Source organism: Muscardinus avellanarius (genome assembly GCF_963383645.1).
Source record: "Muscardinus avellanarius genome assembly, chromosome: 11".
Classification (NCBI taxonomy): domain Eukaryota; kingdom Metazoa; phylum Chordata; class Mammalia; order Rodentia; family Gliridae; genus Muscardinus; species Muscardinus avellanarius.
This window is the reverse complement of record NC_137797.1, coordinates 65,331,658-65,592,847: the sequence shown is the minus strand read 5'-3', so window position 1 is coordinate 65,592,847 and position 261,190 is coordinate 65,331,658. Positions and strand designations below refer to the sequence as shown.

At 39.7% G+C, this 261,190-nt stretch overlaps 10 protein-coding genes and 1 pseudogene across 11 annotated transcripts; 10 read left to right on the top strand and 1 right to left on the bottom strand.

The window, feature by feature from the left end:
• Positions 1 to 2,580: 2,580 nt before the first annotated feature.
• On the top strand, positions 2,581 to 3,522 carry LOC308270231 (olfactory receptor 6C76; the record flags this gene model as incomplete). Its single annotated transcript, XM_080706027.1, has 1 exon — positions 2,581 to 3,522. The coding sequence occupies one exon, from the start codon at positions 2,581 to 2,583 to the stop codon at positions 3,520 to 3,522; it is 942 nt and encodes a 313-aa protein (XP_080562153.1).
• A 40,447-nt stretch (positions 3,523 to 43,969) lies between these two features.
• On the top strand, positions 43,970 to 105,034 carry LOC308269497 (uncharacterized protein; the record flags this gene model as incomplete). The annotated part of the gene is made up of 5 exons (XM_080704862.1): positions 43,970 to 44,905; positions 63,763 to 64,062; positions 64,141 to 64,239; positions 73,180 to 73,360; positions 104,241 to 105,034. 5 exons carry the CDS (start codon positions 43,970 to 43,972, stop codon positions 105,032 to 105,034), a joined length of 2,310 nt encoding a protein of 769 aa, XP_080560988.1.
• LOC308270297 (olfactory receptor 6C70-like) lies at positions 89,400 to 90,344 on the bottom strand (the record flags this gene model as incomplete). Its single annotated transcript, XM_080706109.1, has 1 exon — positions 89,400 to 90,344. One exon carries the CDS (start codon positions 90,342 to 90,344, stop codon positions 89,400 to 89,402), a length of 945 nt encoding a protein of 314 aa, XP_080562235.1.
• A 7,516-nt stretch (positions 105,035 to 112,550) lies between the features above and the next one.
• Positions 112,551 to 160,980, top strand: LOC308269496 (uncharacterized protein; the record flags this gene model as incomplete). Its single annotated transcript, XM_080704861.1, has 2 exons — positions 112,551 to 113,475; positions 160,010 to 160,980. 2 exons carry the CDS (start codon positions 112,551 to 112,553, stop codon positions 160,978 to 160,980), a joined length of 1,896 nt encoding a protein of 631 aa, XP_080560987.1.
• LOC308270229 (olfactory receptor 6C2-like) lies at positions 136,110 to 137,063 on the top strand (the record flags this gene model as incomplete). Its single annotated transcript, XM_080706025.1, has 1 exon — positions 136,110 to 137,063. One exon carries the CDS (start codon positions 136,110 to 136,112, stop codon positions 137,061 to 137,063), a length of 954 nt encoding a protein of 317 aa, XP_080562151.1.
• Positions 160,981 to 185,053: 24,073 nt separating the features above from the next.
• LOC308269495 (olfactory receptor 6C4) lies at positions 185,054 to 186,004 on the top strand (the record flags this gene model as incomplete). The annotated part of the gene is made up of 1 exon (XM_080704860.1): positions 185,054 to 186,004. One exon carries the CDS (start codon positions 185,054 to 185,056, stop codon positions 186,002 to 186,004), a length of 951 nt encoding a protein of 316 aa, XP_080560986.1.
• A 7,602-nt stretch (positions 186,005 to 193,606) lies between these two features.
• Positions 193,607 to 194,427, top strand: LOC308270243 (nucleophosmin-like; annotated as a pseudogene). Its single transcript has one exon. The product of its transcript is annotated as a nucleophosmin-like (transcript).
• Positions 194,428 to 201,766: 7,339 nt separating this feature from the next.
• Positions 201,767 to 202,696, top strand: LOC308270240 (olfactory receptor 2AP1; the record flags this gene model as incomplete). Its single annotated transcript, XM_080706036.1, has 1 exon — positions 201,767 to 202,696. One exon carries the CDS (start codon positions 201,767 to 201,769, stop codon positions 202,694 to 202,696), a length of 930 nt encoding a protein of 309 aa, XP_080562162.1.
• A 20,783-nt stretch (positions 202,697 to 223,479) lies between these two features.
• On the top strand, positions 223,480 to 224,554 carry LOC308270241 (olfactory receptor 6C4-like; the record flags this gene model as incomplete). The annotated part of the gene is made up of 1 exon (XM_080706037.1): positions 223,480 to 224,554. Exon 1 carries the CDS (start codon positions 223,628 to 223,630, stop codon positions 224,552 to 224,554), a length of 927 nt encoding a protein of 308 aa, XP_080562163.1. The 5' UTR covers positions 223,480 to 223,627.
• A 13,470-nt stretch (positions 224,555 to 238,024) lies between these two features.
• LOC308270242 (olfactory receptor 6C4-like) lies at positions 238,025 to 239,099 on the top strand (the record flags this gene model as incomplete). Its single annotated transcript, XM_080706038.1, has 1 exon — positions 238,025 to 239,099. Exon 1 carries the CDS (start codon positions 238,173 to 238,175, stop codon positions 239,097 to 239,099), a length of 927 nt encoding a protein of 308 aa, XP_080562164.1. The 5' UTR covers positions 238,025 to 238,172.
• A 13,903-nt stretch (positions 239,100 to 253,002) lies between these two features.
• On the top strand, positions 253,003 to 253,938 carry LOC308270061 (olfactory receptor 6C4-like; the record flags this gene model as incomplete). The annotated part of the gene is made up of 1 exon (XM_080705754.1): positions 253,003 to 253,938. One exon carries the CDS (start codon positions 253,003 to 253,005, stop codon positions 253,936 to 253,938), a length of 936 nt encoding a protein of 311 aa, XP_080561880.1.
• Between the last annotated feature and the right edge of the window lie 7,252 nt (positions 253,939 to 261,190).

The following is a 261,190-nucleotide window of genomic DNA, read 5'->3' as shown; positions in this document are numbered from 1 at the left end:
GAGAAAAGGAAACCTGCTGCCTCCAGGATTTCTAATAAAAAATTAGGTGATAGACTTTTCTTTTTGTGGTACTGAGTATGGAATCCAAAGGTATTCTACCTCTGAGCTACACCCCCCAACCCTATTTTTTATTATTTATTTTGAAACAGGGTCTCACTAAGTTGCAGAGGGCCTCACTAAGTAGCTGAGGCTGTCCGTGAACCGCGATCCTCCCATCTCAGCTTCCCAAATGCTTGGATTACAAGCGTGCGCCACCATGCCGGGCTTTGGTGATAGACTTATTAAAGATTCCTCTCACATCATAAGTCACTTCTTCCTGCTGCTCTGAAGGTTTTCTCTTTGCTATTGTCTTCCAATAGTTTAATTATAATGTGTCTTGATGTAGTTCGTTTTGAGCTTTTCCTACCTGAAATTTGTTTAGCTTCTTTGCTTTGTAGATTCATGTCTCACATCATTGGAAAGTTTTTAGCCACTATTTCTTCCAGTATCATTTCCATCCAATTATTTTTTGTTTTTGGATATGAGGTTCACACAATGCTTATGTTGGTCTCTTAAAAATAATAAAAAATGGAAAGGTGAAATTTGAGTCACTTCCAGTTTTAGATGAGTACTCGTTACTTAGTTCAGCTGATGAAAGGAGCAATACTTTTGCAAATTTTAGCTGTAATAATATTTGTAAATTGTGATTCCACAGTGATTTTAGCAGTGTTTTTGTAGATGATTTTATCAGTTACTGTTTCCTTACTAAGAACTATAGCTTATTTTTGCATTTCATATTTTAGACTAATTTTCCCCTAATCTTAAGGATAACATATGGAACATAAAACATCAGAGGATATTGGTTTATTTTTACTAAACCTCACACCTCACCCCTTCCCAAATACCTGGCTAACATCTTGCTGGATAATTGCCTCAGTCTTCTCCTGGGACACATGTCCTATAATCAGCCAATTAAAACATGATTGCCAAAATTGATCTAAACACAGATTCATTCGTTCCCTATTATTAATCCCAAAAGTCCTTAAGAATTTATTTGCCTCAAAAATATTTCTGAAATTATGTGTAGCAAAACATATTAAAGATGCAATGTGTTTTCTTCCTAGGGAAAAATAATGGAAACTGTCTTCTGAGAATTATCTTAATAGTTTCTAAAAATAATTTCATAACTTTTTCTCTTGTAACAGTAAAAGAAACCTCAATCTAAAGGTAGGGTTTTAAGATGGTGCATCGAATTTATTGGGATTCCAGATGTTAGCTGACATTGGAGACAAAATATGGAGAAAATACTTAAGTGATATTTTGGAAATGACACATCAAAGTCTTTGTGAGGGAAGTTAAAGCTTTGTGGGAGAAAAGCACAAAACATTTATTTCTCCATGTAGCATTGACTTACTGAATGACTTTTTATTTAAGTGAATTGAGCATATTACTTGGGGTTCAACATTTAACTTTCACCATCTATATTTTATTAATAGGTAAGTATTTTCAAATGACATTTCAGCTTTTATTAATTCTATTCTATTCATTATACAGCACTGTTTACTCTCTTCTGAATTTCGTTTTATTTGTGTGAGTGTGTATGTGTGTGTGTGTGTGTGTGTGTGTGTATTTAGTGGTTAATTTGATAGATAAAAATGTAAAAATACATTAAATGGTTATTTCTAGCAATTAATTGAAATATGTGAGACACGTCATGCTTCTCTTGATAATTTTACACTTATATTTTAGAAGACCTAGTGCATATTACTGATGTGGAGGTTCGATGTAATTCTAAATAATATAAATAATATATTTGCAAATTTTAAGTATAATTGCTTTTTATGAAGTATTTATATATAATTTGTGTGCATGCTCTTTGATAGCTAACTATATGTTTTAAAATTGTTTTAGTAATGTTAAAACAGTCAACTAAAACACTACATTAATTAAGTTTTAGTGGAAAGACCATATTTGTTTATTAAATCAAGAATGAAGGTAGGGACTTCAAATTTTCTAGTATGCTAGTTATTTATACCATTTCTGAACGTTCAAAATACAAATCAGAATTTGTTATCTAGTGGCCTTATTTTTGTCAAAAAAAAGGGATAAGAAAAAAGCTAATGAAGGTTATAGCAGACATTTAGAACTTTTCCTAAAAAATTAAGTTGATCACTATTTTCCATGATCAGTAAAAGTTTTTATTCCTGGAAAAAAATGACACGGGTCTCAGCCTCCCAAATGCTGGGATTACAAGCATGCGCCACCACACCCAGCTGTTCCCTATATTTTAACCAAATAATGAAGCATTAGAAAAATTTATAGTCAATTCATACACTTTCCAAAAAATTGTAATAGAGAGAAAGTAAAAATATTGCACAGACTACTTAAACATAGAAAATATGTCTTTAAAACTATGATAGATTGTAGACAATGGGAAAGGCACTTATATGCATACATATAACAAAAAGTACTTATACAAAAATACAATAGTATTTGAAGAAATATATGTATATATTTATGCTTCTTTTCTGACTCATGTTCCATTGTTATTTTCCATGTTGGTTTTACCAGTAAGATCTTGCCTTAAACCAAACATCAAAAATGAGAAATAGAACCTCAGTGACCAGCTTTATCCTCTTGGGTCTGACAGATAATCCAGAACTCCAGGCTGTGATTTTCTTCTTTTTATTTCTCATGTATGTATTGAGTGTTGCTGGAAATCTAACTATTATCACCCTTACTCTGCTGGATTCACACCTGAAGACTCCCATGTATTTCTTCCTCCGGAATTTCTCCTTCTTAGAAATTTCATTTACCTCTGTTTGTAACCCTAGGTTTTTGATCAGCATCATAACTGGGGACAAATCTATTTCCTATAATGCTTGCGCAGCTCAGCTATTTTTCTTTATTTTCCTTGGCGCAACAGAGTTTTTTCTGTTGGCCTCTATGTCCTATGATCGTTATGTTGCTATCTGCCAGCCTCTGCATTATACAATCATCATGAATAACAAGATCTGTCACCAGCTCATCATCACCTCTTGGCTGGCTGGTTTCTTGGTAATTTTTCCACCTCTAGCCATGGGCTTACAGCTAGATTTCTGTAACTCCAACGTCATCGATCACTTCACCTGTGACTCTGCTCCTTTGCTACAAATCTCTTGCACAGACACAAGTACTCTAGAGCTCATAAGCTTTGTTTTAGCTTTGTTCACTCTTATGACCACATTGACACTAATAATTCTCTCCTACACGTACATCCTAAGAACAATTCTAAGAATTCCCTCAGCTCAACAAAGAAAAAAGGCCTTCTCCACCTGTTCCTCACATATGATTGTTGTTTCCATCTCATATGGAAGCTGCATCTTCATGTATGTGAAAACATCAGCAAAGGAAGGGGTCGCTTTGACAAAAGGGGTGGCAATGCTCAATACCTCTGTTGCTCCTGTGCTGAATCCATTTATTTACACCCTAAGGAACCAACAAGTGAAACAAGCAATTAAGGATGTTGCAAGAAAGATATTTGCCTCAAAAATACTGATCTGAATGCAATGTATAACCAAAACGTGTAAAGAATTTTAACCAAAAACTAATAAACAGTGCCCAGCCTTATTATCTCTTCTTAGAAAAAAGAGCTGTCTGTGCTGTTTTGTATTTATTTACTGTCCTTATATATTAAGGTCTCTTATACATAGTGATTTTGTGCATTTTCAACTCAAAAATAGTACTAAAATAATTGCACATATTAATTTATGTCCTTCAGGTAATATACAAGAAACTGCATATATTTAAAATGTACAAGTAGATAAGTTTTGACAAAGGTATACATCCATAAAGCTACCAGCACAGATAATATAATAAACATACCCATCATCTCCAAAGTTTCCTCCCATCACCCCTTTGTTTTTTTTTAATTTAGTAAGAACGATTCACCTCTACCCTCTTCACAAAATTTCAATCACACAATAGTTTTGTTAACTATAAGCACAATTATAAATAGCTCTCTAGAACTTATTTATCTAACTAACTGAGACTTCATACTTACTGGGTGGCTACTCCCCACTTCTCAAACCCCCCAGACCTGGGAACCATCATTCCGCTCTCTGCTTCTGAGTTTGATTATTTTCAGTATCGCATGTATGTGGAGCCATGAGTCATCTGTCATTGTATGACTGGCTTATATTTTTAGTACAATGTTTTATAGATTCATTTATGAAATAGCATATGACAAGATTTCCTTCTATTTAAAGCTGAATCATTTCCCACTCTATGTTATAACAATTTTCTTTGTCCAGTAATTTGTAGATGGACACTTAGATCGCTTCCATATCCTGACTATTGTGAGTAGTGATGCAGTGTATGTGAATATACAGATATCCCATGAAGACCCTGGCTTCAATTTGGGGACTATATATCCAAAAGTGGGATTTCTGGATCATGTGGTAGTTCTATTTGTAATTTGTTGAAAAACATATGTACTGTTCTCTGCAATGGTTGTTCTCTGTAATAGTTCTCTGTAATGGTTGCAGAGAGTGTACAGGAGTCTCAATTTTTCCTCCTCTAGCCAACTGTTACTTTTAATTGGGGGGAATTGCTTGTATTTGTTTAGTTTTAAAATAGCCATCATAAAGCCGGGCGTGGTGGCGCACGCTTGTAATCCCAGCATTCGGGAGGCTGAGACCGGAGGATAGCGGTTCACGGACAGCCTCAGCTACTTAGTGAGGCCCTCTGCAACTCAGTGAGACCCGGTTTCAAAATAAAGAATAAAAAATAGGGCAGGGGGTGTAGCTCGGAGGTCGAATGCCCCTGGGTTCCATCTCCAGACCCGCAAAAAATAAAATAAAATAAAATAAAAATAGCCATCATAATAGTTGTGACATCCCACTGTGGTTTTGATTTACATCTCCCTGATCATTAGTGATGTTTAGAACCTTTGTCTATGCCTGTTGTCCATTTGTATGTCTTCTTTGAAATCATGTGTATTTGGGTCAGTTTGCCTTTTTTAAAAAATTGGGTTAGGTTTCTGTTCTTTGTCTTTCAAATGAGTTGATAGAGTTCCTTATATATGTTGGATCTTAACCCCACACCTGTTAAATAGTTTATAAACATTTTATTTCATTCCACAGGTTGCCTTTTTATTCTGCTGTTTCCTTTGTTGTGCAGAATCTTTGCAGTGTGATGTGTTCCACTTGTTTATTTTTGCTTTTGACATCTGAGCTTTTGGTGTTATAACCAAGAATCTTGAAGAAAGCATCAACAAGTCTAATGTCATAAATAGTTTCCAGTATATTTTCTTCTCAAAGTTATACTGTTTGAGGGGGTTTTTTTGAGAATTTTTTTTATTTTTATGTGGAACATATTAAAAATGGCATACATTCCTGTTTGAAGTTTTATGCTTAGTCTTTAAACCATTCAGTATATTTTTGTATATAATGTAAAACCTAGTTTTCCCAATTCTTTTTTATAGCAGTTATTCTTTTCCATTGTGAATTCTTTACACCTTGTCAAAGATCAATTTTTTGTATACACATGAAGGTATTCTTGAACTATTTTGTTAAATTAGTTTACATGTATATCACTAATACATGTATCACTAATTCTAATATCATACGGTTTTAACTACTATAGTTTTAAAATGTATTTAGAGGGGGCCCAGGTCGCAGGACTCTGGGCCTCAGGCTGGACCGCGCTTAGCATGCCAGACCCCTGGAGAAACCAGGCCCAGTAACACTCTGGGTCCTGGGCAGGGGTTGGGCGGGTCATGCCGGGCCTAGAACAGTTGGGGCCCCGGTTGCGGGACCCTGGGCCCCAGCCGGACCGCATGTAGCATGCCAGACCCCTGAAGAAACCGGGCCCAGTAAGACCCTGGGTCCCAGGCAGGGGTCGCGCGGGACATGCCGGAATGCGGAACAGCCGGGGCCCGGGTGGCAGGACTCTGGGCCCCAGGTGGAGTAGTGCGGAGCACCCTGGACCCATGGGGAAACCGGGCTGGGTCACAGTGCTACTGAGTGCCTGATCCCACAACCTCCTCAAACCACACATACTGTCTTCTCTTATTAAAAAAAAAAAAAAAGGAACAATATCGGAGAGGGGTTAAGAAGGCCATGGCAGATGCCAGGATACTGGAGATGCAGACAAAACTTATCCAAATGCACTGGAACTTATGGAAAAATTCCCCGTGAAGGAGGACTGCTGTTTCTCTATATTGTTAAGAATCTTGGACATCACCTGTAAGGAGAGAGTTTAGCAGAGACCAAGGAGAAAGGCAGTGTTGAAAACTGTCTCCGCGATGGCAGTGGAGACTTGTATTCAGGAGAAGCAGAAATCGGATCCTACCAACATTATTTTTTTGGAGAAATTACACCAAATGTCGAATGCTACCGTCATGCATGCTTAGGAACACTGGACAACATTCAGAGTGGAAAAAGAGCTTGGGAAGGATTTGAAATGGTGGAAGCAGTGGCAATGGCAGTGGCCAGTACTCAGGGGAGGCAGAGATCTGATGCATTACACCTGGAACTTTTGAAATAATAACCCCAGAGGCAGAATGCTACCACCACGCACTCTCGAGAACATGGGACAATTGGTTGGGCGAAGAGGGTGCTCGGAGTGGAGCCTGCCGAGGGGTGAGGCCGGCAATGGACACAGCAAAGCTGGGATAGGAGCCTACCGTGAGGCAAGGCCGGTGCTGGAGCCTCCGAGGCCGGGATCGGAGCCTGACAGGAGGCAAAGCCGCTACCCGGGCCTCCGAGGCCGGGATTGGAGCCTGCTGTGAGGCAAGGCCAGTGCTGGGGCCTCCGAGGCCAGGATCAGATCCTGCTGAGGGGTTAGGCCGGTGCCGGGGCCAGTGGCCGGCATCGGGGCCTTCCGTGAGGCAAGGCCACTACTGAGGCCTCCGAGGCTGGGATCGGAGCCTGCCACGGGGTTAGACCGGTGCCGGGGCCAGCGAGTCTGGCATAAAAGCCTGCCATGAGGCAAGGCTGGTACTGGGGCCTCTGAGGCCAGGATAAGAGCCTGCCGAGGGGTTAGGCAAGTGCTGGGGCCACAGGCTGGCATCGGAGCCTGCCGTGAGGCAAGGCCGCTACTGGGGCCTCTGAGGCCGGGATCGGAGCCTGCTGAAGGGTTAGACTGGTGCTGGGGCCAGCGAGGCCGGCATCAGAGCCTGCCATGAGGCAAGGTCGGTGCTGGGGCCTCCAAGGCCAGGATCAGATCCTGCTGAATGGTTAGGCCGATGCTGGGGCCCACGGCCAGCATTGGAGCCTGACAGGAGGCAAGGCCACTACTGGGGCCTCCAAGGCCAGGATCAGAGTCTGCTGAGGGGTTAGACTGGTGCAGGGTCCAGCGTGGCCAGGATTGGAGGCTGCCATGAGGCAAGGTCGGTGCTGGGGCCTCCGAGGCTGGGATCGGATCCTGCCGAGGGGTTAGGTCGATGCTGGGGCCAATGGCCAGCATCAGAGCCTGCCAGGAGGCAAGGCCGCTACTAGGGCCTCAGAGGTCAGGATTGGAGCCTGCCGAGGGGTTTGACCGATGCTGGGGCCAGCAGCCAGTAGTGGAACCTGCCGCAAGGTAAGGCCAGTGCTGGGGCCTCCAAGGATGGGATCGGAGCCTGCCGAGGGGTTAGGCCGATGCCTGGGCCAACAGCCGGTATCGGAGCCTGCCATGAGGCAAGGCCATTACTAGGACCTCTGAGGCTGGGATTGGAGCCAGCTAAGGGGTTAGGCCGATGCCGGGGCCAGCGACCAGCATCGGAGCCTGCCATGAGGCAAGGCCGGTGCTGGGGCCTCTGAGGCCAGGATCGGAGCCTGCCAAGGGCTTAGGCCGGTGCTGGGGCCAGCGAGGCCAGCATCGGAGCCTGCTGTGAGGCAAGGCCGATGCTGAGGCTTCCGAGGCCGGGATAAGAGCCTGCCGAGGGTTTAGGATGATGCCAGGGCCAGCAGCCAGCATCGGAGCCTACCGTGAAGCACGGCCGGTGCTGGGGCCTCCAAGGCCGGGATTGGAGCCTGCTGAGGGTTTAGGCCGATGCCAGGGCCAGTGAGGCAGGGATCGGAGCCTGCTGTGAGGCAAGGCCGGATCTGGGGCCTCCGAGGCCGGGATCAGAGCCTGCTGAGAGGTTAGGCCGGTGCCAGGGCCAACGGCCAACATTGGAGCCTTCCGTGAGTCAAGGCTGCTACTGAGGCCTCCAAGGCCGGTATAGGAGCCTGCCTTGAGGCTAGGCCTGTGCTGGGGCCAGCGAGGCCAGGATTGGAGCCAGCTGAGGGGTTAGGCCTGTGTTTTGGGGCCAGCGAGACCAGAATCGGGGCCTCCCATGAGGCAAGGCTGCTGCTTGAGCCAGCGAGGTCTGGATCAGTCAACCCGGTAGCCAGGCCACTACTGGGGCCGTCAAGAGTGGGATCGGTACTTGCAATGCGGCATGCACAGAGAAATATCGCAGAAAATAAAAATCAGATGCTTCCCCTAAGCAGCAAAAACTAGGAGGAAAGGGGCAACAGGAAGAGGTCGAGCTATAGAAAGGCCCCTATAGTGAAGCAACTAAGGTGACCAATCAGAGGGTATGGAATAGGGGAGGATGGAGCCTCTTTAAAATGCAGAAGATACATAAACAAATATATCAACGTTAATCACCAAACAAGCATGTGATCAAGGGAGGGAGAGGGAATGGGATGGGGGCTTCATGAGGGCTAATTGGATGATTTGTGCTTGTATATTCTCTCAAGTCTTGTATTCCAATGTGATATATGATTACAATGCACCAATAAAAAATAAAATAAAATAAATAATAAATATATATATACACATTTATATATATATTTAGAAATAAGAATGTATTACACCTCCAATTTAATTTTTCCTTCTCAAGATAGATTTGGCTATTCAGTCTTTTGTCATTGCATGCTCATTTTTGGTTTTTTTTCTGCATTTCTGTGAAAAATGTTGTTGATATATATGGATTGCATTGAACTTTAGATCATTTTGTGTAAATAAGCAATTTAACAATTTTAACTCTTCTAATTTATTATAAGATTTTTTCATTTTTATAGGCCTTTTATTTCACTCATTGCATTTTTTAGTTATCAGTTTCAGTGGAAAATATCTCTGCTGCTGCCTATTTTAGATGATTTACCAAAGCTACACAAAAGATTCAGTATAATATTTAAATCTGATCACTGAGGACACTTTGCTCCATTGGTTTGGGTAATCACTGTGTGCGTCCGAGATAAAGCAGAAAATGTAAATACTACCAATTTTGGAATAGAAATATTAACTCTCTTCTCAGAAAAATCAAAGCATACACTCTTCAAATCAAAGAAAGAGTTATTTTAGTCTCCTCCTTTACATTATATTTTTCTACCATTATGATGGAGAACAAAGAAAATGTTTTTAATGTTCAAAGAAAGAAAGAGTCTTTAAAGATATAAATATATGATGTCAAAAAACGAAAAAACTAGATCAACAGATGAATGGATTACAAAACTGTGGGATATGTACACAATGGAATTTTACTCAGCCATAAAGATAAACACAATTACTTTATTTATAGGGAAATGGATAGAACTGGAGGACATTATGCTGAGATTAGTCAGTCACAAAAAAATAAGAAATCAAATATTCTCTCTAATATACAGAAGCTAGAGAAAAAAATGTGTCATAGGAGGAACTCTAGATGAAGAAGGAAATACTATAGATGAACAAATAAGGCGACCTGAGGAGATGTGTTTTTCTTTACGGCTGAGTAAAATTCCATTGTGTACATATCCCACAGTTTTGTAATCCATTCGAAAGTTGATGGACATCTTGGCTGGTTCTATAGTTTGACAATGGTGAATTCCGCAGCTATGAACATATATACACATGCATTAGTTTGGTAGTTTAGTTTCCATTCTTCTAAGTAGATACCCAGAAGTGGTAGTGCTGGATCATATGGTAAGTTTGTTCCCATTCTTCTGAGGATCCTCCATAGGGCTTTCCAAAGTGGTTGCACTAATTTGCAATCCCACCAACAATGTTTTAGAATCCCACTTCCCCACATCCTCGCCAGCATCTGTTGTTGTTTGTGTTTTGAATGATGGCCATTCTAGTTGGAGTTAGGTGAAATCTCATGGTTGTTTTGATTTGCATCTCTCTGATTGCCAGTGATGTTGAGCATTTTTTTCTGCATTTATTGATCATTTGAATTTCTTCCTTCATGAAGTGTCTATTTAGTTCACTTGCCCATTTTTATTGGGTTGTTGTTTTCTTAGTGCTGAGTTTCTTGAGTTCTCTGTATATTCTAGATATTAGTCCTCTATCAGAGGAGTAGTTGGCAAAAATCTTCTCCCATTCTGTTGGTTGTTGGTTGAAGTTCTTGACAGTTTCCTTTGCTGAACAGAAGCTCTTCAGTTCCATGCAATCCCATGTATTGATTCGCCTTTTAGTTTGTTGTGCCTTTGGGGTCTTGTTGAGAAAGTGTTTATTTGTGCCTGTATGTCTCAGTGTTGGACCTATGCCCTTTTCAAGGAGCCTCAAAGTCTCTGGTCTAATTTCCAAGTCTTTGATCCATCTTGAATTTACTCTTGTGCAGAGTGAGAAAGTGGAATTTATTTCCATTTTTCTGCATATGTTTAACCAGTTTTGCCAACACCATTTGTTGAACAGGCAGTTTTTTTTCAGTGTATGTTTTTGGCCCCTTTGTCAAAAATCAATTGGCTGAAAATGTGTGAATTTGTTTCTGAGCCTTCTATTCTACTCCATTGATCTATGTATCTGTTTTTGTGCCAGTACTATGCTGTTTTTTATTACTATGGCTTTGTAGTATAGTTTAAAGTCGGGTATTGTGATTCCTCCTTCACAGTTTTTGTTGCTGAGAACTACTTTGTATATTCTGGGTTTTTTGTTTTGTTTTGTTTTGTTGTGGTTCCAAATTAATTTACAGACTGACTTTTTTCTATGTCTGTGAGGAATGACCTTGATAATTTAATTGAATCTGTAGATCACTTTTGGAAGTATGACCATTTTGATGATATTTATTCTTCCTCTTTATGAACATGAAAGATCTTTCCATCTTCTAAAGTTTTCTTTGATTTTTTCTTTCAATGTTTTATAATTTTCTTTGTAGAGGTCTTTTACCTCCTTGGTTAAGTTTATCCCTAAATATTTTTTTTGTGGGATATCCTGAGTGGAAGTGTTTTCTAAATTTCTTTCTCAGTGGATTTATGGTTGGTACACAGAATAGTTTCTGATTTTTCAAGATTGATTTTGTATCCAGACACTTTGCTGAATTTGTTGATCAGTTGTATAAGCCTTTTGGTTGAGTTTGTTCGGTCTTGTAAGTATAATATCATATCATCTGCAAATAGTGAAAGTTTGAATTCTTCTTTTCCTATTTGTCCTCCTTTGATTTCCTTTCCTTGCCTTATTTCTCTGGCTAGAGTCTCAATTACTATATTGAAAAGAAGTAGTGATAATGGACATCCTTGTTTTGTTCCTGTTTTTAGGGGAAATTCTCAAAGTTTTTTCTCATTTAATATGATGTTGGCTGTGGGTCTACTGTAGATTGCCTTTATGATGTTGAAGTATGGTCCTACTATTCTGATTCTCTGCAAAGCTCTTAGCATAAATGGATGTTGGATTTTGTCAAATGCTTTTTCAGTATCTATTGAAATGATCATGTGATTTTTGTCTTTGGTTCTGTTTATATGATGAATTGCATGAAATGATTTTTGTATGTTGAACCAGCCTTGCATCCCTGGGATGAACCCTTCTTGGTCATGATGTTTAATTTTCTTGATGTGGTTTTGAATGTGTGTTGCTAGTATTTTGTTTAGCAGTTTTGCACCCAAGTTCATCATTGTTATAGACCTGTAGTTTTCCTTCCTTTGTCTTTATTTGGTTTGGGTATTAATGTGATGTTGGCTTCATAGAACATATTTGGCGGGGTTCCATTTCTTCCTATTTCACAAAATAGATTGAGGAGTATCAGTTTTAGCTCTTCTCTAAAGGTTTTATAAAGTTCACTTGGGAAACAATCTGATCCTGGGCTATCCCTTTTCTTTCTTTTTCTTCTCTACTTTTTTCTCTTCTTGTCTTATATTAAATACACTTCATATCACTATACCAGAAACTCTACCTTGGTTACTAGAATAATACTACATATTTACTATCTCTAATCTCTACTGTATACTACCTTATCAAACTCATTCTCTCATTCCATTCGATGCTATCTGAGGCTTTACCCTATTCTTGCATTTATGACTTCACTTCTTTCCTCACACATTAGGATATTTTACAGAAATTTATGTTTAAACAAGTTATATACCTGTAAACAACATAAATCTCAAAATAAAATAAAATTATTAAATAAACAAAGCTGCATCTGTAGTTAGAAAATGATGAAGTTACATAAATTAGTCTGTTTTTATTACATTGTCCCAGAAGCACACCTATGTTATCCAACAGTGGATAATTTTATTTTTATAAAGTACAGTTATAAAAAATAGAGATATAACATATGTGTACATATATTTGTATAATATTTTTTAAAAAAACAGAAAAATTTGAAAGCAGAAATACTATACTGTTAACACTGCTTACTACACCTCAGATTGAGTGGTATGATAGGTGGAGATATAGTCAGACTATTGGAGCTTGAGTTATAAATGTCTATATTCTTTTAGTTTTTACAAATATGTATCTATTTTTAATTTAAAAATAGCAATAAAGAAAAAGAAAAGGAACACACAATAAAGCAAAATAAATTGCTACTGAATAAACTATATTCAGTCAGACACAAATCATTATTTTCTTTTTTTTTTTTCTTTTTCTTTTTCTTTTTTTTTCAGTACTGGGGATGAAACCCAGGGGCATTCTACCTCTAAACTATACCCCCAGCCTTTTTTTTTCAGTACTGGGGATGATGGAACCCAGGGACATTCTACCTCCATGCTACACCCCCAGTCCTAATTTATTCTTTATTTGAAACAGGGTCTCACTGAGTTGCAACGGGCTTCACTAAGTAGCTGAAGCTCTCTGTAAACTGGAATCCTTTTCTCTCAGCCTCCTAAATGCTAGGATTACAAACATGTGCTACCATGCTCAGCTACAACTCATTATTTTCTAATGTGTAAAAGTTTGACTGCAGAGAGATTACAAATACAAAGGATTTATGAATCTTTTCATGTAAAATTAATGATATAGTATGATGTGTGGTATTTTTATTTAATTTTTAATTTTTTCATTGGTGCATTGTAGTTATACAACTTAATGAGGTACAAGATGGTAAAGGCATGCATACATACATCACTTATTTAGCCCTTCCCTTATTCCCACTCCATTCCTTCTCCCCTCCCTCCTACAATTGATTGGCTTACTGATTGACATTTATAGGTTTATGAATGTGTTAGGGAATTTCCTTCTCTCCCCTCCAATCTCCTTCAGTTAGGTCGCCTTATTTGCTCATTTATATTTTCTCCTTCCTTGTCTAGAGATCCTCCTGTGACCCTCTTCCTCCCTAGCTTCCACATATTAGGGAGAGCATCCAATTTTTTACTTTTTGTGACTAACTGATCTCATTTATCATAATGTTCTCCAGTTACATCTATTTCCCTATAAATGATATAATTTTGTTCTTCCTTATGGCTCAGTGAAATTCCATTGTGTACATATTCTATAGTTATGTAATCCATTCATCTGTTTATGGACATCTCAGCTGGTTCCATAATTTGGCAATTTGAATTGTGCAGCTATGACCATAGATAAGCATGCACTAGTTTAATAGCTTGGTTTTGGTTGTTTTGGGTAGATACCCAAAAGTAGTATTGCTGAATCATATGGTAGGCTCATTCTCATTCTTCTGAGGATTCTTCATACTGTTTTTCAAAGTGGTTACAGTAATTTGCAATTTCACCAACAGTGTATTAAGAGTTCCCACTTATCCACACTCTTGCCAGCATTTATTATCATTTCTGTTTTGAATGATTGCCATTTTTATTGGAGTTAGGTGAAATCTTGGGGTAGTTTTGATTTACATCTCTCTGATTGCTAATGATGTTGGACATTTTTTCATACATTTATTGGCCATTTGAATTTCATCTTTCATGAAGTATCTATTTAGTTCACTTGCCCATTTTTTGACTGGGTTGTGTTCTTAGTGCTGAATATCTGTATATTCTAGATATTAGTCCTCTATTGGAGGAATCACTGGCAAAAATCTTCTCCCATTCTGTTGGCTTTCTATTGAGATTCTTGATAGTTTCCTTTGCTCTACAGAAACTCTTCAGTTTCATGTAATCCACTTATTTATCCTCCTTTTAATGTCTTGTACTTTGGGGACTTTTTTGAAAGTTTTTACCTGTGCTTATGTGTTACAGTGTTGGACCTATGCCCTCTCCAAGGAGCTTCAAGGTCTCTGGTCTAATTTCCAAGTCTCTGATCCATCTTGAATTGACTCTTGTGCAGGGTGAGAAAGTGAGATTTATTTCCTTTTTCTGCATATAGTTAAACCAGTTTCGCCAACACTATTTGTTGAAGAGGTTATCTTTTTCCAGTGTATGTTTTTTTTTAATTTTTTATTGGTGCACTGTATTCATACATCATAGTGGGATACAAACTTTTGTAGACATACATGCACACATCGCCCAGTCAGCCCCCACCCGATCCCCACCCCATTCTCTCCCCATCCCTCTCTCCCATGCTTGGCTTAGTGGTTGACATCCAGTATTATAGCAATTTATCCAAACTTAAAAATGATAATCTCACATAAAAGTTTCATTTTCTGATACCAAGCTTTTGATGACTTAAAGATAACATTTCAATATTTCTTTTTACTTTCTTTCTTACCAGAGAATTTTTTTTCTATTTTTTTAGGTGAAACTATCATATATTTATATATTTATTTTTCAGAAAAAAACTCTATCCTAATATGGAATATGGACTCTAGATACCCACAACAATCTTGAAAAAGAACAAAGCTAGAAGATATATATTTTCTGATTTCAAACCATATAAAGCTACAATAATTAAAACAGTGTAGTACTGTGCTAAAGGCAGATATATAAACCATTGGAGTTAAATACAAGCCTAAAGCTAAACTCTTCCCTATATTGTCAAGTTATTTTTGACAAGGTTTCCACGAACATTTGGTGGTGGAAATAATAATCTTTTAAATATTGTTGAAAAATAATAATTACATGGAAAAGAATAAAATTGGACCCTTACCTAATCCCATATACAAATATTAACTCAAAATAGATAAAAGACCTAAATATAAATCTTAAGACTATAAACTTTTAGGAGAAAATCTGGGTCATAAAACCTCACAACATTGAAATTGGCAGTGATTTCTTGGTTATGATTTCAATGGCACAGGCAACAGAAGAGTATACAAACTCCCTAAAAAATAAAAAAATATATTGTATATCCAAAGACAATGTAAACAGAGTTAAAAGTTACTAATAGAATGGGATAAAATATTTCCAAATGCTATATCTGAAGGTATATTAATATTCCAACTAGAAATCCTAAAAATTAACAATAAAGGCAAACAATACAATTTAGAGATAGGTAAAAGACTAACATAAATAATGAATCTCCACAGATAACCAATCTTAGTTGTCTGTTGGATGAAAACTCTTATTTCTCTGGTTCTGGTGTGTGTTACCTATTTCTTCTTTATAGTTAATCTCTTTGAGTATTTTCTCTAGTGCTGGTTTTGAAGACATGAATTCCTTCAGTTTCTGTTTGTCATGGAAGCTTCTTATTTCTCCATCTAATTTGATAGAAAGTTTTGCTGGGTAGGAAATTTTTGGCTGAAAGTTGTTTTCTTTCAGAGTTTGGAATATGTTACTCCAGGGCCTTCTGGCTTTCATGACTTGGTTTGGGAAGTCTGGAGTGATTCTAATCGGTTTGCCTCTGAATGTCACTTGGCCCTTTGTTTTTGTTGCCTTTAAGATTCTCTGCTTGGCTTCCACATTGCTCATTTTGACAATTATGTGGCGTGGGGATCCTCTTCTCCGATCCTGTCTAAAGGGAGTTCTATAAGTTTCCTGGACCTGTGTATCAACCTCTTGCTCTATGTTTGGAAAATTTTCTGCTATTACTTCCTTGAAGAGATTGTTGATCCCTTTGGTTTCACCTTCTTTTCCCTCCTCTATTCCAATGATTCTTAGGTTAGCTCACTTAAAATGGGCCCATATTTCTTCAATATCAGATTCCTGCTGTCGGATATTTTTTTCTAGATTAGAAACTATGCGTTCATCTTTGGAATGATCATCTTCTAAGAGCGAGATTCTGTTCTCCATGTGGTCTAATCGGTTGTTTGTGCTTTGAATTGAGGCCTTTACTTCATTAATTGCATCCTTTATCTCTTTTTGGCTCTCTCTGAGTTCTTTTCGAAGCACCTCTATTATTTCTACAGTTATTTTCCTGATTTGATCTTCTAGAAATCTCTGATTTTCTGTTTTATCGGGTTCTGATGTTGTGGGGTTGTGGGCATTCATTGCTTTAGTATTATTCCTCTTTCCCATGATTTCAGAAGTTTGGGCCGTCTCTGGGTTCTTCCCTTGGGTCACTATGACTTCATTTAAGGTGTTCTGGATCTCGAATCTGTAGTATCTCAGACCCCACTACTCCTTTACTGGGTTGTATCACAGAGTCTCCGACCCAGAGAGTCGATAGAGGCTGCTTTAGACTGTGGGGGGTGCCAGGTTGCGTGTTCTCCTATGGTGTGATATCTCTGCCACCGCCCCTCCCCCACTGGGTCAAGTCCCAGGGAGTACAGTACTGGGATTTCTCCTCTGTGGCCCGCAATTTGACTCACTGTTCTTGAGTACGCAGATGTAGCCGTACTGGACTTGGTGAATTCGCTGCTGCTGCCGCCGGTGGCAATATGGCGCCGCTGTCACGCCCTCGGCCGTGAGGCTGGCTTATTTCTTCTTGGTTTTGATCCCTGCAGCGTGTGCTGAGCTTAGCCACTGGGAGCTTTAGATTTTACCTGCGGCGAGAAATCCCGCCTGGCTGTTCCGTAGCGGCTCACCTTGGCTTGCTATAGCCGTCCGGTGAATTTGCCGCTGCTGCCAGCAGTATGGCACTGCTGCCGCGTCCTCAGGCGTGAAGCCGGTTATCTCCTCTGTGGCTCTGAGCTCTGTTCTCAGTCCGCTTTCTCTCTGGAGCCTGGTGATTTTTTTGTTTCTCTGGTGATGGTGTTTTCTGGCTATGAAAGGCACTGATTTTGTGGTAATGGAGATTCGTTGTTAGCAGGGCTCTTAAGCCCCGCTTTTCTCGGTCGCCATCTTCCCGGAAGTATAAAGAAGAATCCCAGTGTATGTTTTTTGTCTCCTCAAAAATCAATTGACTGTGAGTGTGCAGATTTGTTTCTGAGTCTTTTATTCTACTCCATTAATCTATGTATCTGTTTTTGTGCCCGTACTATACTGTTTTATGACTTTGTAGAATAGTTTGAAGTCAGATATTGTGATGCTTCCTACATGGTTTTTGTTGCTAAGAACTACTTTGGCTATTCTGGATTTTTGTTGTTCCAAATGAATTTAAGGGCTGATTTTTCTATGTCTTTGAGAAATGACCTTAGTAATTTAATGGGTATAGCATAGCATTTGTAGGTCACTTTTGGAAGAATGGCCATTTTGATGATACTTATTCTGCCGATCCAAGAACATGGAAGATATTTTGCCACGGCCCTTCCCCCTCGGCATATACGAGCGTGAAAACGCCGTATTAATCAGCACAGTCCAAGGAGGCCAGGCCCCGAGGAAGGAGGCGTCATCTCTGGCAGAAATACTCCCTGCTCTTAGATTTCTACACTAAAAAGCTCTGATGATGTAAAACAGGATTCCAAGAATCAGAACTGTGAAAGAAACTGAGTCCGTGGAAAATAAACTTTCTGGTAATTTGTCTAAGTATCTAAATGTCCTCGACTTCGTTCAAATGGCAATAAAATCTAATTAGAATTTAGATGCAGTGGCAGCATTCCAGTCAATAATTACAAACGCAGATTTCCCCTCTATCTCTGACCTTCATCCTAATCACTAACTTACAACAAAAGCCCTAGAAGGGAGGCAACCCGGTGCCTCTATTTACCCCTCTCTTTGTGATCCTGCCTAGATACAGGAAGACAAACGTTGGATGTGACATCAAAGCAACCTAGTTTATGAGCAGCTAACACTGCCCAATACAATGGAGCTGAAGGCTAGGAAGATTCTTGACCTTTACACCCAGTAAGAGCCCTGCCCAAGACAGGGGAGGCGCCACGTGGCTAAGAAAAAGATATTACAAAGGGTCTGGGACAGGAATATGGATTATGTATAAGGTGAATAGGTTTCTAATAGGCCTATCGTTTGAGGAAAAGTGTTCAGCAACTAAGGAAGCACATCTGACAACTAAATCTAAAAACTTCATGGTATTTTTTGGTGTTTATCTGCCAAACTGTGTTGTGAGTTTGCTTAAGCTTTCAGATTTTTAGAAGGCAAGGTGGGCGACACCTGGGAGAACTCCACCACATCCACCTGGATCGCCACATCTCCCCATGCCTGCCATATGGACTAAGCCCTAAAGATGGAAAGTTCCAAAAAAGTTAAAGAAGATTCCATGAGAGGCCTCCAAGTCCTGGGCGTGCCCGTTTCTCTTGGAAGTTGCCCTTTAGAACTGCCTGTCTGCAAGATCCGGAAAAGATCCGAGCTAATCTCTTGAATGCTGGACTAGTTTTTTTTACCTTTGTTTACATGTTATTCACTATTGTTTTATAGTGATTGCACTCCCCTCTTTTCTTTTATTATTAACCTCACTGGTGAAGGGTATAAATTTTTCTGGGTTCCTGTAATAAAGTGTCAATAGCTCAAGAAGCTTTTGTCCATGTCAGATTCTTTCCAGAAGCGCCATAAATAGGAACTTAAAGAAATTTATTTCCTAGAGGGGAAAGAATCGCTGCAGATAAGTGGCTGCAGAACAGCACCCTAATCCTCGCCCATCGTTTCTGAGATTATTCGATCGTGAGTGGAATCATGGCAATTTTGATTGAGCCAGTCTGTGGCAATATTTTATCTCCTAAGGCCTTCTTCAGTTTCTTTTTCCAATGTTTTATCATTTTCTTTATAGAGGTCATTCACCTCCTTGGTTAGGTTTATTTCTAAGTATGTTATTTTTTATTGGGATATCCTGAATGAAATGGTGTTCTGTATTTCATTTTCAGTGGATTTATGGTTGGCATACAGGAAAGCTTCGGAATTTTTAAGATTTATTTTGTACTCAGACAATTTGCTGAATTTGTTGATCAGTTCTATAAGTTTTTTGGTTGCATTTATTTGGTCTTCTAAGTACAGTATCATGTATCTGCAAATATAGATAAGTTTAGTTTTTCTTTTCCTACTTGTAATCCTTTGATTTCCATTCCTTACCTTATTCCTATGGCTAGAGTCTCAAGTACTATATTGAAAAGAAGTGATGATAATGAACATTCTTGTCTCGATCCTGTTTTTAGAGAGAATTCTTGCAGTTTTTTCCTGTTTAATATGATGTTGGCTGTGGGCCTATTGTATATTGCCTTTATGATGTTGAGGAATGATCTTTCTATTCTGATGCTCTGCAGTGCTTTTAGCATAAATGGGTGTCGGATTTTGTTGAGGGATTTTTTAGCATCTATTAAAATGATCATGTGATTTTTGTCTTTAGCTCTGTTTATGTCACGAGTTACATAGATTATTTTTCATGTGTTGAACCAGCCTCACATTTTTTAGATGAACCCTACTTAGTCATGGTGTATAATTTTCTTGATGTTGCTTTGGATGCATGTTGCTAGTGTTTTATTTAGCAGTGTTGCATCTTAGTTTCTCAATGATATAGTCCTATAATTTTCTTGAGCTATCTTTATTTGATTTTAGTATGTGATGTTGGCTTTGTAGAATGTGTTTGGGAGAGTTCTCTTTCTTTCTATTTCATGGAATAGATTGAGGAGCATTGGGATTAGCTCTTCTATGAAGGTTTTATAAAATTTACTTGGGAAACAATCTGGTCCTGGGCTTTTGTTTAATGGTAGGCTCTTTATTTCTGCTTCAATCTCTTTTATTTTTATTGATTGGTTTAAGTTTTCTATACAGTCTCGCTTCAATTTAGGAAGGTTGTATGTGTCTAGAAAATTGTTAATTTCTTCTACATTTTTCCATTTTGTTGGAGTTTAATTTTTCAAAGTAGTTTCTGATAATCCTCTGGGTTTTCACACTATCAGTGGTAATATCTCCTTTTTCACCTTGTATTTTGGTAATTTAGGCTGATTCTCTTTTTTCTGGTTAGATTGGCTAGTGGTTTATCATCTTAGTGTTTTTTTGTGGGATTTGGGGTTTTTGTTGTTGTTGTTTTTAAGAAACCACCTTAAGTTTTGTTATTTTCTGTATTTTTTTATTCTCTACTTCATTGATTTCTGCTCTTATTTTAATAATCTTCTGTCTTCTATTGGCTTTGGGGCTAGACTATTCCTGTTTTTCAAGGGCTTTGAGGTGTGTCATGTTATTTATTTGGTGATGTTTTGTTATTTTTATGTGGGCACTCAGTGCTATGAATTTTCCTTTTAATACTGCCTTCAAGGTGTCCCGGAGGTTTTGTTAGTTGTGTCTCTATTTTCATTTGTTCTAAGAATTTCTTCCTTTTGATCAGACACCAACTTCTTGACAAGAAAAACATTACTGCGGAGACATTTATGCTTTTTTATGTAGTCACCCACACCATAATTTGTAGTTACCTATATCATGTAATTTGAAAGACACACAGAGATATATCTTCCAAATTCATGTAATATACTAAAAAATGTTACATTACTTAAAATTTCAACATTTTCTAAATTGTAAAATTTTTTTGGTGGTACTAGGGGTGGAACCCAAAGGCTTTCTACCTCTGGGCTCTACTCCCAGACCTATTTTATACTTTATTTGGAAACAGGGTCTCACTAAGTAGCTGAGGCTGGCTTTGGGTTTTTTTTTAACAATTTTTTTATTGAACATAAATAGTATACATTTACACTATATTTGGTGCCCTCTCCCCCCCGCCCCCATTTTCTCTTCCCCCCTCCCACCAATGGTTGTCCAGGTTAACCATGTCTTGTTCATAATTTTACACATGTTCAGGTGTAGACCCTCATTAATCAAGATCGGCCTTTCTCCTCTCCTATCTTTCCATTAAAACTTAGCTAGTATTTCCCCTCTAATATCTGGATTCCCACTGGTATCCTTTGTGTTTTCTAGTTTGGGCATATTAGAGGAAACATGTGTATCTTCTCCTTCTGTGCTTGGCTGATCTCACTTAACATGATGTTCTCCAGGGCTTTCCATCTTCTTGCAAATGATATAATTTTGTTCTTCTTTATGGCTGAATAGAATTCCATTGTGTGTATTTCCCACAGTTTTGCTATCCATTCATCTGTTGATGGTGATCTGGGTTGGTTCCATATTTTGGCTATTACAAATTGTGCTGCTATGAACATAAGTATGCATATGTTGCTGTATTTCTCTGAATTCAACCCCTTTGGAAAGATACCCAGGAGTGGTATAGCTGGATCATATGGTGGATCTATTCCCACCTTTCTTAGGAATCTCCACAAAGATCTCCATAGTGGCTGAACTAGTTTGCACTCCCAACAACAGTGTAAAAGAGTTCCTCTTTCCCCACATCCTCGCCAGCATTTGTTGTTGTTTGATTTCTTTATGCTTGCTACTCTGACTGGGGTTAGATGGAATCTCAGTGTAGTTTTGATTTGCATCTCCCTGATGGCCAGTGATGAAGAACATCTTTTCATGTATCTATTAGCCCTTTGTATCTCTTCTTTTGTGAAGTGTCTATTTAGTTCATTTGCCCATTTCTTGATTGGGTTGTTTGTTTTGCTAGTGTAGAGTTTTTTGAGCTCTTTGTATACTCTGGATATTAGCCCCCTATCAGAATGGTGGCTGGTAAAGATCCTTTCCCATTCTGTAGGCTTCCTCTTTAGGTTATTGGTAGTTTCCTTTGATGAGAAGAAACTTTTTAGTTTGATGTTGTCCCACTTGTTTATTCTTGCTTTAATTTCCTGAGCTTTGGAGGTTTTGTTGAGAAAGTTACTGCCTGTGCCAATATGTTGTAGTGTTGAACCTATGTTCTCCTCTACTAACTTCACCGTCTCAGGTCTAATTTCTAAGTCTTTGATCCATCTTGAGTTGATTCCTGTGTTTGGTGAGATATAGGGGTTTAGATTCATCTTTTTACAAATGGTTAGCCAGTTCTCCCAGCACCACTTGTTGAAAAGGCTGTCTTTTCTCCAGCGTATGTGTTTGGCCCCTTTGTCAAAGATTAATTGACTAAAGATGTGTGGGTTTGTTTCTGTATCTTCTATTCTAATCCACTGGTCAGTATACCTGTTTTTGTGCCAGTACCATGCTGTTTTTACTACTATTGCTCTATAGTATAGTTTGAAGTCTGGGATTGTAATGCCTCCTGCGTGTTTCTTGTTATTGAGAATTGCTTTGGCTATTCTAGGTCTTTTCTTTCTCCATATGAAGTTCATGATTGATTTTTCTAGGTCTCTGAAGAATGTTACTGGTATTTTAATGGGAATTGCATTGAACCTATAGATCAGTTTTGGCAGAATGGCCATTTTGATAATATTTATTCTGCCTATCCATGAGCACGGGAGATCTTTCCATCTTCCAAGGTCTTCTTCTATTTCTTTCTTTAATGTTTTATAGTTTTTGTTGTAGAGGTCTTTTACATCTTGGGTTAGGTTTATTCCTAGGCATTTTATTGGTTTTGAGGTTATAGTGAATGGAATTATTGTTTTTGTTTCTTTCATTGTGGATTCGTTGTTGGCATAAAGAAAGGCCACTGATTTCTTTAGGTTGATTTTGTAACCTGCGACTTTGCTGAATTTGTCAATCAGCTCCAGAAGTCTTTTGGTTGAGTTCTTTGGGTCTTCCAGATAAAGGATCATGTCATCTGCAAATAAGGATAATTTTACTTCCTCTCTTCCTATGTGGATTCCTTTGATTTCCTTCTCTTGTCTGATTGCTGCAGCAAGAGTCTCAAGGACTATATTGAAAAGGAGTGGTGATAGTGGGCATCCTTGTCTTGTTCCTGACTGTAGCAGAAATTCTTGCAGTTTTTCCCCATTCAATATAATGTTGGCTTTGGGTTTGCAGTATATTGCCTTGATGATGTTGAAGTTCTTTCCTTCTATCCCAATTTTTTGCAGTGTTTTTAACATAAATGGGTGTTGGATTTTGTCGAATGCTTTTTCAGCATCTATTGCTATGATGATGTGGTTTTTGTTCTTGGTTCTATTTATGTGGTGAATAACATGTATTGATTTGCATATGTTGAACCAGCCTTGTTTTTCTGGGATGAAACCGACTTGGTCATGATGTATTATTCTCTTGATATAGTTTTGAATGCATATAGCTAGTATTTTGTTTAGAATTTTTGCATCTATGTTCATTAAGGATATTGGTCTGTAGTTTTCCTTTCTTGAGGTATCTTTATTTGGTTTGGGGATTAATGTGATACTGGCCTCATAGAAGGAATTTGGAAGAGTTCCTTCTCTTTCAATTTCCCGGAACATGTTATGAAGTATTGGTATTAGTTGTTCACTGAAGGTTTTGTAGAATTCAGCTGGGAACCCATCTGGGCCTGGGCTTTTCTTTGGTGGAAGAATTTTTATTGCCATTTCTATTTCTTTGGTTGTTATTGGTTGGTTTAGGCTTGCTATGTCCTCTTGGTTGAGTGTAGGAAGGTTAACTGTGCTTAGAAATCTATGAATTTCATCCAGGTTTTCAAGTCTATTGGATTATAAATTTTTAAAGTAGTTTCTGATAATATTTTGAATTTCTTCACTATCTGTGGTGATATCTCCTTTTTCATTTCTAATTTTGATAATTTGAGTTGATTCTCTTTTTCTTTTGGTTAGGTTGGCCAGGGGTTTATCAATTCTATTAATCTTTTCAAAGAAACAACTTTTTGTTTTATTGATTCTTTGAATTGTTTTTTTGTTCTCTATTTCATTTATTTCTGCTCTGATTTTGATGATTTCTTGTCTTCTGCTGGCTTTGGGAATAGACTGTTGCAGAATTTCTAGATCCTTGAGTTGTGTCATTAGGTTCTTTACTTGGTGGTTCTCCGTCCTTTTTATGTGGGCACTCAATGCAATAAACTTTCCTCTTAGTACTGCCTTCATGGTGTCCCATAGGTTTTGGTATGTTGTGTCTCTGTTTTCATTTGTTTCCATAAATTTCTTTATTTCTTCCCTAATTTCTGCTCTTACCCATTCGTCATTGAATAGTGTATCATTCATTCTCCATGAATTTGAATACTTTCTTTCGAGTTTGCTGTTGTTGATTTCTACTTTTATTCCGTTGTGGTCTGAAAAGATGCATTGAATTACATTACATTTTTTGAATTTGCTGGTATTTTCTTTGTGTCCCAGGATGTGATCTATTTTGGAGAAGGTTCCATGGGCTGCTGAGAAAAAAGTGTATTCTGTAGTTCCTGGTTGAAATACTCTGAAAACGTCTATTAGGTCCATTTGGTTTATGGTTTCCTTTAGTTCTAAAGCGTCTTTACTCATCTTTTGCCTTGAAGATCGATCCAGTGGTGTGAGAGGCGTATTAAAGTCTCCCAGAATTATTGTATTTTGGTCTACTTGGGATCTTATGTCCAGAAGGGTTTGTTTTACAAATGTGTTTGCACCCATATTTGGGGCATAAATATTTACTATCATTATATCTTCTTGGTGTATTGTTCTTTTAATAAAAGGAAGTGCTCTGATTTGTCTCTTTTGATGTGTTTTAGTTTAAAGTCTGTTTGGTTGGATATCAGGGTTGCTACCCCTGCTCTTTTTTGGTCACTGGTGGCATGGTATATCTTTTTCCATCCTTTCACGTTCAGCCTGTGAATGTCTTTGGCTGTGAGGTGAGTTTCTTGCAGACAACATATATTTGGATTATGTTTCCTAATCCACATTGCCAGTCTATGTTTGATTGGTGAGTTAAGTCCTTTGACATTAAGAGATATTATTGAAATATGATTTTTGTTTTCTGCCATTTTGTGTTCTGTCTACTCTTGGGTGGTGTGATATTTCTTCTTTACTTAAATGGCCCACTTATTAACTTCCTCTCTTCTCTGATTCTGAAGTCTGCTTCTTTTTTCTTCCTTATGGTTTATTTCTTTAAGAATTTTCTCTAGTGTTGGCTTTGAATTCATGAATTTTTTGAGATTCTGTTTATCCTGAAAGACTTTGGTTTCCCCATTGATCTTGAATAGTAGTTTTGCTGGATAGATGAACCTTGGTTGGAAGTTATTTTCTTCCAGGGTCTGAATCACGTCGTACCAGTCTCTCCTAGCATTCCTGACCTGGGTTGTATAGTCTGGGGTGATTCTTATTGTTTTGCCTCTATATGTCACCCGTCCTTTTGTTCTCACTGCTTTTAAGATTCCTTCCTTGGCCTCTATGTTGGTCAATTTGGTTATTATGTGGTGTGGAGTGGTTTTTCTTTGGTCCTGTCTCAGTGGAGTTCTGTATGCCTCCTGGACTTGAAGATTCAAGTCTCTTTCCATATTTGGAAAATTCTCTGAGATTATTTCCTTGAAGATATTACAGATGCCCTTGGTCTGTACCTCTATCCCTTCCTCAATGCCTATTATCCGTAAATTAGGGTGCTTCATATTATCCCATAATTGCTGGATGTTTAGGTTTTGTTGCTGTAAAGATTTCTGTATATCGCTGACTGTGTTTTCGGTTTGGGATGTACTGTCTTCTAATATTGATATTCTGTTTTCCATTTCATCTAATCTTCCAGAATTTCTTTCTATTGCTGTCTTCATTTCACTTATTGCCTCTTTCATTTCATTCCAGACCTCTTTCTGATTCTTTTTTAGTGTTTCTAATTCACCTTTAACCTCATCTATACTTGTTTTAAATCCTTTCATCATATTGAACATCAAGATTCTGAACTCCCCTTCTAGCATTTCTAGTAGGTCAGTATTCGTGATTTCTGCTGTCTCTTCATAATTCCTGGTTCTCATATTTATAGCGTTCTCTGTCCTGTTTTTCTGATTTCTACCCATCGTTCGTGAGTAATGTGCTTAGTCAAATCTTAATATTAGGAGTTTAGGGGTATCGGCTAGTCAGCAGAGCCTTTCCAGTGTTGAGGACGGGTGATGTGTGAGGAGCTGGGGTGATTGGTAAAGGAGTCAGATTAGGTAGAGGATATGTTAGGTTGAGAAAGACTTTAAGTATGATAAGGTAATAACTTGCTAGGAATGAGAGAGAGTTAACTACTAGGACTCTTGTTGTTAGTAGAGTAATTATGGATATAAGAAATATTTTGAGTATTAAACCAGGAGGTATATTATGGGGAAAAGTTTTGGGGGAGAAAAGTATGTAGGTTAGTGTGGGAAGGTTTGTAAATAGGGGTGATGGAAGGAGCAGACAGACATAAAAAAAAAATAATCCACACAAGATACCAAGACTATTATGTAATCCAAGAAAAAGGAAGGAAAACTAATCAAAGGAGGAGAATGAAAAAAAGGAAGGAAAGAGGAAGAAAGAGGAAAAAAGAACAAGAATAAAATAAAAGGAACTAGCAGCTGTGTGAAATAAAAAATAAGGCAAACTATCCAATGTGTGTGTGTGTGTGTGTGTGTGTGTGTGTGTGTGTGTGTGTATATATATATATATATATATATATATATATATATATATCAACAAGTTAAAGTAAAAGAAGTGTGGGTTAAAAGAAAAAAAAACAGCAATAACCATACCAAAACAAAAGCACTGTAAAAGCAAAATAAAACAAAACATCCACATTAAAAGTAAAACAAACAGTCCTCCTTATTTACGCATATAGGGTCAGGTCCATATAATATGTGAGTATCTGATTTCTTTGGTAGCTTTCAGAATACCATCCAATGTCTCTTAGTTTTCTTTGTACTCTATTTTTATCTTCTTACGTCACTCTGGGTGTTTGGACACCTTTCTCTCCTTTAGCTGCTTTATGTGTCCAGATGTCTGGTTTCACTGTTATTTGATTCTGTACAATTCTCAGGTTCTGCGAGATTCTAACCTGTGGTCAGCACCTCTGCACTCACCATCCTAGACTCCAGTCTGTGCTTCCCTACAGCAGGGGTGGAGAATGACCAAAGTATAATTGGAACCTCCCCCTGAGGGCCTGTGCAGATATTGTGGCCCGATGGATTTTCCTGTGTCTCTGGAAATTTTAGCTGGGCTAGCCGGTGTGGACCCAAGATGTACCCTGGGCAAATGGATGCTGGTTCCTGGATGCCCACACTTACTGCCAGAGCTCTGCCTATTCCGAGAGTGCAGGCTGGGTGCGCTGCTAATACTGGACCCAAGTGTGAGTGGATGCAGCTGTCCATTGCTGCTGGTATGCTCTTCCAAGGTGTATTGAGCTGTGTTCTCGCTTAGAACTAAGCATCTGGCTACCAGGAGGGTGGGAACACCCAGCGGTGGGCCAGGGGTGCAGGGTAGGTGCTCAAGGGTCCAGTGCACGGTGTCCAGCAATGGTCTCTGCCTCCCGCGGGACGTAGAAGCTGGGGGTGCCCCAAGGAGATTTCCGGGTCACACAGGGCTTTCGCAGCCTGGAAGGCAGGCTCTGGCAAGGTGGCAGGGGCTAGACACACAAGCAGGCTCCAATTTAGGGGTGGCAGTGGCACAGGCACTGACTACTAGCAGGGGACCGTGGCGCAGACAAGGTGCGCGGGGAGAGTGCTCAGTTCTGAGGCTTGGGCCCGTGCTGGGGGGTTGGGGCTGCGCACACGCTAGGACCCCAACTTACCAGGGCGCCCTCAGGTACCTGGCTTGGTGCAGGATTCCATGGGAGTCTCTATGCAGTTGTGATCCGGTCACTGGTGACCACACAGAATTCTGGCGTGGGTGCTGCTCGCTGCTTAAGATGTGGTCCTAAGTCCGTTTATAGTCCCGGATTATCTTGCCGCGGTAATATTGGCAGGCAGCTCCTCGGGCAGCTGCAAAAACAGCCCACCGATCGGCTTTCCGATCAGCGTTCCGATTGTATCTGCAGCAGGTTCCGTGTCCGATCTTTGTTCTTCTTCTTCAAGTTCATGGTTCAGCCGAGGTACCTGGATGTGTTTTGGTTCCTGGTATGTATTTATTTTGTTGATTAAGACACTGCTTTCTATTAATGAAGTAAAGGCCTCAATTCAAAGCACAAACAACCGATTAGACCACATGGAGAACAGAATCTCGCTCTTAGAAGATGAGCAATCCAAAAATGAATGCATAGTTTCTAATCTAGAAAAAAATATCCAACAGCAGGAATCTGACATTGAAGAAATATGGGCCCATCTTAAGAGAGCTAACCTAAGAATAATTGGAATAGAGGAGGGAAAAGAAAGTGATACCAAAGGGATCAACAATCTCTTCAAGGAAGTAATAGCAGAAAATTTTCCAAATATAGAGCAAGAGGTTGATACACAGATCCAGGAAACCTATAGAACTCCCTTTAGACAGGATCGGAGAAGAGGATCCCCACGCCATATAATTGTCAAAATGACCAATGTGGAAGCCAAGCAGAGAATCTTAAAGGCAACAAAAGCAAAGGGCCAACTGACATTCAGAGGCAAACCAATTAGAATCACTCCAGACTTCCCAAACCAAGTCATGAGAGCCAGAAGGGCTTGGAGTAACATATTCCAAACTCTGAAAGAAAACAACTTCCAACCAAAAATTTCCTACCCAGCAAAACTTTCTATCAAATTAGATGGAGAAATAAGAAGCTTCCATGACAAACAGAAACTGAAGGAATTCATGTCTTCAAAACCAGCACTAGAGAAAATACTCAAAGAGATTAACTACAAAGAAGAAATAGGTAACACTCACCAGAACCAGAGAAACAAGAGTTTCCATCCAACAGACAACTAAGATTGGTTATCTGTGGAGATTCATTATTTATGTTAGTCTTTTACCTATCTCTAAGTTGTATTGTTTGCCTTTATTGTTGTTAATTTTTAGGATTTCTAGTTGGAATATTAATATACCTTCAGATATAGCATTTGGAAATATTTTATCCAATTCTATTAGTAACTTTTAACTCTGTTTACATTGTCTTTGGATATACAATATTTTCTTTAATTTTTTAGGGAGTTTGTATATTCTTCTGTTGCCTGTGCCATTGAAATCATATCCAAGAAATCACTGCCAATTTCAATGTTGTGAGGTTTTATGACCCAAATTTTCTCCTAAAAGTTTATAGTCTTAAGATTTATATTTAGGTCTTTTATCTATTTTGAGTTAATACTTGTATATGGGATTAGGTAAAGGTCCAATTTTATTCTTTTCCATGTAATTATTATTTTTCAACAATATTTAGTTAAAAGATTATTATTTCCACCACCAAATGTTCGTGGAAACCTTGTCAAAAATAACTTGACAATATAGGGAAGAATTTAGCTCTAGGCTTGTATTTAACTCCAATGGTCTATATATCTGCCTTTAGAACAGTACTACACTGTTTCAATTATTGTAGCTTTATATGGTTTGAAATCAGAAAATATATATCTGCTAGCTTTGTTCTTTTTCAAGATCGTTTTGGGTATCTAGAATTCATATTCCATATTAGGATAGATTTTTTTCTGAAAAATAAATATATAAATATATGATAGTTTCACCTAAAAAAACAGAAAAAAATATGCTCTAGTAAGAAAGAAAGCAAAAAGAAATATTGAAATGCTATCTTTAAATCATCAAACACTTGGTATCAGACAAATGAAACTGTTATGTGAGATTATCATTTTTAATTTTGGATAAATTGCTATAATACTAGATGTCAACCACTAAGCCAAGCATGGGAAGGAGGGATGGGGAGAGAATGGGGTGGGGATCGGGTGGGGGCTTGTGAAGAGCCCCACCCATTGCCTGCTAGCTCGAAGACCTAAAAATAGCGCCGAGCGGAAGCTCTGTGAGGCCCATTAAGCAGTAAACAACTTTCAGGAAGTCCGGTAACCGGAGCATGGGGCGCACGGGAACACAACATACCACTGTTTGTAACAAATAAGCTAATTTTGCATGGAGCGAGTGATCTGAGTGCTGATTGGCTGCTTGGGATATATAAGCGGGGAGCGGGGAGCGGAGAAGAGAAGAGTATGTAAGAGCCTGGGATAATAAAGAGTCCGAAGAAGATCGTCTCCGGTGTCGTGCTTGAAAGCGGCAAGTGGTGGCCCGTACGGGGAATCTCTCTCAACGAGACGGTCAGAACTTTGGACTTTCCAGGGCAGCCGGCTGGTAAGTTCTCCTGTGAAGAGGGAGGCTCTACAAAGTAGAGGATCATAAGATTGTTCTTTCCCAACTCCGTTTGAGGACGAAGGGGAGCTCCTTTGAGGGGAGGATTTATAGGGTAGTATACTCTCAGGCTGGACCTGAGGCTGAATAGGTATGGGAAATAATCCATCTCATCCAATACAAAAGGCTTTAAAAGCCTTATTAAACGGAAAGGGGTTAAAACTTAGGGATAAGACTATTCAGGGTTTTTTGAGCCAAGTGGATGAGGTGGCCCCTTGGTTTGCAGTATCAGGAAACTTGACCCTGGCAAGTTGGGATAAGTTAGGGAAGGATATTAAAAGGGCAGAGAAAAACAATCAAGTCACGGGAGGAACTTATCCTTTGTGGCGCCTCGTCAGGGCATGTTTGGAGCAGAAATACTACAAACCGCTAGTGCGAGAGGGACAAGTGGCACTTGATCTGTTAAAAGAGGAACGGTCCACTTCCTCTCACCCAGCTAGTGAACTAGGCTCTGAAGGGGAGGGGGACTCGGACGAGGAACTTGCGGCAATAGAGGAGGAAGTCAGCAGATTAACCCTAGCTACGGGCCCCTCGCAGGGCTCTGTTCCTCCGCCCTATAATCCCTCAGCTCCAGGACAAAGCGGAGGCCGCTCCTTTAATGAAAAGGTATGGCGTGAGCCGGAAATGTTACTATCCAGACAGGCTTTCCCCGTGTTTCAACCACAAGGAGGAGGACCTCGGTATCATGAGCCTTTAGATTATAAGCTTGTAAAACATATTGCTGAGTCCGTGCGGACTTATGGTACCAATGCTGCATACACCGTAGCCACCTTAGAAAGCATTTACAGGTATGCCATGACCCCTGGAGATTGGCAGAACTTGGCCCGAGCGGCTTTGACCCCAGGACAGTATTTAGATTGGAAGGCTTTCCTTATTGAGTTCGCAGCAGAGCAAGCAGCGGTGAATCAGGCCGCAGGACAACCTGCCTGGAATTTGGATATGCTTTTGGGACAGGGACAATTTGCTAACAATCAGACCTGTTACCCTCAACAAGTGTATGATCAGATAAACAATTTGGCCACCAGGGCATGGAAAAGTTTGCCTAATAAAGGGGAGGTGTCAGGCAATCTTACTAAGATAATTCAAGGTCCCACTGAGCCTTTTTCTGATTTTGTGGCTAGGATGGTAGAAGCTGCTGGACGAATATTCGGGGATGTCGATGCAGCCATGCCACTTGTTAAACAGCTTATTTTCGAACAATGTAATACTGAATGCAAACAAGCTATAAATCCATATAAAAGTAAAGGTTTAGAAGTATGGATGAAGTTATGTAGAGAACTCGGCGGACCTTTAACCAACTCGGGGCTCGCTGCGGCTATCATGCAAGCATCTGGCAGGCAAAAGGGCAATAACAACACCCGACTAGGAAATTGCTTTTCATGTGGGGCGGCAGGGCATTTAAAAAGAGACTGCCCAAAACGAGGCTCTCTCTCTCAAAAGAGCCCACCAGACCTATGTAAGAGATGTAGAAAACCTCTCCTAGAATGCTGACTGCTGAAGCCCGGGAAGCCTTAAGTTTGGTAGAACAAGCTTTAACTAAGGCTTCCCTTAAGCGCATTTCACCGAGGGATTCTATTTGGGCATGCATACTGGCTACTGAGCTCCAACCCACTGGGGTCTTATGGCAACAAGGACCTCTATTATGGATTCATCCTAAACTATCTCCTCAAAAGGTTATTGAGTATTATCCCTCTATGGTGGCAAAGGTTGCTGTTCTTGCCATACAGCAATGTATTCAACATTTTGGCCAAACCCCTAATAAGCTTATTGTTCCCTATAGTAAACACCAAATATTAATTTTACAAACCTCCCTGGATGATTGGGCTATATTACGATGTGTGTTTAATGGAGAGATAGATAATCACTTACCTAAAGATCCTATATTACATTTTGCAACTCAACATCCTATTATCTTTCCAACCATAACCAGAAGAACACCTATACCCTTCGCTATCAATATTTTTACTGATGGATCAAAATCTGGCCTTGGAGCTTTTATGATAGAAGGACAAAAACCCATAGTTGTTCAATATCAGCATATATCACCTCAGCTAGTTGAACTAAATATTATATTAGAAGTGTTTAAGAGATATGATTCTTCCTTTAATTTGTTATCGGACTCCTCCTATGCTGTAGAGATGATAAAGTCCCTTGAATGTGCGGGGCAAATATCAACACATACGCCCATCCACTACTTGGCATCTAAAATTCAACATTTAATTTTGATGAGGAAAAATCCCTTTTATGTACAACATATTAGGGCACATACAGGCTTACCAGGGCCTGTTGCCCAAGGTAATGATTATGTAGATAAGCTTACGAAGATGCCCATGATTTTCTCTCTCACCCCACTTCAACGGGCACAAGATTTTCATCGCCAGTTTCATGTAAATGCTAAAACTTTACAGATTAAATTTAAAATTCCTCGTTGTCAAGCCCGTGACATCATCAAGGCCTGTGGTACTTGTGCACCCTTTATCCCCTCTTCTAATGTTGGTGTTTGCCCACGTGGGTTGCTCCCCTTACATTTATGGCAAATGGATGTGACCCATATACCTGAATTTGGCTCTGTTAAGTATGTACATGTTTCTGTTGATACTGTTTCTGGAATTATATATGCTTCTACTCACACAGGGGAAAAAGCTCGTGACGTTATCGCTCATTGTCTTGAAGCTTGGGCAGCATGGAATGTGCCAAAAGAAATAAAAACTGATAATGGTCCGGCTTATACCTCACAAAAATTTCAGTCTTTCTGTAAACAGATGGGCGTAACATTAAAACATGGCCTTCCATATAATCCTCAAGGACAGGGCATTGTTGAACGCGCCCATCGCACAATAAAAGAATGTCTAATAAAACAAAAAGGGGGAATAGGTGAGAATCTGAAACCAAGGCAGCGATTATCTTTGGCACTTTTTACTTTAAATTTTTTAAATTTAGATATTAATGGCAAATCGGCCGCAGATCGCCATTTTTGTCCTTCTAGTATTCCCCATGATATGGTAAAATGGAAAGATGTCCTCACCGGAAAATGGAAGGGACCTGATCCGGTACTCACATGGGCCAGAGGCTCTGTTTGTGTTTTCCCACAGGACGGAACCGATCCGATTTGGATCCCAGAGAGACTGACTCGTCAAATAATATCGCAAGATGGCGCCTCAGGGATGGATACACCTGATCACCATGCTGATCTGGACAAAACCAGTATGGAGTGAGCAACAATGGGGTATTTTTACAGCTTTTCCATTTCCATTACCATTGAGTTGCTCCTCCCAGACCTTCCCTAGAAATTTTACTACAAATGCATCTCTAGAACTTCTCGGGAGCTTTCCCAACATCTTACAGGCAACTGGAGCTGGGAGTTTGATAAACTCACCGAACAATTACGTGCTGAAATCATCAAGGTCAACACCACCCGAATCGACCCCAAAGTGGCCCAAACGCTGGCGTCCCGGATCCAGAAGGCAGCATTCCATCTAAAAGAATGGGCCGGGTTGGGAGCATTGGGATTTTGTTTTGTTTTCCTGTGCATTCTATGTCTCTGTTGCCTGAGACGTTTATTTCTGCAGAGGGCCAAGGATCAGATGCTCCTAGCTCAGGCTTTCATGGCGGTTGAAGCAGGACAATTGCCTACTGTTTGGCTAGCCGCAATGGAAAAATCATAAAGCAGAATGTCAGCAAGGACTGCACTTGGGACCCCGGGAGGGTGCATCCCAAGGAGGATATGCTCAGCTGCATACGGGTTACCACTGTATTGCTCGCCCGTCCCTGCAAAAAAGGTGGTGGCAAATAATTGCATAAACTATAGCAGGGGTTGAGTCCTCTATCCTCTTCTGCTTAAAAACAAAAAGGGGGAACTGTGAAGAGCCCCACCCATTGCCTGCTAGCTCGAAGACCTAAAAATAGCGCCGAGCGGAAGCTCTGTGAGGCCCATTAAGCAGTAAACAACTTTCAGGAAGTCCGGTAACCGGAGCATGGGGCGCACGGGAACACAACATACCACTGTTTGTAACAAATAAGCTAATTTTGCATGGAGCGAGTGATCTGAGTGCTGATTGGCTGCTTGGGATATATAAGCGGGGAGCGGGGAGCGGAGAAGAGAAGAGTATGTAAGAGCCTGGGATAATAAAGAGTCCGAAGAAGATCGTCTCCGGTGTCGTGCTTGAAAGCGGCAGGGGCTGACTGGGCGATGTGTGCATGTATGTCTACAAAAGTTTGTATCCCACTATGATGTATGAATACAGTGCACCAATAAAATAAAATTAAAAATAAAAAAATAAAAAAAGACACTGCTTTCTAAGTATTTAAACTTTATTTGCTTCAGCTACTGAGAAGTGCTGTGTCCCTCAGTCGCCATTTTGGGGAAAAAAAAAAACTGAGGCTGGCTTTGAACCTGTACGATCCTCCTGTCTCAGCCTCTCAAGCGCAGAGATTACAAGCCTGCGCCACCACGCCCGGCTAAATTGTAAATGTTTTACAAAGAAGTAATTTAATATCTCCTATCTATTAGTTCAATGAAATTATTTCCTTGATATCTAAGTGAAACAGTTACTGCCTATTGAGAGAACTTTGTGTTGGTCATGATGAGCTGCACAAGATCATCAGGGCAGAGAGGCATTCTCCAAAACAGCTTTTGCCTGGTGTGTGTTCAGAAGGGAACCTATGAGAAATAAGATGACAGAAAGGATGCCAATTCTTAGTTTCTTTGTGGCTTGTTTTATTCATTGTACTTTTTGTGGTCCTAAAGTAGTTGGGAGAAAACTAGCTCTTAGATAAACTAAAATCAAAGAATAGGATATAATAAATTATTAGCACACTATTTTGTTTGTGCAAGTGTAAAACCATTAATACATTGATTTTGTCTAACAAAGCCAAAATAGGCTTTACATAACAGAAAGAGGATTGAGGAGCTATGGAAAATCCCAAATAATTTGAAAACAAATAACTGTTTTTCTTTCCTAGAATAAACTGTTGACTCGTGTTAGAGGCTTGCTGGCTTTGCAAAGTGACCCCCACCAGGAAGTGGTGTCATCAAAGATACAGTTTTAGTCTTGTGGGTTTCTTGAAAAATCTTGCAAGTCTCACTAGTAAGTGAATGTGTGTGACAGTCGGGCACTGTATGATTCTTCCCACTATGCTTTGCTGTATCTTCATCTTTTATGCCAGACCTACGCCATGTCTCTTAATTTTCTGCGTGTCTATTTTTCCACAATGGTCCCTAGAAAGCAAGCTAATCCTTGCAAGAAGTACCTCATGGGATTTTATAAGGTAAGTAACCATGGGAAGGAAGAATTCATTTTTCAAGACCCAGAGGACTTATGTTATTTGTAGAAAGTTTTAAAAAGCAAACAATAAAAATCACTCCTATAACAAACTGTTACCTTCTGGGGAAATATTATTTCATCCAAGAATAGAAAAATTGCAAGAACCCTAGAGACTATGTTTTCAGATAGTGTGTATGTTTATTGCTGACTGAGGAATAGAAGTGGTTATTTGCTCTGTGAAATGAAGTCGTCTTTTCTTCTTGATGAAGAATGTGCATAATGGTCAAAAATGGCATCAACAAAATAAAGCCTGTAGCTCAGGTAAAGAAGTCAATTGACTTGGTCATCTTTCATTTGTGTCTAAACTGTAATTCAAATTTATAAATTGTGTGATTTTTATATCATAATGAATAGCATTGGTGGGTATATAGAATCTATTGAAGTTGAACAAAAAACTTTAATTGCTTAGGTGATTCTCAATCATAAATATCCATAGAAAACTCTTAATCATCATACTACAATTGTTTTAGTTTCTAATTTCTCCACTAGCATCTGACTTCACTCCTCTACTTTCAGGTGAAATTTTAGTAGCTCTGTCTGGTTCCCAGGAATGTATATTTGTGACAAATATATTTGATAATTCTAATTCAGAGAATTACATGCATTATTAGGTAGCCTAGTGAAATGCAAAGTTACATTGAGAGTTTTAATGTAAATTAAATAAATTTTATGGTATGAAACCTAGCCTGGTGCCTGGCAAATAATAAACTCTAGATAAAATAAATCCATTTAAAACAGTTTGCTTTATATTTTTCAATAGCCGAGTCAAAACAAGTGCTCACATAGAATTAAGTGGATATCCTCTAATAATAGGGCAGGGAGACAGAAGCATCCAGAGTGTTTCACTCCATGGGAAGACTAGAGGCAAGTGGAACACTGTGTGCAATAAATGCACACCATTAGGATATCTAATAGAGTCAGGCAAAGGGAGTTGGGAACTTAGGAAGGTAAGCACGGTGAAAGAATGTTCTAAAGCAACCATTATCTTTGTACAGCTTTGCCTAGCCTGCATTTGTGGAAATGTTCATGAGAAGATAAGGCTCAGGTAAATTAGGAGGTTGAGGAGATTCTTGTCCCCTGAAAAGGGAGAAGACATACTCATCCCGACTCAATAAAATATAAAGACTTAAAAGAGGAATAAAAGTTATGTTGTGTTCCTGCAGAGAAAAATGGACAGAAACCTGATGGCATGTAAAGTTTGAGTAAAAGAGCACTGTGAGAAACTATAAAAGCACAAAAGGAAAAACTAAAGATCAGATAATTAAAGAGGTAATTTCTGCCTTTAAGACCCTCCGAATAAACATTCTCAGTCTTTTCCAAATGACATTGCTGAACTAATAACTACAGATGCAATTCACCAATCACCTGTTCAGAAGAAACTGAGATCAATGAATGTGGAGCAGATACCATTTTGCAGAATGCATGAAAGCCTGCTAATAATTTTGGAAGTTATTATTCATTTATAAAGTATTATGGCCTTTGATATGTTTGTTTTAGCAGCTTTATTGGGGTGTAATTTGTAACAGAGGCTGCACGTACTAAGTGTACTCATTTTGATGAGCTTAGACATATGCATATACCCATGACACTACCACAACAACGATAAGGATACATCAGATCCATCATCTCCCAAAATTTCTTCAAACCTTTTCTTAGCCTCTGTTTTTCTTTAAAAACACTTAATGTGATATCTACCTCTTAAATATTTTCAGTGCACAAAACAGTGTTTGTTAACTATAGGCTCCATGTTCTAAATTTACTTATCAACTATACTGAAATTTACAACCATTTGATAACTCTCCATATTCCCATCCCCCAGTTATAAGTATCCACCCCCTAACTCTATTTTAGAGTTTGGCAACTTTATATATGTCACATAAGTTGAATCATGTGGTGTCTTTCTACAGCCAAATTTTTCACTTTGTATAAAGTCTTCCAGACCCATACATATTGTAAGACTTTTATCTTTCTAAAGCTGAATCATATTCTGCTAAATTTCCATGTCATATTTTCTTTTCTTCTTCTTCTTCTTCTTCTTCTTCTTCTTCTTCTTCTTCTTCTTCTTCTTCTTCTTCTTCTTCTTCTTCTTCTTCTTTTTCTTCTTCTTCTTCTTCTTCTCATTCTTATTCTTCCCCTTCCCCTTCCCCTCTCTCGCTCTCGCTCTCACTCTTTTGTACAGGGCATTGAACCCAGAAGCATTATACCTCTGAGCTACACCCCAGCCCTTTTTTTATTTTTTTTATTTTAAAAAAGGGACTTGCTAAGTTGCTGAAGATCTTGCTAAGTTAATGAGGTTGACCTCAAACCTGTAATTCTCCTGCCTCCGCTTCCCAAGTACTGGGATTATAAACATATGCCTCCATGCATGAGCCACATTTTCTTTTGATCCACTTATCTTTTGATGGACATTTGAGTTTTTCCATAATTTAGCTATTAAGAATTTGTAACAGTGAACATGTGAATGCAATAGCAGCACAATTCACAATAGCCAAAATATAAAAACAAACCAAGTGCCTATCAAAAGATAAATGGGTGAAGAAAATGTAGTATATACACACAATGAAATTTTACTCAGCCATAAAAAATAAAATCATGTCATCTGCAGAAAATGGATGGAACTAGAAAATAGTATGGTAAGTGATAATCAGTAATTCTTAGAAAGACAAAGGTTATATGTTTTCTCTCATTTGAAGAAGCAAGAAAGAAAATAGGAAACATAAGAGACTTTAAATAAAGCAGTGAAAGATCTGTAGACTCCTTGAAGGTGGTTAGGAGAGAGTGAGAGAGGAAAAAGGAGGACCTAAGAAAAACATAGTTCAAATAATACTATAAAAGTATGTTAATATATTTCTACCAACCTCACTAACTCATGGGAGAGGGATGAGGAGGAAGTGGGTGGTATATGGAGAACACTACACAAAGCTCTGAGTGCTTGTATATGTTGAACACATCAAACCGCACTATGATGTGTCATTGCAATGCACCAAAACATAATTTTTTTAAAAAAATTTTAAATGGTCAGGCATGGTGGTGCACACTTATAATCCTAGTAGTTGAGAGGCTGAGATAGCAGGATCATAGATTTGAAGCCAACCTCAGCAACTTAGTGAGACCCTCTTTCAAACTAAAAAATAAATAGGACTGAGAATGTAGCTCAGAAGTAGAATGTTCAGTCCCCAGTTAAAAATGGGCTGGTGGTGGAGCTTGAGTAGAACGCCAGGCAGCAACATGGTGAGCTTCTCTTCAAGCCCCATCCCATACGTGTCACTGAGATTGGTATTGGTAACTTCACATATGTGCATAGCATTGTTTAAAGTGTTTCCTTCATTGAGTCTCCTCCCTCATCTACCTCCCTCCCCTAGACCCCCTTTATTGCTCCCCTGAGGTTTCCTCCTTCTCAACCTGAATTCCCCTTTGTTTCCCAAGCTCTTCCTAGCTATGAGAGAAACATATAACCTTTTTCTTTCTGGAACTAGCTAATTTTACTTAGCAAAATATTTCCTAGTTCCATTTTCCGCAAATGACATAATTTAGTTCTTCTTTATAGCTGAGTAAAATTCTGGTGTGTGTACATACCACCTGGTTGATTTCTTCTCTTTAGATTATATATCAGCAGGTTTGAAGCCAGCCGTGCTGGCTTCAGAGACCCTGTTTCCAAATAAAAAAATATAAAATAGGTCTGGGAGTGTAGCCTGGAGGTAGAAGGGCTTCCAGGAACCCAGTACCACCAATAAATAAATAAATAAATAAATAAATAAATAAATAAATAAATAAACTATTAGAATCATAATTCTTATATTAGTTTTTAGAAAGCCAAGTAGTCAGAAGCGCTTTTTGACTATGTGATTCTCAAAACCTAAGACTTCCACTAACAAAAAATTTTTCAGCATGATCATATCCTCTAGGGGGTGAACTCACCAGAAAAAGTATAGTTTAAAAATACTGAACTTTCCATACCCACTTATCCTTTACCTTACCTATAGTTGGTTCCCACTCACTGAATAAGAGATTAAACTCACTCCTATTGGAGAATTGTGTTCTTTACTTCAAAAGTGTTGGATCATAAGAAATTATAATGCAATATAATATTTTATATAATTTCATATATTATATATTTATATAATTATATATAATTATAAGATATAATTTTAGTATATTAGAGGGGTGGTAGAAGGAGACAACCTGACCACATTTTTTTTTTTTTGCGGGTCTGGGGGTGGAACCCAGGGGCATTTGACCTCCAAGCTACACTCCCTGCCCTAATTTTTATTCTTTAATTTGAAATAGGATCTTACTAAGTTGCAGAAGGCCTCACTTAGTAGCTGAGGCTGTCCTTGAACTGCGATCCTCCAGTCTCAGCCTCCTGAATGGTGGGATTACAAGCATGTGCCACCACGCCCAGGTTCTTATTCTTTATTTTGAAAAAGTGTCTCACTAAGTTGTGGAGGGCCTCACTAAGTATCTGAGGCTGTCTGCATACCACGATCCTCCTGTCTCAGCCCCCCGAATGCTGGGATTACAAGTATGTGCCACCACGCCCAGCTGACCACATTTTTAAAAATTTGAAAAGCACAATTTTTCATACTCTGTGACTGTTTCAGGCTATAGAAACATGATGATATATTATTTTACCTTGCATAGAATAGGTTTATTGATTTATGTCTATGGTAAGCATTTTTGTTTCTCCAGAAGCACAACTCACTAAGGTTGATTCTGGATAGTGCAGACAACTAGACAGCTGCATGAAAGCTCTAACATGGGTATAAAGAAATGAGTAGAGTTAATGCTATGAATATGAAAAGGCTATTTTACTAATTACATTCAGATTATATTAGCAACTGTCTTTGGAGTGCCATTATGAAAGAAATGAATTTTAGGTTATAAATAGGAAAGCAAATTATTCAGAGTAGAAAAAGTCTATCTTGGTTATAACCACAGGACTTAGCAGCAATTCCAATCTTGCTGAAATAGCAGTGTGAGCCTTTTACTTGTAGGTATTGTCTGAAATGCTACCTTTTTTGTTTATTGGTTTTTGCGGATGTGAGGATGGAACCCAGGGGCACTCGACCTCCAAACTACACCCTCAGCCCTCTTTCTTATTCTTTATTTTGAAACAGGGTCTCACTAAGTTGCAGAGGGCCTCACTAAGTAGCTGAGGCTGTACGTGAACCGGGATCCTTCGGTCTCAGCCTCCCAAATGCTGGGATTGCAAACTTGCACCCCCATGCCTGACTCTGCCTATTTTTTAAAAAGTGAACTATAATTAAGTTTAAATTATATAAATGCTACATTAAATCATTTAAAAATTACTGAACATGTGCAATGTGCCAGGCAGTTTCTGCAGCAGCAAAAAAAAAAAAAAAATGTATCAGAGAAACAACAAATCCCCTATTCTTGGAGTTTGTTTTCTAGAACCCCTAATGATCTTGAGAACATTAGGATATTCTTGAATTCCTTGAGTGTATCACTTTTATTATCTATGTAAATCAATTACAGTTTTAAGAAAATAAGAGAATATTAAGTATCTTAGAAAGAGAATAAGCCTTAAGACATATGATAGATGGTTTTAGCCTTTAAGACTAAAGGAAATCAGAGAGTAAAAAAACCTGCAGTCTCAGAAAACAGTATAAGGGGAGCAAATTCTGGAAAAATGGGGAAATACTAAATACCTAACAAGGAAGAGGTCAGGAAAGAGGTTATTGGGAACAAGAAAACAAAGAGCAGCAGCAGATTAGGAATTTAAATGTTACAGGTAAGGTAAAGCATAGGTCATAGAAAATAACTGGAAATGGAGTATCTGTAAAGTTTAGAGTTGGGAATACTCAGGCATTTTGTTTAAGAAAACATTTGAAATGACAAAGAAGTTTAAAGCATATATGAAAATAAGAAATTTGAGCCAAATCTGGTAGTACTTGCCTGTAATCTGAGTACTTGGGAGGCTGAAACAAGAAGATCACAACTTTGAGACTAGACCTGGCAACTTAGTGAGACCCTCAGCAACCTAGTGAGACCCTGTTTCAAAATTTAAAACAGAAAAAAGGGTTGTGATGTAGCTCAGATGTAGAATGTCCCTGGGTTCAATCTCCAGTACCAAAAACCAAAAAAAAAGGAGGAGGAGGATGAAGAGGAGGAGATGGAGGAGGAGGAAGAGAAGGAGGAGATGGAGGAGGAAGAGGAAGAGGAAGAGGAAGAAGAGGAGGAGGAGGAGGAGGAGGAGGAAGAGGAGGAGGAGGAGGAGGAGGAGGAGGAGGAGAAGAAGAAGGAAGGACGGATGGACATCAGGAAGGAAGTCAGACAGGCAATCAAATCAACAGGCCAGAAAAGGTTAATATAACTTACTTTTAGTATACAGACAACTCTGTTTTGTATTGTCTCTAATTTTATTAGCTTAAAACATCCAGATACAAGTGAATTTAAGAGTATATGAAATATTGTCTCCACATTAGAAAGGCCTATAGAAATATACAAGAGAAATGTAATTACAGTGTCCAACAAAATTCAATGTGATAGATTACAAGACAGGACAAGCAACAGGTACTGGAAAGAATACTGGAGCATAATTTTACATTCTCTGAGTGGATAAATAAAGATATCCTTGGAGAAAAGATACCTAAGATAAATCCTGAAGGACTAAGGGGCATTAGTCAGAAAACTAGTCTGTGCAGAGAAGCAGCGTGTAGGAAACATGAAGAGTCATGAGTAGTCAGTGCTCATGGTGCCTGATCCAGAAGGAAGAAGGGAAGAAACTGGCAACTGAAGAACTGGGATACATGGAAGAAGGTACTTTCCATAACGAGTCTTCAGGATAAACAAGAGATTATTCTTCTTATATCTAGAAATAGTTAACAAGAAGATAGGGATGGGGAGGGGGATTCTTCACTCAGAGAATGCAATAATCGAGGTGTCCATGGGCCATCCTACTTGCAATGTGTAGAGCATCCTCAGGTTTTGACAAATGCAGACAGGGGTCCTGGAAATGATCCTCTGCAGATACCTAGGGATGCCCTATATGCTTTGCATGCTTTTTATGAGGAATTGGTCTGGTATTTGGAATGCATCATATAAATGATTAATCAGTAGAACTAAGTAAAATCACCATGGGCAGTGCTCAATAAAAAAAAACAGAATAAAAGAAGTGAGAAGTGTGAAGACAGAATATCAGAGAACCCCAATATTTCATATATGAGTAGAGAAGAGAGAAAACTAAAAAGATAGACACTTAAAATAGGGATATAAAGCCAGGAGGAAAATCAGAATGATGGCATGGAAGCCGTTTAAAGAATGGATAAACTTCTCTTTTAATGCTCTAGCACAATGCCAGGCAAGAAAAAAACTAAAACACAGCATTGGCTTCAAAAGAAATGAAATGCTAGCTGTTAGGAAAACTACAGGAAGTTGAAAGTAGAAATGGCAACATAGATAGTAATATTTTCAGTGGAGTGGGATCAACAAAGAGACACTGATGTCTTTTCACTGAGTGTGTGTGTGTTTCTGGAGATTGAACCCAGGGCATTCTATATCCAACCCCAAGCCCTCTTTATTTTTTGTTTGAAAGAGGGTCTCCCTAGGTTGCTGAGGGTCTCACTGCATTGCTGAGGCTGTCTTCAAACCTGTGATCCTCCTGTCTCAGCCTCTGAAATACGGAATTACAGGCATGCACCACCATGCATGTATTTTCAAGTAGACTTAAAACATCATAGAAAAGACATGGGCTAGAAGCTAATCTACCTTAGTTTCTGGGGCTTTTAGAGAAAGGGGACCATTGTTAAATAACGATATTAAGAGGAAGCATATAAGAATAATCCTTTTGTAAATATCTTAGATGTAACATCTTCTCATACGCTAGCTAAAATAGTTATACATCAAGCTGTCCATAAGTATACAGTTTCCAGTATAAGGAATCCTATTTTTGTTAAGAGAAATATATCTTATCTTTAAAACAATCTCTGGATAAGAATAATTGAAGAGAGTTTACCTTGGACAAAGAACTTTTAACTACCCATGTAATGACATTATTTATCTCTAATCTATTTGTAAACCCAATTCATGTAATGATTCATATGAAGCAAAATAACTATATTTGTAAATTCTGAGCAGCAACAAATGATTAGCAAAAAAAAATTGGATTGTTTTACAATAATATGAATCCTTAAGAAAATCTCCAGTGTTCATACAGGTAAAATTCAGGAAGGTTATTGGAATGATGGCTGTATTTATTATGATAAAATGGGAGAAGATAAACATAGAATGTTTGCTTGGCTTCTGTATGCACAGGCTTTTACTATAGGATTCAAATATCTGCCTCTTCATAAATATCTTTATTTTTACTTGAGTACCAGGTAAATATCAAAGGTCAGTGATGAGAAACCACACAGCAATCACAACTTTCATCCTCCTGGGCCTGACGGATGACCCACAACTGCAAGTTCTGCTCTTTATCTTTCTATTACTCACCTACCTGTTGAGCATAACAGGGAACCTGACCATTATCACCCTCACGTTGGTGGATCCCCGCCTTAAAAAACCTATGTACTTTTTCCTCAGAAATTTTTCCTTCCTAGAGGTTTCATTTACTACGGTCTGCATCCCTCGATTCCTGTACAGTATATCCACTGGGGACAATACTGTTACCTACAATGCTTGTGCAAGTCAAATATTCTTTGTTTTTCTCTTTGGAGCAACAGAGTTTTTCCTCTTGGCAGCCATGTCCTATGATCGCTATGTGGCCATCTGTAAGCCCCTTCATTATATGACCATCATGAGCAACAGAACGTGTACCTTATTAGTCCTCTCCTGTTGGGTAGCTGGATTGATGATAATTGTCCCGCCCCTTAGCTTAGGCCTCCAGCTTGAATTCTGTGACTCCAATGCCATTGATCATTTTAGCTGCGATGCGAGTCCCCTCCTAAAGATCTCGTGCTCAGATACATGGGTCATAGAACAGATGGTTATAATCGTGGCTGTATTCGCACTCATCATTACCTTAGTCTGCGTGTTTCTGTCCTACACGTACATCATAAGGACAATTCTGAGATTCCCCTCTATCCAGCAAAGAAAAAAGGCCTTTTCCACCTGCTCATCCCACATGATCGTGGTCTCCATCACCTACGGAAGCTGCATCTTCATCTATATCAAGCCATCAGCAAAGGAAGAGGTGGCCATAAACAAGGGAGTGTCTGTTCTCACTACTTCCGTAGCACCCTTGTTGAACCCCTTCATCTACACCCTGAGGAACAAGCAAGTAAAATATGCTTTCAGTGACTCTATAAAGAAGTTCATATTTCTCTCAAAGAAACAAAAATCTTGATGAGTCAAAGCAAAATGAAAGAAAACTTTCTGCAACCATTTTGCTACTGCTTCTAAAACTTATTTCACTGTCTCCTTTCTATATTATCAGAGTAACCTCAGTGACATTAAATATTTCATTCCAATCTCACCTTTACACAGCTCTTTATTCCCTTCAAACCAAAATCATACATTTTGCCCTCCTTGGGAAATGAAATACACACACACACACACACACACACACACACACATAATATAATATAATATTAAGGTTTTTCTCCACTTCTGGACTAGACTTTTCTTCATTGTTCTAGGGGAATAAGGAAAGTAATAATATATTTATTTATTTATTTATTTATTTATTTATTTATTGGTGGTACTGGGGTTCCTGGAAGCCCTTCTATCTCTGGGCTACACTCCCAGACCTATTTTTATACTTTTTTATTTGGACACAGGGTCTCTTAAAGCCAGAGCACGCGGCTGGCTTCGAACCTGCGTGATCCTCCTGTCTCCGCCTCCCAAGCGCGGGGATTACAAACATGTGCCACCACGCCCGGCAGTATTAATATTTTAAAAGTGCAAAAACTATTAGTTGGCTTTAAGAGACACTGTTTCCAAATAAAAAAGTATAAAAATAGGTCTGGGAGTTTAGTCCGGAGGTAGAAGGGTTTCCAGGAACCCCAGTACCACCAAAACAAACAAACAAAAAACAACAAAAAAAACTATTAGTTAAATTATGTGTTATAGTGCTAGTTTCTTCCTCTAGTACAAAGTTGTCAAAATGAATAGTGTAAATCCAAAAATCAAAATAACAAAAATAGAGGACATATATTAAAAATATATTAAACCAAACAGGAATTCCAGGTCAATTAAAATAACTAAAAGAGGAGAAATCCACAGGACTTAGGACAAATCAGTACTGAAAAAGTGGAGACAGTTTTACAATCACTGATAAGATGTATTAGCTATTTCCTTATGAGGAGAGCATCACTTAAAGATTAATATTTGATTTAAAGCAAATGTAAACATAATTACTTATGTACTACAAAAATTCGAATCAATTCATAAAGTCAAATTGAAACATCAAATTTTTGTCATTCCTTTTCTTTTTCCTACTGACACCCTATCATCACACATCATAATGAATGAAGTTCATGCATGCACAAAGCACTCAGTAAGCTTTCCCCGGCTCCCACCCTGCTCCCTCACTCTGTTCCAGCTATTACTCAGAGAACTAATAACCAGAATACACAAAGAACTTAAAAGACTCAACACTAATAAACCAACCCAATCAAGAAATGGACAACTGAACTAAATATACACTGCACAAAAGAAGAAACACAAATGGACAGTGAATATATGAAAAGACGGAACATCAGATTTTAAGTGGCAATAAAATAAGAAAACTAGCTAACACAAAGATTTTAAAATTTTTAATCAAGAATATCCAATTAGCAGAAATAGGAAAAACAAGTCACTACAAATGGCAATATATGCTAAAATTATGATTAAAGGAATAATGAAGAAAAGATTCAGTTCACACTTTGTCCCTGAGTAGTTCTTACGTATCCCATAATGCCCGTATGAGCTGAAATAAAGGCCACCTCGCCCTCCTGGAGGTCCGAGATGGCAATAGGAGATGATGAGCAAGTTCTGACGTCTGCGTTCCTCCCAACATCCTGAGCAAATTGTTTCATTCTCTGCAGCTCCTCGTAGGCTCTAGCTAATGCAGCTTCAGCAGACAATGCCCTGGCTTCTGTATGTTCCAGCTTTTCAACAACATATATGTACTGCCACTGAGTCCAGTGGGGTATGAGAATGGGACAAAACCGGCTCATAAAGATCTTCTACATCAAACTGAAGTAAAAGGTCATCTTCTATACTGGCTTCAAATAGTCTTCTTTCTCCCAAGGCACCGGTTTGTATATGGAATTCATATACACAGCTGTAGGATTCTTAAGACTAATAAAATTTATTAGTTTAATGTATCCATAAAATTCAAGTCCATGTTTATGGACCATGCTATCAATATTAAATTGATGCTCTGACTTACAGTATGAAAATGTCTCCTCAGCAAAGGTCAATACCCTGTTACAGAACAGGGAGAGGGTCCGCTGCTTGTCTTGGGGGAGCTCTGCCTCGCTCTCATCCTCCCAGGAGGCCTCGTCACTGCTATCCTGACTGTCCAACAGTTCCAGCAGGTCCTCCTCATCCTCCATAAAGCCTTGGGAGTGCGCGGGCCTGGGGGCTGGCAACACAAGCACAGCTGCTGCCCAGCAACGAGCCGTCCCAGCTGAGGTAGTTCAGCTGAGGGCAGGGAATGGGTGACCCCTGTGGGCCATAGTAATCATACACTAAGACATCTGCTCAGCAGATTTAACCATGTGTAACCCCCACCACCGAGTTAGCTTTACTGAAAATCACTCAAGTTGGTTTATCTCTGGAACAGTGATAGTCTTTTGTTGTTTTTCATAGGTCTCTTTCTATTAATTTTAAACAGTAATAATTGATTCCTTTTTGGATAATGTCTTATTAAACCAGTTATACAAGGAAGCACAATTTATTACAGATTTCCTTTGAGGAAGAATAGTTTTTAGTTGTATTATTTGCTAGAATGTCAGGATATAATACAGAACAAATGAAAGGAACCGAAAGCACGCTTCAGCCTTCTATAAACCCTGTCTGAAGCCAGCTTAGTCAGCCGTCCTGTCTAGCATATCTGTAGTCTCATTTTGTAGTTCTTCTCTCTTTGTGAATATTCTTTAATGAGAGACTTCTAGTATTACCCGGTAAATCTAATTTTGATTTATGTATCCTAAGTTTCATAAAAGTTTTTAAAGAATAGGAAAAATGTTTGCTTATTTACTAGTATTACTTTTTCCAAACTAGATTTATGTGCAAAGGTTAAATATGTAACCATTAATATACTTATGTCTATAAAAAAAATTCAAAAGTTAAAGAGCTTAGAGTTCAAGTCATTAATAGTATGCTTGTCAATGAAGGAAAAGAAGAAAATAAGCCTTCACTGAGGGTACTCTAGATGATTCTCTCCTCATTCTAATTATTATGTCTGAAGCAAATAATTATGTCTACAAGTTAGCAGACAAAAAGGAAAATGGAAAAAACGGTTAGATAAAATGAAAAAAATTCGTTACAGCTCAGAGATTATTATTTTAAATATTAAAAATGGGCCTTGAAGTAACAGTAAAAAATATTTTCAACTATTATATAATTTAACAATTATATTGAAATATATAATTGAACAATTATATTGCCACATTGGAACTACCAACAGTATATCCACCTCTGAAAATATCTGAATTAAATTGCTTATCCATCCTGTAAATATGACTGAGTCATGTCAAAAATGTAGACACAAGAAGTTGAGTAAATTGGCCAATATATCAAAGATAGGAAATAATGAACTTTGATTTTTGGTTTCAAGTCATATTCCATCCACTATTAGTTTTCTTCCTTTTTTTGTTTTTGGTGGTACTGGGGTTCCTGGAAGCCCTTCTACCTCTGGGCTATACTCCCAGACCTATTTTTAAATTTTTATTTGGAAACAGGGTCTCCTAAGCCAGCACACGTGGCTGGCTTCGAACCTGCACGATCCACCTGTCTCTGCCTCCCAAGGGCGGGGATTACATGCGTGCGCCACCACGCCCGGCTTGGTTTTCTTCCTTTTAAGCTGTAGTGTAATACTGAAAGCAGGATAAAGACACTCAAGATAACTCTGATCTAGGTGTCTGTCTCTCCCCCAAAAATAAAAACCTAAGTTTATCAATGTGCCTACTTATCTTTGTTTTTAATTGTATTTAGCCTAAAGAAAAATTACGCTGTCTAAACATTTCAGAATTATAGCCAAAGTAGTTCTCAGCAACAAAAAAACATGCAGGATGAATCACAATACCTGACCTTAAACTATACTACAAAGCCATTATAATAAGAACAGCATGGTACTGGCACAAAAACAGATACATAGACCAATGGAGTATAATAGAAGACTCAGAAACAAATCCACACACTTTCAGCCAATTGATTTTTGACAAAGGGGCCAAAAACATACACTTGAAAAAAGATAGCCTGTTCAACAATAGTGTTGGCAAAACTGGTTAACAATATGCCCAAAAATGGAAACAAATCCCACTTTCTCAACCCTCACTAATCAATTCTAGATCAATCAAAGACCTGGAAATTAGACCAGAGACCTTGAGGCTCCTTGAAAAGGGCATAGGTCCAACACTGCAACACATAGGCATGGATAAACACTTTCTCAACAAGACCCCAAAGGCACAAGAAATTAAAAGACAAATCAATACATGGGATTGCATGAAACTGAAGAGCTTCTGTACAGCAAAGAAAACTATCAAGAAACTCAATCAAGAGCCAAAAGAATGAGAGAATACTGTTAGCAACTATTCCTCCAATAGAGGTATTATCTAGAATATACAGAGAACTCAAGAAACTCAGCACTAAGAAAACAATAACCCAACTAAAAAATGGGCAAGTGAATTAAATAGACACTTCACGAAGGAAGAAATTCAAATGGCCAATAAATGCATGAAAAACTGCTCTACATCATTAGAAATCAGAAGAATGCAAATCAAAACTACCCTGATATTTCACCTAACTCCAACTAGAATGGCAATCATTCAAAACACAAATAACAAATGCTGGCAAGGATGTGGAGAAGTAGGAACTCTAAGACATTGTTGGTGGGATTGCAAATTAGTGCAACCACTTTGGAAAACAATATGGAGAATCCTCAGAAGAATGGGAATGAACTTACCATATGATCCAGCAATACCACTTCTGGGTATCTACCAAAAGAAAGAAAATCAAACTACCAAACTAATGCATTCGTATCTATGTTCATAGCTGCACAATTCACCATAGCCCAACTACGGAACCAGCCCAGTTGCCCAAGAACAGATGAATAGACTACAAAACTGTGGGATATGTACACTATGGAATTTTACTCAGCCATAAAGAAAAACACAATTGCATCACTTACAGGGAAATAGATGGAACTGGAGGACATTATGCTAAGTGAGATTAGTCAGTCACAAAATAAGAAATCAGATGCTTTCCCTAATATGCAAAAGCTAGGGAGAAATGGTTAACAGGAGAAACTTTAGATGAAGAAGGAGATTCTATAGATGAGTAAATAAGGTGACCTAACTGAGGGTAAGGGAAGAGGGAGAAGGAATCTCTCTAAAGCATATGATGTACTTTAACGAATATATCAAAGTCAATCACTAAGCCAAGCATGAGAAAGAAGCAGGTGGGGAGGGAATGGAGCAGGAATTGGGTAAGGCATAATTGGGTGATGTGTGCATGTATGTCTCCACCATTTTTTATCTTATTAAGATGTATGACTACAATGCACCAATAAAAAATATTTTAAATAAAATAAAATAAAAACATTTCAGAATTTATGTAATAGGATTCACAATCTATCCTGTTCCAGTTTCTGTAAGACTTTCGATTTTGATAAAAATGAGATAAAAGTACAGTTTCATCTCCTTATCAAATTTGGACCATATTTATTATCAACATAACTTTGTGGCTCATTCTGATATATGAAGATCAAAACCATCATTAACTTAGTGTTCACTTTTATTGTATCCTTTTGCATTTACTTTTACCATGGTCATAAAAGTCAGTGGCAAATATTTTAAAGGATCTTTACTAGGTATAAGCATACACAAGGAAAAATATAACAAGCATATGTGAAAGTAATCTTATGCTAATAGTTTAATCACTGCTGTGGTACAAACCAGTTGGTATAATGGCATAACCACATATTCATCTGCGCCATGGATACTGCTGCGATTAGAAGTCTCTGTGTATGAATGACTTGGAGTCAAAATTATCAGAGGGCAGCTGAGGAGAAGACAGAAAATCTTCTGCCTCACCTTCAACCAGTGTCCTTTTTCCCCCGAGATTTTAAACAAAGAATTTCTAAAAATGATCAAACAGCAAGGAGGTAACGGGTTAAGCTTAGAGAAAGTCAGTCATGGGATAGTCCCAAGGAAGGGAAAGGTAAACACTTCTGCCACAACTGGTTTATGGTGCCATCCAGTCCTTGGAAGCTTGTCTGTGTGCACACAATTTCCACTTAGTTAGGAACCATGTACCTAGCTAAGCCAGTCTGAGATGGATACCTCAGCATGTGATCTAAGAAGGCTCTCAACATTGTAGACAATTATAGAGTCTGGCATCTCTGGGTCCTAGGAGCTGACATTTTAGAGTAATGAAAGGATAATTTCATAACTCTACTCTAAAGGAAATAAAACGACTTTTTTTTTTTGCAGTACTAGGGATGGAACCCCCAGCCCCACTTTTTGTTCTTTATTTTTGAAACTGGGTTTCACTAAGTTGTGGAGGGCCTCACTAAGTGACTGAGGCTGATTCTTCTCTCAGCCTCCAAGTACTGGGATTATAAGCATATGCCCCCACGCCTGGCCTAACAAATTTATTTTTAAAGCCACTTAAGTGTTAAGACATTGATATTCAATATCATTTATTTTGTGAAACTGGCAAAGAATTAAAAACTCAAAATTATGTTACCAGCAATAAACTCATCATCTCTCTCCATTTACTCAATACATTCATTGACATGTTCAAGAGGTATTGCTTATATGTTCTAGAAAAAAAGTACCTGTGAAACAACTCTCTGCATACTAAATCATGTTTTATTCTCAACTGTGATCTCCAAAATCTGTCCAATATAAATACATAATGATATCATACAAATGAAATGTGCGATTCATTTCAAAAGAAATTATACTTTTTATGTTGACAAATGTCATTTCAAAGATCCTTTTTACCTTATTTTTTAAAGAGTAAGCTTTCTTGGAACAGTTTAAGCATATTTAATAATAATGAAAATACTTGAACTATCTAAGATTTTAAAGAGCATGGCTTTTCTATAAAACAAAGTACATTTCTTTAAATTATCTAACATCTATCTCTTTAATAATTTATATTGCAAAAAATAAAAAAGTTTGTATTGTCTAATACAACCAAAATTACTCCTTAGTTTTATTCTAACATGCTTTTTTTTTCTTTTAAATTTTTTTATTGGTGCATTATATTCAAACATCATATTGGGGTAAAAAACTTGTGTGTACAAACGTGTACTCATCGCTTATTTAACCCCTACCCAATTCCCACCCCATTCCCTCCCCGTCCCTCCTTCCCTTGCTTGGCTTAGTGGTTGACTTCGATATGTTTAAGTACATTGTGTGTTTTAGAGATTTTCCTCTTCCCCCCTCCTTTCTCCTCCTTTCTCCTCCTTTAGGTTGTCTTGTTTGCTCCTCTATAGGATTTCCTCTTTCAAGAGTTCCTCCTATGACCCATTTCTCCCTAACTCTCACATATTAGTGAAAGCATCTGATTTCTTATTTTTTGTGACTGACTAATCTCACTTAGCATAATGTCCTCCAGTTCCATCCATTTCCATGAAAATGATGTAATTGAGTTTTTTTGATGGCTGAGTAAATTTCCATTGTGTACATATCCCACAGTTTTGTAATCCATACATCTGTTGATGGACATCTTGGCTGGTTCCAGAGTTTGGCTATGGTGAATTGTGCAGCTATGAACATAGATACACATGTATTAGTTTGGTAGTTTGGTTTCTTTTCTTTTGGGTAGATACCCAATAGTGGTATTGCTGGATCAAATGGTAGATTTGTTCCCATTCTTCTGAGGATTCTCCATACTGTTTTCCAAAGTGGTTGCACTAATTTGCAATCCCACCAACAATGTCTTAGAGTTCCCACTTCTCCACATCCTCGCCAGCATCTGTTGTTGTTTGTGTTTTGAATGATTGCCATTCTAGTTGGAGTTCTAACATGCTTTTAGAGAAAATAAATTTCAAACTTCATATTTTTATATTTTTATTAGTGCACTGTAATTATACATTCTAATGAGGTTTAGAATAATACCAACAAATGTGTACAGAGATCCGTACACAAGATCTGCTACCCAACCCTCCTGGTACATTATAGTGTCGTGGTAGTAACACTTCATACATGGGCATGATTTGAATTGTTTCTTTTATCGATTCTTCTCTTTCCCCTCCCCACCACTCTCCCTCTTACCTTTCTACTCTCCTACTGGTTTCTCTAAAATGTTCATATCAAAGAACAGAAAGGTAAATTCAGAATAGGCAGAATGAAATAGTTCCTAATCCCAAGCAAGTTAAAGTACACAAATATTAGATGTCAAGCCGGGCATGGTGGCGCACTCTTGTAATCCCCGCGCTTGGGAGGCAGAGACAGGAGGATCGTGCAGGTTCGAAGCCAGCTGCGAGCGCTGGCTTAGGAGACCCTGTTTCCAAATAAAAATGTAAAAATAGGTCTGGGAGTGTAGCCCGGAGATAGAAGGGCTTCCAGGAACCCCAGTACCACCAAATATATATATTAGATGTCAACACACAAACTAGAACAATCTAATTTATTTTTTATCAAAGTTTATTTTATGTCTTCATGTTAACTGTTTCAATACTACTGTTCTGAAGCAGAAAATATGCTTTTTTTATTTATTTTTATTGGTGTACTGTATTCATACATCATAGTATGTAGACATACATGCACACTTTTCCCAGTCAGCCCCTACCCAATCCCCACCCCATTCTCTCCCTATCCCTCCCTCCCATGCTTGGCTTAGTAGTTGACATCTAGTATTATGGCAATTTATCTAAAATTAAAAATGATAATCTCACATAACAGTTTCATTTGTCTGATACCAAGCTTTTGATGACTTAAAGATAACATTTCAATATTTCTTTTTGCTTTCTTTCTTACCAGAGAATTTTTTTTCTATTTTATTAGGTGAAACTATCATATATTTATATATTTATTTTTCAGAAAAAAACTCTATCCTAATATGGAATATGGACTCTAGGTACCCAAAACAATCTTGAAAAAGAACAAAGCTAGAAGATATATATTTTCTGATTTCAAACCATATAAAGCTACAATAATTGAAACAGTGTAGTACTATTCTAAAGGCAGATATATAAACCATTGGAGTTAAATAAAAGCCTAGAGCTAAATTCTTCCCTACATTGTCAAGTTATTTTTGACAAGGTTTCCATGAACATTTGGTGGTGGAAATATTAATCTTTTAACTAAATATTGTTAAAAAATAATAATTACATGGAAAAGAATAAAATTGGACCCTTACCTAATCCCATATACAAATATTAACTCAAAATAGATAATAGACCTAAATATAAATCTTTTTTTAATTTATTTTTTATTGGTGCAATGTATTCATACATCATAGTGGTATAAAGAAAATACTTTTGTAGACATACATGCACATCTCGCCCAGTTAGCCCCTACCACGATCCCCACCCCATTCCCTCCCCATCCCTCCTTCCACGCTTGGCTTACTGGTTGACATCTAGTATTATAGCAATTTATACAATATTAACATTGATAATCTCACATAACAGTTTCATTTGTCTGGTACCAAACTTTTGATGACTTAAAGATAACATTTCAATATTTCTTTTTGCTTTCTTTCTTACCAGAGAATATTTTCTTTTTTTTTTTTTAGGTGAAACTATCATACATTTATTTATTTATTTTTCAGAAAAAAATCTATCCTGATATGGAATATGGACTCTAGATACCCAAAACAGTCTCAAAGAAGAACAAAGCTAGAAGATGTATATTTTCTGATTTCAAACCATATAAAGCTACAATAATTGAAATAGTGTAGTACTGTTCTAAAGGCAGATATATAAACCATTGGGGCTAAATAAAAGCCTAGAGATAAATTCTTCCATACATTGTCAAGTTATTTTTGACAAGGTTTCCATGAACTTTTGGTGGAGGAAATACTAGTCTTTTAACTAAATATTGTTGAAAAATAATAATAAATGAAAAAGAATAAAATTGGACCCTTACCTAACACATATACAAATATTAACTCAAAATAGATAAAAGACCTAAATATAAATCTTAATACTATAAGCTTTTAGAAGAAAATCTGGGTCATAAAACCTCACAACATTGAAATTGGAAGTGATTTCTTGGATATGATTTCAATGGCACAGGCAACAAAAGAGTAAATAAACTCCCTAAAAAATAAAAAATATTGTATATCCAAAGACAATGTAAACAGAGTTAAAAGTTACTGATCCTCTTCCAAGAGTCCCTCCTATGACCCATTTCTCCCTAACTCTCACATATTAGGGAAAGCATCTGATTTCTTATTTTTTGTGCCTGACTAATCTCACTTAGCATAATGTCCTCCAGTTCCATCCATTTCCCTGACAATGATGTAATTGAGTTTTTTTTGATGGCTGAGTAAATTTCCATTGTGTACATATCCCACAGTTTTGTAATCCATTCATCTGTTGATGGACATCTTGGCTGGTTCCATAGTTTGGCTATGGTGAATTGTGCAGCTATGAACATAGATACACATGCATTAGTTTGGTAGTTTGGTTTCTTTTCTTTTGGGTAGATACCCAACAGTGGTATTGCTGGATCAAATGGAAGATTTGTTCCCATTCTTCTGAGGATTCTCCATACTGTTTTCCAAAGTGGTTGCACTAATTTGCAATCCCACCAACAATGTCTTAGAGTTCCCACTTCTCCACATCCTCGCCAGCATCTGTTGTTGTTTGTGTTTTGAATGATTGCCATTCTAGTTGGAGTTAGGTGAAATCTCAGGGTAGTTTTGATTTGCATCTCTCTGATTGCCAGTGATGTTGAGCATTTTTTCATGCATTTATTGGCCATTTGAATTTCTTCTTTTGTGAAGTGTCTATTTAGTTCATTTGCCCATTTTGTTATTGGATGCTTTGTTTTCTTAGTGTTGAGTTTCTTGAGTTCTCTGTATATTCTAGATATTAGTCCTCTATCAGTGGTGTAGGTGGCAAAAATCTTCTCCCATTCTGTTGGCTCTCGATTGAGGTTCTTGATAGTTTCCTTTGCTGAACAGAAGCTCTTCAGTTTCATGCAATCCCATGTATTGATTTTCCTTTTAATTTGTTGTGCCTTTGGGGTCTTGTTGAGGAAATGTTTGTCTGTGCCTATGTGTTGTAGTGTTGGACCTATGCCCTCTTCAAGGAGCTTCAAGGTCTCTGGTTTAATTTCCAAGTCTTTGATCCATCGTGAGTTGACTTTTGTACAGGGTGAAACAGTGGGATTAACATCCAATTTTCTGCATATGGTTAACCAGTTTTGCCAACACCATTTGATGAAGAGGCTATCTTTTTTCCAGTGTATGTTTTTGGCCCCTTTGTCAAAAATCAATTGGCTGAAAGTGTGTGGACTTGTTTCTGGGTCTTCTATTCTGCTCCATTGGTCTATATATCTGTTCTTTTGCCAGTACCATGCTGTTTTTATTACAATGGCTTTGTAGTATAGTTTAAAGTCAGGTATTGTGATTCCTCCTGCATGGTTTTTGTTGCTGAGAACTACCTTGGCTATTCTGGGCTTTTTGTTATTCCAGATAAATTTAAGGACTGATTTTTCTATGTCTGTGAGGAATGATCTTGGTAGTTTAATCGGCATTGCATTAAATCTGTAGATCACTTTTGGGAGGATGGCCACTTTAATGATATTAATTCTGCCAATCCATGAACATGGAAGGTCTTTCCATCTTCTAAGATCTTCTTCGATTTCTTTTTTCAGTGTTTTATAATTTTCTTTGTAGAGATCTTTTACTTCCTTGGTCAAGTTTACTCCTAGGTATTTTATTTTTTTGTGGGAGATCCTGAGTGGAAGTGTTTTCTGAATTTCTTTTTCAGTGGATTTATGGTTGGTGTACAGGAAAGCTTCTGTTTTTTAAGATTGATTTTGTATCCAGATACCTTGCTGAATTTGTTGATCAGTTCTATAAGCCTTTTGGTTGAGTTTGTTGGGTTTTCTAAATATAGTATCATGTCATCTGCAAATAGTGAAAGCTTAAGTTCTTCTTTTCCTATTTGTACTCCTTTGATTTCCTTTTCTTGCCTTATTGCTCTGGCTAGAGTCTCTAGTACTATATTGAAGAGAAGTGGTGATAGTGGACATCCTTGTCTCGTTCCAGTTTTTAGGGGAAATTCTTGAAGTTTTTCCCCATTTAATATGATGTTGGCAGTGGGCTTATTGTAGATTGCCTTAATAATGTTGAGATATGTTCCTTCTATTCCAATTCTCTGCAGTGTTTTTATCATAAATGGATGTTGAATTTTATCAAATGCTTTTTCAGCATCTATTGAGATGATCATGTGGTTTTTGTCTTTGATTCTGTTTATATGATGAATTACATGGATTGTTTTTCATATATTGAACCAGCCTTGCATCCCTGGGATGAACCCTACCTGGTCATGGTGAATTATTTTCTTGATGTGGTTTTGAATGCGTGTTGCTAGTATTTTGTTTAATAGTTTTGCATCCAAGTTCATCAGAGATATAGGCCTGTAGTTTTCCTTCCTTGAACTGTCTTTATTCGATTTGGGTATTAGTGTGATGTTGGCTTCATAGAATGTATTTGGGAGAGTCCCGGTTTTTTCTATTTCCCGAAATAGTTTGAGTAGTATTGGGATTAGTTCTCCTATAAAGGTTTTATAGAATTCACTTGGGAAACCATCTGGTCCTGGGCTTTTCTTTGATGGTAAGCTCTTTATTGCTATTTCAATCTCTTTGATTGTTATTGGTTGGTTTAAGTGTTCTATATCTTCTTGACTCAGTTTAGGAAGGTTGTATTTATCTAGGAAGTTGTCGATTTCCTCCAGATTTTCCATTTTGTTGGAGTATAGTTTTTCAAAGTAGTTTCTGATAATCCTCTGGATTTCTACGCTGTCAGTAGTAATGTCTCCTTTTTCATCCCTTATCTTCATAATTTGGGTTGATTCTCTCTTTTTTTTAGTTAGGTTGGCTAGTGGTTTATCAATCTTGTTAATTTTTTCAAGAAACCAGCTTTTGGTTTTGTTGATTTTCTGTATTGTTTTTTTATTCTCTATTTCGTTAATTTCTGCTCTAATTTTAATAATTTCCCGTCTTCTGCTGGCTTTGGGGTTCAATTGTTCCTGCTTTTCAAGGGCTTTGAGGTGTGTCATAAGGCTACTTATTTGAAGATTTTCTGTTTTTCTTATGTGAGCACTCAGTGCTATAAATTTTCCTCTTAATACTGCCTTCAAAGTGTCCCAGAGGTTTTGATATGTTGTTTCTTTATTTTCATTTGTTTCTAGAAATTTCTTGATTTCACCTCTTACATCTTCTATGACCCATTCTTCATTCAGAAGTGTGGTGTTCAGTCTCCACATGTTTATGTTGTTTCTCTGGGTCTTCTTATAGTTGATTTCTAGTTTCATTCCATTATGGTCTGAAATGACACAGGGAAGTATGTAACTTTTTTTAAATTTGCTAGTGCTCATTTTGTGTCCCAGGATGTGATCTATTTTGGAGAAGGTTCCATGAGCAGCTGAGAAAAATGTAAACTCTGCTGTAGTTGGGTGAAATATTCTATATGTGTCCAAAAGGTCCATTTGGTTAATGGTGTTCTTTAGTTCTGAGACATCTTTACTGACCCTTTGTCTGGAAGATCGGTCTAGTATTGTGAGAGGTGTGTTGAAGTCTCCCAGTATTATTGTGTTGGGATTTATGTGTGGCTTCATGTCACAAAGAGTTTGATTTATGAAAGTAGCTGCCCCTATGTTTGGGGCATAGATGTTGATTATTGTTATTTCCTCTTGCTGGACTATTCCTTTTACCAGTAAAATGTGACCTTCTTTGTCTCTTCTAATAAGTTTGGGTTTGAAGTCTAACTTGTCTGATATCATAGTTGCTACTCCTGCTTGTCTTCGAGTACCATTAGCATGGATTACCTTCCTCCAGCCCTTTACCTTGAGTTTGTTCCTATCTTTACTTGTGAGGTGTGTTTCTTGTAAGCAGCAGATGGATGGATTCTGGCTTTTAATCCATTTTGCCACTTTATGTCTTTTTATTGGGGAGTTGAGACCGTTTACATTCAGTGTGATTATAGAGAGATAATTTTTAATTCCCAACATGTTAAGATCTTATTTCTGTTTGAGATACTGTTTATTCTTCTTTGCTTAGTTGTCTGCTGGATGGGAATTCTTGTTTCTTTGTTTCTGGCATGAATTACCCATTTCCTCTTTGCAGTTAATCTCCTTGAGTATTTCCTCTAGCGCTGGTTTTGAAGACATAAATTCCTTCAGTTGCTGTTTGTCATGGAAGCTTCTTATTTCCCCATCTAATTTGATGGATAGTTTTGCTGGGTAGGAAATTTTTGGCTGGAAGTTGTTTTCTTTCAGTGTTTGGAATATGTTACTCCAAGCCCTTCTGGCTTTCATAACTTGGTTTGGGAAGTCTGGAGTGATTCTAATTGGTTTGCCTCTGTATGTCACATGGCCTTTTGTTTTTGTTGCCTTTAAGATTCTCTCCTTGGCTTCCACATTAGTCATTTTGACAATTATGTGGCGTGGGGATCCTCTTCTCCGATCCTGTCTAAAGGGAGTTCTATAAGTTTCCTGGACCTGTGTATCGACCTCTTGCTCTATGTTTGGGAAATTTTCTGCTATTACTTCCTTGAAGAGATTGTTGATCCCTTTGGTTTCACCTTCTTTTCCCTCCTCTATTCCAATTATTCTTAGGTTAGCTCTCTTGAAATGGGCCCATATTTCTTCAATGTCAGATTCCTGCTGTCGGGTTTTTTTTTCTAAATTAGAAACTATGCGTTCATTTTTAGAATGATCATCTTCAAGAAGCGAGATTCTATTCTCCATGTGGTCTAATCTGTTGTTTATACTTTGAATTGAGGCCTTTACTTCATTAATTGCATCCTTTATCTCTTTTTGACTCTCTCTAAATTCTCTTCGAAAGTCCTCTATTATTTCTAAAGTTATTTTCCTAATTTGATCTTCTAGAGATCTTTGGGTTTCTGTGTTATCAGATTCTGATGTTGTGGTGTTGTTGGCATTCACTGCTCCATTGTTATTTCTCTTTCCCATGATTTTGGAAGTTTGTGCCTTCTCTGGGTTCTTCCCTGAGTCACTACGAGTTCACTTAAGATGCTCTGGATCTCTAGTCTATGGTATCTCAGTCACCACTACTCCTTTACTGTGTTGTATCACAAAGTCTCAGACCCAGGGAGTCAATCAAGGCTGCTTAGACCGTGGGGGGTGCCAAGTTGGGCGTTCTCCAGTGGGGAGTTGTGACTATGGTATGATATATCTGCCACTGCCACTCCCCCACTGGGCTGCACTGCTAAAATCTCCGACCCAGGGAGACTATCTGCGCAAGTCCCTGGGAGTGCAGTACTGGGATTTCTCCCCTAGGGGCCGCAATTTGACTCACGGTTGTTGAGTGCGCTGATGGAGCTGTAGTGAACTCGGTGGATTCACTGCTGCCGCCACTGGCAATATGGCACCACTGCCACGCCCTCGGCCGTGATGCGGCGTATTTCTTCTCTGGTTTTGAACTCTGCTCTGAGTCCTTGCCAGTTGTGCTGCGCCCAGCCCTTGGGAGCTTTAGATGTTCCCTGCACCAACAAAACTGCTGACTGCCGCCCAGCTGTTCAGCACCTGCTCACCTCGGCTCGCTGTCCACCCCTCCTCTCAGGCGCCTGGTGGCTGGTTGAGTGGGTTGGTCTAGGGCCGTCCGGTGAACTCGCCGCTGCCGCCAGCAGTAAGACGCTGCTTCTGCATCCTAGGCCGAGAGGCCAGAGTACCTCCTCTCTGGATTTGAGCTCTGTTTTGAGTCTCCCTCCTCTCTGGAGCCTGGTGTTGCTAGGGGAGATGTAGGCCGCGCCGCTCCGGCCGCTCTGCGCCGCGGCTCTGGCTGCTCCGCACCACGGTTCTGGCCGCTCCGGCTGCTCCGGCCGCTCTGCACCGCGGCTCTGGCTGCTCTGCACCGTGGGTCTGGTCACTCCGGCCGCTCCGGCCGTTCCGCGACGCGGCTCTGGCTGCTCTGGCTGTTCTGGCCGCTCCGCTCCGGCTGCTCTGGCCGCTCCGCTCAGCTGTTCTGGCCACTCTGCTCCGGCTGCTCCGGCCGCTCCACTCCGCGGCTCCGGCCACTCCGCGCCGCCGCTCCAGCCAATCCGCACTGCAGCTCTGACTGCTCCGGCTGTTCTGGCCGCTCCGCTTGGCTGCTCTGGCCGCTCTGCTCAGCTGCTCGGAACCGCGACTCCAGCTGCTCTGTACCGCGGGTCTGGCCACTCTGGCCGCTCCGGCCGTTCCATGCCGCGGCTCTGGCTGCTCCGGCTGCTCAGGCCGCTCCGCTCCGCGGCTCCCCCCAATCCGCGCTGCGGCTCTGGCCGCTCCGGCTGCTCCGGCCTCTCCGGGCCGCGCAGGCGCGTCACTTCGGGTTGGTTTTTTTCCAGTGTCTTGTTTTTCCAGCCCTTTTTTCTGTCCCTTGTATTTACCGTTTTTATTTCTTTGCTGTGGTGTTTTCTGGCTCTGAAAGGCGTTGGTTTTGAGGTAGTAGAGTTGGTTTGGTAGCGGGACTTGTAAGTGCCGCTTTCCTCCGTCGCCATCTTCCCGGAGTCTTCCTAAATATAAATCTTAAGACTATAAACTTTTAGGAGAAAATCTGGGTCATTAAACCTCACAACATTGAAATTGGCAGTGATTTCTTGGTTATGATTTCAATGGCACAGGCAACAGAGGAGTATACAAAGTCCCTAAAAAATAAAAAAAATTGTATATCCAAAGACAATGTAAACAGAGTTAACAGTTACTAATAGAATGGGATAAAATATTTCCAAATGCTATATCTGAAGGTATATTAATATTCCAACTAGAAATCCTAGAAATTAACAACAATAAAGGCAAACAATACCCTTTAGAGATAGGTAAAAGACTAACATAAATAATGAATCTCCACAGATAACCAATCTTAGTTGTCTGTTGGATGGAAAATCTTGTTTCTCTAGTTCTGGAGTGTGTTACCTATTTCTTCTTTGTAGTTAATCTCTTTGAGTATTTTCTCTAGTGCTGGTTTTGAAGACATAAATTCCTCCAGTTTCTGTTTGTCATGGAAGCTTCTTATTTCTCCATCTAATTTGATAGAAAGTTTTGCTGAGTAGAAAATTTTTGGCTGGAAGTTGTTTTCTTTCAGAGTTTGGAATATGTTACTCCAAGCCCTTCTGGCTCTCATGACTTGGTTTGGGAAGTCTGGAGTGATTCTAATCGGTTTGCCTCTGAATGTCATTTGGCCCTTTGTTTTTGTTGCCTTTAAGATTCTCTGCTTGGCTTCCACATTGGTCATTTTGACAATGATGTGGCATGGGGATCCTCTTCTCCGATCCTGTCTAAAGGGAGTTCTATAAGTTTCCTGGACCTGTGTATCAACCTCTTGCTCTATGTTTGGAAAATTTTCTGCTATTACTTCCTTGAAGAGATTGTTGATCCCTTTGGTTTCACTTTCCTTTCCCTCCTCTATTCCAATTATTCTTAGGTTAGCTCTCTTAAAATGGGCCCATATTTCTTCAATATCAGATTCCTGCTGTCGGATATTTTTTTCTAGATTAGAAACTATGCGTTCATTTTTGGATTGCTCATCTTCTAAGAGCGAGATTCTGTTCTCCATGTGGTCTAATCGGTTGTTTGTGCTTTGAATTGAGGCCTTTACTTCATTAATTGCATCCTTTATCTCTTTTTGGCTCTCTCTGAGTTCTTTTCGAAGCACCTCTATTATTTCTCCAGTTATTTTCCTGATTTGATCTCTAGAAATCTCTAAATTTCTGTTTTATCAGGTTCTGATGTTGTGGGGTTGTGGGCATTCATTGCTCCATTGTTATTCCTCTTTCCCATGATTTCGGAAGTTTGTGCCTTCTCTGGGTTCTTCCCTTGGGTCACTATGACTTCACTTAAGGTGTTCTGGATCTCGAGCCAGTAGTATCTCAGACCCCACTACTCCTTTACTGAGTTGTATCACAGAGTCTCCGACCCAGAGAGTCGATAAAGGCTGCTTTAGACTGTGGGGGGTGCCAGGTTGCACATTCTCCAATGGTGTGATATCTCTGCCACCGCCCCTCCCCCACTGGGTCAAGTACCAGGGAGTACAGTACTGGGATTTCTCCTCTGTGGCCCGCAATTTGACTCACTGTTATTGAGTACGCAGATGTAGCTGTACTGGCTTCGCTGAATTCGGTGCTGCTGCCGCCGGTGGCAATATGGCGCCGCTGCTACGCCCTTGTCTGTGGGGCTGGCGTTTTTCTTCTTGGTTTTGATTTCCACTCTGAATCCCTACAGCGTGTGCTGAGCTCGGCCACTGGGAGCTTTAGATGCTCTCTGCGCGGAGAAATCCCACCTGGCTGTTCCGCAGTGGCTCACCTCGGCTTGCTGTAGCCGTCCCGTGAATTCGCCGGTGCCGCCAGCAGTATGGCGCTGCTGCCGCGTCTGCCGCGTCCTCGGGCATGAGGCCGGTTATCTCCTCTGTGGCTCTGTTCTCAGTCTGCTTTCTCTCTGGAGCCTGGTGATTTTTTGTTTCACTGGTGATGGTGTTTTCTGGCTATGAATGGCGCTGATTTTGTGGTCGAAAATATGCTTTTAAATACTGCTCTGAAGGCGTGTTTAACTTGCTGGTTCCTCAAACTGTAAATGAAGGGATTCAACAAAGGCGCAACTGAAGCACTGAGCACGGCCACTCCTTTGCTCAGCTGAACTCTCTCATTCGCTGATGGCTTTACATACATGAATATGCAACTACCACACGTGAGAGAAACGACCATCATGTGGGAAGAGCAAGTCGAAAAGGCTTTCTTCTTTTGCTGAGCTGAAGGGAATTTTAAAATGGTCTTCATGATGCCAAAGTAAGAAAGAATAATTAATAGAAATGTAACAACGATTGTAATCACAGCCAAGAAAAATACAATCAATTCTAGAGAACGTGTGTCCGAGCAAGAAAGCTGAAGAAAAGGAGTGATGTCACAAATGAAATGATCAATGATATTCGAAGCACAGAAATCCAGGCTGAGACTAAAAATCAGTGGAGGGAAAACAGCCAGGAATCCAGTTACCCAAGAACCCAGGACAAGCCAGTGGCAAACTCTGTCGCTCATGATGGAAGTGTAATGCAAAGGTTTGCAGATGGCCACATAGCGGTCATAGGACATGACGGTCAAAAGGAAAAACTCTGTAACCCCCAAGAAGATGTAAAAGAACAGCTGAGATACACAGCCATTGTAGGAAATAGTCTTTTCCCTGGTTGCAATGGTGACTAAGAATCTGGGAATGCAAGCTGTTGTGAATGAAATTTCCAGGAAGGAGAAATGACGGAGGAAGAAGTACATCGGAGTCTTGAGGTGGGAGTCCAGCAGAGTGAGGGCGATGAGGGTCAAGTTCCCGATCATGGTCAACACGTAGTTTAGAAGTAGAAACAGAAGATTACGATCTGCAACTGAAAATTATCTGTCAGCCCCAGAAGGACAAATTCTATCTGTCCTGTATGGTTCTTCATTTCTCTTGTATGATTTCAATCACCTTCTAGAAATAAAAAAGTTATCAAAGTCAGGGACTACATGAGTAGATGTACATCTAGGGAGACAATCGATAGGAAGACTCCTACTCCCAAACATACCAACATAAGAGGCAATCCTCCGTATGTATCTATAAAAGGAAACTCTTCACCAGGAGTTTGAAAACTCTGGAAATCAACTCCATTTTAGGAATTGATTTGCAAAACCCATAACAACTGAGATTTTTCTTTAAACAATTGTATTCATTTAGATATTAACTTTTTTTTTTTTTTACGGTATTGGGGATAGAATCCAGGAGCATTCTACCTCTGAGCTACACCCCCCAGCCATATTTTTTATTCTTCATTTTTGAAACAGGGTCTCACTGAGTTGGGAAGGGCCTCACTAAGTAGCTGAGGCTGTGTGTGAACCATGGTCTCAGCCTCCCGAATGCTGGGATTACAAGTGTGCGCCACCATGCCCGGCTAGTCATTAACATATTTTAAAGTGAGAACATCGATGACCATATATATATTCTTATAAAAATATTCCAGTATATGTTAGATATAAAATTGCAAAGAAGCTTATATGAAGTTATCCTGTCTTTTGTAAATACTTATGACATGATACATGTAGCTATGACTTATGTAAATGTACATAAAAATAATAGTACTAAAAAAGAATTTATTTTGTAGTGAAGTATCAAATTACTATGCATTTTTATTACTATGCATTATATAGTTTATTTATTTGATGATTTCCTGTTTTTCTTATGTAAGCACTCAGTGCTATAAATTTCCCTCTTAATACTGCCTTCAAAGTGTCCCAGAGGTTTTGATATGTTGTATCTCTATTTTGGTTTGTTTCTAAAAATTTCTTGGTTTCACCCCTTACTTCTTCTATGACCCATTCTTCATTTAGAAATGTGGTGTTCAGTCTCCGCATGTTTATGTGGTTTCTCTGAGTCTTCTTATAGTTGATTTCTAGTTTCATTCCATTATTGTCTGAAATGACACTGTGGAGTATGTCACATTTTTTTTTTTAATTTTCAGTGCTCACTTTGTGGCCCAGGATGTGATCTATTTGGGAGAAGGTTCTGTGAGCAGCTGAGAAAAATGCGAACTCTGCTGTAGTTGGGCGAAATATTCCATATGTGTCTAACAGGTCCATTTGATTAATGGTGTTCTTTAGTTCTGAGGCATCTTTACTGACCTTTTTGTCTCCAATGTCCAATTCCTGCTGTAAATTTGGTTTTTCTAAATTATCAACTATGTGTTCATTTTTGGAGTTTTGTAATATAAAAATATGTCCAATTAATTTTACCTCACAAACCTTAACAAAGATGATCATAACTGACATGGTTTTCTGGAAACTCTCAAATACTAGTTTCCAATTATTTAAAATGTATAAGTGCTTCTCTCTGGGATGTCTAAGGGGATAGTATTCCTAAGGAAAAATAAGAAATATTTTAAAACCTACAAAACACCAGAAATTCTTTTGTCTTTATCATTTAATTAAAAGAAGGTTTAAACCAGGCATAGTGGTGCACACTTGTAACTCACCTAGTATTTGGGAGGCTGGGACAGGAGGATCACAGGTTTGAGGACGGCTTCAGCAATGTAGCAAGACTTTCTGAAACCTATCAAGATCCTGTTTCAAAACAAACAAACAAAAAAAGGGCTGGGGGTAAGAGCAACTCTGGGTTTAATCCCTAGTACAAAAAAATCAGATTTATGGTGTCAAGCATGTTAATATAAAGTTCCATTAGGTTTGTCACATTAAAAAATAATCATATCAAGACAATCATGGAGACACTACAAACTAACAAGTTACCTGAGGTCATAGGTAACACCTATGTGCCAAGAGATCAAGATAATTATTTTTAAAGAACAATCCCTTTGGGGATATATTCATATTCCCAATAAATAAATCATTCACTAGGAAAAACATCTGAAGACCTAACACACAAATATTACTCATACTTATCCTTTTTTAAGGTGATTATGTTTATTACTAAGAAAAATTAAGATCTAGGGATGCAGTTCCAGAGGGACTTCAGAAAATAGAGGGAAATTCTCAGTGGAGCCAGGAAGGTGGTCATGGGGAAGGGGAGGAGAGAGAGGATCAACGAAGGAATCACTTCCATTGACGTTATGTAGATATGTAGGGAAGCCAATGTCAGTTTTAATACCCTGTATGGGGAAGGGCGGTGATGGGAAAGGAACTGGGAGAAAGCCCACTAAGTGCTATGTGCATATATGTCACTATCCCTGTAGACTACATTATGAAATGAGATTATAATGCACCAATTAAAGTGTTTTTAAAATTCTTACTTCGGTCAGGTGTGGTGGTACACGCTTGTAATCCCAGTACATGGGAGGTTAAGACAAGAGAATCACAGGTTTTCAGCCAGCCTCAGCTACTTAGCAAAGTCCCCTGCAACTCAGTGAGACCCTGTTTCAAAATAAAAAGTAAAATAGGGCTGGGGTATAGCTCAGAGGTAGAATGCCCTGGGTTCAATCCCCGGTACCACAATAAATAGATTAAATAAATGATTGATAGATAAATAGATAGATAATAGATAGGTAGATAGATCTGGGGTTGGTGATAATACTAACATCAATTTTTCTGGCACCAATATTTTGATTGGTTAGTCTCTCTGTTACCCCATAGGAGTCCATGTGTTGTAGTAATAGAGCAAGATTAATGTTGAGAAATGTCTGTCTGTCTGTCTGTCTGTCTGTCTTCATTGCTGGAGACCCAGGGCCTTGTGCATGGTAGGCAAGCACTCTACGACTGAGTGTCACCCCCAGCCCACACGTCTTTCTTGGGACAAAAAAATAATTGTGAAAGAGAATTTAAGAAATAAAAAGGCCTGACCCCCTGGACCATAATTGAATCTTTATTTAAATGTATTTTTAGGAAAGAAAAATAGATAAAATATGCAGACACTGTATTTTACCTACTGTCCTTGAACATACATATAGTCTATGAAGTAGTTCTGACATAGAGAGATGCTATTGGTTTGTTCCTGAATTTGGGGGATGGGATGCAGTTGTTTCATTTCTATCATTGTTTTCTAGACACCGTAATTAAGATTTTACTTAGAAAAGGAGCTTGGAATTGTAAAATTGTGTCTCCTCCAAAGAGAATTTTTATTTCTTCCTTTTTTCTTTTTCCTTCTTTCAAGGTGCCAGCAGGTCCCGTGTCTTTTGATGTCTGCTCTGTTTCTAATATGGCACCACATGACTTCTTCTTTTAAATGGTAGGATACTGTGTCCTCATATGGTAGAAGTTAGAAGGACAAGAGCCGATCACCAGGCAAAGCTTATTCATAAGGACCTTAACCCACTCATTCCTTTTTTTTTAAGGCCTACTCATTCCTTAAGGCCCTGCTTATTATTATTATCACATTGACCGTTAACTTTCAGTGACTGAATTTTGGAGATAAAACATTCAAGCTATAACAAATAGATTTTTTTTCAAAATTTAAAAATAGATGCTTTCATTTACTTTAATGTTTCCATTTAATATTTCATTTACTTTTATTTTCATCACTTGTGAATATTTTGATGGGTATATATATATGCCATCACTTTTATTTCTTGTCTTGATAAATCAGTGAATTCAAACTTTTAATAAATTGCTAATTCTATTAATTAACAATTTTAGAAATTCTGATAGTTTTAGAAGTTCCGACTCTAGACCCATCTAATTTTTACTTCTGTGAACTTAGTCTACTCATTCAACAGAAAACATGGATCACGATAATCCAGTCCTCTCTTGCTTGTATCAATATCCCCCATAATCACTTATATTGTCCCACCATGCTTCTTTAACACCACCCTCCCTTTTCAATAAAGTTATCATGTTCCACTGGCAAACCATATGTTTTTATGTTTTTACTCTTGTCTCTGTTGGTTAATCATGGTTATTTGTGGGGGGAGGGGTACTGGGGATGAAATCCAGGGGCATTCTACCTCTGAGCTACACCCCCAGCCCTATTTTTTGGTCTTTATTTTGAAACAGGGTCTCACTGAGTTGTAAAGGACCTCACTAAGGTAGCTGAGGCTGTCCATGAACCGCAATCCTCCTGTCTCAGCCTCCCAAATGCTGGGATTATAAGTGTGCACCACCACACCCAGCTAATAGTGGTTATAATATTGGACACCTAGCAATCCAATATTAGATGAAATTTTTTCATCTAATTAGAAGAAATTCTTTCTCCTTTTTCACCCAGTAGAACTATAAATAAGATGATATACATATAGCAAGGTATGGTAAGATTTTTTAAAAATTCATCTTCTTTCTGGCTTTTAGAAATTATTCAAGGCTGGGCGTGGTGGCACACGCTTGTAATCCCCGCGCTTGGGAGGCAGAGACAGGAGGATCGCGCAGATTTGAAGCCAGCCTCGCTGGATTAAGAGACCCTGTTTCCAAATAAAAATATAAAATAGGTCTGGGAGTGTAACCCGGAGGTAGAATGGTTTCCAGGAACCCCGGTACCACCAAAAAAAAAAAAAAGAAAAGAAAAAAGAAATTATTCAAAACTTTGGACTGAGGATGGCTTCCCTTTCCAAATAAATAAATTAAGGTAAATTCTAAAATTGAATTCAAAGATGAGACAAAAACATAATAGTTGATTATTTAGTAAGTCACATTACAGTTGGCTAATAATCTGAGGGAAAATTACATCTTTATACCTTACAACAAATTATAATTCAGATAAAATATAGATGCAAGTGTAAAGTAAGCCATATAACAATTGGAGGAAAATATAAATAAATATATGACAATATCAGGATCAGTAGAAAAGCTCAAATAATGGTAGTAAATTTAGAAATAATAAATCCAATAACATTTTATGACATATTAACCAATTTTACTATATATCAATATCATAAGTAGTATTAAATGATGAAATAAATGTATAATATTGAAGACTGAGGAAGACCTAATAACAACTACAAATACTAAAAACATATAAAGATCTTTAAAAAGACAAGAATTCAGCAAATATTGTTACCCAAAAATAGCCAAAGGGTCGAGCATGGTGGTGCACGCTTGTAACCCCAGTACTTGGAAGACTGAGATAGAAGGATTGCACAGGTTTGAAGCCAGCTTCAGCTACTTAGTCAGGCTCTCAGCAATTTAGTGAGACCCTCTTTCCAAATAAAATATAAAATAGGTCTAAAAGTGTAGCCCGAAGGTAGAAAGCCTCTGGGTTCCATCCCCAAAACCAAAAAAAAAAAAAAAAAAAAAAAACCAGCCAAAGGGCAATCATATCTATTTGTTAAGAATAAATTGTCAAAACCATTGAGAAATTGTTCTACATCACTATGATCAATAAAAATTAATAAGCATAAAAGTATATTATTCAAATTATTATTTTTAACATTAATTTTGCTTTATTATTTTGCACTAATAAAGCATTTTGACCTGGTCCTCTTAATGCACCTCCCATTCTCCAAGGACACTATCCTAATTCCTAGGTGCATTAGTTAGCTATCTTTTGTTTTCTCAACAATATAAAGTGCATTGCATTTTATTTTCCTTAGTGATTTTGAAGCAGGGTCACCAAGGACATTTTTTTTAACTTAGCTGATTCTTCCTGTTACAGGTTGATCATATAAGAGAGTATTAATTATCTTTATGATGAAACTCTTAAAGGACCCATTCCATATGAAGATTGTAGGTTCAGACCCTTAACTTTCCAAGAACCAAAGAGAATTTCTCATTCTCCCCTAACTACTTATTAGTCTTTCCTTCTATTTAGTCATTCAGGGTATACATAGTTTCTTTTAGATTTAAGCTGACATTGGTCTTTTTGATAATTATGAGGAATAGATAACTTGAGGTAAGGTTATGTGTATATTTTACTGTTATCAATGAATTGAGTTAAATAAGAAAGAATGATTAAATGTCATTACTAATATATTCTTACTTAGCTGTGAACTGCACTGATGATCTGTGTGGATAAAATAAAAAATGCCTGCATGATGAAAGACTAAAGTGTAAGTATTTTCATATTTCCAAGTCAATTTTTATTCGTGAAATATAGTAAAATGAAATATTCTCATCACTTTCAAATTAAGATATAGATGATATATAGATAGAAATGTAGATACATATACTCTGTGTGTTTTAACTTATATGGTTCATAAGAATATGAGAAGCTAATTTTATTTCTTGAATGTCTTTTCTTGGACAATATTAATCATAGATGCAAATTTAAAGGTCTCCAAGCAGCTGGGCATGGTGGCGCACACTTGTAATCTTCACTCTTGGGAGGCTGAGACAGTTTCAAAGCCAGCCTCAGCTACTTAGTGAGGCTCTCAGCAACTTAGCGAGACCCTGTTTCCAAATAAAGTATTTAAAAAAATAGGTCTGGGAGTATAACTCGAAGGTAGAAAGCCTCTGGGTTCTACTCCCAGTACCACCAAAAAATAAAAAATAAAAAATAAAATAAGTCTCCAAACTTATTTTATGAATTGGTAAAATACACGGGCAGTAAAATAGTCAAATTCAATGAGCATAAAAGAAGTGTTGCCCATACAATTGTGCAACCTTCTAGGTAAACCACAACACCTAGAAAAATTATCATTAACTAATATCTACAACTTTTTAAATACCTCATCACCTTACACTTATTTTTATTACTCTTTCACATGGTGTATATTAGAAAGAATTTAAGTAAAAAATACTGTGAAGTTGTCACCAGTTGAACTGATTAAGTGCACAGTGTGACTATTACCATACTGCTCAAAAAGGGTGATAATATGTCAGGGAACCATGATTATCTTATGTTAAAAGAAATTTCTTCATTACTCCTGCAGTAACTTGTAGGTGGACCACAAGATAAAGGACTTTTCTCAAGTGGAAATTCCAAATATGAGTAAAGAATATATCCTCATGTTTATCTGTAAGTATCTATGATATGTTCATTCATATCCTGAGAAACTTAAATTACTGGAAGTTAGCTAAGATATGTATCATACTTTTATGAATAAGATAGGCCCTGATATGAAGGATATCACCATTCACTTGAGGAGACGGAATGGCAAATCAGTAATATAAAACATCTCTGAGAAAGGGATAGAAGCATGAAAGGAAAATACTGTTGTATTTATAACAGATTAGGCATCTTAAAAATGTAGTCTAGATAAATTGGTCATTATCCAGATGTGACCAATCAGGTTAAAAAAAAAGAAACTTCTGGGAAAAATCTCAACACTTTGGACTTTGGGAAGAATGATATTAATGATCATGCAAAAAAAAGTGATTGTGTATTAGTAAATAAAGAAGCCGGGTTTTTTATGTTTCAGAAAGTAACAGCCTGAATAATTAGACTAGAGCATATGTAGAGATTTAAATGGTACATATGGGCTTGGAATGTAGTTCAATGATTAAGCACATGCCTATCCAGCACTGAAATCATGCACACACACACACACACACACACACACACACACACACAAATATATATATATATATATATATACACACACGTGTGTGTGTGTGTGTGTGTGTGTGTGTGTGTGTGTGTACACTCAGTAAGTGAACTCATTATTTGAAAGTTTAATAAAAATAGCATGATCTTTAAAATGCACTGATTGGGAGTATATGTTAATCTGAGCTACCATAAATTAATATAACTTGTGCCAAACATTTCTTTACATTGCAACAAACTATATATAAAAGGGTTTTGTGTATTAAATGTTAGTAAAAGATGTAAAAATAAGAAATTATTGCAGCACATTATAGGGTTAAATGAATGATCAGATTTCACAATTTGTCCACTTTTATAGTTATTGTTTTCTTTCATTTTTTGATGTTCCAACACATGCATTCAGTGTGCACTAATCAAATTCAGTCTCCCTTTATTCACCCTACCACCCATCCTTTCCAACCCCTTGTAATCACTACCCTACATTCAGGCTGACTATTTTTAGCTTAGACTATTTTTAGCTTCCGCGGCTGAGAGAGAGCATGCGGTACTTGTCTTTCTGTGTTTGTCTTATTTTACTTACCATCATGTCCTCCAGTCCCATCCATTTTGCTTCAGAAGACAGGATTTCATTCTTCTTTCTGGATGAATAAGATTCCATTGTGTATGCATACCACACTTTCCTTACTCAGCCATCTGCTGATGGGCATCTGGGTTGATTTCATATCTCAGATATTTTGAATATGCCTCAATAAACACAGGCTGGCAGGTATCTCCTTGGTATATAAATTTTATTTCCCTTCAACATGTACCTAGAAATGGGATACCTGGGTCTATGATAAATCTATTTTAGATTTTTCAAGGAACCTCTACTTTCCACAGTGGCTATACTAATTTATATCACCAAGAGTTCCTTTCTCTCTACATCCTTGCCAACATTTACTATTTTTTTGGTTTCTAATAATAGCCATTCTGAGATGGTGAGATGGTATCTTATTGTACCTGTGATTTTCATTTCCCTCACAAGAGATTTGTGACGATTTTTTCCTCTTTAATTCCTGATCTTGCTAATGTGTGTGTATGTGTGTTCTGTTAGTAGTTTATTGTTTTGTTTTTGTTGTTGATGTTGTTTGTTTTGTTTTGTTTTTTCCTATGTTTTGCTTTGTTTATCAGCCTGGTAAAAGGTTTATCAGTGTTATTCAACTGAAAAAAAAACAAGCTTTCACTTGATTTTTCTCTATTGTCACTTTTATTTTCAATTTTATTGATTCCTGTTCCCTATCATTATTTTCTTTCACGTGTTTAGGATTTATTTTACTTTTTTTATCTTTTATTATATAAGCCTATGCCTTTCACTCTTTTTTATTTGTATTTCTTCTATTTAACTACTTTTATTTTTTACATACAGATTATTTAAAACATCAAGAGTACTTATGAGAAATCATACAGCAATAACAACATTTGTCTTGTTGGGACTTACAGATGACCCTCAGCTCCAAGTTCTGGTTTTTATCTTTTTGTTTCTGACTTATATTCTGAGCATAACTGGTAACCTGACTATTATCATTCTCACCTTCACAAATTCCCATCTTAAAACACCTATGTATTTTTTTCTCCGAAACTTCTCCTTCTTAGAAATCTTATTCACAACAGTCTGTATTCCCAGATTTCTTTACAGTATATCAACCAGTGATAAAACCATAACTTACAATGCTTGTGTCAGTCAAGTCTTTTTTATTGTACTCTTTGGGGCCACAGAGTTTTTCCTCCTGGCTGCCATGTCCTATGACCGCTATGTGGCCATCTGCAAACCACTGCACTACACAGTAATCATGAACAACAGAGTCTGTGCCATCCTCGTCCTCTGCTGCTGGATATCAGGACTGACAATCATTATCCCACCTCTTGGGATGGGCCTCCAGTTGGAATTTTGTGACTCCAATATCATTGACCATTTTGGCTGTGATGCATATCCTCTTTTTAAGATCTCATGCTCAGATACATGGTTTCTAGAGCAGACTGTTATTATTTGCGCAGTGTTGACGTTCATTATCACACTCATAGGTGTGGTTCTTTCTTACGTATATATTATCAGGACAATTCTCAGATTCCCTTCTGCTCAGCAAAGAAAAAGAGCTTTTTCCACCTGTTCTTCTCATATGATTGTTGTTTCCATCACCTATGGCAGCTGCATTTTTATCTACATCAAGCCTTCAGCCAAAGAACAAGTGAACATTAATAAAGGGGTATCTGTTCTCACTACATCGGTTGCCCCTTTATTAAATCCATTTATTTATACCTTGAGGAATAAGCAAGTAAAACAAGCTTTCAATGACACAGTCAAAAAAATTGCATTTATCTTACACAAATAAGAGCATGCTGAATTTGAGCAATTAGGTGAAAATAAAAAGTTAGTCCTTTCATTTTTCTCGATTTTTCTCGAAGTCCTAACTAGTTCAACCAGCTTAATTTCTCCAAATCCTGATTTGCAAACCTATATAGATAAAAAGAATTGTTTTCCGTTTTAATCTCAATTGGAACTGATTCTATCATTAAAATAAGAAGAGAACTGATTTTCAGAAAATAAAACTGAGGTAAAAACAGACACTCAGGGAAGAAAGGGATAAGTGTAGTTTTGAATCTAAAGTTTTGATGTTCCTTATTTTCACCCTACAAGGTCTGTTTTCCTTAGGCAAACATTCTCTTCCCACAAGACCTAAATTTTCTAAGATGTTTAGTAAACAAAGGATCCATAAGGAATTTCTGACATTTGGTCAAGTCCAGGCACCACCCATGAATCAGACATCAGGAACCTGAGGATTCTGAGGAAGATCAGACCTCCTCCAGACCTGCTCTGCCCTTCTGCCCACCCCCTCATGAGGATCTCCTATAAAAGAACTATGAAACTGAAAAATACCTCTCTCACTCATGAGCTGGCCTGCATTCTTCCTTGAATACGTATCCCCACACTTTCCTAAATAAACCTCTTTCTTTATCTCTGACCAGCTTATGCTAAAATCCTTTTCTGTTGGGAGGCTGAAACAGTAGAATCCAAGTTCATGGCCAGCCTCAGCTACTCAGAGAAGCCCTCTGCAACGTAGTGAGACCCTGTTTCAAAATAAAGAATAAAAAATTGGGCTTGGGTATAACTTAGAGGTAGAATGCCTCTGAGTTCAATCCCATAACCACAAAAAAAATCCTTTGCTTCCACAAAAGCCAAGGAACCCCATACACACACACACACACACACACACACACACACACACACACACAGGTCCTGAGGTGCGTGTTTCCTTCCCAAGCCTGAGAATACTTTCTGACTCTTTACATAATTGTGCTGATTCCTGTGACATATCTGGAGCCCAAATATGAAACAAGGGACACTGAATTTGATAAGTCTGCTAAAATGTTATTTTTGGTTTTTTTCCCCATATTTGAATTTATATGTGTGTGTGTGTGTGTGTGTGTGTGTGTGTGTGTGTGTGTGTAAACTCTGTGTCCTTCTTTTATGAGCCCTATTTACCATGGCTCCCCATTTTTTAGTGGCAAGGGAACTCCCCAAGCCATGCAGATTCAAGTGGCAGTAGGGTGGCATCTGACACCGTCCCTGGAGGCCTGGTGAGGGGTTTTGAACTCCAAAGCTGCGCAAGAGCTCAGTGCTCCCTTTTCCTTTCTCTTTTCCCTCCCTCTGCAGCTGTAGGGCGTTACTAGGGTTCTCAGCAGTAGGGTGTGTGTTCTGTTGTTTAAAATCATGTGTGAAATGTAATAGTTACCTCACAGACCCCTTTTGAGATTAAGGAAAACCTGTTGCTTTTAATCCTCAGATCACCATGGGCTTAAAAGATATTCTCTCTCTCTCTCTCTCTCTCTCTCTCTCTCTCTCTCTCTCTCCCTGACCAAAGCTCACCCCTTTTAGACGTCATATGCTTACTATAAAGGCACTGAAGACAGGACTTAGAAAATGAGTGTTTGTTCCTAAAAGTGTCAAAGATAGAGCACTCCCTTTTAGACCAACATATTCAGTTCTGGAAAAAATCCATATGAGATCAGTCCCCCGGCATTTTCAGCACCCCTGCATTTATATAAAATGTGGAGTCCTTCCAAGGCACATTTTGAAGGGAATCAAGCTTGATGTAGTAGTCTATGGAGCTACCTTCACTAAGCACCACACTTTCAGACCTGATACACCTCGCTGGCCAATCTTTTAAGTCTCTAACACTTGTGTTATAAACGTAAATGTGAATTGTCTGTGTGTAACTTCATGTTTTATGCTCTAGAATAGTACAGAATTAAAAACTGTCCAGTGCAGTTACTATCAGCTAGGGAACATTCTCAGAATTTAACCTTAACTACATTTTTTTATTAATTGAGAATTATAATATATATATATATATATTTGATATATTTGGGAAAATAAATGAGTCCAATACTTCCAGTTGAAATAGTAAGGAATAAAGTAGCATCCTCCTTGCCTAACCTCTTGCCCTAGTTAAGATAAAGGTCTACTCTACTGATGCTGTCTATACCAATTGCTCTGGTATTAATTTCCAATAAAAATGTAAAAGGCAGTCAAAGTCTGGGTGCTGCTCATGTGCTCAGGCAGCAAGAGGTGGCAGCTTTGCCTGTTACATTCTAGAACTTCTCTCTCTCTCTCTCTCTCTCTCTCTCTCTCTCTCTCTCTCTCTCTCTCTCTCTCCCTTGTCCTAATATAAACCCATAGTAAGAATGCAAAGGCAATTAAAGCCTTTAGTCTTAGAAATACATACAGACAATTAAAAGCCCTAAGATCACAGTGACTCTGCCTGGCAATAGCAAGGGCCTATGTCTTGCTCTTAGAGATTACACACAGCTCTGCTGGCTGGAATTTGCACCTCTGTTTTCCTCCTATTCGTTAGGAATTGGCCTTGATATGGGAAATGTAAACTCCATGTGTTACTTCAAAGCACCCATAATTAATGGGCAACCAATACAGCCTAATACAATACAGGTAGAAATAAGATTATTAACCCCGGCACTTAGTCAGTGCACTGCCTGGAGACAAATAGGCATCACCTGCCTAAGAAATAGGTTACTAGCCCATTGCCTTGGTGATGCTGATAAGAACATACTAATAAGAAACCTGTGTTTAAGGGCTGGGTCAGAGAGAGTGCAGAGTTCCATTATCAGGCTCGTTAACATGTCTGCCTGACATGCTGCTTTTCTTCTCTTCCCTCTCTATTTCCACTGACTTTATAATAAAGATTTGTTGAAGCTGCAAATGAACTATTAGTTTTAATTTCCCAATCCAGTTTATCTATTTTTTGTTTGTTTGGTTGGTTGGTTGGTTGTTGTTTTGTTTTGTTTTGATTTTTGCAGTACTGGGGAACTGCATTCTACCTTCCAGCTACATCCCCAACCCTATTTTTATTCTTTACTTTGAACCAGGGTCTCACTGAGTTGCAAAGAGCCTCACTAAGTAGCTGAGGCTGTCTGAGAACTGTGATCCTCCTGTCTCAGCCTCCTGAGTACTGGGATTACAAGCATGCGCTGCCACGCCCGGCTCAATTTATCTATTTGAATCAAGGAAAAGAGCCCTCAGAGCTGGTAAAACCGTAAAACTGTCTAACAGAAAGAAACACTGCTTCACCTTTGGGCAGTAGCAACTGCTGTATTTAAGCTGTGGATTGGTATCTGCCTAATTTTGTTTCATCTATGGATGTTCTCAGATCCCCTTAAAACTCTCCATAAGATCTGCATCTTAGTTATAATAAAGTTGTAATTCCTAAGTGCACCGAAATACTTGGAATCTTTCTCATAAGAGCTTTTCTTTCTTCCGAAGTCCCCAAGGCGGCCTGGAGGATCCAGTAGAGAATAACAGGGCACCCTGAGAATTGAATATTTGGATCAAGAGCGCTTGAATCACCAATAATTTGCAAATGAAATGCGCAGGTCATGTTCATTCTGATTGGGCTGCAACTCTGTGGCAAAAATGCCAGGCCACAGGTCAATCGTCAGTGATGGACAGACAGAGAGTCTACTCCTGGTAGAGACATTGAAAGGGCTATTCTTTTCCTTTATTTTTTTTCCAGAATGACACAAGAAACCTCCTTAAAGCATGCAAAATTCCAATGGGTAATTGCAATGAGTAATTCAAAATTACAATGGATAATTCAGTATCTATCTCTGAGAACTTAATCTCTTGAGTACATATTAAATAAGTGGAAGGCTGAGAACTTGGAGAAAAAGGAGGAAGCTTGTTTTTGTTATCTGGCTTAGCCCTGATGTAAATTAGAGAGAGGAGGCTTGCTCTAGAAATGGGAAGTAAAATGAGCAGAGAACTGAATATTTGTCCTCCTCCCCCGCCTCAGAAATATAATATGGTGATGATGCTTGACACAGATCTGCCTCCTGGTGACAAATGGCTACCTGAACCAGTTGTTGAGTGTCAGCTATGATTGGTAGACCCTGCCGCAGATATCCATCCCATATTGGCTTGTGCTTGTGTTTCCTATTCTATACTCATTGTGTCACAGAACAGACATTTCTGATAGTTGTATTTTTATTTTAGGAACTCTAACTATGGCTCAATATTTAGTAAATATCTGTAACTCTCTTGTCCCCTATCTATGGAGATAAGAGATGAAATGAAAGGTAGAAGATATTTGTGTGTTGTCTATCTTATACATGTTTAAATATAGGAGTATATTGTCTATTATCTACATAGCACCAAAAAATGGCTTATAGATAAATGAGCGCTCATAAATTGAAAACAATAATAACAACAATAATGGATACAGATATCTTTTAGTTCACATGACTTAAATTCTTAAAAATACATTAATTAAATTTGTTGGTAAAATAAAGAGATATTATTAAAAGTAACATAATTCTAGCCGAGCAGGTGGCGCTTGCTTGTAATCCCAGCATTCAGGAGGCGGAGACCAGCGCATTGCGGTTCAGGACAGCCTCAGCTACTTAGGCCTTTCCAACTCGTTGAGACCCTGTTTCAAAAATAAGAGGACTAAGCGGGGCGTGGTGGCGAATCCTTGATATCCCAGCATTTGGGAGGCTGAGACAGGAGGATCACGGATTGCGGACAGCCTCAGCTACCTAGTGAGGCCCTTTGCAACTCAGTGAAACTCTGTTTCATAAAATGTAAGGCTGGGGGTATACCTTGGAGGTACAATGACCCTGGCTTCCACCTCCAGTACTGCAAAAAAAAAAAAAAGTAACATAATTCCTTCCCAGGATGCTAGCTAATCAGGATTGTAACTGTCTATTTTTGTTAGATGTTTAAAGTATAATGACCAATTTTGTTTAGGCTTTTCTTTACAGGAAATATAGCTTAAAATGCTAACTATGCTTGTTTGATACTTTGGTTTTTATAGGCAATCTAAAATTAATAAAATGAGTGAATTAGGCAATATAAATGGGATAAACTTAATGATGTTTATCTTTTAAAATCTGAATTATTCATAAGTTAAAATGCTAAAACAATTACTAAATGTGAATATAAGTACTCTTGGCTTCTTAAATTCAGTAAAAAGAAAATATATTTGACTCTATCATGTGTTTTCTATATGTAAGCAACAGTTTAAGATTGGTATCTCCTTGCATCTTCACTAAATATAAGATTACTAAGAGTTAAAAAAGTCAAGCCAATGTATAATTCTATATACAAAAGGTTAAGGAACATTTCTATGCTTTGTTTTAATTAGAAAACTATAAAGAACAAAGTATTTTATCTTACTGAAAGGGAGTCATTTGTATAAATTGAAAAGGCTCTATAGGATTGTTTTAAAATGTTATGGTTAAAGAAAACTTAATAAATAAAAAGTGCTATAGTTGTGAGGAAGTATTTTATTTTAAAAAAAGAAAGAAAAGACTAAAAAAAGAAAGGGAAATGCTTTTATTTTTATTTTAAATTTATTTTTATTGGTGCATTGTAATCATACATCACATTGGAATACAAAACTTGAGAGGATATACAAGCATACATCATCCAATTAGCCCTCATCCAGCCCCCATCCCATTCCTTCCCCTTCCCTCGATCCCATGCTTGCTTGGTGATTAACTTTGATACATTTGTTTATGTACCTCCTGCGTTTTAAAGAGGCTCCATCCTCCCCTATTCCATACCCTCTGATTGGTCACCTTAATTGATTCATTATAGGGCCCTTTCTATAACTCGACCTCTTCCTGTTGACTCTTTCCTCCTAGTTACTGCTGATTAGAGGAAGCATCTGGTTTTTATTTTCTGCGATATTTCTCTGTGCATGCCGCGTTGCAAGTACTGATCCCACTCTTGACAGCCCCAGTAGTGGCCTGGCTACCCAGTGGACTGATCCAGATCTCGCTGGCTCAAGCAGCGGCCTTGCCTCATGGGAGGCCCTGATTCTGGCCTCACTGGCCCCCACACTGGCCTAAACCCTCGGCTGGCTCCGATCCCAGCCTCGGTGGCCCTAGCACCGGCCTAACTCAAGGCAGGCTCCGTCCCAGCCTCACTGACCCTGGCACCAGCCTAACCCTCGACAGACTCCTATCCTGGCCTCGGAGGCCCCAGCGCCGGCCTTGCCGCACGGCAGGTTCCAATCCCAGCCTCGCTGACCCCGGTACTGGCCTAACCCCTTGGCAGGCTCCGATCCTGGCCTTGGAGGCCCCAGTAGCGGCCTTGCCTCAAGGCAGGCTCTGATGCCGGCCTTGCTGGCCCTGTCACTGTCCTACCCCTTGGCAGGCTCCGATCCCGGCCTCAGAGGCCCCAGCACCGGCCTTGCCTCACGGCAGGCTCCGATCCTGGCCTTGCTGGCCCCGGCACCGGCCTAACCCCTCGGCAGGCTCCGATCCTGGCCCCAAAGGCCCCAGCACCAGCCTTGCCTCACGGCAGGCTCCGATCCCAGCTTCGCTGGCCCCAGCACCGGCCTAACCCCTTGGCAGGCTCCGATCCTGGCCTCGAAGGCCCCAGCACCAGCCTTGCCTCACAGCAGGATCCAATCCCGGCCTCGCTGACCCCAGCACCAGCCTAACCCCTCGGCAGGCTCTGATCCCAGCCTTGGAGGCTCCTGCACTGGCCTTGCCTCACGGCAGGCTCCAATCCCAGCTTTGCAATCTCCGTTGCCGGCCTCACCCCTCAGCAAGCTCCAATCCGAGCACCCATTTCGCCCAGCCATTTGCCCCACGTTCTTGAGGGTACGTGGTGGTAGCATTCTGCCTCTGGGGTTATTACTTCAAAAGTTCCAGGTGTAATGCATCAGATCTCTGCCTCCCCTGAGTACTGGCCACTGCCATTGCCACTGCCTCCACCATCTCAAATCTTTCCCAAGCTCTTTTTCCACTCTGAATGTTGTCCAGTGTTCCTAAGCATGTGCGACGGTAGCATTCGACGTTTGGTGTAATTTCTCCAAAAAAATAAGGTTGGTAGGATCTGATTTCTGCTTCTCCTGAATACAAGTCTCCACCGCCATTGTAGAGACCGCTTCCAACACCGTCTTCCTCCTAGGTCTCCGCTAAACTCTCTCTCCTTACAGGTGATGTCCAAGATTCTTAAGAATGTAGAGAAGAAGCAGTCCTACTTCACAGAAAATTTTTCCAAAAGTTCCAGTTCATTTGGGTAAGTTTTGTCTGCATCTCCAGTATCCTGGCATCCTCCACCGCCTTCTTGACCCCTCTCCGATATTTTTCTTTTTTCTTTTCCTTTTCCTTTTTTTTTTTTTTTTAAATAAGAGAAGACAGTATGTGTGGTTTGAGGAGGTTGTGGGATCAGGCACTCAGTAGCACTGTGACCTGGGCCCGGTTTCCCTGGGGGTCCAGCATGCTCCGCACGACCTCCCCCCGGGGACCAGAGTTCTACAACCTGGGCCCCTGCTCTTCCAGGGGTCCGGTGTGCCCCACCTGACCCCCGCCAGGGACCCAGGGCCTTGTGACTGGGCCCTAGTTTCTCCAGGGGTCTGGCATACTCTGTGTGATCACGCCTGGGGCCTAGGGTCCTGCGACCTGGCACCAGTTTCTCAGGGGGTCTGGCGTGCCCCTCCTGACCCCTGCCTGGGACCCAGGGCCTTGCATCCCAGCCCCTGTTTCTCCAGGGGTCTGGCATGCTCTGCGCGATCCCACCCAGGGTCCAGAGTCCTGTGACCAGGGCCCTTGCTCTTCCGGGCTCCAGAATGCTCCACCTGACCCCCGCCCGGGGCCCAGGGCCTTGCGACCAGGCCTGGTTTCTCCAGGGGTCTGGTGTGCTCCCAGGAAATGCTTTTAGATGAGAAAGGATTTTACATGAACAGAATTTTTTCTAAATAACTAGATTGTTCCAAGATAAGAAAAGATAGATCAGCAAAAACTAAAGATGTTGACAGGTTTTTATTTAGGTTGCATAAAGTTTGTGTATGTGCAATTAAGTTGGCTACAACTTAAAATATTATTTAAAAGATCAAAATTTGGGACACTAATATAAAACCAGAGTCTAAGTCTCAATAATTAAAACAATAAGGTTTTATTTTGTGTGTGGTACTGGGGATGGAACACAGGGTCCTTCTACCTCTAGGCTACACTCCCAGACCTATTTTATATTTTTTATTTGGAAACAGGGTCGAACCTGCGCGATCCCCCTGTCTCAGCCTCCCAAGTGCAGGGATTACAAGTGTGCGCCACCACGCCCAGATAACAATAAGGTTTTTGTTACAGGTAGCATTTATGAAAAACTGGCTTAAAAAAAGATTTTGTGTTTTGTCAAGATAATCTTTTGTATTTACTTTGTTAGACCTTAAGAAACTTGAGTAATAACAGTCAGCATTTAGGTGTCTGTTTTACAGGCTGTTAAATGACCACTTTATATCTCAGGCTAAATGAACAACTATTACTTTGGGTTACTATATGTGCCAGTACTGAAAAATTGCTCCAGTATTAATTTCCAATAAAGATGTAAAAGGCAGAATCTGGTTGCTGCTCAGGCACCCAGGCAAAGAGAAGCAGCAGCTTTGCCTGTAACAATCCAGAACTCCTCTTCCCTTCTGCCCTTTGTTCCAATGCTTACCAATAATATAATATAAAGGCAATTAAAGCCTTTAGTCTTAGAAATATATAGAGAAAATTAAAAGCCCTAGTATCACAGTGACTCTGCCTGGTGATAGCAAGGCCTTATGCCTTGCTCTTAAAGGTTACACTCAGCTACACAGGCTATAATTTGTGCCTCTTTGCCTCCTATTCTTTTTAACCTGGCCTATGTATGGGAAAGATAAACTCCATATGCTACTTCAAAGCACCTATAGTTGATGGGCAACCAATATAGCCCAATACAATAGAGCTAAAAAACAAGGTAGATTATTGACCCCTGCACTTAGTAAGTGTACTATCCAGAGACAAGAAGGCACCACCTGCCTAAGAAATAAGTTACTAGCCCATTCATTGCCGTGGTAATGCTGATAAAAGCATACCAGTGAGAAAGCTGTATTTAAGGGCTGGGGTTGGACAGAGGAGCCATTTTCAGGCTCTCCAGCGTTTCTGCCAGGCATGCTGCTTTTCTTATCTTCCCCATTTCCCAGGGGTACCAGGCTGCAGGGCAGTTTCCTCCCGGGTTGACATTGATCAGAAAGAGGCCCACAGTTCCTCTGGCTCCCCCTTCACCCGCATATGGCAGTGGAGCCAAGGGTATGGAGAAGGAATTGGCTGGGAAAAGGGGCTGTGGGGAGCCCTTCGATGGAGCATCCCCAAAGGGATCGAGGGAGGGATCGGGAGGGTCCTTAGGGGCTTTGGGACCGGGGAAGGGTGTATGCTCAGTGGCCCCTTTTTCCGCTGGCTTGGGGCCACGGTCAGTGAGTTTCTTTGGGGGTCATGGGGGAAAACAACTTTTTTTTTTTTTTGGTGGTACTGGGGTTCCTGGAAGCCAGTCTATCTCCGGGCTACACTCCCAGACCTATTTTATTTTTGGAAACAGGGTCTCCTAAGCCAGCGCGGCTGGCTTCGAACCTGCACGATCCTCCTGTCTCTGCCTCCCAAGCGCGGGGATTACAAGCGTGCGCCACCACGCCCGGCGTGGAAAACAACTTTTAAGTGCAGAGATGATGGAGAGAACCCCCAGGGGGGGATCTCCCCTTGCTTTGTCTGGGCTCGCCTAACCAGTCCCTCAACTCGATCCCAGGTATCCCAATCAAAAAGATTACTTTTGGGATCCATGGGGCAGATTTTAAAAGGTACCCCCAGGCCTGGGTGGCTTGGTTATCAGTGAGATTAAGTCCTCAGCTCTTGAGAAAGAGTCGAAGGGATTCTAGGGCAGGGTCAGGTTTAGAACTGGACTTCCCCATATCTTATGAGGGGACACTCACCCGCAGACCGATTAGCCTGTCAGAGTGGTGATGATCCTCAACCTGTACACACAATATCTCATCCAACAGAGGGCTCGCCACAGTTTAAAGAGCTTTTTTGTCGTGACTTTGGCTTTACAAACAATATAAGAACCTATAAATTTATTTTCAGATAGCCTGTATGTAGTCAACCTATTGCCTCTTTTGATGGAAGCTTACATTAAATTGGATGCCAATCCCATTACCCCCCTAATGATGCAAACACAATGTTTACTTAAACAAAGGAGCAATCCAATCTTCGTTCAACACCTCCGTGGCCATCAAAATTTACCTAGCCACCTTTCCAAAGGAAATCAGGTTGCTGATAAATTTGCTTCCTCTATCTTTACCCTAACGGAAGCCACTCATTTTCATCAGCTTACTCATACAAACTGGAGGAGGTTAAAACACAAGTATCCACACATACCAATAACAGATCTGAAAAAAATTGTGCAGACCTGTCCATCCTGCCAACCCTTCCTTCAAATACCCCCCTAAAAATCTCAGGCAGCAACCCTCGAGCACTGTGCCCCAACAATCTTTGGCAAATTGATATAACTCATTATTTCCCCTTTGGTAAATTAAAAAACATTTTTATATCAGTCCATACCTACTCCCGAGCATGCTGGGCCTTAGCCCACGCGGGAGAAAAGTTCAAACATGCTATTAGTCATATGCTACAAAGTTTTGCCGCCCTTGGGTTGCCCAACCAGATAAAAATGGATAACGGACCATGTTTTATGGGCAAGGCCTTTGCTTTTTTCCTCCAAACCTGGAATATCTCCCATACTGTGGACATTACGTATAATCCTAGAGGACAGGCCATTATAAAAAGATTTAATCATACCTTAAAGGTTAAATTACAAAAACAAAGGAGGAACTCATTACCCCCACATGATCAGCTTAGAAAAGCATTACTTACTCTAAATATATTAAATTTTTTTAAATACAGCCCAGAACTATCACCATTCCAGAAACATTGGTCATCCTCAATCACATATATATCTGTCGTGGTAAAATGGAAAGACTCACTCAAGGGCATATGGAAAGGGCCAGACCCATTGATTATGGCTGGAAGGAGATTTAGATGCGTCTTCCCTCCAGATGAAAAAAGACCCCTGTGGGTTCCAGCAAGGGACATTAAATATTTTCCACCATGCACTAATAATTGTGATTTCAGGGAAAAAGAGATCCCTGAGATTAGCTCTCTCTTCTTAATTGCAAAAAGAGAGATACAAAATGGAGATGAAAATCCCCATCAGTCTGATCCTATTAGTACAAATAAGGTATAGTATACAAGAATTTGGAGACCCAGGTAAGGCAAGAGAGATCCTTAATAAAAGGATGATTGTTTGTACCTAAGCCCGATTTCATAAAAACAGCATTTTTTTTTTTTTGTAAAAACAAGCATATGCCTCCCTTTTCGGCCATTAACAAGTCTAATCCTTTCTGGTTTTGTAACACTGCATCTGCAAGGGAGTCTAAAGGTGGCTTGTAAAATGGATTATTCCGGACAGCCTGTCCATCTACTGGGAGTACTGGGAAGGTACCCCCTCCACAATCACAAGTGGATCCTTAATAAAATCACTTCCTGCCCAGCCCCACCGCTGATGGGCTGGACCTGTCAGTGCATAAATACAATGCACCATAAAAAATTTAAATCTAAAAAATAAAATAAAAAATAAATAAAATAAATAAATAAGTACAAAAAAACAAAAAAAAAGATTAAGGAATCCAAGTGCCAGAGGAAGGAAATGAAGTATGATGGGAGAAAGGGGACATGTGGGGAAGGAAAGGAAAACTGTAGCTTTAAATCTAAAATTCCATTATGATCCTTGTTTTCATCCTATAGTGTCTGTTTTCCTCAGGCAAACATCTCCAAAAGGCCCTCACTTTTAATCCTAAAAGGTTTTTCTCCCCACAATACCTAAATTTTCTAAGATGTTTGCTAAACAAAGGCTCCATAACTTGGTCAAGCCCAGGCGCCACCCATTAATCAGATGTCAGGAACCTGAGGATTCTGAGGAACATGAGACCTCCATCCCTGCTCTGCACTTCTGCCTACCCCTCATGGGGTCTCCTACAAAAGAAGAACTGTGAGACCCCAAAATGCTTCTCTCGCTCTTGAGGTGGATAAAATTCTCCCTTGAATGTGCGTTACCCCACTTTCCTAAATAAACCTTTGTTTGTCTCTGATCAACATAGGCTGAAATTCTTTTCTGCCATGGAAGCGAAGGACCACACTGGTCTGGAAATGAGTTCCCTCTCCCCAAGCCTGGAAGCTGTTCCAGATTCTTCATGGAAATGTCATGATTCTCTGTCGTGATTCCAATGAAAAAAAACCATCCTTTATTTCTCATCTAGCTTTTCAAACATTATTCAAAAATGAGTTTAGAAATACATACATCTCTGGGTTTGTAGATACACAATTCACATTAGCTAAATAATGGGACCAACCAGGTTTCTGTCCTCAGATGAACGGATAAAGAAAAGATGGTAAATACTATCGAATTTTACTTAGCCATGAAAGAACAAAATTATGTCATTTTCAAAGAAATGGATGAAACTACAGAATATTATGCTAAAAGAGATTAGCCAGTCTCAGATAACCCAGTCATATGTTTCAGCTCATATGTGGAAGTTAGAGAGAAAATGGGAAGCAAAAAGACTTCAAATAAATGAGGAGACCAGTAGGACAGTGGAAGGGAACTGGAGGAGAGAGGTCTCAAGGCAGAAAAGGATAAGTGATAAAGGAAACAGTTCAAATAACGCTGTGTGCACGTATGAAGGTGTCACTACCAATCTCACTAAATATGTCCAGGGAGGAAGCGGCAGGGGGTGGTCAGACGGAAGCACGCCAAGCATGGTGTGCATGTATGTCTCTATGACTTTAAATCTCACTATGATGTATAAATACAATACATCTAGTTGGGTGCTGTGTGCATGTATGCCTCCACCATCTTTACCCCATTAAGATGTATGACTACAGTGCACCGATAAAAAAAATTGTTTAAAATAATACAATGCATCATAAAAGCATTTTTAAAACTTGACAAAATTATATTTATGAACCTGGGAAACTTTTGGAACAATGGTCCTACAAAACTAATTTAAATATACAAATATTCTTGGACATTTGAAATGTAAAAAGAAACATATCATCTTTGTGGTGCTATGGACACTGGGTAGAAAGGAATTTCCAAGACAAGAGTAGAGATACAGACAGGTTTATTTAGGGGGAAACAAAAATGCACATTCAGACAAAGTGGACCAGCTCAGGAGAGAGATTGGCAGTGAGACAGAGGTTGGCAGAGAAGATGTCTGGCAAGAAAGATACAGAGGAACCAGCAAACTCAGAGGGATCTAGATGTTCTCTTACAGGAATCTCTCAAAAGGGTGAACAAATGGTGGCTGGGGATGGAGGTCTCTCGGGGGCTTCTCAAATGGACAGACACCAAGAAATCCTCAAAGTAACTCTGGGGCAAAGGATGCTGTCTCCTTGCCTCCTCCCATGGAGCTTTCTGCAGTCCGTGGTAGGTGCTTCTCTCCAGCGATTCAGGTCTGGCAGCACAGTAGCGTTCCGGTGCTCCTAAGGAGATCTGAGCTGAGCATGAACTGTAGCAGAGGTGTGACCAGGGAGTTTTAGATTCAGAGCTACTGTCCATTGTTCTCTCCTTACTTTAACACACACACACACACACACACACACACACTATTCCCACATCTAGGTAAGGCACCTCAATAATCATACATTCATCTGAACAATTATAGAGTCTGGCATCTATATGTCCTAAGAGCTATTTAGAGTTTAAAAAAAAAAGAAAGTAAAATTTTATAATTCTAGAAGAAATGAAACAAAATTTTATTTTTAAAGTTATTTAAATTGTAAGACATTGATATTCAATGCCATTTATTGGGGAACACTGATACAGAATAAAAACTGATAAATATGTGATACATAATAAAAACTCATCAACTATCTCCATTTACTCAACATAGTCACTGATATGTTCAAGAGTTACTGCTTATATGGTCTGGAAAGAAGTATATACGAAATCAACCCTTCATATATTGAATCATGTTTTATTCTAACTGTGATTTTAAGAATCATCCAACACAAATACTAAAATAATATCAAATAAGTGAAATATATAATTAACTTCAAAGGAAACTATACTTTATGTTGACAATTGAAATTGCAAAAATTCATTTTACAACTAATTTTTACATCATTTTTTGAAGAGTAATATTTCTTGTAACAGTTTGAGCATATTTAATAATAAAAACTTGAATTACTGCCGGGTGTGGTGGCGCACTCTTGTAATCCCCACGCTTGAGAGGCGGAGACAGGAGGATCACACAGGTTCGAAGCCAGGCGCGCTAGCTTAAGAGACCCTGTTTCCAAATAAAAGCATTAAAAAAAGGTCTGGGAGTATAGCCCAGTGTTAGAAGGGTTTCCAGGAACCTCAATACCACCAAAAAAAAAAAAAAAAAAAAAAAAAACTTGAATTACTTATGTTTTTAAAGAACATAGATTATCAATAAAACAAAGTTCTTTCTTTAAATTATTAAGCAGATCTAGTTTGTTAAGAATTTATATTGTAAAAAATAATTTGCAAATGGGTGTGGTAGCGCACATTTATAATCCCAGTATTCAGGAAGCTGAGACAGGAGGATCCTGATTCAAGGACAGCCTCGGCTACTTAGTGAGGCCCTCTGCAACTCAGTGAGACACTCTTTCAAAATAAAGAATAAAAAATAGGGCCGGGGCTAGGCATGGTGGTGCACACTTGTAATCCCTGCATTTGGGAGGCTGAGACAGGAGGATCGCTCAGGTTCAAAGCCAGCCTCAGCTACTTAGTAAGGCCCTTTGCAACTCAGTGAGACTCTGTTTCAAAAAATAAAGAATAAAATATAGGGCTGGGGGTGTCACTCGGAAGTAGAATGCCCCTGGGTTCCATCCCGGGTACCAAAAAAAAAAAAAAAAATTGAGCTGGGGAATGAAGCTCGGAGGTAGAATTCCCCTGGGTTCAATAAAATAATAAGAAGAATCTGCATTGGATAAAACAAACAAAACCTTCCTTTATTATATTCTAACATACCTTTAGAGAAAATCAATTTTAACTTTACAACTCTAACATAGATTTTCATATTGAAGAACAGAAAGCTAAATTCAGAATGGATAGAATGAATTAGTTTATAATCCCGAGCAAGTTAAAGCACACAATTAAATATTACATATTCACAAACTAGAAGAGTCAAGTTCATTTTTGATTAAAGGTCTTTGTATATTTTTTAATTTAATTGTTTTAGGAATTACTTTTTGAAGCAGAAAATATCCTTTTAAATACTGCTCTGAAGGCATGTTTAACTTGCTGGTTCCTCAAACTGTAAATGAAGGGATTCAACAAAGGCGCAACTGAAGTACTGAGCACGGCCACTCCTTTGCTGAGCTTAACTCTCTCATTCGCTGATGGCTTTACATAGATGAATATGCAACTACCATACGTGATAGAAACGACCATCATGTGGGAAGAGCAAGTCGAAAAGGCTTTCTTCTTTTGCTGAGCTGAAGGGAATTTTAAAATGGTCTTCATGATGCCAAAGTAAGAAAGAATAATTAATAGAAATGTAACAACGATTGTAATCACAGCCAAGAAAAATACAATCAATTCTAGAGAACGTGTGTCCGAGCAAGAAAGCTGAAGAAAAGGAGAAATGTCACAAATGAAATGATCAATGATATTCGAAGCACAGAAATCCAGGCTGAGACTAAAAATCAGTGGAGGGAAAACAGCCAGGAATCCAGTTACCCAAGAACCCAGGACAAGCCAGTGGCAAACTCTGTCGCTCATGATGGAAGTGTAATGCAAAGGTTTGCAGATGGCCACATAGCGGTCATAGGACATGACGGTCAAAAGGAAAAACTCTGTAACCCCCAAGAAGATGTAAAAGAACAGCTGAGATACACAGCCATTGTAGGAAATAGTCTTTTCCCTGGTTGCAATGGTGACTAAGAATCTGGGAATGCAAGCTGTTGTGAATGAAATTTCCAGGAAGGAGAAATGACGGAGGAAGAAGTACATCGGAGTCTTGAGGTGGGAGTCCAGCAGAGTGAGGGCGATGAGGGTCAAGTTCCCGATCATGGTCAACACGTAGTTTAGAAGTAGAAACAGAAAGATTACGATCTGCAACTGAAAATTATCTGTCAGTCCCAGAAGGACAAATTCTATCTGTCCTGTATGGTTCTTCATTTCTCTTGTATGATTTCAATCACCTTCTAGAAATAAAAAAGATAACAGAATCAGGGACTACATGAGTAGATGACAAAAAGCACAAAGACGTATTCAGAGAACAGAAGTCAGTATTCTCCTACATTGTCTTAGTTATAATTTCACCATGACAAACACCAGACCTTAAAATTAAGCTAAAACTGATATTTCTTGAGCCCCTTCTCCTAAAAACATCTATAACTACATGTCACTATAGCAACATCCCGAAACAGACCAATTTGTTAGGATTACTATGTAGTAGAGCATCAATTCCATTTTAAAGAGGGGAAAGCGATTCCCTAATATGTGAGAGTTAGGGAGAAATGGGTCATAGGAGGAACTCTAGATGAAAAAGGAAATCCTATAGAGAAGCAAACAAGGCAACCTAAAGGAGGAGAAAGGAGGGGGGAAGAGGAAAATCTCTAAAACACACAATGTACTTAAACATATGGAAGTCAACCACTAAGCCAAGCAAGGGAGGGAGGGAACAGGAGGGAATGGGGTGGGAATTGGCTAGGGGTTAAATCAGTCATGTGTACATGTATGTACGCACAACTTTTTTTTTACCCCAATATGATGTATGAATATAATGCACCAATAAAAAAAGAAAAAATAAATAAATAAAGAGGGGAAAGCGAGACACAGTCTCTTGCCTAAGGTTGCACAGCTTGTCGACAGCAGACGCCACTCTCTGCGCTCCTGATCCCTTTCAGTAAGGCTGTGGCATCATAGATGTGTCTCCAGTATTCTCTCAATGCTATTGGTCTGTACTGGATTCCTTTTTAACTGCTACCCACTAAGAACTGAGCACAGTTTATTTAGCAATTCTCCCATAGCTGGATATTGAGGTTGAGGGCGTTTGTCACTATTTGGAACAGTACTGTAGTGACAGGTCTTGTGGTCTCCTCCTTGAGCACCAGTGTAAGAACCATAGCAAATGTACATCTTTCAAGTTTTCATCATAGAGAATTTAAAACTCTGACAAAAGTTGAAATAATAGTATAATGACCCTAAGGTTATCCATCCACCTTCAACGCTTTGCAATTCACACACAACCAGTCTTCTATCATGGATATGCTCAAATGCTTTCCCCTCAAATATTTGAATCAAAGCCCAGATACATTATTTTACCTATAAATACATAAATATTCATCTCTAACAAATAAAAACCCTTTATAAAAAGAGTCATAATATTTTATCATTTAATAATATATTTTAAGTGAGAACATCGATGAATATGTATTCTTATAAAATATTTCAGTATATATTAGATACAAAATTTCAAAGAAACATATAAATTGATTGATTTTATCTCATAAACACCTACATATGGTACATGTCGCTTTGATTTCTATAAATGTATGCAAAAATAATAGTGTTTATTTTATAGTGAGGTATTAAATTAAAATGTGTTTATATTTTAATTTTTAAAGATCCAGTCATTCTTAACAGTATTCTGTCAAAAGAAATAATAAAACACAACATACAACATTTTTCTAACTTCCCTAATTTATTATTTAACAATAGCAAGAAACAACTATTAGTAAATTCAAAAACTGATTACATAATTTGTTTGCTTTGTGTGGGGGGGGGGGCCTGGGGATAGAACCCGGAGGCATTTGACCTCTGAGCTACACCCCCTGCCCTATTTTTTTTATTCTTTATTTTGAAACCAGGTCTCACTGAGTTGCAGAGGGCCTCACTAAGTAGCTGAGGCTGTCCGCGAACCGCAATCCTCTGGTCTCAGCCTCCCAAATGCTGGGATTACAAGCATGCACCACCACACTCTGCTACATAGTTTTTAATTTTTAAAAGTGATACACCTCATTTTGTTCTTAACATGAACAAACTTTTTTTTGTCAAATTTTAAACTAGGTAAATTAGTGCTAGGAGTGGTGGCCCACACTAACAATCCTAGTACTTTGGGAGGCTGAGACAGGAAGATCACAAGTTCCCAGCCAGTCTCAGCAACACAATGCCCTCTGCAGCATAGTGAGACCTGCTTCAAAATAAACAATAAAAAATAGGGCTGAAGGTATAGCTCAGAGGTAGAACACTCTTCTGTTCAATCCCCACTACCACAAAAAATGAAATAGGTAAATTATTTCCAAATTAATTTAGAACATGAGCACTAAGAGAAAAAAAACACATTATATGCAATACAACATTTTTTTTTTTGGTACTAAAAATTTAACCCAGGGGTATTTATTTTACTTCAAAGTTACAACCCCAACCCTTTTAATTTTTTATCTTGAAACACTGTCTCACTAAGTTGCTGAAGCTAACCTCAAACCTGCTACCATCTTGCCTCAGTCTCCCAAGTACTGGGATAACAGGCATGAGCCAATACACCTGGCCATATTTTTTCCTCTTTGTGTGTGTGTGTGTGTGTGTATGTGTGTGTGTGTGTGTGTGTGTGTGCGCGCACATTGTGTGTGTGTGTGCATTGTGAGTGTGTGTGTGAGAGAGAGTGTGTGATTGAGTTGTGAGTGTGTGTGTGTGTGTGTGTGTGTGTGTTATGGGCTTGAACTCAGCGGCATTCTACCTCTGAGCTACACCTTTAACCCTTTTGTTTATTGTTTGTTTGTTTTGAAACAGGATCTCACTAGATTGCTGGGAGTCTCACTAGGTTGCTAAGGCTGGCTTTGAACCTGGGATCTTCCTGTCTCAGGCTCTCAAGTATTGAAATTGCAATTGTACAACACCAGACCTGGCTATATTTCCTCTCTTTTAAACTAAAATACTTAAAGTACATTCCTTCTCAGTAGTTTCATTTTGTAAATCAGTACCATCGCCTGTTCTGAAAGGGGGCTTTATTGCTAAATACAGAATATTTTTCCTTCTACATGATTTAGCTCATTACCTCACACATGAATTCAAGAACCCCACATTAGTTCATTTATCAGTTTTAGTTGCTTAGCAAATAGTTGTGTTCTTCATCTATTTCTTCTGTTGTACTGTGGATCATAGAGAAGCGTAGATCACTCTCAGTGTTTTCCCTGAATCTCATCTTCATTTGGTGTTTTCATTTTGCTAACCGGCCTGTGTTTTAACATCAGCTCTTTATGAAAAACATATTGCACACTTCTGTAAGTTAAATATGGGTATCAAAACATATTTTAAAGGTAATTTTAAAACCAAAAAAGAGACTTTTTTAAATAAGAGAAAATGTAGCAATTAGTAATAATAAGGGACAATTATCATTGCTCACGTTGTTGACCAGTGTCAGCACTTCCGACAGCATTTTCTTTTAAAATTTAGTAAAACATGTGAAGTCAACACTCTAGGAAAATTTAACTTTCTTATGTCTGATTGACTTCTAAAACTGTTTAGTTTATTTTTATCTAGACAGCACTGGAATAATTATCATTTCCTCCACAATTCTTCAACACAGTGTCTGATTGGAACCACCAACACACTAGAAATGCAAGTGCAAGTGCATAAATGGAGCTACTTCCTCTCGTGCTCGATTCATAATACAGAAAATGAGGAAATACTAACATTGTATAAGAAGAGAAAGAATGCCATGTTTGAATCACTGTTATTTATTTTTGTGTAACTTATATTTGATGCATAATTATTCGTGATTTTTAAAGAAAAGTACCACTATTGTACTTACCATTAGCAGTATGTGATGATATCTTTTTTTGTCAAAGGAAATATTCTCTCAGGTTAACTCAAAGCAGAGAACTAAGATACAAATGTTTTAGTAATGTGATTTTTTTTCTCATTATAACATATATCTGAACACATGATAGTATCTATACCTTGGACAATAAAGGTTTCTAATAAACTCTTTTTAATACTTAAAATTTTGTAAAATAAAAAAATGTCTAATTAATCCCACTGCACTAAGATTATTACGACTGAGATGGTTTGCTGGAAACTTGCAATACTAGTTTCCAGTTACTTAAGACATGTAAACGCTTCTTTATGGAAAGTCTAAGGGGATAGCACCCCTAAGGGAAAATAGGATGCGTTTAAAACATCCCAAACAACCTTCAGAACACAGTAGTTTCTCTCTTTGTCATTTAATTAAAAGTAGATTTGTTGTGTCAAGCCTAATGATATAAAGTATCATTAGGCTTGTCATATTAAAAATAATCATACCAAAACAATCACTGAGACACTACAAACTAGCAGGTAATCTGGGATCATAGGTAAAGTCTATGTGCCAAGAGATCAAGATAATTCATTTTGAGGAGTAATTCCTTTGGGGGAATATATTCATATTCCCAATATATGAATTGCTCACTAGAAGAAAAGCATCTGAGGACCTAACACAAATATTACTCCTATTTATTCTTCTTTAAAGTAATTATGTTTAAAATTATGTTGGGAATATAGCTCAGTAGTAGAGTGTTTGCCTAGTGTACATGAGGCCCTGGGTTCAATCCCTAGTACTATAGGAAGGAAGGAAGGAAGGAAGGAAGGAAGGAAGGAAGGAAGGCAGGCTGGCTGGCTATAGAACTTCTGCATGATATTATGATTTGAAAATAAAACTAGGGGGAAAAATTAGGGAAATTACTTATCCACACTCATGGCAGATTCTAGAAATTATGGAGACAGGGTTTCAATCAGATTTTTATTTCAAGTATAGTTTTTTAACCACTATGCTGTTCTTCCAATAAAGAAAATTGTTACCAAGCCCAAGAACATCTATTCACCAAGAAAATGCCAATACCCCATTAATTTTGAAAGGTAGTTTTGCCACTCCTGGGTATCTTTCCAAAGAAATTTAAGTCATAATATTATAGTAACATATGCATATCTGTGTTTATAGCAGCATAATTTAGAATAGCCAAATTATGGAGCCAACCTAGGTGTCCACCAACAAATAAATGGATTACAAACAAAATTGTGGTATATACACACAATGGAATTTAATTCAGCCATAAAGAACAAAATTGTGCTATTTGCAGGAAAATGGATGAAACTAGGGAATATTATGCTAAGTGATATTAGCCAGTCTCAGAAAGTGAAGGGTTATCTGTGTTTTCTCATATGTGCAAGCTAGAGAGAAATTGGCAAATAAAAGGGACTTCAGATAAACAAAAAGATAAGATATTCTAGTAAAATGGTGGAAAGAGACTAAGGGAGGAGATGAGAAGTACTTGATGAAGGAAACAGTTCAAATAACTCAATGTACATATATAAAATTATCCATACCAATCTCAACAACAAGTACAGGAAAAGGGGAAGAATGGGGTGGCATCCAGAGGGAAATAGACCAAGTGCTATGTGCATGTATGTATCTTTCCATCACTCTGAACCTAGTTGTAATATATAGTTACAATACACCAATAAAAGTATACTAAAATAAGATGTGACATTTTAAAAAATCCAATAGGAGATGACAATTTCTAGGAAGGAAATTAGTTTATTTTAGGGCTGGTTCTGAGAAGATGGGTGGGGCTATCATCCCCAAATGACAAAGACCATCTTAAGGATCTCAGTAGTGCAAAAGGGCTTTGATAAGGAGGCAAGGAGGTACAGGGGGACAGTGGTCAAAAAGATTACATGCTGAGGGGTCATTATCATCCAGGGTCTTTGCTTTTTTTCTCTTCCAGTTAGAATATCATTGAGATCACAACTGATTTTTTTTCTCCTAGGCCAGTCCTTTAATTCTTTACATAAACAAATTATTTCCCTGCAAGTCAAGCATTATTCTAATTTTAATTAAAGAACAATATTAACAAGTCCTTGGCTCACATTTCGATGTTATCTCTTTTTTTTTCTTGGCGCATTCTAGTCATACATCTTAATGGAATACAAGATGATAGAGGCATACGTGCATACCTCACTCATATAGCCCTTCCCCAATTCCCACCCCACTCCCTGTTCCCTCCCTCCTTCTCACCTTTGGCTTGGTGACTGACTTTGATGTTTGTGAATATAAGACTATCAGATGTAGGGAGCTCTAGATAACTAAAGGAAGATTATTGATTAGGGAATCTTGGGTCCATTGTTAACTTAAATTCTTTTTTCTGCAGTCTTTTTCTAGGAATCATTGTCTCAGTCATTCAAAGGTGGCTTTCCTTAGAAAATCCAACACTGGGCACAGAGAAAATAAGTGACCAAAAGTTTGAAAACAAGCAAAAAAAAATGTAGTGTGCGATATTTTGTATATTTGACCCTCAATGTAATATAAAGAATAAATGTAACATAATAACTTTTTCATTTCATTTAGTTGGTGTGTTACTAATTAATGATACAGGAAAATAATTTTTTATTTTGTGTAAATTTTAGAATTGACCAAATTAGTAAGTATATTGATGGTAGGAATAAGGAATCTCACTTTAAAGAAAAAAACTTGATTCCCCATTGATGTTAATTTAGGATTACAGACATCAGTGCAAATTAATGATTTCTTCATGTGATTTTCTTAGCTTTGTCCCCTGAAAAATCATATAAAGCATTTTATGTCATTAGCATGCTTACCAAAAAATGAGAAAATTTCATAATGACACAGAACCTGTTTCAAGGCCAAATTTCCAAAATAATGAGTACAAAAGAGAATATTATTTAAGTAAACTAGGCATGCGTCTTGACTTATAATAGGGGTCGTGTCCTTACAAACCCAACACAAGTAGAAAATATACTCAGTACACCTCATCTACATGATGGCTCAGTGACACAGCACACTGTAGAGTACTGTGTATGGTTTGTTCACCCTCCTGGTGACTGGGAGCTGTAATTCACTGCTGCTCCCAGCACAAGCTGGGAGGGTGCCAATTTATGTGGTGGAGAATCTGAGGGCCCTGTACCAAAAAATCATAACTCTATTGCAGAACCAGACCTGGCACCAAATTAGTATAAGCAGCATCTGCACGGACCAGAAAGTACCTCTAGGCCCTCGGACAACAGCACAGGAGTGAAGCCCACCATAAGCATGGGCCTCAAGGTGCTCTAAGGACACGACCAAGACTGCAGTGTCTGGGGACAGGGAGAGGATCTTCCCCTCCCCCACCCAATAGAACATCAGCAAAGCTCCTTGGTGCACGGTAGACTCTGAAAATCTTAAACTGAACCAGAAAGGAGTTAAGAAATGATTCAGAAGTTCTCAACTTAACCCTCCCTGATCAAGGGAAGGTTACTTTACTTGTGAAAGAGTAAAGGAAACACAGACTGTACCACAGTGAGGCATCAGAAACCCACATGATGGTATGGGTTTAGAATGTCCCCCAGTCCTCAGAGGCATACAACATCTATGGAGGCAGGGAGAAACCAAGACTCCACATCTGAGAAAAGCATGGAGCATGACCTGCACTTAACATTAGATCCAGCCCCATTAATACTGACCATCTTCATAGACTGAGAAAGACTCAGAGAACCAGGCTTACAGCAGGAAAGGTGCTGGTGGAACTCAGTATCTGCACAGAAAGAGACTGCAGAGGCCCTGTCTATTGAATAGTCATTTATTTCTAAGTTAATTAATTTGTTGTGGTATTGTTTGGGTTTTTTTTAATCTTTGTGTGTGTGTGTGTGAGTGTGTATGCCTGTTTTTTTACCCTCTTCCCAAACCCTCTCCCAAGCTTCTTCCCTTGTATATACCTACTCTCTTCTATCCCTTTTCTTTCTTTTTTCTTTTTTTCTCTCTTCTTCTCTCTTCCTCATCCTGTAATAAATCTACTTTATATCTCTATACCAGAAACTCTGCATTGGTTACTAGAATACTACTATATTTTCACTATCTCTAATCTCTAGTATATACTACCTTACCAAACTCATACTCTCATTCTATTTGATCCTATCTGAGGCTTTACACTTTGTTCAATTTACAACTTCACCTTCCTCCTCACTCAACATTCACTGTTGAATACATTAAATGTGCCCTTGAATATACCAGGTAATGCCTAGAGACTGAGAGAAATCTACCAAAAGCAACAGATAAAACTTCTGAAAGCATGAGAAGGAAGAATAACAAGGAAGCAATGAGCGCCCACAAAACCACAGTAACAGAACCTGAGAACACAGAATTGCAGAGATCTCCAGAAGGTCAAATCAGGAATGTAACTGTAGAAATTATACAGGAGTTCGAAAAAGAATTTATAGAGTCTGAAAAAAATTAAAGATACAATCATTAAAGTGAAGGCATCAATTCAAACTATAAACAATTGTTTAGACGAGAATAGAATTTCACTCCTAGAAGATGATCACTCCAAAAACAAATGTTAGTATATTTCTAGTAAATAACCTAGAAAAAACAACTCTACAGCATGAATTGGACAGTGAAGAAGTATGGACCCATCTTAAAAGAGCTAACCTAAGAATAATTGACATAAAGGAGGAAAAGAAGGTGAAACCAAAGGGCTCAACAATCTTTTCAAAAAAGTAATATCAGAAAATTTTCGGGCTGGGATGTAGCTCAGTGGCAAAGTGCTTGCCTGGCAAGTGCACTGCCCTGGGTTCGATCCCCAGTCCAAAAAAAAAGACAAAAAAAAAAGAACCCCTTTAAAAAAAAAATAAGCTAAGAACAAACAAAAAAAAAAAAAAAGAAAAGAAAATTTTCCAAACAGAGAGCAGGAGATTGATACACGGGTACAGGAAACTTATAGAATCCCCTTTAGACAAGATCAGAGAAAAGGTTCCCCACACCACATAATAGTCAAATTAACCAATGGAGAAGCCAAATAGAGAATCATAAAGGAAAAAAAAAAAAAGATCAAGTGACATTCAGAAACAGACCAATTAGAATCACTCCAGAATTCCCAAACCAAGTCATGAAAGCCAGAAGGGCCTGGAATAACATATTCCAAACTCTGAAAGAAAACAACTTGCAGCCAAAAATTTTCTACCCAGCAAAACTATCACTCAAATTAGATGGGGAAATAAAAATCTTCTATGACAAACAAAAGCTGAAGGAATTTATGTCTTCAAAACCAGCACTAAAGAAAATACTCAAAGAGATTAACTGCAAAGAAGAAATAAGTAATGCATGCCAGAACCAAAGAAACAAGAATTTCCATCCAGCAGACAACTAAACAAAAAACAATAAACACTATTTCAGACAGAAGTATAATCTCAACATGTTAGGAATTAAAAATCATCTCTCACGCCAGGCATGGTGGCACATGCTTGTAATCCCCATGCTTAGGAGGCTGAGACAGGAGGATTGTGTGGGTTCGAAACCAGCCTCAGCTGGCTTAAGAGACCCTGTTTCCAAAAACTACATAAAATAGGTCTGGGAGTATAGCCCGGAGGTAGAAGTCCCCTGGGTTCTATCCCCAGTACCACCAAAAAAAATCATCTCTCAATAATCACATTGAACATAAATGACCTCAAGTCCCAATAAAAATATATATAAAGTGGTAAAATAAATTAAAAAACCAAATCCATCTGTCTGCTGCCTGCAAGAAAATCATCTTACAAGTAAAGATGGTAACAAACTTAAGATAAAGGGCTGAAGCAAGTGAGTTCCCATGCCAAGGGAACTCAAATACAAGCAAGAGTAGCAACTATGATATCAGACAAGCTAGACTTCAAGCCTAAGCTTATTAGAAGAGACAAAGCAGGTCATTTTTTACTGGTAAAAGAAACAATTTAACAAGAGGAAATAATGATAGTCAACATTTATGATTCAAACATAGGTGCAGCTAATTTTATAAAACAAACTCTTTGTGACATTAAGCTAAACATAAATCCCAATACAATAATACTGGGAGATTTCAACACCCCGTCACACCATTTGACTAATCTTCTAGACAAAAGGCCAGTAAAGATGCCTCAGACCAAAAAATACCATTAATAAAATGGATCTATTAGACACATATAGAATATTTTGCCCAACTACATCAGAGTTCACATTTTTCTCAGCTGTTCATGGAACCTTCTCCAAAATCTATCACATCCTGGGCCACAAAGTGAGCACTAGCAAATTCAAAATATATGACGTACTTTCCTGTCTCTTTTCAGACCATAATGGAATGAAATTAGAAATCAACTATAAGAAGACCCAGAGAAACCACAACATGTGGAGACTGAATACCACACTGCTGAATAAAAAGAATGGGTCATAGTAAGGGGTGAAATCAGGAAATTTCTAGAAACAAATGAAAATAGAGATAAAACATATCAAAACCTTTGGGGCACTTTGAAGGCAGTATTAAGAAGAAGTTTTATAGCACTGAGTGCTTACATAAGAAAAATAGAAAATCATCAAATAAATAACAAATAGATTAGTAGAAAGAATAGAGTGTAAAAGTACTCCCACATATACATAGTATACTGATGTATGACAAAGTACAGAGAAAGTAGTATTTTCTTTGTGTGTGTGTGTGTGTGTGTGTGTGTGTGTGTGTGTGTGTAGTGCTAGGTATGAAACTCAGGGGCATTCTATCTCTGAGCTACACCTCCAGCCCAATTTTATTATTTTATTTTGAAACAGGGTCTCACTAAGTTGCAGATGGCCTCACTAAGTTGCTGAGGCTAGCCGTGAACCTGCAATCCTCCTGTCTCAGCCTTCCAAATATTGGGATTACAAGTGTAATCCCAATTAAAATGCTCAAAATAGCATTTTCAAAAATGTAGAACATACTAGTGTTCTATAGTGTAGTAGGGTGACTAGAGTTAACAATAAGTTGATGGATATACAAAATAGCTAAGAGATATGATTTTGAATGTTTCCAACAAAACATAGAAAATGTTTGAAATGATGGTTATGTTAATTACTCTGATTTGATCATTATACATTGTATGCATGTATCAAAATGTCACACTATACCCTGTAACTATGGACAATTATATGTCAACTAAATTAATTTTAAGAGAAATAATTGCAATAAATGGTTCATACATAATTATATGTGTATTAATTTATAGTATGTTTTATTTATTTATTTATTTATTCATTCATTCATTCATTTATTTTTGGTAGTACTGGGGTTCTTGGAAACCCTTCTACCTGCAGGTTACACTCCCAGACCTATCTTTATATTTTTATTTGGAAACAGTGTCTCTTAAGCCAGCATGGATGGCTTCAAACCTGCGCGATCCTACTTTGTCCAGCTCCCAAGCACAGGGATTACAAGCGTGCACCATCACGGCTGGCTAATTTGTAGTATGTTTTAAAAAGTAAGAATATCTGACATTAATTATACAAATTAGGTCATTAATGTTGTTTTTAAACATCAATTATAAATATACTGATATATTTGTAGAAAAATGAAAATCAGAGCTGGGCATGGTAGCATACACTTGTAATTCCAGCATTTGGGAAGCTAAGACAGGAGTATCTGGGTTCGCAGACAGCCTAAGCTACTACTTAATGAGGCCCTTTGTTGTTGTTTTGTTGTTGTTGTTGGTGGTGGTGGTGGTGGTGGTGGTGGTTCTGGGGGGGTTGGTTTTTTTGGTGGTACTAGAGATGGAGCCCTTCTACCTCAGGGCAACACTCCCAGATATATATATATGTATACATATATGTATACATATATGTATATACATATATGTATATTTTTTTAAACAGGGTCTCTTAAGCCAACGAGACTCTTCGAACCTGCGCGATCCTCCTGTCTCCGCTTCCCAAGCATGGGGATTACAAGCCTGCGCCACCACACCAGGCAAGTGAGGCCCTTTGTAACTCAGTGAGACCCTGTTTCAAATTAAGAATAAGGCTTGCTGGCTTAAGAGACCCTGTGTCCAAATAAAATATAAAATAGGTCTGGAAGTGTAGCCCAGAGGTAGAAGAATTCCATCCCCAGTACCACCAAAAACAAAATAGAATAAAAAAAAAATAGGGTTGTGGGTATAGCTCAGAGGTAGAATGCCCTTGGATTCAGTCCCCAGTGCTGAAAAAAAAAGAAAGAAAGAAAGAAAGAAAGAAAGAAAGAAAGAAAGAAAGAAAGAAAGAAAGGAGAATTGTATATACTATTATGTAAGCAGCAGAAATTATTTTATTTTATATATTTTCCTATTTTTCTTACCTAATTAAAACTCCCCAAATATAGTAAGTAATTCATGTGATGAACTTTAAATGAGAAATGTGCTTCTACATGATTCTCCCATAGGTTTAACTTTAGTTTATGTAAAGCAAGAGTAAAGGGGAGCTAAAGTTGTGTTTTATTTTTTAATCTGATTCTTCAATCATCCTCCTGGCCTTTATCCACTGCTGCATCCTTCTGTCTCCAAGGGCACTGTCTCCAAAGAAGCCAAAGCCAGCATAGTTGTTTTAATTTCAAATTTGGTTGCTCAAAAGGTTCATTAGTGACTGTTTGTAGGTCACCAGGGACTTTGATTTTCATTTGGTTGCATTTTTATCAAATAGAGCAAGCCTTAAGGTAGGTAGAGGGAAGATGCTCTTTGTCTGAGGAGACAAACAGGAGAAGATTCCTAACAGTGTACTGCCCTTGTGTTACAATGTTTCCTTTCCTTTTCATTTTTTCTTTTTTCTTTTTCTTTTTTTTTTTTTAGGGATTTAAAATAATGCAAGAAAGTTCAAGTAACTGATTGAAAATGGATACTACTGAGATCTGTGCCACCTAGAGTTATCTTAAATTTGACAATGGATTCATAAGCAAAAGTGATCAGAAGTTTATAAGAAAATCTTCATCTCATTTACTATTTTCAATTTAGATATTTTTTAAGGTTGTGTGTTTTCAACAACCAACAACAAATATGATTGACTATTAAAATAGTAAGTGCCATAAGCTTATCATTTTAATTATATTTACTTTTGTGTAAATTTTATTATGCTCTGAAAGAGAAAAAATACTTTACCTACCTCTCAAAAAGAGGAAATGTTAGTGATAATTTCCATATTTGGTAGCACATTTTATTGATAGCATCTGGTTTCTTTAAATATGCAAATGTAATTTTAGGGAGATGTTTATGCACAAGAAAATGTTGACATTTAAATGTTAAATTTTATAGCTATTCAGAAATATATTACTTATATTGTCAACCTTATACCAAAAGTAAGATATAGGGAGGGAGTGGGGTGGAAGCGGTTGGGGGAGAGCGCACCAAGTCCTGCATGCATATATGTCCCTATACTTTGAATTCATTGCAATGTGAGATTACAGTGCATCAATAAAAGTATATTCTAAAAACCAAGGTATATAATTATGTAAACATATCTCCAGAACCCCAAAAGAATGATAAATTCTCAGAAATACATCATATATTGTGTATTATATCATTCTGTATTATATACCACCATAAATTTTAAGTGATTACTTAGCAACAGGAAGCCTAAGACAGAGGCAGTGTCAAGAGAGAAGCTTGGGAGTGTGTGTGTGTGTGTGTGCGCGCGCGCGCCTGTGTCTGTGTGTGTGCATACACACACATATGCAAATGTATATATGCATGCTACAATTTGAAGGTATTCTGGGGAAAACATATATGTGCAATAAACAAAAACAAACAATGAAAATTTTTAATCAGAAAGCTAAAATAGAGACCTCAAGAGACTGTAATGTGCAGTGATCCCAAAGTGTCAGACACATATTAGCACTTTTTTAACATGTCAAGCAAGTATAATAGAGAAAGTGTCATATGCATGTATATTTCTGTCACTCTGAACCTCATTATTATGTATAACACAATGCACCAATAAAAGTAAGGATGACAGACCCACAGGAGTTAGAAGGAATCCTTACAGAGCATGCATTTAAAATGTAATAATTTTTAAAACCGTAATGAATAAGAAAAACCTGAATGATAATAGTTAAAACTGGTAATAATCTACAACAAAATATCTGAATGTTACATGCAGATATAACAGAAGTCAGAAATCAGCAATGGGGAATAATACAGTAATAACTTTCATTCTACTGGGACTGACAGATGACCACCAACTGCAGGTTCTCCTCTTTATTTTTCTCTTTTTCACCTACATGCTGAGTGTAACGGGAAACCTGGCTATCATCTCCCTCATCTTAGTGGATCCTCACCTTAAAACAGCCATGTACTATTTCCTACAAAATTTTGCGTTCTTAGAGATCTCATTCACATCTGCATGTATTCCCAGATACTTATACAGCATAGCAACAGGGGACAAGATGATTACCTATAATGCCTGTGTCGGCCAAGTGTTTTTTACGGACCTCTTTGGTATAACTGAGTTTTTCCTCCTGGCTGCCATGTCCTATGATCGCTATGTGGCCATCTGCAAGCCCTTGCATTATGTGACCATCATGAGTAGCATCGTCTGCAGAAGACTTGTCTTTTGTTGTTGGGTTGCTGGCCTGTGTATTATAATCCCCCCACTTAGCCTCGGCCTCAATCTGGAGTTCTGTGATTCTAATATCATTGATCATTTCATCTGTGATGCATCTCCCCTGCTGAAAATCTCTTGTTCAAATACATGGTTTATGGAACAGACTGTTATCATCTGTGCTGTACTGACCCTCATTATGACACTCATGTGTGTCATTCTGTCTTACGTTTATATCATCAAGACCATTCTACAATTCCCTTCTTCCCAGCAAAAGAAAAAAGCCTTTTCCACCTGCTCTTCCCACATGATCGTGGTCTCCATCACCTATGGCAGCTGCATCTTCATCTATATCAATCCTTCAGCCAAGGAATCGGTGGCCATTAACAAGGGTGTGACCGTCCTCACTACCTCCATTGCTCCTATGCTGAACCCCTTCATTTACACACTGAGGAACAAACAAGTCAAACAAGCCTTCAATGACTCAGTCAAAAGAATTTTAATATTTTCCAGAAAGTAAGGGAATGTAAAGTGCAGTGAACATATGCAGTGAACTTTCCAAACCCTCTAGTGTGACTACTTCAAAGTTTCACTTTTGCTGATGCCAATTCAGGATCATCTTCTCCCCAAACCTCTTAAAATCACATTATTCCATAATAGGCATGTAATAGCTTTCAAACATTTAAATCTTGCATTCATTTTCAAATTAAGAATACAAAAATAAGATAAAGTAGAAGCAAATCTTTGAGTTTTAAATTTTCAAAAAAAAAAAGAATAAGGAATGGTCATCACTGTTTCTTCCCATCCAAAATTTTCAAATGATTTATTCATTGACTTAATAAATATGTATTAGGTACATGATTTATTCATTGACTTAATAAATATGTATTAGGTACTTCTTTAGGGCAGGTGCTGTTATAGGCACTAAAAAATAGAGAGGGAAACAAAATCAGAAGAAAAACTCCTCCCATGTACTCTCAGAGGTAAAGAGAAGAAATGGAGATAACCTAAATGTCCATCAACTAAAGAATGGATGAAAAAAATATGGTACACATACAGCAAGGTGTGCCATTCAGCCATAGCATAGGATGAAACTCTATCTTGCAAGATGGAGCTTGATGATGATTATATCAAATGAAATAAACCAGGCACAGGCAGACAAAAACCTCCCTACATGTAGAATAAATATAAAAACTTGATCTCATAGAAGTTGAGAGTAGAAAGGTGGATACCAGTGGCTGGGGAAGTACAATTCCTCTGGAGATTAGTTTCGGAGGTTCCCCTCCGCTTTTATATCTCTTTTTTTTTTCTATACGCTGTTTCTTATCAAAGATGCTTTTGACTCATTTTTTCAGCCTTTGATTATCAAACTGAAATTCACTTCTACTGAGAACTTTTTCCCTGTCCAATCCTATGTATTCCCAAAACACAAAAACCCACTAGGAGATCCATCTTGTGTGTCTATCAGCATTTTCTCCTTATCTGTCTATATCTTTTAATAAACAGTCAATACTGAACACAGCTACTTTATCAATATGTTGTTCCCTTGAGTATAAATAGTGCTCGGCCTTTCAAATGTCTTAAAAGCATGCCTTTCTCAACTATAAAAACAACATCAAATGTATTCAAATAATTATAACAGAATAAAGAGGAAAAATATTTTCAATGAAAAAATAACTAAATATGTCAAAGTGTTTAAAATCAAAGATAAGAGCCAGGTGTGGTGGCGCACGCTTGTAATACCAGCATTCGGGAGGATGAGACTGGAGAATCGCGGTTTGCGGACAGCCTCAGCTACTTAGTGAGGCCCTCTGCAACTCAGTGAGACCTTGTTTCAAAATAAAGAATAAAAAATAGGGCAGGTGGTGTAGCTTGAAGGTCGAATGCCCCTGGGTTCCATCCCCAGACCTGAAAAAAAAATCAAAGATAAATTTGTTATTTTGATTTTAACATTAATATGCTTCCTGCATTTTTATCTTTCCATGCTGCTTTCAGTGAAAATATAGTTCAAATTTCTCTTCCACTTTTATGCACTATCACTTTATGTATCATTTTATTTATTTTATAGTATACATTTAAAGTATACAACGTGATATTGGTAGATGTGGTGAAATGATCACTACAGTCAAGCAAAAGAACATTCCCATCATTGTAAAGTTTCCTTTTTTGTTTCTGGTAAAATCTCCTAATTTCTGTTATCAAATTTTCAGTATGAAATATAACATTATTAGTATAGTCCTCATAAGATATATTAGGTCTCTAGATGTATTCATCTTACATAAATAAAAGTTTATACCTTTTGACTCGCATCACGTTGATTGGTTGAATAGCAAATATTTTTTCTTCCTAACAGATACACTCAGATTCTATCATGTTGATTGTGTGTCCCATAGTAGAAGATATAAAATCAAGGCACTTTGGGTTTTTCTTTTTATTTCATTTTGGGTTTTTCAAAATTGTTCACTGTTTAAAATATTAGCCTTGGGGTACTAGTTTCTAAATTCAGATACTATCACCATTCCTATTAGTTACGAGATTTTTAGCAAGTCACCCGGCTTCTTTTTTTTTTTTTTTTTTTTTTTTTTTTTTTTTTTTTTGATGGTGGTACTGGGGATGGAACCCAAGGGCCTTCTACTTCCAGGCTACACTCCCAGACCTATTTTATATTTTTTATTTGGAAATAGGGTCTCTTAAGCCAGCTGAGGCTGGCTTCAAATCTGCGCGATTCTCCTGTCTCAGCCTCCCAAGTGCAGGGATTACAAGCGTGCATCACCACGCCCGGCTTTATCTGGCTTCTTTAAATCTTTTCTTTTTTGTTGCAGCTCTTTTTCAAACAGCTCAAAGGTACATCAAAATGTCCCATTGTTCATCTTAAATATTTGTAACAAAAATAATAATAAAATACCTTTATTATGTAATTTATATACAATAAAGTTGAAGTGTAAATTACTGTTATACAACTAAATACACAATAAATTATTTTGGAGATATTTACAAATCTATGCATGCAGCTCCATAATCTAACTTTAAAGAGGGTCTTCTTTTTTTTTTTTTTTTTTTGTCTTTTTGGACTGGGGATCGAACCCAGGGCGGTGCACTTGCCAGGCAAGCGCTCTGCCTACTGAGCTACATCCCACCCCCATAATCAAACTTTAGAACATGTTCATTAGCCCAAAGGAACCTGTACCCTTTGAGTCACTCTTCACTCATATCACTCCACCTTTCCACCCAGGCTGGGGCAACAACTAATATACTTTCTTCTATTGTTGAACAAAGGATAAAAAGGTTTTAGTTCAACAGGAAGATAAGTTTTTGAGTCATTATACAATATATCCAATAACAATATACTGCAAATTACAAAACAGCTATTCAAAGACACAGAAGGCAAATTAAAATCACTATCCACAAGAAATGAGTAAGGTGATAGATATGTTAATTAGCTTGATTTCCATTCCATACTGTACATATACATAAAAACAACATATTGTATGCCAAAACTGTACATAATTATGGTTTGTCAATTAAAATAATATTAATAATAAAAATATATGTATCTTAAATGAGTTTCAAATATCCTTGTACTTAGTATATTGGATAAATTTATTTAGCCCAATAATACTTGATACAGTAGATTCTATTATGTTTCTGGCAGGAGAAATTACAGAGCCAATTTTATGGCAGAAAGAATTTCAAATTGTGTGGACCTTCCAATGGATTTGAAGCCATAGAGATTCTGGGGTATTAAATTTTAACACTTGTAGCCGGGCGTGGTGGTGCATGCTTGTAATCCCCGCACTTGGGAGGCAGAGACAGGAAGATCGTGCTGGTTCGAAGCCAGCCTCTCTGGCTTAAGAGACCCTGTTTCCAAATAAAAATATAAAATGTGTCTGGGAGTGTAGTCTGGAGGTAGAAGGGTTTCCAGGAACCCCAGTACTACCAAAAAAAAAAAAAAAATTAACACTTGTTTCAAAAAAAGAATAAAACATAGGGAATGGGGTGTAGCTCAAAGGTCAAATGCCCCTGGATTTCATCTCCAGACCTACAAAAAAAAAAAAATTAACACAAGCGAGGCATGGTGGCATGCACTTGTAATCCCCAGTACTTGGGAGGCTGAGACAGGAAGATCACAGGTTCATAGCCAGCCTCAGCTACTTAGACCCTCCGCAACTTAGTGAGCCCCTGGTTAAAAATAAAGAATAAAAATTAGGGCTGGAGCTGTAGCTCAGATGCAGAACCCTCCTAGGTTCCATCCCCAGTATCACACAAAAAAATTTTTACACACAATTTTAAACATCAAATATTTTACAGTATGAAAATAAACTTCTATTTCTGCTTTATTTTAGAATGCTCTCAGTTGAATCTAGGAATGTTTGCTGAAATTTATTATTCAGAAATATATAATATTATATATTGGGAGATGAACCCCAAGGACATTCCACCCTCAAACTACACCATCCTCCCCTTTTGTTCATTTGCTTGCTTGCTTCCTGCTTTGAAACAGTGTCTCACTAGGTTGCTGAGAGTTTTGCTGCGTTGCTAAAGCTGGCCTGAAACCTGTGATCCTCTTGTCTCAGCCTCCCAAGTAATGGGATTACAAAAGTGCCCCACCACACCTAGCTATTATTTATTTTGACTGAAGAAGTTTTATAGTTTGCAATATAAAATAACATTCTGAAAAAGTAAAGCTCAATAATATTTTCAAATCTTAATATGTAATTTATTCACTATACGAGAAATTGATAAAGCAGAAAAGGAGACTTAGTTTAAGTACTTTGCATGATAGAAATTAATTGAAATAAAATGGTCTAGGTTTTGCTTTTAATTAGATTCTTGGTGTTTTCCTACCAGTTTCTTTCAGATGATCCGCATGTATTCTCCTGTCTCTAAAGGCCACGTATCCACTGTTACTGTGGGAAATTTGATTTTTTCCCCAAGTTAATTATACAGATGATTCATTAGTGATTTTTTTAACCTGGGTCACCAAGGACTCCTTTGGGGTTTTTTTTAGATTTGGCAAATAAAATAAATATCAAACTTGAAATTAGAAAATCCTTTTTCTGAGCAAAAAAGCTCAGAACATCAGCTTTGCCAAGACTACCAGGAGTTCATTTGAATCCATTTCTTTTTAGTGATCAAAAATATTTTTAAAATATTTCCTGGGCTTATGATAGCACTACATCTATTGTGAAAAAGTTGATGCAATTGATTAAAAATAGAAAATTCAAGAAAAGTATATGTTCCAGGCTACTGTTCACTATGGGGATGACAAGATTCAATTGGTAGTGACTAGAAATTTTCATGTTCATTTTCAATATTATGTTCATATTCAAATCATATCTATAAGCATATGCAAACTACTAACCAAGGAAGACTGTGATTGACTCCCAGAAGTGTAAGTATAATAAATTCTGTCCTTTCAGTTACATTCTCCTTTTTTGAGACTTGGGTCCTATATGCCTCTATTAAATGAGTTTCTCCAGACTCTATTAAGATAAAAAATGGAAACTCTAAGGTGGTATTAACTAAATATTATTTTTGGAGTGCTTTAATCTTGAATACTGTATAATCACTGATAAAATTATACTAAGCAACAGTGAAAGAGGTCATCTAAAAGTAGTATAATATCAGTGCTCTTAAAAGTAACATCGCCAACACAGATTTCTGAAAACTAAAAGCTAGAAACTAATGATTGAGTATGATGAAACTGGGAACTGGGAGCTATGGAGAAACATAGAGCATTAAAGGGAAGATTACAGCAGATGGATAATTCATGTGAAGGGCTCACTTCAGTATCTAGTATATAACAAGGGTTCAATTATTATAACATGCTGGTTTGCTTATAAAGAATAGAGGGGGAGAAAGAGAATGCGGTAAGGGAAATCGAGCCAGACATGGTGGTTCACACCTGTAATCCCAGTACTTGGGAGACTGAGACAGAAGGGTCACAGGTTTGAAGCCGCCTCTGCAATTTAGCAAGACCCTATTTCTAATAAAAAATAAAATAGATCTGGGGGGTAGAGCCCAGAGATAAGAGGCCCCTGGTTTCCACTCCCAGTACCACAAAACAAAATCAAACAAAACAAAAGAGAGATCAGAAGTTTTTTAAACACACTCAAAGGCAGTACATAGGCTAGTAAGTAATGAAGCATTAAGAATGACAAACATAAAAGACGCCAGCTAGAAAATGAATGTCTAGAAATTACAGAGCAACATGCATGTGGCAATAAGGAAAGTTACGAGAGAAGGCTATGAATATCGTATTGTTGAAAATACACAGTCGGGCATGGTGGTACATGCTTGAGGATCACGGTTCGTGGACAGCCTCAGCTACTTAGTGAGACCCTTTGCAAATCAGAGAGACCCTGTTTCAAAACAATAAAGAATAATAAAAAAGGGGGGGTTGGAGGTGTAGCTTGGAAGTAGAATGCCCCTGGGTTCCATTTCTAGTACTGCAAAAAAAAGAAAGAAAGAAAATTTCCTAAACTTCAACAGAAAAAGGAAGATATTTGATAAACTTTGAATAAATTATTTAATTAAAAGCAGAGAGGGGAAAAAACATGATTTCAGTAATTAACAATTGAATGAATGGGACCAATAAAAAGAAAATCTTTAAGGACCAAGACACTGAAATACTTAAAATATTATTCATGATTAGCCAGGTACTTTTATTAATATTTTATATATTAACTTAATTTTCAGCATAGTATATGTATAAAGGATAATATTTTCATTGTATGGTGAAAAAACTGAGTTGCAGTGAAATCAAGTCATACTTGAAGAAATATTTAATAATTTAAAGCTGATAAAATTTTGGCATTGATGATGTTGATACAATTTATTGGATGCGTGTTCCAAATTTAAAGATATTGAAAACTAAAAAACTATTGTGATGATTTTTATGAGGTATATATTTTCTGCCTAACATAAACATTCCATACAATAAATTTGCCCTCAAAACACACCTTATTGTCTGTATCATAAGAGGAAAAGAGTATAATTTTAAGCAATATATTTTGAGGGAGAGTCAAGGAAATAAGTAAGGAAGAAGTTGTTTAAAGAAAATTCAAATGTTAATACTTGTAATACCAGATCTCAGAGATCTAGAGAGCCTGTTTAATTAACCCCAAACTTTGTCAACAGCAAAACTTTAAGAAAATGAATATGATGGAGTTAAAGATTCAGCCTGTGAGTAATGAAGAACTCTGAATCTCACAAAACACTAGCATCAAATCTGTTTGGAAAAATTAAATCCCAGGTGCAGCTAAAATAAGAATCTTAAAATGCAATAAGAAGGAAGTACCCATAACATTTCATAATGTGGTATAGATAAGGTAATTTTTCTTTTGTTTTGTTTTGTTTTTAATCTACCCTGAAATGACCAAAAGTACACGATGATGCTGGGCATAGCGGCACACTCTTATAATTCCAGTACTTGGGAGGATGAGACAGGAGGATCGCAGGTTTGAGGGCAGCCTCGGCAACTAAGCAAGGTCCTTAGCAACTTAGTAAGACCCTGTATCAAAATTTGAAAATAAACCTGACATGATGGCTCACACTTGAAATCCTAGTACTTGGAAGGTTGAAACTGGAGGATCGCAGGCTCAAGGACAGCCTCAGCAATTTGGTGAGGCACTCAGGAACCAGGGCTCTGTTTCCAAATAAGAAATAAAATTGGTCTGGGGATATAACATGCCTCTGAGTTCAATTCCTAGAACATACACACACACACACACACACACACACACACACACACACACACATGTTTTCAAATAAAATAAGATAGGGCTAGGATGTAGCTCAGAGGTAGAATATCCCTGAGTTCAATTCCCAGGACTACACACACACACACACACACACACACACACACACACACACACACAATGGCAGAACCTAAGCTATCAGTGAATTGATACTATTCCTAAACAATATATGTAAATACATCTGAATAAGTTTTCCTTCCTGTGTTCATCACAGGAATGTCTACACAAACGTCTCTGAATTTTAAGCACAGATTGAACAGAAGTCAGGATCCAGGTATGAGGAACCACACAATAACAACATTTATCCTGCTGGGTCTGACTGATGACCCACAACTGAAGGTTGTGATTTTCATCTTCCTGTTTCTCACCTACATGCTGAGTGTGACTGGAAATCTGACAATCATCTCCCTCACCCTCATGGATCCACACCTCAAAACCGCCATGTATTTTTTCCTACAAAATTTCTCCTTCTTAGAAATCTCATTTACAACTGCGTGTATTCCCAGATACTTGTACAACATATCAACAGGTGATAAGACAATCACATATGATGAATGTGTCATTCAAATTTTTTTTACTGATCTCTTTGGTGTAACAGAATTTTTTCTCCTTGCCACCATGTCCTATGATCGATATGTAGCCATCTGCAAACCTCTGCATTACGTGACCATCATGAACCACAGGGTCTGTAGGAGACTCATCCTTTGTTGCTGGACAGCTGGCTTGTTGATCATCCTCCCGCCACTTGGCCTGGGCCTGGATCTGAAATTCTGTGACTCTAATGTCATTGATCATTTTGCCTGTGATGCATCCCCCATCCTAAAGATCTCATGCACAGAAACATGGCTCATAGAGCACATGGTCTTAGCTTGTGCTGTACTGACCTTTATCATGACCCTTGTGTGCGTGGTTCTCTCCTACATATACATCATTAAGACCATTCTGCAATTCCCTTCTCCCCAGCAAAGGAAAAAAGCCTTTTCCACCTGCTCTTCCCACATGATTGTGGTCTCCATCACCTATGGCAGCTGCATCTTCATCTACGTTAAGCCATCAGCAAAGGAATCAGTGGCCATTAATAAGAGTGTGACCATCCTCACTACTTCCATCGCCCCGATGCTGAACCCCTTCATTTACACCTTGAGAAACAAGCAAGTAAAGCAGGCCTTCAGTGACTCGGTCAAAAGAATTGCATTGTTGTTAAAGAAATAAGGGAGTTTGCTGATGTAAAAGAATTTTAAGTTTATATAAAAAGATTATTGGTTTCTAAATATGGTCTTTGAGTTTTTACATAATTATTTTCCTTGCGAGGAGGCAGTTTCAGGATAAGAAACTCAGAAAGAAAACATAACTTCCAGGAATCAAAAGGCAGACTTCACATAATTACAAATCTCAACAGAACTGCAAATAAAATAACACAAACAGAATCAATAATTTTGATGTACTGACTGAATAATTGTGTTTATTATATTTTCCAATTTGATATTTGAAGGCCTTGGTTATAGCCAGGTGTCCTTTCAGGCACTGGGGATGAAATAGAAAATCCACAGATTTCTTGTTTGTTCATGCCTTATATTTTACTGGGTATGTGGTACCAATCAATTAAATAAATAGAATAGAATACATTTTTTATAAATTGCAAACATGGCAAACAACAACCAAAAAAGGTAGCATTTCAAAATTTAAAAGCTCTTCACACTGTTCATATCTTAAAACAGAAACTGAATTATAAAATAGAAAATCCTACAATTTCAAATACTCTAAGTATCACAGGGCTAATAAATTAATTTAATAAAATTTATGTGAAATAAAATGCTAAACATTCTTCTTAAAAGGTTAGCAAATTTGTAAGGAAATGGCCATAGATTTACATCTGCATTTGTTTCTATGTCTTTATGACTATAAGCACTGGCTCTTGAGAGTTTTAAATTGTTAGGATATCATAAAGTATATAAAAAGTGAAAAACATGGCCTATATATGATAGGTACAGAAATAACTATAACTCAAAGTAAAACTATAGAAGCTGTATCTCATCAATTTTAAACTTTCAGCAAAAGAGTCTGTAGCTAATGATGGGGTGAAAATGTTCACTACTGCTATTGTTCTCAGCCAAATCACTTCCTTAATGCCTTCAGAAATAAGCATCTAAAACAAATACATTTTAAGAAATGTAAATGCGAGCTGGGCATGGTGGTGCACGCTTGTAATCCCAGCATTCGGGAGGCTGAGACAGGAGGATCTCAAGTTCGTGAACAGCCTCTGCTTCTTGTCGCTTGGAGGTAGAATGCCCTTGGGTTCCATCCCCAGTACTGCAAAAATAAAAGAAATTTAAATGCAATAATTTAATATTGACTGTCATGATATCATATATTCAGTTAAAATTAACTATTAGAGTTAGTTTCTTTTACTGAATAATGTGGCTACTATACAATTTTTTTTTTTTTGGTGGTACTGGAGTTCCTGGAAGCCCTTCTTCCTCTGGGCTACACTCCCAGACCTATTTTATATTTTTTGAAACAGGGTCTCTTAAGCCAGTGCGCCTGGCTTCAAACCAGCGTGATCCTCCTATCTCCGCCTCCCAAGTGCGGGGATTACAAGCGTGCGCCACCACGCCCGACTTAACTACTATACAATTTTAAGCTGCATATGTGACTTATGCTTTATTTCTATTGAAAGGCTTTTGGTATTTATGCAGTGTTAGTTAAAAGTAGACTTAGAATTAAAATTCTGCTTATTTGATCCAAAATTCAGTCTTTGACTTAAGAAAGCCTCACTAGAGAAATACTTTTCAGTAACAAATTTTTTCCAAGAAACTCCTCAAACAAACTCCACATTTATTGAAATCATTATAAGCAACATTTAAGTAATGAAAGATAGCCAGATATGGTGGCACACCCCTGTATTCCCAATACAGGAGACAGGAGGATTACAGATTCGAAGCCAGTCTTGGCAACTTAACAAGGCCCTCAGCAACTTAGCAAGAATCTATTTCAAAATGGAAAATGGGGCTAGGGGTATAGTTGAGAAGTAGAATGTCCCTGAGTTCAATCCCCAGTACCACAAAATAAATAAGTAAATAAATGAAGGAAGGAAGGAACAAAGAAAGAAAAAAGAGAGAGAAGGAAGAAAGGAAGGAAGGAAGGAAGGGAGGGAGGAAGGAAGGAAGGGAGGGAGGAAGGAAGGAAGGGAGGGAGGAAGGAAGGAAGGGAGGAAGGAAGGAAGGGTGGGTGAATGGATGCTGATGATAGGCTTAAAGCTAATCAACTCTAGCCAGGCATAATGCTGCACGCTTGTAATCCCAGTACCTGGGAGGCTGAGACAGAAGGATAGCATGTTCACAGCGAGCCTCAGCTACTCAGTGAAGCCCTCTACAACTTAGTGAGACCCTGTTTCAAAATAAAGAATAAAAAGTAGGGCTGGGGGGTGTAGCTCAGAGGTAGAATGTCCCTGGGCTAAATCCCCAATACCACAAAAAACTAATCAATTCTAAAATGCTATATATCCTTTTTATTATTGTTTTATTTGTACAAATTTATGGAATAGAATGTGATCATTTGATACACATTATGCATGGGTAGTCCTTAAACATTTTTAAAATGTTTCAATATAAGATTGGTAATATTGAAATCAATCCATGGGTTAAAAACTAAAAGAACTATTGGATGAAAATATAAATGTCATCACCACTGGCATAACTCTAATTTTCCTAAAAAAAGAGCTGAACTTTTATACATATATAAACTGATATAAACAATAGGAAAGTGAACATGTAAATCCTTCTGTGTCTTAGAGCAACGCCCATGAGCCCTGGACAGGCAGGAAAGGCAATGGGGTGGAATGAGTCTGGGTCCTGGCAGAGCTCTGGGTAATGCAGACAGAGTTGTTGGCAGCCAAGGTTTCCTCAGTTGCTCTGTGAGGTTACCTCCATTTTCCCAGCTGACTCCGGTGACTTTTTCTTCATTACTTTTGTACTTCCACCAACCTGCCCACACTTCCTCAGCTGGCCCACTCTATGCCCCAACTCCTAGACACTATGAATGGCATTCTCCTAGCTCTATACCTCTTATTGGACAAGCACCAGGTGTTTCCAAATGGAAAGCAGTGAGCTCTGTTCCCAATAAGTTATTAGGAACTCTATTTCGACAAATTCATGCTGCAATATGCCCTTCACCTGTCTTGAGGTCAAGACACTGGAGGTGACCTGCAATAGAAGTCACATGCTGCTTAGGGTGCACTAAAAGTCTAGGCCTCCATCCCAAGATGAGAAGCAACTACAGGCCTTAATCTGAGAAGCCTACCCTTTTCAGCCCCTACCAAAATTACAGATGGTATCTTAAATTCCTTAAAGCATCCAAAAAATGCTTAAAACATCCTATATTCTGTGGGGCAAGCACTGGGGATTGAACGCAGGGTCATTCCACCTATGAGCTACACCCCCGGCTCTATTTTATTTTTATTTGGAAACAGAGTCTCACTAGTTGATGAGAGTCACTACTTGATAAGACTGTCCTCGAATCTGTGATTTTCCTGTCTCAGCCTCCCAAGGACTGGGATTACAGGCATCTAACACCTTGCCTGGCTAAAATATCATACTAACATCAAATATTTTTAAAGCTTATTCTATGCCAGACCACATGCTAAACACTCCATTCCTATTCACTTTACACCTAAAGAAATAGAGAGGTTTTTATAACACTCATCCCTATATCCGTCACAGTGTCAACAAGTAGCAGTTTATGGTCAACCTTGTCTTATCTACATACCAGTCCATTCTATCAACCCTTAATTATATTATTTGAAACAAATATATTTATTATTTCATTTGTGATATTTTAATACATATCTTTAAGATATAAATACTTTTTAAATATTAAGGTTTAACACATGGCAAAGAACATAATTCAAAATGTATAGTTGGATATATTTTATAAGTATGATTATCATATAACTAACACACATATTCAGACATAATATATTTTCAGTACCCCAGAAATCTCTTTTATGCCCCTCAAGGTAAATATCCCATCTAAGATATATGACATACTCACTTGTAGTGTCAGAAATTACTATTTACTTGTGATCATCATATAAACAGAAATACAATAGTTCCCTCTGTGAGCACCCAGGTAAAACACAGGCGGGCAATGACAACATGACCCCATGCAGCTGCAAGTCACATGGCTCCCATACAGTCATGGCATGTACACCTCATGGATAATAGTGAGTGCTCAGCACATTCCACGCATGCAAAATGTAATACACATTTTACAATGACTAAGCAAAGTGTAACCCGCATGTGTAATGACCAAGCAAAGTGTAACCAGCATAGGCAATGGCTAAGCAAAGTGTAACCCACATGTTTGATGGCCAAGCAAAGCATAACACATGTGTGATGGCTAAGCAAAGAGCTTGGAGCTGATATACCAAGTCCATGTCCCATCCAAAGTCATGTGGATGACTACTCAAAGTATAACACATGTGTGATGACTAAGCAAAATGTAACACGTGTATGATGACCTAGCGAAGTGTAATACACGTGTGATGACTAAGCAAAATGTAACACACATGTGCATTGACTTAGTAAAGTGTAACATGCATATGTGATGACTAAGCAAAGTGTAACACACATGTGCAATGACTAAGCAAAATGTAACATGTGCAATGACTAAGCAAAGTGTAACGTGCATGTGCAGTGACTAAGCAGTGTAACACACATGTGTGATGACTAAGCAAAGTGTAACACGCATGTGCACATTATATTGATGTGAGCATGTGTCATTTTGTGCAGAACCCTATATAAGGAACAGGTCTGCAGAATAAATTTACTGTTTGCTGTTTGTTCTCCTCTGAGTGGTAGCTCCTCGTGCTTTCTTCATCCTAGGTTTTCAATGCCTATGACCACAGCTGGCCCCTCACCGGGCCTCTGACAATCAGTATAGTCAGCAGGATAAGGTGAGGGTCCCAGTGGCCCTCCAGTGGAGCGGCCCTGAGAGGAACAACCTAGGCTGAAGGGAATGTGGCCAAGACAGTTCTGAGCAAGAGCCCCCTCACACTCCACAGAATTGGAAGATGTCCCAAGTATCTAGGAGAAAGGGAGAGCCCCTATACCCACGGAAGCATGGTATACTGATGGCTCCTGTCACAGGGAGCTGATATGCCAAGTCCGTGTCCCACCAAAGACCACCAGGAACCGATTCTGATGAAGAGCTTGGGCTCCTTACGCATACCAGCACAGTGGTCACAAAGAGAGGGCCCCGTGTTCACCGAGAACAAAGCTTTTATCCCTTAGAGAGGCAGCCCAACCCATCCTTACATTGATTGGTTAATTTGAAACAAAAGCCTGTTGTCACCCCATGCCCCCGATTGGTTTAGCTTTCATGCCTCAGGTAAGGGTCATCACCAGGGAAGTATTGGCCATATAAAGTAACCTTTAAGCTGATTGGCCTGGCCTGCAGCACTTATCTCATGAATGTTCTGAATGAGTGGGGGTCTCTTACTCCAGTTGAAGTGACCTCGCCCAGATATCTGCGAATTCCAGACTCAAATGTACTCAACACCAATTGGCTGTTGCTAGGGGAAGATCAGTTTAGCACAGTTAATGGTTTTTCCAAGCGATGGGGCAATAGATTGCGGGGAAACAGAAACTTAACTTTTAAAGAAACAGAAACTTAGGCCTATTCTACTTAGAGCTTTAACTGGGGCCTGTCATTGGCATCACTTTGGTCCTCATTACCCCCTCTGACTAGTAACTAGAGGAGCCAATAATGGCTCATGCATTGTTAGCTCTATCGTATTTAGGGACTGATATTGGGACCGCATAATCATGAGCTGGACCGTATTTATGTGGTCCTTTGTGCAATATTCTAACTGGGGTGCTGAACTGGTCCACCACCTGTGTATGGGTGTGGTGTATCTAAGCTGCTATGCCGTCCACCTTGAGGGCTGTTGGGGTAGTCAGGAGGATCATGTTGGGTCTTTCCACTGGGGTTCGAGTGTCTCTTGCCGGTGCCATTGGATGAAGACCCAGTCTCCTGTATGGAGCTGGCATATGTACTGTTTCATATATGGCCCACAGTCATGGCCACACTCTTGGTGGGCTCGAGCTGAGCAGCAAAAGCTGGTCCACGGCCATCTAAGGGGCTCCCACTGATGTTTTTCTGGAGCATCATCTAGAGCTCGCCAGCATAAGTATGTGAGAAACAAAACTCAAAATACAGTCTTAAGAGTCTTATTAACCATGAGGAACCATATAGATTTTCAAACTTAACTTTGGCCTCCCGCCAGGCCTTCCATTTAAGAGCAGGGTCTCTGAAAACATCCTTGTTGACAACAGTTTTGTCCAAGGGGATGTCCATGGAGTACCTTGTGGGCATTAGATGACTGTAGTTATAAACTTTCACTAAAGACTTGATCTTTGATCTTTTGGCAATTTTCTTCTTGCCCATGCCAGTGGTCACTTTGCAGGGATAGCGGTCAATTCCAGCCACCAGTGCATGGCTGTAGAGGCGGTCTGACGTGCCATCATCAATGTTTTTCACAATGACAGCTTTGCGTCCAGAGTAGCATCTGGCCAGGACCAGCACCACCTTCCCTGGTTGCATAAACTTGCCCATATCGATGGCTACCAACCTGACCAACAGCAGGAAAGGCTTTTTTTTTATATTTTTATTTGGAAACAGGGTCTCTTAAACCAGCAAGGCTGGCTTTGAACCTTTGAACGCGATTCTCCTGTCTCCACCTCCCAAGAGCAGGGATTACAAGTGTGCGCCACCATGCCCGGCCCTGAATAATTTTTAAACATAACCATTTTTATCACATGCACTATTTCTTTTTATAAGTTTTATCTTACACAATCATTTTTTAACATGTTCAGACCTTCTGCAACTTGCTTTTAGCATTTTGATATTATTCTATTTTTCTTATTAATTTATTTTTTAAATTGGTGCATTGTAGTCATATATCAATCACATTGGAGTACAAGACTTGAGAGGATATACAAGCACACATCATCCAATTAGCCCTCCTCCAGCCCCCATCCCATCCCCTCCCCCTCCCTCCATCCCATGCTTCTTTGGTGATTTACTTTGATACATTTGTTTATGTACCTCCTGCGTTTTAAAGAGGCTCCATCCTCCCCTATTCCATACCCTCTGATTGGTCACCTTAGTTGATTCACTATAGGGCCCTTCTATAGCTCGACCTCTTCCTGTTGCCCTTTTCCTCCTAGTTATTGCTGATTAAGAGAAGCGTCTGATTTATATTTTCTGCGATATTTCTCTGTGCATGCTGCGTTGCAAGTACCGATCCCACTCTTTTTTTTTTTTTTTTTTTTTTTTTTTTGGTGGTACTGGGGTTCCTGGAAGCCCTTCTACCTCCGGGCTACGCACCCAGACCTATTTTTATATTTTTGAAACAGGGTCTCTTACGCCAGCACGGCTGGCTTCGAACCTGCGCGATCCTCCTGTCTCCGCCTCCCAAGCGCTGGGATTACAAGCGTGCGCCACCACGCCCGGCGATACCGATCCCACTCTTGATGGTCCCAGTAGTGGCCTGGCTACTCAGTGGACTGATGCAGACCTCGCTGGCTCAAGCAGCGGTATTGCCTCATGGGAGGCCCCAGTTCTGGTATCGCTGGCCCCTGCACCGGTCTAGCCCCTAAGCTGGCTTTGGTCCTGGCCTTGGAGGCAGCAGGAGTGAACTTGCCTCACGCCAGGCTCTGATGCTGGCCATTGGCCCCTGCACCGGCCTAACCCCTTGGCAGGATTCCAATCCCGGCCTCGGAGGCCCCAGCACCGGCCTAGCCTCACGGCAGGCTCCAATGCCGGCCTCGTTGGCCCCAGCACCGGCCTAACCCCTCAGCAGGTTCCGTTCCCGGCCTAGGAGGCCCCAGCACTGGCCATATCTCATGGCAGGCTCCGATGCTGGCCTCGCTGGCCCCAGCACCGGCCTAACCCCTCAGCAGGCTCTTATCCCGGCCTCGGAGGTCCCAGTACCAGCCTTGCCTCACGGCAGGCTCCGATGCCGGCCTCGCTGGCCCCAGCACCGGCCTAACCCCTCGGCAGGCTCTAATCCTGGCCTCGGAGGCCCCAGTACCGGCCTTGCCTCAAGGTAGGCTCCGATCCCAGCCTCGGAGGCCTCAGCACCGGCCTTGCCTCACAGCAGGCTCCAATGCCGGCCTCACTGTCCCCAGCACAGGCCTAACCCCTCGGCCGGCTCCGATACTGGCCTCGGAGGTCCCAGCACCGGCCATACCTCACGGCAGGCTCCGATGCCAGCCACACTGGCCCCAGCACCGGCCTAACCCCTCGGCAGGCTCTTATCCCGGCCTCAGATGCCCCAGTACCGGCCTTGCCTCAAGGCAGGCTCCAATCCCGGCCTCGGAGGCCCCAGCACCGGCCTTGCCTCACGTTAGGCTCCGATGCCAGCCTCACTGGCCCCAGCACCGGCCTAACCCCTCGGCAGGCTCTTATCCTGACCTCGGAGGCCCCAGTACCGGCCTTGCCTCATGGCAGGCTCTAATGCCGGCCTCGCTGGCCCCAGCACCGGCCTAACCCCTCAGCAGGCTCCGGTCCCATCCTCGGAGGCCCCAGGACCGGCCTTGCCTCACGACAGGCTCCGATACCGGCCTCGCTGGCCCCAGCACCGGCCTAACCCCTCAGCAGGTTCCGGACCCGACCTCGGAGGCCCCAGCACAAGCCTTGCCTCATGGCAGGCTCCAATGCCGGCATTGCTGGCCCTAGCATCGGTCAAACCCCTCGGCAGGTTCCAATCCTGGCCACGGAGGCCTCAGTAGTGGCCTTGCCTCACAGCAGCTCCGATGTCGGCCACTGGCCCCGGCGCCCGCCTAACCCCTCAGCAGGTTCCAATCACTGTCTCTGTGGTTATTATTTCAAAGGTTCCAGGTGTAATATATCAGATCTCTGCCTCCCCTGAGTATTGGCCACTGGCATTGCCACTGCCTCCACCGTTTCAAATCCTTCCCAGGCTCTTTTTCCACTCTGAATATTGTCCAGTGTTCCTAAGCATGTGTGATGGTAACATTCGACATTTGGTGTAATTTCTCCAAAAAAATAAAGTTGGTAGGATCCGGTTTCTGCTTCTCCTGAATACAAGTCTCCACCACCATCGCAGAGAACTCTTTCAACACCGCATTCCTCCTTGGTCTCCGCTAAACTCTCTCCTTACAGGTGATGTCTGAGATTCTTAACAATATAGAGAAATAGCAGTCCTCTTTCATGGCAAATTTTTCCATAAGTTCCAGTGCATTTAGATAAGTTTTGTCTGCATCTCCAATGTCCTGGCATCCATAACGGCTTTCTTACCTCCTCTCCGATATTTTTCTTCTTCTTTTTCTGTTCCTTTTTTTTTTTTTAATAAGAGAAGACAGTATATGTGGTTTGAGGAGGTAGTGGGATCAGGCACTCAGTAGCACTGTAACCCTGTCGGTTTCCCCACGGGTCCAGAGTGATCTGCCCTACTCCGCCTGGGGCCCAGGGTCCCACGACCCGAGCCCCAGCTGGCATGCTCCTCGGGACCCCTGCCCGGAATCCAGGGTACTGAGCCCGGTTTCTCCAGGGGTCTGATGTGTTACACGCATTTCGGCCCGGGGCCCAGAGTCCCGCGACCCGGGCCCCATCTGGCATGCCCCGCGCGCGACCCCTGCCCAGAGCCCAGCTACTTACTAGGCCCGGTTTCTCCAGGGGTCTGGCCTATCCTGTTTTTTTCCTTTCTCATTTGGGACAATCTTAGGATACACCTTACAAAATGCTTTCTTATTTTTACAAAATTTCCTTTCTTTGTATTTACTAAAAACTTTACACTCACACACTTTTATGCCTGTTTTTTGTTCTTATGTACAAGCTTAACCGAAAACAGTGTGGTTTTAATACCAACAGTTTAAAAACCCATTTCAATGACTGAAGTGTTACTTTAAACCTCATGAAGTTAAGAGCATTTTAAAGCATTGCATTTTACATTTTTCTAATTTAGTAAGTGAATTACAGATTACCATGGAAAGTTAAGACATCAGGTAAACATCACTAACACCTTTAAACATTAATCCTGCAAAATGAATAAAATTAAAGACAATGCATATCATATTTGATAACACAACTTAACTGTATTATAGATTACCACAGAAAACTACAACATCAGATGAGTACACTAGTGTACAAATTTAACAGGCATTTTTAAACTTATCCGGAATAATACCTTTAAATCCTTTAAAGGCTTTATAGGAAGAGTGTTCACAGGACTTGTCAGCATCTGAATGCTTACTCCTGAATTTAGGGCCTTATTCCTGCACATTCTCTAAAAGCGACAAGTTTAATTTCAGGCATATCCAGGGATATTGTCTCTGTAGTTAAGAAGCTGCAGGAGTGCTAAAAACTGGAAAAGGATTCTTCCACTTTGGGAGAAGCTGATCCAGGGGAGAATCACATTTTACATTAGGTAGGCTGATCATCAGGATCAGGCTTGCTAGCATATAAGAGTAGACTAAACTACCTTTTTACAGGTTTAAGACATTACAAATTTATTTGACCTTGGAGTGCTGTCAACCCCAGGTACAAAATAGGTCTCTATAGAAGAGAACTCTGAGACAAAGCAAGCAGAGGACTAAGTCTTGTATCTGAAAAAAATCAATATCTTGCCTGCCACCTCAAGAATCACCCAGGCCTCTTTTATTGCAATATCCAGCTGATTCAAGGGCTAATCAAAGGGGGCCTTGCCAAACCTTGGGCATCTCCAGTTTTCAGTCTTTGAGGACAGCCATGATGGGAACAGACAACCTCACTTTCCTTCAGAGGTGAGGGCAACATGCTCTTTAATTTTTCCTCTTAGAGGTGGCACAGTCCAAATGCAGATAGACTTCACTCAGGGAAGTCCTTGATGCAGTACCCAGGCACCTTTGCAATACCGGCAGGTACCAGGCTCCAGCTCCTTTCCCTCTCTTCTAGGAGAAGCCTTTGGTATCTTTGAGGGGGCAAAGACTTATTACCCAATGCAGGGCTATTAAATGGGCTTGTCCCTAAGTCTGCATTTGTCTCCTTTTGGTGCTTAATTTTGTCTACTTCATCTCTGTTGTTGAGATACCCCAAAGGCCAAACTTAAAAGGCTGATTAGCTGGGCGTGGTGGCGCACACTTGTAATCCCCGTGCTTGGGAGGATCGCACAGGTTCAAGCCAGCTGTGCTGACTTAGAGATCCTATTTCCAAATAAAAATATTAAAAAATAGGTCTGGGAGTGTAGCCCAGAGGTAGAAGGGCTTCCAGGAACCCCAGTACCACCAAAAAAAAAAAAAAAAGCTGATTAGTGGGAGCCTGAGTCCCAGAAACACAACAGGATATGTATCTCATTTTTTGTTAGATCAAACATAATAGCCAGGTTTTGAAATCCATTAATATATCTATCAGAGTTTTCTGAACATCGACCCAATTTTACACTAGCCTAGTCCAGTAGTCCATTGATCCATTTTTATACCAGACTACACTGGTAGTCTATATCTTAAACCATTTTAACAAAACAAATATTCAGAATGACATTACAATTTAAACATCTACTACTAGGAAGACAATATAATGGTAATTGTCTTAATCTGAAGAAAACAAAATATGTTAATTTTCAGTGACATTTTTCTGTTTTGATTTTACCAACAAATTTAAGCCATATGAATTAAGATGTAATAAGAATAAGCTTTTATATATAGGCAAAATAACAAAATCCTTTTTCTGCCTCTAAGCTGACAGCCAAGAGATGCAGCCAGTATTGACCTTGGTCAGCTAAAAGTTGGCTCTTATCCCAGCTAAACTCCAAATGTTAAAACACAAACTCTTGTAGTCAGAAAAAATATTATATTTTTTACAGTAGTTTAGGCTCAAGTTAAAAGATAAAAAGCAAGCTGTATTAACCCAATATTGATTATGAATTACATAAAAGAACTTTACCTCAAAACTTACATACTTAAAGGACTGTATCTCTGTATGTTTTATCTTTAAGCTGAGCTTTTGATACCAAAAAAACTACTTTTAGCAGATAGAGATGAAAAAAGGCTAAAAACGCACCAAGGACACAGGAAGACAGTACATGTCCCAAACTTCAAAGCAGGAATGCACCATGCAACCCCTGACTTTGCCAGCCAAGTAACATGTTTTTGTCATAAATCCCATATAAGAGGCAAAAATAATTGACAGACCAGCAGCTGCATTTGGGAAAAGAAAAACTTTTTGCTAAGCAGGATGAGAGAGGGGAGATAACTAAAAACATAAAACCATGCCATAATCTCAAACTGTATAATTTGCAAGGCTTACTTTTGTAACTTTAAGGACATTTTTCAGCTAGAACAAAATTAAACATTAACTGGAGATTAAAACAAAGTACATTTTAAACACAGGTGTTTGTTTGTTTGTTTGTTTGTTTGTTTGTTTGTTTGTTTGTTTTGGGGGGAGTTGGTGGTACTGGGGTTCCCGGAAACCCTTCTACCTCCAGGCTATACTCCCAGACCTATTTTATTTTTGGAAACAAGTTCTCTTAAGCCAGCACAGCTGGCTTCTAACCTGCGCGATCCTCCTGTCTCCACCTCCCAAGTGCGGGGATTACAAGAGTGCGCCACCACGCCCAGCCCAGACACCTATTTTTTGTATTTTTATTTGGAAACAGGTCTCTTAACAAAGCTGGCTTCGCTGCGCGATCCTCCGTCTCGGCCTCCCAAGCACGGAGATTACAAGCGTGCACCACCACGCCCGGCTAAGCACAGTTTTTTTAAGTAGGTGGTGGTGATCTGAAGTGCCCCTCCCCACTAACCACACAGTGGCCCTCCAGTGGAGCGGCCCTGAGAGGAACAACCTAGGCTGAAGGGAATGTGGCCAGGACAGTTCTGAGCAATAGCTCTCACACCCCACAGAATTGGAAGATGTCCCAAGTATCTAGGAGAAAGGGAGAGCCCCTATACCCACGGAAGCATGGTATACTGATGGCTCCTGTCACAGGGAGCTGATATGCCAAGTCCGTGTCCCACCAAAGACCATCAGGAGCCGATTCTGATGCAAAGCACATGAGGGTCTTTATTCAAGCTCAAGCTTGGGCTCCTCACACATACCAGCACAGTGGTCACAAAGAGAGGGCCCCGTGTTCACCGAGAACAAAGTTGTATCCCTTAGAGAGGCAGCCCAACCCATCCTTACATTGATTGGTTAATTTGAAACAACAGCCTGTTGTCACCCCACGCCCCCGATTGGTTTGGCTTTCGTGCCTCAGGTAAGGGTCATCACCAGGGAAGTATTGGCCATATAAGGTGATCTTTAAGATGATTGCCTGGCCCGTAGCGCTTATCTCAAGAATGTTCTGAATGAATGGAGTCTCTTACTCCAGTCGAGTGACCTCTCCCAAATATCTAAGAATTCCAGACCCAAATGTACTCGACACTGATTGGCTGTTGCAAGGGGAAGACCAGTTTATCACAGTTAATGGTTTTTCCAGGCAATGGGGCAATAGGTTGCAGGGGAACAGAAACTTAACTTTTAAAGAAACAGAAACTTAGGCCTATTCTAATTAGAGCTTTAACTGGAGCCCGTCATGGCGTCACTTTGGTCCTTCAGAGCCATCCATATGGACGGCTATGGCTTTACAGCCCACCACAAAAATGTTTTTATATCAGATTGTGCTATATGCTTCAGCCAATGGGCCAAGTTCCAGGCGGTCTGGTTGGTTCTTATGAAGGAGCCTGGGCCCTTGCATGTCTGTATAGACAGCTGGGCAGTCTACCCTGGGCTAACCTTTTGTCTGCCTCAATTGATACCACACAACTGCTTAATTGGGCATCGCCCATTGTGGGGTAAGTCTATGTGGGAGGGCCTGTGGAAATGGGGCCTCCAGGAAGAAGCTACCATATTATGTCCTGGGGTAAAGGCCTTAGCAGGACTCTGGTAATGCTGCTGCTGACGCTTTAGCACAAGTCTGGACGTTCTGGAATGATTGAACTCATTAACAGACTCCTAAAGGAGTAGCTGAAGGCCTTGGCCCACTGGAAGAGGTAGCAAGCACAAATGCCCTGAGCAGTGCAGCCTTTAAATAAGCTCCATACTTTGAGGATGACAGGGACTTGGAAGACTCCCATGTATAACCAGAATTGAGGGGAGAAGCCCTCTTACTCCTTATACCTAAACGCATGTCCCTGAGGCAGCAAGACATTTGGAAGTGGCCCTAGTGTGTGCAGGAGCCATGCATTGCACTCCTAGAGACATGGGACCTGGGACAGAAGGCCGAGTTGCATCCTCCCAGGGAAAAACTTACCTACAATGGTCTCTCTTTCTGCACTGTCCTACCATCCAGGTTAACAGCAGGGAATAGCCTGCTTTCCTGAGTATACACCTTTGCAAGACTGCACAATGCCTCCCATTGCTGGGTCTACACCGAGCTACTCGTGGAGGCAGCCAAAGTTCTGCAATGGTGAATCACCCCCACTACTGCAGACAACTGGACACTTTGTGAATCTGGAATCACAGCAGACCAGAATGGGATGAAAGGTACCACGTAATTGATGATTTGTTGAACTAAGACCATAATAAAGTCCCTCCCTTGTTAGGAATGCTATAGATGATAGGTGGAACTGGTTAATGGGGGAACATACCAAGTTGGCAAGCATAGCACCTTTTTGTATAGAACAGGTGAACCAGTCTGTAACCAATCGAATTGCTGGATGGTTACCCAAGAACTATGTTAACTTTGTTCCAGGGGATGGAACTATAGATGTAGAGCTATAGGTGTAAGCCCTAGCCCAACATGTTGTGGAAGCTTTCATTACATCCTGATGGGCTTTTTCAGTCTTTGGGCCCAGTGTAACGCTCTCAGGATCAAGCCAGACACTGCCACCCTGTAGGGGTTGGAGTATGTGGATGCAGACAGAATATAGGCTGGCTGTAACAGCATGACCCCATGCAGCTCCCACACGGTCATGGGTGCCTGCACCTCCTGTATAATAGTAGATACACACACATCTCACATATATGCATTGCATATAGGTAGGTACAATAATTAAGCAAAGTAGAACATGCATGTGTGATGACTAAGCAAAGTGTAACATGCATGTACATGTCATGCTGATGTAGACATGTGCCATTTAGAACAGAACACTCTATAAGGAATGGATCTACAGAATAAAGTTGCTGTTTGCTGTTTGCTCTCCTCCTAGTGGTGGCTTTGCCTGTTTTCTTCATCCTGGGGATTCACTACCTACAAGCCCAGCTGGCCCCTGACACCCTTTATCTGCAGTTTTGCCCTCTGCTATTTGAAATTCTCATGCTCCACTGTGATCTAAAAACACTGAATGGAAAATTCCAGGAAAACAATTCATAACTTTTAAATCGCATACCTTTCTGAGTAGCATGATAAAAAACTGACGCACCATCCCACTCCACCCTGGCCCAGACATTGTCCTCTCTGTACAGCACACCCACACTGCATACAATACCACCCTCGCTGCTTGTGTAGCTGCCTCAGCAGCACTTGTTCAAGTAATCCGTACTTTATTTAGGAATGAACCCAGAGGGCAAGAACAGTGGGTACTGGCAACTTGGGTAGACCAAAGAGAAGCCATAAAGAGCTTCTTAGGGTGAAAATGTGGAAGTTTATCACAGGTATGTATGTATAATATTTGGTACAATCCATTTTCAGTCCTCCTCTGGGGGGAATTGAAATGCATCCACCACGGGAAAGACAGAGAATGCTGCACACTGAATGAACACCTGGGGGTCTTCTTTAGTTCATTCAACGTTGTGTAGGATAGTCATCCAGATCACTATACTAGCAAATCTTATGTTTTTAATTAGCACATAAAAATTATGCATATTTATAGGGGTAATAGTTCAAAACATGTAAGTATTGTGGAAGATTCAAACTAGAGCAAATGATCATCCTTCAGTCCATTTGGATGGTTTCTATTTTAACTCTCTCTTTCTTGATTATATGTGCATATTTTTACAATTTAATTAACCTTTCTTTAAAACTAATTTTATAGGTTATCTTACATTTATGTCCAATATAACTTATTGCTATTGTATTTTACTTTTTTATTTTCTTCTTTATATCTTATTTTAATTTGTTCCTTTGGTAGCCTCTTCAAATATTTCACTGGGTTTTCAATATATTTTATTTTCTAAAATGTGTGTTTGAAATATATATTGTCTTTTGAATGCTGTTTTACCTATGTTCACATTTTATATGCTATATTTTATTGTTTTTATTGTTTTGTATACTCTATTTTACTTACATTGTTATTTTATTTGTCTTTAGTTACTTAAAAATCATTTAAAAGTCTTAAATATATGTGTTAACGTATTTTAAATGATTACCAGTACAAAAATACAACAGTGAAATAGGGAAATTCTTCTTAGATGCAACCAAATTATATGTAGGTAAAAAGGTTCAAATTAATATAAAAATATCTTTCTTATTAAAGGTGAGATCTTATTACTGTAACACAAAATATAAAGAATATAGAAATTAATGTGAAAACATAAAAATGAAAAAATTCAAAAGTGTGAGTTTTGCCAGGCATGGTGGCACACGCTTGTAATCCCTGCGCTTGGGAAGCAGAGACAGGAGGATCGCGCAGGTTCAAAGCCAGCCTCCCTGGCTTAAGAGACTCTGTTTCCAAATAAAAATATAAAATAGGTCTGGGAGTGTAGCCCAGAAGTATAAGGGTTTCCAGGAACCCCAGTACCACCACAAAAAAGTGTGAGTTTTGCTTTTTATAATTTTATTGGTGTATTATAATTATACGTCATAGTGAGGTTCAAAGTGATACAAACATACATGCACTCAGCACTTGGTGTGTTTCCTTCTGGATCCCGTCCTGCTCCTCTCCTCCCCAAACATGTTAATGAGATTGACAGTGGTACCCTCATAAATGGAGACAGCATTATTTGGACTGTTTCTTTGAGTTTTTAAAAATTATAACAACAAAAGTGAAGCAAATGTTAAGCTGGTGAAAAAGTTTTACATCACATGTGATCACTACATAGTCTTAAATTCTGTGTGTTTTTTTTTTTTAAATATAGATCATAAGCCAGGCGTGGTGGCTCACACTTGTAATTTCAGCACTTGAGTGGCTGAGACAGGAGGACCATGATTCAAGGACAACCTCAGCTACTACATAGTGAGTCCCTTTGCAACTCAGTGAGATCTTGTTTCAAAGTAAAGAATAAAAAAATAGGGCGGGGGGTATAACTCAGAGGTAAAATGCCCCTGGGTTCCATGCCCAGTACAGAAAAAAAAAGATAGGCCATAAATAAATTTGACTTTAATTGGGGGAGGAATATAGTGGAGAGGAAAAATGAAGAAAAAATTTTACTATATAATTTGATATAATCTTTTGAGAATACTTTAGAAATTTAACATAAAAGCCTCAGTATGGAAATTATTTTTATTCTGAAATTTCACCTCTAAAATTTCATCTAATTATACTTTCTCTAGCAATTGTTAGTTATTTTAAAAATTTAAAACTCCCAACAAACTAATTATGTGAGAAGATGATATAAGATGATATAATCGTACAACTGACCATGATGAAACTGTTTTTAAGAAACAATAATAATTTCACATACATTTAAAACTAGTAAGAATGGTTTAAAATAATGAGATTTTCCCAAAATGCATATTATGCATTAGGATGCATTTTATGGTTTTTATTATATTAGTTTATATAATTAAGTGAAAAAAGCAAGTTACAAATGTAAATAATAGAAACGATACTTTTGCTTTTTAAATATTCATATATTTATGAATATATGGGATTGAACCCAGGGGCACTGAGTTACACCCCAACCCTAATTTTTATTCTTTATTTTGAAACAGGGTCTCATTGAGTTGCCAAGGGCCTCACTAAGTAGCTGAGGCTGTCTACAAAGCATGATCCTCCTGTCTCAGCCTCCCAAATGCTTGGATTACAAGCATGCGCCACCACACCCAGCTATATAGCCTTATATTTAAAAATATCATCACTTGCTCTCTAGTATTTTTCTTTTTTGTTATCTTTTTTAGTGTCTGGGAAAATTTAAAAGTAAACAGGTGTGTTTACTTTATGATATTTCGACTTTCATTCTTGGTTGGAAAAAATGTGGGAGAAACAGACTGATTCTTGACTACCTAAATTGTGTGTGGTGTGTGTGTGTGTGTGTGTGTGTGTGTGTGTGTGTGTGTGTGTGTGTTTCCGGGGATTGAACCCAGGGACATTCCTGTGAGCTACAGTTAACTTGCTGTGGCTGGCCTTGAACCTGAAATCTTCTTGTCTCGGCCTCTGGCCTCCCACTTACTGAGATTACAGGCATGCACAACCACACCTGGCTACCACTGATTTTTCTTTCTCTTTTTTTCTTTTTTTATTATTGTATCTGGACCTACACTTGTTGCCATGGTTGCGTCTTTGTGTCTCTAAGGACACTGCCCCTGTTGCAGCATCTTTGAGGATTTTTGCCTGAGTTCATTACAAAGAAGACTCATTAGTGATATTTGAATATGGGTCACTGAGGACCCAGTCATTGATTTATTTAGCTCCAGGTTTAGCAAATAAATGAAATGTAAATCTTAATAGTGTGAAAGGTCTCACCCCGTCCAGAGAAGTCATAATAACAAAGTCTTGAAAGCAGGAGAGGGCAATATTTGAAATAATATTTTTTTTCAACTGAAAGAGAACTAGAAAAAATTTCCTAAGAAAAAAGGAGGCCAAGCTTCTTGGTTAGAAAATCTTTGCAGTGTGCTGGAAGTGGAAAGCCCTAAAGAGCTGTAACAATTCCCAGACACCAGTCAGAGTAAGATGGTGCTAGACACCAAGGCAAGAAACTCCCACATAAGCCTTTGCTATTAGGTTCTCTTCGTCAAATTAGCCTTGAGGACTCTTGTTTTAAAAGAATCAGCTAAAGCTATTATTAACTCTCAACAGAGTAAGTACAGTGGCTATTTCATTTAGTTTTATCTTTGATGAATCTGCATAATGATTTTCTCTGAGAAGCATGTTTGACATGATTTACAAAAATTAGATATAATTAGTTATTTGGTTTTTTTAAAGATCCACAGATGGTACTGGGTTGTATTTTTGCAATGATACTTTTTATAGTTACATAAAGATAATGTGAATTTATAGATGGGTTATAATATGACTGTCAAACCCTCAGTCTCCTTTTTAGAAGAAAATCTATGTATATGTATTTTCATTAAAATTACCCGGTATGACATTTTATCTGATATTTGCTAAATTGGTTATCTCTAAACTTTTTTCAACATAAAATTACTTGACAGATTCAACTATCTTCTTAAATTTGCCTCCTAAAACCTAAGTTTATTAATGAATGGAATATATTAAGGGCATTTTGGAGAAAAGGTTAACATGCTGAGGGTACAGGAATGAGCATGTTACCTTATAATCAATCACTCTAGGACATACAGGATTTAAAAGAGATAAATTAGGAATAGAAGGAAGGCTTAAAATAGTATCCTCCCTCTGTTGAGCATGGATGCATGCCTATAATTCCAGCATTTGGGAGGCTAAGGCAGGAGGATCCAGGTTTGAGGCCAGCCTCAAGCAATTTAGCAAGACCCTCAGAAACTTAATAAGACCCTGTTTCAAAGTTTATTTAAAAAATTTAAAGTAATGGGGGTGTAACTCAGAAGTAAATGTCCTGGGTTCAAATCCCAGTACAAATAAATAAATAAATAAATAAATAAATAAATAAATAAATAAATAAAGGATTGAGATGTAGAAGTATCCTTCCCTCGGTTTAAAGCATCTATTGCAGTTATTGTGTCTGTATTTCCTAGAACTGTCTGAGGGCTTCACAGAAACACTGTTGGCTGCCCTTCCCAATGGTGATGACAATAAAGCTTGGGGCTTAACTGCAGTAACTGGTCATATAATTAAGATGTGAAATAACTGTGATCTCTTGAGAGAATATTTTAAAGAAAAAAGTGATAATCATTCATATAACATGCTCATTGAGTTGTGTTAGAAGAAGGAAAAGAAATTTGCTTTTTGTCATCACTTAAGACAAACTCAAATATTGTATATATTAATTTGAGTATGTAACAAAATTGTGTGATAGCTAAGGAAAAACTATAGAACAACTATTAGTTCAAATCAAAAACTAGAAAGTCCTTAACTCTCATTTTAAAATATTATTTAAATATCTACTGAAGAGGCATGAATTAAGATCTAAAGGAAAAAATATTTATCTGTAGAAGATGATGAAAGCCTTGAATGTAAACTGTGTAGATGATTATACCATGGTATAAATATATAGATTAAAACTAAATATGACCACCTATAATCCTCTTACTTGGGAGGCTGAGATAGGAAGATTGCAGGTTCAAGGCCAGCCTAAGTAACTTACCAATACACTAAGCAACTTAGAGAGATCCTGTTTCAAAATAAAAATCTTAAAAATAGTCTGGGGGTATAACTCGGAAATAGAATTCCCTTGGGTTGACCAAGAAAAGAAAAAGAATGAATGAATGAATATATACACACACATATGTGTGTGTGTATATATTCTCCAAACCTTGGATCAAATAAACATATAAATAATATTTTAAACAATATACCAGGGGCTGCAGTGATTTGAGTGTGGTTACTGCAACACAGTCATGTAGTGAGTTGAAGGAAAGTAATGATATAAAGTTTATACATGATGCCCTGGTAAGTGTGCACAAAAGTTATATGTAATATATATTGTATATATATATATTTTATATATTCATGTTATATATATACATATTTTATATACATGTTTTATATTATATATATTTGAAATCACATTTCTAAGAATTATGAAATCATACAAAAATATTTATAAAATATTTATAAAAGATGCGTTTTGCAGACATTTTAACAATTGTAGAAAACAAAGATATACAAAAGCATGTTGCAAATTGGTTTAAAACTTGTGGCATAATTATAAATTTATTTTCATATAAGTGAGACTTTAAAATAATAAGAATTTACATTTATAAAAAGATTCATAAACTGGTAACACAAATACAGTGAGTTGAAATTAAATGAAATTTAATTAAGTGTACTTATAAAGGTGCAAAAGTACTTATAAGATGAATAGCTTATGAAAATTGTGTATTCAGGTATGCAAATTCCTTGACCTCTGGTTTGAATATATTACAGACAAATGCTTCAAGAAAGCAACAATCTCCAACAACAAAGATACACTTATCTGCTCAAGAGCTAAAACAAGAAGGAAAAGCCAGTTAACAGTAAGGTCAGCATGGAAGGTAATAACAGAAGCACAAGGCTGACACTCCTATGGTATGACTTTATTCACTAGCAAACGCTTGCTTCAAATACAAATGAAAAAAGTTAAATACAGGCACATATTCAACTTAAATAGTGTCAACAGCAAAGCAGTTTCAAAATGAGGCCAAAATAGGACAGAAGCTAACTTGGAGTGTGTAGGCCAATGGTGTAGATATTTATGTATTCATTCAACAACATTTTTTATACACTGACTATAAATCTAGGATTTTGGCTGGGCGTGGTGGCGGGCGCTTGTAATCCCCGCACTTGGGAGGCTGAGACAGGAGGATCGTGCAGGTTCGAAGCCAGCCTCAGCAACTTAGTGAGACCCTGTTTCCAAATAAAGTATAAAATAGGTCTGGGAGTATAGCCCGGAGGTAGAAAGCCTCTGGGTTCTACCCCCAGTACCACAAAAATAGATAGATAGATGATAGATAGATAGATAGATAGATAGATAGATAGATAGAGATAGATGGATCTAAGATTTTGTTAGTTTGAGTAGCTATCCTAGTTAATAAAAAAAAGACAACAGTTCCTAATTTGAACAAACTTACTTTCACAGAGGAAGTTCTAGAATGGAAATAACAAATACTTGCCACAGGAGAGGAAATAAGTAATCAATGCAGACTAGATAGTAGTTTTAGAAAACTTCCAGTAGAACTGATGCTCACACAGAAACTCACAAAGAAGTAGATGTGCATAGGCAGTACATGGAGAGTTTACTTAATATTTTTAGTTTGATTTTGAACTTGATAATGATAGCAAGTTGCTGGAGAATTTCCCATTCTTAACTGATCAAAAGCATAAAAAAATATGCTTTTTCCTAGCTATGTGTCCTTGGATCAAATGTTTCTTCAAATGCAGCCACTTGTGTATCCCAGTGGATACTGAGAATAAATTACAAGCTAGCAGAGAAATATACAAGAATCAAAAGAGTGAGGCAACAACGGAATTTGCATTTTAAAACAAACACAAATCAAATGACATAAACTTGTGCTTGGTCATGGTGACAAAATACAAAATGCACATCACAGATGAAGCAGCAAGCCTTTGCATGGAATACAGATGAATTGCTACAATGTAGATTTTTTTTCAAGGAGCACATCTTCTAGTAAAGAAATTAAAATCTTCTAGTAAGAAATGGAAGTGATTGTATTTAAATATTCTCCTTTAAAACACAAGACTCTCCGACATAAAAAGAATTCATAATTTTGTTGAATCACCAGACATTGTGAGTCAAATCCAATAACATGGGACAATCTAGTTGAGTTTAATTTACAAATGGAAAGTAAAAGGAAAAAACTGGGATGGTTTTTAAACTTTTTAAAATGTTTTAAAAATCTGTAACAATCAAAACAAAATAAATGACTGAGTACTCAAGCCCACCAGAGTATTGACAATATCAATTACTACTTACAGAAGAAACTACTTGTGAATTGGTTTGCTGTTTCTATTAATGACTTTCTCTCTGTCTCTGAGACCACTCTTGTCAAGTAAAATATCTCTATATTTTACATGAAGATTGAATAAAACTCAGCAGTCAGCAATGAGAAACCACACGGTAACAACCTTCATTTTGTTGGGATTAACAGATGACCCTCAACTCCAGATTCCAATTTTTGTGTTTCTATTTCTCACTTACATGATGAGTTTAAGTGGCAATCTGACCATCATATCCCTCACTTTATTGGACTCTCGCCTTAAAACGCCCATGTACTTTTTTCTACAAAATTTTGCCTTATTAGAAATTTCATTTACATCTGCTTGTATCCCTAGATATTTGTACAACATAGCAACAGGAGATAGGTCAATTACATATAGTGTCTGTGTCATTCAAGTGTTTTTTACTGACATCTTTGGGGTCATAGAATTTTTTCTTCTAGCCATCATGTCCTATGATCGCTATGTCGCCATCTGCAAACCCCTGCACTATATAACCATCATGAGCCGCAGAGTCTGCAGGACGCTTGTCCTCTGCTGCTGGTTAGCTGGCTTGTTCATCATATCCCCACCACTTACCCTGTTTCTGAATTTAAAATTTTGTGACTCTAATGTTATTGATTATTTTTTCTGCGATGCATCTCCTATCTTGAAGATTTCATGCTCCGACACGTGGCTCATAGAACAGTTGGTGATCGTCTGTGCGGTGCTGACCTTCATTCTGACCCTTGTATGTGTTGTTCTGTCCTACATATATATCATCAAGACCATCCTAAGATTCCCTTCTGCCCAGCAAAGGAAAAGGGCCTTTTCCACCTGCTCATCCCACATGATCGTGGTCTCCATCACCTATGGCAGCTGCATCTTCATCTATATCAATCCTTCAGCCAAGGAATCGGTGGCTATTAATAAGGGTGTGGCGGTGCTGATGACATCCATTGCTCCCATGCTGAATCCGTTCATTTATACTCTGCGAAACAAACAAGTGAAACAGGCTTTCAGTGATAACTTCAAAAAAATTGCATTGGTCTCAAGGAAGAAAGAGAATGTTCAAATATAGAAATAAAATATCAACTAACATCAACACTTAAACTCCATGTCTGTCTCGTCTTGATTTGTTCCTATTCAGGTTAACCTTGTCAAACATTTCTCTTGGCTGTTTTTTTGTTTGTTTGTTTGTTTTTTGGGTTTTTTTTTTTTTGGTGGTACTGGGGTTCCTGGAAGCCCTTCTACCTCCGGGCTACACTCCCAGACCTATTTTTATATTTTTATTTGGAAACAGGGTCTCTTAAACCAGCACGCGGCTGGCTTCGAACCTGCATGATCCTCCTGTCTCTGCCTCCCAAGCGCAGAGATTACAAGCGTGCGCCACCACGCCTGGCCTCTTGGATGTTTTTTGGGGATATAAAAATTATTTTGAGCCAAGGGAAGATAGAAAATAGAAAGACAGAAAAGCTCCCCCAAACAGGGGACCTCAAAAAGGGAATGAACATTTTTATTTTTTTTTCCTTCTATTTTTCTTTTTTTTTTTTTCCTGTTATAGTAGAAATTGAACCCAGGAGCATTCTGTATTTAAGTTATACCCCCAGTTCTTTTTTTTTTTTTTTTTTTTTGAAACAGGGTTTCACTAAGTTTCAGAGGGACTTGCTAAATTGCTGCGCTGTCCATGAATTTGCAATCCTCCTGTCTTGGCCTCCCAAGTACTGGGATTATAGGCATGCACCACCACATCCAGCTCACCCTCAAACATTTCTTACACCCAGATCAAATACTTCCTGTCACATAAGCCCATTCCTTTAATCCCCCTGCAAACAAATGTCTTCCAGGATAAGTTCTCATTTAAAAGAAATGATAATATTTTTCTAGTTAAGGTAAGCCCAATTTTGCATCTAATCTAGTAAAAAAAAAATTGAAAATAAAGCAAAATAAGAAAAATGCAAATCTGGCAAGGAAACAAATAGCTTACAAAAAAAGTACAAATGTTCTTGTACTTCCAAAGAGATAATTTAGATTTCTCATTAACTTTCAGTCCAAATGTTGCTGAAATTTTTTTTTAAATAAAAATTTTATTTATTTATTTATTTTAATTTATTTTTTATTGGTGCAATGTATTCATACATCACAGTGGTATAAAGAACATACTTTTGTAGATATACATGCACATATCACCCAGTTAGCCCCTACCCGATCCCCACCCCATTCCCTCCCCATCACTCCTCCCCATGCTTGGCTTAGTGGTTGACATCTAGTATTATAGCAATTTATCCAATATTAACATTGATAATCTCACATAACAGTTTCATTTGTCTGGTATCAAGCTTTTGATGACTTAAAGATAACATTTCAGTATTTCTTTTTGCTTTCTTTCTTACCAGAGAATGTTTTTTCTTTTTTTTTTTTTAGGTGAAACTATCATACATTTATTTATTTATTTTTCAGAAAAAATCTATCCTGATATGGGATATGAATTCTAGATACCCAAAACAATCTCGAAGAAGAACAAAGCTAGAAGATGTATATTTTCTGATTTCAAACCATATAAAGCTACAATAATTGAAACAGTATAGTACTGTTCTAAAGGCAGATATATAAACCATTTGAGTTAAGAAAAAGCCTAGAGATAATTTCTTCCATACATTGTCAAGTTATTTTTGACAAGGTTTCCATGAAGTTTTGGTGGAGGAAATATTAGTCTTTTAACTAAATATTGTTGAAAAAATAATAATACATGAAAAAGAATAAAATTGGACCCTTACCTAACACATATACAAATATTAACTCAAAATAGATAAAAGACCTAAATATAAATCTTAATACTATAAACTTTTAGAAGAAAATCTGGGTCATAAAACCTCACAACACTGAAATTGGTAGTGATTTCTTGGATATGATTTCAATGGCACAGGTAACAAAAGGGTAAATAAACTCCCTAAAAAATAAAAAAAAAATATTTTATATCCAAAGACAATGTAAACAGAGTTAAAAGTTACTGATCCTCCTCCAAGAGTTCCTCCTATGACCCATTTCTCCCTAACTCTCACTTATTAGGGAAAGCATCTGATTTCTTATTTTTTGTGATTGACTAATCTCACTTAGCATAATGTCCTCCAGTTCCATCCATTTCCCTGAAAATGATGTAATTGAGTTTTTTTTTTTTTGATGGCTGAGTAAAATTCCATTGTGTACATATCCCACAGTTTTGTAATCCATTCATCTGTTGATGGACATCTTGGCTGATTCCATAGTTTGGCTATGGTGAATTGCGCAGCTATGAACATAGATACACATGCATTAGTTTGGTAATTTGGTTTCTTTTCTTTTGGGTAGATACCCAATAGTGGTATTGCTGGATCAAATGGTAGGTTTGTTCCCATTCTTCTGAGGATTCTCCATACTGTTTTCCAAAGTGGTTGCACTAATTTGCAATCCCACCAACAATGTCTTAGAGTTCCCACTTCTCCACATCCTCGCCAGCATCTGTTGTTGTTTGTGTTTTGAATGATGGCCATTCTAGTTGGAATTAGGTGAAATCTCAGGGTAGCTTTGATTTACATCTCTCTGATTGCCAGTGATGTTGAGCATTTTTTCATGCATTTATTGGCCATTTGAATTTCTACTTTTGTGAAGTGTCTATTTAGTTCATTTGCCCATTTTGTTAATGGATGCTTTGTTTTATTAGTGTTGAGTTTCTTGAGTTCTCTGTATATTCTAGATATTAGTCCTCTATCAGTGGTGTAGGTGTCAAAAATCTTCTCCCATTCTGTTGGCTCTCGATTGAGGTTCATGATAGTTTCCTTTGCTGAACAGAAGCTCTTCAGTTTCATGCAATCCCATGTATTGATTCTCCTTTTAATTTGTTGTGCCTTTGGGGTCTTGTTGAGGAAATGTTTGTCTGTGCCTATGTGTTGTAGGGTTGGACCTATGACCTCTTCAAGGAGCTTCAAGGTCTCTGGTTTAATTTCCAAGTCTTTGATCCATCGTGAGTTGACTTTTGTACAGGGTGAAAAAGTGGGATTAACATCCAATTTTCTGCATATGGTTAACCAGTTTTGCCAACACCATTTGTTGAAGAGGCTATCTTTTTTCCAGTGTATGTTTTTGGCCCCTTTGTCAAAAATCAATTGGCTGAAAGTGTGTGGACTTGTTTCTGGGTCTTCTATTCTGCTCCATTGGTCTATATATCTGTTCTTTTGCCAGTACCATGCTGTTTTTATTACAATGGCTTTGTAGTATAGTTTAAAGTCAGGTATTGTAATTCCTCCTGCGTGGTTTTTGTTGCTGAGAACTACCTTGGCTATTCTGGGCTTTTTGTTATTCCAGATAAATTTAAGGACGGATTTTTCTATGTCTGTGAGGAATGATCTTGGTAGTTTAATGGGCATTGCATTAAGTCTGTAGATCACTTTTGGGAGGATGGCCATTTTAATGATATTTATTCTGCCAATCCATGAACATGGAAGATCTTTCCATCTTCTAAGATCTTCTTTGATTTCTTTTCTCAGTGTTTTATAATTTTCTTTGTAGAGATCTTTTACCTCCTTGGTCAAGTTTATTCCTACGTATTTTATTTTTTTGTGGGAGATCCTGAGTGGAAGTGTTTTCTGAATTTCTTTTTCAGTGGATTTATGGTTGGTGTACAGGAAAGCTTCTGATTTTTTAAGATTGATTTTGCATCCAGATACTTTGCTGAATTTGTTGATCAGTTCTATAAGCCTTTTGGTTGAGTTTGTTGGGTTTTCTAAATATAGTATCATGTCATCTGCAAATAGTGAAAGCTTAAGTTCTTCTTTTCCTATTTGTACTCCTTTGATTTCCTTTTCTTGCCTTATTGCTCTGGCTAGAGTCTCTAGTACTATATTGAAGAGAAGTGGTGATAGTGGACATCCTTGTCTCGTTCCAGTTTTTAGGGGGAATTCTTGAAGTTTTTCCCCATTTAATATGATGTTGGCAGTGGGCTTATTATAGATTGCCTTAATAATGTTGAGATATGTTCCTTCTATTCCAATTCTCTGCGGTGTTTTTATCATAAATGGATGTTGAATTTTATCAAATGCTTTTTCAGTGTCTATTGAGATGATCATGTGGTTTTTGTCTTTGATTCTGTTTATATGATGAATTACATGGATTGATTTTCATATATTGAACCAGCCTTGCATCCCTGGGATGAACCCTACCTGGTCATGGTGAATGATTTTCTTGATGTGGTTTTGAATGCGTGTTGCTAGTATTTTGTTTAACAGTTTTGCATCCAAGTTCATCAGAGATATAGGCCTGTAGTTTTCCTTCCTTGAACTGTGTTTATTCAGTTTGGGTATTAGTGTGATGTTGGCTTCATAGAATGTATTTGGGAGAGTCCCGGTTTTTTCTATTTCCCAAAATAGTTTGAGTAGTATTGGGATAAGCTCTTCTCTAAAGGTTTTATAGAATTCACTTGGGAAACCATCTGGTCCTGGGCTTTTCTTTGATGATAAGCTCTTTATTGCTGTTTCAATCTCTTTGATTGTTATTGGTTGGTTTAAGTGTTCTATATCTTCTTGACTCAGTTTAGGAAGGTTGTATTTATCTTGGAAGTTGTCGATTTCCTCCAGATTTTCCATTTTGTTGGAGTATAGTTTTTCAAAGTAGTTTCTGATAATCCTCTGGATTTCTATGCTGTCAGTAGTAATGTCTCCCTTTTCATCCCTTATCTTCATAATTTGGGTTGATTCTCTCTTTTTTTAGTTAGGTTGGCTAGTGGTTTATCAATCTTGTTAATTTTTTCAAGAAACCAGCTTTTGGTTTTGTTGATTTTCTGTATTGTTTTTTTATTCTCTATTTCATTAATTTCTGCTCTAATTTTGATAATTTCCCATCTTCTGCTGGCTTTGGGGTTCAATTGTTCCTGCTTTTCAAGGGCTTTGAGGTGTGTCGTAAGGCTATTTATTTGAAGATTTTCTGTTTTTCTTATGTGCACTCAGTGCTATAAATTTTCCTCTTAATACTGCCTTCAGAGTGTCCCAGAGGTTTTGATATGTTGTTTCTTTATTTTCATTTGTTTCTAGAAATTTCTTGATTTCACCTCTTACATCTTCTATGACCCATTCTTCATTCAGAAAGGTGGTGTTCAGTCTCCACATGTTTATGTTGTTTCTCTGAGTCTTCTTATAGTTGATTTCTAGTTTCATTCCATTATGGTCTGAAATGACACAAGGAAGTATGTAACATTTTTTAAATTTGCTAGTGCTCATTTTGTGTCCCAGGATGTGATCTATTTTGGAGAAGGTTCCATGAGCAGCTGAGAAAAATGTAAACTCTGCTGTAGTTGGGTGAAATATTCTATATGTGTCCAACAGGTCCATTTGGTTAATGGTGTTCTTTAGTTCTGAGACATCTTTACTGACCCTTTGTCTGGAAGATCGGTCTAGTATTGTGAGAGGTGTGTCGAAGTCTCCCAGTATTATTGTGTTGGGATTTATGTGTGACTTTATGTCACAAAGAGTTCGATTTATGAAAGTAGCTGCCCCTATGTTTGGGGCATAGATGTTGATTATTGTTATTTCCTCTTGCTGGACTATTCCTTTTACCAGTAAAATGTGACCTTCTTTGTCTCTTCTAATAAGTTTGGGTTTGAAGTCTAACTTGTCTGATATCATAGTTGCTACTCCTGCTTGTCTTCGAGTACCATTAGCATGGATTACCTTGCTCCAGCCCTTTACCTTGAGTTTGTTCCTATCTTTACTTGTAAGGTGTGTTTCTTGTAAGCAGCCGATGGACGGATTCTGGCTTTTAATCCATTTTGCCACTTTATGTCTTTTTATTGGGGAGTTTAGGCCGTTTACATTCAGTATGATTATAGAGAGATAATTTTTAATTCCCAACATGTTAAGATCTTATTTCTGTTTGAGATACTGTTTATTCTTCTTTGCTTAGTTGCCTGCTGGATGGGAATTCTTGTTTCTTTGGTTCTGACATGTATTACCCATTTCCTCTTTGCAGTTAATCTCCTTGAGTATTTTCTCTAGCGCTGGTTTTGAAGACATAAATTCCTTCAGTTGCTGTTTGTCATGGAAGCTTCTTATTTCCCCATCTAATTTGATGGATAGTTTTGCTGGGTAGGAAATTTTTGGCTGGAAGTTGTTTTCTTTCAGAGTTTGGAATATGTTACTCCATGCCCTTCTGGCTTTCATAACTTGGTTTGGGAAGTCTGGAGTGATTCTAATTGCTTTGCCTCTGTATGTCACGTGGCCTTTTGTTTTTGTTGCCTTTAAGATTCTCTCCTTGGCTTCCACATTAGTCATTTTGACAATTATGTGGCGTGGGGATCCTCTTCTCCGATCCTGTCTAAAGGGAGTTCTATAAGTTTCCTGGACCTGTGTATCGACCTCTTGCTCTATGTTTGGAAAATTTTCTGCTATTACTTCCTTGAAGAGATTGTTGATCCCTTTGGTTTCACCTTCTTTACCCTCCTCTATTCCAATTATTCTTAGGTTAGCTCTCTTGAAATGGGCCCATATTTCTTCAATATCAGATTCCTGCTGTCGGGTTTTTTTTTCTAAGTTAGAAACTATGCGTTCATTTTTGGAATGATCATCTTCAAGAAGCGAGATTCTATTCTCCATGTGGTCTAATCTGTTGTTTATACTTTGAATTGAGGCCTTTACTTCATTAATTGCATCCTTTATCTCTTTTTGACTCTCTCTAAATTCTTTTCTATTATTAATATAAAGTCTTCTATTATTTCTAAAGTTATTTTCCTAATTTGTTCTTCTAGAGATCTTTGGATTTCTGTGTTATCAGATTCTGATGTTGTGGGGTTGTGGGCATTCACTGCTCCATTGTTATTTCTCTTTCCCATGATTTTGGAAGTTTGTGCCTTCTCTGGGTTCTTCCCTGAGTCACTACGAGTTCACTTAAGATGCTCTGGATCTCGAGTCTGTGGTATCTCAGTCAATACTACTCCTTTACTGGGTTGTATCACAAAGTCTCAGACCCAGGGAGTCAATTGAGGCTGCCGTGGGGGGGTGCCAAGTTGGGCGTTCTCCAGCAGGGAGTTGTGACTATGTTATGATATCTCTGCCACTGCCACTCCCCCACTGGGCTGCACTGCTAAACTCTCCAACCCAGGGAGACTATCTGCGCAAGTCCCTAGGAGTGCAGTACTGGGATTTCTCCCCTAGGGGCCGCAATTTGACTCATGGTTGTTGAGTGCGCTGATGGAGCTGTAGTGAACTCGGTGGATTCGCTGCTGCTGCCACTGGCAATATGGCACCACTGCCACGCCCTCGGCCGTGATTCGGTGTATTTCTTCTCTGGTTTTGAGCTCCGCTCTGAGTCCCTGCCAGGTGTGCTGTGCCCGGCCCTTGGGAGCTTTAGATGTTCCCTCAGCTTGCTGTCCACCCCTGCTCTCAGGCGCCTGGTGGCTGGTTGTCTGCGTTGGTCTAGGGCCGTCCGGTGAACTCGCCGCTGCTGCCAGCAGTAAGACGCTGCTTCTGCTTCCTAGGCTGCGAGGCCAGAGTACCTCCTCTCTGGATTTGAGCTCTGTTTTGAGTCTTTCTCCTCTCTGGAGCCTGGAGCTGCTAGGGGAGATGTAGGCCACGCCACTCCAGCCGCTCTGCACCGCAGCTCCGGCTGCTCCGCACCGCGGGTCTGGCCACTCCGGCCGCTCTGGCCATTCCGCGACACGGCTCTGGCTGCTCCGGCTGCTCTGGCGGCTCCGCTCAGGTTGCTCTGGCCGCTCCGCTCCGGCTGCTCTGGCCGCTCTCAAATAAAAAATTTTGATAGCCTACTTCTTGGCACTCAAACAGAGAAAAAAAGTTTTAATATCCCTAAACTTATTTATCCTCTATAAACTGAAATTTCATTATTAGTGACATGATTTAATTAAAAAGTAAACAAAACTAAATGCATACTCAAATGCATTTTTTTTTTTTTTGCAGGTCTGGGGATGGAACCCAGGGGCATTCGACCTCCAAGCTACACGCCCTGCCCTGTTTTTTATTCTTTATTTTGAAACAGGGTCTCACTGAGTTGCAAAGGGCCTCACTAAGTAGCTGAGGCTGTCCACGAACTGAAATCCTCTGGTCTCAGCCTTCCAAATGCTGGGATTACAAGCATGTGCCACCACACCCGGCTCAAACGCATTTTAAATAAATAAAAGCAAATTTTGATATTTAGGATCCTAACGTTCATTCATACACATACATATTTGTACACATATAAAATACTGAAATTTTAAAATTAAAAGATGTGCAGATCATACAGGCTAAATAAGTAAAGGCTCTCTTCTAGTAGGATATGAAATTATAAGTTTTATGTGAGATGTTATTAATTGCAGTTGTAGAATTAAGTAACTAAGAAAAGAGGAAATATTTACATGCTAAAATGGAATGTGAATATTTTATGTCAAATGTTGCTAAATAAGGCAAAAAAATTATGTATTATGAAAACTTCTAATGTTAATAGAAATCAAAGACACAAAATCAGCAATATGCTATCACTCTAGACCACAATGTACATTAATACATTGTATAATTATATTTTTAAAAAATTCAAATAAATTTTATAAAGTTTTATAAGATATATGGCTTATGGATTAGAACACAAAATGTCTATCATGGTATTTTTAAAAGAGTTCACATAATTAAGTAACTTCGATAAGTTTTTTTTTCCCACCTTTCTGGGATGCATCCTTTGGAGTCTCATGGCATCTCAAGAGTTTTAGCTGGGCGTGGTGGCGCATGCCTGTAATCCCCGCGCTTGGGAGGCTGAGACAGGAGGATTGCACAGGTTCGAAGCCAGCCTTAGCTACTCAGTGAGGCTTTCAGCAACTTAGTGAGACCCTGTTTACAAATAAAAAATATAAAAAAGGTCTGGGAGCAAAGCCCTGAGGTAGAAAGCCTCTGGGTTCCACCCCCAGTACCACCAAAAAAAAAAAAAAAAAAAGTTTTAATCCTACTATTACCTCTACAAAAACTTGTAGATATATTAATTGAACAACACAATATACTCAAATAAAGAGTACGTTTATATGCTGAATTTTTCAATAAGAAATTCTGGAAGAAGGAAAAGAGAAAGAAAGGAAAAAGAGAAGTGAATAACACACTAAATGAATACTTTACATAGAAAATTTGTGGAAGGATGTCTGAAATATTAATAGCAATTGCCACTTTCAAGTTATATTTCTCCTATTTTTATTAGCTTAATTTTGTCATAATTAATAGTAATTACTTGAGGTAGACACATGCTACAGAAGGCAAAAGGAGATCATTTTTTAATTAATAAGATTTTATTTAACACACTATGCCTAAAATGTAATCATTTCACCAGTATTAAAACTTAGCTGACATCTTTTTCTTTGTATATTTTCAAAATCTTAGGCTGGGCGTGGTGGCGCACACTTTAAATCCCGCGCTTGGGAGGCGGAGACAGGAGGATCACGCAGGTTTGAAGCCAGCCTCTCTGGCTTAAGAGACCCTGTTTCCAAATAAAAATATAAAATATAGGTATCTGGGAGTGTAGCCCGGAGATAGAAGGGTTTCCAGGAACCCCAGTACCACCAAACATATATATGTGTGTGTGTGTGTGTGTGTGTGTGTGTGTGTGTGTGTGCATGCGTGTATGTATATGTATATGTATATATGTGTATGTATGTATGTATATGTATATATACATATATATTGTGTGTATTTATACTGACAACACATCTGAATGTGGATTAGTAGTCACATTTCAAGGGCTAATACTCACATCGATCTCAGCTGTAATGAAAGGCACTGGCTTGCACTACCTGGCACTTGTAGAGGAGTGAACTGGGACTATTCTGATAGAGTATTCTGATAGCCACTGTAGATATTATGAAAGAAAGTAAGCTTGCTTTTGCTTTTATTTTGTGCACCTCCATTTTCTAAGAAGGATGTTCTCATTGTTCCCACTATTGCATATTTGAGAATTTTTGCCCCAAAAAAATTACAAAAAATATTCATTCGAGCTGGGTATGGTGGCACTACATGTAATCTTAGTATTTGGGAGGTTGAGACAGGAGGATCACAGGTTCAACCTCAGCAAGTTAGTGAGACACGGTTTCAAAATAAAAAGTAAAATAGATCTGGGGGTGTAGCTCAGAGGTATAATGCCCCTAGTAGGTTCAACCCCGGGTACCACCCCCAAAAAAATTGTTCATTGTTTTCAAAGGACAATTGAGCTGAACAGATCTGGGTCACAACTAAAAGGTTTCGTAGAGAGCTTCAACAGCAGACTCGGTTATGTTTTAGAAAGAATTAGCGGATCCAAAAACAGATACATCTAAATGAGACAATTAGAGACACACAGAAATACTGAAAAAAGCATAAGGCACTAACAGGAAAAAATCAAGTCTACAAATCTATAAACTATGAGAGTCTTAGAAGAAAAGAAGGAAAAAGTATCTAAAGCCATTTATTTATTTTATTGTGATTTAAGTTTGCTCTTAATTTACATATAAAATATAAAAAGTGTACATATATACTGAGTAATGTGACATTTAGGTACATGTAAACAATGTATAATATTTAAATCAGATTAAATATATTTCCTTAAGTATTTATCATTTCTTTATGGTGAAAACATTGAAACTTTCTTCTATAGCAAGAGTAGCTATACATATATGATGTAAATACATTTTAAATAAAAAACTATAAAAAGAAACAGCAGATCATTATATAACTATAAAAAGATCAATTCAACAAGAGATTAAAACAATTATAAATATTTATACATCCAACAATGGAGTACCCAATTATACAAAGCAAATATTATAGATTTATAAAGGAGAAGATACATTGTAAAATAAGAGTTGTTTGAGACCTTCAATGCCTTATTTTCACCAGTGAGTAAATTACCTAGACAAATAGTCAACAAAGAAAAATTGAAGACAGATGACACACACTAGGCCAAATGTACCTAACAGATATTTACAGAACAGTTCATCCAACAGCTTGGAATACATCTTGTCCTCATCAATATATGGAACATTCCCCAAGATAGCACAAATATAACAGTGCATAACAAGCATAAAGTTTTATAAAATTAGAATCATACCATCTATCTTCTCTGACCCCAATGGAATAAAACTAGAAATCGGCAAGAGGAACATTAGGACTTGCATAAAGACATGCAAATTAAACAACATTGTCTTGAATGACCAATGGTTCAACAAAGAAATCAAAAGGGATATTTTTAAATGTATTTCAACAAATAAAAATTGAATCACAACATACCAAAACTTGGGATGCAATAAAACCAGTACTAAAAGGGAAGTTTATACAAATAAATTTTAATAAACTTTTATTGGTGCATTGTATTCATACAACTCAATGGAATAAAAAAAACTTGTGGAGATATACATGCACACATCACCCAGTCAGCCCCTACCCAATCTCTAACCCCTTCCCCCCTCCCTCCTACCCATGCTTGGCTTCCTGATTGACTTTGATATGTTTAAGTACATCATGTGCTTTAAAGAGTTTCCCTAATCCTCCCTCTTATCCCCTCAGATATGTCGCCTGCATTACTCCTCTATAGGGTCCCTTCTTCATCTAGAGTTCCTCCTGTTACCCATTTCTCCCTAATATTTTGCACATTAAGAAAAGCATCTGATTTCTTATTTTTTGTGACATTTCACTATAAATGCCATAATTTTGTTCTCCCTTTTGGCTGGGCAAAATTCCATTGCATATATATCCCATGGTTTTGAAATCCACTCATCTGTTGAAGGACATCTTGGCTGGTTCCACAGTTTGGCAATGGTGAACTGTGCAGCTATGAACATGGTTGTTCATGCATTAGTTTGGTATTTTGGTTTTCATTCTTTTTGGTAGACACCCAGAGGTGGTATTGCTGGATCATATGGTAAGTTCATTTTCCTTCTTCTGAGGATCTTCTATACTGCTCTCCAAAGTGGTTGCACCAACTTGCAATCCCACCAACAATGTATTAGAGCTTCTATTTCTCCACACTTATTCCCACTTACTGAAAACCTGAAAGCCAGAAGGTGAGTAACTTTGACAGGATGATCCACTCACAACCAATTTTTTCTTAAATAGAGGTCACTTGGATCTGGAAATCTAAGAGATTAGGTGAGGCAGCGGCAGCTCCTAGTGCTTCCTGGCCACACAGTTAAAGAAACCCGCTGGCCCTTGGCTGTGAAGCAGGCCCCAGTTCCAGGCCTGCCACGCAACAAGCTCCAGGCCTGGCCCGCTGGCTCCAGACCCGGCCTTGCCGCACAGCAGGCTCTGGGCTCGCCACCTGGCAGGTTCTGGTTCCTGTCACTGTGGGCATGACGTTTACAGAGGTTCCCATGTTTCCTTCCACATATATTTTAGTAGGAGAAAACAGCACGTGTCATTTGCAGAAGCTCAGAGCCCAATTCTCTAGCAGCAATGGATTTTATATCCCCACTGAAGGCGGAGGCTCACAGCCTCACCATGGAGAGCGAAATCTGCTGCTACAAGCACATCCTGACCCTCAGTGCAGCACAGAGGAGCACAGTGGCCATGAGCTGAGGTCTCCCCGGGACACACAGCGCAGCGAATCAGCCTAGCAATATGGGCAGGGTTCCCTCCGACTTACCCTGGACATTTTTCTTACATAGTGTGTTGTCTAGAATTCCTACACATGTGAAGCTAGAGCAGTTTACCTTTTGGGGAGATATTTTTTAAAATTCAAGGTGGATTTGGTTGGATCTGTCTGCCTCTCCTGAATACTGGCCACCACCGCCTTCTTGGCCTCTCCTCAAGTATGTTGTTGTTAAGTATTTCTGTGCCTGTGTGGCAGGAGCAGTCTGCTTTCTGATCTCTTCTGGGATATCCCTCCAAAAATCACTTTTCTTGAAGTGGTGGGCTCCGCACTGCCATCTTGCCTCTAACTCCGCCATTTTCCACTCTCTCTCCTATATTTCAGATAGGAAGTCATGACTGGAACTGTTTCTGTGTGTTTTCCCAATCAGCTATTAAATCAGAACCTGTTATCAAAAAAAAACTCAATTACATCATTTTCAGGGAAATGGATGGAACTGGAGGACATTATGCTAAGTGAGATTAGTCAGTCACAAAAAATAAGAAATCAGATGCTTTCCCTAATATGTGAGAGTTAGGGAGAAATGGATCATAGGAGGAACTCTTGAAAGAGGAAATCCTATAGAGGAGCAAACAAAACAATCTAAAGGAGGAGAAAGGAGGGGGGAAGAGGAAAATCTCTAAAACACACAATGTACTTAAACATATCGAAGTCAATCACTAAACCAAGCAAGGGAGGGAGAAACGGGGAGGGAATGGGGTGGGAATTGGGTAGAAGTTAAATCAGAGATGAGTACATGTTTGTACACACAAGTTTTTTACCCCAATATGCTGTATAAATATAATGCACCGATAAAAAAAATTAAAAGAAAAAAAATCAAAACCTGTTGTCCAGCGTTTCTCAGGGGGATGCATATCCTATTCAGCCACTGCTAACCATCACTGCTGTAGTTGTGGTTGCCGCTGCAGCTGCAAATGCAGCCACTGCCATCTTCTTCCCTCTTCAATATTTTTTAATAAAACAGTACGTGTCTTTTGCAGGAGTTGGGGCCCAAGTACTTAGTAGCAATGTGTTTTATCTCCCCGCCAAGAGCAGAGGTGCACAGCTTCAGCAAGGAGAGCGGGTTCTGCTGCTCTGAGTGCACCCAGCCCCAGTGCTCCGCAGAGGAGTGTGGCAGCCAGGAGCGCCCTTACCTCCTGGGATGCGTGGCACAGGCCAACCTGACTATGCGGGTTCCATCTGACGTGCTCCAAACATTTTTCTTACATAGTATGTGGTCCAGAGTTCCTGAGCATGTGAGGCAGGTGCAGACTACTTTCAGGGAAATTTCCTCAAAAGTTCAGGTTAGATTAGAATGAATTTATCTGCCTCTCCCCGATACTGGCCGTTGCCACCGCCACCGCCATCTTGGACCTCCTCCCGACCATTTTTCTTACATAGTATGTTGTCCAGAATTCCTGAGCATGTGGGGTAGGAGCATTCTTTTTGGAGGTAGATTTCTCCAACAGTTCAAGGTGGGTTGGATTGGTTTTATCTACCTCTCCCAAATACTGGCCACTGCTGCCACCACTGTCTCTACCATCTTGGTCAGAAATAAATTTTGAAATTTAAAAAAATTGAAAAGAAAGCTGGGTGTGGAGGCACACACTTGTAATCCCAGTACTTGGGAAGCTGAGACAGGAGGATCTCAGGTTCGCGGACAGCCTCAGATGTACTTAGTGAAGCCCTTTGCAACTCAGTGAGGCCCTGATTCAAAATAAAGAATACAAAATAGGGCTGGGGATGTAGCTCAGAGGTAGAATGCCCCTGGGTTTCATTCTCAGTACTGAAAAAAAAAAACATGTAAAAATCTCCAATAAACAACCTATCACTGCAGTTTGAGGAACTAGAAAAACAAAAATAAACAAAGCCGCAGAGAAACAGTAAGTGGGCTGAGGGGGACAGTGGAGTGAGCAGAGGGACAGCAGAGCTACCCTCAGTGCAGGAGGAGTATTCCTCTAGGCAGCTGCCCCATCCTGGGACACCAGGACCAATGTGAATAGCAGGAGCAAGTGTCCAAATATGATGGCAGAAAAATCAAAGAAAAAGCCTATTCATCCTCACTAGGTAATGAAATAAATAATGGCAAATCAGAAGAGGTGTCCTGGCACCAAAGATATGTTCTGTGCTTGGGATGAAGAATTCTTTGTAGCTGTAAATACCAAAAGTAGTTTCATTGCCTATCTGAAAGATACAAGTTGAAGGATGAATAATAAAAATGTAATCCAGACAGTGCTAGGAGAACACCGAGTTTGAGATGTAAATGCTGGTGAGCCTTTCAGTACTGGAAAAGAGAGCTAACAATGTGGGATCTTTTAATTAAGATAAACTATTGTTCCAAACCTGCAGTTCCCAGCTCCTGGCTCTTCTCATCTATAAATAAGGGGTTTTTTTTTAAATAGTATTTTCATTTTATGTGAGATGTATGTCAAAGATACACAATATATAATCTATATAAAGTACCAGGGAAAGTGTCTAGCTCCAGAAGAAATGTAAAGATGCAACAAAGAAATCAAAACAGAATTCGGATGACAAAGCACCTCCCTCGAGGCCTCTGAGGACACCATTCCCATTGCTGCACGTGTTTTTACATTGTTGATTATACTGCCACCAATTTGTTAGTAACTTCTGAAATGGAATCACCAAGGACTGCTATTGTTCACCCAGATGTTCCCTGTGCACTGGTAGCAATATAAAACCTGTGTTGCTATTCCAGAAATTTCAGGGAAACTGCCTCCCTGTCCAGGAAGATCAGATGTGCCTCGGATAAAACTAGAAAGAAATTTTCATTATTTTCCTATACCATTTTTTCTTTCCTTTGAACTAATAGAATATTGGGGAAATTTCATATGAAATGCCATTTTAGACATGGCAAGGGAAGACGGGACCGAGGCTGAGCTCATTATGGCAGGAGCAAAGAAAGTCTAGGCAGAACTGTCAATTGTCCCCCTGTGTGAGGGAGGAAGGAAGGAAGGAAGGAAGGAAGGAAGGAAGGAAGGAAGGAAGGAAGGAAAAGAGAGAAACAGAGAGAGACATGCAAGTGTGTATGTGAAGGCTGAGGCTGAGGATTGAAATAGGTGACATATGAGTGGAAACAGAATACACATGAACCTCCTCACCAGCTAACACTCCTTAAATTGTGGTTCAAGCCTCTCTCATAAAGAACTGTCAAAAAAAGTAAGTACATAATTATTATGACACATCTTTCCATATAATCTCTAAATACAGGCAGAGGATGAATAGTTGGTTTTTTCTTTTTTAATTTTTGGGGTTCTTTTTTTTTCAAATAATGTTCTCTCAATGGAAATGGGCCTGGGGACACAAAGGATAAAAAAGCAATGTACATGGTGCTTCAGCAACAATGCTTGATTCTCTATTCTTGTCTCCAAAATCAACCCAAAGCTACAAAAGAACAAAAAGTGGAATGGTAGTTCACACAATATAACCAGGAACTGTGACTCCTCCCCCTTTGCAGATATAGAAATGCATTGACAATTTCATATGTATTTTAGCAAAACCAGGAAATGAGTATATGTATACATTTATTTTTATGTGAACTTATCCATTTATTTCATGATGATGGTAGGCAATAGGAAAATGTTTTGTGTGTGTGTGTCTCAAACAGTGTTGTAGCTGTTGTTGTTGTTGTTTTAAATATACATTATTGGTGCATTTTAATTATACATCATAATGAGATTCAGAGTGTTAAGAACATGCTTGCATACACTTAGTGTGTTTCCCTCTGGATCCCACTCCACTCCCTTCCCTTCCCGGTACATGTCATTGCGCTTGGTATTTGGTGATTTTATTTATGTACATAGCATTATATAAACTCTTGACTTCATGTCTCCTTCCTGCTCCTCCCTCACTAAATCCCTTCCATCACTCCAGTGGGTCTCTGCTCCTTTATCTGAGTTCCCCTTTGTTACTAAATTTCTCTCTAGCTTCCACAAAGGACAAGAACATACAATGAACAGTCAGTTTAAAAGTTTGGAATTTAGCTAGCTACAACTGATACCCCGAAAGGGGATTGACAATATCTAATAAAGTGCCATCCTGAAGGAACATAAAATTAGAATTTTCTTGCAGTGGTCATTTTATCCTAGCCATAATTATGCTAGGATACGTTACTATTTACAAATATAAAGGACTATGGAAAAGGCACTTCCACCCAATAATATTACTAGTGTCTTAATAGTACTAGTACTATTAAGACACTAGTACTTAATAGTACTAGTGTCTTAGAAATCACGTAATATCAGTATCAGAAATGATCTTATGGGAAACTTTACCTTGTTATCTATCAGATATTTAAGTCTTTTTTGCCACTGTTTTTTTTTTTGCTTTTTTTAACTTTTTAATTTTTTATTTTTATGTGGAACATAATAAAAATGGCATACATTCAGACTGTGCTTGGTGTCCTCTCCCCCACACACTTCCCCTTCCCCACTCCCAACACTGAGTGTCCAGGTTAACCATGCTACATTCATACTTTTATACATATTCAGATGTAGCTCCTCCATTAATCAACCTCAGCCTTCTTCCTCTCCTATCTTTCCATTATAGCTTTGCTGAGGTTTCTCCTCCACTGTTTTGAGAGATGCAGAATTTGAGCTCTTTTTGAACCCAAACTACCCAGTCCCTTGGAAGCTTCATCCAAAATGAAGATAAAATGAGGTTTGTTTCAAATTAAGTAAGACCAAAGTGTCTGAACTAAATATAAATTGGTACTGGGGATTGACTCCAGTAGCATTCTACCTTTGAGTTACACCCCCAACTCTTTCTACTTTTTATTTTGTTTTGTTGGGTTTTTTTGTTTTTGTTTTTGGTTTTTGGTTTTTTGGTGGTACTGGGGTTCCTGGAAGCCCTTCTACCTCCGGGCTACACTCCCAGACCTATTTTATATTTTAATTTGGAAACAGGGTCTCTTAAGCCAGGGAGGCTGGCTCTGAACCAGCACGATCCTTCTGTCTCCGCCTCCCAAGCGCGGGGATTACAGGCGTGCGCCACCACGCCCGGCTCTACTTTTTATTTTGAAACAGGGTTTTGCTAAGTTGATGAGGGCCTCACTAAGTTACTAAGGCTGGCTTCAAACCTCTGATCGTCCTATCTCAGCCTTCCACATACTAGGATTACAGGTTTATGCCCCCAGGCCCAGAAGGAAATATATTTTTAAATCCATTCAACAGGAGTCTATGAAGAAAAAAAATTCTCAGTCAATCTTAGAATTACCAAAGTAACAGAATAGATGGTCATCAAGGTTACTAGTAGGCTGTCACCAAGGGCTGTCATTGAAAACACTACTAAGAAGAAGATAGCAAAGTTTATTGTTCATTTAATGAAACTGCTTCAAATTTCAGTCTCCCAGGGAAAATTGCCCAATATAACACATATCATTAGTGTTGCTATTTGTAGATAAAGGTCACAACAATGTAATGTCATATGCAAAGGATCTGCACCAGAGACTTAAATACATTGCTAGTTGTGGTGTTTATTTTAACAAGCTTTGTGAATTAAAACACATCACTGGAATCTAACACATTATTATGCCAGGCACTTTAAATGCTAAATAAGTATTCAATACTACTATGAATTTACCAGTCTTTTCTAACTATATAGAAGAATAAAAGAACTAAAAACTGGAAATAATTATAAAATCTAGGAATGTCATAGGAGAGGGAGTGCTGGAATGAGACTGTCAAGGGCTGTTACAAAGATTTAAAACAGTCTACAATGGGAAATTAGAACTGCAGAAATGACCCAGGTCTACCACCATGTTCAGTTAGAGTCCTCCCCTGGAAAATACACAGCAAGATGCCGTCTCTCCAGTGAACTATTTCTCCCAGAACCAAAGAGGGAAGACAGTTTTTCTTGTCCTAAAATCACAGCTGTGAACCCGAGCAATGTGCCCTGCTTGCTAACTAACTCAGCTTTTAGTGACAGCTTAGACTGCCAACTTCAGTAGAAAGAAAAAAGCCTGGAAAATCTGAATTAACATAAGAAAAAGAGATGCAGGTACAACTCAGAATAATTTTCAGGAAAAAAGCACAGAATAGTTACATCCAGAGCTGCGTTTTCACTATGACCTTTGTTACTGAAAATGTACTAAAATGATATATTAACAGCTACCGGTAGCAACTTTGTCATAACTGAATCTCCAGTCAATATTATGCTCTGTAAATAATGGGAGGCTTCTTTCTTTTTTCCTTTCTTTCTTTCTTTCTTTTTTTTTTTTTTTTTTTTTTTTTGGTGGCTAGCATTAGGGATTGAACCCAGGGGCATTCTACTTCCAAGCTACACCCACAGTCAGCCTTAATTTGTTTTTTATTTGGAAACAGAGTCTCACTAAGCTGCTGAGAGCCTCACTACATTTTTGCAGCTGGCTTCCAACCTATGATCCTTTTGTCTCAGCCTCCTAAGTACTGATATTACAAGTGTTACACCACCACACCTGGATGCTCATTCAATATTCATTTGAATGAATGAATGTTGATTATTAACTTGAACAATATGAAAGAAGAGAAACTTAAAGTATCTTTTATTTTTTTCTGTGTGTGTGTGTGTGTGTGTGTGTGTGTGTGTGTGTGTGTTGCTGGGGATTGAACCCAGGGACATTCTTACCTCCAAGCTCACCCCCAGCCCTATTTCATTTTATTTTTATTTCAAAACAGGGTCTTATTAGGTTGATGAGAGTCTTACTACTTGCTGAGGCTGCCTTCAAACCTATGATCTTCCTATCTCAGCCTCAGTACTGGGATTACAAGCCTGCGCCACCACATCCAATTTAAGTATCTTTTATTCTTAACTGGGAGCATACACACTAGGTATAACTGGGACAGTTATTCGTTTGTTTGCTTGCTTATTTGTTTGTTACTTTATTATATGCTGAATTTATTCCTATCCATACGTTTTTTGTTTCTTCTGGAATATATTTTTCTTTTGTGCAACCTCCTCTTCTGGTTGTTGGAACAATCTGCTTCTCGGTGAGGATCATCTCAGTGCGGCAGAGGGAGCTCTTGCCTGAGTTAATCTGACCATGAGCTCTGTATGTACAGTGGTGCATCTTGGGAGCTTTGTTCACCTGAATATGTTCGTACCAGAGAATCAAAATCTAACCCTTATGTCCAGCATTACTTTCTGCACTTTTAAGCCTGTGCAGCCAAAATCCAGCACTTTTTTTGGATCATGACCCTGTGTCCAGCACTCTTTGGCTTGAGCTCACTATGAACTCCACTATTGTAACACCAGAACAGCACGCACTGCTGCTGTAAAGGGATACCTTTCAGATACTCGGTAGCTTTTTGGATAGGCATGCCCTTGGTGGCCTGGGTGGTTCTTAAAATGAACACAAATATTTGAACCTCTTGATTAGCCTGATTTTGAGGGATTTTCTGGAGACTTGCAGGAAGAGAAATAGGGGACAGTTTTTTAAACAACAAAGAAATTAGATTTTTTTCTTCTCATATGGAAGTTCGTTGGGTTTTTCATAAAACCTCTAAAATTTTTCAGACCTAAAATTGCTCATTTAATAATTAATCTCCCCAAATAACACAAACTTATTATAGATCAATATATTAAATCATTAACCATTTGCATGGCTGTGAGAATGAATTTTTCGCATTTTCTTTTGTAAGGTGGATATTAGAAATCAGCTACTTGAAATATGACTTTCAATATGAAGTAAGTCTTGACATGAAGAAAAAGAGAATTCCCTGATCCCATATCTAATGTAGTTTCTGAAAAACATATAAATTGGAATACAAGGAGGCTTGGAATTGCTGGGAGGTGCTGAAATGGACAGTGATACATGTCAAAGAGAAAGGTAGGGTACTTTACTGTTTGTTTACAGACTTTCATGTCACAGACTAATCTCAGTCGGGTCGTTATTGTCCGTTCCCGGTCAAATCCTCAGAAAGATGGGACAAAAGGCAGGCGACGTTCTGCAGATTCTTATCTGCAGCGGTTCTTTTCCCTCTATGAATTCCTTAAGTTTTTAGTTACGATGCTTTGGAAAAGAACCTGAGGTGGACAAAGGCTTCTTGAGCCAATGACACTTTATTACAAAAACCCCAAGAAATTTATACACTTCACCAGTAAAGTTAAGAGAAAGGGGGGCGGTCTTTTAGCTGGCTGTTGGCCCTCGAAGAATTAACTTCTGTTCCTCTCCAAGGTCCCAAGGTCTTGTAGATAAGCAGTTCCAGGTGGCAGCCTCCCAGAATAGTCAAGGCTTAGGAGCTTCTCGGGAACTTTTCCTGGAACTTTCCATCTTTTGGGCTCAGTTCATATAGCAAGTGTGGGGAGATGTGGTGATTCAGGTGGATGTGATGGAGTTTCTTCAGGTGTTGGTACCTTGTCTTCTAAGTCTGAAAGCTTAAGCATACTCACAACACAGTTTGGCGGACAAAATATCACAAACAACACCACAAGGTTCTTAGTTCTAATTGTCAGATGTATTTCCTTAACTGCTGAGCACTCTTCTTTAGACAACAAGCCTATTAAAAGAATCCACTTCCCTGTCACAAACTCTCTGCAGCCTGCTTCTAACTTTCTAATTTCTTTCTTTCCCAGTTGGGACTTTCTTATGATAAGCTCTTTTTCATGCAAAAATGCTTTTCTTACTCTTACGGTATTTCTTTTCCTTCATACATATATATTTAAAATGTCTGTCCTTTATTTTGTAATATTTATTTCTAATTATGCGGCCAGTTTTTCTATCTCCTGGAATGCTCACACTGAGGTAAAAGTTAACAGTCTTTTTCTTTGGGTCTATTGTATTTGGGCAGCTAAGTTGTTTCTTTAAGGTTGGTTACACACAAGGTTTTTCTCTGTCTCTAGGCAGGATTTCAAGGGTGAATAATTATTTTGAACTGAGCTACTTTTGCCAGAGTTGATAGATAGTGATGAAGGTCGGAGGCCATTTGTGATTGCTGCAGCTGGGGTGCTTATCACAGTACCTGAATTCTGGCCAGTTTCTCATTATTGTTGAGCAGAGCCAAGGACGTTTAGACAAATTATTAGAGAGTTTATTTCCACGGACTCAGTTTCTTTTTATAATTCTAATTTCACATCACTGGAGCAATTCGTGTAGAAAGTTAAAAGGAATAATAGTGAAGGGTATCTAAAAGTGGGGGGTACTTTGGCCAGAGACGACACCTCCTTCTCGGGGCGTTTTTGCCGATTTAACTATGTTGAGTGGGGGTCAACACATAGATGCCGAGGCAGCAGGATGTCTTGGCACTTTCATGCTGATATGTATGAGTCTATTTATTCCTGGATGTTACCTAAGCAAATTACAAGTATCTAAAAAACAGAGCCTAGACAAGGTGGTGCATGCTTGTAATTTCAACACTTGGGAGACTAAAGCAAAAGGGTCCCAAGTTCAAGGCCAGCCTCAGCAACTCCACAACTTAGTGAGACCTGTTTCAAAATAAAAAGGGCCAGGGTGTATCTCAGTGGTAGAGTGCTCCTGGGTTCAATCTCCAGTATCAAAAAGAAAAGAAAAAAAAGTAGAAATTCAGCAGCATGTGGGAGATAGTTGATAAATTAGTGGAAAGATTGACTTGAGAAGGAAAGCAGCACAAATTGTTCAAAAAAGAAGTCAAAGAAGGGTTAATCCAGTTGTAAGGAAAGCGCGATCCAAAGAGCATTCCTTCTGGTTGTCTCTGACCCAAGGCATCACAACTGGTAGGCAGATTTATACTCAGGTTCCAAAAAATGCTTTTATACCACTTCGCACGAGTTTCGGAAACCCTCTGCCTGGGCAATCTCATAACTGGCTTAGACATACTTCTCATTCACTAAGTACAATGAAACAAAGATATACCTTTATGTTTTAAACTTTTCACCTCCGTATTTATAGATAATTAGGAGTGCAAAGAGCGCTAAGAGTGAATTGCTGCTGTTAAGATTCATCTTGGTGCCTCTCGGGAGGGCACCAAGAGCCGTGTGACTGTATTTTTCAAACACTCTGGACACCGATATGATGTAAAAATTTTTTTAAAACCATCACAACAACATAAAATGATTAGCAGAAACTCCTAGTTAATAGATCCCTTCTTAATTTTGAAAATAGAGGATTTTAATATAATGAGAGAAAGCAAACAAAGAGATGAATATAGAAGAAAACTCCAAAATTATCATAACTTCTTTCAGAATAAGAACAAATAGTCTTCACCTTAAAGCAATATTGTTAAGAAACTGCACACTGGGCAGACGAAAGATGTTTTGCTTGGTTTTTATTTGACTTCTTTATAAATGTGTCCAATCAAAGAATTTTAAATGTAATATGTATATTAGATATTTCCTAATAAAGCCTCCTAGTACGATGTCAATAGTATGGCTATGTTACATGGATTATGAAGTTAAAGAAGAGCTGGCTGGCTGGGCTGCCTTCAGGTGGGGTCCAATGCCAGCTTCTTATGACTCTTCTCCCTTCAGGTCCAATCACTTGTGACTTGGCACAAGGAGTGATGAGGAATCGCACAGCAATAACCACATTCATCCTGCTGGGATTGACAGATGACCCCAAACTCCAAGTTCTCATTTTTGTGTTTTTGTTCCTTACCTACATATTGAGTGTGGCTGGGAACCTCACCATTATCACCCTCACACTTTTGGATACCCATCTTAAAACTCCCATGTATTTTTTCCTCCGAAATTTCTCTTTCCTAGAAGTCTCATTCACCACTGTTTGTATTCCCAGATTCCTATACATGATGACAACTGGAGATAATACTATCACTTACAATGCTTGTGCTACTCAGATATTTTTTGTGGTCCTCTTTGGAGCGACAGAGTTTTTCCTCCTTGCTGCCATGTCCTATGACCGCTATGTGGCCATTTGCAAACCACTGCATTACACAACCATCATGAGCAGCAGAGTCTGTACCACACTCGTTCTCTGCTGTTGGTCTGCGGGCCTGTTGATCATCCTCCCGCCTCTTGGGATGGGCCTCCAGCTGGAATTTTGTGACTCGAATGTGATTGATCATTTTGGCTGTGATGCCTCTCCCATTCTCCAGATAACCTGCTCAGACACCGTGTTTATAGAGAAAATCGTCTTGAGTTCTGCCATACTGACACTCATTATTACTCTAGTTTGTGTAGTTCTCTCCTACACGTACATCATCAGCACCATTCTGAAATTCCCTTCTGCCCAGCAAAGGAAAAAGGCCTTCTCCACATGCTCTTCCCATATGATTGTGGTCTCTATCACCTATGGCAGCTGCATCTTCATCTACATCAAACCTTCAGCCAAAGAAGGCGTGGCCGTTAACAAGGTGGTGTCTGTGCTCACGACTTCAGTTGCTCCTTTGCTTAACCCTTTCATTTACACTCTTCGAAACAAACAAGTGAAAGAAGCTTTCAAAGACACGGTAAAGCGAATTGTATTTCTTACAAAAAAGTAAGAGCCTATTCATGTCTTTTGAGGTTCATTTAAATTAAACTTAAACCTGAACCACCATAAACAGCATTCATGATTTGACAAACATATAGTTTCTCCCTGTTCTAAAGATTCATGAAGCTAATCTTCCCCCATGAAGATTTTCCTTTTATAATCAGCAATTTATTTCACCTTACCTTAACTTTATTAGGGATGGTTTCTTCAATTATTGTATGCTCCAAAAATTAGGTTCCCCAAATACCCAATGTTATGAATAGAAAATGCAAATGAATGGAAATTGTATTTCTGGCCATATAGCCTTCTCATGATGCAGAATCACAGTGTCCAAAGATAATTTCCCACATCTTGAGACTACTTAAATATCTAGCCCCGAATGTCCAAGAGTAAAGATTCCCTCCAAAAGCTTACAAAGTGATATGAAGCAAAATGGTGGGCTCCAGAGCTCTCCTTCTCATAGTAAAATGTCCATTTTTATTGTCCTTTATCTTCTATTGAAATATCAGGAATTTTTCAGAGCCCAGTTGAATCTCCACTTCCTTCCCCTCATCCTTTCTGACCAAAATAATCTTCTGTTTCACAAACCAATGTAAAAATTATTGCTTATTCCATATGTTTTGTCTTTATACCCCTATTAGTTTTTATTGTTTACGATCTGCATGTATTAATATTGTGGCTATGATTCTCTAAAGGCAAATGCCTTTGACAGAGGAAGTATTCAAAAATGTTTTGATAATAGATAATCATCATCTATGTATACTTGTCAGATTTGACTATATGACCTGAACTTTTTCTACAAGAAATCACATCTAGCTCAAGAATATAAAATTACAAATGCTTTTAATATTTGTGAATTATTTCCTAATTGTACTTTATACCTTTTCCTCCAATAATTTAATAAAACTACATTTCTTCTTAATTAGATATAATCTAGTTTGATATCACTTAGCCCTCTCACTACAGTTGCTATTGCTACCTGAATGACAAAGGAGATGAGTGTGGCCATAGGAGATCCCTAGGATACAAGGTTGGAGGGAAAGAGAAAAAGAAAAATACCAAATAATAGAGTTAAGACAAGCATGGAAATATTCCTATTACATCTATCTAAGACCTGTCATAATTTTTTCACTTATTCATTCTATCATTATTTATTAAAAACTACTTGTGTCAGGCTTTACTTTATGCACTGAGAATATAATATTTATAATGCAAGCTGGGCCTCTCATGTGCATCCCTTCCATTGGTCTCTGGAAGATTTCTTCAAGTCTGAGCCTTCTTGGAAAATTTTTTAATGCAATCACATAGATGAGGTATGTTAAAGGAGCAGAGAAACCAGTTGAAAGAGCTAGAACAGTTTGGGTAACAAGATAAATGATGTGGTACTAGATTATAATCCAAAGTATAAAATGAGTATCCAAAATCCATGATGATGCAAATAAATGATTAAATAAATAAATGAAGGAGAAGAAACAAATATCATGTGCAGAAGTAGTTAAGGTAATTTATGTACTCTACCATAAAGGAGGGGAGCATAACTCCCCACTCCTTAGACATATGGTATGCAGGACTTCTTCCATAGAGTACATTACAGAGACAATGTGGGGAAGAGGGCAACTGTGTAGTGGACAAATGTGACCAACATGCTCTCAGCGGGTGAACCAGGCCAGCATCAGTCATCATCAGTTATGTCAATCACCAGGATCCTGGATGTCATGTGCTAAAATGGATCTTTACCTCTGTGGTCTTCCCAAAAACAGCAAATTCCAGTAGTGGAGCATGCTACCAAATACTGACCAATACTCCTCAAAAATGACAATGTCATCAAAAATAAGGAAAGTCTGAGGGTCTGGCAGCACCGAGAGAAGCTTAAAGATACATAACAACTAACAAAATATGCTATCCTAGATGAGATCCTGAAATAAAAAAGGGATTGAGTAAAAGGCTAAACAGTCTAATAAGCTGTGGGTTTTATTTAATAATGATGATTTCCCAATATTGGTTCACTAACTGTAGCAAAGATATCACACTAATGTAAGATACTAACAATAGGGGATAATGGGCATAGGATATTTGGACAGCCTCTGTATATTTTCTCAATTGTTCTGTCATATTTAAGAAAAAATAGTCTCCTAAAAAAAATACAATTCTCAAGTTAAATAGCTACTTCCTCCATGATGAGAAAGATCTGTGACTACCCACATGATAGATTTGAAGGGAAACTTCAAGATTCCTTTGAGGACAGCACCCAGCCCGGTTCCCACCCTGCTGCTCTTCTTTAGCCTGTGTTTGATTCTCCCATTGCAACTTCCTTAGGTCTCTCTAGACCAACTTCTCCTAAACATCTATTTAAACTTTGTTCTTAAAGATGGTAACAAAGGGTCTTTATTAGTCCTTAGTACCAAGACCCCCAGGGAACATATTGTTTGTTAGCACAATTGATCCCAGAGTGACTGTTCTGAATAGAGAAGATAAATTGCAATGGGGGATATAAAAAAAAAAAACAACTCTACAAACTAATGTGTCTCCTGAAAAAAAAAAAAGTCTGCCTCAGGATAATAAAACAATATATAAACTATACACATGAAAGGATAACAAGAAACTGCACAGGCAACCTGTGTTAAGTACCACCTAAGTGCAAACACCATGATTGTCTTTAAAACAGAAAAGAAATTCTCATAGTTAAATGAAATAATACGAGCATGTATGTGATGTACTATATGCCACACACTAACTAAGTAATATGTATGACAATAATAGAATCAACTAAAAATTTTTGTGTAGTTTTTTGGGGGTATGTATCGGGGATTGAACCCAGAAAACATACTACCTCCAAGCTACACCCCCACCTGTTTTGTTTCTTTCTTTGTTGTTTTGTTTTGAAACAGGGTCTAATGAGGTTGCTGAAAGTCTTGCTGTATTTCTAAGGCTGTCCTTAAACCTGCAACCTCCTGTCTGTGCCTTCCAAGTACTATAATTACAGGCATGCACCACTGTACCAAGCTGCATATAATTTTATCATCACTGAATATTATTAGTAACTAATAATGGCACAGTATTATCAACATTATTATACTACAAATAAAGTATTTGAAGCACAGAGTCTCAGTCACACAATTAATAGCTAGAAAAGCTGAAATTTGAACCCATGTGAACCCATGAGATCTCTACCTAAGTGAACCCAGAGCCATACTCGTGACCCGAATGCAACACTGATTCCTATTTTGATAGGGTCTGCCAAGAAATAGAACTCTCCTTAGATCTAGAAGAAATTAAGAAGATGAATGAGTAATCAGAGAGCATTTCTTGAAAAAGAACAGGATCAAAACAACAGATTAGACTGTGTTTCTAAACCCTTTGAGTAAATTTTCTTGGGCAAAATGTTATCAAAGGCAGATATAAAAAATAGAACTAATTAATAATATTTAGCATCTGATTAAAAAGTGAGGTGAAAAGAAAATGAACTGTAAGTCATTCGTAGAGTTTAAGTCTGGGTGAAAAAAATGTCACTGTCCTGACACAAAGAGGTAATTAACATTTCCAAAAATTTCCAGAATAATCTTCCAAAAAGGAATATGAGCTCTCAGCAATTCCTCAACAATTATTTAATGGCTGCCTACTGAGGACAGATTAAAGTCAAAGCTCCTTAAAATAACATTCCAGGCTGGCGTGGTGGCGCACGCTTGTAATCCCCGCGCTTGGGAGGCAGAGACAGGAGGATCGCGCAGGTTCGAAGCTAGCCGCTCCCGCTGGCTTAGGAGACCCTGTTTCCAAATAAAAGTGTAAAAATGGGTCTGGGAGTATAGCCCGGAGGTAGAAGGGCTTCCAGGAACCCCAGTACCACCAAAAAAATAAAAAATAACATTCCAGGACTTTAGACTGCAATGTAGTCTATGCAGTCTGGAAGATCCTCCTTCACATGCCAAATATGCCATTCATTCTTCAAGGCTCAAACAATGCAAAAAGAATTTTTATTTTACTGTGAATGTAATTCAGGGGCATTCTACTGCTTAGCTATACCCCCAGCCTAATTGGGTGTTTTATTTTGAAACAAGACCTCATGTTTTATTTTGAAACAAGATCTTTGAAACAAGATCTCACATTTTATTTTGAAACAAGATCTCAAGTTGCTAAGGCTGGTCTCAAACCTGCAATTCTCCTGTCTCAGCCTCCCAAGTACTAGGATTTCCGGTATGTACCATCACACCTGGCTTTAAAAATAATTTTTATAAATTCTCGCCATCACTTGGCATTTGTGAGCATCTGCTTCACTTTCCCTCCTGTTTCTGAGGGATTACAATAAATTGCTCAACATGGAAGTGTTAGTAAAAGGACACTGGCAGGCACTAACTACCCAGAGCTGACCTGTTATGTATTTATCAGACTTTCCAGACAATCAAGAAATAATTGAAAGTGATAACCAAGCCTAACTCATCTAGGTTTACCTGCCCACACTGGCCTCTTTATAGCCCTCAGGGCAGTCAGATAACTTGGTGAGGAAAAAGTAAAATCAGCCAGTCTCAGAAAGTCAAAGAAGCTAGAGAGAAAATAGAAAACAAAAGGAACTTGAGATAAAAGAGGAGAGAGACTGGTTGAATAGTGGAAGGGGATCAGGGCGTGGTGTTCCACACCTGTAATCCCAATATTTGGAAAGCTGAGACAGGAGGATCGCAGATTTGAGGACAACCTCAGAGAGTACCAAGACTCTTAGCAACCAAGCAAGAATTTGTTTCAAAACAAAAAATAAAAAGGGCTGATGGGCAGAGCTTGGAGATAGAATGCCTCTTGATTTAATCCCCAGTACCACAAAAAAAAAGTGAAAGGGAAATGTGTGGAAGGGGAAAGAGGGGAGAAAAGAAAAAAAAATTAGTTCAAAAATGGTATTCACACACATGACAGCATCACTACAAACCTCACTCACGTGTGTGGGCATGGGGCCCAGAGGGAATCTCACCAAGTACAATTTGCATGTATGTTTATATCACATTGAACCTCACTATGATATATTATTACAAAGCACCAATAAAAGTATATAAAAAAGATGTCTCCCCTCTAAAATATATATATATGACTATACTACAAAGCCATAGTAATAAAAAAAAAACAGAATGGTACTGGCACAAAAATAGATACATAGACCAGTGGAGCAGAATAGAAGACTCAGAAACAAATCCAGAAACATACAGCCAATTGATTTTTGACAAAGGGGCCAAAAACATACACTGGAAAAAAAAGATAGCCTGTTCAACAAATGGAGTTGGCAAAACTGGTCAACCATATGGAGAAAAATGGAAATAAATCCCACATTCTCACCCTGAACAAAAGTCAATTCAAGATGGATCAAAGATTTGGAAATTAGACAAGAGACCTTGAGGCTCCTTGAAGAGGGCATAGGTGCAACACTGCAACACCTTGGCACAGACAAAAACTTTCTCAACAAGACCCCAAAAGCACAAGAAACTAAAAGGTGAATCAATATGTGGAACTGCATAAAACTGAGGAGCTTCTGTTCAGCAAAGGAAACTGTCAAGAACCTCAACTGAGAACCAACAGAATGGGAGAAGATTTTTGCCAATTACACCTCCAATAGAGGACTAATATCTACAATATACAGAGAACCCAAGAAACTCAACACTAAAAAACATGATTCAATCAAAAAATGGGCAAGCAAACTAAATAGACACTTCATGAAAGAAGAAATTCAAATGGCCAATAAATGCATGACAAAATGTTCAACATCATTGGCAGTCAGAGAGATGCAAATCAAAACTACCCTAAGATTCTACCTAACTCCATCTAGAATGAATAATTCAAATGCAAACAACAACAAATGCTGGCGAGGATGTGGAGAAGTGGGATCTGTCAGGTACTATTCTAGGTATATTTTATACACTACATTGTGTAATTCTCATAACCAACCTATGAAGCTCAAGCAGGTTAAGAATCTTACCCAGTGTCACACAGTTGCTCAGAGGGAGGGTAGTACAGCAATCCAGGCACCTGCTCTGGGGTGTGTGCCCTAACCATGACCCCTGCACCACCTCCCTGCATTCTAGACCAATGTTGGAATGAGGACCATTAAGCTGTTAGAATCCTGCTAGATCCTCTCACCTGTATTTGTCAGGCAAAAAAGAAAATCTGCATGCAAATCTAGTTGTGCCAGTAGCATTTTATTATCAGGAGCAAATTCACTGCTCAGCCTCGTTATATGTGACATCATTGTATGAACTGAGATGAACTGTTCAGAGTACACTCTTCCTAACTGTCCCTGCCTACACTCATGAGTTGTGCCCCCCTATTTTGTTTTATTTTTAAATATTTTAATTAAATTTGCTCCCATGTATACAACATAAATCTACATGCATATAACTAAATCTATCAGAAAACATCTCTCCACTGTGCAATAGACTCCCACATCTACTCACAAAGACAGTGCACCCTTAGTGTTCTCCTCCATCACCTTTAACCTTTCTAACAGATTGTTCCCCTGCCCTTACATGCATTTATCTTATTACATTCTAAAGTTCCTTTTTGGGAGTTCCGGGAAGATGGCGACCAAGAAAAGCAGGGCTTCAGAGCCCTGCTAACAACCAATCTCTATTACGACAAAATCAGCGCCTTTCATAGCCAGAAAACACCATCACCAGAGAAACAAAAAAATCATCAGCCCCAGAGAAGAGGGGGTCTCATAACAGAGCTCAGAGCCACAGAGGAGATACACCGGCCTCACGGCCGAGGACATGGCAGCAGCGCCTTACTGCCGGCGGCAGCGGCGAATTCACCAGACGGCTCCAGACCAACACACTCAACAGCCCACCAGGCTCCAGAGAGGAGCGGCGGACAGCGAGGCAAGGTGAGCCACTGCGGAAGAGCCCAGACAGCGAGCCGAGGTGAGCCGCTGTGGAAGAGCCCTGCGGGATTCGGCAGATTTTTCGGCGCAGGGAGCTTCTAAAGCTCCCAGTGGCTGGGCTCAGCACACACTGCAGGGACTCAGAGCAGAGTTCAAAAACAGAGAAGAAATACGCCAGCCTCGTGGCCGAGGGCGTAGCAGCAGTGCCATATTGCCACTAACGGCAGCGGCAGCAGTAGCGAGTTCACCGAGTCCACTACAGCTCCATCTGCGTATTCAACAACAGTGACTCAAATTGTGGGCCCCAGAAGAGAAATCCCAGTACTGACTCCCAGGGACTTGACCCAGTGGGGGCGGGGGGGCAGAAATATCACACCATAGGAGAACGCCCAACCTGGCACCCCCCCACAGTCTAAAGCAGCCTCGGTTGACTCCCTGGGTCTGAGACTCTGCAATACAACCCAGTAAAGGAGTAGTGGTGACTGAGATACCACAGACTCGAGATCCAGAGCACCTTAAGTGAAGTCGTAGTGACCCAAGGAAAGAACCCAGAGAAGGCACAAACTCCTGAAATCATGGGAAAGAGGAATAAAAACGGAGCAGTGAATGCTCACAATCCCACAACATCAGAACCTGATGAAACAGAAATTCAGAGATTTCTAGAAGATCAAATCAGGAAAATAACTTTAGAAATAATAGAGGTGTTTCAAAAAGAATTCAGAGAGAGCCAAAAAGAGATAAAGGATGCAATTAATGAAGTAAAGGCCTCAATTCAAAGTACAAACAACCGATTAGACCACATAGAGAATAGAATCTCACTCTTAGAAGATGAGCAATCCAAAAATGAACACATAGTTTCTAATCTAGAAAAAAATATCCGACAGCAGGAATCTGACATTGAAGAAATATGGGCCCATTTTAAGAGAGCTAACCTAAGAATAATTGGAATAGAGGAGGGAAAAGAAGGTGAAACCAAAGGGATCAACAATCTCTTCAAGGAAGTAATAGCAGAAAATTTTCCAAACATAGAGCAAGAGGTTGATACACAGGTGGTCCAGGAAACTTATAGAACTCCCTTTAGACAGGATCGGAGAAGAGGATCCCCACGCCACATAATTGTCAAAATGACCAATGTGGAAGCCAAGCAGAGAATCTTAAAGGCAACAAAAACAAAGGGCCAAGTGTCATTTAGAGGCAAACCAATTAGAATCACTCCAGACTTCCCAAACCAAGTCATGAGAGCCAGAAGGGCTTGGAGTAACATATTCCAAACTCTGAAAGAAAACAACTTCCAACCAAAAATTTCCTACCCAGCAAAACTTTCTATCAAATTAGATGGAGAAATAAGAAGCTTCCACGACAAACAGAAACTGAAGGAATTTATGTCTTCAAAACCAGCACTAGAGAAAATACTCAAAAAGATTAACTACAAAGAAGAAATAGGTAACACACACCAGAACCAGAGAAACAAGGTTTTCCATCCAACAGACAAATAAGATTAGTTATCTGTGGAGATTCATTATTTATGTTAGTTTTATACCTATCTCTAAATTGTATTGTTTACTTTTATTGTTAATTTTTAGGATTTCTAGTTGGAATATTAATATACTTTTAGATATAGCATTTGGAAATATCTCATCCCATTCTATCAGTAACTTTTAACTGTTTACATTGTCTTTGGATATACAATATTTTATTTTTTTAGGGAGTTTGTATACCCTTTTGTTGCCTGTGCCATTGAAATCATATCCAAGAAATCACTGCCAATTTCAATGTTGTGAGGTTTATGACCCAGATTTTCTTCTAAAAGCTTATAGTCTTAAGATTTATATTTAGGTCTTTTATCTATTTTGAGTTAATATTTGTATATGGGATTGGGTAAGGGTCCAATTTTATTCTTTTTCATGTAATTATTATTTTTCAACAATATTTAGCTAAAAGATTATAATTTCCTCCACCAAATGTTTGTGGAAATCTTGTCAAAAATAACTTGACAATATATGGAAGAATGTATCTCTAGGCTATTATTTAACTCCAATAGTTTATGCATCTGCCTTTAGAACAGTACTACACTGTTTCAATTATTGTAACTTTATATGGTTTGAAATTAGAAAATATATATCTTCTAGCTTTTTTCCTTTTCGAGATCGTTTTGGGTATCTAGAGTCCATATTACATATTAGGATAGATTTTTTTCTGAAAAATAAATATATAAATATATGATAGTTTCACCTAAAAAAAAGAAAGAAAATATATTCTCTGGTAAGAAAGAAAGCAAAAAGAAATATTAAAATGTTATCTTTAAGTTATCAAAAGCTTGGTATCAGACAAATGAAACTGTTATGTGAGATTATCATTGTTAATTTTTGATAAATTGCTATAATACTAGATGTCAACCACTAAGCCAAGCATGGGAAGGAGGGATGGGGAGGGGTGGGGGTCAGGTGGGGGCTGACTGGGCAATGTGTGCATGTATGTCTACAAAAGTTTTTTGTATCCCACTATGATGTATGAATACAGTGCACCAATAAAAAATTAAAAATAAAATAAAAAATAAATAAATAAATAAAAAATAAAGTTCCCTTTCTTGGCTCCACCAACCACCTCATCTGCCACCTCATTTCTCTTTGGACTTTTATAGCAATATTTTCATAAACACTGTTATATTCCTTTTGGTTTTGTTGATTTTCTGTATTTTTTATTCTCTACTTTGTTGATTTCTGCTCTGATTTTAATAATTTTCTGTCTTCCACTGGCTTTGGGGTTAGACTGTCCCTATTTTTCAAGAGCTTTGAGGTGAAGCATTAGGTTATTTAGTTGGTGGTTTTCTATTCTCCTTATGTAGGCACTCAGTTCAATTAATTTTTCTCTTAATACTGCCTTCAAAGTGTCCCAGAGGTTTTGATGTGTTGTCTCTATTTTTGTTGGTTTCTAGAAATTTCTTTATTTCTTCTATGCCTCATTCTTCATTCATCAGTGTGGTGTTCAGTCTCCACATGTTTATGTGGTTTCTCTGAGTCTTCTTATAATTTTTAGTTTCATTCCATTATGGTCTGAAATGACACTGGGGAGTATGTCACATTTTTTTAATTTGCTAGTGCTAACTTTGTGGCCCAGAATATGATCTATTTTGGAGAAGGTTCCGTGAAAATCTGAGAAAAAATGTAAAATCTGATATGGTTGAGTGGAATATTCTATATGTGTCTAATAGGTCCATTTGGTTGATGGTATTCTTTAGGTCTGAGGCATTTTTACTGACCTTTTGTCTAGAAGATCTATCTAATGGTGTGAAAGGGATATTGAAGTCTCCCAGTATTATTGTATTTGGACTTATGTGTTACTTAATGTCACAAGGAGTTTATTTTATGAAAGTAGCTACAACTATGTTTGGGGCATAAATGTTGACTATAGTTATTTGACTATAACAATCCTCTTGCTGGATTGTTCCTTTCACCAATAAAAAGTGTCCTGTTTTGTCTCTTCTAATAAGTTTGAGTTTGAAGCATAATTTGTCTGATATCATAGTTGCTACTCCTGCTCGTCGTCAAGTTCTATTGGCATGAATTACCTTGCTATAGCCCTTTATCTTGAGTTTGTTACTTACTTTATTTGTATGGTGTGTTTCTTGCAGGCAGCAGATAGATGGATTCTGGTTTTTAATCCATTTTGCCACCTTATGTCTTTTTATTGGGGAGTTGAGACTATTTATGTTCAGTGTGATTATTGAGAGATGATTTTTAATTCTGAACATTTTGAGTTTTAACTTCAGTTTGAGGCAGTGTTTATTCTTCTTTGCTTAGTTGTTGGCTGAATGTAAATTCTTGTTTTTCTGGTGCTGGCATGTATTACTTGTTTCTTCTTCAAAGTTAATCTCTGAGTATTTTCTCTAGTGCTATTTTGGAAGACATAAATTCCTTCAGCTTCCATTTGTCATGGAAGCTTCTTATTTCCCCATCTAATTTGAGAGATAGTTTTTCTGGGTAAAAAATTTTTGGTTGCAAGTTATTTTCTTTCAGAGTTTGGAATATGCTACTCCAGGCCCTCCTGGCTTTCATTACTTGGTTTAGGAAGTCTACAGTGGTTCTAATTGGTTTGCTTCTTAATGTCACTTGGTCTTTTATTTTTGTTGCCTTTATAATTCTTTCTTTGGCTTCTACATTGATCAGTATGACTATTAGGTGGTGTTATGAACCTTTTCTCTGATCTTGTCTAAAGGGGATTCTATAAGTTTTCTATACTTGTGTATCAACTTCCTATTCTATGTTTGGAAAATGTTCTGATGTTACTTCTTTGAAGATTATTGATCCCTTTGGTTTCACCTTTTAGTTCCTCTTCTATGCTAATTATTCTTAGGTTAGCTCTTTTAAAATGGGACCATATCTCTTCAATGTTCAATTCATATTGTCTAATTGTTTGTCTAAATTACATACTATGCATTCATTCTCCATGTGGTCTAATCAATTGTTTACAGTTTGAACTGATGCCTTCACTTCAATAATTGCATACTTTATTTCTTTCAGACTCTCTAAATTCTCTTCAGAAGTCCTGTATAATTTCTACAATTATATTCCTGCTTTTGGAGATCTCTGCTATTCTTTGTTGTAGGTTCTGCTATTGTGCTGTTGTGGGAGCTCACTGCTTCCTTGTTATTCCTTCTTCTCATGATTTCAGAAGTTTGTATCTGTTGCTTTTGATATATTTCTCTCAGTCTCTAAGTGTCAGCTGGTATATCCAAGGGCAAGTTATGTTGTATTCAACAGTGAAGGTTAAATGAGGAGGGAAGTGAAGTCGTAAATGCAAGAATAGGGTAAAGTAACAGATAGGATCAAATAGAATGAGAGTATGAGTTTGGTAAGGTAGTATATAGTAGAGATTAGAGATAATGAGTATGTAGTAGTATTCTAGTAACTAATTTCAAGTTTTTAAGTATAGTGATATGAAGTGGATTTAATACAAGACAAAGAGAAAAAGAAAAAAAGGATGGAGAGAAGAGAGTTGATATGAACAAGGAAAGAAGCTTAGGACAGGGGTTGGGAAGAGAGAAAACAACAAGCATACATACTCACACAAAAACAAGAAGAATCAAAAACAACAACAATAAAATAATATAACCCTACAAATATATTAATATTCAGCAGGCTGGGCCTCTGCAGTCTCTCTTTGTGCAGACACTGAGTGCCACTGGCACCTTTCTTGCTGCAAGTCTAGTTTTCTAAGTCTTTCTCAGCCTATACTTTATTTCTTTCAGACCAGTATCAATGGAGCTAAATCTAGTGTTAAGTATAGGTCACCCTCCATACTTTCCATGGATGTGGAGCCTGAGTCTCTCCCTGCCTGTGTAGGTGGCAGAAGCCTCTGGGACCAAACCCAGGGTAAGAATCTATTTTCCACAGCTAGGGCTGGGCTGGTCTGACTTCTCCCCATTCACCATGATTGGGCGGTCTCTGGTGATCCCAGAGATCCTATTAGTTGGACCTAGTGTTAAGCATAGGTTTCCCTTCGCACTTTCCACTTATGTAGAGCCTGAGTCTCTCCAAGCCTTTGCCATATCCAACAGCATACTCCACTCCACCTTCGCTGGATTGAACCGTAAAGTCTCAGACCCAGGGAGTTTGTTATGGCTGCATGGCTGCATGAGTCCCTGTGGGTGTCGCACTGGATGTTCTCCCCTGGGGAGGGGATGGCGGGTTCACTTACAGTGTTGTTGAGTGCCACTCAGTATCACTGGAGAATGTGATGAGCTCAGCCACCACTGCTGCAAGTTGTAGCCAGTGTATGTGCAAGAGGAACTGATGGCTTATAATTCTGATGATCTTCAGCTGCTTACTTGAAGTCATTGGTTGTTTTCCTGTGAGTCTCTGGAGTCAGTTGCGGTAAGGCAAGATGGCACTGCCATGGCACCCATGGCCACAGTTGTTGAAGGTGGGCAGAGTTCTTTTCCGCTCTCTGATCAGTCTTTTATCATGTCATCTTTTACTTATTGTATTCTTTTTAAAGTTATGGTGTTTTTGTTGTTGTTGTTTTGTTTTGTTTTGTTTTTGTTTGCTTGTTTTTTCTCTTGTAAGAACACAATGTAAGGCAATGGAAATCTAGTGTCACCAGGACTGATATGTGCTACGTTGCCATCTTCCCAAAACAATACTCTTTTATTCTTGGTTTCCAATAATCTACCCTATTCATACAAAAACCCATTCCAGTCAGGCTTTTGCTCTGACCAGTCACCAAAAGAGTTCTTCTTGTGGTCAATAGTGACAACCACATTGCTAAAAATAATAGTCAAAGTTTGATCATCACCTTATACTTTTTTGTGTGTGTATGGTACTGGGGATGGAACCCAGGGGCATTCTATCTCCAAGCTACATCTCCAGCCCTATTTTTTATTCTTTATTTTGAAACAGGGTCTCAATGAGTTGCAGAGGGCCTCACTAAGTAGCTGAGGCTGGCCATGAACCAGGATCTTCCTGTCTCAGCCTCCCAAATGCTGGGATTAAAAGAGAGTGCCACCACACCTGGCTCAATCATCACCTTATTTGATCTTCCAGCAGTATTATACTTAGTTAATCACTCCTGCCTCCTATGGAACAATTTCCTTGCCTAGTCTTTCAGTATACAATATTCTCAAGGTGTTTGTTCATTTGTTCATTTTGTTTTGTTTGTTTATTCAACCAATAATCAGTTAATGGACACTAAAAGTGTATTTTATTTTTTACTATTACTGATAAAATTGTTATGAGCATTTCTGGACAATCATTTTGTAGTTGTATGCTTAGTTGTTATCTTCAGAGCCAGAAAAAGGTTCATTCCTAGGATATAATGCAGGAAAACCTGCCTATGTGCATGAGATTGCATTCATTAAAATATTTATAACATTTCTATGAAATTAAAGAAAATCAATCACTACTTTAAAATCTTCCAATGAAAAAACATCAAGGCCAGATTCTTTTTTTTTCTTCAGTACTGGAGCTAGAACCCAAGGGCATTCTACCTCCAAGCTATATCCTCAGCCCTATTTTATATTTTTTATTTGGAAACAGGGTCTCACTGAGTTGCAAAAGACCTCATTAAGTAACTGAGGCTGTCTGCAAGCCACAATCCTCCTGTCTCAGACTCCCACATGCAAGGCCAGATATTTTTAACATGATCCTACCAAATTCTCAAAAAAAGATACTTCTAAAGAAATATATTTTTACAAAGCTAATATAAGTATTGTCCTAGTACCATGTAATATGAGTATAAAAAAGAGAGAGAGAAGCTAGTTATGGAGTACCTGCTTGTAATCTCAGTACTTGGGTGGCTGAGACAGGAGGATTACAGGTTTGAAGCCAGCCTCTGCAATTTAGTGTGACTCTGTTTCCAAATAAGAAATAAAATCAGTCTTGGGGTATAACTTGGAAGAAGAATGCCTCTGAGTTCAGTCCCCAGTGCCACAAAAAAGGGAGAAAAAAAACTTATAAAGACAGTTTAACTCAGGAACACATATACCAAAAATCTGAATTATCTAACATAGTATCTGACATTTAGTAACCATCTTCAAAAAGTTACTAACATTACCATTCCTTGGAAATTTTTGTGAATTAAGTTGAATATAGAAAAAGGATAAACTTCTGGGAAGATGGCGACGGAGAAAAGCAGGGCTTACAAGCCCCGCTAAGAACCAATCTCTATTACTACAAAATCAGCGCCTTTTTTTTTTTTTTTTTTTTGGTGGTACTGGGGTTCCTGGAAGCCCTTCTACCTCCGGGCTACACTCCCAGACCTATTTTTACATTTTTGTTTGGAAACAGGGTCTCCTAAGCCAGCGCGCGCAGCTGGCTTCGAACCTGTGTGATCCTCCTGTCTCTGCCTCCCAAGCGCAGGGATTACAAGTGTGCGCCACCACGCCCGGCAATCAGTGCCTTTTGTAGCCAGAAAACACCATCAGCAGAGAAACACAAATGTAATTACAAGGGACAGAGAAAAAGGGGGCTGGAAAAACGAGACACCAGAAAGAAAACAGACTGCAGTGCTGCAGCCGGAGCCACGGCACGAAGCGGCGGGCGCCATTTTTGCTTGCAGCACCAGGCTCCAGAGAGGAGGGGAACTCATAACGGAGCTCAGAACCAGAGAGGAGATAAGCCGGTCCCACACCCGAGGATGTGGCCGCAGCGCCTTACTGCCGGCAGCAGCGGTGAGCTCACCAGATGGCACCAGACCAACGCACTCAATAGCCCACCAGGCTCCAGAGAAGAGCGGCGAACAGCGAGCCGAGGTGAGCCGCTGCGGATCAGCAGGGCAGAATTCGGCAGATTTCTCGGCGCATGGAGCATCTTAAGCTCCTAGAGGCTGACCGCAGCACACCCTGCAGGGATGTAGAGCGGAGCTCAAAAACAGAGAAGAAATACGCCGGCCTCACAGCCGAGAGCGTGGTAGTGGTGCCACATTGCCACCGACGGCGGCGGCAGCGAATTCACCGAGTCCACAACAGCTCCATCTGCCCACTCAAAAACAGTGAGTCAAATTGTGACTCCCTAGAGGAGAAATCACAGTACTGACTCCCAGGGACTTGACCCAGTGGGGGCGGGGGGGCAGAAATATCACACCATAGGAGAACGCCCAACCTGGCACCCCCCCACAGTCTAAAGCAGCCTCGGTTGACTCCCTGGGTCTGAGACTCTGCAATACAGCCCAGTAAAGGAGTAGTAGTGACTGAGATACCACAGACTCGAGATCCAGAGCACCTTAAGTGAAGTCGTAGTGACCCAAGGAAAGAACCCAGAGAAGGCACAAACTCCCGAAATCATGGGAAAGAGGAATAAAAATGGAGCAGTGAATGCTCACAACCCCACAAATTCAGAACCTGATAAAAAAGAGATTCAGAGATTTCTAGAAGATCAAATCAGAAAATAACTGTAGAAATAATAGAGGTGTTTCAAAAAGAATTCAGAGAGAGCCAAAAAGAGATAAAGGATGCAATTAATGAAGTAAAGGCCTCAATTCAAAGTACAAACAACCGATTAGACCACATAGAGAATAGAATCTCGCTCTTAGAAGATGAGCAATCCAAAAATGAACGCATAGTTTCTAATCTAGAAAAAAATATCCGACAGCAGGAATCTGACATTGAAGAAATATGGGCCCATTTTAAGAGAGCTAACCTAAGAATAATTGGAATAGAGGAGGGAAAAGAAAGTGAAACCAAAGGGATCAACAATCTCTTCAAGGAAGTAATAGCAGAAAATTTTCCAGACATAGAGCAAGAGGTTGATACACAGGTCCAGGAAACTTATAGAACTCCCTTTAGACAGGATCGGAGAAGAGGATCCCCACGCCACATAATTGTCAAAATGACCAATGTGGAAACCAAGCAGAGAATCTTAAAGGCAACAAAAACAAAGGGCCAAGTGACATTCAGAGGCAAACCGATTAGAATCACTCCAGACTTCCCAAACCAAGTCATGAGAGCCAGAAGGGCTTGGAGTAACATATTCCAAACTCTGAAAGAAAACAACTTCTAACCAAAATTTTCCTACCCCGCAAAACTTTCTATCAAATTAGATGGGGAAATAAGAAGCTTCCATGACAAACAGAAACTGAATGAATTTATGTCTTCAAAACCAGCGCTAGAGAAAATACTCAAAGAGATTAACTACAAAGAAGAAATAGGTAACACACACCAGAACCAGAGAAACAAGATTTTCCATCCAACAGACAACTAAGATTGGTTATCTGTGGAGATTCATTATTTATGCTAGTCTTTTACCTATCTCTAAATTGTATTCTTTGCTCTTATTGTTGCTAATTTTTAGAATGTCTAGTTGGAATATTAATATACTTTTAGATATAGCATTTGGAAATATTTATCCCATTCTATCAGTAACTTTTAACTCTGTTTACATTGTCTTTGGATATACAATATTTTTTAATTTTCTAGGGAGTTTGTTTACCCTTTTGTTGCCTGTGCCATTGAAATCATATCCAAGAAATCACTGCCAATTTCAATTATGTGAGGTTTTATGACCCAGATTTTCTTCTAAAAGTTTATAGTATTAAGATTTATATTTAGGTCTTTTATCTATTTTGAGTTAATATTTGTATATGGGATTAGGTAAGGGTCCGATTTTATTCTTTTTCATGTAATTATTATGTTTCAACAATATTTAGTTAAAAGATTATTATTTCTCCAACCAAATGTTCATGGAAACCTTGTCAAAAATAACTTGACAATATATGGAAGAATTTAGCTCTAGGCTTTTATTTAACTCCAATGGTTTATATATCTGCCTTTAGAACAGTACTACACTGTTTCAATTATTGTAGCTTTATAACATTTGAAATCAGAAAATATACATCTTCTAGCTTTGTTCTTCTTCAAGATTGTTTTGAGTATCTAGAGTCCATATTCCATATCAGGATAGATTTTTTCTGAAAAATAAATAAATAAATGTATGATAGTTTCACCTAAAAAAAAAAGAAAAAATATTCTCTGGTAAGAAAGAAAGCAAAAAGAAATATTGAAATGTTATCCTTAAGTCATCAAAAGCTTGGTATCAGACAAATGAAACTGTTATGTGAATTTATCATCATTAATATTGGATAAATTGCTATAAAACTAGATGTCAACCACTAAGCCAAGCATGGGAAGGAGGGATGGGGAGGGAACGGTGTGGGGGTCAGGTAGGGGCTAACTGGGCGATGTGTGCATGTATGTCTACAAAAGTATTTTCTTTATACCATTATGATGTATGAATACAGTGCACCAATAAAAATAAAAAATTAAAAAATTAAAAATAAATTTAAAAAAATAAATAAAAAGATAAAAAAAGAAAAAGGATATTCTTTTCCCTGTTATCTCTCATAAAAACCTATTCTTACTATATTAAACACCTTACTAGAAATGTATTAGAAACATCAATATGGTTTCTGGGAAGATGGCGCCTGAGAAAAGCAGCATTTATGGGTCCTGCTAAAACTCGATCTCTATTGCCACAAAATCAGCGCTTTTCATAGCCAGAAAACACTAGCAACAGAGGGAAAAAATGTAAACACAAGGGACAGAGAAAAAAGACTAGAATAACAACCAGAGACCAGAAAAGAAATCAAGCCCGCAATGCAGCAGCAGAGCCATGCAGGCACCGTCTTCCCTCATGGCACCAGGCTCCAGAGAGGAAAGGTAAACAAGGAGCTGAAATGAGCAGCTGCGGATCATTTGGGTGTAATTCAGCAGTTTTTTCAGCGCAAAGAACATCTAAAACTCCCAGTGGCCAAGCTCATCATGCCTTCCAGGGACTCAGAACAGAGCTCAAAACAAAAAAGAAATACGCCAGCCTCACAGCTGAGGGTGTGACAGTGGCACCATATTGCCAGCAGCTACAGCAAGTTCACCGCACCCCATGACAGCTCCTTATCAGCACGCACAATAACCATGAGTAACATTGCTGCCCCTAAACAAGAAATCCCTGTACTGCACTCCCAGGGACTTGCACAGCTTTGATAATCTCCTTGGAGATAGTGGTGGCTGAGATTACCACAGAGTCAAGATACAGAGCACCCTAAGTGAAGTCGTAGTGACCCAGGGAAGGCACAAGATTCTGAAATCATAGGAAAGAGGAACAATAGAGCAATGAATGCCCACAACACCATATCATCAGAACCTGATAACAAAGAAATTCAGAGATCTCCAGAAGATCAAATCAGGCATATAACTGTAGAAATAATACAGGACCTTCGAAAAGAATTTAGAGAGAGTCTAAAAGAAATAAAGGATGCAATCATTGAGGTAAAGGTCTCAATTCAAAGTATAAACAATCAATTAGACCACATGGAGAATAGAATCTCACTCCTACAAGATGATCACTCCAAAAACGAATGCATAATTTATAACTTAGAAAAAAATCCGACAGCAGGAATCTGACATTGAAGAAATATGGGCCCATTTCAAGAGAGCTAACCTAAGAATAATTGGAATAGAGGAGGGAAAAGAAAGTGAAACCAAAGGGATCAACAATCTCTTCAAGGAAGTAATAGCAGAAAATTTTCCAAACATAGAGCAAGAGGTCAATACACAGGTCCAGGAAACTTATAGAACTCCCTTTACACAGGATCAGAGAAGAGAATTCCCACACCACATAATTGTCAAAATGACCAATGTGGAAACCAAGCAGAGAATCTTAAAAGCAATAAAAACAAAAGGCCAAGTGACATTCAGAGGCAAACCAATTAGAATTACTCCAGACTTCCCCAACCAAGTCATGAGAGCCAGAAGGGCTTGGAGTAACATATTCCAAACTCTGAAAGAAAACAACTTCTAACCAAAAATTTCCTACCCAGCAAAACTTTCTATCAAATTAGATAGGGAAATAAGAAGCTTCCATGACAAACAGAAACTGAATGAATTTATGTCTTCAAAACCAGCGCTAGAGAAAATACTCAAAGAGATTAACTACAAAGAAGAAATAGGTAACACACACCAGAACCAGAAAAACAATATTTTCTATTCAGCAGACAACTAAGATTGGTTATCTATGGAGATTCATTATTTATTTTAGTCTTTTACCTATTTCTAAATTGTATTGTTTGCTTTTATTGTTGCTAATTTTTAGGATTTATATTTGGATTATTAATATACCTTCAGATATAGCATTTGGAAATATCCCATTCTATCAGTAACTTTTAACTCTGTTTATATTGTCCTTGGATGTACAAATTTTTTTTATTTTTTAGAAAGTTTGTTTGTTTATTCTTGTATTGCCTGTGCCTTTGAAATAATATCCAAGAAATCACTGCCAATTTCAATGTTGTGAAGTTTTATGACCCAGATTTTCTTCTAAAAGTTTATAGTCTTAAGATTTACATTTAGGTCTTTTATCTACTTTTAGTTAATATTTGTATATGGGGTGAAGCGTCCAAATTTATTCTTTTTCATGTAATTATTATTTTTCAACAATATTTAGTGAAAAGATTATTATTTCCTTCACCAAATGTTCTTGGAAACCTTGTCATAAATAACTTGACCATATATGGAAGAATTTATTTCTAGGCTTTTTATTTTACTCCACTGGTTTATATATCTGCCTGTATAGCCGTACTAAACTGTTTCAATTATTGTAGCTTTACAAGGTCTGAAGTCAGAAAATGTACATCTTCTAGCTTTGTTCTTTTTTGAGATTTTTTTGGGTATTTAGAGTTCATATTTCATGTTAGGATAGATTTTTTTCTGAAAAATAAATAAATAAATAAATAAATAAATAAATAAATAAATAAATAAATGTATGATAGTTTCACCTTTAAAAAATGAAAAACATATCCTCTGGTAAGAAAGAAAACAAAAAGAAATATTGAAATGTTATCTCTAAGTGATCAAAAGCTTGATGTCAGACAAATGAATCTGTTATGTGAGATTATCATTGTTAATTCTGGATAAATTGCTATGATATTAGATGTCAACCACTAAGCCAAGCATGGGAAGGAGGAAAGGTGAGGGAATGGGGTGGGGATTGGGTAGGGATTAACTGAGTGATGTGTACATATATTTCTACACAAGATTTTTACCTCATTACAATGTATGAATACAGTGCACCAATAAAAAAATTTAAAAAAGAAACATCAATATGCCTAATAAGTACCATAAATGCAATTATTAGCCCCTTAGGCATTATTTTTTTAATTTACTTTCCATATCTCCTACAGCATTAATGGTAAGTTTTCCCAGAAGTAATGTAGAGATTCAGGAAAGAGAGAGAATGAACTAGCACCCCTTGAAGACAAGAAACACATTATAAGTAGCAAACTTCCTAATGAGTGAATGACACCCAGAAAAATCAAGAAAAACATTCTCACATTTTTCCCTATTTTGATATTGTGGCTGAGGATGTGACTCATTGTTAAAAACACTTGCCTGCTGGGTGTGGTGGCACACACTGTAATCCCCGCACTTGGGAGGCGGAGAAAGGAGGATCGCGCAGGTTCGAGGACAGCTGCACTGGCTTAGGAAACTGTTTCCAAATAAAAATATAAAATAGGTCTGGAAGTGTAGCCCGGAGGTAGAAGGGCTTTCAGGGACCCCAGTACCACAAAAAAAAAAAAAAAAAACTTGCCTATAATATATGAGGCCCTCTGTTTGATCCCCAGTACTGCAAAACAAACAAAAATTGACTTGATATGGTTATGTCATGGTTATTCTGTGGTTTTAGCATAAAAACAGACACATGAAACAAACTAGTGAGCCTAGAAGTAAGTCCATACATTTATAGCCAACTATTTTTCAACAGCATTCCCAAGAACACACAGTGGGTAAAAACAGTCTCTTCAACAAATCATGCTGGAAAAAGTAAACATCTATATGAAAAACAATAAAATTAGACCTTCGTCTATCTCTCCCCATGCACTTTTGTGCATTATCAATTTAAACGGATTCAAGTCCCCAAAATAGCAAACTACTAGAAGAAAACATCCAAGAGAAAATTCCATAACAATGGTTTGGGTGACTTTTTTAATACAACCTCCAAAGCACAAACAATGAAAACAAAAATAAAAGAGATTACAGAAAAATTAGAATTTTTTTCACAGCAACCAATAGAATTTAGGGACAACCCACAGAATTTTCTTCCTTTTAGAGAAATATTTGTGTAATACATATCTGATAGGAAATTAATATCACGAGTACGTAAGGAATTCAAACATCTAAATTTCCAAAAACTACAAATAATCCAATTTAAAAATGAGCAAGGAAGGCAGGCATGGTACCATACACATGTAATCTGAGACTGGGGAGGCTGAGACAGGAGGATCACAGTTTCAGGCCAACCTCAGCAACTTAGCAAAGCCCTCAGTTATTTCATGAGATTTTGTTTCAAAATGATGAATAGAATTAGGTTTAGGGTGTAGCTCAGAGGTAGAATGCCCCTGAGTTCAGTCTCCAGCACACACACACAAAAAAGAAAATGGCAAATATTCTTTGAATTTCCTCACATAAGGATGTTATCAGTATACTATCATACACATGGAGAAAGTTGGGTGTGGTTAATATTTTGCCTACAGACTGTGCGCCAGCAGACCTGTAGAGATAGCCCATTGGGAAGTGAATCAAAGTCTTTTGTTCAGTTCATTCAAAGGTGAAGAAAAAATGCTTTTGAGAGTCTGTTTGAACTATGCATTGACTAGAATACGCCGGCCAAATTAATAACAACACACTGCTTCCCGTTGCTGTAATTTAGGGAAATGAATATTAACAGAAGACATTAGGATGTAACTTCAGCACTGACCACCAGGGTTAAAAGGAAAGACAACTGTAAGAGTGTCCATGCCAGGCATGCGCATGCCCAGGAGTCTCACTCCATGGCTCTCAAGCAGGTCTCTCTTGGAACCCTCATTTCATGGTCTCCCCGGGCCCTCAGCCAATTGTTCCCAAAGTTGTCAACAATTGCGGTTCATTAGCACCTTTTGAATTTGTATCCACAGGGCATCTTTAGCTTCTTTAGGAAATTGATCCCCATGTGCCTGTTTCAGAAAGAACAGATAAAACTGTTCCAGATAACACAGAAACTGCAAAGAAGCCCATAGCCTACCTTCTAAGACTTATATATAATCCTCTTATAACAGGAATATTAAGGAATTTTCATACTATCAAAATCTTCTAATACTATAACTGTTGGGTAGGGTGTGTGTTGGGGTGTGGGTGTGGGTGTGGGTGTGTGTGTGTGTGTGTGTGTGTGTGTGTGTGTGTGTATGTTGGTGAGGATTAAACCCAGGGCCTTGTTTTTCTTTTTTATTATATACATGAAGGACTGTGTCTGTCAAGAACTGTGATTTGATTCTGGTTTGTATTCTTGGAATGGAAGATAATATACCTCTTTCCTAGTTGAGCGCCTTGGATAATTCTCTTAAGAGAAGGGCCAATGAGAAGCAAGCACAGCATGTAGATGAGAAGCCAACAGAAACGTCAAATTTTAGCCAGCGCAGAGAGTCACATGACACATCTTACTTTGACTTGCCTCTTAAGAACAAGGTGAACAGCCCAATGCAAACAGTATGATTGCTTAAAGTGTGAGCACTGTATGTTTTTAAAGTCACTGATATCATCATTCTGTAAACATGGATCATGAAAGCAATCGATTGTGAGTGTCTGGAAGAAAATGCAGTACTTGCCAAAGACCACAGATTGGTATAAAGAGGGAAGGGAGACCCAGGTCAGTGTTTAACATTACCTATTACTTTTTAAAGCTGTCTGCAAAAAGTAGAGAGATTGATGAGGATAATCGTGATATGATTTTCCCAACATTATGCATGTGAATTGGAGGGGCTCCATCATATTGTCTTCACTTCTTTATCAAAAAAAATCTACAGATGTATACAGGATGCTTTGGCAAAGTTTCATTCCTGGGAAGTACCAGTTTGTCTACAAAGGGCTCTTATTGTTGACAGTCTGGATATCTCACATCCTGGTTTCTTTACACCAAGGACAGAGGGCAGGCAAGTTTTGGATGATGAACTGTCATTCTTAGTTGCCATCGAGGATGCTTCAAAACTGAACAAAATCCACTCTGTGGTGGCACCTGTGCAACTTTCCAGGTCTCTATTCTCAGGGATATAATGCAGATTGATGTGTTGGACACTCTGAAGGTGGGAGAGAAACATAGAAGAAAATTCTAATTAATATGACTTAATTAATATGATTTATTGATGCCTGAGCCTTGTTCTTGCAAAAGGAAAGACGCACAATATAAAATGAAATGCTGTTCAGCATTGCCAGTGTGGGGAAATTCTTACTTATTTCTGAAACATGGAAGTTGGATGTGTGGGTGGTAAGGAAGATCAGGATCTACAGCAGATAACAGTGAAGCATCAAGTAGTACAGAGAGGATAGAAAAAAGAAACAGAAAAGAGAGTCAGGTGGAGATATTCCTACCAAGAGCACAGGAGAAAGGAATAGGGAAGAGTGCTTTAAATGTGGAGATTTCATAAACACTTTAAGAGGAAAAGAAACTTCAAAAACATATTATCCTTAAAAAACGTGTTGAGTAATTATTCTAGAATATATTTTAGGTGTCCAGGAATAGATCAACTTGAGACTTACAGAATAAGGTCACTTATGTGAAAGATACTGGGCTTCTGTAGAAACAAGCGCAGGCCAAGGGGACACTGATTTGAGCTAGAAGGACAGAGGGCAATATATGACCTGATTTCATTGGTTACAGTAAGCGTTCTCTCTCCTACTTGGAGAAACTCTTCAGTTTTTCCCTTCAGATCAAGGTCAGCGATGAAAAACAGGACCATGTTTACTGAGTTTATTCTGCTGGGCCTCACAAGTCAACCTGGACTCCAGGTGATAATATTCATCTTTCTCTTTCTCACCTACGTTCTCAGCATCCTAGGAAATCTAACTATCATTGTCCTCACCTTACTAGATTCTCACCTCCAAACCCCCATGTATTTTTTCCTCCGAAATTTCTCCTTCTTAGAAATTTCCTTTACATCCATTTTTATTCCCAGATTTCTGACAAGTATGACAACAGGAAAAAAAGTCATCAGCTTTGAGGGCTGCTTGACTCAGTATTTTTTTGCTATATTTCTTGGGGCAACAGAGTTTTACCTCCTGGCTTCCATGTCCTATGATCGTTACGTGGCCATCTGCAAACCCCTGCATTACCTGACAATTATGAGCAGCAGAGTCTGCATACAACTCGTGCTCTGCTCCTGGCTCGGGGGATTGCTGGCAATCTTACCACCAATCATCCTGATGAGCCAGGTGGATTTCTGTGCCTCCAATGTTCTGAATCATTATTTCTGTGACTATGGGCCCCTCCTGGAGCTTGCCTGCTCAGACACCAGATTCTTAGAACTGATGGTCATCCTTTTGGCTGTGGTGACTCTCGTGGTGACGCTGGTGCTGGTGACGCTTTCTTACACATATATTATCAGGACCATTCTGAGGATCCCTTCTGCCCAGCAAAGGACAAAGGCCTTTTCCACTTGCTCCTCACACATGATTGTCATCTCCCTCTCTTATGGCAGCTGCATGTTCATGTACATTAACCCCTCTGCAAAAGGAGGTGCCTTCAACAAAGGAATAGCAGTGCTCATCACCTCTGTCACCCCCTTGTTGAATCCCTTCATTTACACCCTAAGAAATCAACAGGTGAAGCAAGCCTTCAAGGACACTGTTCAAAAGATTGTGAAAAAGGCAACACAAAATGAATCAAAGATGTAGGAATAAGACCAGGACCTTTGCAACTGCTAGGAGATAACACAGGAGAGACGCTCCAACAATAGGTATAGGCAATCCTCAGTAGGACTCCTAAAGCACAGGAAATAATACTAAGATTCAACAAATGGGATGGCATCAAACTAAAAAGTTTCTGCACAGCAACGGAAACAATAGCACAGAGAACCTACAGAAAGTAAGAAAATCTTTGTCAGCCATTCTTTTGTTGTTGGTGGTGGTGGTGATGGTAGTGGGGTTCCTGGAAATCCTTCTACCTCTGGATTATACTCCCAGACCTATTTTTATATTCTTATTTGGAAACAGGGTCTTAAGCCAGCAAGGCTGGCTTTGAACCTGCGTGATCCTCCTGTCTCTTCTGACAAGAAAATATTATCTAGCTAGGTGTGGTGGCACATGCTTGTAATCCCCACGCTTGGGAGGCAGAGACAGGAGGATTGTGCTGGTTCGAAGCCAGCCTCGCTGGCTTAAGAGACCCTGTTCCAAATAAAAATATAAAATAGGTCTGGGAATGTAACCCAGAGGTAGAAAGGTTTCCAGGAACCTCAGTACCACCAGAAAGGAAAGAAAGAAAGAAAGAAAGAAAGAAAGAAAGAAAGAAAGAAAGAAAGAAAGAAAGAAAGAAAGAAAGAAAGAAAGATCTAGAATATGCTTTTAAAAATTCAACACCAAAATAAAACCTGTTCATTAAACTTGCAAATGAACTAAATAGATACTTCTCGAAAGAAGTACAAGGGTTGAAAATATATGAGAAAATGTTTTAAAACGTCAAGAATATAAATAATAAATGCTGAGGGGGATGTGAGGGAAGAAACTTTTGTACACTGTGGGGTAGAAAATGTAAGTTAATACAGCCCCTATGGAAATCAGTATGGAGGTTCCTCAAAAACACTAAAACTGGAACCACCATAGAACCCAGCTATACCACTAAGTATTTATCCAAAAGAACTAAAGTCAGCACTCTGCAGTGGTACATACATACCCGTGTTTATAGCACTACAATTCACAGGGACCAAGTTATGGAACTGATATAAGTGTTCATCAACATATTAATGGATAAAAATGTGTGTATGTATATATATATTAAATGTAATTTTATTCAGCCATAAAGAATAATGAAATTATGTCATTTACAGGAAAATATATGACACTGAAGAATATTAGATCAAGTCAAATAAGCCAGGCTCAGAAAGTCAAGGGTTATATTTTTCTCTCATATGTGAAAGAGAGAAAAAAGGAAAAAAAAAGAACCTCTTAAAAACATGAAAGGAGACAGGGCCAGGCGTGGTGGCACATGCTTCTAATCCCAGCATTTCAGAGGCTGAAACAGTATGACCACAGTTACGTGGACAGCCTCAGCTACTTAGTGAGGCCCTTTGCAACTCAGTGAGACCCTGTTTCCAAATAAAGAATAAAAAATAGGGCTGGCAGTGTAACTTGGAGGTAGAATGCCCCTGGACTCCATCCCCAGTACCAAAAAAAAAAAAAAAATTAGTACATACTAATGGGGTTCAATGTCATATGTCAGTATAGTATACACTGAACAAATCGAGTCTCTTTTTATCTTCTTTTTCATCTTTTCATTTATATTAATTAGATATTAGAGTCGGATGTGGTGGTGCACACTTGTAATCCCAGCTCTTGGGTGACTGAAACAGGAGGATCGCAGCTTACAGACAACCTCAGTTACTTAGTGAGGCCATTTACAACTCAGTGAGAACCTGTTTCAAAATAAAAAATAAGCCGGGCGTGGTGGCGCACGCTTGTAATCCCCGCGCTTGGGAGGCAGAGACAGGAGGATCGCGCAGGTTCAAAGCCAGCCGCACGCTGGCTTAGGAGACCCTGTTTCCAAATAAAAATATAAAAAAAATAGGTCTGGGAGTGTAGCCCGGAGGTAGAAGGGCTTCCAGGAACCCCAGTACCACAAAAAAATAAAAAATAAAAAAATAAAGAATAAAAAAAATAAAAAATACAAAATAAAAAATCGACCTTGGAGTGTAGCTCAGAGTAGAATGCCCCCGGGTTCCATCCCCAGTACCGCAAAAAAAAAAAAAAAAAAAATTAGATATTAGAAAAGCCAAATTCTATGATCTGGCTTCATTCCTTTAACTTGTCCTCAAATTACTGCTTTGTTGTTAATGCAAACCACAGATAACTGTTTTGTAAAGTTAAAAATAATATCAAGTATCGTACAATTTATATCCAGAACGTTCCAAATTATGAAGTCTTGAAAACCAACTGAGAATAGACTACCCTACCAAAAGATAAAAAAAATATTAGCATGCCTGTAATTCCAGTACTTGGGGGAATCTCAGGTTCAAGGACAGTGCATGGTAACTTAGTGAGACCATGTTTCAAAATGAAAATTAAAAAGGGCTGGGGGTGAAGTTTGGTGGTAGAAATTCCCTGGGTTCAATCCCTAGTGCCAAAAAAAAAAAAAATACACATGGATTCAAGATAATAAATTTGAATAGTTGATGGCAAGACCTGAATTTCAATAGAAGTAAAGGTATTTGCTTTTAATCTGAGCACTTCTACATAGTTTAATGAGGTCCTAATCATACCATAGGATGTCATTTACTGTTTGGCGTACAAGTGGAACATAAACTAGTATTTCACATACCATATAGGTGATAACATAATGAGTAGAATGGTGTTTCTCAAGCTTTTAAGGAACAAGGTGGATTGTACTGATCATAAAATGAAATTGCCAGACCCACAGATAGTATTGGAGCATGTATTGTGTTTTTTAATAAAGAATCTTTTATGTAAAGCTTCTGCTACTTTGACTATCTAGTTTTCTTTTTTTGCTAGCTAGAAATTAGTGGTGACTTTGACTTTTGGTTTGTTCCAAATTCACTGAGCTACCTTTCGATGGGTAGAGAAATGTTCTTCATTATTTCCCTAAATTATTAAGTTCTTCCACATTCAAATTTCTACCAATATCCATGACAAAGTGGAAGCAACGTCACACAGTGGTTTATTTTTTTATATATATTTTTATTGGTGCATTTTAGTCATACATCACAATGGAATACAAGGCTTGTGAGGATATACAAGCACACATCATCCAATTAGCCTTTATCCAATCCCCATCCCATCCCCTCTCCCTCCCTCGATCCCATGCTTGATTATTGATTAACTTTGATACATTTGTTTACGTACATCATGAGTTTTAAAGAGATTCCATCATCCCCCATTCCATCCCCTCTGATTGGTCAACTTAATGGCTCCTCTATAGGGCCCTTTCTTCAACTAGATCTCCTCCTATTACCTATTTCTTCCTAGTTTCTGCATATAAGAGAAAGCATCTGGTTTTTTTTTATTTTCTGTGATATTTCTCTGTGTATGCCGCATTGCAAGTTCCAATCCCACTCTTGATGGCCCCAGCACTGGCCTGGCCACCCAGCAGACTCTAATCCCGGCCTCGCTGGCTCCAGCACCGGCCTTGCCTCATGGCAGGCTCCAATCCCAGCCTCGCTGGCCCCAACACTGGCCTAACCCCTCGTCAGGCTCCAATCCCATCCTCGGAGGCCCCAGCACCGGCCTTGCCTCATGGCAGGCTCCAATCCCAGCCTTGCTGGCCCCGGCACCAGCCTAACCACTCAGCAGGCTCCGATCCCGGCCTCAGAGGCCCCAGCACCAGCCTTGCCTCACGGCAGGCTCTGATCCCAGCCTCGCTGGTTCCAGCACTGGCCTAACCCCTCGGTAGGCTCCGATCACAGCCTCAGAGGCCCCAGCACTGGCCTTGCCTCACAGCAGGCTCCAATCCTGGCCTCGGTAGCCCTGACACCAGCCTAACCCCTCATCAGGCTCCAATTCCAGCCTCAGAAGCCCCAGCACTGGCCTTGCCTCACGGTGGGCTCCAATCCCTGCCTTGCTGGCCCCGGCACTGGCCTAACCCCTTAGCAGGTTCTGATCCCGGCTTCAGAGGCCCCAGCACCAGCCTTGCCTCATGGCAGTCTCCGATCCCAGCCTCACTGGCCCCGGCACTGGCATAACCCCTCGGCAAACTCTGATCCCAGCCTTGGAGGCCCCAGCACTGGCCTTGCCTCATGGCAGGCTCCGATCCCAGCCTCACTGGCCCCGCAACCGGCATAACCCCTTTGCAGGCTCAGATCCCAGCCTCAGAGGCCCCACCACTGGCCTTGCCTCACGGCAGACTCCATCCTGGACTCACTGTTCCCAGCGCAGGCCTAACCCCTCGACAGGCTCAGATCCCAGCCTCGGAGGCCCCAGCACCAGCCTTTCCTCACGGCAGGTTCCGATCTTGGCCTCGGTGGCCCCAGCACTGGCCTCACCTCTCCACAGGCTCTGGTCCCGGCCTCAGAGGCCCCAGAAATAGCCTTGCCTCATGCAGACTCCAAACCCAGACTCGGTGGCCCCGGCATCAGCCTCACCCCTCGGCAGGCTCTGGTCCCAGCCTCGAAGGCCCCAGAAATAGCCTTGCCTCATGCAGGCTCCAATCCCAGCCTCGGTGGCCCCAGCACCGGCCTCACCCCTCATCAGGCTCTGATCCCAGCCTCGGAGGTCCCTGCACCGGCCTTGCCTCACGACAGGCTCTGATCCCAGCCTTGCTGTCCCTGGCACTGGCCTCACCCCTTGGCAGGCTCCGATCTGAGCACCCTCTTCACACAGCATGTTGTCCCAAGTTCCCGAGCATGCAAGGTGGTAGCATTCTGCCTCTGGGGTAATTTCTTCAAAAGATCCAGGTGTGTTGCATCCAATCTCTGCCTCTCCTAAGTACTGGCTGCTTCCATTGCCGCTGCCTCCACCATCTCAATACTTTCCCAAACTCTTTCCCCACACTGCATGTTGTCCAGTATTCCTGAGCATGCTTGACAGTAGCATTCCACCTTTGGGGCAATTTCGTCAGAAGATCAGGGTGGGTTGGATCAGATTTCTGCCTCTTCCAAATACAATCCTCCACCACCACTGCAGCCACCACTGCCAACACCACCTTTCTCCTAGGTCTCCGCTGAGCTCCCTCCTTACAGATGATGTCCAGGATTCTTAAGCATGTAAGGAAGAAGCAGTCCCCCTTTGCGGGGAATTTTTCCAAAAGTTCCAGGTCAGTTGGACATGTTTTGTCTGCATCTCCAGAATCCTGGCTGCTGCCGCAGCCATCTTGACCCCTCTCCAGTATTTTTTCTTTTCTTTTTTCTATTGAATAAGAGAAGACATCATGTGTGGTTTGAAGTGGTTGTGGGATCAGGCACTCAGCAGCAATGGATTTTTTCTCCCTTCCAAGAACAGAGTCTAATAGCCTCACTGCACAGAGCAGAATCTGCTGTTCTAAGCGCACCACGGTCTGACGCAGCACAGCAGTGCTGAGTTCCTTGGTTTGCATGGCTCGGCCTCCTGCCCGGCACCAGCCCTTCCAGGGAGCATGCCATGCCGCCCGCCCCCTGCGCAGCACCAGGCCTTCCCGGGAGCGGCCCGGGCCACCTGCCCCCGGACCGGCACCAGGCCTTCCAGGGAGCGGTAGGGCTGCCCGCCCCCGACCCAGCACCAGGCCTCACACACAGTGGTTTAAAACATAGGCTTTATACAGAAAGAGAAGGAACATATTTTTTCTCTAATATGCCCAAACTAGGGAGTATTCGGAATACCAGAGGGACTCCAGATAATGGAGGGGAAACCTCAGCAAACCTAGAATGGAAAGATAGAAGAGGAAAAGGCTGAGTTTGAGTAATGGAGGAGCTACATTTGAATATGTGTAAAAGTATGAATATAGCATGGTTAACCTGGACACTCATTGTCGGGAGAGGGAATGAGGAAAGGGGGGGGCAGGGAAAGGGCACAAAGCATAGTATGAATGTATGCCATTTTCAATATATTCCACATAAAAATAAACAAATAAATAAATAAATAAATAATTTTTTTAAAACACAGGCTTTAGTTCAAATCCCAGATTTTCAGCTTTCTACCAGGATCATCTAGGGATAGTAGCTTGACACTTGTAAGATTCACCTTTCTCAACACTAAAATGTGAGTATTAATAGTGTCTATCTTATAGACTAGTTTTTCACATTAAATAACAGATATAAGGTATTTTAAAAGTCAGTATTATGGTTTAATAATGATGTCCATATAATAATTATAAACAAATACTGGAAAGAATAGGCATAAATAGCTTGGTTTAAAATAACTGGGAGCCAGGCATGGTGGCACATGCTTGTAATCCCAGCATTCGGGAGGCTGAGACGGGAGGATCGCAATTCACAGACAGCCTCAGCTACTACTTAGTGAGACCCTCCGCAATTTGGTGAGACCCTGTTAAAAAATAACAAGATAGAAGAGATATGTTGACTCTCCAATAAGGAAACAGAAAATAAAAGGCTAAATAGGGAAGCCAGGTGTGGTGGTACATGCCTGTAATCCCAGCACTTGAGATGCTGAGCAAAAGGACTGCAAATTAGAGGCCAATCTCAGCAACCTAGAGAAATCCTCAGCAACTTCATGATATCTTTCCAAGAGGACTGAAATCAATATATTATAGAGATACATTCATATCCATATTTGTAGAGACCCTGTTTCAAAATTTAAAAAATATAAAACATGGCTGATGGTTGGGAATGTAGCTTGGAGATGGAATGTCTCTGGGATTAATCCCTAGTACCAAAAAAAAAAAAAAAAAATCACCCGGGCATGGTTGTGCACGCTTGTGATTCCCACGCTTGGGAGGCGGAGACAGGAGGATAGCACAGGTTCGAAGCCAGCCTCGCTGGCTTAGGAGACCCTATTTCCAAATAAAAAAATAGAAAAAATAGGTCTGGGAGTATAGCCCGGAGGTAGAAGGGTTTCCAGGAACCCCAGTACCACACACACACAAAAATCACATCAACTTCATCAACATGTATAAATAGGACATGTCAATTGAAAAAAAATCACATTTCAATTTTTTTATCTTTTTTTATTGGTTCAATGCATTCATACATCATAATGGTATAAAGAAAATACTTTTGTAGACATAAATGCACACATTGCTCAGTTAGCCCCTACCTGATCCCCACCCCGTTACCTCCCCATCCCTCCTTCCCATGCTTTGCTTAGTGGTTGACATCTAGTTTTATAGCAATTTATCCAATATTAACTATGATAATCTCACATAACAGTTTCATTTGTCTGACACCAATTTTTTATTTTTGAAACAGGATGAGGCTAAATGGTTAAGGCTGGCCTCACACCTGTGATCCTCCTGTCTCAGCCTCTCAAGTACTGGTATCACAGGCATCCACCACCATGTTCAGCAATGGCGTTGATTATTGGATTACAGTTGGTTTGGCCACATTCCCTCTTTTGACCTCATCATTGTTTCAAGAATTTTATGAAAACGTGTGGAGAAGCCATTTGTAAAGCAAAGGTATAGTAGATGTTTTGTCCCTAATTCTGGCATTTTATTTCCAAGGCTAGCATTAGTTTTCTGATGATTATATTCTGTAAATAAATAGGTGATTAACCTAATAAATTAATTGGTGAGATGTCCTCAGAGCCCTGATGTAATTTTGTCCTGAGCATCTATTCTCTGAGGCATTAGTCGTCTTTCTCCATCCCCCTTCTCTCTCATCTAAGTGCTGCTATCACCTCATGGAATATTTGATGGACATGGACATGAGCCCCCTGAGGCCACAGAACTATCTTTTCAGTTGTGAGCTCAAGGCTGGCAAAGATTATCACTTTAAGGTGGATAATGATGAGGACAAGCACCAGTTATCATTAAGAATAGTCCATTTCGGTGCTGGTACAAAGGATGAATTGCACATTGTCAAAGCAGAGGCAATGAACTATGAAGGCAGTTCAATTAAAGTAACACTGGCAACTTTGAAAATGTCCGTACAGCCAACAGTTTCTCCTGGGGGCTTTGAAAGTACACCACCTGTGGTCTTAAGGTTGAAGTGTGGCTCAGGGCCTGCGCATATTAGTGGACAGCATTTAGTAACTGTAAAAGAAGATGAAGAAGAGGAAGATATAAATCTCTTAAGTATATCTGGAAAGCAATCTGCCCCTGGTAGCAAGGTACCACAGAGAAAATGTAAAGCATGCTGCTGATGAAGAAGATTATGATGATGATGATGAGGAGGAGGAGGAGGAGGAGGAAGAGGAGGAGGAGGAGGAGGAGGAGGAGAAGCAGGAGGAGAAGCAGGAGGAGAAGCAGGAGGAGAGGAGGGGGAGGAGGAAGCTGAAGAAAAAATTCCAATGGAAAAAAATCTGTTTGAGATACTGCAGCCAAAAATGTGCAGAAATGAAACCAGAATGGAAAAGATTCAAAACCATCTACACCAAAATCAAAAGGTCAAGAATCCTTCAAAAAAAAAAAAACAGGAAAATCTCCTAGAACACCAAAAGGACCTATTTCTGTAGATGATATTAAGGCAAAGATGCAAGCAAATATAGAAAAAGTGCACTGAACAGTCCTGAGTTCAGGTCATTAATTTACTAACTTAGCAAATTAAGCCCAAAGATGGGGAGAGAGGAAAAGGAGAAACAAATATAGTCCATACCGAGTACCATAAACAATCCAGACTCAAGCCTTCTATTTTAATCTCAATCCCCTTTCCTAGGAGATTTGCCACCCACATCCCCTTACAGGCTGGAAGCAATCTCTTTCTCTCCTAAAGCACTGTCTTTTTTTCCCACAAAAATTTTTCTTATGGTTTGGAGATATATGTTTATTGGGGTTTTTTGTTTTTTTAATTTCACAATTTATTGACAAATTTATTAATCACAATTTTGGTTCAAAAAAACTTAATGTAGCCGGGCGTGGTGGCGCACGCTTGTAATCCCCGTGCTTGGGAGGCGGAGACAGGAGGATGGCGCAGGTTCGAAGCCAGCCGCGCTGGCGTAAGAGACCCTGTTTCAAAAATATAAAATAGTCCTGGGAGTGGAGCCTGGAGGTAGAAGGGCTTCCAGGAACCCCAGTACCACCAAAAAAAAAAAAAAAACTTAATGTACATTTACTTAAATATAAAATCTAACTTTTGGACTTCCGGGAAGATGGCGACCGAGAAAAGCAGGGCTTAAGAGCCCCGCTAACAACAAATATCCATTACCACAAAATCAGCGCCTTTCAAAGCCAGAAAACAACATCACCAGAGAAACAAAAAAAATCACCAGGCTCCAGAGAGAAAGCGGACTGAGAACAGAGCCACAGAGGAGATCCTCACGCCCGAGGACGCGGCAGACGCGGCAGCAGCGCCATACTGCCAGCGAATTCACGGGACGGCCACAGCAAGCCGAGGGGAGCCGCTGCGGAACAGCCAGGCGGGATTTCTCGGCTCAGAGGACATCTAAAGCTCCCAGTGTCTGAGCTCAGCACACGCTGCAGGGATTCAGAGTGGAAATCAAAACCAAGAAAAAAAAAAACGCCAGCCCAACAGCCGAGGGCGTAGCTGCGGCGCCATATTGCCACTGGCGGCAGCAGCACCGAATTCACTACAGCTACATCTGTGTACTCAAGAACAGTGAGTCAAATTGCAGGCCACAGCGGAGAAATCCCAGTACTGTACTCACTAGGACTTGACCCAGTGGGAGAGGGGTGGTGGCAGTGATATCACACCATAGGAGAACGTGCAACCTGGCACCCCCCACGGTCAAAAGCAGCCTCTATCGACTCTCTGGGTCGGAGACTCTGTGATACAACCCAGTAAAGGAGTAGTGGGGTCTGAGATACCACAGACTCGAGATCCAGAGCACCTTAAGTGAAGTCATAGTGACCCAAGGGAAGAACCCAGAGAAGGCACAAACTTCCGAAATCATGGGAAAGAGGAATAATACTGGAGCAATGAATGCTCACAACCCCACAACATCAGAACCCGATAAAACAGAAAATCAGAGATTTCTAGAAGATCAAATCAGGAAAATAACTGTAGAAATAATAGAGGTGCTTCAAAAAGAACTCAGAGAGAGCCAAAAAGAGATAAAGGATGCAATTAATGAAGTAAAGTCCTCAATTCAAAGCACAAATAACCGATTAGAACACATGGAGAACAGAATCTCGCTCTTAGAAGATGATCATTCCAAAAATGAACGCATAGTTTCTAATCTAGGAAAAAATATCCGACAGCAGGAATCTGATATTGAAGAAATATGGGCCCATTTTAAGAGAGCTAACCTAAGAATAATTGGAATAGAGGAGGGAAAAGAAAGTGAAACCAAAGGGATCAACAATCTCTTCAAGGAAGTAATAGCAGAAAATTTTCCAAACATAGAGCAAGAGGTTGATACACAGGTCCAGGAAACTTATAGAACTCCCTTTAGACAGGATCGGAGAAGAGGATCCCCACGCCACATAATTGTCAAAATGACCAATGTGGAAGCCAAGCAGAGAATCTTAAAGGCAACAAAAACAAAGGGCCAAGTGACATTCAGAGCCAAACCAATTAGAATCACTCCAGACTTCCCAAACCAAGTTATGAGAGCCAGAAGGGCTTGGAGTAACATATTCCCAATTTTGAAAGAAAACAACTTCCAGCCAAAAATTTCCTACCCAGAAAAACTTTCTATCAAATTAGATGGAGAAATAAGAAGCTTCCATGACAAACAGAAACTGAAGGAATTTATGTCTTCAAAACCAGCACTAGAGAAAATACTCAAAGAGATTAACTACAAAGAAGAAATAGGTAACACACATCAGAACTAGAGAAACAAGATTTTCCATCCAACAGACAACTAAGATTGGTTATCTGTGGAGATTCATTATTTATGTTAGTCTGTTACCTATCTCTAAAGGGTATTGTTTGCCTTTATTGTTGTTAATTTTTAGGATTTCTAGTTGGAATATTAATATACCTTCAGATATAGCATTTGGAAATATTTTATCCCATTCTATTAGTAACTTTTAACTCTACATTGTCTTTGGATATACAATATGTTTTTTATTTTTTAGGGAGTTTGTATACTCTTCTGTTGCCTGTGCCATTGAAATCATAACCAAGAAATCACTGCCAATTTCAGTGTTGTGAGGTTTTATGACCCAGATTTTCTCCTAAAAGTTTATAGTCTTAAGATTTATATTTAGGTCTTTTATCTATTTTGAGTTAATGTTTGTATATGGTGTTAGGTAAGGGTCCAATTTTATTCTTTTCCATGTAATTATTATTTTTCAACAATATTTAGTTAAAAGATTAGTATTTCCTCCACCAAATGTTCATGGAAACCTTGTCAAAAATAATTTGACAATATATGCAAGAATTGATCTCTAGGCTTTTATTTAACTCCAGTGGTTTATATATCTGCCTTTAGAATAGTACTACACTGTTTCAATTATTGTAGCTTTATATGGTTTGAAATCAGAAAATATATATCTTCTAGCTTTGTTCTTTTTCAAGATCGATGTGGGTACCTAGAGTCCATATTCCATATTAGGATAGATTTTTTTTTCTGAAAAATAAATATATAAATATATGATAGTTTCACCTAAAAAATAGAAAAAAATAGATTCTCTGGTAAGAAAGAAAGCAAAAAGAAATATTGAAATGTTATCTTTAAGTCATCAAAAGCTTGGTATCAGACAAATGAAACTGTTATGTGAGATTATCATTTTTAATTTTGGATAAATTGCTATAATACTAGATGTCAACTACTAAGCCAAGCATAGGAAGGGGGGATAGGGAGAGAACGGGGTGGGGATCAGGTGAGGGCTGACTGGGCAATGTGTGCATGTATGTCTACAAAAGTATGTATCCCACTATGATGTATGAATACAGTGCACCAATTAAAAATAAATATGAAAAAAAACTATAAAAAATAAATAAAATAAAATAAAATAAAATCTAACTTTTTTAAACAAATTTTTATTGAAAATAATGGTATACATTTAAACTATATTTGGTGCCCTCTCCCCCTGCCGCCCCCATTTTCCCTTCCCCCCTCCCACCAATGGTTGTCCAGGGTAACCATGTTTTCATAATTTTACACATTCATAATTTTACACATATTCAGATGTAGACCCTCATTAATCAAGATCAGCCTTCCTCCTCTCCTATCTTTCCATTCAAACTTTGCTGATATTTCCCCTCCATTATCTGGAGTCCCACTGGTATCCTCTGTGTTCCCTAGTTTGGGCATATTAGAGGAAACATATGTCCCTTCTCCTTCTGTGCTTGGCTGATCTCGCTTAAAATAATGTTCTCCGGGACTTTCCATCTTCTTGCAAATGATATAATTTTGTTATTTAAAGCACTGTCTTTTGACTGCTGTGATTCCGTGAACCTTAGATAATACTTTCTATTGTACATATACCTCATCTCTTTGACCATGTTTCAACATCTTTGTATCTCCTTAGCTGCTCAACAAATATGTGAATGAATTTTTTTCAGAAGATGTCCTTAGATAGCGATGTGTCAGCCCTGCCAGGAAATGTATACAAGTCCTCACAAATTCTCTACTACCTAAACTGGAGATTTCTAAATGTTTTCTCAGAAGTCACTCACAAACCAATGATGGGCTTCTATCCCTACTTCAATTTGAGCATTTCATTTTTATCTGCTTTATATTTCATTTCTCCATCCAAAGGAAAGCTGCTTTCTGGTGCCTTTAACCAATCATCTCTAAATGAGCTAATTGAAACCAGGTTAGTGATAGTTAGGAAATATGGCTCTTGGGGTCCTTCATGACCTGCAAATGGTTCCACCTAATCTGCATAACCACAATCAAGACCAGCTTTGACCACCCACAGGGCAAGAAAAATACAGTGATCCACACTTTTCCACATCTCTGTAGCCTCTTGCTACCTCCCCTGAGCCCTTCTCCTCCAACTCGCTCCTGAACTAGTCTCTCTGGACCCTCTTCCCTCTGTTGTGTATGTAAAGCTTGTTCTCAAAGTTCTCCACAAAGGACATTCATTAGCCTGCTCCAAACAAAGATCCCCAGGGCAGCTTGTACTTCTTCCTTCAGTTGATCCCCAGTGCATGTCCTCAGTAAAGCAGATATAACCTGTGTCGCTCTGAGTAAAGTATAATCTGGAGTGTAACCAGAAGTTCATTTTCTGCCTTCTCTGGTCAGTCTCATTTGTCCTAGACCAGAAAAATTCTGAACCACTTTGCACTTCTGATCCTTCTGGCTTTTCAATACAGGATGCCCAAAAGCTCTGATTCAGCTTCAGCCTGATTGCATTGATAAGCAGAGATCATCAAACCCCTACTAAACTGAGAAGGGACAGGAGCAGAAGGAAACGACTTTTTTTTTTTTTTTTAAGGTACCGGGGATGGAACCCAGGGGCGTTCTACCTCCGAGCTACACTCCCATCTCAATTTTTTATTCTTTATTTTGAAACAGGGTTTCACTGAGTTGCAAAGGGCCTCACTAAGTAGCTGAGGCTGACCGTGAATCGCATTCTCCTGACTTAGCTTCCCAAATGCTGGTATTACAAGCGTGCGCCACCACACCCAGCTGAAACAATTTCTTACCAAGAGAAGCTGTGAAAGTTTGTGGATTTCTGTGAAATGCAGAGTGGGATTGGTGGCAGAGAATACAGAAATGCAATACATTTATATTAGTTTATAATTATACATCCTTGTAATTTTGCTTCATTTCTAAGAATATTTAGGATTAAAGTCCCACTGTACACACATGAATAGTCCAGTGATGAAGTATGTTCTCTGTCTACAGCTTCATCCACTCAGCTTCTCTGTGGTCATGAAGCCTAAAATTGATGCCAGTGTGAACACTCAGCTGCTCCCTGAAGACGCCAGGTTGGTAACCAGAGGGGCAAGGGCACCCTGAGCATCGTGTAACTTTGTTTGATCTCTAACTGTGGAATGTACCCCACTAGAGGGTTATAACATTAATTTAGTGAGTTTCAACTAATATTTAAAAAATTAAAATAAAATATAAAACATCATATTGTATTATATGTAGTAAAAAGTGTGCAATGTTTGCTGGGAAAAACACAGAAAATGTAGACTGAATCATGGTCAAAATGCTTAAAATCTGCTACCTTATAAATGTTTACAAAAATAATAAATAGAAAAAGTCTTCAATAACCCAATAAGGACATCCCCAGATAATGGACTCTTTAACCTCATGAGCTCACAAATAAGTAGAGACTTGAAAAGCCAGAAGTGTTTAAATATGGAGTCTCATATAAAATCTTAGATCGTAGCTTTATACATGTTCCCCATAAAATTCATATACTTAGCTGGTTATGGTGATGTATGTCTATAATCCCAGTACTTGGGAGCCTGAGATGAGAGGATTGCAGGTTTGAGGACACACTCGGCAGCTTAGACAAACTCATAGTAACCTAGTGATATCCTGTTTCAAAACAAAAGACAAAAAAGGGCCAGGGAGCTGAGTGTGGTGGCTCCCACATGTGATCCTAGTACTTGAGGCTGAGACAGAAGGTTCACAAGTTCAAGAGTAGCCCCAGCAACTTAACGAAACTCTCAGCAACCTAGTGAAATCTTGTTTCAGAACAAAAAATAAAAAGGGCTGTGGGTATAGCTCAGAATGCCCCTGGGTTCAATCCCTACTGCTGAAAAAGAAAAAGATTCATGCCAGGCGTGGTGGTGCACGCTTGTAATCCCAATACTGGGAGGCTGAGACAGGAGGAACACACAGGTTTGAAGCCAGCCTCAGCTACCTAGTAAGGTTCTCAGCAATTTAGTGACACCCTGTTGACAAATAAAATATAAAATAGGTTTGGGAGCATATCCCAGGGGTAGAAAAGCCCCTGAGTTCTACTCCCAGTGCCACAAAAAAATTTACATACTCCCATATACAAAATGTTAGACACATAATTTATTATATTCACAGACATAAAATCTAATCTAGGAATGAATGGATCCTTACTCAGAGTTTCAGCTTTAAGTATCCTAAGGTTCCTAAAATTCCTTGAAATGTAATAGACTCTCTTTATCCTTTTAGGAATGTAAAACTCCAAACCTCAAGATTCTAAGTGCTCTTGACTAAGTAAATGAAGATAATTACTCTAATACTATTTGGATCCCTCATCAGGTGTGTAGTAACACTCCAAAGGACAGAATGACATGTTCCTACCATAGGGATCTTTGAATTCTCATCAACAGATATCAGCAAAGAAGACTAGAGCATCAGCTGGGATGATGTGAGGAGCTGTCACTTCTTGGGCATCAAGAGAACTAAGGAGGTTGAACCAAAAGAAAAATGAGAGATTGCTATAATTATAAGAAAAACAGAAAGGCAAGAAAGAATAACAACAGCAGCAATGCTAGGAGTTAAGCAGACAAAGACGGCAGGGAAATGAATGGAGTCAATGGAAAGTGAGTACTGGGGAAAAGAAATTAGTAACTCTTGCAGGGCATGGTGGCACACACTTGTAATCCCAGTACTTGGGAGGCTGAGAGAGAAGGTTCACAGGTTCCAGGACAGTCTAAGCAAATAAATAAAAGGATGGGGGGTGGCATAGCTGGGAGGTAGAATGCCCATGGGTTCAGTCCCCAATACTAAGAAAGAAAGAAATTAGAAACTCTTCTGGAAGGAGGCAGCAGATGGAGACAATCCTTTATTAATTCATTACACCTACGAAGTGGACACTCACTTCATGCAGGCGCTGGGGAGAGGCTCATGAAGGGAAACCAAAGGACAAAAAGGCCTGGGGAAGTCTCGGCCCCACTCAAATGGGCCACTGGTCTGGATGGACCAGAGGGAAAGCTCTGGTCCGTTTCACTTTGTTCACCTCACATTTCACCCGTTCACGTCAGAGCGCCTCTTCCTTCCTCACCTTTCATAACTCTCTTTTTCACTTTGAGACTCAAAATCTTTTCAGCCATGCAAAATAACACCATGTTGACTGAGTTCATCCTCCTGGGTCTGACAGATGTCCCTGAACTCCAAGTGGCAATTTTCACTTTTCTTCTCCTCGCCTACTTCTTCAGCGTTGTAGGAAATCTAACTATATTCATCCTCACCTTGGTGGACTCCCACCTTCAGACCCCCATGTATTTCTTTCTCCGGAACTTCTCCCTTTTGGAAATTTCCTTCACAAATATCTTCATCCCCAGGGTCCTGATCAGCATCGCAACAGGGAACAAGAGTATCAGCTTTGCTGGATGCTTCACTCAGTATTTCTTTGCCATATTCCTTGGGGCAACAGAATTTTATCTGCTGGCCGCCATGTCCTACGATCGCTATGTGGCCATCTGCAAACCCCTGCACTACACGACCATCATGAGCAGCAGGGTCTGCGTCCAGCTGGTGCTCGGCTCCTGCCTGGCTGGGTTAATGACTATTCTACCACCAATCGTTCTGATGAGTCAGCAGGACTTTTGCGCATCCAACAAGCTAAATCATTATTTCTGTGACTTTGAGCCTCTTCGAGAACTCTCCTGTTCAGACACAAGCCTCGTAGAGAAGGTTGTCTTTCTTGTAGCATCTGTGACCCTGATAACCACTCTGATATTGGTGATTCTCTCTTATACGTTCATTGTCAGGACTATTCTGAAACTCCCCTCAGCCCAGCAAAGGACAAAAGCCTTCTCCACCTGCTCTTCCCATATGACTGTCATCTCCCTCTCTTATGGAAGCTGCTTCTTCATTTATATTAAACCCTCGGCAGAAAAAGCACACACATTCAACAAAGGAGTGGCCCTGATCATTACCTCAGTCGCTCCGCTGTTGAACCCCTTCATTTATGCCCTGAGGAACCAGCAGGTAAAACAAGCCTTCAAGGATACAGTCAAAAAGCTTATGAATCTTTAAAGAATTTAAGAATTAAAGCTTTGGAACTGAATGAGCTCCTATTATGTACCAAGCTCCATGCCAGTTACGAGATACCCAATAAAGAGTCAAATTCCAGTCTGGTGGAGTTAAAGTCAGACTTCAGTGGGTCACTGGTAAGTTATTGCTGAAAACTGAGAGAACAGTAAAATAGAATTTCAAGAACAGAGGAATGAAAAGAATGACACACACCTCCCCAACCCTCTGGTTATGTTCCCCATAGAATCCTGTGCTTTCTCAGATACAATATCCCCATCATAATGGCTATGTATTTTAAGTGTGCATTCACTTCTATTCTGTAAAGCCCAGGAGTATGGGGATAATATATTTCCGATCAGAATTCCACCTACAATGACAAGCAACTAGAGGTGCTCGATAAAGAGCTATTGAATGGATGAAGAAGGAAGGATGGCTGAACAAATGAATAAGGGTTCCCAAAATATCATTTTTAAGTGAAGAGCTCTGCTTATTTGAAGTTTAAATACTAAAAGCAATGAACTAGAAAGGCATGCTTCCTGTGGACTTCTTAGGTCTGCCTAGAAATTTTGCAGATGGGAAAACTGAAACTTAGAGAGCTGCAATGGCTTACACAAGTCACACCGCAAGGAGCCTGAGCTGTAGCCAGACGTGAAATCTTCAGGCACCAGAGGCTGCCTGCTGGCCTCCTGAGCCACACAGCCATTCAAGCCCATGTTCACTCTCCTCAACCTTTCTAAGCATCCCAATAGTTGTTGGGTTTTTACCTGTCTCCCTCTTCTCCAAGTTCTCAACATGAGCTCAGTCAGGAGATCGAATCTCTTGAATCTACAACATGAATCTTTTTAGAAAGTTGGAAGCATGAAAAAGCCCATATTACTCTACCCCATGGTTCTTGACTTCTTTCAGGATGCATCTCCTTTCCTGACCCTCACCCTTGAGAACAGTGTGGGTCTTATTTACTTACATAAAGAGCATGAGAACTAAGAAAGCAGTATTTTTCATCCAGTCTTACCCCTAGTAAGCTTCCAGTAAGGATCCACATTGGCTGATAACTGTGCTCACCTCAGTTTACCTTCTTGCTGAACTATAGGGCAATGGCATGGATTCCCAGGCCTGAGACCAGGAATGATGGTCTTACTGCCTGCAACAGCACAAAGCTCATAAGAAGCACTCAATAAGCATTTCATCAGTAAAAGAAAAAATATATGAGTGAATAACATCATTATTATTCCTTAATGGCTAAGTAACTTTTATAAGCTTTTCTACCATCTACTTGATTTTTTTAAAGGACTGTTTTTTTCTTAAAATTTTTAAGCATATTTTAAACTACACAGTTTTTGCTTTGTAGATACATCTTCAAATAAATCCTCTGTTGATATCACACCTTGTCTAACATTATTCTAAGCATTTCTTTTTCTTTTCTCAGGGGGATTCATAGATAAATAAATTAAGACTATAACCAGATTTTCACAAAGACAATCAAAGCATGTTTTCAGAAGTCTGAGGGATACACATATTCCTTAAAAATTTATTCCTCACCAATCTATTTTTGTATCTACCATCTACTACTAGGAATTGAATTGTTTGAACTTAAGTCTTTCTTGCTGATGAGAATTAGTGTACTAAAATACTATATTGGTGACCCCCTTCCCCATCTTCAGTGGATTAAACAACAAAAGATGATTTATAAAGTCTCTCACACTATATGTCAAATAAACTCTTGACATATAGTCAAGTCATATAAACTCTGTCCCATTGTAGTGCCTCCACGTAGTTTTATGATGCCGCCATATCCACAGACACTTCAAGTGTCACTACAACAGGAAAAGCACAGAGCTGGAATGTCTCAGACTCAGAATTATATACTCCCTCCAAAACCTACTGGCCAAAAGTAGTCAACAACTGCAAACGATGCAAGTGTCATGTTCCCACACAGAGAAGAGAAAAAGAATGAAAGAACCTATCTCCCAAAGATGAGAACACCCTAAATCTGGAATGTGATATTCTTCCCAAATTATAGCAAAAATATAAAACAATATCAGCTAAGGAAATCTGGCAGAGCAATTACTGCCATGAAAGTTGCAGTAACAACAGAATGAGGAAGATAAGCTCTCACAATTTGATTTTTTTCAAAATATATCATGCCACACTGTCTTTCCTAAGACCTTCTAATGGTTTCTCATTATTTAAATTCTAAATGTCTTATCATAATCTACAAAGAGTACCATGACCACACCAGTACTTCCAAACGCTTTTTTTTTTTTTTTTTTTGGTAGAACTGGGGTTCCTGGAAGCCCTTCTACCTCCGGGCTACACACCCAGACCTATTTTTATACTTTTCTTTATTTGGAAACAGGGTCTCTTAAGCCAGCATGCTGGCTTTGAACCTGCGCGATCCTCCTGTCTCCACCTCCCAAGCGCAGGGATTACAAGCGTGCGCCACCACGCCTGGCTTTTCCAAACCCTTGTCCACAACACTGACTAATGAACCATGTGCAGGAGAAGTAATGGTTGAAACAGATGGTCCTCCTACTTCTAACAGAACCCAAGATTAATTTCATCATGATAATTACCTTCCTGTCTACCTTAATCACCACCAGAATCACAAGCACTATGGATCATTCTTCATTACCACAAGTGGTCTTTCATCTTTAAAATCTCCTATAACTTCAATGTCTTCTCTTAATATTCTCTTCTCTTCCATCCTCCTCTAACTGAAACCTTCTACCCTGTATCACTTACTCCTTTTATCTTTCTTAGTGGCCTGACTATCTTATATGATCCAAACATCCTGGCCTCTTGTTTCTTCTTACCATCCTTATTTCTAGGAGCTTTGTCGACCTCCTGTTCCCATGATCATATTCTAAAACTTGCCATTTACAATAACTGTATCACAAAAGCTAGATTTATTCATAATCCCTGAAATTTATTAAGGCCTCTCTTCCCAAGTGTGCTAAAAAGTCGACAGATGTTTTATTTATTTTTTTTAATTTATTTATTGGTGCACTGTAATCATATATCACATTGGTGTACAAGACTTGAGAGGATATACAAGCACACATCATCCAATTAGCCCTCATCCAGCCCCCATCCCATTCCCTCCCCCTCCCTCGATCCCATGCTTGTTTGGTGATTAACTTTGATACATTTGTTTATGTACCTCCTGTGTTTTAAAGAGGCTCCATCCTCCCCTATTCCATACCCTCTGATTGGTCACCTTAGTTGCTTCACTATAGGGCCCTTCTATAGCTCGACCTCTTCCTGTTGCCCCTTTCCTCCTAGTTTTTGCTGATTAAGGGAAGCATCTGATTTTTATTTTCTGCGATATTTCTCTGTGCATGCCGCGTTGCAAGTACCGATCCCGTTCCTGACGGCCCCAGTAGTGGCCTGGCTACCCGGTGGACTGATCCAGACCTCACTGGCTCAAGCAGCGGCCTGGCCTCATGGGAGGTCCCAATTCTGGTCTCACTGGTCCCCAAACCAGCCTAACCCCTCAGCTGGCTCCGATCCCGACCTCGGAGGCCCCAGTAGCAACCTTGCCTAACAGCAGGCTCCGACGCCAGCCATTGGCCCCAGTACTGGCCTAACATTCAGCAGGCTCCGGTCCTGGCCTCGGAGGCCCCAGCACCAGCCTAGCCTCACAGCAGGCTCCGATCCCAGCCTTGGAGGCCTCGGTAGCTGCCTTGCCTCACAGAAGGCTCTGATGCTGGCTGCTGGCCCCGGCACCAGCCCAAACCCTTGGCAGGCTCCAATCCCAGCCTCGGAGGCCCCAGCACGGGCCTTGCCTCATGGCAGGCTCAGATGCCGGCCATTGGCCCCGGCACCGGCCTAACCCCTCGGCAGACTCTTATCCCAGCCTTGGAGGCTCCAGCACTGGCCTTGCCTCACGGCAGGTTCCAATGCTGGCCGCTGACCCAGGCATCAGCCTGACCCCTTGGCAGGCTCTGATCCCGGCCTCGGAGGCCTCAGTAGTGGCCTTGCCTCACAGAAGGCTCCAATCCCGGCCACGCTGGCACTGGCACCAGCCTAACCCCTCGGCAGGCTCCGACCCCGGCCTCGAAGGCCCCAGCACCGGCCTTGCCTCACGGCAGACTACAATACCGGCCATTGGCCCCAGCACCGGCCTAACCCCTCAGCAGGCTCTTATCCTGGCCTCGGAGGCCCCAGCACCAGCCTTGCCTCACGGCAGGCTCCGATGCCAGCCTCGCTGGCCCCGGCACCGGCCTCACCCCTTGGCAGGCTCCTATCCTGGCCTCAGAGGCCCCAGCACTGGCCTTGCCTCACAGCAGGCTCTATTGCTGGCCATTAGCCCCGGCACCAGCCTAACCCCTCTTTAGGCTCTTATCCCGGCCTCGGAGGCCCCAGCACCGGCCTTGGCTCACAGCAGGCTCTGATGCTGGCCGCTGGCCCTGGCATCAACCTAACCTCTTGGCAGGCTCTGATCCCAGCCTCGGAGGCCCCAGCACCGGACTTGCCTCACGGCAGATCCGATGCCATTCATTGGCCCCGGCACCAGCCTAACTCCTCGGCAGGCTCCAGTCGCTGCCTCGAAGGCCCAGCACCGGCCTTGCCTCATGGTGAGCTCTAATCCCAGCCTTGCTGGCCCCGGCACCGGCCTAATCCCTCAGCAATCTCCGATCCCGGCCTTGAAGGCCCCAGCACCAGCCTTGCCTCATGGCAGGGTCCGATCCCGGCCTCACTGGCCCCAGCATTGGCCTAACCCCTCGGCAGGCTCCGATCTCGGCCTTGGAGGCCCTAGTAGTGGCCTTGCCTCACGACAGGCTCCAATGTCAGCCATTGGCCCTGGCACCGGCCTAACTCCTCGGCAGGCTCCGGTCGCTGCCTCAAAGGCCCAGCACCTGCCTTGCCTCATGGCAGACTCCGATCCCAGCCTTGCTGGCCCTGGCACCGGCCTAACCCCTCAGCAGGTTCCGATCCTGGCCTTGAAGGCCCCAGCACCAGCCTTGCCTCACGGCAGGCTCCGATCCTGGCCTCATTGGCCCTAGCATTGGCCTAACCCCTCAGCAGGCTCCAATCCCGGCCTCAGAGGTTCTAGCACCGGCCTTGCCTCACGGCAGGCTCCTATCCCAGCTTTGCTGTGTTCATCACTGGCCTCACCCCTCGGCAGGCTCCAATCTGAGCACCCTCTTCACCCAACCAATTGTCCCACGTTCTTGAGGGTGCGTGGTGGTAGCATTCTGCCTCTGGGGTTATTATTCCAAAGGTTCCAGGTGTAATGCATCAGATCTCTGCCTCCCCTGAGTACTGACCACTGCCATTGCCACTGCCTCCACCATTTCAAATCCTTCCCAAGCTCTTTTTCCACTCTGAATGTTGTCCAGTGTTCCTAAGCATGCGTGACGGTAGCATTCGACCTTTGGTGTAATTTCTCCAAAAAAATAAGGTTGGTAGGATCCGATTTCTGCTTTTCCTGAATACAAGTCTCCACCGCCATCGCGGAGACTGCTTTCAACACCGCCTTTCTCCTTGGTCTCCACTAAACTCTCTCCTTACAGGTGATGCCCAAGATTCTTAACAATATAGAGAAACATCAGTCCTCCTTCATGGGGAATTTTTCCATAAGTTCCAGTGCATTTGCATAAGTTTTGCCTGCATCTCCAGTATCCCAGCATCTGCCACGGCCTTCTTAACCCCTCTCCGATATTTTTCTTTTTTCTTTTTCTTCAGTATGTGTGGTTTGAGGAGGTAGTGGGATCAGGCTCTCAGTAGCACTGTGACCCGGCCCAGTTTCCCCATGGGTCCAGCGTGCTCCGCACTACTCCGCCTGGGTCCCAGAGTCCCACAACCCGGGCCCCAGCTGATCCAGGGTTCTGGCATGCCCCGCGCGATCCCTGCCCCGGACCCAAGGTCTTACTGGGCCTGGTTTCTCCAGGGGTCTGGCGTGCTATGTTCAGTCCGGCCCAGGGCCCAGGGTCCCGCGACCCGGGACCGGCTGTTCCGGGGTTCCGGCATGCCCCACGTGACCCCTGCCTGGGACCCAGGGTCTCCAGGGGTCTGGCGTGCTACATGCGATCCAGCCCGGCCCGCAACCCGGGCCCGGCTGTTCCGGGGTTCTGGCGTGCTCCGCCCGACCCCTGTATGGGACCCAGAGTCTTACTGGGCCCGGTTTCTCCAGGGGTCTGGCATGCTACACGCATTCCAGCCCAGTGCCCAGGGTCCCGCGACTGGGGCCCGGCTGTTCCAGGGTTCCAGCGTGCCCTGCCCATAGATGTTTTATAAAATAAAGGATAAGTTCTCAAAATCTATGAGAAGGGATCACATTTTCAAAGTGAAAACCCTCCCCTACCTCAAGTTAAAGTGCATTGCTATACTGTATTTCTCAAAGAATCTTATAGCCACAATCACACATAGAAGTCAAAACCACTCTATAGGAATCCTGGAAGAATTATCTCTAAGGAGGCAGGCACTCCATGGCTACAAAATTACACAACTATAGAGGGAAAACTCGACCTGTATCAAATATGCTGGGCTTCATTCTACAAACACTTTAGGAAGACATATAATAGACAACCAGAACCCAAAGATAGATATTTTTGTCTCTGATTCTTCTAATTTTAGACAATGCTCCAAGGCATACACAGCACACCCTGCTCCATCCAGCCCGAGACATGAACCATTCCCCATGTCCAGTATCTCCATACTGTATATGCTATCTACTCCTCAGTCACTTAACAGACATCTCAGCTAACATGGTGGAATAAAATAAGAGTTCAGAGCCAGGCGTGGTGGCACACACTTGTAATCCTAGAATTCGGGAGGCTGAGACCAAAGGATCATAGTTCGTGGACATCCTCAGCTACTTAGTGAGGCCCTACGTAACATAATGAGACCCTGTTTCAAAATAAAGAATAAAAAATAGGGCAGGAGGTGTAGCTCAGAAGTAGAATGCCCCTGGGCTCCATCTCCAGACCAGCAAAAAAACAAAAGAAAAAGAAGAGTTCAAATAACTCTTTTTTTTTTTTACTATATAGTACCAAAGCACAAGTGCAATGCTGCTCTCAATTCAAATATGCCGAGAAGCTATAAAATGTTTCCTTCAAGTTAAAAGGCAAGAGCAAGCCGAGGTGAGCCGCTGCGGAACAGCCAGGCGGGATTTCTCGCCACAGGTAAAATCTAAAGCTCCCAGTGGCTGAGCTCACCACACGCTGCAGGGATTCAGAGTGGAAATCAAAACAAAGAAGAAATACGCCAGCCTCACGGCCGAGGGCATGACAGCAGCGCCATATTGCCACCTGCGGCAGCAGCAGAGAATTCACCGAATCCAGTACAGCTACATCTGCGTACTCAAGAACAGTGAGTCAAATTGCGGGCCAAAGAGGAGAAATCCCAGTACTGCACTCCCTGGGACTTGACCCAGTGGGGGAGGGGCGGTGGCAGAGATATCACAACATAGGAGAACAGGCAACCTGGCAACCCCCACGGTCTAAAGCAGCCTCTATCGACTCTCTGGGTCGGAGACTCTGTGATACAACCCAGTAAAAGAGTAGTGGGGTCTGAGATACCACAGACTCGAGATCCAGAGCACCTTAAGTGAAGTCATAGTGACCCAAGGGAAGAACCCAGAGAAGGCACAAACTTCCGAAATCATGGGAAAGAGGAATAATACTGGAGCAATGAATGCTCACAACCCCACAACATCAGAACCCGATAAAACAGAAAATCAGAGATTTCTAGAAGATCAAATCAGGAAAATAACTGTAGAAATAATAGAGGTGCTTCGAAAAGAACTGAGAGAGAGCCAAAAAGAGATAAAGGATGCAATTAATGAAATAAAGTCCTCAATTCAAAGCACAAATAACCGATTAGAACACATGGAGAACAGAATCTCGCTCTTAGAAGATGATCATTCCAAAAATGAACGCATAGTTTCTAATCTAGGAAAAAATATCCGACAGCAGGAATTTGATATTGAAGAAATATGGGCCCATTTTAAGAGAGCTAACCTAAGAATAATTGGAATAGAGGAGGGAAAAGAAAGTGAAACCAAAGGGATCAACAATCTCTTCAAGGAAGTAATAGCAGAAAATTTTCCAAACATAGAGCAAGAGGTTGATACACAGGTCCAGGAAACTTATAGAACTCCCTTTAGACAGGATCGGAGAAGAGGATCCCCACGCCACATAATTGTCAAAATGACCAATGTGGAAGCCAAGCAGAGAATCTTAAAGGCAACAAAAACAAAGGGCCAAGTGACATTCAGAGGCAAACCGATTAGAATCACTCCAGACTTCCCAAACCAAGTTATGAGAGCCAGAAGGGCTTGGAGTAACATATTCCAAACTCTGAAAGAAAACAACTTCCAGCCAAAAATTTCCTACCCAGAAAACTTTCTATCAAATTAGATGGAGAAATAAGAAGCTTCCATGACAAACAGAAACTGAAGGAATTTATGTCTTCAAAACCAGCACTAGAGAAAATACTCAAAGAGATTAACTACAAAGAAGAAATAGGTAACACACACCAGAACCAGAGAAACAAGAGTTTCCATCCAACAGACATCTAAAGATTGGTTATCTGTGGAGATTCATTACTTATGTTAGTCTTTTACCTATCTCTAAATGGTATTGTTTGCCTTTATTGTTGTTAATTTTTAGGATTTCTAGTTGGAATATTAATATACCTTCAGATATAGCATTTGGAAATATTTTATCCCATTCTATTAGTAACTGTTAACTCCGTTTACATTGTCTTTGGATATACAATATGTTTTTTTTATTTTTAGGGAGTTTGTATACTCTTCTGTTGCCTGTGCCATTGAAATCATATCCAAGAAATCACTGCCAATTTCAATGTTGTGAGGTTTTATGACCCAGATTTTCTCCTAAAAGTTTATAGTCTTAAGATTTATATTTAGGTCTTTTATCTATTTTGAGTTAATATTTGTATCTGGGATTAGGTAAGGGTCCAACTTTATTCTTTTCCATGTAATTATTATGTTTCAACAATATTTAGTTAAAAGATTATTATTTCCAACACCAAATGTTTGTGGAAACCTTGTCAAAAATAACTTGACAATATAGGGAAGAATTTAGCTCTAGGCTTTTATTTAACTCCAGTGGTTTATATATCTGCCTTTAGAATAGTACTACACTGTTTCAATTATTGTAGCTTTATATGGTTTGAAATCAAAAAATATATATCTTCTAGCTTTGTTCTTTTTCAAGATCGTTTTGGGTATCTAGAGTCCATATTCCATATTAGGATAGAGTTTTTTTCTGAAAAATAAATATATAAATATATGATAGTTTCACCTAAAAAAATAGAAAAAATATATTCTCTGGTAAGAAAGAAAGTAAAAAGAAATATTGAAATGTTATCTTTAAGTCATCAAAAGCTTGGTATCAGACAAATGAAACTGTTATGTGAGATTATCATTTTTAATTTTGGATAAATTGCTATAATAATAGATGTCAACCACTAAGCCAAGCATGGGAGGGAGAGATGGGGAGAGAATGGGGTGGGGATTGGGTGGGGGCTGACTGGGCGAAGTGTGCATGTATGTCTACAAAAGTTTGTATCCCACTATGATGTATGAATACAGTGCACCAATAAAAAAATAAAATAAAATAAAAAAATAAAAGGCAAAAGTTCTCAACTTAATAAGGGAAGAAAAAAATTATGTGTTGCTAAAATTGAGATCAATGATAAATTATTATTGTTAATCTCTTACTGTACCTAATTTATAAATTAAATGTTATCATAGGTATATATTCATGTATTTGAAAAACATAGTATATATAGGATTTAGTGCTACACACAGTTTCAGGAATCTACCCAAGGGTCTTGGAATGTCCACCCTATGGATAAATGGGATTAACTTAGAGTGGAGGCAGCCATTTTCTTTACAAGAAGAGACTTTTATTCTGAATATGTATTTCTTTTCCTAGTTCAGCATTATCATCCAACAGGCAGACTGAATGCCTAGTTTATCATTATATTAGCCTACAGTACTTCTTATAAAGAAGTGTTTTTATAATGTATTTGTTGATATATAATGTGTATATGCACATGTGTATGTATAGTGTATATATCTTCTGCTAGCTTTACCAATACACACTCTGTATCCAACTCCATATCCCTAAAAGAGAGAACATCACAGAGCCAGGCACAGTGGTACGTGCCTGTAATCCCAGCACTTGAAAGACTAAGACAGGAGAATCACATGTTCACAGCCGACCTCAGCAACTTTAGAGAGACCTTCCACAACTTTATGAGAGTTTGTTTCAAAATAAAAGTTAAAAAGACGTTGGGTCCCAGGCAGGGGTCGCACAGGGCACGCCAGCCGGGGCCCAGATCGTGGGACTCTGGGCCCCGGGCCGGACCATGCATAGCACGCCAGACCCCAGGAGAAACTAGGCCCAGTAAGACCCTGGGTCCTGAGCAGGGGTCGCACGGGCACGCCAGCCGGGGCCCGGGTCATGGGACTCTGGGCCCCGGCCAAGACCGTGCATAGCACACCAGACCCCTGGAGAAACCGGGCGCAGTAAGACCCTGGGTCCCAGGCAGGGGACGGGCGGGGCACACTGGACCCCAGAACAGCCGGGGCCCGGGTCACAGGACTCTGGGCCCCAGGTGGAGTAGTGCAGAGCACACTGGACCCATGGGGAAACCGACCAGGTCACTGAGTGCCTAATCCCACTACCTCCTCAAACCACATATACTGTCTTCTCTTATTTAAAAAAAAAAAAAAAGGGAAAAGAAAAAGAAAAAGAAAAAGGAAAAATATCGGAGAGGGGTTAAGAAGGCTGTGGCAGATGCCAGGACATTGGAGATGCAGACAAAATTTATCCAAATGCACTGGAACTTATGGAAAAATTCCCCGTGAAAGAGTACTGCTGTTTCTCTATATTGTTAAGAATCTTGGGCATCACCTATAAGGAGAGAGTTTAGCGGAGACCAAGGAGAAAGGCAGTGTTGAAAGCAGTCTCCGCGATGGCGGTAGAGACTTGTATTCAGGAAAAGCAGAAATCGGATCCTACCAACCTTATTTTTTTGGAGAAATTACACCAAAGGTCGAATGCTACCGTCACGCATGCTTAGGAACACTGGACAACATTCAGAGTGGTAAAAAGTTTGGGAAGGATTTGAAATGGTGGAGGCAGTGGCAATGGCAGTGGCCACTACTCAGGGGAGGCAGAGATCTGATGCATTACACCTGGAACCTTTGGAATAATAACCCCAGAGGCAAAATGCTACCACCACGCACCCTCAAGAATGTGGGACAATTGGTTGGGTGAAGAGGGTGCTCAGATTGGAGCCTGCCGAGGGTGAGGCTGGTGCCAGGGCCAGCAGGCTGGGATAGGTGCCTGCCATGAGGCAAGGCCGGTGCTGGAGCCTTTGAGGCCGGGATCGGAGCCTGCTGAAGGGTTAGGCCGGTGTGGGGCCAGTGAGGCCAGGATCGGAGCCTGCCATGAGGCAAGGCTGATGCTGGGGCCTTCGAGGCCAGGATCGGAGCCTGCTGAGGGGTTAGGCTGGTGCCAGGGCCAGCAAGGCCAGGATTGGATCCTGCCATGAGGCAAGGCCTGTGCTGGAGCTTCAAGACAGTGATCGGAGCCTGCTGAGGGGTTAGGCCTGTGCCGGGGCCAATGGCTGAGATCGGAGCCTGCCATGAGGCAACGTCACTACTGGGGCCTCCGAGGCCAAGATCGGAGCCTGCCAAGCGGTTAAGCCAATGCTGGGGCCAGTGAGGCCGGGATCGGAGCCTGCTGTGAGGCAAGGCCGGTGCTGGGGCCTTCAAGGCCGGGATCGGAGATTGCTGAGGGATTAGACTGGTGCCAGGGCCAGCAAGGCCAAAATCGGAGCTCACCATGAGGAAAGGCCGGTGCTGGGGCCTCCAAGGCCTGGAATGGAGCCTGCCAAGGGGTTAGACCGGTGCCGGGGCCAGCAAGGCCGGCATCAGAGTCTGCCATGAGGCAAGGCTGGTGCTGGGGCCTCCAAGGCCAGGATAAGAGCCTGCTGAGGGGTTAGGCCGGTGCCAGGGCCAATAGCCAGTATTGGAGCCTTCCGTGAGGCAAGGCCGCTACTGAGGCCTCCGAGGCCAGGATCGGATCCTGCCAAGGGGTTAGACAGATGCTGGGGCCTGCGAGGCTGGCATCAGAGCCTGCTGTGAGGCAAGGAGGGTGCTGGGGCCTCCAAGGCCGGGATTGGAGCCTGCCGAGGGGTTAGGCTGGTGCCAGGTCCAGCAAGGCCAGCATCAGAGTCTGCCATGAGGCAAGGCTGGTGCTGGGGCCTCCGAGGCCAGGATAAGAGCCTGCTGAAGGGTTAGGCCCATGCTAGGGCCAGCGAGGCCGGCACCGGAGTCTGCCATGAGGCAAGGACGGTGCTGGGGCCTCCAAGGCCAGGATAAGAGCCTGCCAAGGGGTTAGGCTGGTGCCGGGGCCAGTGGCCAGCATCGAAGCCTGCCATGAGGCAAGGCCACTACTGGAGCCTCCGAGGCTGGGATTGGAGCCTGCCAAGGGGTTAGGCTGATGCCGGGGCCAGCGGCCAGCATTGGAGCCTGCCGTGAGGCAAGGCTGGTGCTGGGGCCTCCAAGGCTGGGAGAAGAGCCTAAAGAGGGGTTAGGCTGGTGCTGGGGCCAATGGCTGGTATTGGAGCCTGCCGTGAGGCGAGGCTGGTGCTGGGGCCTCCGAGGCTGGGATCGGAGCCTGCCGAGGTGTTAGGCCGGTGCCAGGACCAGCAGCCAGCATAGGAGCCTTCCGTGAGGCAAGGCCACTACTGGGGCCTCCAAGGCCGGGATCGGAGCCAGCTGAGGGGTTAGGCTGGTGTCAGGGCCAGCGAGACCAGAATCGGGACCTCCCATGAGGCCAGGCTGCTGCTTGAGCCAGTGAGGTCTGGATCAGTCCACCGGGTAGCCAGGCCACTACTGGGGCCGTCAGGAACGGGATCGGTACTTGCAACGCGGCATGCACAGAGAAATATCGCAGAAAATAAAAATCAGATGCTTCCCTTAATCAGCAAAAACTAGGAGGAAAGGGGCAACAGGAAGAGGTCGAGCTATAGAAGGGCCCTATAGTGAAGCAACTAAGGTGACCAATCAGAGGGTATGGAATAGGGGAGGATGGAGCCTCTTTAAAATGCAGGAGGTACATAAACAAATGTATCAAAGTTAATCACCAAACAAGCATGGGATCGAGGAAGGGGGAGGGAATGGGATGGGGGCTGGATGAGGGCTAATTGGATGATGTGTGCTTGTATATCCTCTCAAGTCTTGTACACCAATGTGATATATGATTATAATGCACCAATTTAAAAAAATAAAAAGAAAAAAATAAAATCATGAAAAAAAAACACAAAATAAAAGTTAAAATAGGGTTTGGAATATAGCTCAGAGGTATAATGCCCCTGGCTTCAGTCCCCAGTACGAAAGAGAGAGGGTGAGAGAAAGAGAAAAAGGAAGAAAAGAAGAAAGAAAGGAAATGAAAGAAGGAAAGAAGAAGGAGGGAGGGAGAGAAGAAGAGGAAGGAGGAGGGGAGGGAAGGGAAGGGAAGGGAAGGGAAGGGATCACATCCATATATAGTTCGTTCTCCAATGGTGTTCTCAAAAGGAAGTGTGGGCTGGGAGGGAAAAAAATCAATCTAATATATCTATTATTAAGTTATCTCTTTGTCTAGTGTCTTGACTCAAGGATTATTCATAAATAAATCCCCCTAAAACCTCAAGACCATTTTGAATTAGTCCCCTCATCTGCAAATTATACTGTTATTGTTTTGCTATTCCCTCTTTGTTAGCCTTTCCTAGACACCTATTGTTGTAGTGTGTATGCTGTTGCCCTCTGGTAATTATTCAGGACTGTGTCTAAAAAGTTCTATATGCTATATTCTGCATCATATCAGATTTCTCAAAAGTCCATATTTGATGCACTCATCCATTAGATCTCTCTTACTATGGCCAAACTGGGGTCAGGAAAAAGAGATTGTTCACAAATTAATCATAGACTGATCATCTAGAATCAACCACAAATAGAAATTTCTATCACAGAACAAAGGCTAAAAGTACAGACTCTTGGCCAAACCCAATCACTGAGCCCTCCAAGACCATGTTCCTTGGCACCATCTAATCTGAAAATCCTTTGGCTGAGAAGAGACATTTTATAGCAATTAGAGACATCATGTGACAATTATTTCCATGTAAAGACTGACAGTGCATGGATTTGAAAGTTTTGAGCAAGAGTGCCAGTGAACAATTGGAGAAGCAGTTTTCTAGCTGTATGAAGGAAACAGGAGGAAAACAAGGCCTCCAACCTTCCATTAGGGAACGGTTATCAGGGCACTAAAGACCGATAGGAAAGGAGCTGCTGGAGGGAAATGCTTAGCTGTCCTCCATCACTGATATTTGTTGTTTTGTTTTGTTTTGTCTTATTTTGTTTGTGATTAAACCTAGGAGAGTTCTACATCTGAGCTACACCCCCAACCCAATTTTTATTTTTTATTTTGCAATGGGGTATTGTTATGTTGCTGTGAGTCTCCCTAACTTGCTGATGCTGACCTCAAACCTATGATCCTCCTGTCTCCACCTCCCAAGCACTGGGCTTACCGAGGTGCACCACCACGCCCAGCTCAGCGCTCGTATTCATTGACCAATATATAAAACAGCCACAGCAACAGCAGGCAAAGGCCCTGAAACTTCAACCATCTTGCACATTAGTGTCATGTGGCATTATGACCATTAAGCAAACAATTATCTTTTACTGTCTATCATTATACTTTAATAAAAAGGTTTATTGTTTATGCCCTGCATATAGTAAATTGCCAAAAAAGCATGTCATTGTTCTATTTGCTATGACTGTTCTCGTCAGTATTACTACTGCAGTTTCCACTGGGCTTTGTTTCCACATTTGCACCAATGTTCTCTTGTTACCTCCTCAGAGTCTCTTAGGAATTCTTCCCCACTCTCCTATTAAAAGTTCAATCCAGAGTCCTTGACAAACGAGGTTCATTAGCATGTTCTGCACGTGGGACTCTTGGGATCCTTTTTTTCTTTCCTCAAATGATTTTTCTCAAGTCTCCTCTGAACAGAACATTTAAAATATATGTTAGTCCATTGTAAAATCAGAAAAGAAGCACATAACCTGCCTGGCTCATGCAAGTCAGCCAGGAAGTAAGGCTTCAAAAGGCTAGTGCACCATAGGGCTTTATCATTACTATTATGCACGTACATGACTACCTCACGTCTCAATGGATTACTTACTGGCCAGAAAATTGATGCATTTAAATGAATATGGACATAAGAAGGGGCAAATGAGAGCTAAACTCATATATAGCAGGATGGGTAGGATTTTTCCTACTAAATTTTCTTAAGTTTTTGAACTTCTGTGAGAATTATATCAACAAGTACTGATAGGAAAGAAAACAAGTTATTTTTATGCCACTTTTCACCCACATCTGACTTCTAAGCTGTGATTCATCCATGGACATCTCTGTTTACATATCCACAGCATTTGCCCTGAAAGTCAACTGTAAGTATAATCTCAATTGGTAATTAAATCAGTGTTTTACTGTCTTATGGTTGTGGAGCATGAAATCATGTAACTGTAATTTTTTATTAAAAGGCAATTAATGTTTGTTTTACAACATTGAAACCCTAGAAACACATATAAAGTAAAAAAAGAAAGCTCTTTTTATGTCCCTTACTTTGGCATCTAACTCCATAAAAGTAATTACTGTTAACAACTTATACTTTAAAACCTATGCAACTCTGCACATCACAGCATATCAAATCTGCCTCTCCAAGTGAGTTCAAGTGAATTTTTCACTCACTTTTATTGGCCCGTTGCGTTGTATGGTTTGGATGTTCCCTATTGACAGAAGTTTGACTCGTTTCCATTTTTAATCACTCACAAGGCTAAAATGAACAGCTTTGTAAAATTATTGATGCAGAATTACTATAGACTTCAGGTGTTGGATGAGTGCAAAGTTTCAAATGGTAATACAGAGCTGTTTACAAAAATTTTTAAAAATGATTATCAATAAATGCCAAAGCCTGGAAATTCAAGTCACAAAATGACCTGGCCTTGTTTCATACATCCTAGTGATTAGGACACTGCCGGGATATGTAACAGAAAAGATGGGTTTCTGGTCATTCAAACCTAGCCCAGGGTACAGAGAGGGGGCTTAGGATTTCTTTATTTCAGGGATTTTAGACCATCAGAGCAATATGAAGAAGCCCAAAGGATTTTTTTGGTACTGGGGATGGAACCCAGGGGCATTCTACCTCCAAGCTACACCTCCCAGCTTTTTTGGGGGGTGGGGGGTGAAACCCAGGGGCATTCAACCACTGAGCTACACCCCCTGACCTATTTTTTATTCTTTATTCTGAAACAGGGTCTCACTAAGTTGCAGAGGGCCTCACTAAGCAGCTGAGGCTGTCCGCGAACTGCGATCCTCCAGTCTCAGCCTCCCAAATGCTGGGATTACAAGCGTGTGCCACCATACCTGGCCTAAAGGATTCTTGATATGCATGGATTCTTGGAAGAAACTCTGACCTTTCTGGAAAAGAATACTATGACCAACACCCTGGTGGCCCCTTTCCTAATTCTCTGTATTGGGGCTATACCTATATGCCAAAGGAAGGAATCCAGCATATTAGGAGACTTAATGAATGTAGGTTGGGTAGCCTGAAGTACAAATGAACATTTCTCCCTGTGTCAGTGAGAATTTAAAGTGGTCCCTGAAAGCCTCTACTGAAGTCATTTGATGTCTGAGGTTTAGTTGTTGCTGTTGTTTTTCCATTAGCAACAGATCGCTCAATATCCTGAAAACTACACACAAGTAACAGTTCTGTGTCAAAATAAACTACACACATTGTCTTTATTTCAGCCAATCCACAATGAGTATGTATATATATATATATATATATATATATATATATGTACATGAATTTATATGTATATATACTAAAACATTATACATAAATATATATACAACTTTACCTGTAGATTTAAAAAATAACTTGACCCTAAAAAAGTAAAATGAAATGAAATTATTGTATTTCCCTTTCCATTATTAACAAACAGAACAAATGCAAATTTTTGTTTCTTGGTGAGAAGATCACCAGCTATAAACAAGGAAAAAAATCTTAAAATACAATCTTGCTGATACAGGCCTGACTTCCAGATCTTGAAATCCCAGCAGAGACCAAGTAACCTATGTGACTCACTGACTATTCATTAGTAGAAGAGAAGCGAAGAGAAGTGAGACAGGTAAACTCAGTTTGTAGATTCAAGAGTCTGTTGAAAGTTCTTATATGTTGCTAGAAAAAAAAACGGGAAAATGTAGAATTTACTTGGTAAATAGCCAAGAATAGAGGGAAAAGTGGGAGACAAAGTAAAGGCAGGGAGCTAGTTTTTTATTAACAAATAATATTTCTGGCCATATTCCTTGGTTTTTCTGTTGTTTTGGGGGATAGAAGAACACCAGAAAAGAGGAATAATATAAGAGACTAAGCAGGAAGACAGTAGTGGTGGTACACACTTGTAATCCTAGTACTTCAGAGGCTGACACAGGAGAATTTCAGGTTCAATACCAGCCTCAGTCAAGACTCTAAGGAGCCTAGTGATACCCTATTTCAAAAACAAAAAAATACAAAGGGCTGGCGATGTAGCTTGGAGGTAGAATACCTCTGGGTCAATCCCCAGTGCCAGACAGAGACAGAGACAGAGATACAGAGACAGAAACAGAGAGAGACAAAGACAGAGAGACAGAGACTAGCACAAATCCAATATGATCATCCAGTAAGTGCTGGTTCTCTTGTCCTCCCCCTGCTATGAAGAAACTTATAATATGGTTTTGGAAATACATTGAATATATTGAATATGTTGAAATATGAGCATAGGCTCATAAAGAAAAATGGATAATGCATTTAATAAATGAATTGTAAGCCAGGCGTGGTGGAGCTGGGCGTGGTGGTGCACACTTGTAATTCCTGCACTTGGGAGGCGAAGACAGGAGGATCGCGCAGGTTCGAAGCCAGCCGCGCTGGTTTAAGAGAGCCTGTTTCCAAATAAAAATATTTTTTTAAAAATAGGTCTGGGAGTGTAGCCTGGAGGTAGAAGGGTTTCCAGGAACCCCAGCATCACCAAAAAAAACCAATAAATAAATAAATAAATAGTATTAATTCTTAGAATCAGGCCTCTGCATTCATTCTGTATCATAGATATTCAGATATTTATTTTGATGTAAAAATTTTATGCAGAGCACAACCACTATTAAAAAAAACATAGCAATTGCTGAAATAACTAAAATTAAACTGGGTGTGGGGGTGCACACCTGTAATTCTAGTACTTGAGAGGCTGAGACAGGAGAATAGCAGGTTCAGGGCCTGCTTCAGCTATTTTTGTGAGGCTCTTGAAACTTAGTGAGACTGTTTCAAAAGAAAGAATTAAAAAATAGGGCTAGAGTGTAACTCAGAAGTAGAATACCCCTGGGTTCCATTCCCAGTACCACAAAAAAAAAAACTAAAAGCAAAATTACAATATGATTCAGCGATATATAATCCTAAGTATATACCCAAAAGAATTGGAAGGAGGGTCTCAAAGAAATATTTGCAAATCCATGTTTAGAGCAGCACTAATAACAAAAACCAAGCAGTAGAAGTAACCAAATGTTCATAAACAGATGAATGGGTTGCAGGTATGGTATATACATACAATGGAATATTATTCAGCCTTCAAAAGGAAGGAAATCAGCCAGGTGTGGTGGCGCACACTCATAGTCCCAGCATTTGGGAGGCTGAGACAGGAGGATCACAGTTTGTGGACAGCCTCAGCTACTTAGTGAGGCCCTCTGCAATTCAGTGAGACCCTGTTTCAAAATAAAGAATAAAAAATAGGGCAGAGGGTGTAGCTCAGAGGTCAAATGCCCCTGGGTTCCATCCCCAGGTCCACAAAAAAAAGAAAGAAAGAAAGAAAGAAAGAAAGAAAGAAAGAAAGAAAGAAAGAAAGAAAGAAAGAAAGGAAGGAAGGAAGGAAATCCTGTCAACATTACAGTAATAAAATATACCAATCACAAGCAGATAAATATTGTATGATTTCAATTATATAAGGTATATAAAGTAGTCAAATTCATAAAATCAGAGAGTAGAATGGTGTTTTCCAAGGACTGGGAAAAAGAAAGAAATAGGAAGTTGTTCTTTAATGGGTTTAGAAATTCAGTTTTACAAGATTAGAAAGTTCAAGAGAGTTTTTGAACATATAAATATTTTTAAATATTATAATACTTAACATGTAAATATCATATATTTGCATAATACATTGCAAATATGAATTTACAACCCTACTCAAATGTAGTCTTAAAATGATTAAGATGATAATTTTATATCAAGTAAATTTTTATTATAAGAGCTATATAAATATAAATATTCAGGAACCTGTTCCTCATCTATAAAACAAAAAATAGTCACTCGAGTTTGCAAAGCATGATGTAAAAGGTCCATTCATTCAAGCTCACAAAAATAAATTCCTAATATTTGAAACTTTTGGTCTGAGTTATATTTTTTCAGCCAAAGCAAAATTATGTAGCCATTAATTAAACATAGACATGGAAGAAGCATGAATCTAATTGGAGATATATCACCTGTTCCTCTGCTGAAACCCTCTAAGACAGAACTGGGACCTGAGGGAAAGAGACACCAGCAGCAAATGCATAGAGGCTGATTATGTAAGTTACGGAGATCCACAAATTCAATTGTGTAGAAGCTGGGAATCTTTAGTTACCCAGCTTTAACGCTATAGCTGATTCCCTTCTGAGAGCTTCCGTGAGCTAACCTCAGGTCTTCTCCCACTGAACCTTAGGGAGTGACAGATATGAGGCATCACTGACAAATATAATGAAAGATCAAAAGTAGAGGCATGTTCAAAGTGAAAATAAAAGCTGGGTGTGGTGGCATATGCTTGTAACCCCAGCATTCAGGAGACTGAGAAAGGAGGATCAGGGTTCTTGGTCAGGCTCAGCTACTTAGTGAGGTCCTTTTGCAACTCAGTGAAACCCTGTTTCAAAATAAAGAATAAAGCCTAGCGTGGTGGCGCATGCTTGTAATCCCTGCTCTTGGGAGGCAGAGACAGGAGGATCCCGTAGGTTCAAAGCCAGCCACGCTGGCTTAAGAGACCCCGTTTCCAAATAAAAAAGTATAAAACTAGGTCTGGGACTGTAGCCTGGAGGTAGAAGGTTTTCCAGGAACCCCAGTACCATCAAAAACTGAAAGAAAGAAAGAATAGGGGTGGGGTGAAGCTCAGAGGTAGAATGCCACTGGGTTCCATCCCTAGTACTGCAAAAAAAAAAAAAAAACAGAAAAGAAAAAAATATATATATATATGTTTGAGGCCAGCTTCAGCAACTTAGCAAGGCCTCAGGAACTTAATGAGACTATTTCAAAATAAAAATTAAAAAGCCGGGTGTGGTGGCACACGTTTGTAATCCCTGTGCTTGGGAGGCTGAGACAGAAAGATTTCACATGTTCAAAGCCAGCCACAGCTACTTAGTGAGGCTTTCAGCAACCTAGTTAGACCCTGTTTCCAAATAAAATATAAAATAGGTCTGGGAGTATAGCCTGGAGGTAGAAAGCCTCTGGGTTCCAACCCCAGTACCACCAAAAAATAATGTTTATAAAAAAAAAAAAAAAACAGGGCTGGAGTTGTAACTCAGAAGTAGGATGCTCCTGGTTCAATACTCAGTATCACACAAAAAAAAATAAAAATAGAAATAGAAAATGAAGAGAATAACTTGAGTATTGGTTTAGAGGATAGAATCAGGAAGTACATGAAAATCCTGAAAAGGAGCCACAGAGAAAACTCTTCCTGCATCAGAATTTAAGAAAACAGTTCTTGTGAAAAGTCATTCAAGATCCAGTAGCAAATCTTGATTGACTTATTGAGTCACTGACTTAAATCCTTTGTTCCTTCACAGGCAGCAGAGGTTAGCAATGAAAAACCAAACGCTGACAGAATTCATCCTGCTGGGACTCACAGATATCCCAGAGCTCCAGATCCTCATTTTCATCTTTCTCTTCCTCACCTACATGTTCAGCATCCTTGGGAATCTGACCATCATCATCCTCACGCTCCTCGACTCCCACCTCCAGACTCCCATGTATTTCTTCCTCCGGAATTTCTCCTTCCTGGAAATTTCCTTCACGTCCACTTTCACTCCCAGGATGCTAGTCAGCATCTCAACTGGCAATAAGACTATCAGCTTTGCTGGGTGCTTCGCTCAGTATTTCTTTGCCATCTTCTTTGGGGCCACAGAGTTTTACCTTCTGACCGCCATGTCCTATGACCGCTACGTGGCCATCTGCAAACCCTTGCATTACACGACCATCATGAGCAGCAGGGTCTGCGTCCAGCTAGTGCTCTGCTCCTGGCTCTGTGGATTCCTCATCATATTGTGTGCGATCATCCCAATCAGTCAGCTGGACTTCTGTGGCTCCAATGTGCTGAATCATTATTACTGTGACTATGGACCCCTCATGGAAATATCCTGCTCTGACACAAGGCTACTGGAACTCTTTGACTTTGCCTTAGCAGTGGTGACCTTGGTGGTCACCCTGGGGCTGGTCACTCTCTCCTACACACACGTCATCAGGACCATTCTGAAGATTCCTTCTGCTCAGCAAAGGAAAAAGGCCTTTTCCACGTGCTCTTCCCACATGATCGTCATCTCCCTGTCTTATGGAAGCTGCATCTTCATGTATATAAAGCCCTCAGCGAAAGAAGGGGTTGCCTTCAATAAGGGAGTAGCTGTGCTGAACACCTCAGTTGCCCCTTTACTGAACCCATTCATTTACACTCTAAGGAATAAACAGGTCAAACAGGCCTTCAAGGAAATGGCCAGGAGAATTGTGAGTCTTTAATAAAAATAATGACCTCAAACTCAATGCAAATTCAGAACCATATTCATAAAGCTCCTCCACATGAAAATGAGGGATTTCATAACCCTTCCTTGTAAAGGTAACATCTGAGAAGAGTGCATCACGAAGAGGTATCAGCATTTCACATCAAAGTGGCCAGGAGAAGAAAGTCTTCTCAAAATGAAGCTTAAATATTTCTTTTTAGTACATAGATATTTTAGCCCTTTTTTTTTTTTTGGTGGTACTGGGGTTCCTGGAAGCCCCTCTACCTCCGGGCTACACTCCCAGACCTATTTTATATTTTTGAAACAGGGTCTCTTACGCCAGCGCGGCTGGCTTCGAACCTGCGCGATCCTCCTGTCTCCGCCTCCCAAGCGCAGGGATTACAAGTGTGCGCCACCACGCCCGGCTATTTTAGCCCTTTTTAAAATTTGCAAAACTGTAAAACAATGCCACTCTTGTTACCATTTTTTCAATGCAGTGACACGCAACATATATAAACTATTGTACTAAAAAAAAGAAATGGGAGATCCACAATGGCAGAGATGAAGCCGACTGCAGACCTTAACACCTCTGCAGTTTGAAATCAAAGTGAGGAATCAAGAGGTGGGTGACAGAAGGAACGCACTGACTCACAATATTGGAAGGGCAGAGACTTGGGGAGACTTGGGGAGACTTAGGGATTCTGTTACTGGAACACAAGACAGGATGGAATTCGCTGCCCCAGAACCAGAGCATGCACCCGTTAGGGCAGGTCTGGGGGTGGGATGACAATGGGAGAAAGAGGCAACACTGACAAGCTTACTTTGGAAACAGTGTTAGAAGAAAAAGTCAAACTGTGTTAAGCTGGGACAGGAGCTGCTAGGCTGCCCTGTGATAGAGAGGTACTCTGCTTTTCTCATTTTGCTGGTGGAGAACCATGGTGGACAGCCAACTTGAGGGTTCAAGTCTAAGATTACAGCTCAGGAAGCAATTAAATCTGTATGGCTTCATCCCAACTAGTGATCCTAGCTAATGATGTGACAGGGTACACCTCTGAAGCAGGTAGGCCAAGTAATCTGTGAAGTCGGACAGCTGCAACAAGAGGCTGCTCAATGGGTGGGAGACTTCTACAGAGCAACAAGCACCCTGTGCTAGCTGCCACTGTCTCCTACAGGGAGGGTGGAGGCTAGGGACCAGGCAGAACCTCTGCTTCCACTAGAAAGATGGCACCTAGGAGGCCAAGTGCATCTCTGACAGGAAATATGGAACCAAAGAAACAGCACACACAGCTTCACATCTGCCATGCATTTCTATGCAGCTAGTCTGCCAAGGAGGACAGTACCTAGTGAGCAGCATGCACCTGTGACATCAGCAGCCATCAGAAGCACCTCTGACAGGGAGGCAGCCTGGGGAACTGTGTGCACCTCAGCCACTGAGTGCCAACACACCAGCAGCAGCACTCCTATCCCTGCAGCCCCGTGCCCCTGACACACCCTGAGCTCTGCCATGGCCACAGCCCCCACCCCAACTGCTGCCCCACTCTAGTCTCTGCCCATGATCCCTACCCCAAACCCAGGCTGTCTGTTCACCCATGCCTCTGCCATCACAGCCTCACCCAAAGCACCAGAAACTACAAGAGCAAGCCCACACCTGTTTACAGCTAAGAGAGGGTGAGGAAAATGTCTCCATTTCAAGTATCCCAGTGAAAAGAAAACACTGAAAAGATATAAAAACTCATGCACACACTAGAGGAAGCACCCGCAATGGCACACTGTGCCCTCCAGAGACTGGCCTGCAAGACAGAAAAGTAACTGCCTTACATTACTTTACTGTCCTTACATTACTCAGTGGAAGACCACTCAGAGCAGCTGTGGATGCCTGAGGGCTAAAACCTGGTGGCCCGTCCTGGAGGTAGTTTAATTAGAACCAGAGACACAGGAAAGGCAAACTGCTCAAGGTGCGGTGCCTGCACAGGGTCACAGGGGGTCGCTCCAAGACTCACTGGACACCCTCTGCTGCAGCGGCACACTGTGCCCTACAGAACCCGGTCCACAGGACAGCAAGATAATACTTGCATTATTCATTCATTACTCAGTGGAGGTGGAAGACTGCCCAGAGCAGCCACTGACCGCATCAGGCTAAGCTGGCAGCCCATCCCAAACGTAGTCCAGTTACAACCTACAGAGACACAGGAAAGGCATAGTGTTGAAGGCACAGTGCCTGCACAGGGTCACAGGAATTGCTCCAAGACTGCACTGGATGCCCTCTGCTGGGGCAGGTAAGGAGGTGCAGGCTCAGGGTGGGAAAGCGCAGAGCACAAAGCCTGAGATCACAGAGTTCAGGGATGGAGAGCAAGGAGCACAGACACTCATAAAGAGGGTCCAGAAGCTGACAATAGGCTATGTAGCAAATGAGAGACATTGAAATATACTCCAAATTCTACCACACTGAACAGACATACAGATATTATACGGCCTCGGGACCTGTATATGTAAATTAGCAGGACTGCTTTTTTTTTTTTTATTGGGAGGGGGTTCTCTCACTCTGTTGCTAGTTCTTTTTGTTCTTTTTGTTTTTTATTTTTGTTCTTTATTTGTTTCTTATCCATTTTTTTCCTTTTGGTTAATTTTTATTTTGTCTTTGATTTATAACTGTTAGTTTTTGTAATTTGTTTTATTACTTTATGCATGTTTATTGTTTGCTCCTTTCCCTGTTCCTTTTACAAACTTCCCTACTCTAGCCTATCTACTCTCTTCTCTCAAAACTGTTTTCCCTTACTATATCTTCTTGCTTTATATTCATGCTATTTCATATCTCCATACCTAAATACTCTACTAACTACAAGAATCCTGCTATGTAACCTTCTCTCATTCTCAACCAGATACTACCTTATTATACTTAAATCCTTACTCAACTTAATCATATCCTCTACTTTACCTGACTCCTGTACCCATCATCCCAGCTCCTCCGCTTTACCCAACCCTCACCATTGAATAAAGCACTGCTTACCCATGCATGAACCTGCTGACAGCTCTAAATTCCTACAGCTAATATTGAATCATACAGGTTACCCACAGAATCACAACAAAAAAGATGCCAAGACCTCAGAAAAACAAGCCTGAGAACCCTGAAACTGCTATAAAGACTAGAAATAATGAGGAAATAAGGGAAATCACAAATACTGACCTACAAGAAATGCAAAAAGGATAATTCTGAATCCTGATCTTCAATATGATGAAAGGCTTCACAGCAAGTGTACAAGAAAATAAAGAGGAAATGGAGGCATTAAAAAAAAGCATCAAAAAGAGGTGTGGAATGAAATGAAAGAGTCAATAAATGAAATGAAGACAGCAATAGAAAAATATTCTGGAAGATTGGATGAAATGGAAAATAGAATATCACTGTTGGAAGACAGTTCATTCAAAACCGAAAGCAGAATCAGCACCATACAGAAGTCACCATAGCAATAAAACCTAAATATCCAACAACTATGGGACAACATAAAATGTCCTAACTTGTGGATAAAATACATTGAAGAAGGGATTGAGGTATAGATAGAAGGGTATTCATAATCTCTTCAGAGAAATAATTTCAGAGAATTTTCCAAACATGGAAAGAGAAATGGACATACATGTAAAGGAGACATACAGAACACTGTTAAAACAAGATCAAAGAAGGACATCCCTATGTCATGTAATAATCAAAATGACCAACATAGAGACTAAGGAAAGAATCTTAAAAGCAGTGAGAACAAAAGAACAGGTGGCATACAGGGGCAAAACAATAAAAATCACCCCAGAATTTACAACCCAATTATGAATGCCAAGAGAGACTGGCATGATGTAATCCAGACCCTGGAAGACAAGAACTTCCAACCAAAACTGCTATATACAGCAAGGTTATTATTCAAAATTGATGAAGAAACAAAGCATTTCAAGATAAGCAGAATCTCAAAAAATCCATGAAAACAAAGCCAACACTAGAGAAGATACTTAAAGAAATAAACCATAAAGAAGAAAAAAGAAACAAATTTCAGAACCATAGAAGAGATGAAGCTGATCAATGGGGCAATTAAGCAAAGAAAAAATAACATTATATCAACAGAAGATAGTACACAAAATGGCAGAAGACAAAAATCATATTTCAATAATAACCCTGAATGTCGATGGACTTCCGGGAAGATGGCAACCGAGAAAAGCGGGGCTTAAGAGCCCTGCTAACAACAAATCTCCATTACCACAAAATCAGTGCCTTTCATAGCCAGAAAACACCATCACCAGAGAAACAAAAAAATCACCAGGCTCCAGAGAGAAAGAGGACTGAGATCAGAGCTCAGAGCCACAGAGGAGATACACCGGCCTCACGCCCGAGGACGCGGCAGAAGCACCATACTGCCAGCGGCGGCGGCAAATTCACCAGTCGGCTACAGCAAGCCGAGGTGAGCCGCTGTGGAGCAGCCAGGCGGGATTTCTCGCCGCAGGTAAAATCTAAAGCTCCCAGTGGCTGAGCTCAGCACACGCCTCAGGGATTCAGAGAAGAAATCAAAATCAAGAAGAAAAACGCCAGCCCCACAGCCGAGGGCGTAGCAGCGGCGCCATATTGCCACCAGCAGCAGCAGCAGAGAATTCACCGAATCCAGTACAGCTACATCTGTGTACTCAAGAACAGTGAGTCAAATTGCGGGCCACAGAGGAGAAATCCCAGTACTGTACTCCCTGGGACTTGACCCAGTGGAGGAGTGGCGGTGGCAGAGATATCACACCATAGGAGAACGTGCAACCTGGCACCCCCCACAGTCTAAAGCAGCCTCTATCGACTCTCTGGGTTTGAGACTCTGTGATACAACCCAGTAAAGGAGTAGTGGGGTCTGAGATACTACTGACTCGAGATCCAGAACACCTTAAGTGAAGTCATAGTGACCCAAGGGAAGAACCCAGAGAAGGCACAAACTTCCGAAATCATGGGAAAGAGGAATAATACTGGAGCAATGAATGCCCGCAACCCCACAACATCAGAACCCGATAAAACAGAAAATCAAAGATTTCTAGAAGATCAAATCAGGAAAATAACTGTAGAAATAATAGAGGTGCTTCGAAAAGAACTCAGAGAGAGCCAAAAAGAGATAAAGGATGCAATTAATGAAGTAAAGGCCTCAATTCAAAGCACAAACAACCGATTAGACCACATGGAGAACAGAATCTCGCTCTTAGAAGATGATCATTCCAAAAATGAACGCATAGTTTCTAATCTAGGAAAAAATATCCGACAGCAGGATTCTGACATTGAAGAAATATGGGCCCATTTTAAGAGAGCTAACCTAAGAATAATAGGAATAGAGGAAGGAAAAGAAAGTGAAACCAAAGGGATCAACAATCTCTTCAAGGAAGTAATAGCAGAAAATTTTCCAAACATAGAGCAAGAGGTTGATACACAGGTCCAGGAAACTTATAGAACTCCCTTTAGACAGGATCAGAGAAGAGGATCCCCACGCCACATCATTGTCAAAATGACCAATGTGGAAGCCAAGCAGAGAATCTTAAAGGCAACAAAAACAAAGGGCCAAGTGACATTCAGAGGCAAACCAATTAGAATCACTCCAGACTTCCCAAACCAAATCATGAGAGCCAGAAGTGCTTGGAGTAACATATTCCAAACTCTGAAAGAAAACAACTTCCAGCCAAAAATCTCCTACCCAGCAAAACTTTCTATCAAATTAGATGGAGAAATAAGAAGCTTCCATGACAAACAGAAACTGAAGGAATTTATGTCTTCAAAACCAGCACTAGAGAAAATACTCAAAGAGATTAACTACAAAGAAGAAATAGGTAACACACACCAGAACCAGAGAAACAAGAGTTTCCATCCAACAGTCAACTAAGATTGGTTATCTGTGGAGATTCATTATTTATGTTAGTCTTTTACCTATCTGTAAAGGGTATTGTTTGCCTTTATTGTTGTTAATTCTTAGGATTTCTAGTTGGAATATTAATATACCTTCAGATATAGCATTTGGAAATATTTTATCCCATTCTATTAGTAACTGTTAACTCTGTTTACATTGTCTTTGGATATACAATATGTTTTTTTTATTTTTTAGGGAGTTTGTATACTCTTCTGTTGCCTGTGCCATTGAAATCATATCCAAGAAATCACTGCCAATTTCAATGTTGTGAGGTTTTATGACCCAGATTTTCTCCTAAAAGTTTATAGTCTTAAGATTTATATTTAGGTCTTTTATCTATTTTGAGTTAATATTTGTATATGGGATTAGGTAAGGGTCCAACTTTATTCTTTTCCATGTAATTATTATGTTTCAACAATATTTAGTTAAAAGTGTGAAGAGCCCCACCCATTGCCTGCTAGCTCGAAGACCTAAAAATAGCGCCGAGCGGAAGCTCTGTGAGGCCCATTAAGCAGTAAACAACTTTCAGGAAGTCAGGTAACCGGAGCATGGGGCGCACGGGAACACAACATACCACTGTTTGTAACAAATGAGCTAATTTTGCATGGAGCGAGTGATCTGAGTGCTGACTGGCTGCTTGGGATATATAAGCGGGGAGCGGGGAGCGGAGAGGAGGAGAGTATGTAAGAGCCTGGGATAATAAAGAGTCCGAAGAAGATCGTCTCCGGTGTCGTGCTTGAAAGCGGCAAGTGGTGGCCCGTACGGGGAATCTCTCTCAACGAGACGGTCAGAACTTTGGACTTTCCAGGGCAGCCGGCTGGTAAGTTCTCCTGTGAAGAGGGAGGCTCTACAAAGTAGAGGATCATAAGATTGTTCTTTCCCAACTCCGTTTGAGGACGAAGGGGAGCTCCTTTGAGGGGAGGATTTATAGGGTAGTATACTCTCAGGCTGGACCTGAGGCTGAATAGGTATGGGAAATAATCCATCTCATCCAATACAAAAGGCTTTAAAAGCCTTATTAAACAGAAAGGGGTTAAAACTTAGGGATAAGACTATTCAGGGTTTTTTGAGCCAAGTGGATGAGGTGGCCCCTTGGTTTGCAGTATCAGGAAACTTGACCCTGGCAAGTTGGGATAAGTTAGGGAAGGATATTAAAAGGGCAGAGAAAAACAATCAAGTCACGGGAGGAACTTATCCTTTGTGGCGCCTCGTCAGGGCATGTTTGGAGCAGAAATACTACAAACCGCTAGTGCGAGAGGGACAAGTGGCACTTGATCTGTTAAAAGAGGAACGGTCCACTTCCTCTCACCCAGCTAGTGAACTAGGCTCTGAAGGGGAGGGGGACTCGGACGAGGAACTTGCGGCAATAGAGGAGGAAGTCAGCAGATTAACCCTAGCTACGGGCCCCTCGCAGGGCTCTGTTCCTCCGCCCTATAATCCCTCAGCTCCAGGACAAAGCGGAGGCCGCTCCTTTAATGAAAAGGTATGGCGTGAGCCGAAAATGTTACTATCCAGACAGGCTTTCCCCGTGTTTCAACCACAAGGAGGAGGACCTCGGTATCATGAGCCTTTAGATTATAAGCTTGTAAAACATATTGCTGAGTCCGTGCGGACTTATGGTACCAATGCTGCATACACCGTAGCCACCTTAGAAAGCATTTACAGGTATGCCATGACCCCTGGAGATTGGCAGAACTTGGCCCGAGCGGCTTTGACCCCAGGACAGTATTTAGATTGGAAGGCTTTCCTTATTGAGTTCGCAGCAGAGCAAGCAGCGGTGAATCAGGCCGCAGGACAACCTGCCTGGAATTTGGATATGCTTTTGGGACAGGGACAATTTGCTAACAACCAGACCTGTTACCCTCAACAAGTGTATGATCAGATAAACAATTTGGCCACCAGGGCATGGAAAAGTTTGCCTAATAAAGGGGAGGTGTCAGGCAATCTTACTAAGATAATTCAAGGTCCCACTGAGCCTTTTTCTGATTTTGTGGCTAGGATGGTAGAAGCTGCTGGACGAATATTTGGGGATGTCGATGCAGCCATGCCACTTGTTAAACAGCTTATTTTCGAACAATGTAATACTGAATGCAAACAAGCTATAAATCCATATAAAAGTAAAGGTTTAGAAGTATGGATGAAGTTATGTAGAGAACTCGGCGGACCTTTAACCAACTCGGGGCTCGCTGCGGCTATCATGCAAGCATCTGGCAGGCAAAAGGGCAATAACAACACCCGACTAGGAAATTGCTTTTCATGTGGGGCGGCAGGGCATTTAAAAAGAGACTGCCCAAAACGAGGCTCTCTCTCTCAAAAGAGCCCACCAGACCTATGTAAGAGATGTAGAAAAGGCAGACATCCCGCCTCAGAGTGCCGGTCCGTTAAGGATATTGACGGCAATATCCTACCGTCCCATGATCAGTCGGGACAGGGTCGCCCGCTGTCAAAAAATGGGAAACGGGGCCCCCATCCCCAGGGCCCTTACAAGTATGGGGGCCAACAAATGTACAATGCTATAGAGACACACCAAACACCCCAATGGCCCAATCTCCAACCGCCCAAGGAATCCGGAGAGCCACTCCCGGTTCAGCGGGATTGGACCTCTGTGCCACCACCCGGCTGGTATTAACCCCTCGAATGGGAATTCAAATTATGTCGACTGATATGTCAGGGCCATTACCCCCAGAAACGGTGGGCATAGTTTTGGGGCGATCATCATCCACCATGAAAGGCCTAATAACTCATCCTGGAGTTATTGACCAAGATTATGAGGGCGTTATAAAGGTTATGGTCTCCGCCCCCAGAGGAATTGTTGCCATCTCTCCTGGTGATCGGATAGCGCAGCTGTTATTATTACCTAGTCTACATTCTCTCTTCCCTTCAAAAAAGGAACAGCGAGGAGAAAAAGGGTTTGGGTCCTCTGGTACTAATATAATATCTCTCGCCTTTGATATGGGAAAACGACCTTTAATTACTTTGAAAGTGGAGGGAAAGCCGATTCTAGGATTGCTTGATACAGGGGCAGATACTAGTGTAATTGCTTCTAAGGATTGGCCCCCCACCTGGCCCATAAAAAAGGCTGACACACAGCTTAGAGGATTAGGATACATTAAAACACCTGATATTAGTGCTAGACCCCTTCATTGGGAGGACCAAGAAAAACATTCTGGGACCTTTACACCCTATATGCTGGAAATTCCGGTCTCCTTGTGGGGTCGAGATCTACTTCTGGACATGGGATTCCGATTACATAATGAATATTCTCCCCAGGCGCTACATATGTTTAACAAGCAAGGTTTTCATCCATCATTTGGATTAGGGCGAAACCTACAGGGACGGAGGAGCCCTGTCCCCACTGAAGGACAAAACACTAAACAGGGATTGAGTTTTGTGGAGTAGCCACTGGGGAGGCAATTCCCATCACTTGGAAGACAGGGGATCCAGTATGGGTTTCCCAGTGGCCTCTCCCCCGTGAAAAATTGGAAGCAACAAAAGAGTTAGTAAAAGAACAACTAAAATTAGGACATATCCAATCATCCACATCACCCTGGAATACCCCTATATTTGTAATAAAGAAAAAATCAGGAAAATGGAGACTATTACATGATCTCCGAGCCATAAATGAACAAATGCAAGTTATGGGACCAGTCCAACGTGGACTCCCCCTTCTCTCAACTATTCCAAAATTCTGGCCAATTATAGTGATTGATATAAAAGATTGCTTTTTCTCTATACCATTAAATCCTCTAGATACCCCACGTTTTGCTTTTACTGTGCCATCCCTAAACCAAGAGCAAATTGACCAGAGATATGAGTGGAGAGTGCTCCCCCAGGGTATGGCGAATAGCCCCACTCTTTGTCAACTATATGTGGATGCTGCCTTACAACCTGTTAGGGATAAATTCCCTCCATTGCGTTGTCTCCATTATATGGATGATATCCTATTAGCCTGTGAAAATGAAAAGGTACTGGATGAAGCGTATTGTGTGCTTGTTAAAGCCCTTGAGGAAAAGGGTTTAGTTATAGCATCTGAAAAGGTTCAAAAGGGCACCGTCACCCATTTTTTGGGAAATATTCTTTATCCCAATTTTGTCACGCCTCAAAAGGTCACCATTCGTACAGACCAGTTACACACTTTAAATGATTTTCAAAAGTTATTAGGAGATATTAATTGGATACGTCCTGCTTTAGGAATCCCAAATTTTATGCTAAAACCTTTATATGATATCCTCAAAGGAGATTCTTCCTTAACCTCTCCTAAAATGCTGACTGCTGAAGCCCGGGAAGCCTTAAGTTTGGTAGAACAAGCTTTAACTAAGGCTTCCCTTAAGCGCATTTCACCGAGGGATTCTATTTGGGCATGCATACTGGCTACTGAGCTCCAACCCACTGGGGTCTTATGGCAACAAGGACCTCTATTATGGATTCATCCTAAACTATCTCCTCAAAAGGTTATTGAGTATTATCCCTCTATGGTGGCAAAGGTTGCTGTTCTTGCCATACAGCAATGTATTCAACATTTTGGCCAAACCCCTAATAAGCTTATTGTTCCCTATAGTAAACACCAAATATTAATTTTACAAACCTCCCTGGATGATTGGGCTATATTACGATGTGTGTTTAATGGAGAGATAGATAATCACTTACCTAAAGATCCTATATTACATTTTGCAACTCAACATCCTATTATCTTTCCAACCATAACCAGAAGAACACCTATACCCTTCACTATCAATATTTTTACTGATGGATCAAAATCTGGCCTTGGAGCTTTTATGATAGAAGGACAAAAACCCATAGTTGTTCAATATCAGCATATATCACCTCAGCTAGTTGAACTAAATATTATATTAGAAGTGTTTGAGAGATATGATTCTTCCTTTAATTTGTTATCGGACTCCTCCTATGCTGTAGAGATGATAAAGTCCCTTGAATGTGCGGGGCAAATATCAACACATACGCCCATCCACTACTTGGCATCTAAAATTCAACATTTAATTTTGATGAGGAAAAATCCCTTTTATGTACAACATATTAGGGCACATACAGGCTTACCAGGGCCTGTTGCCCAAGGTAATGATTATGTAGATAAGCTTACGAAGATGCCCATGATTTTCTCTCTCACCCCACTTCAACGGGCACAAGATTTTCATCGCCAGTTTCATGTAAATGCTAAAACTTTACAGATTAAATTTAAAATTCCTCGTTGTCAAGCCCGTGACATCATCAAGGCCTGTGGTACTTGTGCACCCTTTATCCCCTCTTCTAATGTTGGTGTTTGCCCACGTGGGTTGCTCCCCTTACATTTATGGCAAATGGATGTGACCCATATACCTGAATTTGGCTCTGTTAAGTATGTACATGTTTCTGTTGATACTGTTTCTGGAATTATATATGCTTCTACTCACACAGGGGAAAAAGCTCGTGACGTTATCGCTCATTGTCTTGAAGCTTGGGCAGCATGGAATGTGCCAAAAGAAATAAAAACTGATAATGGTCCGGCTTATACCTCACAAAAATTTCAGTCTTTCTGTAAACAGATGGGCGTAACATTAAAACATGGCCTTCCATATAATCCTCAAGGACAGGGCATTGTTGAACGCGCCCATCGCACAATAAAAGAATGTCTAATAAAACAAAAAGGGGGAATAGGTGAGAATCTGAAACCAAGGCAGCGATTATCTTTGGCACTTTTTACTTTAAATTTTTTAAATTTAGATATTAATGGCAAATCGGCCGCAGATCGCCATTTTTGTCCTTCTAGTATTCCCCATGATATGGTAAAATGGAAAGATGTCCTCACCGGAAAATGGAAGGGACCTGATCCGGTACTCACATGGGCCAGAGGCTCTGTTTGTGTTTTCCCACAGGACGGAACCGATCCGATTTGGATCCCAGAGAGACTGACTCGTCAAATAATATCGCAAGATGGCGCCTCAGGGATGGATACACCTGATCACCATGCTGATCTGGACAAAACCAGTATGGAGTGAGCAACAATGGGGCAACTGGAGCTGGGAGTTTGATAAACTCACCGAACAATTACGTGCTGAAATCATCAAGGTCAACACCACCTGAATCGACCGAACAATTACGTGCTGAAATCATCAAGGTCAACACCACCCGAATCGACCCCAAAGTGGCCCAAACGCTGGCGTCCCGGATCCAGAAGGCAGCATTCCATCTAAAAGAATGGGCCGGGTTGGGAGCATTTGGGATTTTGTTTTGTTTTCCTGTGCATTCTATGTCTCTGTTGCCTGAGACGTTTATTTCTGCAGAGGGCCAAGGATCAGATGCTCCTAGCTCAGGCTTTCATGGCGGTTGAAGCAGGACAATCGCCTACTGTTTGGCTAGCCGCAATGGAAAAATCATAAAGCAGAATGTCAGCAAGGACTGCACTTGGGACCCCGGGAGGGTGCATCCCAAGGAGGATATGCTCAGCTGCATACGGGTTACCACTGTATTGCTCGCCCGTCCCTGCAAAAAAGGTGGTGGCAAATAATTGCATAAACTATAGCAGGGGTTGAGTCCTCTATCCTCTTCTGCTTAAAAACAAAAAGGGGGAACTGTGAAGAGCCCCACCCATTGCCTGCTAGCTCGAAGACCTAAAAATAGCGCCGAGCGGAAGCTCTGTGAGGCCCATTAAGCAGTAAACAACTTTCAGGAAGTCCGGTAACCGGAGCATGGGGCGCACGGGAACACAACATACCACTGTTTGTAACAAATGAGCTAATTTTGCATGGAGCGAGTGATCTGAGTGCTGACTGGCTGCTTGGGATATATAAGCGGGGAGCGGGGAGCGGAGAGGAGGAGAGTATGTAAGAGCCTGGGATAATAAAGAGTCCGAAGAAGATCGTCTCCGGTGTCGTGCTTGAAAGCGGCATAAAAGATTATTATTTTTACCACCAAATGTTCGTGGAAACCTCATCAAAAATAACTTGACAATATAGGGAAGAATTTAGCTCTAGGCTTTTATTTAACTCCAATGGTTTATATATCTGCCTTTAGAACAGTACTACATTGTTTCAATTATTGTAGCTTTATATGGTTTGAAATCAAAAAATATATATCTTCTAGCTTTGTTCTTTTTCAAGATCGTTTTGGGTTCTAGAGTTCATATTCCATATTAGGATAGATTTTTTTTCTGAAAAATAAATAAATAAATATATGATAGTTTCACCTAAAAAAATAGAAAAAAAATATTCTCTGGTAAGAAAGAAAGTAAAAAGAAACATTGAAATGTTATCTTTAAGTTATCAAAAGCTTGGTATCAGACAAATGAAACTGTTATGTGAGATTATCATTTTTAATTTTGTATAAATTGCTATAATACTAGATGTCAACCACTAAGCCAAGCATGGAAGGGAGGGATGGGGAGAGAATGGGGTGGGGATCGGGTGGGGGCTGACTGGGCGATGTGTGCATGTATGTCTACAAAAGTTTGTATCCCACTATGATGTATGAATACAGCGCACCAATAAAATAAAATAAAATATAAAAATAAAAATAAAAATAGAAATAGAAATGAAGAGAATAACTTGAGTATTGGTTTAGAGGATAGAATCAGGAAGTACATGAAAATCCTGAAAAGGAGCCACAGAGAAAACTCTTCCTGCATCAGAATTTAAGAAAACAGTTCTTGTGAAAAGTCATTCAAGATCCAGTAGCAAATCTTGATTGACTTATTGAGTCACTGACTTAAATCCTTTGTTCCTTCACAGGCAGCAGAGGTTAGCAATGAAAAACCAAACGCTGACAGAATTCATCCTGCTGGGACTCACAGATATCCCAGAGCTCCAGATCCTCATTTTCATCTTTCTCTTCCTCACCTACATGTTCAGCATCCTTGGGAATCTGACCATCATCATCCTCACGCTCCTCGACTCCCACCTCCAGACTCCCATGTATTTCTTCCTCCGGAATTTCTCCTTCCTGGAAATTTCCTTCACGTCCACTTTCACTCCCAGGATGCTAGTCAGCATCTCAACTGGCAATAAGACTATCAGCTTTGCTGGGTGCTTCGCTCAGTATTTCTTTGCCATCTTCTTTGGGGCCACAGAGTTTTACCTTCTGACCGCCATGTCCTATGACCGCTACGTGGCCATCTGCAAACCCTTGCATTACACGACCATCATGAGCAGCAGGGTCTGCGTCCAGCTAGTGCTCTGCTCCTGGCTCTGTGGATTCCTCATCATATTGTGTGCGATCATCCCAACCAGTCAGCTGGACTTCTGTGGCTCCAATGTGCTGAATCATTATTACTGTGACTACGGACCCCTCATGGAAATATCCTGCTCTGACACAAGGCTACTGGAACTCTTTGACTTTGCCTTAGCAGTGGTGACCTTGGTGGTCACCCTGGGGCTGGTCACTCTCTCCTACACACACGTCATCAGGACCATTCTGAAGATTCCTTCTGCTCAGCAAAGGAAAAAGGCCTTTTCCACGTGCTCTTCCCACATGATCGTCATCTCCCTGTCTTATGGAAGCTGCATCTTCATGTATATAAAGCCCTCAGCGAAAGAAGGGGTTGCCTTCAATAAGGGAGTAGCTGTGCTGAACACCTCAGTTGCCCCTTTACTGAACCCATTCATTTACACTCTAAGGAATAAACAGGTCAAACAGGCCTTCAAGGAAATGGCCAGGAGAATTGTGAGTCTTTAATAAAAATAATGACCTCAAACTCAATGCAAATTCAGAACCATATTCATAAAGCTCCTCCACATGTAATGAGGGATTTCATAACCCTTCCTTGTAAAGGTAACATCTGAGAAGAGTGCATCACGAAGAGGTATCAGCATTTCACATCAAAGTGGCCAGGAGAAGAAAGTCTTCTCAAAATGAAGCTTAAATATTTCTTTTTAGTACATAGATATTTTAGCCCTTTTTAAAATTTGCAAAACTGTAAAACAATGCCACTCTTCTTACCATTTTTTCAATGCAGTGACATGCAACATATATAAACTATTGTACTAAAAAAAAGAAATGGGAGATCTACAATGGCAGAGATGAAGCCGACTGCAGACCTTAACACCTCTGCAGTTTGAAATCAAAGTGAGGAAGAGCTAATCAAGAGGTGGGTGACAGAATTTTGTATAAATTGCTATAATACTAGATGTCAACCACTAAGCCAAGCATGGGAGGGAGGGATAGGGAGAGAATGGGGGGGGATCGGGTGGGGGCTGACTGGGCAATGTGTGCATGTATGTCTACCAAAGTATGTATCCCACTATGATGTATGAATACAGTGCACCAATTTAAAAAAAATAACATTGTCAAAAAAAAAGATGTATGACTACAATGCACCAATAAAAAATAAAAAATAAAGGTATCTTAAGCAGCAAAAAAAATAATAATAATAACCCTGAATGTCAAATGACTTAACTCACCAATTAAAAGACATAGACTGGTAATGTGGGTTAAAAAATATAATCCAAATGTATGGTGCTTGCAAGAAATTCACCTTACAGCCAAAGACATTCATAGGCTGAAAGTGAAAGGATGAAAAAGGTATATCATGAAAATGGAGACCAAAAACAGGCAGGGGTAGCAATGCTGATATCCAACAAAACAGACTTTAAGCTAAAACACATCAGAAGAGGAAAAGCAGGTCACTACCTTTTAATAAAAGGAAAAATCCACCAAGAAGATATAATGATAGTAAACATTTATGCCCAAAATGTGGGTGCACCCACATCTGTAAAACAAACCCTTCAAGACATCAGATCTCAAATAGACCCAAATACAATAATATTGGGACACTTCAGTACACCACTCATGCCACTAGATTGATATTCAAGGCAAAAAATGAGTAAAGACTCTTCTGAACTAAAGAAAACTATAAAGCAAATGGACCTAATAGACGTATACAGAATCTTTCAACCAGGAACAGCAGAATACATATGATTCTCAGCAGCCCATGGAACTTTCTCCAAAATAGATCACATTCCTGGGCCATAGAGCAAGCACCAAAAAATTCAAAAGATGTAATTAATTAATTCCCTTCATTCTTTCAGACCACAATGAAATTAGAAATCAACAACAGGAAGGCCAAAAGAAACTATTTAAATACATGAATATTGAATGATACACTATTGAATGATGCATGGGTAAGATCAGAAATAAGGGGAGAAATAAAATAACTTCTGGAATTAAATGAAAATAGAAATACAACTTACCAAAATCTATGGGACACTTTGAAGGTGGTGTTAAGAGGAAAATTTATAGCACTGAGTGCTCACATAAGAACAGAAAGTCGCCAAGTAAATGACCTAATGACACATCTCAAGGACCTAAAAAACTGCAACAGTCTATCTATACCAAAGCCAGCAGAAGGCAGTAAATAATTAAAATCAAAGCAGAACTAAATGAAATAGAGAATAAAAAAACAATTCAAATAATCAACTAAACATAAAGGTGGTTCATTGAAAAAATTAATAAGATTAACAAACCCCTAGCCAATCTAACCAAAAGAAAGAGAGAATCAACTCAAATCATTAAAATCAAAAATGAAAATGGACACATCACCACAAACTATGGGGAAATTCAAAGGATTATCAGAAACTATTTTGAAAATGTATACTCCAATAGACTGGAAAATGTGGAAGAAACTATAGATTTCTAAGAACATATAACCTACCTAAATTGAACCAAGAGGACATAACAAGCCTAAACCAACCAATAGCCAGCAAATAAATAGAAACAGCAATAAAAAATCTGCCATCAAAGAAAAGCCCAGGTCCTGATAGGTTTCTAGCTGTATTCTACAAAATCTTCAGTGAAGAACTAATCCCAATGTATTCCAGGAAATTGAAAGAGATGGAATTCTACCAAACTCCTTCTATGAGACCAGTATCACATTAATACCAGAAACAAATAAAGATACTTCAAGGCCAATATCCTTGATGAACAGAGATGCAAAAATTCTAAATAAAATACTAGCTATACACATTCAAAAGCATATCAAGAGAATTGTACACCATGACCAAGTTGGTTTCATCCCAAAAAAGCAAGGCTAGTTCAACATATGCAAATCAATACATGTTATTTATCATATACAAACTGAGAACAAAAACCATATGATCATATCAATAGATGCTGAAAAGCACTTGACAAAATCCATCACCCATTCATATTAAAAACACTGCAGAAAATTGGAATAGAAGAAACGTATTTCACCAACATTAAGGCAATATACAACAAACACAAACCCAACATCATATTGAATGCGGAAAAACTGCAAGAATTTCCTCTAAATTCAAGAACAGGACAAGGAAGCCCATTATCACCGCTCCTTTTCAATATAGTCTCTGAGACTCTTGCCATAGCAATAAGACAAGAGGAGAATATCAAAGGAATTCAAATAGGAAAAGAGGAATTAAAATTATCTTTGTTTGCAGATGACATGATTCTTTATCTAGAAGACCCAAAGAACTCAACCAAAAGAATACTGGACCTGATTAACAAATTCAGCAAAGGAGCATAGTACAAAATCAACCTAAGGAAATCAGTTGCTTTTTTTATGCTAACAATGAATCCACAATGAAAGAAATAAAGAAAACAATTCCGTTCACTATAACTTCAAAACCAACAAAATACCTAGGAATGAACCTACCCAAAGACATAATAGACCTCTACAATGAAAACTATAAAACATTAAAGAAAGAAACTGAAGAAGACCTTGGAAGACGAAAAGATCACCCTTGCTCATGGATAAGCAGAATAAATATTATCAAAATGGCCATTCTGCCAAAAGTGATCTACAGATTCAAAGCAATTTTTATCAAAATGCCAACAACATTCTTCATAGACCTAGAAAAATCAGTCATGAATTTTATATGGAGAAAGAAAAAAACCAGAATAGCGAAAGCAATTTCCAGCAATAAGAACTATGCAGGAGGCATCACAGTCCCTGACTTCAAATATACTACAGAGCAATAATAGTAAAAACAGCATGGTATTAGCACAAAAACAAGCAAACAAACCAACACACTTATAGTCAATTTATTTTTTTTATTGTGGTACTGGAGTTCCTGGAAACCCTTCTACCTCCGGGCTACACTCCCACACCTATATATATATATATATATATATATATATATATATATATATATATATATATATATATATATATGATTTGGAAACAGGGAAAGCCAGCAAGGCTGGCTTCGAACCAGCACAATCCTCCTGTATCTGCATCCCAAGGGGAGGATTACAAGCATGCACCACCTCACTCGGCTATTGTCAGTTGATCTTTGACAAAGGGGCCATACTCATACCCGGAAAAAAAGACAGCCTTTTTAACAAATGGTGCTGGGAGAACTGTCTATCCATTTGTAGAAAGATGGAACTAAATTCTGACCTCTCACTGTGCACAAGAATCAATTCGAGATGTATCAAAGACTTGGAAATTAGCCCAGAGACTGTGAAGTTATTATAGGAGGGCATAGGCTCAACACTCCAACATATATACACAGGGAGTAACTTTCTCAACAAGACCTCCAAAGTACAGGAAATTAAAGCAAGAATTAACAGTGGGATGGCATCAAACTAAAAAGTTTCTGCTCATCAAAGGAAACCATCAAGAACCTAAAGAGAAAGCATACAGAATGGGAGAAGATCTTTACCAGCCACCAGTCTGATAGAGGGCTAATATCCAGAATATACAAAGAGCTCAAAAGACTCTACACTAGCCAAACAAACAACCCAATTAAGAAATAGGCAATTGGATTGAATAGAAACTTCACAAAAGAAGAGATATAAATGGCCAATTGATACATGAAAAGATTTTCTACATCACTAACCATCAGGGAGATGCAAATCAAAGCTAAGCTGAGATTCCAATCCCAATCAGAGTGGCAAGCATAAAGAAATCAAACAACAACAAATGGTGGCGAGGATGTGGGGAAAGAGGAACTCTTTTACACTGTTGGTGGGAGTGCAAACTAGTTCAGCTGCTATGGAGATCAGTGTGGAGATTCCTTAGAAAACTAGGAATGGATCCACCATATGATCCAGCTATACACTCCTAGATATCTTTCCAAAGGGGTTGAAATCAGAGAGCTACAGTAACATATGCATATCCATGTTCATAGCAGCAAAATTCGTAATAGCTAAAATATGGAACCAACCTAGATCTCCATTATGTCATTCACAAGATGGAAAGACCTGGAGAACTTTATGTTAAATGAGATCAACCAAGCACATAAAGAGAAGGGACATATGTTTTCTCTAATATGCCCAAACTAGGGAGTATTAGGGATACCAGAGGGACCCCAGATAATGGAGGGGAAACCTCAGCAAGCTAGAAAGGAAGGTAGGAGAGGAGGAAAGCTGAGGTTTATTAACTGGAGGGGCTATATTCAAATATGTGTATAACTGTGAATATAGCATGGTCAACCTGGACATTCATTGTTGGGAGGGGGGAAGGGGAAGTGGGGGGGCAGAGAGCATCAAGCACCAAATGAATGTATGCCATTTTCAATATGATCCACATAGGAATAAAAAATTTATTAAAAAGAGAAAAAAAAAGATATCCAGGCATGCATGGTGGTGCATGCTTATAATTCCAGTACGTGGGAGGATCACAGTTTCACGGACACCCTCAGCTACTTAATGAGGCCCTCCATGACTTAATGAGACCCTGTTTCAAAATAAAAAATAAAAAAATAGGATCAGACCTGCTGCAGATACAGCCAGGCCGCCCGCCAGTGGGCCACGTGGGCTGCCTGCCCAAACTGCATCCCCTAGTCCTGACTGATACCACCATGGCAAAATAACCTGAGACTGAAAATGGTCATAGAGCCTCATCTTAAGCAGCAAGCGGCGCCCACATCAGAATACTGTGCACTCACCAGAGTCGGGACCACAGCGGCACAGGGACTCCCACAGACGCCTGGACCACGGAAGCCAGTCACAGGTGCCATCTCTGCAACAGAAACAGAGTTGTGGTGGTAAAATTTCCAGAATGTAAAAAAAAAATTCACACCATGTGCCTTTTCAAAACCAACTAAACGTCTATAAAACATCTCTGGTTCTGTGTCATAAGGAGCAATGTAGGCAGTGCTATAGTACTTCATATTTTTACTTACAATGACAACTACCAATTCCTTTTCATTTAAGTTAGGTTGAGAAATTTCATTTAATGGCAGCTGAGGGGCCATTTTTCAATTGGGAAGATTCACATACATCTGTGGTAAACTTTATTTTGATGAGAAGTTGAGAAGTATTTTACCACCAGATGAAAAAAATGAGCATTTAAAAATTAATGTATTTAAAATATAGAGAAAAACACGTATGTAATATATCAGGTTTTTGTTTTGAATAGAATCTTTTCCCCAATCCTTAATGTAAATATCTTGTGCTATAACTTTTAAAGCCATACAAATAAGAGTGCTAAACTGTGGACTTAAAAGTAGGTGTGTAAATATTTTTAATCAGTATTACTTGGAAAATAAAAGATAACAACCACATTAAAAAAAAAAAAAATAGGAATGGGGATATAGCTCAGAGGTAGAATTTCCCTGGGTTCCATCCCAAGAACTGCCAAAAAAAAATTTTAAAACAACATAAAATAGGACTGGGGGTGTGGCTTGGAGTTAGAATGGTGGCCCTGGATTCAATACCACAAAAAAAGTTGAACAAAGAGGATATGGAAAATACAAACAGACCAATAATGAGCAATAAGATTGAAGTGCTCATAAAAAACCTTCCAACAAACAGATATATCCTCAACTGAATTCTACCAGACCTCTAAAGAACTAATACAAAAAAAGAAGAATTAATACTAGAGCCCTCAAATTATTCCATGAAACATAAAACAGGGAACACTTTAAAATTTATTCTATGAAGCCAGTCTCACACTGATATCAAAATCAAATAAAAGTGCATCAAGGAAAGAAGACTACAGACCAATATCCCTAATGAGCATTGCTGTAATAAAATAGAGCACTTGGTATTTAAAACACATTATAAAATATGGTACATGAGGATCAAGGGGTTTTTTCATTTTATGGATGCAAGGATGGCTCAGCATATTCAAATCAATAAATGCAATTGATCACATACTTACAACTAGGAAAAAAATCACATCATCATCTCAATAGATACAAGAAAAGCCTTCAGTAAAATAGAGAATTCATTCATGATTTCAAAAAACACTGAAGAAATTACAAATGTAAGGAACTTATCTCAATATCATAAATGTTATATATGACAAACCCAAAGTCAACATTACATCAAACTGGGAAAATCTTGTAGCATTTTCTCTAAAGCCAGAAACAAGTCGAGGATGTACACTTTTACAACTCTTATTAATTATAGTATATAAAATTTTAGTCAAAGGAATTAAAAAAGAGAAATAAAGAAAAAGGAATACAAATAAGAAAGAAGTCAAATCATCACTACTTGCAGATGGTATGATTCTATAGAAGACTTCCAGAGATGATAAACTCAGTAAAGTAGAAGGACATAAAATAAACACACAAAAATCAATAACTTTTCTACATACCAATAATGAATCTGCTGAAAAAGAAATCAGAAAATTTAATTCAAAATAGCCTCAAAAGTATAAAATACAAACTGGGTGTGGTGGTGCAGGCTTGTAATTCCCACGCTTGGGAAGCTGAGACAGGAGGATCATGCAGGATCAAAGCCAGCCTCAGCTACTTAGTGAGGCTCTCAGCAACTTAGTGAGACCATGTTTCCAAATAAAATATCAAATAGGGCTTGGAGTATAGCATGGAGGTAGAAAGCCTCTGGGTTCTACCCCTAGTACCACAAAAAAATAAAAATTAAAAATTAAAAATATAAAATATAAAATATAAATATAGGGAGGCAAAAGACTTCCACAATGAAAATTATAGAACACTAAAGAAAGAAACTGAACACTAGAATAGAAAGAAATCCCATGTTTGTGGATAAACAAAATATTGTCAAAATGGCCCTAATACCAAAAGCAATCTACAGATTCAATGCAATTCCTATCAGAATATAAATGTCATTCTTCATACAACCAAAAAAGTTCTATAATTCATAAAGAAGAAGACCGAGAATAAACAAAACAATCCTGAGCAAAAAGAAAAATTCTGAACACATCACAATATCTACTCTTAAAGCATACTAGAGTTATAGTAACAAAAAAGTATGGCATAAAACAGACACATGCACTAATGGATTAAAATAAAAGACAAGGAGAAAAATCCTCACAGACACAGTCATCTGATCTTTGACAAAGATACCAAAAAACATACCTTGGAGAAAAACCATGCCTTTCAACCTTTACTGATGCAGGGAAAACTAGATATCCATATGTAAAAGAATGGAACTAGACCCTGTCACTCGCCTTGAATAAAAGTCAACTCAGTATGGATCAAAGACATAAAACTTATTCCCCAAACTCACAAATTCTTTTAAAAAATGGGATCAATGCTCCAAAATGTAGGCATAGACAATAACTTATTGGTCAATCGGCCCCTTAAAACAGGAGAATAATATCAAAAAATTTTAATAGGCTGGCATCAAATATAAAGGCTTCTGCACAACAAAGAAAACAAGAACATGAAGAGTGATCGCATGAAATGGAAAAAAAATCTTTGCCATCCACTCTTCAGACAGAGTATTAATATCCAGAATATATAAAGAAATTAAAAAACACCAAAGCAACAAATAGCCCAATCAATAAATGGGCAGATGAACTAAACAAACTCGTTTCAAAAGAATAAACACAAATGGCCAACAAATTTATGAAAAATATTCAATGTTTTTAATCAAACAGGGAAATGCAAATCAAAAAAACTGCACTGAAATTTTATCTCACTCCAGCCACAATGACAATTGTTAAGAAAAATAACAATAAATTCTGGCAGAAAAGTGGCAGGGACAGAAAGGAAAAGAACAAGTATACATTATTGGCAGGACTAAATTTCTATAGTGGTTACTATGAAAATTAGTGATAGGTCAGGTCCCCCTTCCACTCCCTGCCATGTGAACCCTCAGCAGGAACAGTAGGCAGAACCCCAGAAGCTAGAAGCAAAGATATCCCGAGAATCCAAAGTACAAAGCTTCCTCAAAAACTGGGAGTGAAAGCCAGGCATAGTGGCACATGCTTGTAATCCCAGAATTTGGAAAGCTGAGACAGGAGGATCATGGTTTATGTACAGCCACAGCTACTACTTAGTGAGGCCCTTTGCAATCCAGTGAGACCCTGTTTCAAAATAAAGAATAAAAATAGGGCTCAGGATATAGCCCAGAACTAGAATGCCCCTGAGTTCCATCCCCAGTACCACAAAAAAAAAAAAAAAATAGGGAATTGAACCACCATATGACCCAGAAATGCCACTTCTAGGTATTTACTGAAAGAATTAAATTCAGCATTCTATAGAGGTACATGCATACCCATTGCACATGCTATAAGAAGTGCAATTTAATATAGCCAAGTTATGGAACCATCCTAGGTATCACTCCACAGATTAATGGATAAAGAAAATGTAATACATGCACACACACATGCACACACACACACACACACACACACACACACACACAATGGCATTCTATTCAGTCACAAAAAAGAGTGAAATTATTATATTTGCAGAAAAGTGAATGGAACTAGAAAACATCATGCTGAGTAAAGTGAGCCAGACTCAGAAATTCAGAAGTCATATGTTTTCTCTCTAATGCAGGGGATAAGGCAGAGGTATGAAAGAAATAAAAGAGGTACTGAGAAATTAAATTGACCAAATTATGTGCTTGAATGAACATATCACAATGAATCCCATTATTGTATATTATCATAATTAACCAACAAAATTTAATGTGCTTAGAATAGCTTTTTTAAACAAATTAATGTATAGATGTGGTAAGGTCTCAGTTTTCATCTCTAACATGCTAAAGAAAAGATATAACCATAACTTCCAACAGATAAATTTTTCTAGGAAATAATATGGCCAAGTAATATTATTAAACTGAGAATAAGAAAGGAACATCTGGCTAAAATATCTAGAATTGTTACAGAATTGAGATGCCTGGCTATACTTGGTTACTCAGCTGTATGAAGGGACTAAGGTTATGATGTCTTTAAGAAAGCTGTTCAAACATTTTGTTGAAAATAATAGACACTTCCCAATCACTTTTATATGAGTACATATGACAAAATTAATGATATGGGGTTTGTTTGTTTGTTTGTGGTAATGGGGATTGCACTCAGGGGCATTCTACCCCCAAGCTACAACTAGCCCTTATTCTTTTTATTATTTTTTTTTAATTTTGAAACATGGTCTTGCTAAGTTGTTCAGAGTCTCGCTAAGTTGACGAGGCTGGCCTTAAACCTATGATTCTAGCCGGGTGTGGTGGCACATGCTTGTAATCCCAGCATTCGGAAGGCTGAGACCGGAGGATTGCGGTTCAGGGACAGCCTCAGCTACTTAGTAAGGCTCTCCGCAACTTAGTGAGACCCTGTTTCAAATTAAAGAATAAAAACTAGGGCAGGGGGTGTAGCTGGGAAGTCAAATGCCCCCTGGTTCCATCCCCAGACCTGCAAAAAAAAAAAAAAATAGACTAAAAAATAGGGCTGGGTGTGTGTTGCTCAGAGGTATCTAGAGGAATCAGGTAGCTATTATAATGCAATGCACCCTAGCTAAAAGTGATTAGCAAGTTGTTAGGGAGTTGGAATTTCATTGCCCCTGGGTTCCATCCCCATTATCAAGGGGGGGGAAAAAACTATGATTCTCCTTTCTCAGCCTCCCAAGTACTGGAATTACAGTGAATACCCAATGATATGGGTATTATTATTACTGCCATTCTTGTGGATTAGACAATGGGAGTGCCTGGAGGTTAGGTAACTTCCTCAAGTTCTCACAAGCAATAAGGAAGTGAGATAAGAGCCTAATAATAACTGCCTCAAATATTACAATAATGAAATTATAAGAGAAATGGAAATTCCTAAAACCTGCCCCACTCAAATAAACCACTCAAGAAACTAATGTTCATTTTTTCTTTCTCTCTTTCTTTCTCCCTTTCTTTCTTCTTCCCTCTGGTACTGAGAGTTGAATTCAGAGGCCTCTGCCTCCAAATGACACCCCCAGTCTTTTTTTTTTCCTGTTTTGAAATAGAGTGTTACTAAATTGCTGGGGGATCCTCCAACCTACAATCCTCCTATCTCAGTCTCCCAAGTATAGGGATTACAAAAGCTTTCCTGGTTATTATTCCATTTTTCACCTTTTTTGTCATGATTATTGTTTCAGTTTCCAAAAGGTTGTTATCCTGTTATGGATTGTACAAGTTTTAGAAATGGCCTAGAAATGTAAGTTTTGATTATTAATATATTTGTCAAAAATTGAGACATGGAGGTCAGATCTGTGAAGGAGAAGGGTGGTCAGGGCTTGGTTACTGCCAGGAATCAGGTAGCTATTATAATGCAATGCACCCTAGCTAAAAGTGATTAGCAAGTTGATAGGGAGTTGGAATTTCAAACTTCCACATTCTGAAGACAGGTTTGCATATACCCCAAGAGGGTGGGTGGAGGAGATTGACCTTCATGAAAGGAGAATAGATACCACATGGCCCTTGACTTTGTGAATGTTCTGGTTTAAACAAAGAAACCTGGGCATAGACCAAGAATTAGGCAGGAAATTAAGGGGTGGACCTTACCTGTGTCACAGAATTATATAGGAAAGCAAGATGGAGGATGTCATATCTATAAAAGGCTGTTTTATATTTTGTAGTTGGGTGAGTTCATTCAGGCCAACCCCCCCCCATGCTATAGCATGAGGCTATAACTGTCTTCTGTATTTCTATATTTTTAATAAACTCATTTAAATCTTCAGCAAGAGCCTAGACCAGTGTACATTGGTCCTAAGTCTGGACAAGAACCTGCAGTTTTATGGAAATTGTCTCTGGGAGCCTCATAGAGGTCCCTAGGGACAGTTCCCCCAAATGGTAACACTTATTCCCAAAACATAACACAGATGATCTGTGGCAGCTTCCTCATGGGTCTGTTTGGAACATGTTCCCTAGTCCCCTGTTCAAAGTTGATTACTAATCTTATTTTTTTATTTAGAACATGCTAATTAACATTTTTTAGACCTGGGTCCCAGGGCAATAACTTGTCCCCCAAAGACTCTCTGAGTGAACTAGACAAAACATGCAACACTGAAACTGGTATAATATTACATTGACATCCATTACCAACCTTCAAACAAAATGGAGAAAATGAAACTTTAAAGAGAAAAATGTCCCTATACACTTTTATTAGTTGAAATAAGACAGCATCTTAAGGATTTATAGATCCAGTTCCAATTCAAATCACTGAAGAAAGAAGAGCTAGAACTGTCTTTTCAAACTACGGCCAAGAAACCAGTCTCAGATGAATTTGTATTGTTATATTTCTTTCCACCACTTCATGCACATCTGACCTCTCAGTCCTGATGCCACACGCAAAATGCAGATGTAAAATCCCTCATCTTTTCCGTGTCTCAAAGTGAGTATATGCATAGCTCATCGATGCTACTCTTCCATGATCCTGACTTGTGAAATTCCTCTTAATGTGAATCTCTACTATTCTTTGTGATAATCTTTGTTACTAATGCTCATTTAGGCTTGTATTAAAAGTTTTAAATGATCAAAGTAAAGCTGGATATGGTGGCACACACTTGCAATCCTAGCATTTCGGGAGGCTAAGACCAGAGGATAGTGGTTCCTGGACAGCCTCAGCTACTTAGCGAGACACTTCACAACTCAGTGAGACCCTATTCTAAAAATAAAAAGACTAAAAAATAGACCTGGGGATTTAGCTCAGAGGTATAACGCCCCTCGGTTCCATCCCTAGTGCCAAAAAAAAAAAAAAAAGAATAAGAAATAGGGCTGGGGGTGTAGCTTGGAGATAGATGCCCCCTGGGTTCCATCCTCAGTACCGCAAAATAAAAAAGTAAATAAATGATCAAAGTAAGAATAAAGTAAAAATAAAAGTCTTTCATTTTTTGCATGGTGAGACAACAAAAATTACTATCCCTGACCATTTAGTATTTTTCCACATTTCTCTATGCACATATTAGATGTTTCATTAGCAATATATTAAAATCATACCCAAGTCAGTACATATAAATTTCTCATTTTTTCCACAGCAGAAATGATCATAATTTATTTAACCATTTATCGATGAAATTTTTATTTTTACAATGTTTATTATTATAAGCAATGATGAAATTGAGAAAGTTGGACAATTATCTATGTACATTTATGCTGATGTTTGTATAAAATATGAATGTGAATTTTTTTGTGGCACCAGAAATGAAACCCAAGGGCATTGTGCCTCTGAGCTACACCCCCAGCCCTATATTTTAGTCTTTTTTATTTTTGAAACAGGGTCTCATTGAGTTGTGAAGGGCTTCACTAGTAGCTGAGGCTATTTTCCAGGAACACAATCCTCCAGTCTCTGCCTCCCAGAATGCTGCTGCGATTATAAGCTTACACCACCACACCCGGCTGAATGTGAATTTTTGAATGATAAAACAGAGGAATTCCCCCCAAAGAAAATCTGTTAAACAAAAAGTACTTTTGAAGCCTGAGCCTCCCAATTGCTTAGACCTTAAATCCCAGAGATTATGAAGGTTCAAGGACATGGACCGGCCTCCACTGTGAATTTCTTCCAGATAAGCACTCTGTTCAGACCTCAAGTTTCCTTCATTGCAAGGATTCTAGAACAGAAAACAATATAAATGCTCAAAAGGATCCTTTTTTTTAATTTGCTATTGGTGCATTATAATCATACATCTTAATAGAGTACAAGATGGTAGCAGCATACATGCACACATCACTTAAAAAGGATCCTTTTTCTAATGTAAGAAAACTATCAGCCTAAGTTCAACCCTTCCCTAGTTTCCTATAGCAGAGCCATATTTGTGTCCTGTCCCCTAAAGAAGGTAAGAAGGGATCCAGGTCCAGATGAGCATTTTACACTTAAGCAATTTTAAAAAATCCTTCCTAGTGTTACTGACTCTGCTAGCATTATCCAATTAGGTAAAAGTGGAGAAAGAGAAACATATGAAATTCAATATTTTGAAGTTTTTTTGAGCTCTTCCCCCAGGCACAAACACTAAAGCACATAAAAAGAGCACTTTGCTCCTGCAGGGGCAGTTTGGGCATTGTTATCAAAGAGCAGAAAGCAGAAGGATGGAATAGATGTTTAATAGGCTGGAGAGGGCCTCGGTAAAATAATCATGAAGCCTACAACCAGGGAATGAGGACACATTCCTGTTCCAGGTGTGGGAGAAGAGTGTAATAGATAGGAGAGAAAAATAAAACATGATGAGAACCTTGTGGCCATGGTGCTGTACAGGGAAGAAGGTCTAGGAACAACACCTCTAGGTGGAATTTATAAAATAAAAAAAAATTGTAAAGGAACAGATTAAGACCTGCAGACCTTCTGTTTGGGTCACGTTGGACAGAGGAATTGCCTATGCACAAATTTCAGAGAAAATCTACAACCCCTACTTAATATCTCTGAGCTGAATATCTCTTTCTCCTCATCCTTTTTTTTCTTTCTCAGCTTGATGGGCTGCAAAGGTTAGCAATGAAAAACCAAACGCTGACAGAATTCATCCTGCTGGGACTCACAGATATCCCAGAGCTCCAGATCCTCATTTTCATCTTTCTCTTCCTCACCTACATGTTCAGCATCCTTGGGAATCTGACCATCATCATCCTCACGCTCCTCGACTCCCACCTCCAGACTCCCATGTATTTCTTCCTCCGGAATTTCTCCTTCCTGGAAATTTCCTTCACGTCCACTTTCACTCCCAGGATGCTAGTCAGCATCTCAACTGGCAATAAGACTATCAGCTTTGCTGGGTGCTTCGCTCAGTATTTCTTTGCCATCTTCTTTGGGGCCACAGAGTTTTACCTTCTGACCGCCATGTCCTATGACCGCTACGTGGCCATCTGCAAACCCTTGCATTACACGACCATCATGAGCAGCAGGGTCTGCGTCCAGCTAGTGCTCTGCTCCTGGCTCTGTGGATTCCTCATCATATTGTGTGCGATCATCCCAACCAGTCAGCTGGACTTCTGTGGCTCCAATGTGCTGAATCATTATTACTGTGACTACGGACCCCTCATGGAAATATCCTGCTCTGACACAAGGCTACTGGAACTCTTTGACTTTGCCTTAGCAGTGGTGACCTTGGTGGTCACCCTGGGGCTGGTCACTCTCTCCTACACACACGTCATCAGGACCATTCTGAAGATTCCTTCTGCTCAGCAAAGGAAAAAGGCCTTTTCCACGTGCTCTTCCCACATGATCGTCATCTCCCTGTCTTACGGAAGCTGCATCTTCATGTATATAAAGCCCTCAGCGAAAGAAGGGGTTGCCTTCAATAAGGGAGTAGCTGTGCTGAACACCTCAGTTGCCCCTTTACTGAACCCATTCATTTACACTCTAAGGAATAAACAGGTCAAACAGGCCTTCAAGGAAATGGCCAGGAGAATTGTGAGTCTTTATTCATTTTAGGGGCCTCAAAATAAATTGAATTTATGATGTTTACGAAGTTCTTCTTCTTTTGTTAAGGTGATTTCTCAGATAAATTGAATGTGAGCACATGTCAAAATTTTATTTCAAATTTCCTAGAAGAGAAAAGTAATAAAAGAGGGCCAATTCAAAAATTTTTTCCTGGCAAATAACTTTTAAGAATGGAGAAAAAGAAAAATAATATTGTTAGACTGTGTACATGATACAACTGGATAAAAACTATTTTTTTAACATAAATCTGATGGCTCAGTCTGTCTTTCCATGAGAAGCTCTGAGTTTTATCCATAATTACCAGGGCTAGGGATGTAGAGCACTTGCCTAGCATGTGTGAGGTCCTAGGTTCAATCTTCACTATTCCAAAATTAACAATAATAATAATAATAATAATAATAATAATAATAATGAAAATACAGGCGAGCATGGTGGCACATGCTTGTAATCCCAGTTCTTGGAAGGCTGAGACAGGAGGATCTCAGGTTCGAAGCCAGCCTCAGCAGCTTAGTGAGGTTCTCAGCAACTTAGTGAGACTCTGTTTACAAATAAAATATAAAATAGGTCTGGAGGTATAGCTCAGGGATAGAAGGCCTCTGGGTTCCATCCCCAGTACCACAAAAAAAAGCAAATACATTGTATCAAAAATGACTAGCTGCCTTTCAGAAAAAATTATTCATTCATAATGACATGAAAAAAAAATCTAGACCATGCCGGGCGTGGTGGCACATGCTTGTAATCCCTGCACTTGGGAGGCTGAGACAGGAGGATCACACAGGTTCAAAGCCAGCCTCAGCTACTGAGTGAGGCTCTCGGCAACTTAGTGAGACCCTGTTTCCAAATAAAAGTATAAAATAGGTCTGGGAGTATATCCCGGAGGCAGAAAAGCCCCTGGGTTCCACCCCCAGTACCACCAAAAAATAAAATATATATATACCAGATCACCTTTCCTAAGTTGTTGTTGCTGTTGTTGTTGTTGTTGTTGTTGTTGTTGTTGTTGTTGTTTGCTTGTTGTTTGTTGTTTTGGTGGAACTGAAGATTAAACCCAGGAATATTCTACCTCTGAGCTACACCTCCAGCCCTGCTTTATTTTTTATTCTGAAACAGGGTCTCACTAGGTTGTGGAGGACCTCACAAACTTGCTGAAACTGGCCATGAACTTGTAATTCTCCTGTCTTGGCCTCCCAGATACTAGAATTACAAGAGAGTGTCACTATGCCGGGCCTCCTTTTTTTTTTTTTTTTTTTTTTTTTTTGCAGGTCTGGAGATGAAACCTAGGGGCATTTGACCTCCAAGCTACACCCCCTGCCCTATTATTTATTCTTTATTTTGAAACCAGGTCTCACTGAGTTGCAAAGGGCCTCACTAAATAGCTGAGGCTGTCCGCAAACCAAGATCCTCAGGTCTCAGCTTCCCAAATGCTGGAATTACAAGCATGCACCACCACGCCCGGAATTCGGCATTTTTTTTTTTTTTTTTTTTTTTTTTTGGTGGTGGTGGTACTGGGATTTCTGGAAACCCTTTTACCTCCGGATACACTCCCAGACACCTATTTTTTTATATATATTTTTATTTGGAAACGGTCTCTTAAGCCAGCGAGGCTGGCTTTGAACCTGCGCGATCCTCCTGTCTCCGCCTCCCAAGCGCAGGAGCTTGCACCACCACCCTGGCTGGCTTCTAACAACTCTTAAGACTACCTGTTTCTGGCATCTCCTACAGCGATGATATTTCATTGTACAGTGTTAGGTTTTATGTGCTTCTGAGGACATTTCTGACTGTCTCATTTGAGTGCTGAAAACAGAATGAAAGCTATTCCAAGAAAATCATTGGGACTCCCTTTGAAGGAAGACTCAGGAAAAGAGATCTTACACAACTACAGCAATGATAAAATCTATTAAAAGCTGAAGTGTGGCAAGGTGTGTGCCTGACTTTTTTTTTTCCTGGTGGTACTGGGGTTCCTGGAAACCCTTCTACCTCCAAGCTACACTCCCAAACCCATTTTATTTATTTTTTTAAATTGGAAACAGGGTCTCTTAAGCCAGCACCGCTGGTTTCAAACCAGCGCGATCCTCCTGTTTCTGCTTCCCAAGCATGGGGATTACAAGTGTGCACCACCATGCCCGGCAAGGGTGTACCTGACTTTTATGGTGAAAGGCCAGACCCCCGAAGGGGAGACCCTCACTCAAGCCTCAGGATAGGCGACGCCCAAAATCCACACGAGAGACTTTTCCTTGATGCAAAGCGCAGGAGGTTTATTAAAGAGCCAGTGCACTGGGGCCGCCTCTTAACTCACACAGGAGCTTAGAGAGAGTGACCCCCAGCAACTAAGGCAGCCAGTATTTAAAGGAAAAAACCACAAAGTAGGGGGGGATTACATGCGTCAATGGAAAATTACAAATCCATTTCCAAAGTACATTTGCAGGGCAAACATTGGTCAATGCTAGGTGGGCCCAGTTTGTGGTTAGCCGGTTCCTAGAACAGACCGACCTGGGAGGGGGTCATCATTTTTAAGGGTGTACTCTCTTTTTAAACTTAAGGTTCTGCAAGCCTTCATTTCTTAAACTGCACCAGAAATTTTACAAGCCTGTACTTTAAAATGAGGAACAGTAAAATTTCTCAAGCCTGGCACTTTTCAAACTGCAGCAGGGAATAAGGACCTATTTAATTTTCTTTTCTTTTCTTTAAAATGGAGCCTTTCAATGGAACACTTTTTTTTTTTTTTCAGTACTGGTAATGGAACCCAGGGGCATTCTACCTCTGAATTACACCTCCAAATCTATTTTTTATTCTTTAATTTGAAACAAGGTCTCACTAAGTTGCAGAGAACCTCACTAAGTAGCGGAGACTGGCTGCAAACCTGTGATCCTCTTGTCTCAGCCTCTCAAGTTCTGGGATTACAAGCATGCGCCAACATGCCCAGCTTACAGGACACATTTAAAAGTGATTCTGGGTTGGTTAATATGAATGTTAGATAGGCTATGCCATGATATATTAACCATTTCCACCAATCACTGTGACCATTGTAGTCCCCCAGCATCCTAGGCTTTACTGCAGCTACCTGGTATCTTTAGCAGACAAGGGGTTGTGGCAGTATGGCATCCGAAGAGGGAGGGTACCGTATAATGTAAACATGTGGACCTGCTAAAATAAAAACATCAAAGAGAATTATGCCAAGAAAAACAAAGCTTTGTAGGCCCCAACCCTGTGCAAGAGAATTTGTCATGGGACTATTATACCGGAGCCCTTTTTAGCCAGGTAAGATGATGCCAGTTGGGGTCCCCCAGCAGTTTGGCTGCGGTAGGTGTGGTGAGGATCCTGTGAAGGGCCCAGTCCACCGTGGTTGAAGATGTTTTAGTTGAAGTGACTTGAGGAGGACTTGATCCCCTGGCTTAAGGGCCTTGACTGCAGGGTGTGGAGCTGCTTCTTCAGTCCCGGGTTGGGGAAGATACCGGTCAGCATGTTCCCGAAGAAGGTGCCTGAGAAAAGACAAGTAAGGAAGATAGGAAGACAAAGGAGGGACGTCTGAAGGAAGAGTGTGATTAAGCAGGAAAGGGTGACCGTATAGCAATTCAAAGGGGCTCATAAAGGTGGGGCCTCGAGGGGTGGCCCTCACAAGGGCCAGAGCTAGTGGCAGGAGTTCAGGCCATGATACTCAGAGCTCTAGGGAGAGTTTTGTTAGGTGGTTTTTAAGGATCCCATTCATTTGTTCTACCGTTCCTGATGACTGTGGTTGATATGGGATGTGGAGCTTCCATGAAATGCCAAGAGCTTGTGCCACCTGTTGAGTAAACTTAGAAATAAAAGCTGGTCCATTATCAGACTGTAAGGAATTAGGGAGTCCAAACTGAGGGCTGATGTTCGAGCATAGCCACCATGCTGGCTGTCTCATCCCTTGAGGGAAAAGCCTCTACCCAACCTGTTAGGGTATCGACCGTGGTAAGAAGATATTTAAGTATTCTGTGAGGCAGCATATGGGTGAAGTCAATTTGCCAGTCCTGTCCTGGAAAGTATCCTCTCATTTGGTGGATAGGAAAGGAAGGACGAAGGCCTCCTTGGGGAGACACAGTAGCGTAAATAGAACAGGAGGCACTGACTTTACTAATCAGCTGCTGCAGGAGAGGAGAATAAAACGAGGGGCTTAGGAAATGCTTTAGCGCCATAGGTCCCACATGAAGGGAATGTGTATTAGGCTAATGACCTTTTCGGCCTGAGTCTCAGGCAGAGCAATCTTATCCTGTATCATGACCCAACCATCCCCTGTGCTGGAAGCCCCAAGTTTGATCAGGTGTTTTCATTCAGCCAGACTTTCATTAGGTGCCATTGAGGGGAGGGTTAAAAATAGTACAGAGGCTGGTGGGCTTGGCTTAGCTTGTTGTGTCAGCTGTCTTGCTGTATAATCAGCTTTACTGTTTCCTTTGGCCACTGAGGAAGATTCTGTCTGGTGGCCCCAACAGTGGATGATGGCCAGCTCAGATGGTAAAGAAAGGGAATCTAGGAGCTTCTTAATCAAGGTGGCATTAACAATGGGTGAACCCTTGGTGGAGAGAAATCCCCTCTCTCTCTCCAAATTGAGGCATGGCAATGTGCTATTAAAAAGGAATATTTAGAATTGCTATATATGTTTACCCACTTATTTTTTGCCAGGTGTAGAGCTCGAGTTAGGGCAATCAGTTCAGCCTTTTAAGAGGTAGTACCATCTGGTAACCTGGCAGCCTCAATGACTTGAGTTAGGGTGACCACTGCATAGGCTGCCCTTTTCTTACCTCTGGTGTCAGAAACAGAGCTACCATCAACAAAATAAGTAACATCTGGATTAAGAAGGAGAATGTCCTGGAGGTCTGCCCAAGGTAAGCTTCAATTATATTAACACATAAGTGAACATTGTTAGGTGAACACGAATCAGGGCCTGAAACCTGGCTCACTGTTAAAGGAGTGGCCAGGTTAAGGGCCAGGGAATGAGACAGTTTAACATCTGGATTTTCCATGAACAACAAATAAAATTCCTGAATGCGAGAAGGTGACAGAAGAGGGAGTGCTCAAGGAGAGAGCAAATCCTGGAGTCTATGTGGGGAAAAAACCTGCAGGGGCATCCAGAGACAAATTTTAAGAGCCTCTTTTGTGAGTGTGGCTGCTGCTGCCAGAGCCCTGAGGCAGGGTGGCCACCCACGAGTGGTAGAGTCAAGCTGTTTAGATAAATAGGCCACTGGTGCCTGGGTTGGTCCCAGGGATTGAGTGAGAACTCCTGTGGATATCCCTTGCCTCTTATCAGTATATAACAAGAAGGCCTTAGTGAGATTGTGGAGTGCCAAGGGAGGGGATTTAAGGAGGGCTTCCTGGAGAGCCAGGAAGGTTCAGCGAATGACCAAGGGCGAAGTGAGGGGGCCAACCGGGGTTTCCTTAATTGCCTCATGTAGTGGCTTAGCTAGAATGGCAAAGTTTGGTATCCAATGATGGAAAAATCCTACAAAACCCAAAGAGGACTGGATCTGGTCAGCTGAGGTGGGTGGCTGCAAGTCTCGTAAGGCCTTGACCCAGTCAACAGTTAGTCCTCGGGTATTTGGGGTGAGATGTAGGCCTAGATACTGTGCTTCAGGCACTGATAACTGGGATTTATGTGGGGCCACCCTGTAAGCCCTGCTTCCAAGGAAATTAAGAAGGGCAGTGTGCCATTTGGATGCTTCCAGGGAGGGACTACAAAATAAAAAGTCATCCACATACTGTAACAGAGAACTAGGCTCCAAGGAGCATTGAAGGAGGTCCTGTGCTAGAGTCTATCCAAAGAGGTATGGGCTATCCTGAAAACCCTGGGGGAGGACGGTCCAGGTTAGTTGTTGAGCAACCTGGGTATCGGGGTCCTCCCAAGTGAAGGCAAAAAGAGGGTATGATTCAGTATTCAGAGAAATTGTATAGAATACATCCTTCAAGTCAAGAACTGAAAAGTGGGTGGTATTGGGGGGATTTTCTGAGAAAAGAGGGTATAGGGATTAGGGACAACTGGGTGGATTGGGACCACGGCATCATTAATTAAATGGAGGTCCTGGACTAAGCAATAGGTCCCATTAGGCTTTTAAACTGAGAGAATGGGGGTATTATAAGGGGAATTAGTAAGGATACGCAGTCCCTGGACCAAGAAATGAGAAATAATGGGTTTAAGCCCACGTCGGTGAAAGAGGGATATGGGAAACTGGGAGCAGGCATGGAAAATAGTAGGGTTACATAGGACAATCTGGGGTTTACCACAACTGGGGTGCTGGTATCCCATACTATAGGGTCAACCAAATCTATTGGAAGGGGAGGTTTGGCTTCACGGTCATCAATTGTAGCTGCAGCCATTAAAAGTATATTAGAGGAAACAGAAGCTGTAGGGAAATTAAATGAAAGTTCAACCTCAATTTTGGTTAAAACATCTCTACCTAAAAGGGGGTAGAATATGAAGGGATAATCAGAAATGGATGGTTAACCATAAAGATCTCTAAATGGCATAAATGGGGGTCCATAGTACATGGGCAAAAGAGCATGCCATCAATCCCCTGAACTGCAATTTGGAATGGAAAACTAGGTCCTGAGAAGGAAGGGAGGACAGAGTAGGTAGCATTTGTATCAATCAAGAAGGAGATTGGCTTACCCACTACCTGGAGAGTTACCCTGGGCTCAGCTTGAAGGCATAGTATCATGTGATTTTTCTTTTTTATCTCCTCACCCCTGTCATTATAATCCCAGTGGGGATCCTCAGAAGGAACTGCAGCTGTTCCGGTAAGGAGCTGTGGATTGGTTAGGTGAGCCTGATCGGCACGTCCCCTGGCAGCCTTAAGAATATGATCTCATTCGTCTGAAGTTAAAGAAGAGGTTAAAATGACATTGAAGATCCCGCCAAGATAAATCATATGCTTGTACAATATGTTGGAATTTCTTAATAAAACCAGAGGGATTGGCGGAAAAAGAACCCAGTCTCTTTTTAAGTTGAGCAAGGTCAGGAAAGGAAAAAGGAATAATGGACACGGACCATGCCTTCTGTACCTGACACCTCACGAAGCGGGGCCAAGAGAGAAGGGGGAGGTCTCTGAAATGGGTACGGTGACCTACAGGGTTAGGCAAGGGGGAGGTAAGGGTTGGTTCCTTAAGGGAGAAAGGTGAGGGAGAAAGGAGTGGGTTCAAATGGGAGGCAGCCCTGGAGTAAGATGATGATCACAGTGGCAAGGAGAAGTCTTGTGGGTCAGGGTCATCAGGAAATGGGGCATCCACA